Below are 262,194 nucleotides of genomic sequence, written 5' to 3' on the forward strand. Positions count from 1 at the left end.
GGGCAATAAAACGAAAGAACTATCTAACAATGTTTCTAAGAGAGGCTTATACTGATTTTTGTCAGTTGCATCCTAAACATTTTTTAATTTTCCATATTTAGTGCTTTATGACTAAAAAATTTATTGCTACTGTAAAACTTAGAATCAAAACAAATGTCATGAAATTTTTATTCTGTAACTGGAAGGCTAAAATTAAGTTTATGACAATACATGGTGATGGTAGAAGTATTTGTGTATATAAAGTAAAAGAAATTTTGGATCTAATTGTTGGAAGGGTGCTTCTGAGACTAACAAAAATTTCTCATTGCTTGTTATAGGTTTCTAACCATCATTTATTGTAGTTTGGTAACGATGAGAAAAAGATGACAATAGCTCACAATAAAAAATATATAATGGCAAATGTGCAAGAAGAATGTTTTGAAATAACTCTTGAAAATTGACCTAATTTTCTATAATACGTAAGAGTTAAAAGAATCCGAGGTGATACTTTCCAAACAAACATATCTAGCATTAAAACCAGGGAAATTCAAGTTGACTTTACAATGGCATATTCTTTTGAATATCAAAACGAATTTCAATCAGCATTATGCTATCCAGTAACAGTTCCGTTATTCACAGCAGCTGTTTCCTTAGACGATACTCTCCTAAAGAGTTTAAAATAGAGTCCTTTACAATATTTTCCTAAGGCAAAGACAAAGGTGAAACTATGTCTAAACTTTTATTTTAAGACTGTTTAAAAACGATTCTACTTCAGAAGATGAGCTAACAGAAACCTTCTATAGTAATAAGTCAAGTTAAGAATTTAAAAATAAATATATGGTTGAATTATTTCATATTTTGTCAATCAAAATACAAAAAAAGAAATTAATTTGGAAATATTTTACGATATCACATGCAGAAGTTCCTTCTATGGGATAGGTGTGTAGTACAAAATCTTGAAAGCGAAGCAAAAAGCAAAGTTATTTATATAATTGTGTTGTTATACAAAAAAATTTATTTGCTATCCAGTGTTGTTTGCAAAGCTAACCAATTAACTCATGCCTAATACAACAGTATTATATATTAGCCAAAAGGAAATAAGGATATTAATTGAAAAGATCAATACCTGGCAACGGTAATACAAAGCATAAAATCTATGCATAAGTATCGTTAGATACTTGAATAAGATGCATAAGATGCACATTGTGGCACACAAATAGCCAGTAAGTCAATTTCTGTTCCTTCCTGATCAGAAGTGCGCCTATAACTGAAATTAACATATGCTCTATCTCGGGAACATTATTGACGCAAATGCACATGCTTGTAAACTTAAAATGCAATATTTGCGTAAAATAATTGGAAAATATGCATATTTTTGTTTCCAAACAGAAATGATTTTGAAGGAATAGATGTGCCTAAGATTTGCTATGTTTTACTCTCTAAACCAGTATAAAGAAGGGCTACAACCATCTTTCCAGACCATTAACTATTTTATTTGCTAAAATAAATTGTTTTTCTTCTGCTAAATTAAAATAAATAAATGTTTTAGTGCAACATTTATGACTTCTTAGTTGAAATATTCACAGAGGGTAACACACGTAACGTTCAGTTAACACACGTAACGCACCAATTTCACCAAAATAAAGAAGTTTTTACTATTGCAAGAAATTTTTAAAAATCACGAAACACAGCTTCGATATTGTATCTCTCTATAAAAGAAAATATCTTAATTTTTTGCCTTTATACTTCACAGAATTAAATGAATATATTCAAAGTTTCAAATATCTAGCATTATAAAGGGTAACACACGTAACAAAATTTCAGAAAATTTTTTTTTCAACATCAAATTAATTTGCGCTTTCAATCTTCGTTTTGAAAACTTACAACACATATAGATTTAACAACAAATTAAGAAAAACATAAAAAATATCTAACAAGTTTATTATAATAAGTGTTAAAGTTGAAATATGTCGTGTAAAAGTAACACACGTAACGAAAGAATCGCCCTATATATATTAATTAAATGATCATTGAAAAATCAAATATATACCACATTCAATAATGAAATATCTAAAAACATTTTTTTCAAATATTACTTATTTAAGTGTTCACCAGAAGTTTATTTAGTCCACTCCAATAATAATTTTCATTATTTTTTGGCGTAGGTTTTCTCTCTATGTCATAAAAATACAATTGCCTCATTTAAAATCAGACCAATAAACTTAATTAAATGGATTGACACATTTTTTAATTGTTTTTTGTTCATTTTTATCGTAAGAAAATTCAGACAGTTACCAGTTTTCCCTTATTGACTTCCAATTTTTTTGCAAGTCGCCAAAAAAATGTAGACCACCGTGAAATTTTTTTTAAATTTTCTTATTTTATTTACTTTTTTTAAAGATATAAAAATTAAATAAAAAAATAAAAAAATTAAATCGAATATTAATTATATTAAATGATAATTATTAGAAATAATATATACATAATTAAAAAAAAATAGAATGTAACATAAAATGTAGGAATATTTAAAAGATTATCTGGCTTATAATTAGGAAACATGATGTTATCGTTTTCTAGAGATCCATTCTTATAATATTTTTTAAAATACTATAAATTTAACTAATTGCTTCAGCAGTGTTAGCTTTGTAATTACAAATCTTCAATAAATATTTTAATTAAACCATTGTACTTAAAACTAGCTCCTGTTCATCAAGCCATTTTGGAAATACTATAAATAAAATGAAAGAATATACTCCTGTTTAAAGGAACTAATAATTTTCAGGTGTAACATATCCAGCATTTTTACTTTATAAAATTATATTACCGCAACGACGAAATAAAAATTGTCAAATTATCATTTATTTATATTTTGCCCGATATTACATTTTAAATTAGTATTATATTCTGTATTTTTCAAAAACTATTTAGTATATGTATATTTATGTTAATTTTTATTTCAATAATGCCATAAGCATTTTCAAAGATTACTGTTTTTAATTTGAAATGTTTCAAATATATTGATCATATAACATTTTAATTGCTAAATGAGTTTGAAAACAGTATCTGTTTTTATTTATTCCGTTTAAAAGCTTGTATTACTTTAAAATTTGTTCATATTAATGTTTAATGAAAAAAAAATTAGTAGTAAAATTGCATTCATATGCAATTGATAACGATCTCAATAGGGAAGGGTGTTTTGTTACATGGTATCATTTGATATCATAGAGGAAGGAGTTGGCTCAAATTTGTATCAAAAGATATAATGGCATAGATATATGTATAGACTTTTCCAAAATAATTTATCCTGAAAAGTTTACCATTAGAAAATGCTATTTAAATAATGAAAAAGGAACAAAAATAAAAATAAAGTTTTTTTAGTTTAGTTCTTGGTTATCTAAACTTTGTCAAGTAAACACATACATTTAAATTTCTTTGATGGTGATGACACACAATATTTTTGGAAAATTACAACTTATAAAACAATGTAACTTCATCTTAGATTTTTAAGTAATTAATTATTCATAAATTATCTAGAAAGCTTATTGCATGCTCTCTGTAAAAAAGAATTTCTTGAAATTGAAAAAAATGTGTTAAAACAGTTAAAAAACAAATAATTGTTGAAATTGGAAGCCCCATTTATTCAAAATTGAAACAGCATATACTCATTTTAGAGCAAAATGCATAGTTTTAAAAGTGATGGGGAGGACAAAATGTATAAGAAAAATGTTCGTTAGCCGCAGACAGGTTACGAACCAAGAACCACAAGACTTGTAGCAGGAAGCTCAAACAACCGTAGCTGTATGCTAAGCACAGCAGGGAGAATTACGAAGCTTTTTATAGTAGCAACCGCAATGACACATCATGCTTTACATTCCATTAGCTTAAAAGTTTTCAAGATATAGCAAAATAAGTAAAAAGTGAAATTAAAATTACTGATCTGTTGACTAAGTTATTGGGATCATATTTTCCAAATTACAACACTTTGTGCCATTGAAATTAGCTTGGTATGATGTTTAAATTTGGCAGCCAATATATAAAGCCTTAGAACTCCCTGGAATATGAGTGTGCTACTAATTTGGCTAGAGAATCTTGCTACGAACCTGGAGGTTCTTGGTTCGAATCCTACCCGCAGTTACATCACTGTTGAGTCTATGCATTTAACTCAAAAATAAGTTAATGTTGTTTCAATTTTGAATTCGTGGGCTTTTCAAGTTTGAATATTATTTATTTCGGAGCTAATTTGACACATTTTTGCTCAATTTTGAGAAACCTTTTTTTTTTTTTACAAAGTATTTGTTAATTTTTCGGATTTGGAAGTTTAAATTATAGTTTTCGGATGACAAACTTACCCTATTGCACACTTTACTTGAAATGATTACGAAAATTGATTAAGGAAAATGATTAAAAAATAAAATAGATCGAAGAGTTTTGAGCGAGCAAAAGTTGATTATTCTTTGAATAAATCTCAGTTACGTCGGTTGTTAAATTTCTTTTTTTCTTTTCTTCGTAAACTAATTTTTATATTTCATTTTTCTGAAACATGTAAATTAATTTTAAAGAGGAAAACTTTCCTGAATAACAAACGATTCTACTAATTCATCAGTTTCTAAAAATATGTCCTAAGAAATTAGATTATTATGCAGGTTTATTGATTTTTTTCGAAAGTAAGTTTGAAAGTTTCTTGAATTATTTAAATTGTTATCAACGCACAAAATGGTTTAATACACTGTTTCTTTAATCAATTTTCACCACTAAAAAGAAATTGTTTTTAAACTTGTTATATGAATGATTTATTTTGTATTAACTAATGGTGCAGACTTAGAAATAATTTTTTAACCTTCAGTTTATTTTCAATCTTTGCAGTTGAGGATAGAATATATTTGAAAATCCTGATTTAAATTTTAATAATTTGTCAACTGTAACAGTTGTTAACAGTTAAAGTAACATTTGTTATACTGTTAATTTATTCTTTATTTGTTTTTTTTATCACTAACCTATTTAAAAATATATTGTTTAGAATTTTTTTTCCAGGAAATGTCATATTCGTGTCCTTTATGCCTTAAAAATTCACATTTCCTATAAAAAAGTTTTCCTTAGTTTTTAAAAAAAATATTAAAGTCTTCCAAATATACATTTTAAAAGAGCTGAATTTATTATATCTTGACTAACAACTCAATTCGGTTATGCAAAATATATCTTTTCTCCCTTGTTTCTAAATTTATAACAGAATAAAGGGAATAACCTCAAGATAGGGATAAATGGGCTGCCCATATAAATCTATATGGGCTTCCGATGTAAAAATATCCATATGGATTAAAATGGGCAACCCACATAATTCAATATGGGCTACGAATCTGTAAGATCAATTGATGGACAACACAGGTAGATCTGCATGGAGAGCCCATTTAGATCTATGTGAATTTTCCATATGTTTAGAAGGAAGCATATATTGCTTTTAAATCAGGATTTAAATTTTGTTTTGTATCAATATGCTTTGAATTTGTTTATTTAGTAAAAAAACAATAAACATTTTAAGTTGGAGCACAAAATTCCATCATTTTGATGATATGGGTTGTATGTGGGTAAGTGATTGGGATATGGGGCCCATCAGAATACCACAATGAACTATGCTTGGGATATTTAAAGTGAGATTTCAATGCATTTACAAAATATGTTGAATATAAATTGCGCATATATTTGTTGCTAAATATTAAAACTATAGGCATCGACTTTTAGCTTATTTCTGTTTCCATACATACAAAAAAATTTCCGCCTGTCTTTTATAGACTCTTAAATCATCCGACTGAGAGCGATGTAATTTGGCATACTTTTTAGGAAACAGCTTGGGGATGGTCACTGCCGACTATAGAACATTCCGATACCAACTTCGAACGGTATAAGCGAAACTTAGGTCAGTACTAAGATTTGGGAAGTCTAAACTAATTTTTTAAGTCCCATTTAAACTTGTTGAGATAATTTAAAAAATAAAATTTTCATCTTTAAAGAGCTTGTTTATTGCAGTTTCCGATTTTTACACAAAAATCGAAATCAAATCGAAAAAACTCAAATTTGATTTTTACGCAAGAATTGAGTAGAATCGTTCGATTTTTACTCAGTTTTCGAGCATACACAAAATACATTAAGTCTTAAATATATTGTTTTACTTTAGCTTGAAATTTGAGTACTTAGATTTTTATTTAAAGGGATTAATAAACAGCTTAGTTTATTTTGAAAATCTAAATTTTGCTAAAAATGAAAATTTTTTTGGTGCTATTTTTGAAGAGGATGAACTGCGTGTTTGCATGACCATATAACTCCAAGAAACGGGAGTAAGAAAGTACTTAAAAAGTATTTTCCCTCAGCATCTTCAAATTTGCGCAATTATAATTAAAGGGTGTTATGTATAAATTTATATGACCTTTTAAGGGGGAAAATTAATCGACCCAAGAAAAAATAGTTGAGCAAATAAAACTTTTTATCTTTGTAAAAGGGGAGAGAAAGAGAGGGACTGAATTTATTTCATGGAAAAATATATATAAAAAAAGAAAGTCTGAATTTTCCTTATTTTTATTCAAACAATTGGCTTGATTACTGAAATGTATTACTTAAGTATGAATATTCATAGCTTATTTTATTCCTTCACTTCTCCTTCAAATAAAATAAATATATATGTATGAATGGTAACATAGTAATAAGTTACTCTTAAAAAACCTTTAACTAGACTAATTTAAAACATTTACAAAGTTAAATGTAAAACATTTATTCTTTTATTTGATAGTTATTATATTGAAAGGAAAGAATTTTATTTCTTTCATAGCTTCTACTGCTGCAACTCTTCTATTATTTTTTTCATTATTATTTCCGCTCTACAATGTTTCGATTCATTTTCTGAATTTAAAACTTCGATAAATTTATGTTTTACATTAGATAAAGTTTTGCAAGTATGTAAGTAATATTGAAGTATAAATGTCAGTTAAAAAAATAAAGTATACATATACGCAAAATAAGCAAAGAAAATTTGTTTTAATTTTTTTCATTTAAGTAATTAAATACAAATTATGTTAACATTCCGATGATGTGCTAGCTAAATACCCGTTCTTCGCATAATAAATAAATAGTGAATAAAGAAACGATAGTAACAATAAGTCAGAACTGAGAAACAGTACAAAATCCTGCCCAGAACTGAACGGCACATACCAACACAATTAAGTCTGTTTTTCGAAGACTTAATTGTGATATGAAATGACGTGATAACTGATAACTGCTGATAACTGTTGTGAGTTTGCAACTGTTACACATGACTGTTTGGTCAAGTTTAGTCTATCTAAAGCCAGCGCTGTCTACGCTTATTTTAAAAATGACGCAAAACGTCAATATGGTTTAAAGCCATAAATTTGCGAAAATGAAAAGCTTTTGGGATTTAATTTTTTAATACTTAAAAACTTACTCCAATGCTTCATTACTTAGGATCATAAAAAGGGCGCTGGGCCCATATCCAAGAGGTCGTGGGTTCGATCCTCGCCGGCCGAAGACTCCCCGTGTAGTATATGGTGACTGATGCACGTTAAATCTGTCGAGTCTCAAAGTCCTCCATGTTCCCACAACAAATCAATACCTCTGGGGGTACTGATCCAGGAGTTTCCTTGTCTTCTGGATTGGTTCAAAATTACAAGGCTACGGAGTTGAACGTAAGTAGTCGTAAACCCATGAAATTGGGTCGGCTGTTCAACGACGGTTATAAAATAAAATAAAAAACTTAAGAATAAGGCAGCAATTATAACATCTGCTCCTGCACCCCAGAGCCCAAGGTCAAGAAAACTGAGATGGGCACAGTAGGCCTTAGCCCTCTATGAGCTGTAGCGCCACTGAGTTTAGTTTAGTAGTAGTAGAACATTAGTAATCGTATAACCAAAATTGGGTCAGTTTTTCAACGACAATAATAAAATATATAAAATTAACACATTTTATCAGTATTAATTAAGCATTAGTGTCAATAATAATATGGAGATTTTTACGGTTCCCCAAAATGATTAAGCATCTTTTCTTAATATAGTGCAGCAATTTGAAAATGTGGCACATCATTATACGCTGTAAAAAATTCCGGATCAAATTCAGGTGAAAAGTACTGGCACCTTGAGTATTTCATCCGTAAAATCAATTTTGTAAAATTCACCTTTGTCGTAAAATGTTATACCATAATTTTTACAGTAATATTTATTTAATAAGAATGATTCAGTTATTTTGAACTAAATATTACAGTAAAAATTACGGTAAATCAGATTTTTTGCTACTTAAAATTTTTCGATAAAAATTGATTTTGTGGCACCCTGAGTGCCAGTACTTTTTTCTGTAATTAGATTCGGAATTGTTCACTATATATCTTCAAGCCTTTCATAAAAAACAGTGTGCTTATTATTTTCTAATTTGTTGTAATATTATTTAAACTGTATGTCATCATTAAAATTATACAATTTGAAAGTAAGTTTATTCTTTTTAAATATCTCAGTTAAAATATAACTCAGTTTTACAATATTTGTTGTTAATTTTTGATAAATGCGCATTTTTATTAATTCGAATGATGAATAATTCAAATTTCCTTACCATTATCTTTCAATTTGAATTATTTAGATAAAATTAGATTTTTTTTTATCCTTCGTATTTAGTAAACAATTTAAAATTTTAAATGAAAACTTTTTATGCAGTAGTTTCCTATACTAATCCTTGATTTTCAAAAGTAAGAACTATGTCTTTGTAGTTCAAAAAGAATTATCGGAAAGTCATAAGTTGATTATTTTGATTTGCCCACTTCCAATCCTATCTAGTTTAGATGGAAACTTCTGATATAAATAGACTCTTTTACATTTGAAGCCTTTAGGAGTATAATAGCCTCACTTCGCTTAATTCAAAGTCACACTTCATTAAGTAATCGAAAATGAATTTCAAAACCACTCCTTTGTATTTCAGAAAAAGGGAAAAAAATTCGGTCGAGTTATCGCCATTGCCACCCAGAAGCACCGATGGCTGAAATAAAAGGCATTTTGTGTTAGAAGATCATTCTGATCATTAAAGAACAATGATCTTTCCGTTGGCAACATTTAAATTACGTTCCCGCGGAATCATTTTGATCTGCCATTCTCATTATATCATATCGAAACTTTCAATCGATGAAAATATCGTAAAAAAAAGCCAGGAGGATTTGCGTGGCGAAAATTAAATTCTTTCTTTTTCATTTCAAATGTGGAAAGAAAAGTGTAAGTTCATCACTTTTGATGATGCAGTTTCAATGAAATAATGAAAAAATAATCAACTCATAGCCATTTTTATTTTGTAATATTTCGTGAAAAGGAGGCTGAAGAAATTAATTGTTGAAATAAATATAGTTAATTCTAAAAAGTTATCGACCCTGAATAACTCTAGCATTTAATGTAAACTCTATGCGTATTTTATATTTAAACTTAATGTATTATAAATTTTTGTAAATTGTAAACTTTTTACATTATCAAGTTTAATGACTTTCACAGAGAGTAAACAAGTTAAAACTGCAGCTTTTAAGTATTAGACGTAACATTTGAGTTTTTTAAGTGTCTAAGAAGTTGTCACAGTTAAAGGATCTAATAAATTAATAAATTTTGATGTCTTTCAACAAAACAGTCTTAAATATATAAATAATTAACACGTATTTATTATCAACCTTATAACAAATGAAGGGTATATTACATTTAATATATATATATATATATATATATAATATGCATAAAAGTTGATGGGTGAAATTGAAGATAATTTAGCATACTCAAATGCCTTTTCTTTACTTCTTCAAAACGTATTCAGATTAGACTAAAAGTCATAATTTGAAACTAGACCGAAAAGTCATAATTTGAAACTAGAGCTTCCTATAAAGTAAAATTATCAGTTGTTTTTATCTATCAAAATTTTATTAACTTCAATTATTATATTTTTCAATTCAAAAACTGTGATTTTCACATGATCATAAACAACACATTAACGTGTTTCATTTTCGTTCTGAAAGCATACTATACCTACGAGAAAACAGATATATGCTAACCTTTTTCTAATCTTTTTTTCCCTACAAAAACTGTTTAAAAAAAAATCGATTTTCTAAGCATGAGTTCTATGTTCATCTTTCGGTAAGTGTTTGGAGTAGAAAAAAGAATTTTTCTACATTTTTCCCGAAATACATAAACGCTTTAGCCTCAACTTTTATATTTTTATTATTTCTTTTTTTCCCTTCATACGATAAGTTTGTTTTTGTTACGTTGAAAATGTAGGAAAATTATTTCCGTAATGTACCTGTTGAAGGTGAGAATTTCATATATCCTTGTTTGTTTTCATCTTACGTTCTCGCTGACGAATATGTTTATGCAAAGCTATAGGGACAAAATTTTTGTTATCTTTTTATTTTTTTCAGCGTTGTCATTTCTAGTGTCAGAGTGTTGCTTTAAAAGTTAAAAACATTATTTTTTCGAATGTATTTTCCCCCTGTTTTGAACTGCTGCATTAGCAGTTACAATATTAGTTGTTAGCAAAAAATAATATTTAATAAGTGTTTAATATTTTCGTAGATGACGTGTAAGTGGGAGGAATGTTTTTCATTATTTAAGTAAAACACAAATATTTCATTTCTAATATGAAATAAAATTCTTTAAATATTTCATTTAATTAGGTCACCAAATACAAATCAATAAAATATTTTCATAAACGATTTATCTTCATTGTCATTAAGTATTATACGCAGAAAAAAAATTTGATAAAACTACCTTGCTGTACTGTTAAGACATTTCTGTTTAACAAAAACCATAATTCTGGTTTAAAAAAGAACCCAAAATATACGGGATTTAAACCATTTGTTTGGTAAGTTTTCGTTCATATGATGAAAGTTTTTCGGAAATTCAGGTTTTTAAATTATTATTTCCACACATTTAGAAACTGAAAAGTAAATTTAATCGAATACTATATGGTTTTTATCTCATGCTCTAAGGTATCATGAAAAGTTACCAAATTTTACCCCATGCGCCAAATTTTATCACATATTATAAAACTATATTTTGTTGCTTACAATACAAAAATTACTACCCTAAGTGCTTCAGTAAAAATTACAGAACACTTTTACAGAACACTTATTCCTATAGAGCCAGATTATAGCCAAAGAGCCAGACTATAGCCATAGAGCCAGATATATTTCCATAAAGTACACTAGAAAAGATGAATGAAATTACAGTTTTACAGTATTCCATATGAAATTACGGTATAAAGTCGGTATAAAGCATAGGCTATTTTTGGGATTCATCATCCGTAAAATCCATGTGACCGTAAAATCCATTTTTACAGTAAAATGTTATGCCGTAATTTTAACAGTAATATTTACTTAATTAGGGAGGTTCAGTGATTTTACGGTAATTATTATTGTAAAAATTACAGTACATCAGATTTTTCGTTCCGTATTATGTTCCGGTAAAAATGGATTTTACTGTAAATATTACAAGCACTCTGAGTGCCGATACTTTTTACAGTAATTTGATCCGAAATTTTTTACGGTGCAGTTTTGATCATAATTTTTTTATCAGTGAATATAAATGAGATAATTGGCAGACAATACTTTTAATTGAATCGAAGTCTGGAAGTGTTTTTTTTTTATTATTATTTCGATATTTATTGCAATCATTTGCGTAAAACATAAATAAATTTCTTTATAACATGAAATGAAAGTTTTTTTTAATTAACTTTAACTAAAGCACAATATATGAATCTCTAAAATATTTTCATAAATGATTTATTTTCCTTAACTTTGGAATATAGATTTGAAAATCTATAAAAACTGATTATTTTTATCCGAAAAAATATTGTTTATTCTAAATCTATTCTTCAAGAAAAACATAAATATTTCGTTTTAGATATGCAACTGTGTAACCTTTGACAAGAATTGTGCAATTTGTAATTCATACCAATTGTGCAAGATTCTATATTAATTCTGCATCAAGAAATTCTTCTCAACTTTCAATACAAAGTTTGTAGCATGAAATTTATGTCAACTGTGTAATCTTCTATATGAAATTTATGTCAAATGAAAATTTATGCCAATTTTACAAAGAAAATTGATGCTACCCATTTGCGTGCACTGGACTATGGGTATCCTTGGGAGAAATATTGTTAGATAGAAGAAATATTAAAGAGTTAAAAACTTTAATTTCACGCTATTTTTACTCAATTTTCTATGGTATTCTCCTTGTTTTAACTATATCAGTCCTGTAATTTGCCATTGATGATAGCAAAAAATTTCTGTTTCTTACATAGTATTCTGCCTTAATATTTATTTTTAGAATCCTTGTATTAACTGAAGTAAAATTAAATAGCACACATTAGGTGTCACAAACTAATAACTAAGCGAGAAATAAAAATAAATAGAAGTGTTATCAAACCCTGACGAAAAACTAGTGAGGAAAAACTTTAATTTCACTTTGACTGCCTCGAGGTATTTCGCTTTCATGCTTATGACAGCTCACACGGTTGATACAGCAATTCCTTATTCCCAACTTGAAAAAGAAATGAGGACTTTCTTTGTCGCTCTGTAAGAGAAATGTATAAATAGATATTATAGTTTTTCTAGTCAGTGACTATTTCGAATTATTAATACGTTTATACGTATACGTTAAATTATCAATAGATTTATATTAACACGTCTATTTTAAATTATTAATACGTTATTTATACGTTTGTAAGTGTGTACATTTATAAGCGTATTATCAAGCGTAGTACCTCTGATGTTTTTTGTTTTTCTTTATTGTAAAATAAGTTACTCTGTATTTTTGTGATTATAGTATTGCTGAAATTATTTATTCATAACATTTGTAGTTTACATTTTTTCAGTAATAAGGTTCGAAACTACTGTGAGAAGAAAAAAAGGAATATTTTCTGTTTCTGAAAAAACGGAAAGGAAAAAAACGTAAAAACATAATGGAAATTTTAAATAGACATGAAAATTTTTAAACTTTCCTTTAGTAGCCAGTGTCAGTAGACTTTTAGAACTTAGCCACTTTTTCCTAAAACCTAATGAGTCGGTGACCGATATCGATACAATCTCTTCATTTATATCCACTTTTTGCGAAATTATTTTTTCTACTTGCATTAAATTATATTTAAAAAAAACTCATATTAGAAATAATGTACAGTGCTTCAAAAAACAAAAACAGAAAACAAATGGACTACCCTGAATAACTTTTGATCTAATAATGGGATCTTCGCGTTCTAGGACTCTATGAGGTGACCTCAAATATGCTAATTAATAAGTGTAGAGGATACTTTAAGTTACGAAATCAGACACAAAAACGTATTTCCTCTGAGTAAAAATATCACAAAATATAGGGGGTAGCTGCAATCTGGGAAATATAGTCTCAATAGTTTGGTCAGGAGAGCTGTCCAAAGTTTGGACCCCTTAATGTTAATTTTATTTTTTCCGTAATTCGTTATATCTTGAGAACTTTTTAAGCTCATTAAAAATTTTTTGCACACAATTACTAAATTCGTATATTCAAAGATAATTCCATTCAAAAAATAACTTTTAGTAAATATTTTTTGTTTTTTATAATTTCTTATTATTTTATTGAATAATGGTGGAAAAGATTTTGAATTACAAGGTACATAATTTTCTTCATTAATTTAAAATATGTAATTTTCAGGGCAAAATTTCAGCAAAACCGGTTGAAAAGTTCCTGAGAGATATATTTTATGTAATTTTCAGGGCAAAATTTCAGCAAAACCGGTTGAAAAGTTCCTGAGAGATATATTTTATGTAATTTTCAGGGCAAAATTTCAGCAAAACCGGTTGAAAAGTTCCTGAGAGATATATTTTATGTAATTTTCAGGGCAAAATTTCAGCAAAACCGGTTGAAAAGTTCCTGAGAGATATATTTTATGTAATTTTCAGGGCAAAATTTCAGCAAAACCGGTTGAAAAGTTCCTGAGAGATATATTTTATGCAATTTTCAGGGCAAAATTTCAGCAAAACCGGTTGAAAAGTTCCTGAGAGATATATTTTATGTAATTTTCAGGGCAAAATTTCAGCAAAACCGGTTGAAAAGTTCCTGAGAGATATATTTTATGTAATTTTCAGGGCAAAATTTCAGCAAAACCGGTTGAAAAGTTCCTGAGAGATATATTTTATGTAATTTTCAGGGCAAAATTTCAGCAAAACCGGTTGAAAAGTTCCTGAGAGATATATTTTATGTAATTTTCAGGGCAAAATTTCAGCAAAACCGGTTGAAAAGTTCCTGAGAGATATATTTTATGCAATTTTCAGGGCAAAATTTCAGCAAAACCGGTTGAAAAGTTCCTGAGAGATATATTTTATGTAATTTTCAGGGCAAAATTTCAGCAAAACCGGTTGAAAAGTTCCTGAGAACTTGAATTTCGAAAGAGTCAGATATTTAAAATTCGATTTCTCAGGACCTATCACAAAGATTTCCCTCAAATTTTACATTTTGCCATGTAAAATTATGTTCTTTAAAATGAAGCAAAAAATTGCATACCTTACAATTCAAATTTTTTTTTTTACTATTATTAAAAAATAAGAAAAAATAATAAATATCTACAAAAAGTTATTTTCTGCTTGGTATTGTCTTTGGATAAACAAATTTTATAATTGTATGCAAAATTTTTTCAATTAGCTTAAAAAGTTCTCGAGATAATGCGAAATACGCAAAAGTAAAATTAACATTAAAGGGTTCAAAACTTAGGAGCGCTGTCCTCACCAAATTATTTTGACCATATTTCCTAGATTACGGCTATCTCCTATAGGGTCAGAAATCCCAATCCGTCGAAAATAAAAGTATGTTTATTCAGAGAAAATACCTTTTTGTGTCTGATTTTGTAACTTGAAATATCGCCTGCACTTATTAATTAGCATGAGATCACTTTGAGATCACCCGTACGTTTAATATTTTATGCACAGTGCATCTATAAATAGTTACTTCAACAATAAAAATGATATAAATATATGATGAAATTTAGACTGACTTTAAAGAACCTTATTTAAAAACATTTGAGGAGACAAATTGCATTTAATGTATAAATTACAACTTTGAAACAGGTGAATTATTAAAGAAGAACTCACCTTCCACATGAACATTTCCGTCACAAATCGATAGATTCAAAAGGATAAAAATTTTAAATGGAGGCATTTTAATGAAAATTCTGTCGAATCTTTCTGTATGGATGTACTTTTTTATTAAACGATTAAAAGAAAACATTAGGAAAAAACTGTTCATGTAATTTAAGTCATGCTCGCTCTAAATAATTATTTCAAATCATGTCTTATTCTTTTTAATATTAAATGGTGTCAAGTATGTGTTTTGTCTAAGAACATAATTCTTCAATATCTAAAAAATAAAATGAAATTATATTTTGTATGGAGCATAATTTGTTTTTTATTTAACCAAATAATGTTTTAATTAAAATTTTTAATTTCAGCTCATGATATAACTTACAGAAGTTATGTATGTTGAAAAAGTCATGTTACTAATAGACATACAGTATCAACAAAGTAGTTTGTTACGTCGTTTTTAAAATTTAGAAAACATGTACGCTTCAGGAAAAATACATAATAGACTGATTTAAAAAAAAAATTAGGAATCCCCATTTTTAAATTATATAAGAGAAATTTACGAAAATGATTTAAGAACCAGATTTATTGATATATTTTTTTACATAATCTAAAGGCTGCATTTCTTAAACTACTAAAAATGATCATGAAAAGGATTTAAGAACTAATTATTTGATTGCAATATAAAAAGTAAGAAAATTAGTTAATAAGTGATGCAATCAATTATAGTTTATAAGTGACGTAAATATAAACAGTAAAATGGTTTAAATATTGTGTGTTTTTCATTTGATAAGAACATTTAAAAACAGAGTTAAATATTTTCGTCTGCCCATTTCCGCAAACCAAAAAGTCTTTTATTTTCCATTCCTTCCAAAAAGTGTGGCAACAGTTGTGTTTTTGGTAATTGGATGCGACATCTGACTAAAGTGTGTCCCAGACAGGCCTGACTGATGCATTCCGCGGTTCAACTGGAAATTTTTATGTTCTTGAATGGTCCCACCATTTTTCTCGCTTGTTTTCTCCAGAGAAATGCAAGCACTGCTCCGGAGTAAGAATACAAAATCACATTTATTCTGACCATAGCTATTGTATTTATTTATTGAGGGCAAAATTAAGTAAGTTGAGTTCAAGAACGCTTTGGATTGCAAAGGATGAATGAGTTAATTTGTAATTGTTCTCAAAAGCTAATTTATAATACTAGTGGGCCCCCTGCTCGCTAACGCTCGCCAACCTCCGAAAATTGCTAGGCAATCTTATATGGTTTGCTTCGCAAACCAAGCTCGCTTCGCTCGCTACTAACTTAGGTACATTGCAAATGCACAAAATTCTAAGAATTCAAAGCAATCATTCAAATCCATATAAAAACGTTTTTTTTTTTTAAAAAAAGATTACATCTTTTTAGTAAATACTAAGTCATTAAAATAAATTTGAATTCAAATAAATGACATGTAATTTGTTAAACCTATTAGAAATGTGCTATAGTATTAAATCTTAAAGCGTAACAGCACGACTGAGACTCATTTTTCAATGAATAACTAATAACAATAATAAAACAAATAAATTCGTGATATAAATCAAAAATCGTCAAATAAATTCGTAATATATAAATTCGTGAAAAAAAGCGCTTTCGACAAAATACTAAAATAGAGATCTATCAACAAAGACTACTCACTTCTGCCTAGCTTAATAGTATGAGATTGCCGCAGCTAATAAGATGAATTTCGGAAGAGATCACATTCGGTGAAAATGCTGTCTCTGGTTATTTCAGTTTCCGTTTTGAAAAGCGCTATATGTTGAGCCACCTCATCTAGATTTGGCATGTGACATTTTTAGCTGCAATCATTGGTCGATTTTCTAGCGTTGCCATTCGGGGAGTAGTAATGAGGCTATTTTTGTCGCCATGTAAAAGAAATATGTATATAGATTTCTCATGAGATCACTATAACGTTTAAGAATAAAAAATTTATATGTATTTCTAATAAAAAGCATAATTTACATTACAGCATAGAACTTCAATCTATACTAGGGGTCAAAAGCTCGCTATCGCACTCCGACCCCTGAAACAGTTCTTGCGATTCATTTTCAATTGCTTCCTGACCAACTTTCTTTTTCTTCACTCGCCACATGCTAAAATATAATAGTCTATTTTTTTAATTTCAGTAGTTAGCTGGTACCCAGACGAAAACTTTTTACAAAGAGAAGAAAAGTATGGTCAAAACTACCAGAATATGATAAAATTGAGCATGTTATATCGGCTCTATGGGAACGCCAAAGAGCTCTGTAATTTTTACCGAAATGCCTTGGTAATGATTTTGGTAAAATTAAGAATTAAAAATGGTTTTGTAACATGATATAAAATTTGGTAAATGTGGTAAATTTTAGTAATTTTATCATGATACAATAGAGCATGGCATGAAAATCATTTTATCGTGTAAATTTACTTTTCAGTTTTGCATTTTTTACCATATATTTGATAATAAAAATTATAATTTTGAAAGTCAAAAATTCTGGTAATACATTTCCTAATGAGTGGCTTAAGTACTATGGATTTTGGTTTTAGTAAACAAAATTATTATTTCTTTCATCAGAAATGTTATCACCATATAGTATAGTAATTTTACCAGAATTATTTTCTCGAGTAACATTTCGTCACTTCGTGGGCAATCTTATGTTACTGAAAGGCACTATAGGTGAAATGAATAGAGAAGTTACAAATAGTACAGTTAAAATAATAGAAAATATTTCTTTTTTATATTAAAAACATAAACTTATTGAGTAAAAAGAACGTTATCTTATATACTAACTCTTAATATTTGTCTGTTGTAACAGGCGAATTAAGTGCTAACAACAGCATGATATATTATTTGTGATTAAAGTTAGCTTTCATGGTTCTTTTAAAAAAAGATAACAATTAAGAATATACTGTAATTTGTTTACTGTTTTATAACACCATGTATAAACTCAAAAATTTCATTTGGTTTTGAAAGAATTTTTCATAAGATCCAGTTGAGTTCGAAACGTCATTCAGCTAAATTAATCAATAGCGTTTGATATTGAGTTCAAAAATGTTTTTGTCTGAGATAAACGCGTTTTCCTACTTTAACCATTTCTTTTTCCTTCTACTATTTATTATTTTGATTATGTCCCTCAAAAGGGGTATTTCTAGTGCAGTTGAGCACGAATTACTTTTTTTGCCTGATTGAATGCAGTGTGATATTTTATATTTGAATTTATGTTGCTCAGAAAGTGTTTTTTTCCCCATAATTTTTTCAACACTTTATTCGTTTGACGTTTTAAATTTTATTTTTTGAACTATTTATTAGCTTTTTTTTCTGCAAATGAATATTCACGTAGCATATTTTATAATTTAATTCAAGCGACACACAGTACAATGATTATGCGTCTATGTTTAACCTAATTGTTAAAATTCCCATTGATCGATATTCCATTTATTACTAATACTTTCTTCTTTATGTATTTATATCTATTTATTAGATATATGATTGTTATATCAACCATAAGATCGTGATCATGTCGACAGTCAAATGGAAGAAAAAGTCTGGTAAAATTACTGCACTGTATTTCTGGTAATAAAAAAAACAATGATTAATAAAATCAAATCAAACTGCACTTAAATCATTCATTTGGTAATTTTCATCTTTCTTATGGTAACCGCTTACAGGAAATTTCAAAATCATAGCTCTCATTACCACACGTTTAGAAACAAATACAAAACTGAGAAATAAACTTAACCGAATAAATAGTTTTTAGGTCATGCTCTAAGGTATCATGATAAAAGTACCAAATTATACCACACTTACCTACTTTTTACCACATGTTACAAAACTATTATTTTATTCTTAATTTTACGAAAAACATCGCTAAAGTGTTTCAGTAATAATTACCGAGCTTTTTAGTGTTTTCGTGGAACCACAAAGACGGTAAATTTTACCATATTCTGGTAGTTTCGGTAACACTTTTTTTCTCAATGCATACGTATCTAGCATGATAACATCACAATTATTATTGATAACAATAATTATTGAATACCTTATTACTGTGAGTATTGCGACATTTCATTTGACCAATGTAATATATATATATATATATATATATATATATATATATATATATATATATATATATATATATATATATATATATATATATATATATATATATATATATATATATATATATATATATATATATATATATATATATAGTTTTTTAAAAAATATCTTGATATGCCGAGAAATATTAATATTTCTCACCCAGTGAAATATTAATAATTCTATTAAATTTCATCTATCACTCACAATATGTATTAAATTTCCGATATTATCCGGCTCTAATTAATAATTAGAATTCTTTAGTTATCCGAAAGATAACCCGCTGATAATTTTCTTTTCTTCATTTTGCTTATAGTGTGCCTATTACACTCTTAGACCAGTACTCTATAGTTTTCCTTATTCCGCATAAATATTTTGATAAAACTTCAAACAGGAATGTCAAAGTAGCCAATCCAGTTAAAGTAGTCATGTCTCGCTATTAAAAACATTACTTATTTCTTGCATTTTTTAATCTCATTTATCTCTTAAATTGTTATTATTCAACTATTTCTTAAATTGTTATCATTTATCTGTATAATTATTATCATCATATTTAATCTCATTCTTATAAACTCTTGATTTTATACTTCAATTCTGAGTGGTCGGGGCTCAGGCTTCTGCCGCTTTAGCATCAGCCTGGCCGATTAAGTGATAATTATTAAAGATTTAAATGGGAACATAAATTGTTTTTATTTCTATGAAAAATTATCAATATGCCTTCAATTCTGGTTCTTATGTGCATACAATATGCTTTTATTCCGAAAGACGGGGAATACAAATAAATACAAGAAAGAAAGAAACCACTGACCTCAAAAGATCTCTTCCACCCCAATATCTTACTATCTTGGAGTCCATTTCATTTAGAGAGGTTTGCGTTACATTTAGAGAGATTTTCTTATTTGTAATTTTTTTTCATTGATAAATATTTAATATTTTTTTCAAAGAAAAATCACTTGGGATGTTTTTTAATAACCTAATAATGTTATGCATATTATGAAAAGGACTGAACATTATAAATGTTTTTTTTTTAATAAAAATACAAATGCTATTTACGTTACATAGAAAAGACAAGGAATAAAGCATTATCTTTTTATTTTGAAATTTTTGTTTCTTTTAAGCAATAACGGGATTATGCTTTTAAATTTATTTTTAAAAACAATCTTCAAATTAACAGGAAACATTGAAAATACATATGAAAGGGTACATAGAAGGTGCCCTAAGAAGCTCTTGTGACTGATGTTGAAATTTTTGTGACTGATGTTAGAAATACAAACCATATCAAAATTTTAATTTTTTTCATTATTATTTAAAAATACTTAAAAACTACAATATTCGATTTTATATCTAAAATAGTTATTAAGAAACTAAGAAATTTATTAGCGGAGATATGCTGTTAATGTTTTTTGTTGTTGTTATATTGTCCTTCGTATGAAGGACAAATTTTACTCGTAATTTATTCGTTGCCCAAATTTTATTTGTAAATCAGAGGTTATTCGTAATATGGGGGCCAAATTAAAAATTGAAAAAACCATATTGACCTAATAGTTTTTGTTGCTATATTGACCTAATAGACTAAATATATACGCTGTAAAACATTTCCTTTCTTTTTACAGACTTTCTCTGCATATTTGATAAATTTGGATGTAGCTAGAATTTGTCAAATTTCTTCTTCATAAACTTGAAAATCTATAGATTTTATTTCTTACTATTTTATAAAAAATGTATGATAAGTTTGAAATAAAAAGGATCATGGTTTTGTTTGGGATAATTACTTTAAAATTTGATAGTTTTTGTAAACAAAAATTTCTCCATTCCATTGATTGACATTATTTTATTTTAACTAGTTATATTAGTACCGAATCTTCCAATTCAACTTCCTACAAACTATGGCAACATCTGTTTAGTACTGAATGTTAATGCAATTTAGATTAAGACGACGAAGATTTGTGATGAGGATTTAGATGGGTATCAGATAAGATTTGCCAAAAAGGGATAGAAGAGAAGGATAATGATTTAGTTAAGTTCGTTTTAGTTGTATGGTGATTATTTCCCCAATCTAGAAAAAGTATTAAGCACCAAGGTTATTAAAAAAATTTTACACTTTGTATTTTATTAAAAATGAATAATAAGGTATAAATAAGTTTGAGTTTTAAGCCTTTTCTTTTGAAATTCTGGTCCTTTGACATCATATTTCAGTCAGATTGCTAGCATTTTTTACCGTAAAATACGTATTCACTAAAACATAATGTGGAACAAAAAAATCTGATATGCCGTAATTTTTACAGTAATAGTTAGCATGAAATCATTGAATCATTCTAATTAAAAAATTTTACTGCAAAAATTAAGGTTTAATATTTTATGATAACAATGGAATTTAGGGTAAAAAGAATTTTAGGGTGAAAAGAATTTTACGGTAAAAGGGATTTTACGCTAAAAAGGATTTAACGGTAAAATTGATTTTACGGATAATGCACCCAAAGTAATTTAAACCAGAATTCTTTACAATGTGATTTTAATGACTGAAAAATCAAAATTGAAGATATTTTCAATACAAGCAGATCGATGCGTTTGTATAAATTTAGAGAAAATCATTATTTTTTTTTATACCAATTATTTAGAAAATTGAAATAAAATGTCTGATAATAACTTGTATTTTGCTGTAGCTATATTTTAAATATCAGTTTAAATATGGTATTTTCTAAACACGTATGTCGAAGAATTAAAGCACTTAAATCTATTTCCAACTCTTACAACGTTTCCGAATGACTAATTTTTGAAATGATGATTTCGCAAATGCTATTGATAATTTAATGACAGCAAACATTTGTATATTTAGGATATATAGCAAATAATTATAACGCAAACTATTTGCAGAGGAAATAAAACATTTTAGGTTATAATATTTTAATATCATTTATAAAAATATGAACGAGAGTAATATGATTTTGGTAAAAGTGATCCAAAAGAAAAAAAAATCTTTATTAAAATTTCGAGGAAAGCTGTTTTCTAGACAAAAAGCTTTAGTAAAATCTTTCAAGATTCTTCTAGGAAAGTAATCTGGATAATAACTTTGAAGTTTTCATCCTCAAAGATTTTCAAATTTCATTCATTATCGATTATATTGTATAACATCAGCGACAAAGGTCAAAGCTATTGACGAAACAATTTCTTGAAAATGTCGATGCTAGAGTATAAAAGTTAAATGGATTTTACCAATAAAAATGAATTTTTAGCTCCACTTGTGTTTTAAATATTGATGCATGTAAGGAAACAGCCGGGTTGAAAGTTTTGTGACCGATTTTTTTCTTAATATACATAAATGATAAAGTTTTCTGAAATTTAGTTTAGCGAGTTCTGTTTACAACTTAACTAACAATGTTGTAAAATGTTAAGTACCTGGTTTAAATGTGTATAAATATACAATTGCAGTTATTGAACTTTAAAAATATAGCAATGAAAATTTTTTTTGTTAGCTACAAAATTTTATATCGTGTTATAATTTCAAAGTTGTTTCTTAAAAGTTGTTTTGAAAAAGGAAATTAAAATTCACAGTTCAAGACAAAGTAAAGCTATTCAAAAGTAAAGCAAAGTAAAATTCAAACTATTTTAACTACAATTTTTAAAAAAATTGGATCACGAACGTGAATTATTTTTAATTTGTATTTTTTCTTCACGTTGAAATTTTGTGCCATTTTTAAAATTATCATTGGAAGAGCTGGATAAAAATTGCCTGGCAGTCATAAATAACTGTTATAAACTCAAAATAGTTATAAAGGTAGCATATTGTTTACAAAAACGATCTATTTCAAGCGATGAGAGAGCCTTCGAAATAGAGCCATAATGAGTAAGGGAGAGTGGAGTTAATTGTAACAGGGTACGATTGTAACAGATCAAAAATTTCGTGTGTCGGGTTCTAGATTTAGTTCCTAGGTGGCGCACAAGGTGTATTTAATAAATCTACATGTACACCCCTTCTGGTAACCATTTTTATATACTTTTGAAAGAGTTACACCACAAAAGATATTTTCAAGCTACGTAAATATTTTTTTTTTTTTTGGTATTAGAATATTATATTGTAACAAAGTAATTTTGTTTAAGCAAATAAAAATTATTAACCGACTATGTAAGTGAACACCTTATTTAACATTTAAAAAAAAATAGTTTTCTTAATAAACTAGCATTGTTTTTAACAAATGAAGCTGAAATGGTGTCTTGGGGACGATTGTAACAATAAGTAAAGGGACGATTGTAACAGCTGAAAATAAATAATCTTATGTTTACGAACCATTACTTAACTCTTTAAGAACAACCAATAGTTTCCTATCTCATTTATATTATGTTGCATGTGCATTATTTTATTTGTCACTTTTCACAGCATAAATTAACATTTTTAACCCCTTAAAGTGAAAAGTTAAACCCTTTGGGTCTCTGCTCATTATTAGTTCTACTCCTAAAATATCACTACTATTTTGATCAATAAAAAAATATATCACAACTATGATAATATGTATAATTAACTATGTTTTAGTTGAATTTATGAACTGTTACAATTGACCCCGTAAGTGGGGACAATTGTAACAAGTGCACGACTGTCAAAAATTGTTAATAACTAATATAATAACATTCAAAATAATGTATTAATTTTTTTTCTAGTAGAGGATAGTCTACTTTACTCGTCTGTCAATTATACCTAATAATATATTGGAGTTTTTGTTAGTTAAAAATAGTTAGGTAAAAAATGTTACAATTGACCCCACTCTCCCCTAATTATGAACTCGAAAAGGGAGATGCTTGTTTTCTTTTTGAATGTTTGCTAGAGGGATCCCGCATTTTTTTTTAACAGTTTAGGAAATTCTGGGTTTTCTTCAAATTGACACACTTGTTATCATCATAGAGTATGCTAAATAAAGATGGATTAAATTCAACCTGTAACTGCGATGTGAGAATAAATGTAACCTATCATTAGATTACCGTTAACGCATTAGCAGAAATCTAACTTATATTAACATATTAATAGTAATCTTATATTATCAGTAATCTTATTATATTGACAGTAATCTTTATTCTAAACTACCGCAGACATCTAGTTGAAAATTAAATATCTCTAAACACATTACAAATAGTCTGGTACTACCGTCTGGTGCATAGCTTGAGAAATAAATATGTTTCTGGGCATGAGAAACAGATTGTTTTAATCTTTTAGAAAGCTCCAGCCCGGAAATATCACGGGCACCGGAAATTGAGGGCGAAACATACATCCGTTATTTTGACGGGAGCGAGACAGAAAAGGGTTAAATTTGTTGCGAAATGCCTACAAAATCTTTTGAATTCACTTTCTAATCAAATCCAGGAGTAGTTACATATTCACAAATGCGGTATCTCAGGATTTCTTTAAGCGTGATTAATTTTTTCTTCCTTTGGTCTAATTGATTTACGAAGACACCATACAAGCTTTCTATTTCGTCCATATGTGCCTCAATAAAAACAACCATTGAATATGATTTCAAAATAGTATGAAGAGGTAAAATAATACAGATCTGGAAAACGATTTCTTTAAAACCATTTATAGTTTGTCCCAGCGAATTCCATGGAAACAAGATATATCGATATCCATTCATTTTACTTTGCATTAAAGTTCCATTCAGCCCACCATCCCTTATTAACAAATCAGATTCCGACATTTAAACAAAGACTATTGTGAAGGATACTCAAAGATGGAGGATTAACATGCATCTATACTCTCTCCAACCATGATTGCGGTCTTCTTCATTGTGGCTCCCTTTTGTACCTGCTGCTTCCGACCTTTGTTCTACGGGGACATTTTAGAATAAAGCCCTTGACCATCGTGAATGAAAGGATTAGGTAGTAATATTTATTTCCGAAACGGCTTTCATTTATGTAAACATTAAGATCAAATCTCGACATAGAACACATTTTGAATCAGCGTGGAGAAGATTTCAGTGAAAGAAGCATATTATTTGTTATATAGCAATATATTTTGATACTATCCGATAGAAATTGATGAAGAAAAATCATTTGCACAAAAATGTTTTGCTGTTATCAGCTTAAATTATTAATTATGTAAGTGGGTTGTTCAGTCTTATAGTATTCTGTTATAAAAATATATTCTTTTAAGATTATAAATTGGTTGAAAATAATGTATTGCTAAAAGTTCGACTAACTGTAACTATGTTTTAAAAGTACTGAAAATTATTAAGTTAAAATTTGGAGCATTAGTAATGACTGCTAACTACATGAAACTTTATAAATCATGATGACTTTTTCAAGAAAAGAGTAAAACAAAGTTAATTAAAAATGCAATATATGTGATAAATTTTCTTAGGTATGTGGCTATAAGGTTGCTATAAAATAAAAATTAAATTGATCTTCTAATAGTGTGTTTATTTCCATGTCACATTTTAATACAGAATTAACTATTTAGTTGTTTAGGAAACATGTAGATTGTTTCAAATTTTGTCATAATCTTCTAACATGTTAGCTTTCGTTTCTCAACTTCAATATGGATGAACTACACATTAAGTCTTAAGCCAGAGAAAATAATTCAGTTTCAATAGTAAGGTGATTTAAAATTTTCAAAGCATTTATTTGTCGTCATTATAATACTCATAACTTATCGAGAGAAATGTATAAAAAGTTTGGTTCAATTTTTAGAAAAATAAAGTTTGAATAAGGGAATCGAAGACGGAAAACCCATTTATTTTTTAAAAAAAGCATATGATTAGAATATTTTGATTATTGAAAACTTTCATTGGGAACTTTTTAATCTTTTCCTTTCGAATTGAAAGTATTTTCGTTGTATATAGGAGAAAAATGAGAAAATTGAAAAAATAGAATTTTTGTTTCGTCTAGTATTAATTGATTATTGAAATATACTTATTTCTCACTAATAAAATTCTTGTTCATTTATAACTTTGTTATTAAATACACAATATGATGTTATAATATCTACTCATTTAGCATAAAATAATAACTGTTTTTCAAATCCATTTGAAATTAAAAGTGGAAAGGAAATAAATTGTTAAAATATAGATGATAACTATGTTAACAGGTAAAATTAAATACGCAAATGAAATTCACATTTTTAAAATTTATCAAAATTTAGTAACAACGCTAAAAATGTATTTGACATAAGTTCAACTAATAATTTGCATTTTAAAATGTTTATCGAAAATAATATTCTACATGACTGGTTTATCATATCTAAATTTTCAAAAGAAATCAATATAACAGTATCTAATCAATACCATATAAACTAATGCTTCAAGGTAATTCTTATAAGAATTGCGAGCATCAACTTAAGATTCATAGAAAATTGAAATATTTTTAATAGTTATGAATTATAGTAAATGAAAGGAAAAATTTAAATAGTTAAACTTCAAATTATAATTCATTCTTATATATTCCTTAAGCTAAATATTTTTAGTTTTTTCTGAGATTTTAAAATTAAACCAAAAATCTCCATTTTTGCTTTCTTTAATTAATTATATTTGATTATTAATTTTAAACTAGAATTATTTCATTTGCGTAAACATATTGATGCACTAGTTCGAAAAGTTTGAAAAATTTATATAAATATGACACATGAAAGTTAAAATAAATTGTAGATTCCAGTAAGTTGCAAATTTTTTATACCCCTTTATGACCTTCTACTTTATATTAAAAAAATAGAAATACATCAGATTCAATTAACTTTCCATCCTTAACATTATTATTGAATTCATTTTTTAAAGCATATTTATCACATAGAAAAGGTAGTTGTTGAATTTTAAAAAATATATTTAGAAATTTAACGAAAAAAACCATAAAATTCTTAAAATTTCAACTATTTAATGGAAAAGGCTAAAAATATTTTGTTTTGAAAACAAAATTTAGAGACACCCAAATTTTAAACTTTAGTTATTTTGACCGAAACTACGAAAATAACAGTTTTTTTGTTGTTGAAGAATCTTCCTATCATTTGAATGCTGATGGGCATAAAAAATTATTATAATTTTATGGAATCTCTTAGAGGCGTTCGAAACTGGATTGAAAGTTTTAGAGAAGTTTTGAAAGTTTTGAATTTTTCTTGTTAATTTTAGAGTATTGGCAGTGGTTTAAAAAATATTTTCCCCCGTTCTCTTTTTCAATAATACGTACTTTCTAATCAACGTATTTTTATTATCTGGGAAATTTGTTCTTAAATTTCTTGAAGAGAGAAATGAAAATACAATGATAATTTTTAAAACTTGTTAGTCAAATTAAAAGCGAGGTAAGCTTTTAAATTTAATAGAATATTAAGGGATTTCTTTGAAACTCTTTTGCCAAAAACAAAATAAATAAAATAAAGAAGAAATAATTTAAACGTTTTAAATTTGAAACAAATTTAAAGTTTTGCTTCCATTTGTCTGAAAATAAATGGAGTAGGCTTTATTTGGAGCAAATATTTTAAGAATTTTAGAAAATATTAAGCATCTAAAAAAAATCCAAATTTAGCGATACTTTTTTCTTCTGGACGAAAATTTTCGGTAAATCTTATCATAATATCGTAGTTTTACCCATACTTTCTTTCTAAGTGTGTTATAACATAATGTTTTCTAGCAAATGGTGTTTATTAATAACTGCATTTTAAAACAAAATTATGGAAAAATAAGAAAAATGATGCAAGAAAAACTATGATTTTCTTATCCATGACTTGATAACTTTTCTGTATACAATTTTATTCCAAATAAATTCCGATTTGGTTAAGATAAATTGGAAAAATCTTTTTCTGTAGAGTATAAAACTTCTACCGAGATTAGTATGAAATATTTTATTTGAATAAAACATATCTTGCTTGTTATCCTTTATAGATTAAATTGAGAAAAAAACATTTCTTGGAATAGTTCACGTACGCGATTTCTTATGCATATGCTTAGATTTAAAAAACTACCCATTTCACTTTTCAAAGCATATACATATTTATTGCTTTATTGCACTGAAATTATTCCTCAAATAAATTTTAGTTTTACATCCTTATCGTCGAATTGAACTGAATTAAATGAATTATAAAAAAAATATATTTTGAATCATCAATATTAGTACTTTATTGAATTCAAAGAAAAATCAAGAAAATATACTCAGCGTAAGTGAAACTTCTATTCACTGCAGGTAGTTGAAAGAAATTTAACCTAAAAATAACGCAATGGGAAAAACATATGCAAAAAACTTATTTACATAGATTAAGAAAATGTATAGGAAAGTTTCGGCAAATATATATTCGATTGAATGCTTCAAAAATATTATGTTTGGTGATAAAAATAGATTGTAAACTTCTATTACAACAGATGATTTTCTAACGTATGTCAACATGCGAATAAGGTAAGATGGTAAAAAACTAGAACACAAACTTGCAATGCATGCTTCTGATCAAATATTTACTGCAATATTCTACGCTTTCAATATTATTATATTCTGAAATCGAAAACATATTGGAGTGAAGCGTATCTTTGCAATCATTTTTACTGTAAAAGTATGTTCAAATGAGCTTTTTTTAAACTTTTGCTCAATTTACAATGTACAAATCGTATATGAAAGTTATTTGTGAATTAAATGTAATAGATAAAATTCGGAAATAATGTAATATTTTTTAGTAATCAATTTTGAAAATTTCAAAATTCTGAAATCGTTTTACAAAGGTTGGAAGTATGTCGTTTTACCTCCTTAATAATTTTTGAAACAAATTTTCTTTTTCCAATTTCAAGTAAGCTTACAACTAATTTTGTAAAAATTGATAACTAAATTTAACACTTTATGTTGATACAAAATGTAAATGTTAAGTTAGTTTAGACTTAAGAATTAACAGAAAAAGTTGTTCAACGAATTTCAGGGTTTAAGAAACAAAATATTTTTGTGATGTTTTCTTTTGAATTATAAATGAATTGGAGAAAATTGTGGAATTGACTTTATTTCTCACATGTTCCATTAGCTTGAACTGGATTTGAACTGGATTAAATCAATACATACTATTGGATTAAATCAATACAATCAATACATATATCAATTCTCTTATGTATATGAAAACTCTATTTCCACGTTTTCTGAAGCAAGTATGTTTAAAAAAAATCACATATATTTAAGAAAAAATCAAAGCATTTAAAAAAAAACATATACATGAAATAAAAATTTAACTTAATAAAAAATGGAAAATTTTTAAAGCTATTTTATAAAATTTTGTGTAGAATACTTTTTAGAATATTTTGTGTTTCGCTCTTGTAGTTGAAATATAGTCAATATTCTCTAAAACTATTTTAATTTTGTTCTTATCCCTTATTTAACTTTCATTTAAAATTAGTAATTTCCCAAATTGTAATTTTTTCCAAAATTGTTTGCGTTATTAAAAAAAAGATGCGAGTATGGAGATTAGTGACTCGCGTAAGCAACGCTCATAACCCCCTTTTTTTACTGAACTGAAGAATGAAAACTGAAGAACGGGTTCTGAATACGGGTCTAAGCATTTCATGAAACTAAACCAAAAAAAATAAACAGACGATTGCAAAGAACTTAACTGAACTAAAGATAATTAAAGATAACTATAAATTAAACAATTAAACTAGCTTTTTGCCGTATTGATGTGTTGAAACCATTTGGGCAAGTGTTGCCATTTCGCTGCACATTGAAAATAAATAAATAAATAAATAAATAAATAAATAAATAAATAAATAAATAAATAAATAAATAAATAAATAAATAAATAAATAAATAAAAACGCAAAAGTTTGCGAAGAAATAACTCATTTTTCAGAGCACAAAAAATAAATAAATAATAGCGATACTGCGAGTTTAACGCATGCAGCGTTTCTTTGGCCATGAGTATCGTTTCGCTGATTCGCAGATTGGGCCATGAGTATCGTTTTCTTTTAATATTTTTAATTGAATTTATAGAATTGGTTGTAATTTATAATCATTAGGTTATTTCTTTCTTTCAATTCTTGTAAATTTTCTACGTGTTAAAGAACCAAAAGCTACATTTTTCTAATTATTCGTAAATAACGTAAACATTTCATCTTCTTTTTATTTTCTAATTCTTAAATTTATTTTTATGTCAAATAAAATCTATGTATGCATGTTAAAATTCAACTACGAATAAATATTGCCTTCATTTTTTATAAATGCTTTACAATAAATTAACATAGATTATTTTTCTGTTCATAATAGAATGCTTCGTACAACAGAAGTAATTAAAAACGCGAGAAAAAAAAGTATAATAGAGACACTGAACTATAAATTGTATAGTTTTCTGCGTTTTGAAATTAACAGCACCAACTAAGCGTTTTGCTTTAAAGTTGATAGTGAGATATGCTATAACGAGGGCAAAAAGAATGTGTTTTTTTTCCCAATGCCCACCTGGGGAATGACCTTTCGTCATTCATGCATCTGAAGGACAGATTTGCTGGCCACTCTTTCACTGGCACCATATTAGGTGGGCCAACGTTGCTCCCACAGAAAGGACAGAGAATGAAAGAACATCCATACCTTGTCCGGGATTCGAACCTAGAACCTTCCTGATGCAAGGCCAGTTCCCTGACACTGTCCAGTCGGCGAAAAAAGAATGTTTGAAGAATTCATTTCATGTGATTTCTAATTTTAGAAAATCTGCCCAGCTTTCAAAGGCAAACGTTAAACTTGTTTAAACTAAACTATATGAGTTTGATAATTATTGATAACACTGGGGAAATTTTTCTTCGCTTTCTGTTGCTTGAGATTTTTTTTATAACGGATCTCGGATATTTTCAAGTCACCTATTTCGAATCTGTAATCTTTCATTTCCCCTTAAACTAAATTTTTTTAAAAATTACATTTTAAGTCTTTTTTTGTTGTTGTAATGTACAAGTTTAAGAACGTTATATATAACATGGGGTAGCATAAATTTTGCTACAAACTTTAAGGGATGTTAGGGCTCATGATCAGGATTAAAATTGCAGTTCCCGGAAATATTGCCACACGTTGTTAAGAGTTCTTCTCTATTATGAACTGTTTCTTTATGTGCATCTGAACAGCGCTGATAGCTGCTTACGGCGATATTTCCAGCCATGAGTTCCTATATAATTTCCATCCTGATCCCTGAAGTTTTGTGTAGAATTTTATGAAATCACCTGCTATATATAACGCTTTAAGTTGACATTTTTTGGCAAAAAATGGACAAAAAATGTCTTAAAAAATCTATAACTTTAGGAACAAAATTAATTTCAGATTTGAAATCCCCACACACGAATTAAGCAAGATCAAATATTTGTATAAGTTTAACAAAAAGTTTGTTTCACACTGCAATTAAATAAACGAGCAAAATCAATGTACTACAATTCTATTTTATTTCAGTGAATTCTGAAATACCTTGAATTTCTTTTCCTATTTTTTCATACATTTGTGTTAGTCTGGAAAAAGAAAAGTTTTACTTATAATATAAAATGCTATTTAACAGTGTGAACATAACCATTTTGTAAAATCATAACTATGAAAATCGTTTTTTTCTCATACATCCTAATGGAGAATTTTTGAAATTTTTTTTTGATGTGTCTGTTTATTTAGTTAATCTTATGCGTGTATTTTATAATGTGCAATTTTTAAGATTTTATGCTTTTATTATTTAAAATAAATTGATGCTGGTTCGACTATTGAAGTCAATCGTTACTATGAATTAGATAGTCTAGAGTAAAAGAGAGCTGACAAGCGAGAGACATTTTTGATTGGTTGAAAGCAAAACTTCGAACCCGGAGGCTATTTTTGGTGTAGAGTGGGAATTGTTTTCTTGAAAAAAATTAATATTCTGACAAGACATAATTGCATACCATCTTTATTATTTATCTTTTTTCAGTGAGAAATTTCACATTTCTTACTGAAAAAATGTGATGTAAACGTGAAAATTGTTGGGAAAAAAGAATGACTTATTCATTATTTATAATTTATTTTTATTGTTACACTCTCTCATACAATTATTATAATATTTTGCTTGTCGTATAAACGAACAATATGGTAAAATAATTTTTGAATATCTTATGACTAATATTTTACTACCATAAACAATATTTTTGAATAAATAATCTTTTTTTTTATCAAAGCTCACGAAATTGATAGTTTGGAGATATTATTGGGACGTTTTAACGCCATATAGTTTTTACCGAGAAACGTTGTCTTTTATTATTGTGCTAGGATTGTTTTTAATTTAAATAAGTATTAGTAATTTTGGTTTTAGTTTAGGGTAATAAATATGCATTTTAAAAGGAACGCAGAACTATTTTTCTAAAATGCAAACAATGTGTATATATTTTATTAAATGGCTGCATACACTACACTTTTTACTAGTAATGATTGTTAAAACCAAAAACAATTACTACTTATTTTTTATGTTCTTTTTTTCTTACAAAATATCAAGTGTTAGACTAAATACTTTTTATTTTTATTTTAAGTAAGTATTCTGTATACTTTTTTCGAAAATTGAAGAAACTAGAAGAAAAGGGAGACCAGCTACAAGATGGTTGGACAGTGTTGAGAAGAACCTAAAATTGTTTGGAATAAACAGGTGGAAAAATCTAGCTCAAAGCCTTGAGGCAGCTAATTGAGAAAGCCTGCACTAGGCTGTAGTGCTGACGACGAAGAAGAAGATTCTGTATACTTTTTATGATGTTGTTCAATGCTGATTATAGTGATTCCTTTTTGATAATAGTTACTGTTACTTACACTATGAATCAATTTAATGTTATTAACAAAGATTTCTGTAATATGTATATATTGCATAAGTTTAATTTTTTTTCCTGTCAAGAAAGTTTAACTTCAACATTAAAAATAAATTTTCTATATAAATTTCCCATTTTATTTCTAATTGATTAAAGGGGATTAAATTTTGTTCTTAACTTTGATTTACTGGAACATAATTTTTTTTTACAGCTGGTGATTTGCATTTTAAGTTATTTAAATGGTGCTGTTTTCCTATGAGCCTCCGTCTCCGAAGTTTAGAAAAGCATGATGCATTGTTGGAATTAATACTTATGTTACACAATCCAAGAAAGTACTTTAAATTTTTATTACTCTCAGTTTTTACTTCATAACAAGTTCAATTGTTAATTAATACTTTATTCCTAAAATGCTTTGAAAACATCTTAAGAAAAAATAGTGAATAGTGTTTATAAAGTTAAAGCTGTCAACTATTAATGATCAGTTGAATAAAAGAATTGAGGAAAAATGAATTCGGTTATTAAAATGGACAAATTATGAGCGGATATATTAAAGAATCCTTGAGATATATATTTTTATATAGTCAAATTAGTTTATAAATAAATAGTAAAATTAATAAATTTATTAATTGTGGAATGGTAACCGGTTACCTTAAGTTGGTTACATTGTAACTGTTTTTATTATGACATAAGTTATTGCTACGTATTGTGAATATAATTTCTATGTCTTAATTTGTTTAAAACTGAGTTCACTTGCGATGTTAAAATTTTTTAGTTAAAAAATCACTGGCTACCGTCAGTGAGCGGGTGGGTGACTACTTGGATCAGCCTGCGTAGGGACCGAGGGTGCGCGGTATTGGTCCTCGCGAAACTGTTCCACCGTAAAGTGCTCGACTTCGCGTGTAGGTCGTCGGGCTACCGAAGCGGGGGTGCCATCCCCTCTGCAGAGGATCAAAATTGTGATGGCATGTCTTCATATCATCCTCAGGGATGTTTCCCAGACCGTCGCCAATAGCCCATTGTGCAGCTCTAGTGCGACGTAAATGAACAACAGCAACAACAACAACAAGTGCATAACAAATTGCTTATTAAGTAATAAAAAGGTTATAAATAATAACATTTTATTTATTTTATGAAAATATCAAGGAAAATGCATGCCTGAAAAATATTTTTATATCTGAAAAATTTTGTTGAAAATTTGTGTAGTTCCCTAAAGTCTAAAATAAAAAACAAAAGCACTCGAATGAAATTTTTTTTAAAAAAAATATGGAAAATAAGGAAGTGAAAAAAGAATTATTATTTAATTTATTTTTATTGATAAAATTAGGAAAATTTTAATGAATTTGATCATGACTTAAACTTCTGAATCGTTTTTGATATTAATATTATGTAAGAAAAAAAACAATGAAGTAATTTATTCTTTTTCTATTATATTTCAGATAAATACAACAAAGAAAACACGAAAATTGAATTTTCATCTTTTCTTTTTACTTGCTATTTTTCTTTCTCATTTCCGATTCTTATGAAGTTTGTTTAAAAGTTCATTTCCTTCTTAGAGAAATTCTCGTCTGCGTTTTCGATCGTTAGGATTCATCTCACAGGGATGATGTAAGATAATGCATTATAAATTAAATTCTTTCAATACGTTGGAATGCATAAATTTGTACAAGCGACAGTAGCTCACACAAATGGAATACTGAATGAACACTGAACACTGAATGAAGCGCGGGAACTACAAAAAATTTATTTTCAATTTAGCCAAAAATTAGATTAATTAGATTATAATATTTTTCCATTAAAAGCTGTGCTTTATGCAAGATTTCTACATTTTTTTTTACACTTAAGTTTTTAGTCTCACAAATCACACACTTAAGTCTCACAAATTAATCTAATTAAAGTTTGTGCTATTAAACTAAAAATTAAGTTCGATTCGATACTTATTTAAGCTCAAGTATTTTTTCTTATTACAATCTATAAAAATGTATTATAATTTTCAATCGAATAAAATGTGTTAGAATTCAATTAAAGGAATTATTTTATAATTATATCTTGTAATAAAAATATTTGTCGCCAAAATATTTAAAACAAAGAAAATTTTCTCAATGCATACATCTCTAGAATAAAACAAATGACATTTATGAATAAAATAGAATGCTTGCTTAGTCTCACGAGATCTTTATAATATGTCTTAGATTAAAATAATACTTATAATTCTGTCTTAGAATAAAATAATACTTAAAAGATAAGAACAACAAGAATTTAGAGCATTATTCAATAATATTAATCTATTTATAGAATTTGAATATATTTGGTATTTGAACCATTCGCTTGATAATTTTTCCGCTCATATGGAAACAATTTACCGGATATTCTGGTTTTTATAATTATAGCTCTTATTACCATCTTTTAGTAAAAAATACAAAACTAAAAAGTAAACTTAACCGAATAAATGGTTTTATGTCCTGCCAGGATAAAATTACCGACTTTTTCAACATTTACGAAATTTTATCACATGGTAATAAGACAATATTTTATTGCCTAATTAATATTATTAATTTTTCCAAATAGAATTAAGATTTTTAATATTTTACAAAAATTATAAATCTTGTTAATTTTACCAAACTTTTTATCAATTTTGCTGCTGTAAAAATTACAGAGTTTTTAATGTTTCCATTGAGCTAAAAACATGGTAAATTTTACAATATTTCGATAGTTTTGACCATGCTTTTTTTAAACGTAGTTTTCACCTTTTAGCGTTTTTCCTTTCTTTGGAATTGGGTGACATCAAAAAAATTTGACACTTATTTACAAAATTAGCATACCAAAAAAAAAATTATTATTTCTTACAATTTAATTCAATGATGATTTGAAAAAAAGTTTGAATTATAAGGTATGAAAAAATTATACATTCTTTAAAACAGTAGAACTTTAAAAGTCAAAATTTAAAATAACTAAATTTGCCAAATAGATCAAGATTAAAAAAAGAACTTTCAGTTTTTAACATAATTACCCTACTTAACCAATTTCAATTTAATATTGTCATTAGTCCATTGAATTTGCGTAGTTTAAGATAATATAAAACTTTAATAATTCTCAAGTTTAAATATCCTTGATAATTGATTAATGAAATTGCGAAACATAATAAATGACTATCGACATAATTTTGTATCATATTATTTTTAATTAAGGGTGGTTTGCAAAATGCAAAAACTTTCTGGTTCACGCATTTGCCTCCATGTATATGGAAGAAAGCATTCAAAGCAATAATAACTTAAAGGATATCAAACTGTCAGCAACTCTTCATGATAAATTATTGCACTATATTTTCCCAGTATGGTTCCTATGGGGGCATATATACGTTCCCAATATTTTGAAGCTTTAAAATCAGAATCCTTAAATTGTACCTTTTTTGAGTTAAAGTACATTTTTGTGTCTGGTTCCATAACTTAAATTATCAAACACAATAAGTAATAATCAGATTTAAATTGTGGATCTGAACCTTTAAAATTGCTTTTCAATAATGGACATTCCGTTTTTTTTTATCAAAAAAATGTACAGGCCGGTATTTGGTACATAAAGGGAGAAAACGAAAAAGTTAAACACTTAAATTGTAAAAATTGCGGTGTAAAATCTTACTGAATATAAAGCTGAAAAACCAAAAAAATTTCGGAAGGCACACTTTATTTCAGGTTAACACTAGATACAGCTTTTATACGAAATTTAAAGGGTGAAATTTAATCTAAACAGTTAAAATAGAATAGGCTTACATCAAACTCTTAATCATTCAGACCATTTGAGAATTATTTTTCCTTCTGGTAACACGAAGAGTTTGTATGCAATCCAGAATGAACTGGCGGGAGTTTGCTGTTTCCTACGCTGCTTTGCAATAACATAAACAAAAGTTCGCTTTAAGATATGTATGTATGTTTTCAGTTGCATAATACGTATAATTATGTTTTAATTTTTAAATCTTTGTGAAATGTATTATTTTTTATTTTAATTTTATAACTAGCTTTGAACAGTCGACCAAATTCGGAGTTTATGAATATCAATGCTCAATTCCGTAGCTTTGTAATTTTGTACCCAAACGAGAAAACAATAGAAATTCTGAATCCAGCGTTGAGACAAACTAGCATTCGTATAGGACATTTTAATGGCTCGCATTTGCAGGGAGAGGAAAACCTCCCACGGTTAACCTAACGGCAAGGGGATTCTAACCCACTGAGGTTATTTCAGGCCAGCACTGTGGTAGGTACAAGACGGGAGTAGGATTCGTATCAACCGGCCACCGATGGGATTCATACCTGGGTCATCTTATTGAGAGGCGAAAGCTCTATCTCCTGAGCTACCGCATCTCTGTGAAATAAATTAAATGATTTTATAATGTATAATTTCTATCCGATTCTGTTCTGTTAAGGCTAGTTCAAATTCGTCTTAATATTTCCTCTGTGCTAGGCGTCTATTTGATTTACTAGCTAAATATATTTAAAAAATTTGTGTATATATGTATTCTAAATCAATGATTGTTACTTTATATTGTTCCGCAAAAATAATTTTACTGGCTCTTATAAGTGTAATTAACAATTTTATTGTTTCTGAATAACAAAAATAGGATTGGCTACTTAAGACCAAGAAGCGTGAAAGAAAATCCTTGATTCTTGGTTTAGTGAAACACCTAGATCCAAAAGTTATGTATGATGTATTACACTGTAACTACACTATGTACTGTACAACACTATGTACTGTACAACACTATGTAATTACACTACACTACTTTAGTGCAGTGTAGTTGTCACCAGTTTTGGTATTGAGGTATATTAAAATTTTTCACCGTGATATACTTAATTGCAACATTTTTAAATCAAGAAAGAAAAGGCATAAAATTTTTGAACGTTATTTTTTTTCCCAATTGACTAATCTTTTTTCCTTTCTTCCAATGCTCACCTGCGTTAACATCCGTCAATTCAGGGCGATTTTGTTGGCCTCTCTTTCAGGGGCACCATATTAGGTGGGCCAACGTCACTCCCGCAGTGAGGACAGGTAGCACAGAGAAGGAAAGAACACCCATGCCTTGCCCGGGATTCGAACTCAGAGCCATTCTGATGCAAGGACAGTTCCCTGCCCCCTACACAGGCCGGTCGGCCCAATGGACTCATCTTTGTCCATGAAAACTGTTTTTTTTCTCTTATCTTTCATTTGTCTTCCCTCTTTTTATTTCTGTTTAGGTATTAATTGTTTCATTTTAATTTCAACTACTATATTTTTAAAAAGTCTTATTATATTTTATATTTGAACTCTTTTATGCAATAGTTCAGGGTTCTCAGTAATAATAATAATAATAATAATAATAATAATAAGTGCAAGAATTGCACATTTTTTCAGAAAAGTTGCCCGATTACTATTAATAGTATAGAAATTCTACTTCTGTTTTTTTTTAGATAAAAATTACGCTTACCCTTTCAAAAGTTAGTAAGCCCTTGAATATTACGCAATTCGCAAACTATTTATTCAAATAAATTTTGTTACTCAAGTTTTTCAAGTTATTTCTCTAGAATTGTTTTTAAACTTGTAATCCAAAAAGTATGTTATATTTCATGAAAAAGTTGAAAATAGATAATTAGAAACTAGCTATAATAAAAAAGTGCTTTCAGTTATTAAATGAAAAAACAGCAGTACTATGAGTAAAATTAACACTGCCCTTTCTTTAAAAAAAGAAATACTTTGTATAGAGTTTTCTATATTCAAACACTATGAAGCAACTACTTTAAGCGTTAATAATTTAAGAGGTCTGGAAGCCTAAGATTTTTTATAAATGATTTGATGAAAGTTCGAAAATATTTGAGCATTGGGCAAATTAAATTTTTTTTATATGCTGAATTCAATGCGAATAAAAGCAAGAGAATCTCATCATTTGCATGTTTCCTGTAAACTAATTTGCAATATTTTTTTAAAGAAAGGCGTCAGAACAACCAAAAAATAATTTTCCATTTCTTTAAATAAAATCTTTGTTTAAGAGATGTTCGAAAGTTATCTCGGTTTTTTGCACATATTTTCTGAACATGAAAAAAAAAGAGATTTATTTAATTTAAAGTAGCTACTTACAAAGGTTTCTTCTAGGTTATGTCATAATATGCATTAAAATGATAAAACTTACTACACTGCCTCTTTTTAAAAACATTCCGAAAATAAAATTTGAACAAGATGGAGCATTTATTACTAAATTCTAAATGTTTGTAGGGCCTATTATAATCATATATCCGGTTCGGCAACTTAATTCCAAATTCATAATCTTTAAACTGAATTAGTTTCAACAGACTACGTATTTTACAACGCTTAGTATTCATTCATTAGGTTTCGAGCATAAAGGAACCAAGCGTATCTAAATCAGTCATTGGAAATTTTGTGCTCGTACAGAAAGTTCAAGCATAAAGTTTCGAGCATTTCCTTTAATTTTCGTTCATTTAATTTCATTACTATCATCAGACACCCGACTTTGAATACTTCATGGGTTGGTTCCGAGCAATGAAACTTTATTTGCTTAAAATGGTTAAATTTCAAAACGCTTATCTGAACGAAAGTTTATTCAACTGTTGAAAAAAAAATTCTGGTACCACACGTGTAGTTTTCAGGTGAGTATGAAGATAATTTTTTATATTCTCTGATGCACTTTCAAAAAAATTAGTTCAGCATCGAAGCATAATTCCGGTACTCTAAGTCAAAATATTGCAAAATTTCGCTGCAACCTCCTTAATAAGATTTAACTGAACCATATTTTCGTTTAATTTAAATCATAATTTCGTATAATCAAGCTAAAGATAGTATATTTCGGTGCTTTAAATCAAAATACTACAAAAATTCGCCGAAACCTTAATGGGATGTTGAGCTAAACCATGTTTTTGTTTAATTTAAACCTTAGTATTGCATAATTAAGTTTAAGATAATATATTTTGTTACCTTAAATCAAAATATTTCGTTATTTTAAATCAAAATATTTGCCATTATGTTAATAACGTGCTGAACTGAACCATGTTTTCGTTTAATTTGAACTTAAAATAGTACAATAACATGGTTCATCTTTGTATCTTATTGAGAGGGCAGAAAATATGAAAATTATTAAAGATTAACGCACTAACTAAGTAAACGATGTACACGAGAAATAATTATATTCTAGCAATTTCGATGCGCGATACGGCGTTGTATTTCATTAACTTCACGGTAATAAGTATTCCAACTTGGAGAAATTTAGCTCGACTTTAACAACGACTTCAAACAAGATGTCTATAAATGATCAACTGGAGCTGAGGCCATAGGTCACGTGTTTGTGTATCAGTGATCGTCTTCTTCTCTAGTTGCAAGTTCCCAATAACTTTTTTGATTTGCAAAACAATTAACAAGTGCACGCTTATTAAAAAAAACCCATAAAGTTTAAGCAAACTCATGATAAAAATGTGCTACAATTTATATATAAGTTATTAATTAATTTTTAATTAAAGAGAAAATTTATCACTTAAGAAAGCTGCCCTTTCCAAATACCTTTAATCAAAAATGTTACACATTTACATTAGTGCTTTTTTTCCAAGGCTTTACTTGAGTGAATATTAATATTGAAAAATAAATCGATAAAACTGTTTTAAGGAGTCAATATGTGATGCTGATGCCCTTTAATTTACATGAAAGAAAACGTTTAAAGCATATTGGATTATTAGACTTTCTAGTTTATCCATGAAAAGACAATTAGGAAAAGAGTGGTTTAAGGAACAGCATTTAAATCAGCTAACCTCGTTAGCATTTTATTCCTTTATAAAAGTTTTGTCTAAAAGCCATGAAAATGCAAACTATATGTTAAATATAAATATGTACCTAAAATAATATATAAATCATATGTTATAAAGAAAATTTTTTTTTTATTTCTTTTACATTATTTAAATTTTTGTAAATGTATTGTAATTGTATTGTTTGTAAAGTACAAGTTTATCAATCTTCATCACATAGAATTTAATTTCTATATTTAATTACTAATTTTACCAAAATCATTATCAAAGCGCTCCTGAAAAAATTACGGAACTTTTTTGGTGTTCCCATGGAGACAGAAGTAAGTAGACCATAATTTTTTTCTCAATATAGTTACGTATATCAAACATAAAAAAAAAAAATAATGAAATTTCTGACATTTTGTGACGTTCTCTTTGCACTATTATATCGACGTAGTTTTAAAAACATAAAAGGGAACTCAGCTTTAAAAAAATAAAACGTCAGCTAATATTAGTAATAAACCTTTTTTTTTTTTGATAATTACGAAGTTGAGCTGATTTTAAAAGTCGTAGTAGTTTACACTTAATGCAATATATATATATATATATATATATATATATATATATATATATATATATATATATATATATATATATATATATATATATATATATATATATATATATATATATATATATATATATATATATATATATATATATATATATATATATATATATATATATATATATATATATATATATATATATATATATATATATATATATATATATATATATATATATATATATCGAAGAGCCATTACATTATGACCACCCTGCTAATAACATGTAGGACCACCTTTAACCCTCAAAACTGCTAGCACACGCCGTGGCATTGATTCCACATGGTGCTGATAGGTAGTCTGAAGTATCTGGTACCAAGTGCTCACCAACTGGTCGTGCAATTCCCTCACATTGCTAGGGGGTAGCGTGGCAGCACGAATTTGGTTTTCCAAGTAGGACCACAAATGCTCTATTGGATTAAGGTCAGGTGAATTTGGAGGCCAAGACATGACTTGAAAGTCACTGGAATGTTCATATGAATGGGTGAACCTGGTTTGCAACTTTGTTCAAGTAGCTTACAGACGTCAGGGATTGTTTTATGAGGATTATGGGTCCTAATGTGCCCCATGAAAGCACTGTTCCTGAGCGAGAAACTATATATATATATATATATATATATATATATATATATATATATATATATATATATATATATATATATATATAGCCCAACTAATATACAGGTGTCAAATGAATGACATAGTTCCTAACCATTTTCTTCATGCAAATGTTTGTATGAAGATCTAAATGATTATTATTTTTTTCTATTTCGAGCTAAACTAAACAGAAAAAATCAAACAACAAACAAACAAATTAACGAACGAACATAGGTACAAGCAAGCAAACAAACGAACGAGCGAACGAAAAAACAAACAAACAAACAGGCTTTAAATGGTTAAATGAATGATATAATCTGTAGTCATTTTCTTTTTCCATGTGGTTGCATAAAGACGAATGCATATTAAATTCCTTTAAAGAATTAAATAAATAAACCATCTAATAATATTCAAGCCAAAAGAGTGTTAAAATGATGAGGAAAAAAAGATATATTTTAAATATTCTATGTTTACTTAAACCTGTTATGAACGATACAATTTCGTTTCAAGTGTGACTTTATTGCATGTTTAAAATAATTTACATATAATATTTCAAGGAACATTTGTTTAATTTTTTTTTCTTGAAACATTTATTCGAGCGAAGCAGTCAAAGAGTAATTACTTAAAATATAAAAATGACAATATGTAGTTAGCTTTAGTATTGGGCTTCAGAAAATTTTTAATATCTTTCAAAAATAAGTTGTTTCTTACAGTTTTTATTTACATTATAATATATTCAAGAGTTTTAAGATGTTCCAAAATTAATAGTTAATTACTGTGAAATATTCAAATTTGTTTGATAGTTTTTTTAATTTTTTTAGAATGAAATTTTTTGTTCAATATTTATTATTGTTTCCATGGTTTCGAACTAAGTTGTCTATTTGTCTTTCAACGATCGAACAAATAATCCATTTTACTTCTACAATGTAACTGTAAATAAAAGTTTTTTTTTATTTATCTACATTTTGTAAAAATATTTTTTTAACTTATTTATTTAATTGTAATCTATCTGTTTTACATTACACAAAGGCGAAAAGAACTGGATTGGATCATACATAGAATTTAATGATCAGGAATCGGTTGCGCTAGGTGAAATTTAAATGATATTCTGTATCGTAATAACAAAGATTTTAAAAAACGGACGTTTACATTTCATACATTTTCCTTCAATTTTGACGAAACCGTTTCCTCGGGAGTGTTCCAAATGAACATTTCGACTAACTGAGTAACTTATCGATTTCCCTTGTTTTTGGATTTGAGTTTCATTTAAAACTATGGATTACCATATAGATCAAATTTTTTCAACTTATAGATCAACAAAATATATTAGGAAATAAGTTATAAAAATGTATGACAGAATGACGAAGCAAACGTCGTCAGAAATCGCACGCAAGACACCAGTTTGTAAAGCAAGAGCACTAAGACGTGTTATTCCGTTAAATGTTAGCGATGTACAAAACTTTCGTGATTTTGATCCTGTTAATATATTCAATCATAAAAATCATAAATACTTAAATATCTTCGATCATAAATGCCTAATTAATCTACCTTGGGCTCAAAAATAGGTTATTTTTAGTTCAAAATATTCTCTTTTTAAAATAAAAAAAAAATGCTAATTTAAAATTTTAGTTTTTTTTCTTTCTCAAAAGTGAAATATTTATTTTCTGAATTTTGATTATTAAAAATACATAATTCTTCATAGATTATTAGTATTTTTTTGATACTTAAGTTAAACTGAAAAAATGTTCGCTCTGAAATGGCTTTAATTATTTATTGTACCTTCAAAAATATTCAAAATTACGATTATAGAATGTGCAAAAATTTCAGTTATTATACAAAACAAGCTCTGTTTTTGTGAAAATAAAGTAATTTAAACTTATAGAATTCTGTACCAAGCTTTTAATATAAAATTTTAAGAATACTGTAGAGTTTTCGGACTGACTGAGCTTCACTGTAGGTCTTAAAAATGTAGAAAACTTTTTTTCTACAGCTTAGGTAGATTTTAAAAAAAATCTAAATTAAATCTTTTGTAATAACATAAAACCTATATAAATTTTATGCCATTACAAAAGGTCTGACGCCATTACAAAAGCCTGTGTAAAAAGGTTCACAAAATGTTTAAGGCTATTGCAAAAACCTGCTTATCTTTTGTAATGGAATTAAATCCATAAAAGTCTTATACCATTTCTAAAGCTATGCACGCTAATTTTTTTGAAAGCACGACAACATTTTTTTAAAGGTTTTGTACGGCCGTATTTTATTTCGATAATTCGATAAAAAAATATCGTTATGGGGAATAAAAAGAAATATCCTGAATGTCTTTTTATTGACGTTAATGTAGACTACCTTTTCCACACAATTGATTACTAAAATTAATGTTATTGTAAAGAGTACATTTTATAGTGATATTTAACTAACAATTTCTACGATAATCGTGGGAAAGAGCATTATCTCCCAAAATGCACCTGGATTACATATGAGTTCGAAGGCAGTACTTTAAGTATTATAGAAAACTACGTGATTTCGTTATAAAATAACTGTCAAAAATGAAATACCGTTAAAAGATTACTGAATAATTAAAAAGGAGAACCTTACAGCTCAGTGTGAGCCGTATTATAAACTTAGTCTGAAACAGAGAAATAAGAGAAAAAAAGATCTTTAAAGTGCTTTCCATGGTTATGTACAGAAATAAACCTCATTAATAATTAATAATAAGTTAAACAATTGGATATTCCGTCAACACATTTATTTTATAAATATTAAGATTTTGAATTCAGTTTTTAGTCATTTAATATCAGGGTATTTAATAAATTGAATTTAGAAGTTTAAATAAATGGTATCGTATTTAAAAATATGAAATTTAGGTTTAAAAATAAAGTATATTATATTAAGGAATGGGGTATTGGAAGTTTTTAAAGGAAAACTAGGGAAAATGTAATGTTTTGAAACATTGTTAATTTGGATACTTTTGAATATCATTGTTGCCTCGAGGACGGCATCAATTGTGGTGGAAAATATCCTAAAGTATATGTAAGGATATTGTATAATATTCTTTGAATAAGAAAAGAATCATTGCAGTATTTGAAGAATACCGTCAGAAACACTCGACATAATCCTGGTTAGAAGTTTTATATTCAAATATTTGAAGTTTTAAACTGAAAAGTAAATTGTGTTACTCTTAGCCTTAGGGCTGTTTATTATGTTGAGATTTTCTAAGGTTACGAAATTTCTGCTTTTTAAAATAATAAAATAACAACTTACAAGAATCACATACGTTCCTAAAATAATATACATGTTGAAGAGGGACAAAAAAGTATTATAATTTATCATACTTAGGAGAGTTTACGCACATTTAAAAAGTATCTGTAAAATTTATACATACCCTTGCCAAATTTAACTCCTGCACTGAATTTGTCTCTTCACGATAACAGCTGAAATGTCTTCATTCTATTATAAAACAAAAATATAAGTAACTCATAGAATAAAAATAATATGTTACTTCACAATGGCCCAAAGAATTAAGTTAAAGGATGAGGCCGCGATATAATATAGTTTTCTTTCGTTTAGCAACGAATAAAGGTGACAAGGTTTGGATGACTTTTAAAACTCAAGTTTGTGTTAAATAGACAAAGCACGAGGATCGGGTGTCTTCCTAAATCGACAATTTAATGCTGATTGTTTGATTAAATAGAACAAACAAAACACATATTTTAATTGAAAGTTTGAAATCAATTAAAATAAAAAACAAGCGAAGATAAGAATTTGCTTATTGTCACTGGAATCAGATTTGGCATAATTGCGCTGATCTTAAAAATAAATAAATAAATACATAAACAGATGATATTGTGTAACCAATGAAATACAATTAAGGAGTGTCAGACACTAAGTTTGACTCAGATATAACAGAGAGAAAAAGAATGAGGAAATGAACAAAATAGGAAAAAAGGTCATCTATGTATTTTGTAAATAAGTATACATTTTTGAAATTATGTTACAAAAATGCTTTGCTAAATATGAGTTAATATGATTTTAAAGTTAAATACTTAAATTTTTCTGCGTTGAAAAAGGTATAAATTGTGAATTTCCTTACTCACTTATTAAGTTACACGAACTTGATTTATATACAAAACTAAGAAAATCATCTTTTCTAAAATATTGACTCTGAATGCGTGTTACAAATATCAATGAATTATGGCTAGTAAAATTGTCAGCACGTTTTTACTCGTCATGATTAAAAATTTCAAAATGTTACATTTGCGTGCATCAAAATCGTTTTATCATTTAGCTTTTCGTAGAATTATCATTTTAGCTCCTCACGGAAGCAAGAGAAGATAGCATTTCTCCTCCACCACCCTACGACTACCCATCCTGAGTTTACTCTTTTTCTTTATAAAATTTTTTATCACTGGTTGACTCCTTCAGATGAATTTTCAATTTATCTGAAATTGATATTTTTCCGACCCTCGGTATTTATAACAAAACAAATTTACAAATCAGATTAATTATTTAGTTGCAAGTGTAAAAGAAAATTGAATTAAGGTAATATTTTTTAAAAAATAATTTAATTTGTTAATCTATATATATTCAGCTTATTCCTGAAGGAGGTCCTCTCTATTATTAGCAGATTAGTAGTACAATAAGATGTGCTTACAACTTCCTCTTGATGATACGAATGCATTTATTTACACTAAGGCTCCTCTAATTTAGGTGCTCTAATTTACACTAAATAGAGCTGCTATGACGTCATAGGAGGACAGCAAGACTACAGATCCCCCCTTTTTTTAGGATACTGGGTGAATATAAATGAATGTCAGTCTGTCTGTATGTGTGTGTGTGTGGGTGTCCTTCATAGACTAACCTAACCATCTACCAGAAATCGATGAAACTTGACATACAGATAAATCTAAGCACGAGGGAGATCGCTGTCGACATTAGAATGCAACATTTTACGACGAACCGTTCGAGCGGAATAGGCAAAAAATGAAATGGAATATTCTTATTGGTTAAACGTTAGATATTGTTTTAAATTTAACTACAGACTATTATATTTTTCACATATTTCAAAGATTACATCAGTACTGATTTCTAGCCTGTAGCTCTTTTTGACCAAGAAATAGTTTATTGCACGTATTTAAATATTTAATTATTTTATATTCGTTATGTCGGATAAATACAATGAACAACATTACGAGGTAGCATGTGCGATCTTCGTCACCAAAGTTATACTTTTAAAGTTGTCTAATATCACACGTATTTTTTTTAATTTATAATATTTCTTTTAAACGTGTTGTTAATTTGAAATCAACAACTGAATAGAAAAAATATCTACATTCAAAGCAAAACTAATGGGAAAGTGGGACTAATTCATTTAGGAGAAACATAAAAATTCACCATATTGACGCCATTGATGCTTAAGTTAGGTAATATATGTATTATTATGTAATATATATATATTAGGCATATTGAAATAAAAGAAATGAACTACAGTGTCGCTGCTATATACTGTAACACTCTTAAAAATAAGAATTAATTTTAATTGTTTCGTAAAACAATTCTCTCACTATTCCTGTGAGTGGCACTTTCTATGAGTGCAAACGATTTTCGTTTAAAGCAAAATATTTAGAATCAGCTTAAAGAAAAAATCGAAACGTTTGATGGTTAAACAGCTTTTCGATTGAAGATTTTTTGCAGGTAGAATCTTAAAGCAGTTGAAATCTCTTGGGTTTAATAGAACATTAATATATAGAACTATAAATCGATTATTGGATGCAAGTAGCTGCAAAGATCGACCCAGGTCTGGTCGTCCACCCTTAGTTCGTACAAAAGAGCACTTTAAAAGAATTCGTGAAAAGATACGCAGAAATCTAGAACATTCGGCTAATAAAATGTGGATGAAGAAAAGAGCGCGAGTGGGAAAGTTATATTAAATGTAGATTTGGGTTTGCACGCTTATCACAAAACGAAAAGTTCAAGGCTTGACAATTGAACAAAAATTAAGAAAAGATACAAAGATGTTAGAAATTCCTGAACCGGCATGGTAGCAAAAGTTTTGACACTATAATCTTTTCTGGTGAGAAAATATTTTACACAGAACAATGCCATAATGTTAAAAATAATGTTGTATATTCAGTAACCCTCGATGATATACCTAAAAATGTTCAAACTGTAAGACTCTATCAGAACAAGAAGTCTATAATGGTTTGGGCTGCAGTGTGAAACAACGGAAAATTTCCTCTGAAATTCATCGATAAAGAGGTAAAATTCAATGCTGATTATTACAAAAAGGAAGTATTGGCTACACATATATTGCCACATGCTGATAGGTTGTATCCCGAAAAGTATTGGATATTTCAGCAAGGTTCTGCACCATCGCACCGAGCCAAATCAATTCAGGTTTGACTCAATTGCCCGAAGCTTATTAAGCAAGAAGATTGGGCCCCCTTTTCCACTGGATCTAAATCCCTTAGACTATTGTGTTAGGGGATTCCAGAGTCTAAAGTTAATGTTAAACAGCACAGAAGTTTAGACTCTCTCAGAGCTTTTTATACCGTGAATGTTTCGAATTACTTCTTAAAATTATTTATGCCATCATCGGACAATGGCGTAAGAGATTATCTTTAGTAATTGATAAAGAAGGTGGTTGATTCGAATAAAAGTTTTTAAGGTAAATATCCATTTATAGTGTTCATCATATTTGTGTATTTATTATTTTCTATATATTATCTGTAGAATAAAATGATTCGATATTTGTAACAGTATTTTGTAGCGATTCTGTATGTACTGGAAAGCAAAAGTAATGGAGTGGAGATATTTATTTGTCTGGAAGAACAGTAAAAAATCGCCATACTATCATTGACGATAGTGTTGCTTAATAATTTGTTAACAGATATAAAAAAACGTTTGTACTAAAAAGCAGAAACAAGGGAGAAAAGATGCTGATTTTATTTTGGAGAGCAGTAAGAATTCGCCATATTATTATTGACATTAATGCTTTATTAATATTGATATCAATGAGCTATAAAGCGAAGTTAAAGGGAGAAAGATTAATAGGAAATTCGTCTAGAAAACCGTAGAAAATCGCCATTCGTAGATGACGCTTGTTTATTTCGTACTACTGACTGTCATATATACTACTACTAGTAGTATGGTAATTGAAACAGTTTTGATAAGAATTTTACAATGGGTTTTCCGTAGTTTCAGAAATATTTTTTCAGTGGCAGCCAAGATAGTGTATTAATATTTTAATGAATTGGAATTAAAAGAACTTTGTTCCACTACTACTTATAAATAATTTAACAGTAAATTAAAGGCCAGATAGAGAAATGGTTTGGTTACGTTTCAAAATCCTTATCAAATTCTAATAAAAATTCTATTTAAAAAAAATAGCGTTAGTCAGCTGTCACTGACAAATGTATTTTTCACAAAATTCAAATGTATAAGGGTTATGTAATAGTACCATATACACTAATATAGGCATAAAATATTATATTGATATATTTGGTGATTATTAAAGCAGAGCCAATACTGAGCCGTTTTAATACCGAAAATTAAGTGGAAATAAGTGTTTTACGGCTAAGGGAGTAGGCTTAAGGGATATATACGCAAAAAATTACTCGATAGGGGTAAATTTTGACTATTATGAGTAAGCCGCGAGCAATAGCATCATGGCCCATTGATGCTAAATACATTTTATCTTAATTCTAATGGAATGAACTACACAAAACGAATTTTACTTACTTCAATAACGATAAGTTACCAAAAATGAGCAACATATAATGTTGAATAAAAAAAAATTTTTTTTTTAGCTACATTAATTGAAAAACTTAGTAGAAGGACCAGGAAAGTAAAATTTTCAGAACGAAAAAAAAGTTGTAACTGAACAATTTTATTACCAATTTAATAGAAGGAAAAAAAAATAGCTAAAAAAAAATTTTTTTTTAGCTACATTAATTGAAAAACTTAGTAGAAGGACCAGGTAAGTAAAATTTTCAGAACGAAAAAAAAGTTGTAACTGAGCAATTTTATTACCAATTTAATAGAAGGAGGGACCAATAATTCTTTGCTTTATTTTATTTATCACTGCTTTATTTAATTTGAAACAAAAATCATGCAAATATGCTAAAAACCGATGTGGATTAGTTATGCTAAGATTAAAGTAAAGTAAAAAAAAAGTTCTGTTACATTAAACATACCCATATTGATGCATCCACTTTATGTTATTTTCTCTGATTCATTAATTTCCTTAAAACTATGACTTAGCCGGTTCTTCCATCAAACTCCTTAGTAGTGTCTGTTAATACTTTTCAGCTTTGAGCATGATTTCGTAGTGTTTCTCATTACTGATTTATTGATTCTTTACTTATTTTTTACTCATCCCGTGTGAACGGGTATTCAGCTAGTTATTAATAAAAATATTAGTATTTTAAAATGATTTTTTCTTTCTGTTTTAAACGGTAAATAAGAAACACTTCTAACTTCCTCGTACTGAATACAATTACTTTTGCGTACAATTTTGTCTTTAATATTAAATTACGCCAAAGGAATAAAAAAAAATTGCAAATATTTTTTTTCTTGCACTAAACAAAATTATATTCTTTGATACTTCTAATTTTTTATTCTTAAAATCATACAGAAGGAAGTAAAAAAAGTATTTTACGCATTAATTGAATATTTTGCACCATTTCATAATTTTTATCATGAAGAGTGAAGAGATAATTGTATTTTAGCAAATTTAATTCCTAGAAATTTAATGTTTTATTCTAGACAACAATGTATCAGATATATTTTTTAAACTAACTATTGAGATTCCATTTTAAGAGATGCTTTGTTTTCATATGTCGTGTTGAAATGAGATCTGAAAGTTCATTTTCATAGCATTATTACAATTTTTCGCTTCAAAAAGTGGGCAGAACTTCTGCTATGCTCAAAAAAGTTCCATGGGTATGCTTGTGACTGGGATGGAATTCTTTAAAATTTACTTTCGCTAAATTTTATACATACAATTTAGAAATATTAAGTAATATAATTTTATTAAACACGCGAGAGTTTAAAAGTGAATCTCATTATTGCAACATTATATTGAAAAACAAAATGCTTATCTAAAAATCAATTACTCTTTTATTATTAGTTCACAAAGTATTTGAAATGTGTTTTTCGTTACCAAATATTATTATTGTTTAATTTTAGAAACGAATACGTTCCACGTATTTGGGATATGATTGTGATAAACCACACACTTTTCAAAGGTTTTACGTTAAATTATTACTAAGTTCTTTACGATTCAGAAATTTCTACTAGATATAAGCATAGCACGCATCTTATTGCCTGCTTAGAAATTGTATTTCTAACCTCCTACTTGAAACTACTTGAAAATTAGGCTTATCGTAATATTGCCCCAAGACTTTTATTTATAAAATTACTATCATTCAGATATGGCATCCAGTCATCCAGGTATGGTTCGAACAAATTATTAACAATTATATGAGAAATAAGACCATTGACCCCTATGACGTCATTTTTAAGCATTGATTTTAAGTATTTCATAGTCTGCTAACTTAAGCCTGACATATGCTTAATTTTTAACAAGTATAAAATATAGTTAATTATTGGCAGAAGTACTTAAAAATAGAACGAAAGAAAAATGAGGAAGTTTAGCTTTAAGTTGAGTGGGTGTATATGAAAAGAGGGTTTTGATATGATTAAGAAGATAATGTTTGATAAAACACTATAAAAAAATCTAATTCATTTAAAATTGAAAAACAAGCCAAGCTAAGCTCATTAATTATTATTTGACATTTAATTGTCCTCTGAGGTGAAAGAAATTGTAATGTATCGAGATAATAAAGAAAGTATGAAATATATTGTTTATTTTAGAATGACATTAACGCAAATTAGAGACGCCTTTTCTATAAATAACTTCTGTTTAGAAAAGATTAAAATTGACTATATGACCTTTTTTCACCATGTATTTCCCATTCATTCATTTAACTTTTTTTTAAAACCAACTGTTAGTGATGGAAAGTAATCTAAAGTTTCACTTCCAGATCCTCATTTGATGAAGATATCCCGAAAGCGAAAGCAGGGGCGCAAGCGCCACCGCCTTTGCACCAACCAGGGCGTTTCGTGTGGGTCGACAAGAGGAGGGGACAAGGCGCGCTGGAAATTTAGCGCATGTTTGGAGGATTCGTCGCTTTTTCGTTGCATTTCTGAATCCATATAAAGAAACTCCAGCCACAATTTAAGTCACTTAACAAGAAAAACTCTATCAAAAATCTGTGAAACATTTCTACAGTTCGAAGTTCCAAGCTTGTAACATTTGTTTTAGGTAAGTTCCCTTTTTTATTTAAAATTTCTTGATGGTCTAATTACCAGCTACATTGCTGTTTTAGGTAAAATTAAATAAAAATAAATTTTTTTTTTAAAGTTCGACACCTTTTGTTAAACGTTCACTTAAAGTAGTGTTTCCCAAACTTATGAATTTTGTGTACCCTTTCGAAATTTTTCGTAACGCTGTGTACCACTAATAAAAAAATTAAATGTATTTTTTACTGTAAAAAAATTGCACAAAAGTTAAAAATCACAACTGACTGTTGACACCACTAATTATTAAATGTTAACTCTGCAAAAAATAGCCAATAGAAAAATACATAATCGTAAATTTTCATGGCTAGCTTTGTTTTTAAATAAAATGTTTTAAAATTTTCCTATGTTGAAAGATATTTCGCATAAGAACGCGTACCCCCGCTAAACTGTTCCCGTACCCATGGGGGTGCGCGTACCACAATTTGAGAAACACTTACTTAAAGTAATTGCATGAAATCGAATGAAATAAGCAAAAATTAGTTTTTTAGATTATGTTAGAAAGAGTAGTTTGAAAGATATGTATTCAATATTGTGTGTTGTTTAATAATTTTTTGCTGAAATGGAGAATATGCAATAAAAATTTAAAAAGAAAAAAAAAGATGGAAATTTTATAGTTATATTTCGATTACTGTTAATTATTCGTAAAGCCGTAATCTTATAAATACGTATATCTCATAAACCGTAAAAATTACTGTTTATAACATATTATGTTTCGTAATATGTTCCATTGAAAATGGACTTTATAGTAAAATATACCGGCATCTTGAATGTCGGTATACTTTTTACCGTAATTTGATCAGGAAAGTTTTACAGTTTGGTAGTAAAATAAAGCATTCAAAAAGCAACCTACACTAGTTGTTCATGTAATCACCAATTTTTATATAAATATATTTTATAAACTTTTTCAACAAACTTTCGCATAACAGATTACAGAATAAGAGTTAGGTTTTAAAATAAAACTATTATGATTTGACGAAGCATTTTCAAGGTCAATCATAGTGAAAAAAATTTGCTTATTTGTCATATAAAACTGGAGTAAGAATCCTTAATGTATCGGGAATTTTTTTTATCCATTTTTTTACAAAGATTCTAGAAATATATTTACAAAAAAGTAAATGCATTACGAATTATTTTATATCGTGCTGTAAAGTGAAAACCTATCATAGGAATATAATTGCGAATTCATAAAAACAAAGGAAGTAGTTGTTATTATACGCTAATGTGAAACAGTGATTCAAAAAGGAAAAAAATTCAATCGTCAAGTTTTCTTAGTCATTTTATTTTTTTAAAAAAACTCATCAAAAACATATACTAAATAATTGAAATTAAAAAAATTTCAACGTAATTTAATTCGGAATTTTTTACAGTGTAATTTCTTTTGTACGAAGGGATTTTTATTGCAGTTATCGTTTTTGATAAATTAAACATTAACTTTTGGGCCATTTTTATAGTACAATAGCCTTTCATCAGCTAAGAAATTCAAAAACATATGTTTTACACATAACCGAAACTATATAAATGATATTCAAAATTGTTACATTTTTAAGCAAGTCGGATAAAAATTGAAAAGAATACGGACATTATCTATTTTTCGGGTATTTGGTTTTACAAAACTGTTTCATTAACGAGTTTAAATTTTGTTTAAAAGATATAGGATAATGCGAAAAATAAAAATCTATGTTTTCAATTATCATGCTGTTTTAAAATTCACCCAGAAAAACATACTTATTTTGGGGTATATATATTTTATTATATTATTGATCAAAATTTTTAAATTGTTTAGCCCACTTTGAATAAAAACACTGACATTTGCACTGAAGCCTTTGTAATTTTTTGTATCTGACAGTTTTAAAATTAAAATATGGATACTTTCATTACAACTAAATAACATTGTTAAGTATTCTTCTTCTTTTAACGAGGTATTCTTTATTTTTTGTACACTTTGAAGTAGTTCCAGATTTTGATGAATTTGAAGAACAAAGACAAAAAAGATTTTGTAATGTTGCTCAAATTTATTTGCAGGTAATTAACATAATTTTTGTAAATGTCGATATTTTGATAATTTTGTTTTCTGGAATTTAAGCTGAAATATCGCGTGAGTAAATTTTTCATCATTTTAAATTTATATAATATTTTCACGTGTTCTTACTTCTCTCGAGTATTCTGAAAAAATTAGAGCGAACTAATTTACTTAACATTCGGAAAATTGGAAATTTATGATATGAATAAACTAATATTGTAAAAACTAAGGTTAAATATTTCGTTAATTTGATGTTAAAAAATCCCAAAAAATTGTTTTAAGGAGTATTTCATTTCAAATTAACTCCAAATTAAGCGTTCACATATACTTGACGCATAACACCATTAATGGAAAATGATCGCATCGAGCTCATTCGCATTCACACCATTCGTGTATTATTTTTGCTTCCGAAAACACCAATCTTGGCGTAATTTCGATAATATAAGTAGGTTTTTACAATCAATAATGTGAATTAGCTGCTGTTTTGTAATATTTAATTTTTATAAGCTCGCGTTCGATTAAGCCTAATTCGAATTAATCCTAATATTCTTTCCGTTCTTACTGTAACTAATTTTATTTTAATATAGTGTGTAGATACATCCGAAACTTACTATTCTTACATTTAATTGCATCGTAAAATTAACTTAACTGACTCTTATGTGAATCATGTCTTACTTGTATAGATTTTAGCGTTTACTTTATCCCAAAATTAATGTAAAAGATCATGTTTTTGCTCTACAACACTATAGTGGAGTAAACAAGTTGCCCGCTATAGTTGATCCTTCTATAGATCATTCAGCTCTTGATAAACTCACTAGAGCCAAACGCGTTTTCCTCTAATCTTTACAGAAAACATGTTACTATATATTTTTTCTCTCCCGTTTGTTATAAAACTGTTAATATCTTCTTCCGGTTTGGTTTTATTTTGATGTTTAGGCAACAAAACTAAATGTAAGTTTCTTAAAGATTCTATTAGTTTTGATAATCGCTGGGCAAAGCGAACTTGACCAGACGAGCTTTAAAGTTTAAACTTTAGGAATAAGATAGATATGTCCGTTATCAAGAATACGAAGAATCGTCAATTGTGACGCATTGTTGGAATCTTGGGACATAAATTCAATTTCGAGAATGCGAAAGTTATTTCCACCCCAGTCCCAATACCTCATTTTGATGCCTCGGATTCTTGGTGTCAGCCACTGTGGTTTTTCATCTTTTTTTCTCTCACGGCAACTGTGGTTTCTCTGGACTTGTTTCTCACCTTCATTTTTCATTTCTTGCGCTGGCAACTTTGCGTTTTATATTCCAAATCATTTTTAATTCTTCTCATTGACGTCTAGAAAGTCTTGAAAATGAGCACCTGATTTTGAGAGCTGGAAACATGTTGACTGTTCTTTCCTTTTTGTATGTTTTTGAAGCTAATGAAATTTTAATCAAGCAATACTTTTCATCAGTATCTATACTAAAACTGGAACTGTAATGATGCAGTTTTAATGGGTACCAAATATACTAGTTTTACCTACATTAACATCTTACTAAAATCTGATTAAAGTTGCTAAAATTACCATAATACCAAAAGCGCCTACTACCAAAATTAATTAAGCATCATTATCGTCAATAATAGTACATTCCTCTTTAACGAATTAGTAACATTTCCTCCTTAACTTTGTATTTCAGTACAAAGTTTGAAGTTTTATTTAAATTAGTACTTTTTAACAAAAGTAATGAAGAATCATTGGTTTCAATAATATTATGGCGACTTTTTACTTTTTTTCAAAACAAATTTGTACCATTTCACAATTAATTTTGCTATTTAATGCATAATTCATTTTATTTATTCAGATATAGTAATTCATATTATTTATTCCCAGTTATAGCAGTTATAGTAAAATTAATTAAGCGTATTTGGTATCAAAAATAGCATGTGGAGTCTTTGCTTTTCTCATTAACGAAGTAGTGAAATTTCTCCATTAGTTATGCGTTTTAGTACTGAGTTTATTTTTTTTCATTTCAGTTACTACCTATTACCAAACTTAATTAAGCATCATGGGAATCAATAATAGTACGGCGATTTACAAAGCTTCTCCTAAATGAATTTGTGTCATTTATCTATTGCTTTTTCTCTTTAGTAGGTGCCTTATTTTTTATTCATTTTTTTATTCCAATTAATACCTTCTAAGCAGTGGCGGCTCAGGGGATAGAGCGTTTGCCTTCCAGTGAGGTGAGCTGGGTTCGAATACCAGCGATGGCTGGTCGATACCAATTTCGCATCCGGTTTGCACCGACTATAGTGCTGATGTAAAATATGCTCAGTGGTAGACGGATCATGGCCTAGAGTCCCCTTGCCGTCAGGCTAACCATGGGAGGTTTTCATGATTTTCACCTTATTGTAAAGCAAATGAGGGTTAGTTCCATCAAACAGTTTTTCACGAAGGCAAATTCTCCCAATACTTGATCTAGGAGTTCTCTTGTCTTCTGGATTGGGTTTTAAATTACTAGGTTACGGAGTTGAGCACTAGTAGTCGTAAACCCGAAAAATTGGATCGGCTGTTCAACGATGGTTATGAAATGAAATAAAATTAATGCTTTCTACCAAATTTAATCAAACATCATTGGCCTTAAATAACATAGCAGTTTTTTTTATCTTTCTCTTATTACCTTAGTCCTCTTTTTCTCTACTAATTTTGCTTTTCAGTGTCTAACTAATTTTTTTTAAATTTTAAATACCAGTGATTTTAAATTCTTTAATTTCTTAGAAATGTGTGCGAAAAGCATAATTATATTAAAAAAATAAACATCTGAATTATAAGTTAAGGTATGTTTCGAAAATGTATACGTAATTGAACTAGGTAAAAATTAAATAAAGGATTCTTTTTCAAAAACCCAATTGAATTCACCCATTACTTCGTAATTTTATCAACTATTTTTATTCCATTAAAATGTAAATTTGTATCCATCTCCACTCCACACAAAAATATATTTTTTAAAACTTGTATCCATTTTCTTTTATTTATTTATGTAATTTAAAATGACTTCTTTAAACCATGATATTTTACTTTGCATTGCACGAAAAGGTTTCTTAGTTCTCTGTTAAAAAAGTTTAAAAGTATTATATTATTGATGATAACTGTTTCTCCCTTTTTAAATCTGATTTAATTTTTGAACAGAGCCGTGGTGGCTCAAGAGATGAGATAAACCGGATTCGAATCCCAGGGATGGCTGGTCGATACGAATTCCGCACCCAGCTCGCACCGACTACAGTGCTGACGTAAAAATATCCTCAGTGGTGAACGGAGCATGGGTAAGAGTCTCTGAGCTAAGGGATGGGCTAAGAGATTGGGTTCAAAACTACAAGGCTTAGGCGATGGACATTGGTAGTTGCAAACTCAAAATTGGGTCAGCTGTTCAACGACATATATAAAATAAAATTGCTTGAAAAAATACAGAGAGACTCACAATGACTGCAAATACTTATTTTTGGAATCATCGTCAAGAATTCATACAAGTTTGCATGTTAAGAATCCCTTAATTAGGAAAATATAATAAGCTAACGAATATCACTACTGAGGACGGCAAACTGAAAGCATCAAAACCTGTTTGATAATATAAACAGAAGTTTAAGGGTGATTATTGGAAACTACTTTAAGACAACCTAAGTTTAACCTAACACAAATTAAACTCATTTTAGTAACTTAAATCCTAACTTCCTCAGTTGTGATTCCTTTGAGTTCAGTAATTCTTTTCAAGCTTTACCTAGTTTAAAAATTGATTTTCAAGGCATAATATGCAAATTTTATGACTTCAATTATAGACGATGATTTCTAAAGTACTATCTATATAAATTATAAAGTTATGTTTCAAAGTTAAGAACAATAAAATATTCAATAAGCTTTTGATTTTTTTAAAATTCTAATTTTTTAGCAGCTACTTTAAAGATTTAATTGTAATTAAAACCATATGTTGAGCATTAATTTATAATTTTAAGCGTATAAATTTAATCAAATAAAATTTTTTTTTAATTTTTGGTTGCTTTAAAGCTTTTTGAAAAACTTATTTATTTTTCAAATCTTACTTTGGGTATTAATATATAGTTTGGAAATATAATTTCGGTATTGAATTATAACAAATATTTTTTACAATTTGAACTAATATTATAAAATTGTTTTAGAAATCTATATTAAGAAACATAGACTTCTTAAAGGCGTAAATTAAATTAATTTATAATACGCCGTTGTTTATTTGCTTATTTATGAAGCATGAATTCAAAATCACAGGAGATTCTTCACTTCTATCGAGTGGAAAATACACAGGATATGTTAAAATCACTATGAAATTATTTGTTTTAAATGAATGATTCATTTTTTGGGAACAGTTATTAAAAGAAAAATTTAACGATAAATGAAAATCATTTTAAAGACTTTAATTAGTAAAGAGTCTTTTTTGGATAAGAGTAAATTAAACATAAACGAATATCTTAATTAAATTATATGAACTCTAATAAAAGTAATTAGGCGATTTATATTTTCTCATCGGTATTTTTAAAGTATTATTTAACAATATTTATTAATTTTTAGTAAATATTAAAGATAATATTAATGTTTTATTTTCAAAATAAAGTAATAATTAATTTATTGATAAATTTTTAAAGTATTTTTCATTCAAATAACACTCATTTTTAAATTTAGAATAAAAGTGAAAGTACAAGTCAAATAAATGTCTTAGAATCAAGAAGAAGTATTTCTAACTAGCTAATACTTTTATAGTTTTATTCAAACATTCGAAAAATAATTCTAATCTACATGAAGATTTAAACAAGGTCAACATATTTTAGACACATTTTCATGATAAATATTTTTCCATTAGATACACTCTTCTTCTTAGACCTATATTTAATCGTTTTTTTCTTAAATTTGTCATCAGTTATTTTTGCGATGTCAAGTGCTTTTTTTGCTGCTCTAGAAGTTGTTTTTTAAAGTGTTATAAAATTGACTTTTTTCATTTTATTAAATTTAATTTTAAAAATGCGTCCTCATTTGCCTCATAAGATATTTTTATTGTTCATATGAGAATTTAATTCAAATTGTACATATTTTGGGTAAAAAAGGTTTTTTGGATAAAGATATTATCATAAACTATTTTATAAACTTTTTAACTATTTTATATAATAATAGAATATAATTTTGTTATTAAATTTTTGGACTGTTTTTTTTAAAATTTACATATTTTTAAACTGATGAATTTTGACGTGCTAAGAAATTTAAAAATTCTGAAGTGAAATTTTTATATGACGTAATTTAAGGCAGTGCGGAAGTGACGTAGTCTAGTTTACTACCGGCTGTTCATGATTGGATCCTAATTCTGACCTATAATTTGTCTTGTCTTTGTCATTCAAAAGAAATACTTATGAAACTATTTAATAACTGTTCTAATAATATACTCTAACTTTAATCATATTCAAAAATACGTTTTAATATTAATATAATTTTGCTTATGTACCTTAAAAGGAAGTTCGGAAACAAATTTTTATTAATATCAACTTTATTAAAAAAAATAAGGCTTTTGTTTTGGGTTTCCCCCGCTGTTAAGGCAAATATGGCTGCTGCTTTAATTTTTCTTTTTATAACTGCCGCTGAACAGCTCACCCAAATTTGAGTTTACGACTACCAATGTTCAACTCCGTAGCCTCGTAATTCTGAACCTAATCCAAAAGACAAGGGAACTGCAGAGTCCAAAAGACAAGGGATCAGTACTGCAGAGGTATTTTTTATAATTTTATATTTTGTAACCGTCGTTGAACATTCCACTCAAATTTGGGGTTACGACTACTAATGTTCAACTCTGTAGCCTTGTAATTTTGAGCCAATCCAGAAAACAGTGAAACTCCTGAATCAGTTCCCTAAGAGGTATGATTTTTTATGAGAACATAGAGGACTTTGGGACTCGACAGATTTAACGGGCATCAGTCACCATTTACTGCACGGGGAGTTTTCGCCCGTCGGGGATTGAACCCACGAACTCTCGGACATGGGTCTAGTACCCTACCAACCACGCTATCTCAGCCTACTGCAGAGGTGTTGATTTGCTTTGGAACTTGGAGGTTTTGTAACCCCGGCAGATTTAACGAGCATCAGTCACCATTTAATTCACAGGGAGTATTCGGCCTGCTGGTTTTGATTTAATAATTTGAATATTGATTTAAATTTGACTAGAACTCAGGCAACGTGAAACATTAAATAAAAGTAGACTATTCTGAAAATTTACATGCCCATTTATAAATTTGTTAGTTTGCAGATGCATCAAGAATTAAATAAAGTTAGGTAAATAATGAATTAAAGAATCTCAACTTTGAAGGATATTGCCTTAAGCTTCATTTAAGGCTATTGGATCGGCATGTCTAAGTGGAAGCAATTTACGCTTAAATTAGATGTTGGTGTAGTTATTTTTAGTAAGTGTTGTTAGTTAATTTATACCTTTTTTACTAGATATTCTTTAAATTTTCATAATTATGAATGCTCACTCACTTGATATTTCAAACTTTAATTTATTTGTTACCAACTCGAAAAAGAAATTTAATCATTTTTTAATAATATACATACATATTAGTGTTTCATATAATATGCATAGCAGTTTTGGAAGAAAACTTGGGTTTTTTGGTGTAAACCAAGGGAAAATATTTGGTTTAAACCGTTTGGGAATTATAGAACAATGAAAAGGACTTAATGTGTCAAACAGACTTCATAGGCATATGAAACAGTGAAGAAAATAAACAAGGAATAAAATATATTTTTTTGAAAATTATTTTAGCATAATAAAGATTTAAGCATTACAACATGCCTATAAATAATTCAGCATTAAATGAAATAACATACATTGATAATATTTTAAATGAATTTCGAATATCTAGTTTGTTGCCAAAGTGCTTTTTTATACAAACATTATATATATTGAAAATATTGAAATTTGAAATAAGAATATATTGCATATATACACATTAAAAATGTGCTTGTAAAACAGAAAAAATTCTTAAAATAAGCTGAAAAATTAAAGATAAATTTCAGAATAGTATCTCATTCTAATTTTTCTTTGGATTAGAAGCATACGATATTATAACTAAATGAGGAAAATTTCGTCTCATTTTAACATGTTCTATAATTCATTATATACCTGATTTTAAAAGCTATCAGAACACGGAATCTTAGCGGTGGGTCTTATTTTAAACATTTATTAGAGAGATGACGACTTAAGTAAGTTTAAATTTCACCACATCAATTAGTGTTACATTTATATTTTTGCAGAAACGCAATTATAGGTAAATATTTAAAAATTACACATCAATGTTTATTCAAAGTAATAAACACCCAAGTTTTTAAATTGAAATTGTAGACATTTTATGGGAAAATTTGTTATTTTTTCATTAGGTTATACTTAAAAGAAATGTATTTATGTAAATAATAGAAAATTAAACTATGACAGTTTTTTTCTCATTCAAAACTGGTTGTGGGTTTATTTTAAAAAACCGCTTGGCTTAAGCCACATTAGTTTAAATCAGCCTTCCCCGTAATATATATTTATTCTGAATGTAAAAATGCTTCATTTGAGTTATTTCTTTTGAAAACTGTAGTTTTTTTTTATATAATTACCGAAAGCTGATTGTGTGAGTGACTCATATAATTACAGAAAATGCTTCAGAAAGGATATAAGAGTAAAGAAAAATATAAAAATTTAAAAGCTAAAAAAAAAAAATAAAGTCTGAAATGGAAAGAACTAGCAGGGGGAGATAAAATGTTTTACTTTATTACAAGAGGTTGTAATTTTTTTCTTAAATATAATTGCATTATTTTTTTAATTTCATTAGGAAGAATTTTCCCAATGATACTTAAATTAAAAACATAAAATCTAAATAGAAATTTATTAATTTTTTAAAATTTCCAGTGAGAAGTGTTGGTTATATTACATCGTATGAAAGTTCTGTGTAAAAAATGCTATTTAATTTTAAAAGGGTATCTTTGGGAAATTTAAGTTATGCTGTGGTAATATTTAAGGACGGAGAAAACCGAGAAAAAGAGCCTGTTGCAAAATTTTTTTGGGCTTTCTGCAACATACCTCCCTAATGCAAATATCTTTCTGCTAGATGCTTAAAAATAACAGGTATACATGTTACAAATTTAAAATAACAGAAGCGTTAACTTCAACAAAAAATTAAATAAATAAACCTAATCAAATAAAGTAATTGTTTTAATTGGATACGTAATTTATTTTTTATTCTAATATTATCGGTGATATTCTCGCAATTTGTAGAAAGATGAACACTCTAATTATTTCCTTTTTCGCATTTTGTTATTCATCATTGCATTAAAAAAATATGTAAATGATATTGGTTATAAAAACTAGCGTAAAAAAAAGATGGACGGTGAACTCATGCGAATCGAACTCTTCAAAAAGGGGTTACTAAATGAGTGTTTTTATTTCGAGATTCAGTTGTAATAAATGATATCGTATTAAAAATATCAGATTTCAAAAGCTATGTGGAAATCAGTAGTAATTACTGCTTGAAAAAATAGTATGAAAATTTCTACAGAAAAGAAAACCAAATTTTTTACTTCATTTTTCTTTATTTGTCATTATTCTCAAATGAAAATAAGAAAAATCACAAGCATTTTTTCCCACTCCGATGTGCAAAAAGGGCATCTTTTGAATACAATTCTGAAGAAAGGATAAAATCTTTCAAAAAATTTTTCAGAAAAGAAAAGCATTACTTCCCAAAAGAAAATTCTTTCCGCAAGAACTCGGTAACGTTCTGCTACAATGTAGCCGTGTCCTCACAATTCTGCCACAGGGAAAAAGAGTATGCTCAAAACTAACTATCCGAATATAATAAAAGTTACCATGTTTCTGGCTCTATGAGAAAAACAAAAAGCACGGTAATTTTTACCAATGTCTTTGATGATGATTTTGGCAGAATTACCAATACAATATGATTTTATAATGTGAAAAAATTTAGCAATTGTGATAAAATTTAGTAATTTCATCTTGATACCTTAGAGCTGGGCATAAAACATTTATTTGGTTAAATGTACTTTTCGTTTTTTTTCTTACTAAATGTGCGGTAATACGAACTTTAAGAAAACAGACTTTTCAGTAAAGCATTACCATTTGAACGAGAAATTACTAAATAAATTGTTTAAAAACTGTATAATTTAGTGTTATTGCAAGAATTGTTCTTTTTTTTACAAGTTAACCCTACATTGCTGTACTTTTATTAGAATATTTTTCTCAGTGTAGAAGTGTACTAATACTAAAAATGTTGCAATCGTAAATTGTAGGTTAATAATCGATTTGAAACAAGTATGTCTCACTCTCTATTAGATTTATAGATGTGAAAATTTATTTTTTATAAAAACTTTGCTTAACCCTTTGCTCATGCTGCTTAGCATAAGGACATCATTGTGCTCCACTTATCGGACCATCCGTATACAAAGGGTTAAAGGAAAAAACTACTGAGAACTGATAGAAAACCAAGAATATTTGTTATTTCAGAACTTCAAAATGTGAAGGTAGTGAACCATCCGTATACAAAGGGTTAAAGAAAAAAACTACAGAGAACTGATAGAAAACCAAGAATATTTGTTATTTCAGAACTTCAAAATGTGAAGGTAGTGAACTGTTTTGAAAGAACACTGTTGTGAAAGACAATCTACAAAAATAAAAAAAGAAAATCGATAAATTAACCATTTTTCAACCTTTTCACACTTTTATAATTAACGATTTATCAAGGTAGTTTTGAAACCCTTTTCTAACATTTAGTTTTTATTACAACAAAAACAGCACGATTTAGTCATTTTTAGATTAATAGAGAATTATAACATTATTTTCCTTAAAATAAATACAATGGATGAATAATTGTGTTTTCGGGATCATTTTTCTAAACATTTCATGGAATAATTTTTTGATCAATGCAAGCAAACAAATTCTGCTTATTTATACCATTTCAGAAGATTCATCAATAAGTGTCTGTAAAAGTTAAAACGATAATAATCTGTAATAATCGATTGGAAAATTCGTAAGTGTTAATCAGTTTAGATTTTAGAACTGTTATCTCATTCAATGTGAATCATTCATAGCTTTGAGATGTATTCTATATAAAACAAATATTGGAAATAACAACCAAGTCATTTTATAAAAATATTTTCGGATCTCGCAACCGCTGGAAACAAAAACAGCATATTTTCGACAGACACAGAAGGAGAATAACATTTTTTTTCAAAAGTAGAGTACACTTTGATACCCTCGGTTGGTTACTTTTAACAGACGTGCCAGATAGAAAGAAATGTCACTTCCTTTAGAATATTGTAGTACTCTTCAAAGAAAAAAAATGCTTCGAAAAAAAACTTTTTGTCGAAACAAATGTATATAGGTTTGTTAGTTTAAAAATCTAGTTGATAATAATTTGAAGTGAGCTGATATTTGAAATAAAATATCAGGTAGAACGAAATAAACATGATATATTTTTTTTTTTGAAACTATCACAACCACACAGGAAAAAAATTCTGGAAAACTACTGTGATGTACACTAATGACATTTCTGGTATAAAAAAACAATTCTGATAATAAAACCAAAATATACTGTATTTAAATAATTCATTTGGTAATTATTTCGTTCATATGGTAACGGTTTAACGGAAATTCTGGTGTTCAAATTTGCAGTTCTTATTACTTCACATTTAGTAGCTGAAAAGTAAATTTAATCGAATAAATGGTTTTTATGGTATGCTCTAAGGTATGAGAAAGTTAACAATTTTTACAACATTAACTAAATTTTAACACAAATATAAAAAGATAATTTGATGTTAATTTTTACAAAATCGTTACTAAAGCACTCATTGAAAAATTACCGAGCTTTCCAATGAAGTATAGAACCAGAAATACGGTTACCAGAAATTCATAGAACCAGAAAAACGGTAACGGTTAATGATTTTTGCAACATTTACTAAATTTTAACACAAATATAAAAAGATAATTTGATGTTAATTTTTACAAAATCGTTACTAAAGACCTCATTGAAAAATTACCGAGCTTTTCAATAAAGTATGGAACTAGAAATACGGTTACCAGAAATTCATAGAACCAGAAAAACGGTAACTGTTAATGATTTTTACAACATTTACTAAATTTTAACACAAATATAAAAAGATAATTTGATGTTAATTTTTACAAAATCGTTACTAAAGCACTCATTGCAAAATTACCGAGCCTTCCAATGAAGTATAGAGCCAGAAATACTGTTACTAGAAATTCATAGAACCAGAAAAACGGTAAATATTACCATATTCTGGTAGCCTTGACAAAAAAACAACAATCAGTTAGTTTTCCTCTCAGTGCAAAAATACTTTAAATTTATAGCTTGAAAAATATCAAATTTTAAATTTATTATTACTCAAAGTCAGAAATCTTACCAAGAAAATTCATAACGTATTCACTTATTGCAATTTTACAGATTTTATGAGATTTTTTTCAATCTCAAATTTTTTGTGAACTAAAACATCGAACCAAATCATTAAAATCCAAAATATCTCAACACATCTTCCACTTTTTAAAAAAAATATTTTTACTCTATTTTTGACATGTTTATACTATTTTCTCAAAATCTTTTATACACTATTTTATTTCTATTATGTCTATTCGTTTCAACCGAACATAAAACCATTTTAACTTTCGTCTTTCATACATCGTTAAAACACAGAAACTAAATTCTTCAAAAAACCTTTTTTTTTTTTACGTTCCATTTTTTTTAATCATTAGCCTGAAAGTGACTGATGATAGAAACTGTGCAATTGTTTCGAGTGTTTCTTTTTAGCTCCAACGAACTAATTGAGCAAAACTGTTATTCGATTATTTGCGTTGTTAAATAAAAATGGTTAACTCCTTCAAAAATTTCGCGCATCTCCCCAGTTATTTCAGATTGAAGTTTCCTCTGAAAAATAGCTGGTTGTTCTTCTTTCAAAAAATACTTACTGCGCAATGAAATCGGATAAAATATGCAAATTCTATTACTTGGATGCATTCGACATTTTTAATAATGGCTGGCTTTTTCATTTCCTGAGGCAAAACGCAACAAAGGTTTAATTTTTTTGCAAAATAAATTAAAGTAAATGAATACATTATCCATTTTAACTAGAAAAATTATACTCAGGCTGTAGTTATTTTATTCAAATTTTTGGAAGATGAGATTCGCATATGAAAAATATATTCGTGGAACGTGAATTCATGAATATTACTTTCAAAATGAGTTGTAATGATATCAAATTTCATTTAAATACTCTTATTTTCACAGGAAAATGCTTAGTATATAATTTTATTAAAAGTTGTATTTTTTATATTGTTAAACTTAAAATGGAAGCAGGTTTTATAAGCTTTTTTTTTATCTAATTTATTTTCTAATGGATCCAATCGAACGAAAAAAAAAAGATTTTAAATTTAAAGCAGTATATGACATAACTCTTTTTAACAAATAACACTGGGGATCTATTTTCTTTTTGCATTTATACAAATACTTGCTCTTGCCTAATTCGGGTATGGGGATTTCGAATCTAAAATTAGTTTTGCACTTTAAACTGCAGATTTTTTTTCAAAATAAAATTTTTAATCTAATTTTTGACGAAATGTGCAAGTTTAAAAACGTGTTATATAACAGGGAGTTATATAAATGTTGCGACAAACTTCAAGACGAGTTAGTGCTTATTATCAGAAATAAAATTGCATATGAATACATGTCTGGAAATGACGTCGAACATGGCTAGAAGCGCTTACCTACTATGACCTGATCACGTGAAGAAACAGATCATTATAGAGAAGTGCCTCTAGCGGCGTGGGACAACTTATCTGGGTATGGGTGCCTATGAGTTCTAATCCTGATGATATGTCCTAACTCCAATAGTTTGCCCCAACAGTTACGTGACTTCCTGTTTTATTTTTAAGCTTGTGCATTACCGCAAATAATAGACTGAAAATATCTCTTAGAAAATAAAATTATAGCTTGGAGAGAGAAATCAATTGTAGATTTTGAATCAACAATGTAAAAATAACCAAGATCCGTTAAAAAATAAATCTCATGCAAAAGAAAACAGAAAAAAAATTGTTCAAAATTCATCTTCTGAAATAACGAGTTACAAGTTAAGAAACAGCTGTAGTCACTAATTTTTTCGTAGTTTGTTGAGTAATGCGCTGTTCTTGAAAAAGAAATAGTGTAGTGTGTAGTGCGGTACAAGAATACATTAGTTTGTAGTGATTCTTTGAATATATTTTTAACGTTATTTTAATAAAGAAACAAAGCAACTAAAGAAGCAACTAATTTTTTTGAATCTGATTGGTCTAAATTCTACGCAAGCGAGTTCATATCCTCGATGTACTTTACTTAGTACATTTCTGTTTTTTTTTTTTAACATTTAAAAAAAGTTACTCGAACGTAGTATTGTTTGAGCTTAAAATATATGTTAAAATTTGAGTTTATTCTTTGATATTCAGGATTTTTAGTTGATGTAAAAATCCAACAAAATTGGAAATTTCTTTAAAATGTTTTTTTTTTAATATTAAAGCTATTCATTTGTTTAAAACTCTAGATTAGGGGAGAGTGGGGTCAATTGTAACATTTTCTACTTAACTATTTTTAACTAACAAAAAATCCAATATATTATTAGTATTAATTGACAGACGAGTAAAGTAGACTATCCTCTACTAGAAAAAAAATAAATACATTATTTTGAATGTTATTATATTAGTTATTAACAATTTTTGACAGTCGTGCACTTGTTACAATTGTCCCCACTTGCGGGGTCAATTGTAACAGTTCATAAATTCAACTGAAACATAGTTAATTATACATATTATCATAGTTGTGATATATTTTTTTATTGATCAAAATAGTAGTGATATTTTAGGAGTAAAAATAATAATGAGCAGAAACCTAAAGGATTAAACTTTTAGTTTTAAGGGGTTAAAATTTTTAATTTATGCTGTGAAAGGTGACAAATAAAATAATACACATGCAACATAATATAAATGATATAGGAAACTATTGTTGTTCTTAAAGAGTTAAGTAATGGTTTATAAACATAAGATTATTTATTTTCAGCTGTTACAATCGTCCCTTTACTTATTGTTACAATCGTCCTCAAGACGCCATTTCAGCTTCATTTGTTAAAAACAATGCTGGTTAATTAACAAAACTAATCTTTTTTTGAAATGTTAATTAAGGTGACCACTTACATATTCGGTTAATAATTTTTATTTGCTTAAACAAAATTTCTTTGTTACAATGTAATAATCTAATACCAAAAAAAGTACTTACGTAGCGTGAAAATATCTTTTGTGTTGTAACTCTTTCAAAAGTACATAAAAATGGTTGGCAGCAGGGGTGTACATGTAGATTTATTAAATACACCTTGTGCGCCACCTAGGAACCAAATCTAGAACCCGACACTCAAAATTTTTGCTCTGTTACAATTGACCCCACTCTCCCCTACTCTTTTTTCCTGAGTCAAAATTTTGCTTTGAGCTTCAGGCCTACCAATGGTGTCTGTTTTATATTCCTTCGAGAAAGACATTAAAAAAACACCTTTAAATAACTAAAACTTAAAAATAAATCTAAGCTATTTCTTATATATCAACAGTAATTACTATTCTACTATATTAATAATTTAGTTTACCAACGACAACCTTATAATTTTAATTAACATCCTTAAATCTTTGAAACAATATAATTTTCATAGCTGAGTAATATGATTATTCTATAAAATAGCAATTTTCTCGGAAGAACTGTGCACAAAGAAAAAATAAAGCTCTAATATAATTACATTTTTTAAATTTAATATTCAAGGTTAATTAAAATATTCTTCATAGTGTTAAATTTTACCATGAAATACTAATCTAATTACTAATTTTGTCCATATTAATGTTTGAAACGATGTAAGTGACAGTACCTTTTGAATCAAATTAGCTGCAAAACCATGCCGCCATATTATTTGGAATGCTGTCAATAATATTATTAAAACAAATTCTAACTACGATAAATTAAATTATTAGTAAACTATCTTATCGGAATAAGAATGCAATATTAATACAGTCAGACCTCGATGTCTCGAACCTGAAGGGAGAGGTGAAAAAATTCGAGATATCGAAAATTCGAATTATCGAAATTTATTCTAAAAACACTTAAAAAGATTCAATTGTTTGCTTTAGAGGTGTGTAAGAAAGTTTGTCTATAACGCTTTCTAAGTGGACTATAGCTTTAAATGTCTCCTCTGACATATTCGGCTGTCTCTCAATAAATCTCCTTACACTGTCTACTGCAGAAAGTGCTTGTTTGAGAATTGATTATGATTATGAGAATTGATTACGAGAATTAATTTTCTATTCTTAAATATTTTTTTGGAATATTTTTTTATTTTCAGAAAAAAATTTACACTATTTTCGAAAAAAAAAACTAAAGTTTTCGAGAGATTAGATGTGCGATTGTTCGCATTTTCCAGTCGCGCCATCTATGGCCAAGAATTAGACTTCTGCCACACCATACATCTCACATACAATAGGGCGGACTCATTCATACATCCATTCATTCATCCACAGATCGTAGTTTTGACCTGAATCAGAGAACGATCGATCTCCAATCCAGTAACCCAAGAGGTTTTGATTTGTTATGGGAACATGGAGGACTTTTGCGACTCGACAGATTTAACGTGCATCAGTCACTTTACTACTTTCTTCGATTTTTTACTTTCTTCGGCCGGTGGGATTCGAACCCACGAACTCTCGGACATGGGCCCAGCGCCCTACCAACCAGACTATCCCGGCCCTCTAACAATGTAACTGTATAAATTTTTAAATTTACTCACAAAATTTAATTGGTTAGCTGTTTTAAATATATAAATTTTGGAATTATGTTTGATTTTATTTTGACCAAAAGGAAATTAAATGTAAATGAAATGAACTGTGGAAAGAAGAAATAGAATTTGGGTATTGTCAAAAGAAAAAAAAAATTCTGGTTAAAACTCTTAAAAGTACTCACGCAGTTATGAATTGGATCATCTTTACAAACTTCGCCAAACATAAGAATTTTGCTAATTCAAAAGAAAGTGATAAACATTTGTGGTGCTTGCTTTCTAAATATAGATAGCAGTTTTAGGAAACTATTAAATAAAAGAGGTGAGAGCTTGCTTTAGAAAACGTTCTTATTGTTTCCATTTTAAGAAAACATTTATCACCAAGAAACTGTATAACTCAAGCTGAAACATTAAAAAAACATTTGTGTTGTAAACTTGAGAAATAGGACACATCTTAAGATAAATGCAAACAATTTAGAGTTAATGGACAAGCAATTAAAACTAGAAGTTATGTATGAGTTCCAATTATATACTAATAGCCTAATAAAAAGTTAATCTTACTTTTTCGTAGATTTGTTTTATTTTATTACTTCAGCCAAAAAAATAATTAAAAAGTTAATTAAACGGATTGATTAAAACTGAAATAGTGCTTGCTTTTAAAAAATATTTATATGTTTTTTATTTATATATAACTTTTCAGGAAAATTATCTGTATTTATTTGTATATTCTTATGATATTATTTTATTGAGAAACATTTTATTATAAACATATTTAAATATTTTAATTTATGATTAATTCTTAATAATATTATAAATATTAAAATGAAAGTAATTTTTTATAGTACAGTAAATAATTTTATGCCTAATTTATTATATTCTAAGAATACAGCACTTATAGGGAGCGTTATGTATTATAAAAAAAATGGTTTCTCTATAAATAAGTGCATATATCTTTATCAAGTTATAACAATAGAATGTTTTTAGAAAGAAATATTAAATTTACTGGAAAATATTTTGATATATGTCAAAATATTAATCAAAGGAAACAGTTTTCATCTAAGGGTTATTTACACAAACATTAAAAAAGACTAGATTGAATTTTTATTTAAACGATTTCTTGACATGGCACAAAACTTTATTTATATTAATATATGACCTGACGAAAAATTGTGTATTTTATTATCGATTAGATATTTAAAAGATTTAACTGTTAACTTTTAAATCTTTTAACTATTTGATTGATATTGCATTTAGAAAGAAAAGTTTTGAACAGTTGAACAAAATATTTTTTTAAGACTCTGAGTCTAGTTCATTATGGAAAATTTTTAAAATTTCGATTCTTTTAAATCTCTAAAAATTTGCGATAAATTTTATTTCAAAATAAACTTTATGAATGAAAATACCGGGAAAATGTATCCGCTAAAATTTGAAACTGCTCCTCTAAGCATTCTAAGTTTTGAAACTATGTTGTATCTGTAGCTAATCAAACAATGCATATACATTATGATTTTTTTCATAATTTCTTATAAAAAGAGTAGCATGTGTTTGGGAAACAACCATTTGTCGGTTTAAGATATTTTAAACTGCTATTCTTAATAAATTTTATCAGCTATTTCCTAATACTTATTTATGTAATTTTATTTTATTTAAGGTACAGAGTCTTTTCTAAGTTAGTAAATTATATCCTTGGAATAAGGTTTGGGATGTTTTTTTCTACGATTATGACATCGAATTTTTTGTCATACTTGTTAGACAAACTCTAATTCTGGAACTTTCAACATTTCATTGCTAAAAAAAGAATAATGATATGTTTTAAATCACACAATTAACTAGCTGTATTCAGTAACTTAATTTGACTCGAGAACTGCCTGTTTGGTATACCACACAACTTTTTGTGAGCAGAAAAAATATAATTAAAATTAAAAAACTCACTGGAATTTTCGCTGTTATTAAACAAAGTTATATATTTTTCGAAAAAAAAATACATACATTTTTTGATACCATTGAAAATAAGTTTCAATTCCAGTCTATACTATCGAACAAAAGTATTAATTCCAAAAGATAATATTTAAAAGAAGAATCAATACCAAGGATTGATAGCGTATGACTGTATTCTTTACTCTTCACACAAACAAATGTTTTCTGATACAGATCCATACATTTTTTAATGAATTTCTTGAAAGTTAAATTAATATTTCGTAATTTTAAACAATAGGTTAAATCTGTTCCCATAAATTTCTATACGTAAAATATTATGTAAACCAAAAAGCTTTTTATTATATTTCAAAAGAGAAATTAGAAAACTATTAAATGATCCCAAAATTGAATTAACGTCTCTGAAATATTAATTTTTTTACAGTATGTTAAAGCTTTTATTTTATAAATTAACATTTGAGCAGACACGCATATATGAGAAATATTAGAAATGAATATCGTTTGTGTTTTTAATCTTCATTGCAATGAGAAAATCAGTTCTGATGAAAATGGAATAAACTCCTTTTACTCTCCTTTTTATCATCGTCTACAGTTTCTAGAGTTGAAATTATTGAGATGGCAAAAATTATGTTCGGAGCACTCTAAACACATTTATTCTTATCACAACTTTGTTCTAAAATAACTATGAAATAAATTTCTTTCTTTTCTATATTCCGTCCACGCTTTTGATATCGTTTTACTTTCAGCACTTGAGTATTGCAAAGATTAGCAGCACAGACGAAATATCAGTAACTTTTATCAATTTTAATTTGAAATCATTTCAATAATTATTTGCTCAATATGCATTGTGCAGTGATTTATATTTATACTGTTTGTAAATAGCTTATATTTTAAAATAACAATTTAAATCTGTATCAACTATCAACCTTAAGATAATTACAATATAATTTTAATATACTAGGAATCTTTAACCTTTATTAGCTTCACTCACAATTACTCTGAGATTGCCGCGTAATTGATGTGTAGGGCTTCGCCAATTGATAACAAATGGCCTATAAATTAAGCGCAGATGTTTTGCTCCCAAACATTCACTGCTGTATTCGACAAAACAGCTAACTCATTTGCCAAGTCAGGACTCCGCCAACCACTGAGCCAGACAATTAGAAACAATTCACGAAAAAATACAATATTAAACGGGAATAATTGCATTAACTATTTGTGTAAAATAATTTTAACTAAAAAAGTGGCATCAGCACTCTGTTTCCGAAGCCGCGTGTTTGAGCCAAAACTAAATTTCACAATCGTAAAACGAATAAGATAAAATACAGAAACTAACGAAAGTACTTCTAGGATGGTTTTATTAATTGTTTTATAACCGTCGTTGAACGGCCGATCCAATTATTTTGGATTTTTCACTACCAATGGCCAACTCCGCTGCCTTGTAATTTTGAACCTAATCCAGAAGACAAAGGAACTCCTGGATCATGTATTGGTAGAAATTTGCTTTCGGGAGGACTTTTTGATTAAACTAAACCGCATTTGAGTTACATGGAGAGGAAAACTACGGAAACCTCCTCCAGTTGGCTTGACGGCAAGGGGACTCATGATCTGTCTATCACTGAAGATATTTTGCGTCAGCACTGTGGTCGGTGCAAGCCAGATGCGGGATTCATTTCGACCAGCCATCGCTGGGATTCAAACCCGGTTCACCTCATTGGATGGTGAATGCTTTATCCACTAGGCCATCACGGCTCTTCTAGAATGGTTGACTGTGTAAAGCTAAGTGAAGAGCCGCAAGGTGCTAAAATTCGTCTTAATACTTCCGGGTTATTACTCCAGATTGAATAATAATTTTGCTGTAATAATAATTTTGTATTGCTGTAATAATAATTTTGTAAAAATTTGTTTTATGCTCACCACCTCTTAGAATTTATAAATTACAGACAAATTACGGAATGGTAAAATTAAGCGAAAATTTAAAAACAAATTACAATAATAAAATTTCTTATACTTTTAAGCCTGTTCACACATCACCTCGTAAGCATAAGATAAGCGGAGTGATACACCGGAAGTTTTCCAAATCTCTTCCGGTTTTAAGAAGCTTGTTATTGTTTACATTTAATCAACTATTCACGTGTACATTTGTATGAATATACATTTGGGCTTACAAGGGAAGTACTCATCGAAAATGTTAGGTTTAAATTAAAGATCCTGGTTGAAAACCTTGGATAGGGTACATATTAGCCGCCTAATTTGCTCCTGGAGTAAAGTATGCCCCTTTAAAGTTTCAGTTCATTTACTTTTATGCTAACAAAATCTTGTAGTAGTGTAACGGTTTGGTTGTCCGACTGATTCTCAACTGAAACGGTTGAGTTTTTTCAATGATTTTCCTTTCTAAGAAGATTGTTAACTATTTAATATGTTTTATTCAATTTATAAATTACCATTTTTTATTTCAAATTAACTTTTTTTTTAAAAAAATTACATTTTTAAAGCGAATAAATTACAAGTTATTTGATTTTTTTAATTTTTTAATTGAAATTGAGGGATAATTTTAAAAAATTGTAATTTGAAATATAAATTACAATTTTGCAATTTTTTTAAGATTATGAGCTAAAAATTTTATTTTTTAATCATGTGTGGATTGTTTAATAAAATTTGCAATAAATTGAAATGGGCATTTCTTAGCTTTTTCTAAAGTAATCCATATATTTTAATTAAAAAAGCAATAAAATGAATATCCTTTAATTTTTTCTTCTTTAAAAATTTAATTTCTTTAAAGAATTAATTTAAATTCAAAAATAATAATTTATAAAATGAGTAAAACTTATTAGGTATTTATTAACCCTTTTTAGAAAGGATAATTTAGAGATAAAATTCAGTCGTCCCAGTTGGAATTTGAAATCGGGACTTTTCAGATACAGAACGGAGATCCTAATCGTAACACCACAATTACGCCTAAGTTCGAAGTTTTTGTTAGTTTAAAAGTAAATGAACTGAAACTTTAATGGGGCATATTTTACCCTAGGGGCAGATTAGGTGGCTAATTTGTATCCTATAGCAGGTATTCAAATATGCTCTTCAATTGAAGCTTAACTTTGTTTTAATAGGAATTTTCAAAATGCGTACTTCCTTTGCTAGTAGTCGTTTCTAATTTTGTTAAAATTTTTCCTTGTTAAAATTTTTATATTTTTTAATTTGTAAATTCTTTTAAATTTTTTACTTTGACAGCTTTTAAATTTTTTTTTTTACTTTGCAATATTTTAAGAGAAATTAATTACTTTGAAAATAAGGTATTTCATACTTTGTCTCTGATTCTATGCAGAGTTAGCACCTTTAAAATTATTACATAGTCATTAGGACATAGACTTAAAATGAAAAATATATATTTCATTATACTTCGGAATGCAGCGAGTAACTTTTTTCTAAATACTTTGCTGCTTAATAATCAAATTGCGTTTTTTTAAGAAAATTTTATGCTATATTAATTAATTGGATTTTCTGTTTATTAAGAATATATTAAAAGAACGAAAGCGATTGAATCCACAAATTGTACTCGTTACAAATACAGTTGATTGATTAATGAAGCTAAGAAGTACTTGTGACGTAGAAATGAAAACACTTAAATTAGTTTAATGATACAGTATTCAGCTCTTCCAAATCCAAGATACTAAAATTTTACTTCGTTAAATAACTATTTTTAAATATTAATTGGGTTCTTCCCATCCTCAAATACTTCTATTTTTAAGACAATTTTTTCCCCAAGAGCTTTCTAGACTACTTTTTTAGCTAATAGCTACGAAGTATAAAAGTATTTTCCTTACTATTTCTGTTTTTTTTTTAAGTATAACTTTTTGCATTTTATTTGAAAAAAGAACTTTTCAAAATTAGTTTAAATATGAAGTGAAATAAAACAAATATACCATGTTTGAAATATTTTTGAATGAACCACAAATCTCTATCATTGGAGGTAAATTTAAAATAAAGCACAAGTTTTCAAAAAACTGCAATTCTAGAGGCGAATAGTAGATATGTTTGCTTCTAGTAAAAAACTGTTTCAGGGAGATTTTAGGAACTCTTTTAGGGAGTTTTGCAATTGAATAATTACTTATAAAATAATAAAGACAGTTAAATAAAATTATTTAACTGAAAATTGAGTCACGTGGTCTGAAATTAAGTGTTTTGGGAAAAGCAAAATTACTTCTAAGTTTTCATTACTCTAGTATCACATAAAAAATGCAAAGAAGACAGGGGAAACGTATCAGCAAGAGCATATGTAAACAGAACTTGCTTTAAAAATTTACAATGGAAGGATTTTGTCAATGCTGCGTCTTTTTTTTAAAAATCTGTTTAGTTTTCCTCTTCATTCACGCGCTGGTTTGCCTTGATAATGGATGACTACTTTAAGCAACTGAAATTTGATGACTTTTCCCATCTTAATTTTCAAAGTTAATCCGTTGACAAATAATAGTTAGTACAATATTTTCAACAAGACATTAATAAAGTAAAACCTGCGAAACATTTGTTTCGTTATTTCAATATACTCCTTTTTTGCTTCATTATATTATTTCAGTATATTTTTTTTAAAAATAGGTTTAATTTGGAAGATAAGACACTCAAGGAAAAAAAATACTTGAAAGTTTATAACAAAATTAAATAAGAGAGAGCATATTTATATGTTTTCTGTTTGCATTAATCAGTTTTGTTTATTTTAGTATCTCTTGAGAATTTATAAATATTGCGTTTGCGCTTCACATTTTCCTTCTTTCTTTATATTTGCGTCTTCACATTTAAAGTATTTTTTGTCGAAAATGAAGGAACATTCATACTACACTAATAGAAGACATGAAATTTTTTTTAAACTTAAAACATTGCACTATAATAAAAAGGTTTCTCAAAACTGGGCAAAAATGTATCAAAATAGCTTCGAAATTAAGATAGTCGAATTTGAAAACCCCTTGTATTCACCCCTTGAGTAGAGCGTAAGGCAAAAATAAAGCAACATATAATCATTTCTGAGAAAAATAGTCTCAAAACATAGTCTCAACGATGATACGGGTTGAGAAATGTAGAAGAGGAATGATCGTTGGCTACCGGCAAGATTCGAACCAAGGACCTTTAAGTTCGTAGTAGGATGCTCTAACCACCATCGTTATTACCACATGCATTGCATTCGATAAAAATTTTTAAAAATGTAGTGAAATTAAAACTGCCGATTTCCTAAACAATCTATTGGGACCATATTTTTCAAATTGCTATCCTTTGTTTCATTGAATTTCGAAGTTGATATATCATGATGTATCATTGCGGGGGCCACTATATGAAACTTCCTAATTTTCCCTGATCTGCTTTTAACGACTATGGTGGTTACAGCATCCTACAACGAGACCAGAAATTTTTTAATCGAGTTCTGCTGGCAGCTAACACATAAATCTCTCTCCACATCACTTTTGAGACTATGCATTTTGCTCAAAAATGAGTACATGCTGCTTCAAATTGGAATACAAGGAGTTTTCAAATTCGACTATTATTTGCTTCGGAATTAGTTTGACGCATTTTCCTCAAATCTGAGAAATTCTTTTTTACAGTATGAAATAAAAATTATATTTAACACCTCTTATCTTCTTTTCTTTGTAGAAAAGTGTGACTCTCAACTTAGATTCAAAATCTAATTTATTTATCTCGCAGTATAATAAGTCTCCATTCAGAAATGGTTGAGTTATAATTCAGATCACGTACTTGCGGTAGTCTTTTTTAAATATCCTTTTTTTTTTTAAAATTCAAGATTTAAACCCTCACATTTTTTTTCACAAAAAATTCTTAACTTTTTTATATTTCCTATAAAAAGTTAAAAAACATTATATGAATTATACTTTAGCTGAATATAATTTTAAAATAGTAAAGTCGAATGTATGACGAATAAGGTATCATCCATTTGCAAAGCAGAAACAAGATTAATAATTTTTTTAAACCTTAGATGTATATAAAAAAAATTCCATTGTGACATTTAGGAATTTTGGTTTAGCTTCTTTAGTCAAAAAATGGCAAATTTATTTGGCCTTCATTTGAATCGAATTAATGTTTTAAAATTAATGAAAAATGCTTTAAATGAAAAGAAATTTATGGAAATTCATTTTTCTGTGAAGATGTGTGCGAGTTTTAGGCATAACATCTTATTTTAATATCAAATATTTTTATTTCAAATCAAATTTAAAAATATTTTTACCTATATTATGATTATATATAATAACCTTTATAAAAAATTTAGTTTAATTCAAAGTAAAATAAAAAAATGTTAGGTTATTAAATGTAAAATTATTGATGCTAATTTCCTAAGAAAATAGAGTTGGAATTTATGCACAAGTTTATTTTCCAGCTATTTAGTGCATCGATATAAGCACTTTAAAATAATTTTCATTTCCTTTTTATTTTTAAGAAATCTCATTAAAATTCTGAAGCATTATTTATCACAATTAATACTCATTATTATTACAGCAATTGATATTCTGTATAAATATTATTGTTTTTAATAGCATTATTAATATGTTAAAAATATAATCTTTCTGCATAAAAATATTAAGAAAAATAGTTCATTTACAAACTATATTTAGCAAAATTGTTATAACCAAAGTTAATAAAAAAGTTATTATAAAGTATTAAAAATAATAGTTTATAAAAAAGTTTGAAAAATAAAAATAGATAATAGTAAACTATTTAAAATATGCTTATACAGGAATCTCTCTCATTGGCAATAACTATACCTATTTTATTATAGTATTTGAATAATTTTAAAAAATCTGCATTTTCACAAAGTTAGTAATTTTTGGATAAAAAATAATTCTTTATTACCTTTCAGCAATTAAAAACGAAATACCATGCATGAAGTACTATGCCAAATGAGTTGGTTATATTAATTAAAAAAATGCTAAACAAAAAATATTTTTACTTCCTTTCACTTTGTGATGGTAAACATTGTTTAAAACCTTTAAAATTCAGACAAAAGTGTATGTCAAAACATTTTAATCACACTTGACAAGAGTTTTCTAAACATATAACGACTTAAAATTTTACTTTCGGGTTTCAACTTCCATAAAACTAAGCTTCCCTTTACAAATCTGAACTGATTCATGCCTTTAATAACTACTAATGACTTTCAAAGGGCGACTTAATACCAGTTGAAACGCTTGATGTGTGATTGTATCGTTGTTTATTGTATTTCCTAATTTAGCCGTTGCAATTAAATGTTAAGCAAACAATCCTTAAGCGGCTTAGGGTGGGCGAAAGCTGTTAATTAAAATGATAAGTGACTGTAGCCACCTATTATTCACGGGAATATAAACTTTCTGTTTCGAGCAAACGATAGAGGGGGTGAAGACTGATCAATACGAATCTGTTTGAAAAGAACATGTATGCTAGTAAAAATAGAAAATATTTTAGATATTTTCCATTGGAGTTGATGCATTGTTGTAGAAAATAAATTTTAATCTAGCTTTAGACAATATCCTATTATTTATCGCGAGTTAAATTTTAGGTTTTAAAATGTGATGGGGAATTGAAAGTATGAAAAGTAAATGTCTTACGACAAAAAAAGCGTTTGTCCTTTGTAGAAAATAGGTTTCACTAATATCTTAGAAATATAAAATAATACAACAATTAAAAGATACTTAATAAAAAAATTCTATAATTAAAATTTAATTTACTTATTTTAATTTTTTATATACACTTTTAATTAGTTTAGTCGAACGCAAAACACGCATTTTAAAACCCACACCACACAAATCTTAAAATAAATCATCATTTAGAAATTATAAACAGTTTTTATGTAAATAAAATATATTTAGAAAGAAGAGTTAGATTTTTCGAATTATATAAAAGCAAATTCTCGAATGCTGTAATTCAAAAATTACTAAAGGAACATAAAAATAAAATGCGTTGAAAAATTATGAATATTTTATTTAGAATTTGCGTAACTTGAAATTGTGTATTGGTAAGTGTAAATTGGTTGTTTATAGATTGATAATTGGTTGCTTAATAGACGTAATTTGGTTGTTAGACGTATGGTTTATACAAACAATCATTTTAAACTTCGAAAAGGTTCGCAATAGTTTATAAGAAACGGAAAAATATGTAAAGATGCCATGATTAGTGCTTGCAGCCTCAAAATTACTTCTAAATAATTAAATATCTCTGAGTTTTCTCCTATATACCGAAAACGTAGTCAACGTAATGATAAATACTTAAATGCATTTTAATTTAATAATAAATGTTTAACTATTTGCTACTTCAATCTACATTTCCTTTTGAACTATTTAATGCACATTTATTTTAAAATTACTTATTTTGTTTTGATTAAAATGCAAAAATGCGATGGAAAAAGAAAGGAAAAAAAGAAGATAGAACGAAAATATTCCTGTTGGTTATGGTAACAGTTTATCAAAATTATAGTTGTTGCTTCCCACACATTTAGTTCTTGGTACCACATAAGATTGAAAAGTAAAATTTTGCAGAAAAAAATTATTATCACTCCATATTTCTTTCTCTTTTGAAGAATCAAACTAACCAGATTATTCTTCAGAACGTATCACTCATTTTACAATTTCTTTGGTAGTTTTTGGATGTTGATGGTAATGTCTTGCACCGAATTGAATAGTAATAGAACTTATAATCTCTTACCATGCTTTCTGGCATGGTTTCCTTTAAATGGCAGCATAGTGTTGATACGAGTTAGATGATGGCTCATAATTTCTTTTCCTAATATATTTCTTAAATACAATATAGGGGCCTAAATGAGACTTTCAAATGCTTGATTGAATTGTGTTAAGCATACTCAACTCATGTAGCATTCATCCATATTATTTTTTATTGACTTTTCATTCTAAATTCTGTGGCTCCCTGAAGTGGAAAACGTTATTTATTTTAAATCCATTTTAACAGCACACCTAAAATGTCCCCTCTCCAAACAAAAAAATGGTTTTATGTGACTGTACCCAGAAGCGATCCGGAAATGCGCACGAGTCTTCCGTCACAACACTCTAAGAAACAAAACTCCCACTTTTGACAATTCAGTAGCTATATTTCGTTAATTTTGAGAATTATTTCATCACGAAATCACTTGATTTGTGACCTCATCTTACAGCATTGAAGGAGATTTTTAACTAGGATGACTAAACTATGATGAAGACTAGCAGATGTCAGTTCGTAGAGATAATTATTTCATCACTTTGACGAAATGTTCGCTCGAAGCATATCGCGTCCCGGCAAAAAAAAGTGACACTAGTCAAAAAGCAGCAATTTTGAGGTCATGTCAATGAAAAATATGTATGAAGTGCCCCATCAGGCTCAAAAAGTGTCACATTTCTAACTCGCAATTTATCCAGCTGAGGGCAGTTTTGTGTCTAATTCAGAAGTTTTATAGTATTCTTTAAGTTGATTTTTCCCAAATGCTACATTTTAGAGTTATGACACTATTCTTGTCAGAGTGCGATATACCAGGAAACAATTTCGTCAAAATTGGAAAAGTTTTTGTAAAATTTGAATATATATATATTTTACAGTGAAAAGTTGGGTTCCAAGCAATATTTTTTTGGTAATTCTGCAATTATAATCATTTTCGAAGATCTAGATAGAAAACATGGTAAATTTAAGAACATTCTGGTAGTTTCGACCTTAATTTTCTCCTCAGTGGGGAATAAACTGTTTTTGCCAACGTAATATGTCCAGAACAAATAAAACGCTTTAAATTGGATATTTTAATTTTGTAAGCTATAATTTTGTATTGGATATTTTAATTTTGCTTTTAATTAAAACTTATTACTTGTGTATTACAGCGTTTTTATCATGTATGTGAGAGTATCTTGGGTAAAGCTCTTAAAACTTTATTGGGCCTCTGTGCGTGTTGTCAATTTAAGTTTAAATTGTTTTCGGAACACAATAAGAAGAATTTTATTACCATTTAATTACTTTATAGAATGTGTTATTTATCAAAGTTCTGGTCACATTTTTGGCTAGCTAGCGTGCTCAAATCTATTTTGAGTTCAGTGCCTGATGACAATACAAAGTTTCAATCATTTTCTGGCAACTATTCGAACTTAACTTAGTAAGAAACTTGTAAAAGCTATTAAGATTCTTAAAAGATATCACTTGTAAGTGCTATTAAATCTGAAATTCTTTTATCAATCAAAATTCTGACGTGTTTTCAACCACCTAGCGCGATGGACTAGAGCTCTGTGTTGCTGATAATAAGAAAACTGTAATAAGAAAATTTACCAAAAGAGGTCTCCTTTTTGGCATGAATACACTAACAGAGCTGAAAAAGAAGTAAAAAATCTCGTTTGTCTGACGCTTTTTGGTTTTAGTAGAGAGAAAAAAAAATCTCTTTCTTTGTCAATTCGAAAAATTTAGCTTCTAAACTCTTTTACTTCGTATCAAAACACTTTTAAATTAATTTTTTTAAACAACTTAATTCCTAATTCTTATAGATACATTGTTTTAAATTGTTTTTATCTTTAAATTTTAAAATATACTTTTGTTCTGTAAAATAAAGCTTAGCAAAAAGTAGTAAATATTAATTTGACACCCAAAGCTATTTATTTCAGAAATAATAAACGCATTGTAGCTCTATATACTATATTAATGGTATGAATTTCGAAAATATTGTCAATACATATCTAAAAGTTTATCAACTCCAAGTTGAAAGCTTATCAATATCACAACCCTAATTTTTCTTTTAAATTTTAGATTTACACTATTCGATTCGCTTTTGACAGGTAGACATATTTGATTAACATCAAAATATTCAAAAACATTAAACTTGTGAAACAGTCTGAACTTTTGAGCTAGTTATAATCTCGATCATTCGATGAAAGAGCTCTCTAGCATTAATTAAGTAGTGTGAAACCGTTATTCTATTTGGCTAAATTAATTTAGTTTTCCTATCATGTTGAGGAAACAAATTGATTTCCTTTACACCCAGCAGGTTTTAGAATTGAGAATTTCTAAATTTCAAAGATTCAATATTACGTTATTAACAATTCAGAATATTTCACATCAGTTATATTCAAGTTTGCAGACACTTTTCGTTAAAAATTCACGTCGAACTATTGTTCATATATAAGATATTGTACTATTTTATAAATCCTTTTGAGATTTGTTTCGAATTTTTCATATGGTGTCTAATATTACAAGTTAAAATTATTTAGACTGAATTGTTCGGGAAGATTGGATAAAAAAGTTAGATTAAAATAGTCTCTCTATTAATGCAACACGTTAGAGAAATTTGAAATTAGTTTGTAATTAATTTGTAATTGAGAAGTTTGTAGTTAGAAAATTTCGAGTTTTTCATATGGTGTCTAATATTCTAAGTTAAAATTATTTAGACTGAATTGTTCGGGAAGATTGGATAAAAAAGTTAGATTAAAATAGTCTCTCTATTAATGCAACACGTTAGAGAAATTTGAAATTAGTTTGTAATTAATTTGTAATTGAGAAGTTTGTAGTTAGAAAATTTCGAGTTTTTCATATGGTGTCTAATATTCTAAGTTAAAATTATTTAGACTGAATTGTTCGGGAAGATTGGATAAAAAAGTTAGATTAAAATAGTCTCTCTATTAATGCAACACGTTAGAGAAATTTGAAATTAGTTTGTAATTAATTTGTAATTGAGAAGTTTGTAGTTAGAAAATTTCGAGTTTTTCATATGGTGTCTAATATTCTAAGTTAAAATTATTTAGACTGAATTGTTCGGGAAGATTGGATAAAAAAGTTAGATTAAAATAGTCTCTCTATTAATGCAACACGTTAGAGAAATTTGAAATTAGTTTGTAATTAATTTGTAATTGAGAAGTTTGTAGTTAGAAAATTTCGAGTTTTTCATATGGTGTCTAATATTCTAAGTTAAAATTATTTAGACTGAATTGTTCGGGAAGATTGGATAAAAAAGTTAGATTAAAATAGTCTCTCTATTAATGCAACACGTTAGAGAAATTTGAAATTAGTTTGTAATTAATTTGTAATTGAGAAGTTTGTAGTTAGAAAATTTCGAGTTTTTCATATGGTGTCTAATATTCTAAGTTAAAATTATTTAGACTGAATTGTTCGGGAAGATTGGATAAAAAAGTTAGATTAAAATAGTCTCTCTATTAATGCAACACGTTAGAGAAATTTGAAATTAGTTTGTAATTAATTTGTAATTGAGAAGTTTGTAGTTAGAAAATTTCGAGTTTTTCATATGGTGTCTAATATTCTAAGTTAAAATTATTTAGACTGAATTGTTCGGGAAGATTGGATAAAAAAGTTAGATTAAAATAGTCTCTCTATTAATGCAACACGTTAGAGAAATTTGAAATTAGTTTGTAATTAATTTGTAATTGAGAAGTTTGTAGTTAGAAAATTTCGAGTTTTTCATATGGTGTCTAATATTCTAAGTTAAAATTATTTAGACTGAATTGTTCGGGAAGATTGGATAAAAAAGTTAGATTAAAATAGTCTCTCTATTAATGCAACACGTTAGAGAAATTTGAAATTAGTTTGTAATTAATTTGTAATTGAGAAGTTTGTAGTTAGAAAATTTCGAGTTTTTCATATGGTGTCTAATATTCTAAGTTAAAATTATTTAGACTGAATTGTTCGGGAAGATTGGATAAAAAAGTTAGATTAAAATAGTCTCTCTATTAATGCAACACGTTAGAGAAATTTGAAATTAGTTTGTAATTAATTTGTAATTGAGAAGTTTGTAGTTAGAAAATTTCGAGTTTTTCATATGGTGTCTAATATTCTAAGTTAAAATTATTTAGACTGAATTGTTCGGGAAGATTGGATAAAAAAGTTAGATTAAAATAGTCTCTCTATTAATGCAACACGTTAGAGAAATTTGAAATTAGTTTGTAATTAATTTGTAATTGAGAAGTTTGTAGTTAGAAAATTTCGAGTTTTTCATATGGTGTCTAATATTCTAAGTTAAAATTATTTAGACTGAATTGTTCGGGAAGATTGGATAAAAAAGTTAGATTAAAATAGTCTCTCTATTAATGCAACACGTTAGAGAAATTTGAAATTAGTTTGTAATTAATTTGTAATTGAGAAGTTTGTAGTTAGAAAATTTCGAGTTTTTCATATGGTGTCTAATATTCTAAGTTAAAATTATTTAGACTGAATTGTTCGGGAAGATTGGATAAAAAAGTTAGATTAAAATAGTCTCTCTATTAATGCAACACGTTAGAGAAATTTGAAATTAGTTTGTAATTAATTTGTAATTGAGAAGTTTGTAGTTAGAAAATTTCGAGTTTTTCATATGGTGTCTAATATTCTAAGTTAAAATTATTTAGACTGAATTGTTCGGGAAGATTGGATAAAAAAGTTAGATTAAAATAGTCTCTCTATTAATGCAACACGTTAGAGAAATTTGAAATTAGTTTGTAATTAATTTGTAATTGAGAAGTTTGTAGTTAGAAAATTTCGAGTTTTTCATATGGTGTCTAATATTCTAAGTTAAAATTATTTAGACTGAATTGTTCGGGAAGATTGGATAAAAAAGTTAGATTAAAATAGTCTCTCTATTAATGCAACACGTTAGAGAAATTTGAAATTAGTTTGTAATTAATTTGTAATTGAGAAGTTTGTAGTTAGAAAATTTCGAGTTTTTCATATGGTGTCTAATATTCTAAGTTAAAATTATTTAGACTGAATTGTTCGGGAAGATTGGATAAAAAAGTTAGATTAAAATAGTCTCTCTATTAATGCAACACGTTAGAGAAATTTGAAATTAGTTTGTAATTAATTTGTAATTGAGAAGTTTGTAGTTAGAAAATTTCGAGTTTTTCATATGGTGTCTAATATTCTAAGTTAAAATTATTTAGACTGAATTGTTCGGGAAGATTGGATAAAAAAGTTAGATTAAAATAGTCTCTCTATTAATGCAACACGTTAGAGAAATTTGAAATTAGTTTGTAATTAATTTGTAATTGAGAAGTTTGTAGTTAGAAAATTTCGAGTTTTTCATATGGTGTCTAATATTCTAAGTTAAAATTATTTAGACTGAATTGTTCGGGAAGATTGGATAAAAAAGTTAGATTAAAATAGTCTCTCTATTAATGCAACACGTTAGAGAAATTTGAAATTAGTTTGTAATTAATTTGTAATTGAGAAGTTTGTAGTTAGAAAATTTCGAGTTTTTCATATGGTGTCTAATATTCTAAGTTAAAATTATTTAGACTGAATTGTTCGGGAAGATTGGATAAAAAAGTTAGATTAAAATAGTCTCTCTATTAATGCAACACGTTAGAGAAATTTGAAATTAGTTTGTAATTAATTTGTAATTGAGAAGTTTGTAGTTAGAAAATTTCGAGTTTTTCATATGGTGTCTAATATTCTAAGTTAAAATTATTTAGACTAAATTGTTCGGGAAGATTGGATAAAAAAGTTAGATTAAAATAGTCTCTCTATTAATGCAACACGTTAGAGAAATTTGAAATTAGTTTGTAATTAATTTGTAATTGAGAAGTTTGTAGTTAGAAAATTTCGAGTTTTTCATATGGTGTCTAATATTCTAAGTTAAAATTATTTAGACTGAATTGTTCGGGAAGATTGGATAAAAAAGTTAGATTAAAATAGTCTCTCTATTAATGCAACACGTTAGAGAAATTTGAAATTAGTTTGTAATTGAGAAGTTTGTAGTTAGAAAATTTCGAGTTTTTCATATGGTGTCTAATATTACAAGTTAAAGTTATTTATACTGAATTGTTCAGGAAGATTGGGTAAAAAAAGTTAGATTAAAACTGTTTCTTTATTAATGCAACTCGTTAGAGAAAGTTGAAATTAATTTGTAATTGAGAAGTTTGTATTTAGAAAATTAGCGTTTTTCAGCCGGTGAGCAGCTATATTCTGTTAGGTTAACGATAATATTATATTTAAAATTGAAATTTCTTCAAACCTTCAAACTTCATAAGAGAATAAAAGTTTTGATTATATAAATTTCAATAAGAAATCATAAAATAAAATAAAATCTTTATTTTAGATCCCGTTTTTCAAGTGGTTCAAAAAGAAGAGAATAATTGTATTTTTGATTTATTCATACCTAAAATTAAAAAATGTGTATTACATCAATTACAAAAAATATTGAGATATTTTTCATGATAAAAAAAAGTATATAACATGGTCCCGCAACAAACCGATCAGCATTAATTGCAGTTTTGCTTGGTATTAGCAAAATTGCAATTTTACAAGCTAGCGTAAATTGCATGGATATAGAGATATCATTGGCAACTCCATGTATGAGCTCCACGTTTTTCGTTTCAGATTCAACAAATATATAAAAAAAATCATAGGATAATGAAATACAAAACATTAACATTAAGGTTATCAATAACAAAATTAAAATGTATATAGTGTTTTTTTAATTGTTTAAAAACGGCAACTGAGGACAATAATTTTGATGATTTTAGTAGCATGACGACACTATTTGAATCAAAATAGTCTAGTTAGTTTAATTAAGTTTAAGTTAGTTCAATTAGTTAAGTTAGTTTAATCGAGTTTTTAATAGTATGTTTTTAATAACAGTTTATTTTTATTTATTTATTTGTCTATTTGTTACGTTATCATAAGTCTTGTCAGCTTTTTTTCGATTAAAATAACATGATGGTACTGAAAAGATGGAAAAACACATACTCATTGCCTTTAAATATGTTTAGGATTTCATATATTTTGCGATCCTAAATTTATAATACAGAGATTGATATATCTGTAAACAAATTCGAATTATTTTAAATATATTTTCGCAAGTTTTATTTTTTTTTAAATATTACTTTTTTTACCTATAGCCATGACTAAAGTTTTGTAAGAGTTTTTTTATATGCTTACTTACTGAATTGTTGTTGTTGCTCTATGCCATTAAGGTATAGTCGGTGACTTCCTCTTGTTTTTCAGTGGCACCATCTATGGCCAAAAATTTTATTTCTGCCACATGCATACACCACAACCCGTTTACAGGGCAGACCCATTAATACATCCACGGATCGCAATTTTAACCTGAAAAAAAGATCGATCAGTTTCGAACTCAGTACCCCAGAGGTATTGATTTGTTAAGAGATCTCGGAGAACTTTGTGACCCGATAGATTTAGCATGTATCAGTCACCATTTACTACACGGGGAGTATTCGGCCGGCGGGTATCGAACTCACGACCCCTTAGACATGGGCCCAACACCTTACCAACCAGGTCATTCCGGCCCACAAGCTTGCTTATTACTGCCGAGAAATATGTCAAGTCTCCACTCTGCTGCTATGTTTTTACTACCAATCTATTTTTTTTTTTTTTTTTTTTTTTTTTAAAAAGCAGCAAATTAGCAACACCCTCGCTCACACGTCTTTAGCACCACGCTTCTGTAAAAGGCTCTGCTATTAGTTACATTCTATTGGAAATATTTAGCACTGAAATAGACAAAAGAATAACAACAGCAAGTTACCTAGACAAGTTTATAGGTTTTTTTTAATTATTTTTAATTGGATTTTATTATTTTATTTTATTATTTTATTATTTTTCAAATTTGCTGTAATCATTCAGTTATTTTCTTAATTTTTATTCTAGAAAATTTCTAAATGCTTTAATTTCGCATAATTTTTCTTGCTCTTAAATTTATTTCAATGTTAAATGAAATACATATCTACATGGATGGCAAGCGCCGTATTAACATAATAGAGGAATAAATTAGGAGAAAAGCGCTATTAATGTAGACTTTTATTTTTTCGAAAATATTAGAATTTATCATATGACAGAATGAAATAAACAAGGCTAAATAAAAGTATGACAGAAATACTTTTATCGTTTAATGAAGATAATATCTCAGATAAAAGAGATTTATAATTGATTATATAATTTTATACATCTGTACAAATGCATAAAAAAACTGAAACAGTACCATCAATTCATGCATTCCTATCTACATTTCATAATTTTTATTTGAATGAAGTGTGAATGAACACAAATTTAACTTACTACTAGTTAATTGAGAAAAAACACAAAATTATGAACACAAAACTCGCAATTTCCAACATGGAAATATTTCATTCTTTCATGTTATAAATATAATCATTGCTCATGATATAATTGTATAGAAGTAAGTAAAATATGACAGAGAAACTAGTTCACGAAACTTTAAATATAAACTATTTAAAAGCACAGTATCAACTTACCGTCTTTTATTATTGTTGCTAGAGGTTGCAGCGGCCATTTAGGCGATATGAAACTTTAGGAAAAACGTCTCGAAGAGGTCAGAAATCATAGCTTTTAAGTATTATCGTTCATACGCATTACCTGAATTTAGTCTGACGTAATACCTCAACTCTAGAGATCCAGAGGAAGCTACTAACTTAACAAAACTCAAACTAATTGGTTTACGTTGCATAGTATATAAAGTTTTAAAATTTTTTGATTTAAAATTATAGAAACGTGCAATAATTGCATTGTTAATCAAAGAATTAGAAATATTTCGGAGTTTAACTTAATTGATATTGTAATATTGTGAAAGCGCGTTGTTTTTATTTCATGTTTGAGGCATTTTTTTGTATAAAAAAGCTAGATATATTATTTGTTTTGTGTGTATGATGTTCTGCGCCATATATTAAGATTAGATATTAAGCATCATGATCAAACTTGGTAAGCAAACTGGATTTTAATGTCTTAGGAAAGGAACTTAAAATCATTAATAGGGGATAAAAAAAATCTCTCTCTCGCTTAAAAAAAAAAAAAAAAAAAAAAAAAAAAACCCGGTTTTTGAGACAGTTTATATTTAATTAAGAGAATCGATAAAATTAACATTGTCTTAATTTGAAAATGTTAGTTAGGTTAGTATAGGTAATTTTTTTTCATTTGTTCTTAATATTTCCATTATTTTTGCAGCACAAATTATATAAATAGAATCTTCAAAAAGTTATCAATTTTCCTTATTAGTAAGACAATCAATGGAACATTTAATATTTGTTCAAAAAGAAATTAATTTTATATTTTTCTGGAACTTAGCTATTTTTGGCAATAGAAATCTGGGATCTTGTATCAGCAATTTTTATGAAAGCAATAGAGTTCATCATTAATTTAGTTGTTTAATTTAAATACAAATTCATATATGAAAATTTTCTAGATTATTATTAACATGTTTTTAGAAAAAATGAGAAAGATAAAAAGTTTTCATTTGGAGAAATCGTAATAACGTTTTGATCATAAAAAGTTTTCAGAACAGACAAAATATCATTTTGATTCTTTTAATTATTGTTTTCTTTTTTTCTTTGCTACCGTCAACAGTTATTATTTTCGTGTTCTTGATGGCACAACACACAGCTAGTGTGATTAAGAGTTGCACTGTGGTTCTGTTTTGAATGGAGAGCATTGTGTATGTTATAATTAAAATTCTTATTATCTTTCCAAACATTAGATTTTTCATTTATTTTATTTTCACTTTAAAAATAAGAAAAACTTAAACATTCTGTACTTCTCCGATTTTCGATCTAATGAAGAAAATTCATTTCAAATTATCGTCTGAAACTCTTTTGCGAACGTAATCAAAGGCAATGTCGTTTGGAATACGATTCATTATTAATAGACACAACTTGTGGATTCGAATGAAAGAGATTTAGCATCCGCTGAATTTAGTGAACGAATTTGAGTATTACATATTTCATAAAGTTCTCTTAAAGCAGTTATATCACTATGATTTCTAACTGGTTTTAATCTAAGTAACTTCTGCTTGTAGACATTATTAATAAGCAAATCTTTGAGACCCAATCTCTCTGTAAGTAATTCTAACCCTTCATCGTCGTTTTGCGATGATAAAGAAAATACTTCATTAATTTTTAAAGCGGAGATTTCAAGTAGGATGATCAAGTAGTTAAATTGGTAAATTTTTGATAAGTTCGTGTTTTGCTCAACAAATGTGTGAAATGACTCGTAAAGTTTACAATGGTTACTATAGTATAGTTGTTCATTAACATTATATTCTAACTCGGAGCTTTGTACTTTAATTACACTTACTTGTAACAGAGTTAAAATCCATTGCAATATTTACACTACTTTTTGATTTAAGAAATTGTAAGCCTTGATAATACCATTTCCTAATTTTATCTTCGTATTAATGAGTTATTTCAACTTCTACTTAGGTCATAAAAATTTCAGCTTATGAACTTTAAGGACCGTTTGCTTTTACTTTTAAGAATTTCTTCAAAGCTTTAAATATTATCATCAACGATAGATAATTTGATAATAAATGTTAATCCCATGATATCCGTTATAACGCATTTTCGTTCCTTTTTTTTAAGCTTTGATAAATATTCTGATTTTTACATTACTTTTAGGAAAGTTAGACATAATTCCGATCACATTTTACCATCGTGCACTCACTGATTATAAAAATATGAACCTAGATTTTTTTTTTCTAAATTTGTGAAAACAAAAAAACAAATATATTCCTTCATACTTTCGATTCGTCGAATTAAAATTCCAGAATCTCTTCTGGCACCAAAACTGTCGGGTTATCCTTACCTTTTTTAAATTTGCACTTAAAAATCATCATACTTCTATCACCGTAACAAAAACATATAAAAAATAGAACGCTAGTGTGTGTGTGTTTTAGTTGTTTACTTTGTGTTTTAGTGTGTGTGTGTTTTAGTTGCTAATTTTAAATTCATCCTGATAATCTTTCTGTGCTACGTGTATGCTTGATTTAAGAGATAGTTTTATATTAAAAAATTAACAGCATATATGCATTTTAAATTAATGATAGTTACTTTATATTATACTGTAAAAACAACTTTACAGACTCTTTTGTATCTTGCTGTTATTATACATTTTTGTGTAACTGAATACAGAAATGGCGCCTGCTACTTAACCTTAAATAGCGTAAAAAATATCAATGTAGGGAAATATTACATCAAAAATTTTGGCATGGTGTTTCACTGCATCAATTAGGTGTAAATAAGTTGTCCTCATTTCCGGCTTTGAGATACACTGAAATTTTTTACAGTGCAGAATTTAAAGTCAAAAAGGAAAATAAATTATCAATAAAAGTAATTTGTGTCCTCCTTTAATTTTGTAAGGCACTATATTTAAACACCGAAATATTTCTTATGTTTTAACTGTAAAATGAATTAAAAAAATTTCACTAAAAAAATTTCGCTTTAGAAATAAAATGAATTCTGAATAGTTTTCATCCTAAATTGGAATGCATAAATAAATTGCTATACTCTGAAATAAGTTTTAATATAAATGCAGTTGAATAAAAGGCAGTGAGAAAAGCAATAGTAGAAAAGTAGACTTTTTCAATGAAAAATGAATGCGAATTAAAATGGCTGTATCTAATTATCTGCATGAGGGACTATCTCATATTGAAAAGATATCTCAAAATATAACAGAAACTGGTAGGAAATTCAATGAATGATGGAGTGTGTCAATATGTTGTGTCATAGAATTCTTCTCGGAGAAATAGAATTTCCGAAACGAATTTTCTTTGCTCTTTTTAAATGTGCTTTAGAATTGTTTTTGAAGCGTCAGATAATTGGATGGCTTTCATTCCAGTTTTTCCATAAATTTAAAACTGTTCCGAATTTCAGTGCGATATTAATTATGAAAAAATAAATGCATATCCAAGCAACATTTTTTGAAAGTATTTAAAGACAATATTTGATTGTACTTTGTAAGAAGCTTGACACATTAATTAAAGAGTTAGGAAAATTGGAAAATCAGTGTCATTCATTCATATTTACTTTGACCGCCATTCGTATTTTTAATCTTAGTTATTGCACTCGGTTTTCACACTGCAGAGAAAGTTATATAAGAAGCTAATAGCATATAGTTTATTTAAGGTAACTACATTTTAATAGTTACAATATTTTCTTGCATTTTGCATTTATTTAAAAAATTCGGGAAATTTTTGGAGGTGATTAATAAAATTTAGTATAGTAACATTCAACATTTTTATTAAATTATACACACTGTGTGAAATTTCTCGGAAAAAAGGTTAAATAGCAATTTATTTTATTTCTTATCTTACCATATTTAAGCAAAACAGTCAAATAACCGTAAATGAGATGATAATCAATCTATTAAATGTGAGAAAAACTGTTTATTAACTTTCACCTAATGCGGTTAAACAACCAGAATTTTATAGCACCAACTATGCCCACGTATTGAAGTCACTTAGTTCTTAACAACTGCGTACACGTCATAGCTGAGAGGGCTAACCTATCACTCTCATGACAGACAGAACGGGGGTTCGGGTCCCAGAATTGACACCACAATATTTCCTCCATTCTCTTCAACGCATGAAGAGTTTCTTGTGCCCTACACTTCCCAATTTGTGACCTGCACTCTCTAATGCCCACTATTTTACGAAAATCATAGTTCCAATGTCTAGCTATATTTCCTTTTTACGGTTCTGAAACCATGAAAATTGTAAATGGTTAAAAAACCATGCAGTGATTTTCATGATTCATGATTTTAAAACCATACTAGTTGTAAATGGTTTTAAAACTGTAAGGGTAAAACGTGTTCTCTACCGTTAATCGGATGGACAGACTGCTGCCGATTATTTTACCATAATTTTTGAATGAAAATTCTAACAGTGCAGTAAAAAATATTCTAGATTATCATACATAGAGGGCCATGGTAGCTTTCTTTGCTTTCTCTGTAATACTAAGGTTGGTTAAAAATCATTTTAAAATATTTAAAACATAAATTAAGAGTATGAGAGGTAAAATACGAGTTTTATAAAGAGAAGTTTTGCAGACGTCGCTTATAATAAACGATTTAATGATGGGAAGTTGCAATTTATAATAATGAACAAACAGTTCTAATATATTTTGTTTATAAACTTGCTTGCACTTTGCGTGATCCTTTTAACACAAATTAGTAAATTTATATCATAAATTGAATAAACTGAAAGTAAGCAAACGGGTTTCATGAATACCGAGAAAAATTGTAGAAAAAATTGAGTTGTACGCTTTGACATTTTAGTATTTTCTACATATAAAATAGCTTTAGGTCGATTTAGTATTTGACCCATTAGTATTTGCTCTTCTCACACGTGACTTGTGCCGACTAGTACTCGATTGCTTTGTTCTCCTCTTCTGTAACGGTGCTTGCCGCCACATTGATAAAATTTTCATTCTAAAATAATTATAAAATAAGCAGCAGCAGTCTGTCCATCCAATTGACGGTAAAGTTTATGGCAAATATTTTTTTTTTACCTTTACGGTGTTGAAACTGTTCACAACTAGTATGGATAAAAAAACCATGGATACAAAACTATCCGGGTTTTTAGCCATTTACAAACTAGCACGATGTTAAGAAATTTAACTAGATATTGGAGCTAGGCTTTTCGTTAGGTAATGGACATTATAGACGGCAGGACACTGTAAACTTTATGTGTTGAAAGGAACGGCGAAAACACTGTGGTGTCAACGCTGGGTCACGAACCCTAGTTCAGTCTGTCCTGTGACTGAAAGATTTGCTCTCGCGGCTAAAAGATTGACACAGCTGCAGGGAAATGAGTGGCTTGATTAGGTGGGCTTAAATGGTGCGTTAAAGCTCTGGTTTAACCGTAGTAGATGAAATCAGTTAATAAATGGTTTATCTCACAGTTAACAGTTTGAATACCATATCAATTATGCATATTTGACTGTTTTGTTTGAATATAATAAAATAATAATGAAAAAAAATTTTTTAACCATTTCTTCCGAGAAATTTCTAACAGTGCATGAAGACGAGTCATCTTTGTCAGTGTATGAGCTTTATGAGAATGGATCGCCTAAGTCAATTCATTCATTCTTAGTATTTGCCTCAAATTAATTTTTTAGTCGCAAATTAATGGCTGATTTATATATAGAATAACATGATATTTCGTATCATTTAAATTTTTAAAAGCTCGAAGTAAACCCGATTTAAAAATTTCAATAACCTTAACAAAAGATAAATAAATAAATAAATGAAAAAAAAATGCTGCAAAGCATATATTTTTGTCGGCAGTTTATATTTTGTGAAGGAATTTTTACTCATAACATATTAAAATTCAATTAATTTTCGCCTGAATATTGAACAATTTTAATAGACTTTACTTTTAAAAAAAATTACACTACAAATCTGTTAAATAGACTATTTTAGTTAAATTTTTACTTTAATTCTAACTATATAAAAAAAATTCTTATTAAGCAGAAATTTACAAGTACAATTTCCATAATAATTAATTCTTATAGTATCTCATGACATGATAAATATTTTCATTAATATCTCTATGATGATACCAAATATTTATTGTCTTTTTTTAAAACGATTAACAGCTTATTAATATTATGTTCCTATTTCTTTTGTCCATAAAACATATTAATAAATCCGCTTGTTTTGAAATAGTTGGGTATGTAAAGCATTTTCTAATAATGAACAGTAACATGAAAAATGTTAAAATTTATTGAAATCTGTGTGATTTTCTAATTTAAAAGACATTTAAATTGCTGTTGTATTCAGAATTAGCAGCACTTTGTACAAGAAAAAAATTTATATATATTTTCATACCTACATTTACAAAGAAAAAAAAAAGTCTAGTATGCTCTTGTTTTAAAAGCTATTTTATTTTTTGATAATTATTTCGCAGTTTAGGATTTGAATTAAAACATAACAGGGGATTATAAAAACTCTTCAGTACAATATGTTTTGATATAGCATAATATTTTAAATTTAAAATACTAAATCTTTGGAATTATAATATAACCATTTTAATGCAAGTAATTTGCATTTTTACGGTTAACGCATTTTTCATTTAATTTTCGAAAACTTGAATAAAAATCTTCTCAAAAGCGATAAAGTTCTTATATTAATGATTATATTATGATAAGCAAAATAACCAATACTAAAGATTTATTTAAAGTAAAATATTTGCCTATTTGGTATATATTTTTATTATTATTTACTAGGGACTTAGATTTCAGTATAATGCAAGATAAAAAAAAATTCTGCGTTATATATTTTAGAAAAACTACAATTAGTCCGAAAAATTTTCTTATATTGATTGTCATAATCTACACTTTCACAACTTCTTGCATTTGCATATTTCTTTAAAGAAAAGAACTTGTTGATTAACGTTAACTAAATAAAAATTACACAATTTTACTAACCATTCAGTACGTAAGATTTGAAGTAGTTGCACACACGTACCTGAAGTGCGTTTGACTCAGTGTCAGAAAAGTGCTCATGCGTCAGCGCAAAATTACGTGAGCAATATAAAGAAATTTTGCAAGATAGCGAAAGAATTTTGGAAGATATCGATTGTAGCGAGCAGGGAGTATGACAAATCAGTACATAGAGTTAAATTTACAAATGAAACTATCATAAAAGCCAGATATATGCTTGCAACAAAATACAGTAATGAGAATATACTGCTGGAAATTTCTTGGAACAAATGGTTAAATAACAATTTATTTAATTTTAATTTTCAAAATAGTCGAATAATCATAAATAAGATGGTAATTAAACTGTTAACTGTGATAAAAACCGTTTATTAACTGCTTTCACCAAATACGGCTGAACAACCAGAATTTTATCGCACCAACTAAACTCCTCTAATGAAGCCACTTAGTTCTTTGCAACCGCGTACATGTTGTAGCCGAGAAGGCCAATCTGTTGGTCAGTTTCATGATCAACAGAACTGGGGTTCGAGCCCTAGTGATGACAGTACAATATTTCCCCAATTTCCTTCAACACATAAAGAGTTTCCAGAGTTCTGCACTCCCCAATAGGGCTCCGCACTCTTCAATGCCCATTACCTTACGAAAAGCCTAGCTCTCATGTCCAGTTAAAAACATTTTTACTATTTTGAAACTATGCTAGTTGTAAATGTTTAAAAAACCATACAGTTTTGTATTCATGGTTTTAAAACCATACTATTTGTATACGGTTTCAAAACCGAAAATATAAAAAATGCTATTTTCCTTAAACTTTACGGTGAATTGGATGGGAAGACTACTGCCATTTGTTTTAAGATAACATTTTAACAGAGAAAATTTTAGTGTGTACATCAAATTTGAAATTTATAAATTAGGAGCGAAACTTCAGTAATACACGTTTATCTCGTTATGTTTATGCATCATTAGATTTCAAAAATGGTTTTTAAATCTTGGTAAATATTGAGGTTAATGGAACTCATAAAAATATTCTTTAAAAGTATAATTTTGAACATTAATTTAGTTGAAATGTTAGGAACAAATAAAAACGAAATCATTATTTTTGTCATTATACCAAAATTAATTTCATTTACTGCATTTTTAATTCGAAGTGCAGAATTTGTTTTTATTAAAATTAATATAGTTTCGTGAATAAACAACTAAATATGTAGTAATTTTAATTTTAAATTAAAGCTTAGAGGAAAGGCTATTTTAATCTTTCATTAATTACGAATTAAAAGGGATTTAAAAGTTATTTTTACCTGATGTCAAACAGTCGTAACCATGGTTACAGAAGTCATATGAAATAATTAACAAATAATTGTTTAAAATTAAACATCTTGCTAAGTTAATATTTTCATACTTTTGGCCAAATGCAGTTGTTATTCAGTATTAGAATAATCTTTAGCTACATTACGCGAATAATTGTGATTTATTGTGGATTATAAATTATCCCTAGATTCAAAGGCGCACTTTCTACTGCAATGATGTTTGTTTCAGCTTCAAACTCTTAAAAATTCAAAATTGATATTCTGTTTTTAGCTAGATATTATATTCTAATGATGACCATCTTATGTATCTTGCTATTCTAGTTCCGATCATGACAATTTAGTTAAGCTATTCATTTCCAATTTAGTTCCAAAAATAATTTTTCTTCAAATAGATTTTGCTTCTGTTTCGTTTTCGACATATTTTTTCTTCTTCTTTTGTCACGCGTTTGCCTCTTTATTTCAGGCCTCACTCCGCACTATTAAATTAAATAATTTGGTCATAGTTGCCTTATTTGGAAATCTACAGATTATTTAGTTTATACACTGTAAACTGTTTTGGTGTATATTGTCTCCATTTTTGGTGTTAAGGTAAACTACAAAATTTTTACAGTGCATGTAGTAAACTTTTTTATTGTTATTTTCACGGTTATAGTTTCATTTAATTATTTATTCATTTTTTTGTACTGATAGCACATTTTCAGCCGCATTAGAATCGATTCAATGGCTTCATCGCGAAAAAAAATTTTTTTTCAAAAAAAAGTATCATATTCGCCCTAATTCCTTCAAATAATCGATATTTTATGAATTTTATATAATTTCTTACACCATAATTATAGTTCTGTATTTAAAAATATATTTAGTCTACCTCAGCACAAAAATACACCAAATTTTTTTACTGTGTATAATAATTTCGTTTTATTTTTTATATACATGTTTATCTATATATTCATGTAAATATTTATTGCTATATTTGTTTCAATAATTTTTTATATATTTAAGAATTTATCTTGTTTTAATATATTTTATTTCGGTTTGGCTACATTTGAAATCAGAAATGATTTCGGTTTTTATTCCACTCAAAATGTTTCTTTTTTTTTTGTTGCTCTGTCGTGCATCATGTCATTCTGTTTCTTGAAACATATAGGCCGTAGTGATTTAAAAATGATGATTTCATAATTGAAACGCAAGAAAAAATGTTTCCCAAAATAAGTTTTTCGAAAACAAAAACCAGTGCTGTAGTTTTTATTTTTACTTTTCTCATCTGTAACAACGGAAAATAACATTTAGTTTTCAAAATCAAAACTTTTCTGAATGCAAACGTGCTTAAACTAGCATTGTTCATTTCTTCAATTCTTTAAAGAAAAAATGTTCGTTCTTTTCAATTATTTTTATGAAGTGTCACATGTCTGATGCCAATAAATTGTTGAAAATATAAAGACCAACAATTTTATCTTGAAAGCTTTCATCAAAAATATTTGATTTGATTTTTTTTTATTGATTATTTCTTTCAAGAACTAATGTTACATTTTATTTTTCTAGATAATGTTCGGAGTTGTGCCGTTTTCGAAAATTCTAGCCATTGCGGTACTGACCATCCTTTGTTCAGCCCTACTGTGTGAAGGAAGGGCCCAACAGTTTTATCCTAATGGACGTTATGGGAGGAGAAGTGTTTTACCACCCCTTGCAGGTACTTCAGAATTAATTTTCAAAGTTTCTAATTTGAAGTCTTATGCCAAATCCTTGAAGTAAATTTTTTTGTTAGATAAAAAAAGTTAAATATATAAATTAAATCTGATAATCTTTTTATTTAAAAATAGCTTATTTTTTAAAAAAAATATTTCTTCTGTATTATTCTTTGTTTAACAACAACTTTCTACAGTGTACTCTAAATATACAATTTTTTCAATGAAATATGAAATATTTAGTAGGGGAGAGTGGGGTCAATTGTAACATTTTTTACTTAAATATTTTTAAATAACAAAAAATCCAATATATTATTAGTATTAATTGACAGACGAGTAATGTAGACTATCCTTTACTAGAAAAGAAAAAAAATACCTTATTTTAAATGTTATTATATTAGTTATTAACAATTTTTGACAGTCGTGCACTTGTTACAATTGTCCCCACTTACGGGGTCAATTGTAACAGTTCATAAATTCACTTGAAACATAGTTAATTATACATATTATCATAGTTGTGATATATTTTTTTATTGATCAAAATAGCAGTGATATTTTAGGAGTAAAAATAATAATGAGCAGAGACCTACAGGGTTAAACTTTTAACTTCAAGGGGTTAAAAATTTTAATTTATGCTGTGAAAGGTGACAAATAAAATAATGCACATGCAACATAATATAAATGATGTAGGAAACTATAGGTGGTTCTTAAAAAGTTAAGTAATGGTTTGTAAACATACGATTATTTATTTTCAGCTGTTACAATCGTCCCCAAGACGGCATTTCAGCTTCATTTGTTAAAAACAATGCTAGTTTATTAAGAAAACTAATTTTTTTTAAATGTTAATTAAGGTGTTCACTTACATATTCGGTTAATAATTTTTAGTTGTTTAAACAAAATTGCTTCGTTACAATATAATATTCTAATACCAAAAAAGTACTTACGTAGCATGAAAATATCTTCTGTAATGTAACTCTTTCAAAAGTACATAAAAATGGTTGCCAGCATGGGTGTACATGTAGATTTACTAAATACACCTTGTGCGCCACCTAGGAACCAAATCTAGAACCCGACACTCGAAATTTTTGCTCTGTTACAATCGTACCCTGTTACAATTGACCCCACTCTTCCCTAGTATTCCACTTAATAAAAGCAGTTTTAAATTTTATCAAATTTTAAAAATTCCATTTGAAATACTGAGTAAATTCAGCTTAGCTAATTAAACTTTGGAAAATCTGTTATTCCAAGATAAGAAATAGAACCAAGATAAGAAATAGTGCCAAGATAACACAAGATAAGAAATTTTTGTATTCATGTGAATGTATGTATAAATTAAACGCGTTTTAATTAGCATGGAATATTTTACAGCCTTAAAACAACTAGAGTATTAGTTTTTGTTCGAAACGTGTTTTGAATACATTTTATTTACCTCAAATTTAATTCTGAAAATGCGACAATTACAAATTTATTTACTCAAAGCATAGAATTACTTTTTTCTTAAGAACCATATATTTTTCTTCAAATTGTGTCTAACGTGATCAAAATGTAAAACTTGGTTGAAATATATTTTTTATTGACGTATGAATGCAGACTTTTCCTACATTTTAAACTCGAAGAAAAAGAGAGAGAAATAAATTACCATACAATTCAATTCATAATTCTGAGCTCGTACTAATGCATACTAAGTAAAGTTAAATTGATTAAGAACAAAAAACTAAACAAGATCAATAACTAAAAATAATTCAATTAATAGTTGTGACAACATATTTTCAAAAACAATATCTCCTATTTTTATTTAAGACTGATTACTACTAGATAACTGTGATTGTTATTGAGGAAGTCACAATTTTACATATTGAAATTGGAAATATGTAGATTGATTTATCTGAAATCTGACGGAATATTCTAAATACACCTTGAATTCTGATCTAATTAAATGGAAAATATTTAATTAGTTTCTAGCAAAGGGAATAATCAAATTCAGACATCAGTGATATACATATTTAGCATTTCCCATTTGTCGAAAAACCTTTTTATCTTTAGTTGCAGAAGTTCTATTATACGTCATTCTATTATTAATATTACTAGCTCTATTGTATTATCCTATCTGGAATAAGCTTTAAAAAAATCAGTTATTTTTCCTTAAAATGAATTACAATTTTCAAAAAAAAAATATATACAATGAGTAATGCTAAAAATAGTCATTATTTAGTAAAATATGCTGTTTTGAATGCTTCTAGAATTAATTAATCAATTAATATATCTGTTTCATATAAAAATTTATATTATGTGAATGATTTAGTTAAAATTTTAAATAAAGTATTTGCATTTCTGCAGTTAATTAAATTTTGTAATAGAGACTCGCGTTTATGAACTCTTTTATTTAAATCAAGCACACTCTTAGAAATAAAACTCTTGCTTTTGACGATTCAGCAATCTCTTAGCTATATTTCGTTAATTATAAAAATTATTTTGTCACGAAATCACGTGGTGTGTGACAAAAGGAGAACTCTCAAATATATGACAAAAATAAATCCTAACTCGAAACTAGTGCATTGTGCGAGATTGTTAACTAGAATAAAACTAGAAGACAAGGCGGTCAGAAATAAAGAAACAATATAAGCTGACCTGGTTGTATAGTGGCCGAGGAGCTTTACCTCGTACCAGGAATGACCCAGGTTCGAATTCCGCCTCAGTTATAGGGGAAATTTATCTTATTGTTCTATCTATCTTTCTTGTGTTATTAAGGTGACATTGACTCAGTATGTTGCCCATGATAAAGTGGTTGTTAAAAAAAATAGCCATCACAAAAGTTTGGCATATATTTTTTTTTTTTTTTTTTGGAAGAAAAAATAGAATGACGAAATTCGTTTTCTTAAAGAAGTGACGAGTCACTTTGACGAAATATTCACTCGGAGCATCTATCAGGAAACAGTTTCGTCACAAATGAAGAAAGTTTCGTGAAATTTGAGTATCCATTTTTTAATTTGTAGTAGCTGTGACAATAGCTATTTATAAGCAATTTTGTATATCTTTAAAAAGAAAAAATTTAAGCAAGTTACAATGTTTCAAAATTTAACTCTTAATTAGTCTACAAGCAAATGTAATTAATAATATTTTCAAACCATATTAATTTTCATCAGTATAAAACATTGTCATATGACATTAATCCGTGAAACAATTTAAAGAAGATAAAAATATCTTCTTCAGTTTTTAGCTGCTAAGAGAAACTTTTGAAGAGAAAGTTCTTCAGAATAGAGATTATTTAAACTGATTTGATCACAAGCTCTTAAAAATTTGTTTATCCATTTTTAATGGATGCTTTTAAATTAAAAATTTATTATTTAGTTACTTAGTGATTATACTACTTAGTTTAAGCATTATTTATGCAATAGTTTCTCGCGATAAAATCTTCATAAGTTATGCTTCTTAATAAAACATAGCCTATTTACGTACAAATTTGGATAAATGAAAAATATATAAGTTGATTATAAAAGTAACTGATCTTAAGTTTGAAATGCAATTTTATAATGAAAGTAGAAGTAGTCAGTTTAGATTAAAGAGTTTAGCAGTTTTAACTTCTAAGACTAATATTCATAAAAAGCATAATACACATTAATATAGAAAGATATAATAAAACTTTTTTATTGACTAATCTTTATTGTGAACACTATTAATAATGAATGCATAACAATTACATATGAATATGCCAACACCTATGAATACGGGTTCGGACCTTAAAGAAAGTTTTAGCGATTACAACTATATGAGTTTTCCATATTATATTGTGCAATGGGTGAGTATATTATTTTATCTTTTTACAATTGTCGTTGAGCAGCCGACGCAGTTTTGAGTTTATTACTACCAATGTTCGATCCCATAGCCTTATAATTTTGAACCCAATCCAGAAGACAATAGAACTCTTGGATCAAAAATTTGGAAAAATTTGCTTTCGTAGAGGAACTTTTTGATGGAACTAACCCACATTTGCGTTACATCGAGTAGAAAACCAAGAAAATCACTCACGGTTAGCCTGACTGCAAGGGAACTTTAACCCATGATCCGTGTACCACTGACGATATTTTTTCGTCAGCATTGTGGTCGGTGCCATCCGGATACGGTATTCGTATCGACCATCGATTGATGGGATTCGAACCCGGTTTACCTCATTGGGAAACAAGCGCACTATCCCTTGAGTCGTCGTGGCACATTTTATATTGTTGTATAAATTAACATATTATGTTATTGTTTGGATTGGCATATTGTATTTATTAGCTTATTATATTTGTGTTTAGATTAGCATTTTGCATTACTGAATGAATTCGCAAATTGTATAGATACATTGTATAGATTAGAATTTTACATAATTGTATGAATTGACATTTTATATTATTGCATGGTTTACAATATTATAAAACTCAATGAATTAGAATATTACATTGTTGTACGGATTACCATTTTATATTTTGATACCGGTGTTAAGACAATAATTAATGCTGATAATGTAATACAAATTCCATTATAAAACTTTCACGTTTTAAAGTATAGAACTAAACAAACAAACCGAAAAATAATTTAATGACTTAAAATACTCTTATACGATTTCTTACAAAATTAAATGAATTAATGTTTAAAAAAAGCATACTATTTAAAACAAAGATTTAAAAGTTTAAAATTTAAATCTGAAAGTGTAATGCACAGGATACGCTTTATGTTTAAAAAATATAAAGTTTAAGCTTATGAAAACCATATGTGAAACCGGTAGATTCAGAAAGTATAATTTTTAATAAATTTTTTAATTTAAATAATTACTTTCCAAAATAACACGATGATCAAAATTAATCGTTAATACCGTCAGCTATGCACTGAGAAATAATTGTGTCATAAACTTTCAACTCAAGAATTTCCAATTTTTGCTTCATCACTGCATAAATATAGCAAAAGTTTTTGATCTATTTATTAAAAGGGATAATATAATTAATAAAGCCATGTATTTCGAAAAGTTTGCTTAGCAGTAAATGGCTATTTCTGAAAATTCATTTTTACACAGTATTGGAGGCATATTTAGTCTTGTTAATTATATCACGTGAAAATATGAATTATTTATCGAAGTGCTTCCTGTTTAATCCCTTGTTTTGCCGATAGGTAATTGGTTCATTTTATTGGATTTGTGAAAGAGAAAGATTAATCTTCTTGGTTCCGATCAACCTAGATGAATTTTTTTATTTCGTTTATCGCCACACGGTTATTCTCTGAGTTATTCTTGGAACTTTCATGTGATCATTAGTGATATTATTTTATTTTTATATGTATAAAAAAGTAAGATTTAAAACCTATTTAGAAAAAACTGTTATTAAGAGTCCTTATTTCTATCTGTTATGGCGTAAGATTTAAATCTTAATGATCATTAAAATGCGTTTTCAAATTTAATGGATAAATCTCATTTTATAGGTTTATGTAAATATGTCCCCATAAAAATAGGAACACAGTTTAAAAAAGATTTGTGTATGCATTTACTAATTAATTATTTAAAAAAATAATAAAGTAGTTAAACATTTGTGCAAGTTCAAGTTTTGCATTGCTGACAAAATAAACTTTATACATATATATTTTTTTCAAAATACTGAAAAGTACTAATACTAAGATTAGTTTTATACGTCTATATAAATGTGCCACTATAGAAATAAGTGCACAGATTTACAATTTATATGTGAATTCCTACCATTTAATTACTTAAAAAGCAATAAAGTAGTTAAATCTTCGTAAAGGTCTAAATTCTGTAATTTCAATGAAATCAATATTACGATTTTATTTAAGTGCTTAAAATGCTAGAAAAGTCATCAGTTTTAACATTATAATATTAAAACTAAATAAAGACACAAAAGACATGTAAAGTTATTAGATAAGATTAATTTTATCTGTCTACATTATTTTAAAAATAAGTACACATATTTACAGCTTGAATGTAAGTTTCTACTAAATTATTACTTTAAAAACAATGAGTAGTTTAGTATTTTTAAGGGTTCAAATTTTTAAATTTAAATTAGATCAATTTGACTTTTTATTGTAGTGCTTTTAATACAGGCGAAGCACTAAACATTATAATATCGAAACTAAGCTTCAAGCTCATTAATTAAATTTGTAAATATATGCTACATTGTGACAGAATAATTAAAATAATTGACTTTATAATATGAGTTTTGCCCACTTTTATAAATAAATATAAAAAATTTAAATTCTCTTTTTGTCTTTTGAAACACAAATAAAAAAGATTATTCACTAAGAAATACAATAATTCTAATTATTCTCTAACTGGCATAAAAAAAAGATTTCTAAAATAAACACTCACTGATTTTAATTTTTGATCTAAAGGAATATTAACATTGACATTGAAGCAATGAAATAAAAGACAATGCAGGTATTAAAGAGCTTAATGATTATCTAATTTTGATAGTCATAGGGGTTGATGATGAAAGATAATGTTACTATAATAGCAAATCATGCTCAGTTCTAAAAAAATGTTCTTTCGTCACAGCTTGATTAAAAACGGAAGTATCAACAAAGATTTGATATTTTTCTGCTTCAAATAATTCCTATTAAATAATATGTATTTAAATGCAATTGATTCGTTTGAAGGATTTTTATAGGAGGTTGCGAATTTCGATAAATTTGGAAAAAAAAACAATTAAAATTCTGAAATTTATCTCTTTTTAAAAAAAAAATACATTTGCTTGAAACAAAAACAATGGTAGACGAACACTGAGATACATTATTAACGCCGGTTAGACCCCATGCGGAAAATATGGTGGTAGAACATCGAAGAAATGATGATTAAGTGCTGAAATTAACTAAATATTAATATTTTAAAAAAATTTAAAAATAAGTAAAACAATTTAAAGCTTCATGTTAATATTTGACACAGGGAATTTATTTGTTTTAAGGGCATAGACTTCCAAAAATAAGTTATCAAATGCCTCATTAAAGTGCTGCATATTAAAGAGTTTTACTTTTGTACTGAGCGGCCACACCTCAATATCTTCTTTTACCATCCGTTTCTTCTAATTCATGCGCTGAGAAAGGAAAGTATGGTAAAAACTATCAGAATATGGTACAATTCATTGTATTTCCAGCTCTATGGGCGCCACCAAAAAACTTGTTATTTTTTACCAATGCGCTTTGTTAATGATTTTGGTAAAATTAGTAGTAAAATATAGTTTTATAATATGTGATTAAATATAATAAGTGTGGTAAATCATGATACCTTAAAGCGTGGTAAAAAAAACCATTTATTCGGTACTTTGGTTCAGTTGACCATAACTTTGAATTTAACTAAGAACCGTAATTTAGAAAACCCGAATTTCCAGCATACCGTTACCATATGAATGGAAAAATTAACAAATGAATGGTTTAAAAACCGTATATTTAGGTTTTTAGTACCAGAATTGCATTGTTGCTGTTTTTTTTTTTACCAGAAATGTTATACCAGACAGCGCGGTAATTTTAAAGGATTTTTTTTTATGTGTGCCTTGATTCTTTTTGGGATAGACTCTATAAAATAATGATAGGATTTTTTGCGGCTAGCTCATAGCAGTTTTTAATTGTATGAGACTATTGGAATAGCTGGTTGCGGATATAGATGCATGGCTCTTTCAACTTCATCCTACAGGTTTTCAATGGTATTAACATAACTGGTAAACACTCAGTGGAGAATGAAGAATGTGTAGGGACAAGCATGTCGGTCTAAATCTGTCATGAAATGGCTCTCAAGGCTCAGTGCTGGTCGCTGTTTGATTGAAAATGCAAATGGGAGAAGACATACAGAATAGAAATGATAAGCGGGCATTTAATGGTGCGATTAAAGCGATACATGGGAGACACTTGAGCACCCACCTTACAGTCATGATTTATCTCCAAGTGATTTACATGATTTTGGTTCCCTAAAAAAGTTTTAGAAAAGTTAACGGCCCTTGTCTTGGAAGGAAGTGCAGTAGGTAATTCCAGACTTCCTCAAACAGCAGAAAAAGAATTTTAGGGAAATAAAAGAAAGTGAAATCCAAGATGGGGAAATAGTGGTCTAAGGTAAAGGCGTTATCATATTAAGCTATTTTAAAAGCTTAGCGTGGAACCAATACTGATCTTGACTTTAAAATAAATCACAGGTAAAAAAAAAAACACTTTATATTACTTTTTCTGATGAGACTTGAGCAAAGATCATTTTTGTATTCCGTAGCTAGTCAAATTTGAAACTAAATTTTCGTTTAAGTTCTTCCCATTGTTTTTCTATGCTGTTTTAGATTTTCCCACTTCATACGTATTTTTCCTTTCAGATTCCACGCAAGATTTCAGAGTGGCGCTGTCCGGAGATGATTCCATGATTTGCAAGTTCACAGGTTACGCTGATTACTACAAATGTTTGAGGTAATAAAAGTCAATTGTATTAATTTTTAGCCCAAGATGTTATTGTTAATCTGGATCAAGGACTAATCAATCATGCATATAACCATTCTCTTTAGTCACAGAATTCAAGAGCTAAAACACAAATAATATGTTTGATAAAAGTAACATGTTTTGCTTGATAAAAGTAACTTGAAAAACTTTCTCCAATGCTGCATTACATGAGCTCATTTTGATAGTTTTCATCTAGGCGGGAAAATGTCGCCAAATTGGCGATCTTTAAAAAAGTTTAATAATTTTTAAAACATTTAAGTTATTTGTCTGTTCTAAAGCCGAGATAATTCTTCACAGTAAGATTATTTATATATATAGTTAAAAATCATCGCATTGCTTCAAATGTAAGACGCTTAAACTATGGCTTTTTTATTTTCCTTGGTGACAGAGTTTTGAAAGACAGCGTTAACTGATTTTAAAATGTTTAATTTTCATCCGCCTCCGTTCTGTTAAGCCTAGTTCGAACTCGTCTCAAGATTCTCTCTGTGCTACTCGAATGCTTGATTTAAAAATTAATTTTTGTTGTTGATAATTTGCATACATATGAATCTTAAATTAATGATTATTACTTTATAGTGTATTATAAAAATAACTTTGATGACTCTTATGTCTATCTCACCTTACTGTAATTATAAATTTTAATATTGCTGAATATCAAAAGTGGTGGTGGCTACTATACACCAAGTAGTGTAAAAGCTACTTTACATGTAGTATAAAAGGACACTGGTGTAGTGAAACACTAAATCCAAGAGTTATGGATAGCATTTTATCACACCATTTTTGTGTAAAGTAGTTAGCACCATTTTTGGCGTGGAGATACACTAAAACTTTTCACAGTACACTAACATAAAAATTGTGAAACTAAAAATAAAAATTGTGGTTAGAAATAAAATACAAACACAATTTTTGGAGAGATATCGTTGTAAATACTAAGCATTTTTTGATTATTTGTATAATCTGTGAACAAATCTGGAATTCTCAACTGATTCGCACAAAATTTTATGCAGAGCCAAGGAACAGAGCGTTCGCTTTCCAATGAGATAAACCGGGTTCGAAAGCCAGCGATGGATGGTCGATACAAATTTAGTCACATAATTAGTATTTTAAAAGGTATATGAAACCCCCTTTATGTGTTCTCACTTTTGGAACGCTTTTCTTTAAACATGAATAATTTATAGATAACGGAGATTAAAAAAATTAAATCGAAGTCATGTATAAAGTACCAGAGAGAAATAATTAAGAGAAAGATTGTATTGAAGAATTGAGAGAGAAATTGTGTAGCATTGCTAAAAAGATGATCTGCAGTGTCGTATTACGTTGTTTGCCGCAAATGATTGTAAAATCGAAAGAACTCATTTACGGAAATTACCTGATGTTCATAAAAATCACTTAATAATGTACAGTGCCAGGTAACGATACTATTATAGTCTTTTAATCGCTTTAATTTTTTAAATCACGGTTTAAGTATTTGAAGAAATAAAAGAGTGCATTTTGAAAATTTCACAATTTGCAAAAGGTTTTGCAACCACTACTAACAAACAAATTATCATTAAATTTTTATTTAATATTAATCAGAAATAAAACATTTCTGGTGAATTAACACCATGTTTTATTTGTTTGTGTTCATTACTACTCAAATTTTAATTATGTGTAAGAAATTTGGCCGACGTTTCTAAAGAGCAAATCGCCATCAAGGTTGAATAAATACCACATTAGTGCTAGAATTTCACGGTTTTTCCTCATGGACTTAATAATGGCAATAAAGAGCCGCGATGGCTCAGGGGATAGAGCGTTCGCCTTCCAATGAGGCGAACCGGGTTCGAATCGCAGTCGATACGAATTCCGCATCCGGCTTGCACCGACCACAGTGCTGACGTGAAATATCCTCAGTGGTAGACGGATCATGAGTTAGAGTTCCTTTGCCACCAGGCTAACTACGGGATGTTTTCCTCTCCATATAACGTAAATGCTGATTAGTTCGATTAAAAAGTCCTTCACGAAGGCGAATTTCTCTCTAAACTTAATCCAGGAGTTCCCTTGTGGCTTGCGGAATTTTCCGAATTCATTTGTTATTTGTAATAACCCGGAAGTATTAAGACGAATTTTAACACCTTTCGCCATCTGCGCTTTGCTTTACACAGTCAACCATCATAAAAGAGCCGTGATGTCTCAGTGGATAAAGCGTTCGCCATCCAATGAGGTGAACCGGGTTCGAATCCCAGCAATGGCTGATCGAAATGAATTCCGCATCTGGCTTGCACCGACCACAGTGTTGACGTAAAGTATCCTCAGTGATTACAGGGACAGATCATGAGTCCCCTTGCCGTCAGGCTAACCATGGAAGGTTCTCGTGGTCTTCTTCTCCATGTAACGCAAATGCGGGTTAGCTCCATCAAAACATCCTCCGCGAAGGCAAATTTCTCCCAATACTCGATCCAGAAGTTCTCTTGTCTTCCGGATTGGGTTCAAAATTACAAGGCTACGGAGTTGAACGTTAGTAGTCGTAAACCCATAAAATTGGGTCGGCTGTTCAACGACGGTTATAAAATAAGAGTAATGATAATCAAAACCGTATCTATGCTCAAATCTTTAGATGTTTATTTAAAAGGGCTCACGAAAATCGAGAGAAAAGCTACTTTTATAACGACAGGCAAAAAATATAAAAATAGTAAAACAAACAAAACAAAACAAACAAAAATAACAAAATAGTAATTATTAATTCTCTGGAGGTATAAAATGTAGTTCATTGAGAAAATGAACCATTTTATTCGCTTAACGTATCGATGCAAAAGAAAAAAAAGCCCAAATAAATATCATCAAGGTAGAAAAAATACCATCTCGTAAATTAAAACAAAACCTTTGTATCTTATCACTATCTTACCACGTTATTCTTCAAGTTATTAAAATTGGCAGCAGCTACTAAAAGGCAAATAACGGTAAAATTTATATTCAAGAATAAATTAGAAGTAAAGAGCTGTTAGTAAATTAAAGCAAGGTTCTTAGTTTTTTTTAACGCTTTTACCTCGATCATAAGCTTTTGAGAGTTAACTCTGATATTTAAGGAACATTGGCAAAGCATTTATTAATTTCCGAAAAATGTACTTCATAATTTAAAATAAATTAAGTTTTGAATTAATTTAATCTGATATCATAAACTATATTTTCAAAATAAATTTTAATATTGTTACAAAATCAGTTCGTATAAAAAAATTGGTCTTTTGATGTTTTACAATGGCTATAAACATGCAACTATGTCTTAATTTTCGCGAAAGCAATTATGTAAGGTTCTATTCCTACTAAATTTATTTATACCTAAATGAAGAAACTGTCCTACGCATAAACATTGAAGCTAACTAATTTATTAAAACTCTTTAAAGAGGCACTTAATAAATTTGTTGATGAAACTGTTAACAGTATGTTGATTCATTAAAAAATAATTAAAACCAACGCTATGATCATGAATAATATTTTAAGCATTTACTTTTTGAACGTGTTTTTTTTTCTTGAATTTAGACTTGAAAAGACTTAATTAATTAAAATGGCATTCTGAAAAATATTTATCAAGTTTTTTATTGTTAATGTTACTTTTTCCGCTATAAATAAAAACTTCCGCAAATTATTTTTACACACAAAGGATTTTAATTTTTATCCTCTGAAAAATCCTAAAGATTTTATAATGAAAAATAGATTTAAAACTATGCTAATTAATTTAATTTTTATAAAACAGTTTAAGAAATTTTAACTTAGAATGCATTGCTTTATTTTTCCATATAATTATTAAAATATATTTAAAAGCAAATACGAGGAATAAATTCGAGAAATTTTCAGAAATAATTTAAATGAAAGGATAAATTTTTTTAACTATAACTTCATTACAGTTTATTGTTAAAACTAAAATGCGGTGTTTTTGCTTATATTATAAATATTATTAATATTCTGATATAAACCTGTGCTTTGATACAATTAATTGTTCAAGTAATAGTAAGAGGAAAAATTAAAGCTATATTGACAAGTCAAAATCTAACTTCCATTATTACCAAGTGATGCATTTCGCCAAATATAACTTAATTGCTCTTTTGAGATAAAACTTCATTTAGCCTGCATAATTTTCCTAGATGTTCCATAATAATTTTCATTTTTTTGATTTCTACAACAACATTACATATTCCTTATTAATAATGCATTATATGGCACAGCTGCTTGTTCGATGCCGCTCGGCAACCCTCGGAACTGCTTTCGGACTTTTCTTCGTATTGCTTCGTTTGCTCATTAAATAATTCACTTCAATCGAGTTTTGCATACTTTTTTGGAGACTAAAGTTTAGAATAAATAGTTCATGCAATCCCCCCCACAAAATTCAAAATATATATTTAGTTTTTACGTACAAATGATTTTCATTACGTTATGCTATACGATGCTTTCTGCATGCTTTTGATTATAGTCTAACAAATTTTAACTTAAAGAAAATAAAATTTAACTTTCAACAAAACATAATTTAATTTAACTTAAAACAAAATGCAACTTTAAATATGGAATAATAAAAGAGCGTTTAACTGTTTTGCTCTATACTTATACCAACGTATAAAAAGAAATTCCATCAAAATTTTAACCGCGTTCGTTTAAGTGTTTAATTATAATATTGAACAACTTCGCTTTATGTTTTTGCCAACCCTTGAAAAGTGAATTCTTCGATTGTATAACCATGTACGCACGTACGTTTCATGCAATATTGATTATTAATAATATAACTTAGTATAGCTTGATTTTCAAGACGCAGTAATGTGAAGGAAAAAATTCATTTATATTTTAATTACAGATTTGAGAAGGTAAAATACATATACTGTTTTTTAATTCATTATACAACTTCTCATGCTCTACAAAATATAACATGATGCTTACAGATGTAAGTGGGAAAAATACATGTAATGTTGTACTTATGTAATGTTGTAAAGAAAGAGATTAAAATTTAAAATTGAGTAAAATATTTAGGTTTTAACAAACAGCGCTTTTAACGAACAAGGACGAAACAGGTAGCCAAGAAATACCTGAGTGTCTCAGTTCCCTTTTTACGCCTTCTCTTTGACTTGAATATAAATTACAATAAAATATAATGTGTTCTATTGTGACAACATCCTGACCACAAGAACAAAAATTACAATTCACTAAATTAAACCTAAGCAAGCAGCTGTTAAAATTTCCATCTCCTCTTAGAATCTGAGTTAATTTAAAGTAAGTGAAAAATTTCCTACACTTTAACAGTTGAAAAATAGTTGGGAAAAAACTTATAGTCCACACAGCATTTGGTGAAGCTAATAATTCAGTGTTCTACTCCAAAATAATTTTTTCCCAAGCTGCATGTTTCCAGTGTGATAACGGGACAGACATTGAAAGATCAGGCAAGTCGCGTCTTTGACCAACTGGTCAAATCATAGCGTTTGTGGCTCTATCATTACCGAGATCAACGCTATGGCCCCAAATATAAGAAAAATGGACGACACTATTGAGGGCGTACACAAGGGACTGAATTTCCACAAGCACATATACTTGATAATGTAAAAACTTCATATTCTTCAAAAACATTATAAAGATATTTTTAATTGTTTTTTTTCTTCAGGCAAATGAAGTTTTTACATTATCTTACTTGGTTTGTTACGATCATTCGTTCTATATATTTCCAGCTCTTTTAAATGATTGTCTTAGTATATTTTTATTTTAACATCATATTCATTTAATGCTTTTTCAATAATATATTGCATTTATTTAATGTATCTTTGCTTTTGAACATCATATATTTTTAATACATCATTATTAGAATGTTGTATTTATGTAATGCTTAAAATTTAAAAAAAAATATTAATATCATATTTAGTTACTACAACATCATATTTATTTAATGATGCATTACTGAAATGTTATATTTTCTCGATTTTTTTTTTTAACTAAATAATATATTTATTCAAGTTTTCTTATTAAAATATTTTTTTCCTTGCTTATTTACACAATAGCATGTTTATTTTATGATTTTGTACTTAAATATTATATTTTTTAATAATTTCTTTATTTAAATATCATGTTTGATATTGTTGTAAAAAATCATACTTTTTAAATGTTTCTTCAAATAAAATTCACTTTATGGGCTTTTCACATAAAATATAATTTATGAGAAATTTATCATATGATTTCCTTTCTGCAATTTCTATCTTTGCATATTTCATCAGCATTTTTTTTCAATCTATAATAATTACTGTTAAGCTGGAAGTTAATGCAAAAATCACAATAATTAATAACTTTAATTTATTAAAAGGAAAATATTTTTTTAATTTTACAGTTTTTTCTTGAAAATTAAGGCGAAAATTGGCAAAAACTAAATATTTGATTGCTTTTTTCTCATTCAGAACTAAACATTTTCTTTCGTCTTGAATGTATTTTAGCCCTATAAAGAGTCAAAATAACTGAAATTAAGAAGAATATTTTATTGCATACTTAAAATACTTTAATGCACAGAAAAACTCAAGTTAAATTTTCATATATTTATTCCCTTATTTTTCAAGAACAGAAAATTACTTTGCTAATATTAAAGAAGTTCGCTATGAATAAAGCACTCTGAATTTTAAATAACAATGTAACTTGAACTGCTTTTTTACGATTTTTTTTCTCCATTTTTAACACAGTAACGCCCTGGTATTGAGATAATACATAACTTACATTTATTAATGAATTGAATCCTTGAGTAAACTATAATTGCGTCATTTGACTGATATTCATTAGTCTAATTTTTAATCCTCAACTGAGCTATACAGCTATATTACTAACTTCCGATAAAATTCGCTGAAAGAGAATAATTTACATAGTTTAAGTAAATTATGCATATTTGTAACTTCTTTTGTTGGATATCTTACATAATAAGCAAAGAGTTTTTAAAAATTCACTGAGAAATAACCCTCAATTATATTAATAAATTAAACTGCATGGCTTAATATTCCCTTGAATATCATATTTTTCCCTTTCTCACTAACACAATTACTTTAAAACAGCTTTTCTTCCCTATTTGGGTGCCTTTAGAAACCTGGGTAACACAAAATTTCACAAAAATACACTTCGATCGAAGTTGCATTAAAGTTTCAGGCATGTAAAGCAAATTCCCAAAGGCTGAAGAACTGTTTAGAGAAAATTTAGTGCTATCTAATTAATTACACTTCTATTAATTAGGAACGGGTATTTTTTACCCCTATGAAGGTAATACTTGTGAAGACTCTCCATCCTGATTGGGTACACAATGTAATAAGCCTATGTAAATTGTTTGAGAAAGAGTAATAAATTCTTCGCGTTTAAGAAGGGAAAATCACGAAGTGGATAAATTGGCTACAGCGGAATTTCAAAATCATGTTTTTACAACGATGCGTTAAGGAAATGAAATGGTTCAGTTATTTAATATATAATTATATTTTATACTCCAAGGGAATTATTAATTACTATTTTATTCTTTAAATGATTTCAATATTTTTTTGTCTGTCGTTATTAAAAGTAGCGTTTCTCTCGATTTACGTGAGACTTTTAAACAAACGTGTAAAGATTTAACACATCGGCATGGTTTTAATTGCTATTATTGAGTCCACGAGGGGAAACTGTAAAACTGAGTGAATGAGTTTTGAATACGTTTTTATCCTATTTCGTTTTTTATATCATAATGCTCTTCAAATTCTTTTAACGTACATTATTTGGATGACATAGTTCAAATTTTTTTAAATCTTTCTATATCCCAAATATGAATTCCCAAAGCGCATCATTTGCCAAAAAGCTTTATTTTATAAGGTGACAAATCCTACAGAGAGAGAGGTCCTCAATAAATTTTATAATGAAAATAATTTGTTTTAATCATTTTCAGAAAATATTTTCTTTAATTTGGTTTACGCATACATAATTCTTCTACATACTTGCAGTCAAATAACAGTTTACAATTTATATACATTATAAAATAAAGAATATGCGTGTATACTTCTGTATAACGAATTGCGGGTATATCGCATATCTAAAAAATATGACATTCAACCTGAAACTAAAGGAATACAATTGTAAACAAATGTCAAAGTCCAATTTTTGGATTTTTTTTAACTATATTTTAAATTCTGAGAAATTTAAAAAATGGAATTTTCTCATTGGCTTAGCGTAAGCCCATGTATTTTTAATAGATTATAGACGATTCAGTTATGTCAAATATCTAAAAGATAACATCAGTAATTTTTGCTAGCTTGTAGCTCTAATCAAAAAAGTTATCTATTGCCCGTTCTATAACACTTAATTATGTTTTGTTCGTTCTGACAGGTTATCTGAAGGATCAACGTGATGGTAGCAGCATAGGCGGACTACTTCGCCAAATTAGTATTCTTAAGATTATTTAAGACCATCTGTGTATTTTGTTTATACTTATGCTTTTGACGCCCGGAGGCTGAGTGGTAGCGCTTCGCGCTGTCATGCCACAGGTCCCTGGTTCGATCCTCGGGCCGGGCAAGGCTGACTCAGCCATTCATCCCTTCAGTGGGTCGACAAATGAATACCAAACATGCTTGGGAACTAAACACTGGGGGTTCCGAGTTCGGCTGACCACCTGACCGGAACATCTGCTCCTGCACCCCAGAGCCCAAGGTCAAGAAAACTGAGATGGGCACAGTAGGCCTTGTCCCGCAAGGGCTGTCGCGCCGCTGAGTGAGAGAGTATGCTTTTGAGCGTATTGCTATTACTTAATACGTATTATAAAATGTATTAAATAATTTAAAATCAATGGAAATAAAAAAGTTATTTTTTTAGAAAAGTAGAATTAACCTTTTACCTGCCGATGTTCCCAAATGGGAACATTTTTTTGTGAATTTTTTTACTAACCTAATTATTTGTTTACATTTGTCATATTTTCTGAAATGACACAGAACAGTATTAATTTATTTTAGATGCTCTTAATTTTTGGAAAATCATTAAATTTTTTTATAGATTTAAGGCCAAATTTACAGAATTTCTGAACTTATAATTTTCTTAAGTTTTTCAGTCTCTAATTTTAAAAAAAAGTAATAGAAATTTTTTTTATTGGTCTTATTTAGTAGCCAGGGGACATATTGTTCGTTTTAACGTACCAAAATATGTCCAATTATTATTTCTAGGGAGTTATTTCCGTAAAAATTAAAATGTTCCCATTTGGGAACATCAGCGTTTGGAGTATAGTATTTGAGGGGGTTTTTCGTAACTCACAAACTTTGAGTGCGATTCTATTCTTTCTTTCACAATTATTTCGTGAAAGCAAACAACACCTGTCCACAAGCCCCCCCCCCTGTTTTTTGTTGTGAACAGGGGCTTGGTTCTTTCATTCACGTGTTCAATGTACATCTGTTATCAGCTTGTCTTTCACACCCTTATTCTGTGTAATTCGTTCGCTCTATTGTTAGTCAATCACAGTTTCTCAGTTGGATATCTGCTTGTCTTCTACCCTATTCAATTTTTAAGATTTGCATATGTGTTTCACATTTCTTAGAAATGTATCACTTGACTCAGGGGGAGGTAAAGACACGGGACTTTCGATGAGCGGTCTCATTTCATCATTTCATTTCACGACTCGACGAAGTTGCGATCTGTTTCTTTTACCGAATTTCATACGTATCAACGATTGTGTTTTTAGAGTATTATTAGACTCTGAATGAAATAGTTTTCATCTGTTTAGTGTTTTACAATTATTATTGGGTATAAGCTACCATCTAGAGATGCCTCGCAAGTTTTTAACGTTGGAAGCTGCGTTAGACTATTTTCATAGCCTATCCGATAGCGAACTCGATGACGTACAGGAGCCTGATCTTTGTATTTTGCCACCTGATGAAGACCCGAATCTGAGCGATGATGAGCATATAAACGACGAAGCCTTAAATGAAGTTCATCCACAAGATGTCTGCGGCCAGATTGACCTGATGCTTGACAAAAGCAATGAAGATAGAAATTCAAATTGTTCAGATGATGAGCTTCATGATTCAGGAGATCAAAAGAAAAGCACACCCTCTTGCTTGGCTCCAAAAGCAAAGAAACGAAAACAAGAACCCTATCCCAGATGGAAAAAAAAGGCAACGTTTGAAGAAAATCTTCACGGAAAAAACCTCGAAAAATTAACTGAAAAATTTCCCGAGCTTCAGACAATGGATCCTCTGCAGTTATTTTTCAAAATACTTCCTCTGGATTATATGCAACATCTAGCTGATATGACAATGTTGTATGCCCTACAAAAAGGAGAGACTATAACTGTTACCAGTAAGGATATTCAGCAGTTCCTTGGCTTGCTTATTTTAAGTGGATATCACACAGTACCTTCAGAAGACTTGTATTGGAGTACTTCTGAGGACACGTCTAATCAAATATTCTCGAAAATAATGAGCAGGTCACGCTTTCGTCAACTAAAAAAATATTTTCATCTAGTGGATAACAACAAAGATGTGAAATCAGGTGATAAGCTCGCAAAGATTGCTCCCATATATGATGAATTATGTAAAAATTTAATTCAGTTCGGCGTTTTTCATGATAAACTCAGTATTGATGAATCAATGGTACCGTATTACGGCCATCATTCTTGTAAGATGTTCATACGAGGAAAGCCAATCAGATTTGGTTACAAAATTTGGATGATATGCTCATCCCATATAAGATGGAAATTTATTCTGGAAAACAAAATGGTGCTAAGGCAGATACTCCACTTGGATCTAGAGTCGTAATGGACATGCTGTCTGTTGTGGAACATCCTGAGCAGCACGAGGTTTTTTTTGATAATTTTTTCACATCATACAACTTGATGAATCAACTGACTTCTCTGAAGATAAGAGCTGTTGGAACTGTTCGAGAAAATAGGACTGGAGAGTGTCCTCTTCGATCCGCCAAGGATATGAAAAAAACAGAGAGAGGGACATATGACTACCGTTCCAATGGAAATATTTTTGTTTGTCGCTGGAATGATAGCTCTGTGGTAACGGTTGCTTCAAATTATGCTACACACGAGCCAATCTCTAAAGCAAAGAGATATTCTAGAACAGAAAAGAAAAGAGTTGACATTCCTCAGCCGGCTCTGATTCAAAGATACAATGAAGGGATGGGCGGCGTGGATCTGTTAGACAGATTATTAGGAAGTTATCGTCCACAGCTTAGGAGCAAAAAATGGTGGTGGAACTTATTTTCCAATGCTTTGAATATGGGAGTAGTAGCGAGCTGGTTGATACACTGTGAGATCAATAAAGGCACTAAAAGTGAGTTGTCGCACCTCCAATTCCGCCGCAACGTCACAATGGCCTTATTATATTCTCAGATGAAGGAGTCAAGTAAACCTGGTCCTCGACCACATCTTCCTCTCATAAGTAGAAAAACGGATAAGCATTATCTAGTCTCCTTCACTCAGGGACGTTGCGCGGTTTGCAAAAAGAACGTGCGAAAACAGTGCGTTGCCTGCGAAAAGCGGCTCCATTCTTCTTGCTTCCCCCAATACCATGGACAATAAGAAAAAAATGTCACCCAGAAGAAAAAAGTAAAATGGTATGTAAAAGAAACAAAAAGTATTAAAATTTTTTCATGTTTTTTCAATAAATAACCTTTTGAGAAAAATCACCCCGTTTACTTCATTCCAAACGCCGATGTTCCCAAATGGGAACATCGTGAAAACCCTACTTAAAAAATTTTTTTCGCCAAACTATGTTACGATTAGCTATACTAGAGGTAAAATGAGTCATTTAAGCAAAAAATTAAAATTAAAAATGAAAATTTTGAATTACGGCAGTTAAAAGGTTAATGGAGAAATGGAACTAATTCGTTGAGGATAAATATAAAAAATATACTATTATGGACACCAATGATAATTAATTTTGGTAATAGTTACTGATTGAAATAAAATAATAAGCTACGTTCTGAAAAGCAAAATTAATTGGGAATTGTTATTAATTTGGTTGGGAGCGTAAAAAATTAGGAAAACTGATACTGATGTCAATGATGCTTAATTGAGTCACTGTGGCTCAGGGAATAGAGCGTTCGTCCCCCAATGAGGAGAACCGGGTTACAATCCCAGCGTTGGCCGGTTGATACGAATTCCACACCCAGCTCTTACCGACCACAGTGCTAACGTAAAATATCCTCAATGGTAGACGGATCGTGGATAAGAGTCCCCTTGTCGTCATTACGGGAGGTTTTCATAGTTTTCCTCTCCATGTAACGCAAATGTGGGTTAGTTCCATCAAGAAGTCCGCCACGAAGGCAAAATTTCTCCCAATGTTTGGTCCTGAAGATCCCTTGTCATCTGGTTTGGGTTCAAAATTACAAGACTACGGAGTTGAACATTGATAGCCGTGAAATGAAAATTGGGTTCAACGATGATAATAAAATAAAATACAAAATTTTACTTAATTAATGTTGGTAATAGGTACTAATTGAAATAAAAATAAACTACAACTGAGAAATAAAATTAATGATGAAAATGTACTTTTATGTTATGTGGAATCTCAAAAAAACTGTTATTGGCACCAATGATGCCTAATTTTGCACTACAGCCCTCATGGTTATTTTTGTAGTTTTAATATGTACGAAATACGTTCTCACATAAGTACAGTAATTTTGATGCCGATTACAGCTACACCATTACTGCAAATTTTCATGACAGATTTTTACAGATCTTCTAAAACATAAGTAAATGAAAAAGTAGTTTGATTGTGGTAAATTTTAAATATCACGATTTACTGTGAAGAACAGCATTATGACAGATGATACTGAATACAGTTTATCTTTGATGGGATGAAAGACTAAACATTTATTTTGCTTAATTTAATAGCGTAAGGCCATCGAGAGAAAAAATAATTTATAACTTTAATAATAATAATAATTATATATATATATATATATATATATATATATATATATATATATATATATATTAGCTAATTAGTCTTACAGTTTTGAGCACGATTTTGTAGTGTTATTGAGTACTGGTTTATTTATGCTTATTTTTTCATCCCATACGAGGAACGGGTAATCAGCTAGTAATAAAATATATAACACGTATTTCATATTTCATTATTTTAATGACGATTCTCGTGAGAGCTCCTCATTATTAAGGTGAAAACAATGATATAGAAAAACTTTTTTTTATGTAAAAAAAGTATCTTGCTCTTTATGTATTTAAGAAATAAATTTCATAAGAAAAATTTTTTTGCTGCTATATTACGTAAAAGGGAAAAAAATTAATAGCAGCTATTACACTGCATAAGATAATCAAATAAACTGACACAAAATTTTTTTTAAAATGAATAATCATGAACAGTAAAAGCTGTGACGAAAGAAAAACTTAATAATCCCATAAAATGTGAAGCTCTATTGAATTTTCTCGAAAAAATGGAGAAAAAAGTTTTTATTGATGTTAAGGCTTTATGTAAACCAATTATGATACGATATTATATCTCCGATGAATTAATATAACGAAAAGCCTTTATCTTTATAACACAAAAAAGAAAGGAAGAAAAACAAACAAGATATCAGCAAATTTAACGATATTTAATATCTTTATCACTATATGCATAAATTATTGTCCGTAGCTCCTTAAATCGGCGAAGAGTTATTCTTTATCTAAGGTTATTTAATTTAAGAATACTTCAGGGACATAAAGCAAACTTTCTCAATTCTGTATCCAATTGTTAACGAGCAGACAAAAATTATTAAAAAATAAACGATTTTACGAAGAGAGTATTATGATGAAGGGAGAAAACAAGCCATTTTTCAGATCTGAGACATATTTTCTTGTTTCGATTCGTTAAAATGAGAATAACATAATTAAAATTTAGACGTAATATGCTCTACAGGGAAATTTAAAGCATACAGGTTTTCCACTTGCGATTCTCATGCTGAGTGCAGTCTAATTAAAAATTAGATTTAATACTCTATAATAGCTTTGTAGAAGAGATAATATTAAGAATACGCGTGAGTGTATTTTTTTTATGATTTTATTTTTAAAAAAAATACTTATTTATTTTAATATTTTGGTGTTATTAAAAATTGCAAAATTTTGCAGCAATTTAAATTATCTATTAATGCCTCTTAATCTTATTATCTACTATCTTATCCTACTTATCTTAATTATCTATTAATGCCATCTTATGTTAAGCTGAACTTTAACAGAAATTAAAATCTAACAAATGAACAGTATTTTACAATTTAATTTAAATATTTATACTATCTAGAACAATGTGCTTTTACAATTAAAATGTGATTTTTTAAAACAATCGACATTACCTAACAGAAAATGTATTCAATTTTTAAATTCAAATTAAAAGGTACAAAATAATTACCTTGAAAATTTTTTAACAGATTTCTTTTTAATAGGTATGTAGGTTATTCATGTTAGTTTTTTTTCTTCTGTTTATTCAGTTCTTAAAGTTTAATATTTTATTTGAATAATATAAACATATGTTTCGATTTATACGTTGAATGCCTGTTAACTACTTGCAATTATTCAAGCCTCAAAATAGCCTCAAAGTCAACGCATGACACATTTTTTTGGCGCATTCATACATATACTAGATTTTGTCTAATTCGGAAGTGGCGTTTTTAAACCTGAAATCGATTTTGCTCCTAAAGCTATAGATTTTTTATTTAAGGAGTATTAGCTTATTTGATTTATTTTTTGAAGAAATGCACAAGCTTAAATACGTTACATTTAATAGGAGGCCGCCTAATAAATGCGACAAACTTTTAAGGGAGTTAGAGAACATCATCAAGATTCAAACTGCATAGGAACCCATGTCCGGAAATGCCTTCGCATAGGGGCGCTTCCCCTGTTATGATCTATTCAGAAGTACAGGAAGCAACAGCTCATAGTTGGGTAGCGCCTGTAACAGCGTACGACGTCATTTCCGAGCATAGGTTCCTGTGCGATTTTAATCCCAATGATGAGCCCTAACTCGCCTAGAAGTTCGTCGCAATATTTAGGTAATCCCCTATTATACATAACGTTTATAAACTTGCGCATTTCGATCAACAAAAAAAAAAAAAATGCTTCAAATGTCTTTTTTCTAAAAACAAAAAACTGTAGCTTGGGCAGAGAAACCGATCACAGATTTGAAATTAGCGACCCGAAAATATCTCAGATATATCTAATTGAAACGAAAAAAAAAATTGCTCCCTAGTATAATTCTTATAAGCTCAAACAATGCAGTTTTGGTTCGGCCCTTCAAGGATGATAAATGTTGTTCCGAAATTTCGTATAACTTCATTATATTACTTAAAAAAAATTGGTGATTAACAGCATCTTGATAACAATTTTTTTTTAAAAAAATTATGATTTTTAAAAGAAAATCTAGTCAAAAAGATTTAACGAAATTCATCCCAACATCAATTTAAAATTCGTCAGCTTAAAAAATCACTCTGAGAATGGGAATAGTCCGTTAACGGTCGAGTCACGTCTGTTTTTTGCATCGGCTCAAAATTCTAAAGTACCTATTAGATTGCTTGAATAAACTACAAACACCGTTTCTCGATTGAAATTGTCAGAAATAAGTTGAAGACTGTCTTCAACGATTAAATCAACCATGTTTTGTTTGATGCAATGTCCCGGAACACGTGCTACCGAGAATAAAAGCTGGCAGAGAATATGAAAGAAACTTCTACGACTATCAAATACCCTTTATATTGTGCAAAAATAATCCATTTTTATTTTTTCTTTGCTACAAAAAAAGGAAAAGAAAAGGAACATTAGTGTAGTGTATGAAATGAAAGAGAGTAAAAAATGTAGTTTAGCAAACTATACACGGAGAAAAAAAATTAAATTGCCATACTGTATGGTAATAACATTTGTAGTAAAAACAAAACAATTCTGGCTCATAAAGATTAAATATATGGTATTTAAGCCTTCATTAAGAAAATTTTCCGTTAGGGTAACGATTTACCGGAAATTCTGGTTTTCAAAACTATAGCTCTTATTACCATTCATTTAGTAAAAAAAGCAAAGCTGAAAAGTAAATTTAACCGAATAAATGGTTTTCATGCCTTTCTCTAGGGTATCATGACAAATTTACCAAATTTTATCATTCATTATAAAAACCATATTTCATTGTTAATTTTACCAAATTCATTACCAAAGCATTTTAGCAAAAATGACCGAGCTTTTTGGTATTGCCATAAAGCCCGAAACACGGTAAATTTTACTATATTCTGTTGGGTTTGACCATACTTTTTTCACAGTGAAGAAAAGTAGCCATTATTTTTAAAGAAATTTAATAATTTTTCAAAATATAATTGAATGAATATGTAATTGAAAAAAAAATTCATTTTGGTTATTATACTCATTTCTCAAAATACATGTAACTATGTGATTTCATGGTGTTATGAATCGAATCGTTTTATCTAAGTTATACACTTCTTATTCTAGCCTGAACATGATGTTAAACTCTAATGATTTCCGAAGAGTAAATCTAATAACATATTAATAGAATCTATGATTCCCAAAAACTAACTAGCAAATAACCTTTAACAATCCTGAAGGATAAATTTCGAACCTATTTATAACCAGCATGATTCCTGAAGAATAAACTAAGTTAACTTGCTGTGTGCCTTTACGATTCTAAAATCTCTTCACATTTTTTTAATTCATTATTCCAGATTCTTAATTGCAAAATAATAACTTGCTAAAAGCTTTCATGATTGCTTATGAAGAAATTCTTAATTTTTAGGCTCCATCACGCAAATTATTTTAACCCCTTAACGATCGGTTAATTTTCAAGAAAATGGTCATAAAAGTGCCTATTTTTTGGCTTTTGGTTTTGTATTACATATTTGATTGGTGCTGACGTATCTAGTTTAAAATAAACTATCTACAATTACCTTAAAAATATCTTGGTACTGCCATCTGATGTGTAAAATGAGAAACGAAATGTTTTCCTCGCAAAAGAAATGATTTAGTTTTATTCTTATTGGCGCGTTACTACTGAACACTTCAGCCCGAAAATATCACGGGAGCCAAAAATAGAGGGCGAAACCTCACGCCATCATTTTCAATGGATTCATTATATCCTTTAGACGCATGTCACATGTAGTAGTTACATGATCAAATATTCAACCAAATAAATTTAATTTTTAAAAGCAATTTATGAACTCTTAAATAATTTCAGTTCAAAAATAGTGAGGTTTATTTACAATTCATTGATGGGAATTTGTAACGAATTTGAGACATGTATGCTTAGTTATAGTATTTGAAATTATAATTTTTTAAATGCAGTTTTATTGCAAAATGTTTTTTTATGTATGTAGATTATGCGTTGTTTTTTTTAAATAAATATGAGAGAACTTCATGATTTTCCCATCATGTAACATAATTGCAAGACTTCTTCAGAATCCTCCATAAATGCCTGTTTGTTCTGATTTTAAACTCAAAACCTTTCTTTGCGATTGTTTTCAAGATTTTAAGTCCGCAAAAAATTTAACTTTTAAAGTATTTCTCTTAAAATAATAGCCCGTAATCCAAGGCCACTTAGAATACTTTGTCAGATACTTACATTTATAGGATATAATTCTTAAATGCAGAAATCGAACGTTAATATTTAAAAAGATTTACAAACATCCAGCAAGCATTGTAAGTAAATTTAAATATAAATTTTCAAACAAATAGCATTGGGTTGTTCATAAATTTATATTAAAATTTTAATATATTTGATTTGGTACTAGTAATAAATGTTATTTTTAGATAGTTAAATATTATTACTGAACAGAATTTATATTTTCTTAACCTTTTTTTCTTTACATTCATTTTTATATTAAGCTGCTAAATGTTTTCTAACCTAATTACAAACTTTTAAAACTTTAATTTATTTGAAAGGGTTTTTCCATCTGATCAACAAGATTTTAAGAAATGAAAAATATAGTATTTTGTTTAATAAATCATCGAATTCTGTGCAAACAATTTATTTAAAAAAAACTGGGGAAGAGGAATATTTTTTAGTAAAATATCACTTTTAAATTTAATATGACAGCCTATTTTTACTTGTATAATTTTATATCGTCCCCAAATATAACTTTGTTTATATTTTAAGCCAGGTGCGAAAGATCACATATTCATTGACGTTTTTCTTGGAAGAAATAAAGTGTTTGTTTATTTTGAATTAAAATAAAACGTGTTGGATTATATCGCGTAAATAAGTTTCTACATTCGATTTGCGCCGTGCTATTGGGTTGAGAGAAATGCCGGTGTTACAAAGTCGAATAAGCATAAAACTGAGAGATAAATTTCTTTCTACGTTTTGTAGCATAAAAAGTTTTAAGATTAAATGAATTTTTAAAGTATTTGCGTGTTGTTAAAAAGATATAGGATTAAATTAATCTTAAAAACAACTTTGTACCTTGCTGGAGCATGGATTAAACGACAGTACAATTTGCAAAAACTCATTTTTAATTCAATTAAGTATAGTTTCAAAAATATTTCTTAACATTGATTTACTAGTATTTTTCAGTGGTGCCAGTTATGAATTCCAAAATTTCTCATAGATGAATCATAGATCAAAAAATATCGAAAAAGAAATACCCAGAAATGGTCACTACCCAGATATCGTAATTTCAGTAAAAAGTTTCGAGTTAAAATGAGCAGTGAAAGAGGAACAAAGGATAAAACCAAATTTCATAGGTTAATTAAACATATTTTATGGGGAAAATACCATTTAAGCTCAAAAGTTGATTGAAGTTTGCTGAACTAAAATGGGAACGTATAGGCAATAATGATGCTGAACGCTCTGCACGACCAAATGAGATAACTGTACCAGAAAACTTTAAAAATAAATCTTTAAAATTGTATTGAGTAACCATAAATTGATGCTTCTAACACCTAGAAAATACCAAGTAGCAGTGTAAAATATTTTGTACAAACTTGTGGGTATTGTTTGAAGATCTCTATAATTCATTCTTTACGAAAAGGAGACTATGTTGATGTATAAAATAAAATATTGAGAACAAAAAAGTTATTTATTAGAAGTTTTTACCGGACTTTTTGACCGATCTTTCGATGTTTGTCGATGATCTGAACTAGTTGTAGGGTGTAAATCAAATCACGAGAGATTCACAAGATTTTCCTCTCAGGTAGCTAGATTATTGTTAGCTTGTTTCACACAAAACGCAATTCACAAACTGACTTAAGACTTCCTCTGTAATTTTTAAAGTTTAAATTAAAGTCATATTTATGAACAAAAATTCTCAAACCCGCATATGTATGTGCAGTGCTTAAAACCGATTAAAGGAAAGCACATAACGTTTCAATAAGACATAAAACAATAACACATCAAATCAAACTGGTATAAACACACTATTAATAATGGTATTCAATTTTGAAGAAAAAAATCAGAAATAGAACTAATTTGCAAAAAAATTGTAAAAAAATTCTAAGATAAATTTTAAGTTCATAAGAATTGCCTTCTCTCATTTTATGCAGTAAGTAATCTTGAGATTATTAATACTTGAAGCACGTGACTTTCTCAAAGGTGTAAATGATACTGAATTACAGATTCTCTTTAAAGTTTCTAATCATAGAAACACTAATTATTATGCCAAAAATAGCATAAAACTTCTTACAAACTAGGCCTCTTGCTAAAATTTCTAATATCAAATCCTTTTTTAAATTGCAAGGCCCCGGGGACACTCCTTCCTAATTGTGTTTCGCTCTTACATTACAGTTTTAAATCGCATTTAAATCCATAAATTAAAGTGTTAAAAAGCAGATAACTTGTACTTTTTCCAGGAAGCGATTTTATCATAACGATCTCATTAGAGCTTAAAATCATTTGCATTTTGTGTGTTCTTCAACCTTGTGCAATGAAGAAACAATGAATCTGGCGAAGATGAAAGCATGGCGCTATGAACCAGTCAAACACTAATCATAATGGCCATCATTATTTCTTTACACAGATCGAGCCATTAAGATAAACTAAAGCAATTTGCGTTTTCACTATTATGGAGTCCCAAAAGCTAAATATATTCAATGGCGTGTAAATACCATATTCTTCCCAATTCACACTGTTTCCATGTTTCAGTTGTTTTTAATCCTAGTTTCTTTTTAATTGGCTATTCTGCAAAGCATTTATTCATTCGCTTGCATAAAAGCCTTTGATTTTTATGCCATGAATGGAATATTACATTAGTGTTATTACGTAACGATATTCTTTTTTATCTATGGAGACTTATTGTGATATATTGTTATTATAAAGATTTATTAATAAAAATTTAGCACTTGAAATAAAGATTTTTAAGATTTAAATGGTTTCTGTTCCTGTCTCGATTTGGGTTGTACATAAAAAGGGGTTTGGCATTGACTTATCCCTTTCTTTAATTATCCTTTTCTCCAACATTCTGGGAAACGTCCCAATTAAAAGGGATCTTATAACTTCTTTTGCTCTTTTTTCCGTATGCTAGGCTAAATCTCCCTTTTAATCCTTTGAATTTGTAAAATATTTACTGATAATTGGGTTTTGGCTTCCGATGGGTTGTACCAGTTGGTTCCTATCTCGAAAGAAAGTGGTGAGAAAGGGAAAGCTATTGGGAAAGCAAAATCAAAATCAAAGCTAAATGGCAAGCAAAATAAAAATAAAGGATCACAGTGAATAACTTTTGGTCTAACAATCGGATCTTCACTAGGACTCATTCTTAATGGTTCGATGGGGGATCTTAAATATGCTAATTAATTAGAGCAGACGATATTTTCAGTTACAAAAACGTTCTTTATCCAACTGAACATAATTTTTTTTCGATGGATTTGGATTCCTGACTCTCAAAATATATGAGGAAATCGTAATCAGGGAGATATAGCCCCAGTAGTTTTATCAGGAGAGCGGTCAAAAGTTGGGACCACTTAATCGTGTATTTCCACATTTTGTGTATTTCGCCATATCTCGAGAATTTTTTAAGCGGATTTAAAAAATTTTGCACAGAATTATAAATTCGTTAATCCAAAGGTAATTTCACTGAAAAATGATGTGTAATAATTATTTATTATTTCACTTAATAATTGTTGAAAAAATTTAGAATTGCAAGGTATAAAAAATTATATATGATTTTAAAGAATGCAATTTTATAAGACAAAACAAAAAAAAATGATCAAAACCGGTCGAATATAAGAAATTGAATTTTAAAGAAGTTGTATCTATATTTTTCACGTATGTCTTCTAAATTTTTGAAATTCAGCTCTCTAAATTTTAATATTTATAACTGACAGCGTTGTGCTTTTTTAAAAGTATGTTGATAGTTCAGAATTTCATTCACTCTTCTATATATTCTCTTTAAGCAAAATTGATATGATCGCGGTCGCTTCGCAATTGTATTTTATTCATAATGGAAACAGTAAACAGTAAGCTTTTATTTCCATCATAAGTTTTCACATAAGTTCACAAGTTTCCATCACAAGTTCATCATCAGCCCACAGTTTTAAAACTGTAAGCTCTCATTTTCATCATAAATTTCTCGATGAATTAAATTTACTTTATTTTTTAATTGATCATTTACAATATTTACTAGTTTCAAAGTCAAATCTTAGAGCTAAGGAAAAGTCTGATTTTACAGAACCCACACATAAAATAAGCAATCATGTTTAAATTAATATGCCTCCTGATTACAAAAACTCACAAATCATTGAATGTTTCAAAGTTTTCTATTTTTAATTCATAGCAGTGTTGTACAGTGACTTTCATTTTGATCAATTTAGATAAAACCTATAAAAAACTCGAACAAACAAAAATTCATTTACAACGCAGAAGTAATAACTGAAGGGAAACACGGTTATAATATGGGCAAGAATAAGTTCGAAAGATGACGGACGAATTGAAAAATCATATAAAAAATTGAAGGTGATAGCTATGTTATGGTTTGCTGCGCTCTTCTAAGGAAACTTTCGTATTAATCTCACAAATTTTCGAAATTAGCTACAAATCTTGTCAACAGATGTACCTGCAGACTGCAAGTGAAAAACTGTGAAACAATGTTTACGGCTGAATGCTTTCAGCATTTCAGCTTAAATATATGATTTCCAACAGTAAAATGTCGAAGGTACAAATTATAGTTATTTTGGAATGATTTTTTTTAATTGGCAGTGCCATCTGTTGACAAATTTTGTAACTAATTTTAAAAATTGGTAGGGATAAATACCATTTTGTTTAAAACCTTTTTACAGATTTATTTAATTAAGTTCAAATTAATTTTAAAAAAAACTTTAATTTTTTCAAATTAAGGATTAGTTTCTATTTCAAATTAAAGATTAGTTTTTAGTTAGTATAAAATTAGAAATATATATCGTATAAACTATAAGATAAACATTATAACCCCTTATAAGACAATAAGGTTTACCATACCTTATAAACTCTAAGATAAACAATGTTATAAGAACAAAAGTACAAAATATAGCCTGTTGCTTGGAGAACATAATTGCGCTTTTGTTCAGGTTCATATCTTTACAATGAAAAAAAAACAAATTTATAATTTTAATTTACTTTTTACAAAGCTTTACTTAAAGCGTTCTTAAATTTATTTTCCCCTTTTTTTTAATACTTAAGCAACATCAAACTGAACTGTTTTAACACATTAAGAAAAACAGATAAATTCCATTGAAAAAAAAAATCAAAATAATAATAATAATAAATTAGTTTTTTTCCTTTCTTCTCAGAATATAATAAAATAAATATAAATTTTTCAATCAATTTGAAACTAAATACTATGTTAAATCCTACTTAAAATTGTTTACGAGAGAATTTTCTACCTGTAATATCATGCATAAATAAAAGAGTCTTTTTAAGAAGAAAACTCCTTTTGCACTCAAAGTATTTTAAATTTTTAGATGGAATTCGAAATTAATCTAAAAATACATAGCACAATTCGAACGTAAACTGAAAATCATTTTCCACCTGAAAGATCTTGAACTGAACTCATGCTTTAAATGAACTTCAAAAATCTATTTTCTTTTTCAAATAAGAAAATGAGGAAATGAGTAAAAAAGAGCGGGATTCTCACATGCGAACATCAAAATCTGGTCAAGGATGAACGAGTCTTTAAAAGTAGCTATTAGTCTAAATTATTCATCAAAATGTCATTCTATTTTTGCTTCAAATATCTTTTTATAAGAGCTCAAGAGTAATATCTTCATAGGGTCGGTATTATGAACACATTGTTGCATTATCGCATTCGATCCAAGTAGTTTTAATAACTTTTTCTTATTCCGGTCTCAGAAGACAAAGTAACTTTAGAATCATCTACTGAGTCAAGAATTCATGAAAGAGTTTTCGAATAAAATCTAACCAAAGTTTCCGTTTCATGATTGAAAAAACAACTTGAACCTCTCCTAGTTAGCCCGACAGCAATAGGACAAGAGGAGGCCATAACCGAGGGAAAAACTTTTCGTCGCAAATTCTATTTTACCTCTATAACTCATTTAAAATTTAAAGTATTAAAAAAGTGAATTCAGACAAATCTAGTGTAAGCCATGAATGTTCAAAAGCTGAAAAAAACTTTTCGAAATAATTCAAAATATCAAAATGCACACAAATTATTGGAAGAGAATTGCCTCATTGCGTAATCCTAAGTTATCATCTCATAATTTATTTTCATGTCGATATTTTGAAAATTTCTTTTCAGTATGTGAAACTTTATGGCTTCATCAATCCGAAGTGGGGTGAAGCACTCATCCCATAGCATTTTAGTAAGAGAAATCATCAATCATGAAAGTGGGGTTAAACGCTCATTTTCCCCCTACTGTTATAGATCGTATTATTAAATACTCTATCTGAAATAGTTATTTTAAACAAAAGAGTAAAGCCCTATTTAATTGAAAATCGTAAATGTACGAACGCTTTTGGGAGCTTCTTTATGTGCTGAAAAGTAAAATTAATGGAAAAATGGTAATAATTCGTTCAGGAGAAACATAAAAAATCGCCACACTTTTATTGACGCAAATTGTGCTTAAGAGGTCACCATACCTTAACAGAAACTTTTCGTCCTAAATTCTCTTTTACCTCCATAACTAGTTTAAAATTTAAATAATAGAAAAAGTGAGTTCAAATAATCCTAGAGTAAGCTATGAAGTTTCAAATATTGAAAATAAATTTCAAAAATATCCAAATGAGTATAAATGAGAAGATAGTCTAGGAATGAGCAATGGAGAAGTTCTCTTCCAATAATTTGTTTGGATTTTGATATTTTGAAAAAACATTTTTTTATCAGCAATGGAAACTTCAAGTAATGAAGATGATAGAGAATTTGAGACGAAAGGTTTTTCCGGTGGTATGGTTTCCTCTTAGCTGATTTTGCAATAGGCGCTTTTGATGTTATGGTAATTGCTGTAATTTTAATCAATACGAATTATTATTAACAATTTCAGTCAAGTAGAATTAATATATTTGGTAGCTATTGAAACAGTGCAGTTTTAATATAATGAGGAAAGAGGTGTTTTATTAGCCCCCCAAAAAGATAAGTACCAGAGAATATCGCTTAATTGTGGCAAATTTTAACCATCATGAGTTGACCTCGATCAATAATATCATTCCAAAAGATACTGAATACAGTAAATCGTTATTTTGATAGGGTGAATTTATAAAAATGTGTTTTGCTTATTTCAAAAACATAAAGGGACCACCAAGAACAAAAAATAATATTAATAGAAAGAAAAAATAAATAAATAAAATAAAAAAATAAAAATTATTTTCAGCTTTAGTAATTGTGTCTTTACGTATGCATGATATCGTAGTGTGGTTTAATTCTGATTTATTAATAGTATGGTCACCCTGTATTCACCCCGTATGGTGAACGGTATTCAGCCAGTATAATATAAGCTATTTCAGCTAGTATGAAAATTACTTCTCATGCATTACTTCGTTTTTATTTTATTTTATTTTATTTTATTTTATTTTATTTTATTTTATTTTATTTTATTTTATTTTATTTTATTTTATTTTATTTTATTTTATTTTATTTTATTTTATTTTATTTCATTTTAATTTAGTTTTCGCAGCACATTCTGTATTTCTAAGTTTAAATATTTTTTTTTCAAGTACAGTTGATAATATTTCAAATTCATGCAATCATTTATCTTGCTACGGTTAATATGTATAAAAAGTTTGCTTCCATTAAATTATAATATTTATCTATTTTATAAACATTCCTTATTAATATTTAAGAAGAAGAAAACAATTACAAAGAATGAAGGTTAGTGAGCAGAGCGAATAAGGACTTTTAAACTAATAACACAGTAAACACACAATATAAGCAAATAGTACAGTAAACAAAAAGTACTCTCATTTTTAGCACTTATTTTAAAAATATGCATAAATTATTTTGCTGAATATGCACACAAAAGACAAGCAACTTTCTTTGAAAACATCCTAAAAGAAGGCAGTTTTTTCAGATTCATATTTACCCTAGTATAAAAAATAAAAGATTTTCTAGTTTGAGAAACAACGTATTGTAAAGATAGTATTTAAAAGAGATTGCATTGAAAATTCATGTTTGCATTTGATTTATTATTGAACGGAAATGCTGGATTCATGTTTAAGTTAAACGCTGACGTTAAGTAAAGAATGATTAAATTAATATATCATGTGAAAATTATAGGTTAACGTGAATGCCGAGCTAAATTAAAAGCCGAAATCATGTTTTAATAAATAACTAAAATAAAAATAAAGGAAATTACATTATTTTTAAATTAAAAGTTAAAGTAAAAGTAGGGTGGGTTATGTTTAAATTAATAGATTAAATAAAACTAGAATAAATGATGTTTAAATGAAAAGTTGAAGTAAAAGTAGGGTGGATTATATTTAAATTAATAGATAAAATAAAATTAGAATAAATGATGTTTAAATTAAAAGCTGAAGTTAAAGCAGAATAAATTATGTTTACACGAATAAGTAAAGTAAATGATTTTGATATTTAAATAAAAAGCTGCAGAAAAAATTAAAATTATGTCTAAAGTAAAACAGAAATCTTGTTTAAATTAACAGCTAAAGAAAAACCTAGTTCATGGGTAATATTAAATAATGATAATAATACATCAAATTATTTATCAAAGGCAGGCCTGTTTTCTAGTTTGAACTATTTTTAAAAACATTTCCAACTCTTAAAATTGGTCCACATATTAAGGCGTTTAAACTAGTTTTTAATTTCAAACTCCATTTCAATTTTCACAGCTCAGTGTAACGTGACTGAGAACAGATATTTTAACAAAACAGAGCATACTATATCAAAAATTGCCTCAAGCTGTAGTTGAAATTCTGTTCGATCTAAACAAGATCCGCGATTTTCTGTTTTTCTGACTTTTAAGATAGAAAATAGTTTATTTCATTTTAAAAAATTGATTCCCACATCATGGAGTTGTATATTAAGTTTCGAAAGAAAATTATTGAGGAACTCGAACTCATATGGACTTTCTATTATTTGTGAGTCTGTAACAAGGGATGATTGATATCAGTATTTTAATTTAAAAAATTTAAAATATTACATTTTTAATATATATATATTTAATATATATATTATTTCAATATTATCTGCATGGATTACAATTGTAGGTTTCCATGCCAGGAATGTTGGGATTTGGCAGAGATTTATCTGGCCATGAAAATATGAAAAAGCCACGCATTTTTGCGGCTCCTGATATTTAAAAAGAGATTCTGAAAAGGAATTGGTTGCAAGAATATCCTCAACTTAATCAAACGTCATTCAAATGGGAAAAATTAGGGATTTTGGTATGTTCCAAGGATGACGCCATTCTGACGATAGGGAATTTTAGAGATTTTATTAATGCGTATTTTTCTAAAAATGATTACCCAATAACTTCAGAAAAATCTTTTAAGTGGCATCTTGACTTACTTTGGCTCTTTGTGAAAGAGTGATTTCTACGTCTTAAAATTAATAAGAGAAATCTATTTTAAGCTTATGATTTAATATAGAAAGACTCGTATGAGGCATTCTATATTGCATATATACATATGGGCAGATCTCAAAAAACCTTTAACTTTTGATTATAAAAAAATTATAAAAAATAATAGGCACACTATTTTTACACCTCCAGAATTGTTTGAAAATGTATAAAATATCAGAAAATAATCGTTAACATCGAAAATTTTGATGCCCTTATAAGTATGAACAAAAAATTAAAATTTTTGAACTAATTTTTCTAGGTTTATATACATTTCATTAAAAATCATAAAAACGACAAAAGCATCATTTATTTAATAAACATATAAAATTATTGCACCTATTTTCCTTTTATTGAGCAATTTTTTCTTCTTTATAATTTCATCCATATTTGCCCTTTATTTTTCATCAAAAATTATTAGTATCATAAATGAATTGAAAAATTTTAATGTAAAGTTAAATCGTTATAAAATGAATAAAAAGGTTTACTTTAATTATTTTCAGTCAAAAAATATCTTCAATTAGTAAAAGATAGAGAAAAAACTAAGTTCTAATATATTAAATTCAATTAATTAATCCTGAGGTTACTGTTTGACAAGGTTACGGTTTGGACAACCTAGAGAATAGATCGAAAACTTTACTCTCAGATGCAACGCAATGCGATGCACACAACACAGAAAATAAATTAGGCAATGACAAACGTGTGATCAAAATTTTGAGTGATTTTAACATTTACTTTTTAGATCTGCGTCTGATTACGGTTTTGACATCGTAACTGTAATCTAACCGAATGACAGTTTGTGGTTATAAACCTAGAAAAATTAGTTCAAAAATTTTAATTTTTTGTTCATACTTATAAGGGCATCAAAATTTTCGATGTTCACGATTATTTTCTGATATTTATACATTTTCAAACAATTCTAAGAGTGAAAATAGCGTGCCTATTATTTTCTATTATTATCAAGAGGTTTTAGAGATCTGCCCATACACACATATATATATAATTTTTTTAAGTAATTGTTATGAAGTAAAGGTAAAAATTTCTTGAGGAACTGAGAAATAGGTATTTGGTAAAAAAAGAAGACTATAACAAATAAGGATGATTCTCGTTAATTGTAACAGAAAGAAACTGTTGCTAATAAAAAGGTTAAACATTTGATCTTTGTGTATACCTATCTTGTATGCTTAGAGAAAAGATTTCAGCTTCTGTAGATCAAACATGGCTAAATTGAATCGACATTTCCTCATATCTTTATTTGCTGAGATAATATTATTTCTTTATTTTTGAGAAATTAAATTATATAATTTCCAAATATTTTAGACCTTTATTTTTTAAGTTATTTGATGTATTTTGATAACCTTTTTGACGTCGAATCAAAGAAAAAAAATACTAATTTCATAAATATTGTTTTCAAACTTAAATTTAATGAATGGGTTTTTAACAAAACTTTGTTTTATTTTCGAAGAATAACCTTTTTCTCTAAATCTCATTCTGAATCAACAATTCTTTTTCAAAAATAATTCGAAACAAAAAAGGTTTTTAAAATTTTATCGTTCATTTTATCGTTATTCAGTCTTCCAATAGAGTATAAAATTTCCTAATAAAGTACTTTGTATTTCGTTAAAAAATGCTTAGATAAAAATATGAAAAAATTTGCTTCAGAAAATGAGCAATTATTTCAGAAGATTAAATTTTCTTTTCTAGAATCCTAAAAAATTCTTAGTCATAAAATGCTTTTTTAGTATTTTATAAACATTAATTAAGTTTTTAGTTATGTGCTTTTTCTGATCAAAACACGTAATTAAAACTTAGAAATAAAACTTACTAAAAAATTCAAATTTTTTTCGAAAAGAAATTAAATAAAAAAAAGGGGGGGGGGGAAATAAGAAATCATATTTCTGGGTAGAATTTACATATTATTTATCTATCTATTTATTTGTTTATTGACATGAAAAATTCAAAGCAAAAACAAAATTATCGGTCAAACGCTATTTCTCATTAAATGCAAGCAAAATGAATAGTATCAGAAATACTAATCATCATCTAAAATTCTAATTTTAATATGTTCATCTCAATGAAAGTCATGTACAAACTTCCGTTTGGTGACATACATATACAGTGTGTCCCAACTAAATAAAGTCACCTTGATTTTTTGACACCACTGGATATTTAATTAGGAGACTCGATGTTAATATTTATTGTAAACAAATATAGAGTTTTAAAATTTCTCCTTTTTTTACAGATGCTTTTAAAGTGAACTATGTTCGGCAAAATGCTGTTTTCTCCATTTGAGAAAAAGACTGAATCCATCGGCTAAAATGTAAAATTTAAACAATATAGTTGAAATTTTAATGATTTTTTTAATTTACAAATTTTAAATTTGCGTACGAGAAACGAATATTAACTGACTTACGTTTTAAAAAATTTGCCTCTTACGAGTAAACGAAGGCATTCTCTTATTGGAAAATTGGATTTCAGTCGACAATACTCGCTTCAAATGCCAATAATATAGATTTTAGCATTCTTTGGTTATCTATAACCTTCATGCTAAATGGGGGAAAAGCCACAATAAGTTTATCGTCATAGCCGAAGCCTTTCTTAAAGTATTTATGAGTCTCCACATTGTTGCCCATTTGGCGGAGATTTTCTTGTTTTTCATCAAAATACAAAATAATTAATACAAAAAAATTATCAGTAGCTTCTTTTGAAAGCTATCTATAAGCAAAGGAGAGTAGAAAATAAAAGAATTAAGGTAATTCAGACAGTTTTGAGCACTATTTTCAATGACATGAAAAAGGAAGAGGATTTCCTTTACAGCAAGTTGGAGGTTAATAATTAGGTGAGAAGGCATAAAATATGGCATAACTTAGCATCTCCCTGAGACTGTATTGAGACTGCTATAAAAGAAAGTCTAGAAATCCATTTATTGCCATTAGCAGAGAAAATTGGTGGCCCAAAGTTGGATTTTCCACCAGGACAATGCCTCTCTTTCAAGTTACAAAATCTTCACAGTATTGGTTTTTGGATAATAGGTATACATGCCATGAAGGGCCTGCCCTATCATCTGATCTATATTCCCAAGAAAACGGGAGGGCTGACATCAGTAGGACTGAATATACCAAAAAGAAATTCAGGATCTTAGTTTCAGTTTGTTCCAGAATCTTCCATCATTAAAACCTTGGATAACATTTATGGTGTGGGGGGGGGAGGAGTTATCGATAATGCCAACCTTCACCTATCAAAAGGTACCTCGTGATTGAATCAAGTTAGCAAGTCTTATATACTAGTGAATTGATGTTTAATATTCGTAGTGGTAGTTACGCCACAATGGTAATGTCTTCCAGAGTTTAGTAAATAGTTCGCAACATCATATATTAATGAATTTCCGAAGATTGTGTGTGGGGGGGAAAAAAAACCCAGACATTTCCGATTTTTTTTTCATTAAAAACTTGCAATAAAATTAAACAATAAAATGATTCATCACTATTTTAAGTTTCTTAACTAATTCTGAAGATTTGCTGTATTAGAGACAACTCAGTAAAACCCCATCTCCTAAAAAAAAAGAACATATTTCACTTTAATCCTTAAAGCAACAACGACAGCGAAAAACATATTTTACCCTTAAAAACTAACGATTGTCGTCGATGATCTTCGCAGTTTAATTAATTAAATAATTATTTAATAAAGGCACGGTAAAGTTTGAAGGAAGGAGCCATTTTAAATTGAAACTGTGTTGGCATACATTATTTTCAATTACGTAATTTTTATTTTCGTATTCATGACTTCTCTTTAGTGTTAAGTTCACGACTAATATCCAACTCTCTTTTTCCATTCAGTATTTAAAAGGTATCTCCAATAAATTTTACAGCAATGGACATTAAAAGTGTTTTTAATCTGAATGACGTAAAATACATAGGACTTTCCCGGATAAAATGTCATCTCGGATTTCAAGACCCTTTTGTTAAGTCTCGAGCACTTAGTTTTTGCTTCCAATGCTAATCTACACCGTTTAGGATGTCCTCTGAGACTAATACAACCAGACGTTTTAAAAAAACTATAAACCAAATATTCCACTATTACTTCAGATTTTCCCCTCCGATTTAAAGCGGATTTATTTAAATAATATAAATAAATAAAAATTTCATTAATTATTTTCTATAATTCCATTAAAAAATATGGTATGGAAAGTTTAGAATTATATAAATAGATTGTGTTTAATTTAGGCATCAAATATAACCTAATGAAAAAATATTTCTTAAATTTACCAAGCGTATGCTTTCAGTGCAATTTTGTTTTTATGCACATTGGGAGAATAATGTAGAAGAAAGATTTTATTTTTATTTATAAAAAAATGAAAGCAATTGAAATGGTAGCGTTCTTTAAAAACTACCATTTAAATTTTCGTGTATCCATGTTACTGTAAAAAGACAGAAATTGGCGATAGTCGACTTTCACCGGTGAATGTCAACAATCAAATACCCGAAAATGTCCCGAATGTTGGCAAATGTCCGAAATATATGCTAAATCTGATTTAATATTAATTTAATCATTACTCTTGCCTGGTACTTCCTTCAGTGATGTTTTTTTAAGGTTAGGGGCCACTACCCGGTATCCGAACGCTAATGTTTTTCCTAATCTGTCCTAATTGGATATTAAAATATAGAATAAATATTAGAATATCAACAAATAAATGAATATCAAATCGAATATAACAATTATTTCGGACATTTTCCAAACGGACAAAGTGATTGTTAACATTCACTGGAGAAATTCGCCATTTTCCGGATTTCGGTCATTTCATTGATGTTATGACTTTTACTCGATAAATACTCCTTCGATTTCAGTTAATATGTCCATTAATTGTTTCTGTACAGAAATTTTTAGCACGCATAGCAAATGTCTAAAATTAGTAAAATATAGAGTTAGTTTATAAACTTTAACATAATAACACAATACGCTTGTACTTTAATAATTAATATTTCATGTCAATAATTGTTTCAATAGTTAACATTTCTTCCTAATCGAATAGAATGTCGTCTAAATTCGAATAAAGTAGAGCAGAATTGATCCGTCTTAGAATTATAATAATTAATAAAATAATAATAATTAATATAATTTACTACAAATAAGTAATCGAAAATATACATTTAAACATAATGTATTAGTGGAGCTGATTTTTGTAGAATATGAAAAAGAATCAAGAAAAAGTTTAAGTGAAATAATAATAATGAAAAAAAATGGCTTTTATCACATATTCGAGATAGTAAATTATGATTTTTTTTAATTGTTAAATATCTGAGTAATATTTTTGTCGTAAAAATGGTTTAACTTATTAAAGAAGACTATAAGAAAAAGCTTCAAAACAACCTAAAATATTTACTTAACATAAAATGTAATTTATGAGTTTTCGTATGAAGGGTAACCCAGGTACCTAGAGTAATTACTCAGGTTCTAAAAAACAGGCAACGTTTCTGAAAAAAATTATTCAAAAATAAAACTATAATAATTTTAATGTAAAGAAAGTATTAAATAAAGTGGACTTAACAAAAGAAAATAAAACTAACACTTTTATATTACATAAGCGAATTTTGTTCACAAAATGATTTAAAAAAACATTTAGTTTAGTTATAAAAAACACTTCATTCAATTAAATTATTTTCAAAAGTTAGTGAAGATTTCAAAAAATAATTTCTTACAAGGTTTTATTTGAGTTTTGAATTTAACATAATTGACTGAGATAATCATAAGCCCCGCATTATATTTTATAATAGTTATTTGAAATAATTAATAGCATTTTTTATTTATTGATATAATCTGAAATAATTTATGGAACTTTTTATTATTAATATTATTTAAAGTAATTATTAAAATTAGGTAATAAAATTTTATTTTATATAGTTATTTAAAAAATGCAACAGTTAAATATTTGATAGCAAAACATGAATAATAGTTCACACAAAAAAAGTGTGCAAATAATCTTCAAATACCTGAAATAATTTAAGAGATATGTTTAAAAATTACTATAAGTTAATTTTTAAATTTTATTTAAATTTTTATTAATTTAAAAAAAAAATTCTTTTATTTAGAATTATACTAATTAACCTTGAATTTAAATTAATTTTATAAAAATAAATTAACTAATCAGACCAGAATCCATCAAACATTCAGATATACACACTTTCTTTGCTAATTAATTGATTTACGAACCTTGAAATTGCAACAAAAAAGTTGAATAAAACTTGTTATCATACCTAGAGGAAACTTATTTAAGTAAAATTTATAAAGAAATTCAGAGAAAAATTATTTAATATTATTTATTAATATTTTAACGGAATGCTGAAATAAGTATTTTTCCCCTACTAATTTTTTTTAAAAATTATTTTAAAAAATGATAAAAGATTAATTTTTATTAATTTTTAAATATTTATTAATTTTTTAAAAAAAAAGCTGCTTTGCCAAAATTTACGAATCTTATAAATAACGTACCAATGAAAGCTGGCTTATAGTTTAATGGATACAAAAATTGTATGAATTTATTTTCCCATTGTTTTTAATCTTAGTAAATTTAAACACATTTTTAGAATTATTCATAATGATAAAAGCATAAATGTTTATACTTGTCGAAAACATTTCAGTCATAAATGCAAGACACCTGATATTTCCCCTATGAAAACTCCTAACGCAATCCAGTAATGTATTTTCAGTTTAATACTCATTAAATTTTGCTTGTCTGCTATATCCAAACAAAACATATTGCTCTACAAAGAAAACGTAAAAAATCTAACTTAACACGCAATAGTAGATGGACGAATCTAAGAAACTATACCTTTATAATTTTATGAAATTTTTCTCGTGATATTCAGAACTACAAATTTTTATCTCTTTGACGCAGATGGGCGTCTCTTTTTTTACATAGTTTTTTTCTGACACTCTAACTAACAGAAAAATATACTTTCGCACTTTTTTTAATTATGAAAAACAGCCAAATAGTTACTAACACAAATCTGTCTGATTATCAGAATTATATTAGTACTAAAATATAAAATTCAAAATAAATAAATAAATAAATAAATAACATGGTTCCCAGCAGATCACCGAAGTCAAGCATCACTGACTGCGGTCAGTGTGCGGGTGGGTGACCACTTCGATCAGTCTGCGTAGGGACCGAGGGTGTGCGGTATTGGTCCTCGTTAAACTATGCTCGACTTCGCGAGCAGGTCGTCGGGCTACTTAAGCGGGGGTGCCATCCCCTCCGCAGAGGATCAAAATTGTGATGGCATGTCTTCGGCTCATCCTCCGGGATGTTTCCCTGACCGTCGCCAATAGAACATTGTGCAGCTCTAGTGCGACGTAAATTAACAACAACAACAACAAAAAAAAAAAATAGTTAGAATTTTTTTTCATTCCAATTCAAATATTTATCAATAATTGATTTTGTAAATTAAGAAAATTTTAATTTATTAATTTTTAATTAATTTATTAACTTTTAATTAATTTCTTTGTAAATAATTGTTTTTCTTTGATCAAAATAACTGCAGATAAGTAAAAATTCGAAAATTATTGCTTGTAAGTGAGCCATGTTTGGAAGATTGTACCTTTAACGCAAAAAAAAGACACCGGTGTTTCATGCCGCATTTCATAACCATAAATTATTAAAATTCTAAATATAATATTTTTCACTTTTTTGCAAAATAATGAAAAAAAAAGTATGAAAAATATATTAAATAAATATTTCGCTTTTAAAAAGGTTAGATGATATGAATGAAAATAAAATAAAAGTAACAGTAAGTTGCTCTAATTCACACTTTATTCAAAGGAAAAATGTTATTAAAATTAATTCTGAAATCACAGGGCATGACTTACAGGGATGCCATGAAACGTAATTTTGTAGACGTAGTTTTTAATTGAATATAGAACAAGGTTTTTTTTCTACATTTTATTGGACTACTAAGATATCATCTCATTATCCTATACTACATATCAATATTTTTTTCTTTGACATTGTAACATTGACATTCTATGAACTGTCAACAATCATAAAAATAGTGAATATTGATAACCTCCTATCAGAGAGATAAAGTAAGTTTAATAACATAAAAAACCTTTCGCTGTTATTTATTTATCTGCAGTTTGTACTTAACATTAGTAAATTTATTCCATTGCATAATCTGACTGTAATTATATAAAGAGGTTAAACTAAATAAATATATCATTCCATTTTAAATCGAACTACTTTTAGGGAAGAAACAAGATACCCTTTCTAGAATTGCCCTTTTATTATCAATTAGGTAAGGTGTCTAGGTTATCAATTTAATTTAGAACAGTTGAGTAAAAGCATATAAATAATTATGCTTTTTTGTTATTCAAAAAAGAGAAACAGAAAGAAACAACTGGAACATAACATTCATATGAAAATAAAAATGATGAAATTACAGATATCTTACAAGTAATTTCTCCCAAATAATCTTCAGGTCTGATACCACTTTTTAATTGAATAAATTAAAAATTGTTAATTACTCGGTTGTATAATTCAAAAATCGTCGTTGTTGTCGTTCATTCAGAATAGGAGAAAGGGTACACAGAATGAGCATTTTTTAGATTTTTCCTCGTTAATTTAAAATAATGCAATTAGAATTCCAGGAAATTAGTTATTCTAGGAAATGAGGATCTTCAAATTGCATCATTAAGCGCTAACATTTACTTTTGCCATTTAAATGTAACAGTAAGACTGTATTACAATCACGCACTGATAAAATATTTGGAGTGCGTTGAACTATAACATCATTTAAATTTGCGGCAAACTTAATTGAACTATATTAAGGTTAAATAAAATTTGAATATGGCTATAGCCCAAGGCTATATATATGGCTATAGCCCCAATTGTACCATATTCTCATACTTCATAAATCTGATTAGACAACATCTCAACTTCGTCTATGCTTCTTAAATTTGATTACACATATCTAAGAACATATTTTTCAATTTAATACTTTTTTGCGCAGCAAACTTATATTGTATTATGGTTTAAGATAGCGATATTGACTCAATTTCCACTTTAAATCGATTCAACTTTGCACTGATTATTCTGAAAGTAAAATATTTGAGTTTTTCTCTTCAAAATAAAGACAAAAATATGATCAAGCAGTGTTTTTTGTTAGTTAGCTGGATTTGGATTTGAAACATGCTCATAACAGAGGACGAAATCATCATTTTAAAGAAATGAAAGTCGCGGGTGGTAACCAGTATTGATGTTTTTTTATAACCAGCTATTTTTTTTCTTTTTGTAATAACCGAGATAGTTTACCTCACTAAATTTAAATGCCGATCAAAACATATTTCATAAATTACATTTTTTCCAAGCATTCAATTCGAGCTATTTTATTGCATCGCACGGTTCCAAACATGACCGACAGTTTTAAAAATCATTCAGATGGAAAAAGAGAGAAAAGTACGATTTTCTTTATTTTAGTGTGCCGTAAAAATCCATTTTGGTGATGGAAGTGATAAAAATTGAGAAGAACTGCACAGAATTTTTAAAATAACCGCCATTTGGAACTCAACGCGTGCAATCTGATGACAAAACTAACAGACATCCATGCAAGTAATTTCAGTCGCTAGACTGGTCTGACGAGCATTGTTTTAAAGTTCTTTTTAAATAAATAGCGCTATCTGTTGAGAAACTTTGTAACTCATTTTCAAACACTGAAAAAAATAAACTAGCTGATTTCCTAAGTTCAATGCAGTAAACCATTTTTTCTGGTCTTTCCATTTTGGGGACAGAGTTTAGTTAAATATTGAAAAGATTGTTTCGAATTTATTCGCTGAAAAAATTCAGTTAGTTCTTGTGCGAAAAATATGGGTCCTAATAAAAAATGCAAAACATTGTTTAAAAAGGGGGATGATTATAAATAGCAAGGACCAAAAGAAAGAATTAATAAATTATATATTCCGTAGTTTTCAATTACATTTTGAGTTGTGGTAGCTAAGGGGATAGAGCGTTGGCTTTCCAATGAGGTAAACCGGGTTCGAATCCCAGCGATGGCTGATAGATACGAATTCCACACCCGGCTCGCATCGAACAAAGCGCTGACGTAAAATATCCTCAGTGGCAGACGGATCATGAGTTAGAGTTCCTTTGCCACCAGGTTAACTGCGGGAGGTTTTCCACTCCATATAACGCAAATGCTGATTAGTTCGATTAAAAAGTCCTTCACGAAGGCGAATTTCTCATTAAACTTAATCCAGGAGTTCCCTTGTTTTCTGGATTGGATTCAAAATTGCAAGGCTACGGAGTTGAACCTTAGTAGTCATAAACCAAAATTAGGTCCGCTGTTTAACTACGGTTATAAAATAAAATGAGACTATTAATAAACGTTAATTATATTAATACATATTAATTAATTATTAAACATCTTATTAAGCATTATTAATCTATTAATTGCATTTAGTAATTTCACTATCTATTAATTTTTCTAGTACTTTTACAAAATATTGCAATTTTTCAATAACAATTTTGTATGAAATCTAATCTCAAAGCTACGACAAAAGTTGTCTTCGACAAATGTATTTGCAATACAATGGCTTAAATAAAGGTTAATCTTGAAATTAATTTATGCTTTTATTTTATTTTACTAAGTAACTAATATTTGATTTTTTTATTCTTTTAGCAGGAAAGACAGTTCATCTTCGGAGCAGATTCTTAACTGACAGGATAAGCCGAACAGTTAACATTTAGTTTAGAAACTCTTGACCCTAACTCCATTTCTGTATCTACTGGAGGAAATTTAAAAAAAAAAATGATTAATAAAAGGTTACCAATGTATATGTGAAATGTATTTTATTTTATATAATAATATAAATATAAGTATTTCGTTATGCACGCTTTAATAAATACTGTTTGGAACTTCAATAAAAACTGTTTAAAATGTCTAATTTCTCGTTACTTTTTTACTCTAATGATTCAAAGAATGAATATTAAGTTTTTGTTAGTAAAACTATGCTGTTGTGAAAATTAATGATATTTTTTTACGATATGAATCATGCACCGAGTTACTATAAGATTTTACACTGATTAAAATTAATTTTCTATTATTTTTATACAAAGCGGTGTTCGAAAAGTTCGGAGAATGGTGGTCACACACAAAAAAAAGAACACTTAACGTTTCATTGGAAAAGAAAAGGAACTTAGTCAACAATTTTTTGTCACTTCTTTCCTTTCAAAAAAATTTTCAATAATATTTTTAAATAACATTTTCCGCATCAACATTATTTTTATTGTCCATTTTCTTCCCCAAGTGATTGAAATGGGTCATTCTTAAAAATTCAAGATTCAAAATTAAGTTTATGTATATATACTCAAATATTATATAAACAGCATGCATCGATAGTAAAATGGCAATCAGTTCTTATTAACGTCACCTATAAAGCCTCCGATAGCTTAATGGGAAGTTAAAGTTCGTACCTTGTAAGGAATACAAAAGTACTTTTGAATAACCATTTTATTTTTACTCTTATAAATTCAATTCTTATTTCTTCTGAGTGTGTATTACTTCTAAAGTGTGCGTATTCACACGTTTAGTAAGGAGGATTTACACGAGTATGTAAAATAAACCATTCCATCCAATGACAACAGTTACCAAAATACTTTATCCTTATAAATGTATAGGCCACACGCCTTAGAATTATTTGTTGCAAGCAAGCAAATACAATGCAATTAAAAAAAGAAAAAATATGCATAAACTAAAATATTAGAAAATTTTAAAATATAGAATGACTCTTTTTAATAGAAAACCATGTGATTTGAATTCCAAGTGCGAGAATGATAGAAGATCGGTTGTTGTTCTGATTTTGGAAGTATCTTTCTTGTTCTTCAAGACGAATTAAGTTTAATTAAGGGTACGTTTAGTTTATCCAATATAGGAAATACCACATTGACACGAAGTTTGATAAATATCCCAGATATTAATATCAGCAATAGCGTCTTTAAGATTGGAGTAATTTAGTTTATTTACAGGGGGGGGGGGGGGAAACGACTTAAAGGTCACATTTATTCAAAATCGTAACAATTAGAGAATCTATTTTTAGATTTAAGTTTTAACTCTTGTTATGTTAAGATTATTCCCGTAAAAATATTCGCTGAATTTTTACTAATTACTTAGAACAATAAATTTAAAAACCAATCAAACAAGAAAACATAAATTAAAGTGGCGAGAAAAACAAAATCTTTCAAACCAAAAATTTGCACATTAATACAAAATCATTACCTACATATTATATCGCTGGTTAAAAATTAAAACACTTCTGCAAATCACAACTTTTCAGGAGAGCTTATTATGTTTTCAGAAGTGTTTTAATTTTGAACCTATATGGTTGCGGTATATATTATGATATACTCCAATAATAACACCTACAAATCAAATCTTTGAGTTTAAATAATCCCCCAAATTTTTAAGAAATTCAAACAAAACTGCTTACAATTGAATACTACAAAATTAATAACTTACCTTTAATTCAAAAAAAAATTCTAAATGTAGAAATCAAAATCTTAAGTAATAATTGCATTGAAAAAAAATTATTCAAAAATTACAGTAAATTAATTTTTATGAAGTTTCAATAAGAGCTTTTTCTTCACCAGTAATAGCTGCGTCAACAGAAAAGACTTCGGGACACAATTGTCCTAAAAATGTAACAATTTAGAATAGAAAAGGGCGGCCAGTTGGCCGAGCGGTTAGCACGCCTGACTGCGAAGTCAATGGCCGCGGATTCGAATCCCGTTCTGGGCATGGATGTTTCTCTCTTGCGTTGTCCTCTGTTGTTTGTGATGTGTAAATGTGGCCCACCCTATAAACGGGTTTGTGGCAGTGTGCAATGCTACTCGCCTCCGTGACTTTGGTTCACAGGTGCCCACTGGGTAACGCGAAATGAGTAATACCTTTGGCATCTTCTAAGGTGAAACGAATTAAGTTCAGTGCCTGCCATTCGAAAAAAAAAAGAATAGAAAAGGATTCTATTAAATAACTGACTTAAAAACAAAAAAAAAATCTATAGGAAAATGTTCTAAGTTTTTAGCAAGCATGTTCATCGGGTTCTCCCCGAGGTACGTGAACCCATTGTTATTCACTGTACTTGTGTACAAATGTGTATTTTCGCACTTATTTACAAAGTTTAGTCATTGTGTGCCTAGTTATAACTTGTTATCCAATTACTCTCCACGATTTGGTACCAAATTTGTAAGAACTATTTATAAATTTAGAAAATTTTCCTCTCTTAAATGGCACTAAACATTTTAACATTCTAAAGCATATAGTTTGTCTACGATAAGAACTTTCCCCGCCACAAAACCTGAGGCCGTCTGCTGCTATGGAAACAAGAATAGCACATTTCAGGGAGGGTAGCTTCGTCTAGGGCTAACACAATCGACAAAAGAAAGATTCTTTTTCTCTCGCCGATCGGAGCCAAAAGCTGTCCTAAACAGTGACCCCATACCTCTACTTGGAATAGTTATATCTCGTTACCATAGCCACCGCCACGGGTCCAGACGAATGGCTAGGGGAGTTCTTACTTTAGACGAACTATTTCTTCTGTGTGGTAAATAAAAGCTATAATTGGAAAAATATTTATGTAAAGATAAATAAAACAGTATGAGTCAAAGTTCTAAATGATTTTATTTTTTTTCGTACAATTTAAGCATTTAATATTTCTTGTAACCTAATTAGCAACTGTCTATGATGTTTTCCAATATAAATTTCAGAAACAGTGATATTAGTCAAAACAGAAACACACAATAAATAAAATTTTGAAACTTCAGATAAATTAACATTAACAACAGCAATCATATAACCTAGATCAGCGGTTCCCAATTTTTATCGACTATGGAACATTAAATGATCCGACATTCTTTCAACGGAACCCTGACTTTATAACTAATGTATATTAAGATAATTGAATCTATAAAAGACTGCTTTATTTAGAACATGGCATTTTTTCATCATTTTATCACTAATAATCTTAAATTAGGTTTCATATCCAACAGTTGAATTCACAGTGCTGGAGCTGAGTCTAGTCTATTTATGAATATGTTTTTGGTGTATAAACATTAGCAGAAAATAAATTAAATAAACCAAATTATGGCTATTGTTTGAATGAAAACTAAAAGGAATTGCTCGAAGAGTTGAAAATTTTAAGTAGGAAAACATATTTCCTTGTTAACAAACTAGTTCATTCATTTTGGTTTGAAAAACACCATGAGAAGTACTAATGCAATATTTTATGAATGTGTGCTTTCACAGTTTATTCATTACATTGTTATTTGAAAAAAAAATTCCCCCCCCCCCAAAAATGTGCTGTTAATAGCATTTTACTTTAAATAATATTGTAAAGCAGGGTGCGTAGTCAAATTATTCAACAAAAAATAAGCACCTCTTAAGCACTTTTCAAGCACTCAAAAAATATTTTTAAGCACTTTAAAGAAATATCATAATTAGGTAGGGTTGGAAAGTTTTGATAATTGACGGTTTTATCTTGTTTTAACAGTCATGTCAGAAAAAAAAATTTGGCATTTTTTTTGATAATTGTCAAAAATCATGAAATTTTGCATCATGTAAAACAAATGGCGTTTTCACACACTACGGACTGACAATACACCGAAATAGATTGGGGTTGAATTAATTGTGAAAACGTTGAATAGAACAATTTGAACTGTGTCTTTTTGCATAATTCGAAGGGAAAATCAACATAGTAAAGAAAAATCTAATTTTGAAAAAGGGTAAATTAAGCACTTTTTAAAAGCACCTTTAAGGGCTTTTAAAAAACGAAAATAAGCATTTTTTAAAAACGTTACGTAAAGGCAACTTAAATATTAAGAAATAATGGATTATTGAGTGGATCTAATACGATTACAAACTTAAAAAATTTTTTAAAAAAGTTTTAACTCTTGGAACCAGTTTACCTCTTCTATGGAACCCTAGTGCTTCACAGAGCACCATTTGGGAACCACTGCACAATATTATACCATACTTAAATCATTTTTAAATTTATGATTGTGACTAGCAAATTTAGACACCTATTTTTTTTCTTCTTTTAAAGTAAAATACATTAATAACAGTATTTGTATCAATTCAAACTAAAATAAATAAATAAAATAGTTAACTTTTTTTAACATATCCAGGAGAACAGAACAAAAGAAATGTTTTTAATGAAGGGGGGGAGGGGGGGAGCAAGAAGAGAGAAAGTTGATGTTCAAAGAAACATTCTCTTTGACTTAACCAGATCAAAATAGGCTTTAATCTCCTCAGTTTACTTAACATAATAAGGTAAGAGTTCAAACTGCAACCTTATTTTTTAAATTTTATTTTAGAACCTTATTTCAATTTACTTTTTTTAGATCCTGAAATAAATAGTGCTTGCACCCACAACTAACTGATTAATAGCTAAGCACAACCAAAATAAGAATAAAAAACCAATGACTGATTTGAATAAAGACTTTTAATAATCATTGGGATTGTTAGATAATATTGTTTTTCTGGAAATAAACATATTATAAACAGTTTTTTAAAACTTCTACAAAATTCACTGTAATATTTCATCTGTTGAAAAATCCTCAATCAGTTTTTTGATAGTTTCCTTCCTTGAGTTTGCAAGAAATTTTCACTCTTTATAAAAATTGTTTACATTAAATAAGTATAGCCTGCAATCTACTCTCCATGGAACAAAAAGCTCTTTATGAATGGAAGGTTAAAAATCCTTTAATTGAAGTGACTTGTAGGTTACGAAAGGTAAATAATTGAATTTAAAAAAAATCTCAAATTATATATCATGTGATTGGATAAGGCAAAAATCATTCAAAAAGTTTTAAATTTAAAAATACGGCTAAAAAATAATTATTAATATTCCTTCACAAATCAGGATTCTTTTTAAATTCATTGGATATAAAGAAAACATTCTAAAGTACCTGGGTTGAAAAGATTTTGACAGTTAAAAACCATGGTTAAAACTGACAAGAAAAAAACACCAGATAAAATATTTTAGTAACCATATAAACATCTTAAATTTATATTATTTATGAAACTAATATTTTAATTACATATTCTGTTCAATGAAATTTGAAATTTAAGGCTACAAAATTACATACAGTGTCTTGTGATTTTTTTCTCCATATACTTAACTGTAAGTTTTTAACAAATAGCCAAGCCCCTTAATAGGTCATTAACTTAAAACAATTTTTGATTCAATTTAAATTAAGAAACTTTTAAAAATATAAAAACCACCATACACATAGTTTAGGTTAAAGTAATTGTTACAGAACTGAATAAATTTCTTATGTTGTTGAAATTCATAGTCATTAGAAATGCTTTTCAGATCAAGAAATAAGTTATAATAGTTTCTTACAATTAAAAAGAAAAACTTTGAATTAAGTTTCAAATTTATACTTTGATTAAATAGTGTTACACTTTGAGGATAGAAATAAACTTATTGTAAAGCTTTTTTACAACAATGTTGAAAAAAAAAAACTTAAAAAACATTGAAAAACTAATAAAATATTTTTTTTTTTTTTTAAATATGTGAAAAAAAAAAAACTAAAAAGTTTATAAAGAGTTATAGTTAGATCTTAAATTAAGAAGAAAAAAAATGGAAACAACCACAATTTAAATAAATAATTCCTTGAAGAATATATAACAAATGTAGAATTAAAACAACTATATTGATGAAATGTGTGTACTCAAAATATGACAAAAGTTCACTTGAATAAATATCAGATAGGATAAAAATACAAAATTCCATGTTGCTTTATAGTTCAATTTTGTTTTAATTTGTTTTAATTAAATTTTAAAATTTAAGAAGTAGTATTTATATTTGTCTTTATGTACTATTCCACTTTGGTATTTATATTTTTTATTATGTCTTTGTCCAATTATTTAGCAATTTTAAAATATTCTAGCACAGCAGTGATGAAATGCCATAGTTTTTAATACTTTGAAGATATTTTTTAGAGTACTTTTACCCATACAATACAACATGATTAAAAATACTAATGTTAAAAAGTGTTTACTGAGTGATTTATTCTTTTATGAAATAGCAACATTGGAAGTCAATCGAGAATAACATGTACATACTCTAAAATTGTGATTTTTTTTTATTTTGATAATTCAAAGCAAAGTTTCATGTCAAACAATCATTATAGTGTAGAAGAAGTATCATTGTCAAAAAATTTTAATCCAGGGTGAACTAATAATAACTAAAGTGTCTAATATGCCTCTTAGTATTTTTTAAAAAAAAACAATGGCACTAAAAATAAATATAATTTAGGAACTATAAAAATTAAATATCTCAAAAAATATACACAGAATTTAAATTTGATACTTTATAAGAATGGAAATGCAACAATATATCCACTAATGTAACACTAAGTGCAAAGGAAATTAGATTAGTTAATAAAAGTACAGTATTTTGAAAATCTAAAAATAGTAAAAAAAGGGATAAATAATACAAATGTAGATTGCAGAATTTTGTACTACAAACAGATAGCTAAAACAGCATTATTAGTATGTTAAATTATTTTAGTCTTTCACGAATAGGTAATTTATCATGAATAGGTTTTAATATTCACAACAATCAATATTGTAATCAAGTTACAGTAAAATGACTATGAATAGAATTCAAATTTTTTGATAAAGATTTTGAAAAAATGTTTTGATAAAATAATCAAAATATCACTTCAATCTTAAGTAGAATAATCATCTTCAGAAAATAAAGTTTATAAACTATGTTGGCAATTTTAACTAATCATAGGGTAAGAAAAAAAAAAAAAAATACATTTTAGATTATTACCTTGAAAACAATTTGACTGGAATAATAAATATATTGAAATAAAAAAAATAATTGTGCTGAACAAATATTAAAACAAAGTTAATTGTATATAAAATATTTTGAATTTATAATATTTAAACAGCATTTACTGCACATTGAAATGTAATAAATGCAAGCCTAAAAAATATTCAACCCATTTTCTTGAATGTTTATCATCAAAAACAATTTGACAGGAGAGAAAAAAAATTCTTACAAAAGTAATACCTACAGAATATTCAATATTGAATAAATTAATAGTTATTAACAATTAATAAACAAACACATCTTTTCAATTGATAACATTAAATAAAAATAGCAATAAATTATATTTTATTTTGACTGTAAGCATATTGTCTACACAATTAGCACTAAAGGAATGATTTAAGCTAATAAATTTTGTTGCCAATTATTCTGATATATATATAATTTTGTGAGGCTACAGATGTACTGGCAAAAATTTTATTAAAAATGCAGAAAAAAAGATTTTTAAATTAAATTGCCCATAAATAATTCATTAAACACAAACCAAAGTAGAAATTAAAAATAAGCAGCATTAATAAAGGTGAAAAATCTAAATATAACAAATTTTAAAAACCAAATTCAAATTAATATAACCCTTTCTTACAATCATTAAGTATTTAAACTATGTAGGAACCAAATATCAACAAAAGTAAAACAATTATAGAATGAAGTTGAATGCTGTTTTTACTCTCTTGTACTTACGTTCAATCACTAAGCCAACATAACAAACGTAAACTTGTAACATACTCTTACAACAAGATTATATACTAACAATATAACACAAAAAATCAATTATAAATGACCTAGAGTTGATAAGCTCTATCAGATACACTTATTTACATTACCAAAATTGGCTATCACAAAATTCTGCAATACTCTAAAGATGAAATATTAAAGCAAATTGATCTAATATAATAAATTCAAATTGGAAAATTCTCTAATTTATCTATTACACAAATGTAGATTTTTTTTCTTCTTTTAAAAAACAGTAAAAGGAACACAGAGGGAACTTTAACTGACATTCTCTCACTCATAGAAAATCAAAATACTTTAAATTTCCTAAAAATAATTCAGCTGCACTAACTTCAAAATAAAAGAAAGAACTATAAATAATTAAAGCAACAAATAATATTTATCACAATTTTTATATACAATTAAGTATCCCTAGGACCCTTTTCATACATTTTGAAAAAATTTTACCAAGCATCCATAATTAATTGATAATAATAATTAATAGCTCTTAATAGTTAATAGCATTTTACAACGAATTTAAAAAAGTTAGTACTGGAGTTTGAAGACATGATACTGTTTTGGTTCACTGTAAGCAGTTTTAAAACTATAATATTTATTATTCTCTCCAATTTATATCTTAATATTAGAACATAAATCTTGATAAATTAACACAATTGAATTACTATTGTATTAGTGAGGTTATATTAATGTTTCCTTATATAATAGTTATTTTAATTTATACAATTTTAAAAGAATAAATATAACATAAGAATGCTAAGTCAATTAACAAACATAAATAAATTAGCTTAAACTTTTTACATTTGTTAATCATTAACTAATTACAAGTATTTATCTAATGGCACAACTATTTTCCATATAATTCAAAAGTATCTTGCAATTATTTCAACATACTTCTTTTAGTTGAAATCTTAAAACAAAACCTGAACATAATTTCTGATTTTATAAATTTTTACACCTAGTAAAAGCCACCTATATAAATGATGAAATAAAATAATGATTGACTTTAATTGGCAAACTAAAAGAGATCAAAAATTCACTTAACTAAATCATAAATGAAAACAAGCAGTAAATGAAAACATGGTTACAACAAATGTCAAGTTAAAACAATTGAGGACAAGACAATTAAATCATCTATACAAATAAATAAAATTAAATAATTAAAATAAATTTATTAAAAGTCCATTGTTAACTTTAATAAATGAATAATTGCATAACACTAAAAATTAACTACCAACGTATTTGGTCTTTGTATTGATCATACACACTCCATCGTTTTAATGTTTCATAACCTAGAACAACAAAAAAGGAAGAAAAAAAAGTTTGGATAATTCTAGCAGAAAGTCCTTTTGTTAGAAATGAGATACCTTCTTGGTGCCAAATTACGTTAACAGCACAAGAATAAGAGTTCATTCTATTAACCTGGAAAGAAAAAAAATTTAAATGTATAAAAATATAAACTTTCTATGAAACATGAACTACAGAATCGGCAATAAAAATAAAATAAAACAAATATAAAATTAAAATCATTTTCTGATACAAAGGCCTTTCACACAACTAAGCATTCAACGGTTTTGCGGAAGCAGTAAATCAGCATTTTCCCATTACTATATTCAGTTTTAGGAACCGAATTTGGTAAATAGAAAGAAAGGTGACTTATCGAAGAAAGAAGATGAGTGTGATGTGGTAAAGTTAAAATGCAGTATGTGCTTAACAAATATATTTACTTAAGAAGCATGTATCCATTAGTAAATAATTCATAAAAATTCACAAATTTGAACTAGTGGAATTATTCAAGTCTCATTAATTGTACGATATACAGTAATGAGACTAGTCATGTTAAATTTTTCTTTTAAACAAAGAAAATAAATACAGCTTCAACAAATATAGTTTCAACATAGAACTAGCAGAAAATTAGACAGGGGGGAGGGAACTCATATAAATGCAGTTAAGTAAAATTAATTTTCATATTTTCACTTATAGATGGCAGCACCATGATGATGAGCAAACCTTAAAAAAATTTTTATTGTTGCCATTATATCACTTTGTCTAAAATAGCATTTCATTTACAAGGGTCTTTTAGATCTTTTTGTTACATAAACAGAAAAAAAAAAGAATAATTTCAAGCATTTATATACATTTCTAAAAACTTGTGAAATTTATATTGGACAAAGAAGATATTTTTCAGCATTCCTAATGTAATACATATTAATATGCTCTAATTAATACCAACAGACACTTTTAAAAAATGAAAACTGTTAAAAAATTTTCCAATACATACACATAAAATTTACATTCATAATAATAATAATAAGACTCATGCTGTGAAAAGATTCAGAATAAAGGTGTAGATGATAAACATGTCCAGTTTTTATGTAGATAGCTTATTAAATTTTCTAAATATTTAGAATTTCGAAGGTAGTCCTCATTATTTACTTTCTTTTACAAAGCCTAAAAATTATCCAATAAAAACTATTTAATAACAACATTAAAGATAAATATAAAGATTTATAATTAATAGCTTTCAACTACTGACAATCTCTAAAATTTTCAAAATTGAAAAAAAAAAAAAAAAAAAAACAATATGATTTTAATTAATGCTTATAGTTGAAATATTAAGAGAATTTATGAACAGTGAAATATAGTAATATTAAAAAATAATCTTTAAAATCTTTTATAACCTTTAAGTTTAAATATTTGTTTATTTTTTAAATTTTAATTTTAAAGGGAAAAACTACAAATATTCTATTTTAACACAAGTTTTTGTAAAAAAAAAAATTTATATAAATATGTCACTTACTGAATAAAATACAATGAAATCACATAGTTAACAATAAATTTAAAAATCAAGAATGAACATGCATAAACTGAATAATAAACAGTATTGTAAATAATAATAACAAATAAATATAAATTGCACTTTTAATTAAAATTTATGTCATCAGTTGAGTTTAATATGTGTTTATAGATACAAAAATGATAAAGAAGATATCTAATCCTTGTTTATTTAGGTAACTAGTCTATTTTATTGATTTGTTAAATAGAACAAATCAATGGTCAGATATTTACCAATGTCCTAAAATGAGTTCATTTATTTCAATTTACAACTTTACATTTGGTATTCAAATACTTACTGATGAACTAGTTAGGACAACATTTATTAAATTATTAAATTTTCTAAACAAGTCATGAATAAAATATATATTACTCATCATGAAATATTTCATATCTTAAATTTATAATGAAAGAATTTTCAGTTATGAGTGAGAAGCTACAGTAATCTGTTACAAGAAAAGTTGTTTTCCAAGAAAGAGGTAGAAAAGGTAATTTTTTATAACTTTTTCTACTATAACATCTTTGAAAATAGTTAAAAATTAATTTCTCATTTCACTAATTTCTCATTAATTATAAACAAAAATAAAATGAAATTGTTTATAAATCAAAAAATTAAGCATAAATGAGTTAAAGCATGAATGTTTCCAATTTTATTCATAAAAAATAGAAAACAGCAACTGTTGTACATAACCCAGTTGTTTATGCTATGTCCTTGTGCATATGTGTCGATTATTAATGAAAAACTATTTTTAACAGTGTTCTCCATCAGATTTAAAAATAAGATTTCCTGGATTTTTTTAAAAAATATCAACAAAATTCTGGACAATGTTTTAATAGAAATATATATGTACATATATTTTAATAATAAATTTAAAAAAACTTTCATTTCGATATAAAATATTTTAAATGGGATGTTTTGGAAGAATCAAATCTTCATGAGAAAAAATTAAAGCTGAAGATTTTATAAAACACTATAGTCAAATTATAGATAAAAGCAATACTTTGTCTACGTACCAGACTTACTAGTTACTAAATGCAATTAATAGATTAATAATGTTTAATAATTAATGACAATAAACTAGTAATATATATTAATAACGGTTATTAATAGTCACATTATTCATCAGATATTGTACCTATATCTTACTGGTGATCAAGAATCAAATTTTTTAACTTGTTTACTGTTTTTTCTAAAAAAAAAATTTTTACCAGCCTAGGGAATTAATTATTTAAATTTAAATACTGATATGTTACATAAAAATTTTAAACAAGATATTAAATACAGAATATTTTGTACAAATTAAAATTTAATAAATCTACAAAATAGTAAACATATTGCAGTGAAATTTTTAAAAGAAGTAACAGATGTCAGATTTATTTACATTGAGCCTCTTTATCTAATTATTGTTACGTGAATTTTAAGATAGGTTATTTTCCAGGTTTTAGCTAAAAAATTTTATTTTCCAGGTTTTAGCTAAAAAATACAATCTGTGAAAACTTTGATTGAAACCTTGATCCTGAACCCCTCTTGCTAATTCCCTGAAAATGTTTTTAAGAATATATAAAATATTTTCCAATTTAACATATAAACAAGTCACATGATATAATTTATTCATGTGCATCTCCACTTGAAACTGATAAAGCATTTATAACCTGCCAATTTTAACTTCGACTGACATTTTTTCCTAATTAAAATTACTCACATTTGTAACAATAACCGTGAATTTATAATACATATCGCATTGTTATAAATATTACGTTTCTAAGAAGCTATTCTTTACGTAATACAGAAAATAATCATAGAGAAAAAAATGCTAAAATTAGAGAAAATTCTCGAACCTGTATACGAGCTCTTATTACGTCTAATGGATTAGTGATCACAGCTACAGTAACTCCACTCATTTGACCTCCTACACAATGAATAAACATATGTGATGTCCACAGAGGCAGTGTTGAAGCTAAAATATCTGCAACAGTTAAAATTTATTAAAATTAACAAATACTATTCAAAACAACATAAAACAGCCATTTTCATTTAACAACGATTTTAAACAATATTCCTAAATAAACAAAAAAAGGAAATAAAGAACTAAAAAATGTTCACCTTGTTTTGCTTTATTCTTCACCGCACTAAGTATACCCTATCCTCTTTTAAGTATTTTAAAATGTATGACATTGCTAATAATTTAAATAATTAATAATTTATTATGTCAACAAATAATGTGTACTGTTAAAACAATGTAAAGATAAATTTGCACATTAGTCAAATATTTTGATTCTCAACAACGAAATTCAAAACTTATTCTTAAAAAAAATAATAATAATTATTCGACAAGTTTGATTTTAGAAAATTTTTTTTTTTTAAAAAATTGAAGTTTATGTATGATCAAATTGAATCATGAACTGTTATTGTTATGTGTTGTGATTGACACGGTAACCAGAAAATAAAACCTTTTATTGCTTATAATTCTAACTAATATTTTAGTAGACATTAGATAAAAACAGTGTTCCACGTGTGCTGAAAAAGAGATAAATGTCATAAAATGAATCATATTCTTTAGGTTTACATAGTACTTGCTTCGATTTTACTTTATTATAGAGTAAATAGAAAATAAACAAGTTTAGATCTCTACATACACATAAAAACATTAAACTTTTTATTCATTTTAAGTGATAGCCATTAGATTAAAATGACATTGTCTGTGTGATGAAAAATAATAATAATAAATATACTTAACAAAATATAATTTTAATTTAATATTATTAAGTTTTAGACAAAATAAACTCCTAAAGTTCCTTGAGATACAATAGATATACAATGTGCAATTTGCCAAGTAAACTTAAAATTCTGTATTTCCAACATCATAAAAAAATATACAATTTATTAAATCTTATATAATACTTTGTTAAATAAAAATTTAAATTATGATTAAATATTTAAATTATGATAATACTTTAAGGTCAGGTCAAAAACTTTTATGTTAGAAGGGTATTTTACAATTGGGGCAAACATTACTACTGTGGATCGATTCAAAAAGAAAATTAATAGCACAATAAAGGGGAAGGTTTTCATATCAATACCCAAACCAAAATAATTGCTAAGTCTTACGCAACTTCAAGGCAGCAACCTGCAAGAAATAAATAAAAAATAAAAAACTCAGGTCAGAACGTAACCTACTCGTCACCACAGGCAAACCTTGACATATTTATTCCCTAAATTTCTGCAAGTTTAAAATCTCGTTGACCCTTAATGATTTTAGTTGGCGTGCACATGGTACCAATATAGAATTATACTCCATCTCCCAAAAATAAAAATCCAAAGAATATTTTATATACCTGAATAAACAGGATAGAACATCCACCACAGAGCACTACTTGGAACATAAGTACACAGAGAAGCACAATAACCTCTGTAGAATCCTTTTAAACCATCCTTCTCATAAATCTTATTAATAATCTGTGCAGCAAGTCCCGTTCGAGTAGCACTCGTATCAATATTCAGAGGATTAACAGAATTTGCACCGGTCATTCCTTTATCCTTCAACAAGCCAAGAACCATCATATGTTGAGACACAATATCAAAAGGAGTTATTATGGTCTGCCCAACCAGTGACCCACAACCTCCGCCAATCAGGCCCTTTAGCTTAGTGTCCCTAATATCAGCATACAAAGTCAGCATGTGTCTCACTTTTTCATAGGTAATTATATAACCAATACCTGATGCCATTTGTATGGAATTGATCCAAAATCCCCTGTAAAGACTACAAAAGCCTTCGTACTTAAGCATTTTGAAAAAGGCATCAAAAGTACCGGTGTAAAATGCATTTTGTTTCTGGATTTGTAAACGTGTTTTTATGACAGTGAAGGGGTAGAGAAGACCCCTCAGTGCGAATGAGTTTACCATGGAGAGTGAAAAGAAACGACTTTTATCCATCATTTCCCACTCGATGGTAAGTACTCTTGGTGGTTCCATGCTAGGTACCTGACACGTCATAATATGTAACTGAGTAATAATGATAATAGAAGTTCTTTAGCAGAATAAGAGTGAAAAAATCCCTGTAAATGGAATTGGATCTTCATAGCTACTCTTAAGATCAACTTGACCTGAAATAAATAAATTTAATTAGCACAAATATAACGATTATTATGAGCTAATAAAAATTAGTGGTTGCATGAAATAGAGTAAAATGATTTAGAACAAGAGAAATGATTTTGCAAGTAAATTGCAATAACAATTAACAACATTTTTAATTCTTTAATTATAAACAAGTACTATGTTAATTGTTTAAGTAATAATGCTTATTTGTTTTGGCAAGACTGAAATATTGCTAAAAAAATTCCAACAAAAAAAATTTATAAATTTTAATAAAATTGTGTCTTACAAAAAATAAATCTTTTGGAACACAGAGCAATAATCTGATAATAAGCTTCAAATAAATCCTTAAGGTTCAAATTAAAAAAATATATATATTTCCTTTCCTCGCATTGCAAAATATTATATTTTTAACATACTTAGGTAGATGACACAACAAATAACTATCAAAAATAAATATTTGCTTTTATCCTTAACAGTAAATTAGTCCGTATAAAATAAAACTTCTATTAACTGCATAGAAGATCTTCTGTTAGTATGAACTCTAAAGAACATTTGCATTTAAAAAATTAAATAAAAAGAATATAGTAGCCATTTAAGAAACACAACACCCAAACAATTAGTCATATTGTAACTATTGGAGAAAAACAAACACGTAAGATAAACTAGATATATAATACATTATAACATCAAAACCCTATCAAACGTTTAGAATCCTTTCCTTGAGAAATTATTTTATTTTCTTAAAATAGTACATATTTAAGGTAAAATTACCCTTGAGAATTCAAAAACATTTTATTCAATTATAATATCATTCTTTCAGTCACACTAATATAACAATTCACATAAAAAGTAGAGACGTTGATTTCATTCAAAGAATTTAAATAAAAATACGCATGCCATAAAAAATAACAAAGATTGGGGATACAACAAATAATCAAAAGACAAGAATATTCAACTTTGAACCTCAGATAACTTACATAGTTCAAATACTAATAAAGATCTCAAGGATAAATCTCAGAGCTCATAAGATCTCATCAACTAAATTTTAGAAATAATTAGATCGAGCAAGTGTCAGAGAAATGTGTTTCTCATGCTATTAAATAATTTAAAAATCACTAAAATAGACTAATATTATTCAAGCTAATACTGTTCAAAATTTATTAATTTCTAGTTAATTTAATAAATATTTATGCATAAATATTATCAATTTAAGAACATTTCACAGAACAGTATCGGCGAGGTGCCAATGGTTGCGTCACGGAAAACTTCAATGGCCTGATGACGTATTGATGATGCCATTCTCTTATGTAAAGAGTAATTTTTAAGCTGACTGGGGTGGCCGAGAGACCAATACTTTGCATTCACATTGCCACTGACAAAAATCAAGCAATCAAAGGGCTTCTGATTAGATGAAAAAGTTACACAAATTGTGCATGCGAATTCGGAGATGCAAGCAAGAGTTTGATTGGTGAGATTAAGATTCAAGAGAATTTGATTGGATGAGCTCATATTCGCAGCTCTGAATTCTCATTAGTGTCTATTTTGCATGCAGTGTGAATGCAGTAAAATGATTTTTTTCTCCATTTCTTAGTTTTCTTTTCTTCTATTTATAAAATAATTATTTCTTTCTATATTTTTCTAATATTAATCGCGAATTTAGTAAAAAACAAAGCTTCTTTAATCCATTATTTGCGATTGTAAAGCTCAAATTCGCCATCTGGGGAGAAGACCAGTTCCATGTTTTGACCCTCCCCATTCCCTTTCCTTTCTCAGTTGTATGGATGGTGTTTTCTACACTAGGGAACGCTGCAAGCTCGGTACCGCCTAAATTTCCGGGTTACTGTTTCCGTTGCATTTTTAAGCCATTTGGCATCATTGTGTTTTGAGATTCTTGCAAACAATGTATTTGATTACTTATTACTTGTGTTTACAATGCTAACAATACTTGTGTTTACAATGCTAAAAGTGTTAACACTAACGTAAGATGGTGCACAGCTTACAACAAGAACAAACAGTAATAAGCTTATGGAAAGAGGCCATATCAAGACTGCCATAAAAGCTAGTTATTCAAAATCTAGCAACCATGTCACCTTTTTTAACAATATATCTCTAAAAAACTAAAACAAATTTTTACTTCAAACTCACCAGAATTACATATTAACATAAATATTTTATGAAATATGGCAGATTTGAGCTCAAAAATTATCTAATTTATTTCTTTTATTGAAAACAAAATTATTCGCTTGAAAACATCGCCTATCAGAATAACATGTAGTAAGCAGCTGCAAACTTTTTAACCGGAACTAGAGTAGGTGCTGATCTCGATATTGTTATTGTTTACATTTCTATTGAAAACACCATCCATAGGAATGTTCTACGGTATTTTCTCCTGTCTTAATATTTTTCGTCTTCACTTGTTATTCACTTATTTTTTTAAATTTCTGCAATGTTTAGAACTTTATTCAATGTAGTTTTCAGTTCCATGGATGATGTTTTCTACACTAGGAAACGCTGCAACCTCCATACCGCCGGGTTACTGTTTCCGATGTATTTTAAAGCCATTTAGCTCGCAACGTGATCATTGTGTTTTGAGATTCTTGCAATGGTATTTGATTACTTATTACTTGTATTTACAATGCTAACAATACTTATGTTTACAATGATAAAGGTGCTAACACTAACGTATAGTGCAGCTTTGAGGAAAACTCCTCCAGAATGAAAGTCTGGGGCAGTCTGCTGCTATGGTAACAAGCTAGAGCACATTTCTAATGGGGGTGAAATGGAGGAAAGATAGTGCCGATTGGTTTACTCACGACGACCTACGCTAAGATTAAGATAAAACTATTCACCCCACACCCCTATTCAAAGTGACCTTTCCTCGCAACCATAGTACCCACCACGACGCGAGACGGATGTCTGGAGGAGTTCTCCTGAAAGCCGCACTATAAGATGGTGCACGTCCCGCAGTGGACTGATCGTTAAGACACGGTTCCCAACAGATCACCGAAGTCAAGCATCACTGGCTGCAGTCAGTGGGTGACCCACTTGGATCAGTCTGCGTGGGACCGAGGGTGTGCGGTATTGGTCCTCGTTAAACTGTGCTACCGTAAAGTGCTCGACTTCACGTGCAGGTAGTTGGGCTACCGAAGCGAGGGTGCAATCCCCTCTGCAGAGGATCAAAAATGTGATGGCATGTCTTCGGATCATCCTAAGGGATGTTTCCCAGACCATCGCCAATAGCCCATTGTGCAGCTCTAGTGCGACGTAAATGAACTGCAACTACAACAACAACAAATAAGATGGTGCACAGCTTGCAACAAGATCAAACAGTAATAAACAAATGGAAAGTGGCCAAATCAGGACTGCCAAAAAAGTGAGTTATTCAAAATCTATCAACCATGTCAACTTTTTAGCAATATATCTATAAATAACTAAATCAAATTTTCTCTTCAAACCAGAATTACTTAATAACATTAATATCTTATGAAATACGGCAGATTTGAGCTTAGAAATTATCTAATTTACATTTTTTATTGAAAATAAAATTTTCCGTTTGAAAATATCGCCTTGCAGAATGGATGGTGTTTTCTACACTAGGGAGCGCTGCAAGTACGGGACTGCCTAAATTTCCGGGTTACTGTTTCAGTTGTATTTTAAAGCCATTTGGCATCATTGTGTTTTGAGATTCTTGCAAACAATGCATTTGATTACTTATTACTTATGTTTACAATGCTAACAATACTGTTTACAATGCTAAAAGTGTTAACACTAACGTAAGATGATGCACAGCTTGCAACACGAACAAACAGTAATAAACAAATGGAAAGAGGACAAATCAAGACTGCCAAAAAAGCGAGTTATTCAAAATCTAGCAACCATGTCAACTTTTTTAATAATAAATAACAAAATAACTAAAGCAAATTTTCACTCCAAACTCCCCAGAATTACATAATAATATTAATATCTTATGAAATACGGCAGATTTGAGCTCAGAAATTATCTAGTTTATTTCTTTTATTGAAAACAAAATTATCCGTTTGAAAACATCGCCTATCAGAATAACATGTAGTAAGCAGCTGTAAACTTTTTAACCGGAACTAGAGTAGGTCCCGAGCTCGAGATTGTTATTGTTTACATTTCTATTGAAAACACCATCCATAGTGTAGTGTAGTAGTGTAGTTAGCAGTTGCAACCTTTCTAACCGGAAATAGAGCAGGTATTGAGCTCGAGATTGTTATTGTTTACATTTATATTGAAAACACCATCCATCCATATTTTTATGAAAGAATCTTTGTGTAAAAATATAGAGTGTATCATTTAAGAGAATTGATGTTTGGGCAGCTAGGCTTACTCGAAATAGAATGGAAAGAACAGTTGTTAATGTAAATCAACAATCAATCAGGATCAAATTATTCACGCTACGTCACTTGCCTGTATCCCAAAAGTTGTGTTTTAAAGTTTCCTTTTTTAGAGGCCCCTTCAACCCAAATAAAATTAATCGACGTTTTTTTTTTGGGTTCTTCACTTTACTTTATCTTAGAATTTTTAAACCAATTTTTTCACGTCTCTCTTTCTTTTCCATTTGGAGTAGTACGCCATCATTTCTCCAATTTTTTAAAAGTCTTCTTTGGGCCGAGTCTAACCTCGTTTAGATTAATTTTCTCTTTAATGACCTCTTTGTCGAGTGTAGTATTGTTACCCTTGGATTTAACTGGAGCGCATTGCCCTTTTTGGCACCTAGGTGTATGAGTTTGCTTGCCTCTTTTTTGTTTTTAATCATTGCATTCAAACCGCGTTCGGCTTCACGCTGGAGTCCCTTGATGTATGACAGCACCTCATTTTTTCTTATGACGATGTCATTGCAGTCAAAAGCTATGGCAGCCAATTGCGACACTACAATCAAATTCACGACTTTAGCTTGGTTTTGTGTTACTGGTCTTACTTGTTTCTTTGTTAAGAAAGCCCCGGAACTAGCCCAATTTTACTGAGGTTCTCCAAATGAATCATGGAAGTCCTCAGACACTTCAACGATTCATTTGAAGATTCTGGAAGGGTGGATGGTGTGTGAATGTGTCCTCCTTGTAAAACGAACTATGGCCGTATGTGTGTAGCAAAAGTCGCATTCTTGGCCATAGATGGCGCCACTAGAAAAACACAAGAAGAAGCTCACCCCTTTGCCCTAAAATAGGTTTGTTAGCATTGACAAGTGGCTTAAGACAGCAACAAACAAACAACAATGAGTACAGACAATAATTTAGGTTACAAAATCGGACACAAAAAAATGTCCTTTCTCTATATAAGTATAGACTTGGTAAATCGACTTTTAACCCTAATATAGAAAAAGTAACCACAATCTAAAAAAAAAAAAAATGATAAATAATTTATTCAGGAGAGTGGGCAAAAGCTGGGACTCCTTTAAATAATTATCTCATTTTTTTTCAAATATTTGTTTGCACCTCTAGCACTATTTAAGTCTATCAAACACACATAATTCGTAAAACTTATTTATACCATAAAATCTAAAAATATTTTTAAAAAATAATTGGCTAGTGATTAATATTTTTTTGAATTTTTTCATGAAAATGTTTTGTTATTTCATTCAGTTTTAAATCGACAGAACTTTTGCAATCATTTGATATATGCGACGAATAATTTTTCATAAAAAAACAAAAAAATCTTATCATTAATACGTAGATCAATTAATCATTTTCTAGACTTTAATTTTTCATTACATATTTTTTACTTTAAATTTTTAAACCATCAAGCATGTTTTTTTATTGATATAGAAAAGAGGATATTGAAGAAACTTCATTCAAATAAATGATGTAATTTCACAATTTCCTGCGTGCTGAGAAAAATTCTTAATATTAATGTGTAGAAATAAAGACGTAGAACCTTTTTTCTTGTTTAAACTTCTTGAATCATCAAACTTAGTTATTTGCATTGTAATATTCTTTACGGCTTTTAAAATTATTCTCATTAAAAATTGGATATAAGAATTAATTTGAACTTATTAAAATTCTGTTTATTTCTTGATCAATATTTTTCTTAATATGTTATAGTTTTTTTTTTCTAAATAAAGTTGGCTGTGGGACGCATTATGCTTCAATTATGCACCAATTGTTTGTGGAATCACAAATGATTTTCAAAATTCAATGCCTCTTTTGCTAACAGCTGTAAAAAACTCGATTGTCCGATCTTTCTTCATTCGAATACCTTTGTTTACTGAAAGCAATAACAAAGAAGTGCACATTTTCCCCCTCAATTTCAATCGCACGGTGTCTTAATTCTGTAATAAATGAGGCTTTTAAAATGAAAATAAAAAATCTTTTTTGAGGCATGACTGTTGATAATTTTCCATGAGTAGCGAGTAAATTTTCTGTTAGTTGGTGAGGTTCATTGCTATGGTTTTGCTAAAGAAATCTGGGATTCATAATTTTTATTGTCTTAGCATTTTTTTCCTTATTACTAATGTTGTAACGGGAAAAGAAATATTTGCTCAGCCCAATTCTGAAAGAAGAAGATAGATATGATTTTAAAGACAATTTAATATTTGGGTCGTAATTAAAAGGCTATTTGTGAACAAAATCCAGTGATCGCAACAATTGAGGGTTGTACACGATTTATTAGTCGGTATTTCAAGGTTTTTTGCACTTTAGGGTATTAAAAAATAATAAAAAAGAAAGAAAATGAGGGACTTTTCAGTCACTCATTTTTCTTAAGTAAATCTCATCTTGCTTACTTGTTTAAAATCATTAACAGAGAAGAATATTGTAATAATTTTCTCAATTCGAAAGTACTGTAATATAATGCATATACATATATATGTGTTAGAATTTTTAGTGATTTTTGATTCATTATTTTTCAAGTAAACCATGTAAAATTACCTTGTAAAATTTTATGAGTTTATAGTTGAGTTGCGTTATTAATTTTTTATAATTCTTTTTCTCTCCAAATTATCATGTGTGAACATTCATACTTATAATACTTACTGGCGCTTTAAAGGATCAGGTTTTTTAAACCATCTTATTTATTCTCTCTCTCTCTTTATTAATTTATTTTCTTATTATTTTACTTTTTATAATTCATTTTAAACATTATCTATTTTGTATTACTAACTTATAAATTATCAATCGAAGTTTATTGAAAACAAATTTTGGAAACAATCATCATGCTTATGTTACAGAAATAATTCTTTGAGAAAACGATTTTTATCTAATTTGAAATTCGTTTGATCAAACGATTTTTTTGATAATTACTTTTAATGACAAAAGGAATTTTCTGCTTGATTGGTTCAGAATATTCTCTATCTTCATGTATTCTCTCATACTCATATACTCTCTATCTTTTCGTTATTTCCTATTTAGTTAAGAATAATAAAAGCACTCTTTTTTGTTTCCTCCAGTCATGAAATTATTTATTTTAAAATAATGCAAATAGTTACAAATTTTATTCAGCCAAGACTTTTTTGTTCCCTAAATTCGTGAAAAAAATGTGCGTCATGTAAGTTCCTAAATACAGGAGGGGAAAAAAAAAGGAAATTTAAGCAAATTTAAGAATGAACACTACAAGAAACTTTCATGGGAACATCTAATAAAAAAGTATAATACTCTAAACCGGTTTGATGCGGATTTGAAGACAATGTAAGCATTATAAAAAAAAAGCAATCTTTCTTAAAAATAGAAAACGAGATTTATTTTTTAAATGCAAACAAATGAAATATATTTTATTCTATGATATAACGGAGCGCGTCGCGAGTCCGAGAATGACGATTTAGAATATAAATTACCGAACTCGCCAATACTTTCTTGATCTTTTTTTTACAGAATCACTAGGCGTAAACCGCATAGGTTAACAAATCCGTAAAGGAATGGAGCAAGTTTTAGATTCAGTATTGTAGTTTCAGTCCTCTTTGTGAATAGTAGTAAAAAGGATGCAATCCTCGATGCCGCATTGGTTCGGTCTTTTAGTTGATCGGAATATGGAAAATTGAGGTAGATAGTAATTTTTTACATTCAGTAATTCTTCAATTCTATTGATTTCTGAACTTTTGCTAATAGTTTTACAATTCCTTATTTCCCATTAAATTATTCTCCGTTAAAATTGAGTTTTAAATTAATTAATATAACGGTCTCTAGTATGATCGAGGAATACCATTTATTTTAATGAATATTTAAAAATGTTGCTATATTTATTTTTATTCTGTTTAATTAAAAGTTTGAAATAATTACACTAATGGATTAATTGAAATTACAATGAATGATTATATTAATATATTAATTGATAAAGTTCACGGAAATTGTTATTTATTAATATTTTTTATGAAAACTAGTATAATTTTAAGTTATATTTAGTTAATATTTGACCGTTATAAAAAGTCCTATCAGTGAAAACTGCTATTTATTGGATTCAATCGAATAAGCGAGTTGTTACTGTTAGTGATTGACATTTTAATAAAAAGTTAAATAATTAAATCTAATAATTAAATAAAATAATTAAATTAAATAATTAAATAAAAAAATTAAATAAAAGATGAAAATAGAATTGATATTATTAAAACAGTGAATTTTACTAAAATTAAAACAGAAATAGATTTTATATAATTTTTCATAAAACAAATGATTTTTTGAGGAAAGCAATTTGCTCTAATAATAATTCAGATAATTTTAAATCGTTATGAATTAAGAATGCAATATAATTATATTGCATAATTTAATTGATATCAGTGATTTTTTTTTAATAAAGAATTAAAATCGAAAGTGCTCTTAAGTAATTCTACATTAATATAAAACATGCCTAAGGTAATCAAATAGGACAGTTTTTTCAAAACTTTTTGAAAAGTTCTGTGATATTTTTATTATTAATACTTTTATTAGTAGATAAAAAATGGTCACGTAATTGGTGTTTCTCCTGATTAATCAAATTTATCTTTCAACTTATGTTTAAATTAAAATTAGCTTATTTTATTTTGCTCATAACTTTTATTTAATTTAATTTTTCAAGAATTAGTTTCACGCTTAAATAAAATACAAAAATAAATTTAATTAGCATGGTACAAAATTGTACAGAAAACGTAAATAGATTCAATGCATGTAAATGACTTTAATTATTAGTTATACTTTATTAAGTATATTTTTACTAATCTTAGGTTGTATTACTCTACTTCGTGCTACCACATTATTCACTGATTTGTAGTTTCAATTGGAATTAAATAAAAACAGGTTGCATAAAAGATAATTGGAACTTTAAGAGGAATTTTATGAAAATCATATTTATACAATTTAAACTGTCATAACATATTAAGATGCATTAAAAATGCATATTATTATCTTTTTACATTTCACTTGATTCTAATAGCAATCTAATCTAATCGTAATTTAATTCGGAAAATAAAAGGTTTGCTAAAAAATTTGTTTGCCTTCTCAAATGACAAACACCATAGTGATGACAACACGAATTGAAACAAATATTTAAGTTCTTCTAAATTTTCAAAACTATATTTATAATAGTTTATAAAATTTTTCCAAAATTAAATGCATGAATTCCAAACCTCTTAATTCTTATAATAAGAAAGAAAAATGGATAAAAAATAAGTTAGTAGTTTATTATTAATTAATTAAAAGATTTAAACGTTATAAAAAAATCACCCCCTTCAAACATAGAAACAAGAATAATACTATATATTACATAAATTGGAGTCTAAAATTCACTAATTTTTAGTCTACATGAAATTTAGAATATTTTACTGAGTGATTAAATCACTGCTTAACTTTGTAATATTTTTGCTTTTCCCTTGCAAAGCCAAACGAGATTTTTCTTTTCGCGTTTGCGTATTATATTATTTCAATTTAAACAGTGGGATATTTATTTCTGTTCAAAGGAAAAGGTATGTTATTAAGGTCTTTCGCGCATTTTTGAAGTAAAATCTTTAGTTTTTTTTTTAACCGTGCAAAAGTATGGAATGACCAATTTTAATACTTTTTGTTCTACTGCATAAAAAATTGGTTTTTGATAGGAAAAAAATAGTTTTCATCAGATTAATGATAATTTTTCATCAGGCATTAAGGAAATATTGCAGAACTTTGCCATTAAAAACTATCGGATGATCCTAAGAAATTTGCTAATGATATACCTGTCCCAGCACTTTTGCCAGAAGAGGCAATGACAAATTTTTACTATAGTGTCGTGCCATAGCTTATTGTAAACTTTTTCCATTGGCTATAACATATTTTTGCTATACAGCTATAGCAATATTTCTCCATAGCTCTGAGGAGAGCAGGAGAATGAAAACCACTCATGTATTAAGGGAAATATTGTGGTGCCCAGACTGGAAGTCGGACGACGCCTGTTTAGCCGGTGTGAGAGGGACAGCTTAGCCCTCTCGGCTAAAGTATATATACCCAACTTCAAGTAGCTAAGCTTCATAAAGCGTTTACTACAGCTCTATGGTATTTTACCATACAACCAAAGATCAACAAATTTATGTAGACAATTACAAACAATTGCCATTGAATTGCAGGGATCTTTTAGAGTTCTTTGCCAAGAATGATTATGATACGCATGAATGATGGAAAAAAAACAACTAATTCACAAATACGCCCCAGCTTTTCTTAAAAATTACCTGTCAAAAATATCAGTATATTAATTTGCTTCTTCGTGAACAATTTTCCCCATCTTCATAGAAAAGGATGAGTTAAATGAGCATGTTTTTGATGGTTTATATTTTTAAAGGCTCTTGAACTAATCATTTCCTTCTCATGTCTAATATTAAGCATTGAAATAATATAATGAAGAAATGTAATAATATTCTTAAAGGCTCTTGAACTAATCATTTCCTTATCTTGTCTAATACTAAGCGCTGAAATAATATAATGAAAAAATGTAATGATATTTATAAAGGCTCTTGAACTAATCATTTCCTTCTCATGTCTAATGCTAAGTATTGAAATAATATGTGAAAAAATGTACTAATAATTTTACTCCTTTGCGAAAGCTTATAAAAGTAAGTTTAAAAAAAGAATAAGATTGTTTAAAATTAGTTGTTTTTTCTTCATTTTTTAAAAAATAAATAAATAAAACTGGGACATTTTGTTTTTTAAATTGGAAATTTCATGTGGATAATTACCTTTTGGATTTAACCTGAAGTAATGTGTTCACTATTATGAATATTTAAGAAAGCATTTTAGTCTAATAAAGTATAAATATATTGAAAAAAAAGCTTTAATAGTACAAAACTTTATTCTATCATACTGCAGCGCCATTTCAATTTATTCAGTGCATATTTGTAGGGTAACTTATATTATTATTTTAGATAAATGTTTTTGGATATGGATATTGTCTAAGTATTAATATAAATTCTTGAGTGGCGTTGTCTCCTTCATTATAAATAGGAGAATAATCTCTGTAACAAATTATTCCATTATAATTAACACAAAATTTAAAATCTTATTCTTCTGAAAGTATTATATTTGACATTTGAATAGTTGCAATATACACTTGCATTTTATATTTTATTTTAACGTCGTTGATATGCGTAAATACACAACAGGTGTGAGGTTTAATGTAACAAATCGTACTTTTCTAGTCCCTTAATTATTTTTTAAACATTTTCGGTTATTTTTAAGACATCCAATATTTTTGAAATACAGAAAATAAGTTTTAAATGCATATCAAGTTATTTGAAAGTGTAAAACTACTTTTAATTCTTCGCAGCATATATTGTATATAAATAACTTTTGAAATACATATATTCTCAGTTTTAATGATAATAACCACTTCGTCTATTTGTCACGTGTTCGTCTATTTGACGAATTCGGCATTTTTCTTCTTTTTTTTTTTCTTCTTCTTCTTTTTTTTGGATTCGCTTTTTCTTATGTTGGTTATATACATATAGTTTAAGTACTTAATTTCGTCTAAAATTATAAAATGCAAAGTTTGTGCGTGTTTTATAAATCCAAAAAAGTTTGTAAGCGACCTAAAATTTGGAGAAAGGGTGCTAAGATTAAATTTTATTTCTTGATCTAAAAATTCGCTCAAAAGTAGGAAGAGACGTTTGAAGAATGAATTTTCTTCATTGATTTAGCTATAGGAATTTAGTATAAGTACTTAATATAGGTACTATAGTATTGACATTTTTAAGGCCCTCTTCAAGAGTTAAGTTTTGGATAAAATGCTTGATGAGTTGATCTCGAGCAATAGAATTTTAACATAAACGGTGTGAACTTTTATAAACGTGTTTTGTTTAATCTAATAACGTAAAGCCACAAGGAATGCCTGCAAATAATTGTAAATTTTAAAAAAAAAATAGGAGTTACATTAACTTTTTTTTTAATTATTTAGGTACATGCCTTTTAGTTTTTTACATGATTTCATAGTGTTGATTAATACTGATTTAATTTTTAACTTTACTATTTTTTTTATCCCCTTATGAAAATCGGGTATTCAGGGGTAGTTAAAGAAAAAACTGTTTTTAGATTATAATATTATATTTAATTTGCAAAGCATTAAAAATATTCCTTTTACCTAATTTGCACGTTTAATTGTAATTTAAAGTGGGGAAAAATTATAATCTGCTAACGTAACCCAGAAAAATTTGATAAAATTGTTTATACATTTGACAACAGCAATGCCTAAATTGTATTAAAGAACGAAAAATTTAAAAAAAAATAGTATGTTACACTGCCTTAATGATGCTTCAAAGATCAGGTCAGGAGAAACAGAATTTACAGTTTTCAATGCTGTTTTGACAAAAAATGAGAATCTTTGCAAAATATTCAAATATATATATTAATGATACTTTCTTTTAAAAATTATATGTATGTAGAATTTTGATCCTTTTCCTTCATTTAAACAATAATAAAAATACAGATGATTGAAATGTAAGTAATTAATTAAGGAAATAAAAGCTTAACACGTTGAAGATTCATTTTGCAACTTGTACGTTAGTGGATATTTTAATTTTAAAAAAAATTGATGAAATTACTAATTTGTAGTGGAAAAGTGTCTCTAAATTCACCAAAGCTTTTGTAAAGCTATGTTGTTTGTAAAGTTATGTAAATTTATGTTTTTAATAAAGTTATGTAAATTTTACCATGAAAAGTTTTAAAAAATATGTACGTAAGTAAAACCGTGATGAGTTTCATTTTTTCCTAATTGTGACATTTTTATATCAAACTGTTTCTTAATAATGTTTCCAGATAGAAATTATTCAAATTTCTAATATTTTCACTAGATACCAGTAGAATACATTGAAACATTTTTTGCCCACTAAACAAATGAGGTGATTTCATTTGTTCCACACCACTGTTATAAAAATATTCCAACGAAAACTTTTAACTTGAAACTGTTTCCTTCAAATATTTTTTGACTACTTTGCCCAATAATTTATTTCACTAAAATGTGAATCAACATTAAAAGTATCGCAAATTCAAAAAAAAAAGAAGAAGAAGAAAAAGAGATAGAGAGAGAGAGAAAGAGATTTTTTTCCAATTCTTATTCTCTGCGCTATTTGAAGTTTCGGACTTATATCATTAATTTTTATGAGATAGTTCCATAAATAGAGTAGACATTCATGAATCATTTTCAGTTTCATCGGACTCTAACCATATTTCATTGTAATTGTAATTTTAGCATTTTACGTCTATCTTCTTGCAATTGTATCCTAGAACAATTGATTTTTGGTATACGATCAAATACTAAACATTCTACACAGCTCAATTTTTATTTACATTCAGCTTATTAATTGTTTGGGAAAAATACTCACCAGCATATTATCCCGGGGTATTTTCTGATTGAGCAATGTTTTAATATTTGTTGCTGAGGTAACTATTGTAATTAGCTAAGTATTTGTATTGCTGAGTTATTTTCATCGTAAATTATCTGCATTCACCCTCTTAACAGCCGAACGACTGCAGCTATAGCTATTAAATCGATGTCTAGGTATAGTAAAGTAGCTATGCATTGTAAAATAGAAATCTTACAGCTCCACTTGTAACTGTGGAGTAAATGTTTTTATTCAATGAATGATATGAGATAGAAGAAAAAAGGGATTAAAAAGTTGTAAGGAATCACTAATTTAAGATAATAAAAAAAAACATCTAATGGATTCTTATTTTAAAGTTAAAAAAATCCTCTTAAAATACGCATTATTTTTTTAATGAATTCGTACTCCGGGAATCTTAGAAAAAATTTGATTTGCATATTTTGCAATCTGGGAAACTTACGAAAATAGCCTAAATCATTTATGAAAGGTACAGCTCAGTGTAAGTACATATGAATTCGCTACTGGCCTTATATATAACATTCTATATTTTATTCTGTATTTTCTTGAATTTTTATTTCATATTTTTTCGCTTGATATGTTTTATTTTGATCATTTATTTCTTCTTTTCTTTAAAAAAATCTTTACATTTTTTCCTGTTTTCTGCATATTCCTAGCTTATTTTATGGGTCTATATATATATAAAATATTATGCCCGCTTTTATGTATTATATATATATATATATATATATATATATATATATATATATATATATATATATATATATATATATATATATACACTGGTTATCATAAATTAAGGAAAAATCACAAAAATAGCGATAACTCTTTCAAAAGTAAGCCAAACCGTGCAAAATTTGCATATGTTGTCCACTAAGAGTAGCTGAGTAAAATTGCAATATGCAAATTAGTGGCGCTGCACTCGGCTTACGTCATCTGCCTGGAGCATAAAAGTCCAAGTTTGAGAGAAAGCACACAAATTTTACTGTGATTGCGACATTGAAAATCTGAGATAGCCAATTCGTAATAATGACCTCTAGGCATCATTTGCCTGAAGAACTACGATGGAGAGCCATCGGGAGACTAGAGGCAGGGCAGAGTCAATCAGAAGTGGCCAGATGGCTAAATGTGAGTCCATCTGTGGTTCATAGACTTTGGAGGCAATTTCAAACCACAGATTCGGCATCTAGGAGGTTCAGTCAAGGACGGCCAACTGTTACGACCAGTGCCGATGACCGATATTTGACATTAAGTGCACGCAGGAATAGAACCGCTACTCCGACACATCTTAGATCCTCTCTTGCTGCAGCCACCGGAAGGTTGGTGTCAACGTCAACTGTGCGCAGAAGGCTCCACGAAGGTGGTCTGTATGCGAGACGACCAGCCATTTGCGTGCCGCTCACATCACGCCATAGGAGAGACCGTTTGCAGAGGGCCCGACAACATGTCCACTGGACGTCAGATCAATGGAGGCCTGTTCTCTTTACGGATGAGTCCAGGTTTAGTCTAGAAAGTGACAGTAGACGTTATTTGATATGGAGAGAACCTGGGACCCGTTATCATCCATCAAACATCCGTGAAAGAGATGCATACGGAAGAGGCAGTGTCTGTGTTTGGGGAGGCATATCCTTAGGAGGGCGCACATACCTCCATGTCTTTCCAAGGGGAACCGTGAATGCTCAGGTTTATCGAGACAACATCCTTGATGCTTATGTGCGCCCATATGCCGGGGCAATTGGTGATTGCTTCCTGTTACAGGACGATAATGCAAGACCACACAGAGCTCGCATTGTTGATGATTATCTTCAACAGGAAACAATTACTCGCATGGAGTGGCCAGCTCGATCCCCGGACTTGAATCCTATCGAGCACGTTTGGGATGCTCTAGGGAGGCGTGTATCTGCCATTAATCCGCCCCCTCAGACCCTTGCCACGCTTGCAACTGCTTTACAAGAGCAATGGCTCTCACTTCCTATTGAACTGATAGACCGCATAATTGAAAGCATCACACATCGCTGTTTGTGCTGTATTGCTTCTAGAGGCAATCATATTCCATATTAAAGGTACTTTTTCTATTGCAAACCGATACTTCCAATTTGTTTATTTTATACATGTGCTAATTTCTATACTACTATTAATGTCTGATAATTTCTTTTTATGTTGTTTAATACCTTACTATGTGTTGTATATTGTGGGTAAGTTTCATAAAATTCCATGTGTAATTTCTTGAGTTATCGCGATTTTTGTGAATTTTCCTTAATTTATGATAACCAGTGTATATATATATATATATATATATATATATATATATATATATATATATATATATATATATATATATATATATATATATATATATATATATATATATATATATATATATATATATATATATATATATATATATATATATATATATATATATATATATATATATATATATATATATATATATATATATATATATATATATATATATATATATATATATATATATATATATATATATATATATATATATATATATATATATATATATATATATATATATATATATATATGAAAGCGAGCATAATATTTTCCTTCTCCATCCATGCCTCTCAATTGAGGCAGATTCAGTGAGAAGCACGTGGCTAAACATGGATTAAAATGAGTTCACACTGATGTGACCAAAAGTCAAAAATTAGAATAATCACATTTCGCGTGGACCATTGCGTGACGCGCCGAAAGGTAGTCACTAAGGTTTTGGTAAGGTATTCACAAGAGTAAGGTGCCACGTCGACTATAGTATTGTGTCCAGTTGCATCATAGTTTGAGCTGTTAAGATCAGGACAATGGAAGTTGTTCAGTAGAATCTAATTGGGTAAAGTCTGGGGAGTTTGGTGGTCCCAGAATAGTCTTAAATTCCTCTTGGTGTTCGATAAAACCTACATATTCACTTTAAGGTAGATGATATTAGGCGGAAGAGAAGAAAATGATAAATCCACAATATAAGGGTGGTTATGATACAAAGACAGATACGTACTTATGTTGTTATATTGCACCCGAAAAAAATCTAGTTGCCTAATCGATTAAATCTAAGTTCTTTTTGGTTTTGAATTATATTAATGATTTAACAGTTATAGTGATTAATAAAAAATTAGCTACATTACAAAATTAGCTAAAGTTTTTTATAAATAAGATATCAAGTTTATTTTGATGAAAAGATTAAAAAAATACCTCAGTGCAGCTGAAGATACAATTTTTAAACTGAGTGTGTGAAATATTGTGTAATGGTATAATTCAAACGTAATTGAATCCTTAAAATGAAAAATTAAATAAACTCGGAAAATTTATGTACTCATTTCTGCCAAACATGAGTATACAAATTCCATTGTTGGTTTATTCATTATCGGCAATGTATTCTAATAAGAAAAAAATATTAATATTTATAATAATTTGGTTTGATTAAGAACAAAGGCTGAAAAAAACATTGTAAAAAAATAACAAAAGCTATTTCCATATTGCATGAAAAAAGTTTGGGTTTGTTCCATCCTTTGAACTACCGATTCAATTGTCATCATTTGTTTGTAATTGTTCATACTTCAGAATCTAAATATCGAATTATTTTTTTATTGCAGAAAGTTAGTCAACCTTAGAAAACCAAATTGTTAGGTTGGGCCTTAAGCCACTCTTAAAAAAGACGAGAATGGAAATACGCCTAGCCACAACTGTCTCTAATTTGTGTCATTATGCGTACATGGTAACAAAAAATTATAAATGACGGTTTGTGGTTGAATAGCGTCTAAGGAAAAAAAAAATCAATGGTGCATTGTAGCTGGTTCACCTTGAGAATAATAGATGGGCCCATGATGACTAACAATCTCTTATGCATGTTGCCATATCCACTAAAAGGTGTCCCTTAATACCACCTCTTCAACAAAGTTTTTTTGGAGTTCAAAATTATCTACGTCTCTTTGCTTTTTCAGATACTATTTGAGTGTACTTTAAGGCGATAGGTCACTCTAAAGGAGAAAACTAAATATGTTTGGAGACTTTTTCTCTGCAGAGCAATTGAATTGGAAAATTAAGGAGTAAACTGTTAATATTAATTTCTCCAAAACGATTCAAAGCAAAATGACAGTTGGACAGCTTTTGTTTTTTAAAGCCTTTTTATTTAAAGGGTGGGTGGGTATGGAATAGATGCAGAAGTACATAGTAGTTTTTTTCATGATACTTCAATTTTTTTCCCCAGAAATAAAGCGTTAACTTAAAAGAAAAATCAAAATTCTCCACAAGAGTGACTTAAGTAATATTTATTAGAATCCTACTTTAAAAAATATAACTTTCAGAAAAAGCTTTGTAGTTTTCACAGGTATTCAGTCGACTGTTAAAAATTCCAAGCTACTTTGCACCAAAAATTGGTATTCATTTGCTGGCTACATAAAATGGAGCTCAATTTTATCATGTTTTGGCATTTTCACAAGTTCCAAATGTCAGTAGAAGGTAGCACCAAAAGTAGGTGTTTTGAAGAAACAAAACACCTATTTCATTCTTTCTTTTACGAAAGCAGAGGAAGATAGCACCATTATTAGGTATTTTTAAAGTGCTCAAATGCAGGCAAAAGTTGCTATTTACCATAAGAAAACTAAGTAGGTTAACAAAGGTAGTAACAAAAGCGAGTAGGTTATGTTATGACTTACCTCTAACCATTTTTACTATTATTATCATCTAACCGCCAATTAAGGCAATATAAAAGAAATGAAGTTTAATTAATGCAAATCAGTCATTTACCTACCTAAATAAGTTAATACTTTCAGCAGCATGTATTAGTTGTCCCGATACACCGTGGCCGAGTTGTAAAGTAAACATGACGTCGTAAGCAAATATCGTCCAGTTTACAGTCGCTGTCAAAGTTCGGTATCTATTATCAAATTTTGGTGCAGTCATTTGCCCCGTGAAAATATTTCTCGATAATATTTCAAAATTTATGGTGGAACTAAAATAAAATGATGATTCATTTAACTAAACTTTGGAATAATGTGAAACTTTGCACCAAATACTGGTTAAAGATACTGATTTTTTTTACAGTGTAGGGACTGAGCAAGAACTAAACATTCGAGTTCTTAGATTTTTTTTAATTTTCTCGTAAACTTTTGGGTATATCACTTTATGTTATTAAAGCTTCGTTTAGGAAGGAAAAAAAAAACATTTTTAAAGCATGGAAGGCTTTAACCTGAATAAATAATTCATGTAACGGGCAAAGATTTGGATATGAGGATTTTTTTTTTTGGATAATAAAACAGATAAGTGAAATACCAAAAGCCACTTACTTATAATGCATTTAAGTATTTTTAGTCTTGACGTGGTAAAAAATCAGCTTAAGTTATTTGTATTTGTTGTGGCTATGATATTAAAACACCATATCATAAAGAAATAAAATTATTTCGCTCTGACAGAAAGAATATTTTTTTGGATCTCTTCATCTTACTCTGGATGAATTTATTTTTTAGTAAGTTTTTTTTAAATTCCTATACCAGTCTCAAATTAAATTAATAATAAAAATTAGTTTTTTTTGATACGGCAAAATGAAATATTTATTTAAAAATTCATAGAGTAAGTTCGTCTAGAACTTATGTTCAATCACGATTTAAAACAGTACAAAATTCATTTTAAATGCATTCTTCTATTAGTTGTAATTTCGCGTAAGTTTTAACAATATTTCTTTGAAAGTTAATGTACACGAATTTTTTAACATGTTAGAAAACGAATTTTTTAAAATTTTTAACAGAATTTTAAGTTCTTCTTCGTATTATTTGCTTAAATAATAATGATTTAGTATTGAAACTGAAATACAAGAATTTTTTTTACTGTCTAGGAAATTGTATAAAAATATTTTTTTTTATAGCATATCTTTTTTCTTTATTTTCACCCAAATCTTAACAGATGTATGCGAGAAAAGAGATATATTTTTCTGTTTACCGCGAAAAAGAACGTCGCGCCATTTGTCTCTAAACGCTAGCCTGCATTTTTTATACTTTCCAGACAATTTATTGTTAAAATTTCAGTTATGCCTTTCTAAGATTTACTCTCTCGTGATCATATTTTTGACGTTATAAAATAATTTTTTATTGATCAACATTGGCGAGGTGACAACGCAGACGGCAAAGGTGACAAACAGTCATTTTCGCCATTTTTTTTTATATGTGATCGAAATATTGACAAAAAACAGATTTTTTTTTATGAAAATGAAATATATTTTACCTCTATGCCCTTCATATTTCATAGCAAAAAGGAAAAATAAAAGAAAAGGATTTAATCCGTGTTATGTTTTTACTGTTTCATTTATGATTTAATATAAACTTATTATATTAAATATAACTACTTAAGTATTTTGTAATGATTTGCGTACAAGATGGTTATGAATCAAATAATGTTTAAGGCGGCAACATCTGTCGGGTATTGTGATATCAATACAATACGTAATTTAAAGCGAAAAATTTTCTTTCAAAAACATACACAATTTATGGAGGGAATTATTGTTTAATTTCGAAACTTTTGCGAAAATTAAATATTTTTGCTTTAACTACACATTATCAAATTCCAAGAATAAAACAAGTAAATATCTCTAAACTATCTGAAATCTAAGACTAATAAAATTCATTGTAATTTTCTCAGTCATAAAAGAATAAGAGAAGTTTTTCTTTTAAGCAATATATTGTATATTTTTTGAAAAATTGCATCATAACCGAAATCTGAAGAAATCATAACCGAAGAAATGTCTGGAAATTCTATGCTAAAACAACAACGATTCAGTGCGCATGAAATTACAATGTGGAAAAATATATCAAATACAATTTTGCTAACTTTAAATGGAGTTTTTTAAAAACGACTTTTTTCTTTAACACTACATCTTCGAAAATTTTCATTTAAATTGATTAAAAATTTAATAAAATTTTGTTAAAGACTTTTTTATTGCACATGTTACGAAGTTTTTGATTGCATATAATGATATAATGAAAGACGGTAATTTTATAGTCATTTTTCTCGCGTTGCATGTAAAGAGAGAAGGTTAATACACCCCCTTGAAAAGTCGTTTTTGATTTCATATGCCATCATCTCGTTAAAAAGAATTTGAAAAAAACATAAATGCAATGAAGTCTACAAAAATAATTAAATCGATTCTGTAGTTTGTCTCTGGTTAGTTTGTCAGCAGAAAGAAATCCTTAGTCTTCAAAATAATTAATGGTTAGTTTGTCTGCAGAGTCATCCTTAGTTAAATAGAATTTTATTTAATAGGCATAATAAATAAAGATCACAGAAAAAATTAATATATAGAATCTTATAAAAATAAATACATATATTTTTGTTTATTTAGTTATCAGTAAATTCAGTGAGACAACGAGTCATTTAAGCGACAATAGCTGGTTCTTTAAATCCCTTATCTATTTATCATAAAAACACAAAATGAAAAACGCAAGCGGATATTTCTTACGTTGTTGTTTCAAATGCCATTTGCCAATATCAGTAAGCATGCTTGAAATCAAGTGAATTTTAAGACAGAGAGTGCGCTTCTTGTTGTTCAGGGGCGCCATTTATGGCCTAGAATGCAATTTTGCCACACATACGTCACAACCCGTTTGACAGGGAGGACTCATTCACACACCTTTCATTCATCCGCAGATCGTAATTTTGACCTGAACCAGAGAATGATCAATCTGCAATTCAGTATCCCCAGGGGTATTGATTTGTTGTGGGAACTGGGTGGACTTTGTGACCCCGACGTATTTCATAATTTAAACTCTCTTTCCAAATCCATAACATGCTAAGAAAAAATTTTAAGAATATTTATTTATATTCATTAGAGTTTGAGATTTTTAAACTAGTGTGTGGAATATTAATATGCATTTTATACTGGAATTCAATGTAATTAAGATTTTAGTTTATTCATTGTGAAATTCATTTGTAATTATGAAACATGAATTTGATGCCACTCTAAACTGCATCTTGGAACAATTGAGTACTTGCAACTCGAAAAAAGAAGTGATTATTAGCCTAACCATGTAATTTAAATTAGATTTAATTGGATACCTTCAAGTGCTGTCACGTGTGTGTTTGGTTTTCGCATTGATAAATTCCTCGATTTATCTACGATGACGTCACCTACAGGTATCCAATTGTCGATCCTTGCTTCCCTCCAGCTACGCCACTGGATTGGAAGTGTCGGAAGTTGTAGAAGTTTTTAAAAACAATTTTATTGCATATGATTCATATGAAACAAGTGAAAGAACACTTTCCACGTATATTTTGACAATAAGAAAAACGATTCGACCAGTCCCTTCAAATTGCTTAATTGATCAATCGATGAACATCCTCTACTAAAATTTTTACCTGACATCGTGTCCTAGTTTTACAATACCCAATAAATATAGATAACTATTCATTTATTCATCAATGCGAAAGGCGGGAAGACTCAGAGATATAGAACAATAGATATCGTCTGCTGAACGATCATAACCAAAGCGAAGTGAAGACAAATCACAAAGTAATAATCTATTCGGAAACTGTTTTGCGTGAGGACACTTGTTGAAAGAGATTATTTAATAAGAATTTCTTCATGCTAAAAGATGCATTTTCGTGGTTAAAACTGCAAATAAAAAACCCCTGTATCAAAACTATTCACAATTCCAGACAATTCTATATGTTGGAGAAATATTCATATTGCACAAGAGCTATTTGTCTTTTCAAAACGTTATCATGATTTTATAAAACGGATCTATTGAATATTAGATATATTTTTTGTGCTAAGGCGAGACTATTAAGTTCAGTTACCTCTGTGACTTAATATAGTGTACGATAGAATGTGTCGTGAATAATGTACAAAAAGGTTTCTTTTTCACGACTTAAAATAAGAATGAAATTTAATTTTTTTTTTACCGAAATGTTTTTTTCAATATTGTATCTTCTTTTTGACAAATGAATGAACATTTTATTCATGTTGTCACAGAAAACTTTAAGAATAGAACAAATTTTAAATAAATTTTACTTTAAAAATATCGGTGACATATTTTATGTATTTATTAAACAGTGACATATTTTATTTAAGCATTAAAATCCATTTTTAACCTAGTGTGACATACACGACTCGGAAATCATGATAATTACTCTTCTGAATTGAAAAAGGACGGCTTTCCCATCAAGCAAATCTTTTTTTTAAAATCAAGTAGTACTTAACAGTAGAAAATAGTAATTTAGTTTTTAAAAAAAATCACTTTTTTAATAGGAGCTTTTTTGTATAACGGCATCTAATAAAATGTGACTCAATGGTTTTAAACACAATGAGTTACATGCACTTACTACTGAAAAATTTTCCTTTTTAGAAAGTTTTCATTAACTAGGATCTATAAATGTGGAATCTGGCAATAAAGATTTTGACAGCTTTCTGACGAGTTAGAGAACTTAAATTTCCATCGAATCTTTGTTCTTGTTGACAATGTAAGCTTCAATCATTTCCTGCCAGCTGCAAGCAGAATTTATTGACATCAATCAAAGTTTAAACCTTTTTTTTTTTTAGTGTTCAGAATGCTTTATTTTAAACAAAGTCCTACTCTTGAATACAATGACTTTTTAATAAACAAAATTTATATCGCCATTTTAACGTCAAACAGAATTTATCGTCACTCAAAATTTCGACCACTTTTTAACTTTTGACGGAAGCTCTGTATTTAATGCCAAATGCAAATTACAGTTTCTTTCTAACTCATGCAAGCAAAAGTTATCCACAATTTATAAGCAAGCCAAATTTGATCCTGTATCTGACATAAACAATTTAACGAGAAGAGGATAAATTAAGAAGAAAATAATAAAATAAATTAAAAAGAAGAAAAATTAATTTTTCTGAGTCCGAAAACGAAAAATGTTGGGCGCATCACTTTTGTAACAACCCTTTATCACCACCGAAATTTTTCTTTTAGTGTTTGCTCAGCGTGTTTTGATTTGAATCTAAAAAATTAAAAAATTTTCTCTCTTCTTTTGTCTACTAGTAAAGCGTAGTTTTTAAATATTTTTAGCTTTATTATTAACGTATCCCTTTCAAGATCCAATAATAGTTAGTTATAAAATTTGTAATAAATAATAATTTAAAAGAATCTGAAAACGTTAACCACAGTTATTTATTTTATGAATCATCTTATTATATCAATAACAATACTTTTTCAGTAGACAGGTTTCAGAAGCCATCGCAAAAAATAATTCTTTTGTTATACAATTCGTGAATAATATTTTTTCCTTAACTATCTATTTATTTTCATCTAGGAATTTTAGATTGACTCAAGATTTCCCAGAATGACCATTACCTATCAGAAAAATGTGTCCAATACAAGTTTCATGGGCTTTGCAAAACTGCTTTTCATATGGAAAGGCAGTATTTACAAGCTTGTGTTTAAAGAACTGCTCATGTATGGATCAGCTTATACAATTGTAAGCTTTTTTTACAGAATTCTCATGACAGAATCACAAAAAAGGTAATCACTAAGTATAAATATATATATTTTTTAAAAATCTTAAAAATCTTCAAATTCCATAAAAGATATATATTTTTATTTATACGAAACAATAACATGTTAAATTGAAGTTAAAATTTAGTTTCTCATGAAGGTATTAGAATCATAAAATAAATAAATTTTTTATTTAAATGTAATAGATAATTTTAAAATATAACTGAGCCTACTTCGTGTTTTTTTAATGAGTTTTTTAACAATAAGAACCCGTTACATACTGCAAAATACTTCATAAACAATTAAAAGTACTATTACCTTAGTGCATATTGCGGAAAAGCTAACGTTATCAACACGCTCGTAACGTTTCTGTAGTGTTTTTAAAACATACATATAAATTTATGGTTGTTTAGATATTTGTTGAAATGTGCACATATAATGTTTTTACTGTATATTAATAGTAAGAATTTTAAGAAAACTTTCGGAAACCTTGAACCATTTTAAAACCCAATCAAGCATTGATTTGCTTTTTATTATGTTTGTTCCGTAATACGAAAGATATTTCTTTGAATATCAAAGTTTTGTACAAAAATTATGGTATCCTTATCATTTCGTGTTATTATTCAGGAAAAGAAAGAGTATATTTGCAAAAATCAGTTATTCTACAGATTATCTTGGCAATGAGCTGATTAACTATTCTGATTCGTTAAAGTGCCAAAAATTGTTTTATTTCTCAAGTTACCTAAGTAGTCTGCGAACTACTAAAATAATCTTTCACGTTACCAACAATGCGCTCGGTAACGATGAAAATAAGATCATTGCTTAGACAACAACAAAGTTTTGCTTGAATTAACAAAATATTATTTATTTTTAGCTGTATAAAAAATCAGTCACTCAATTGATCAACACAGTTTATAGAATCAATCATCAATAGCTTCACAAAATATAATACAGGAAATCAAACCGTTTAATTATTCTTGTTATTAAGGTAATTAAAATAATGCACTGAGAAAAAGGTGTTGTCAAAATTTCTAAACGATGATAAAATTTACTGTGTTTCTGACCAGATGGGAGCACCAAAAAACTCTGTCATTTCAACGGAAGTGCAAATTTTGGTAAAATTAACAATAAAATATTATTTTATAATGTGCGATAAAATTCGCGAAATGTGGTAAAAACTTGATAGTTTTATTATGATACCTTGCAGCATGACATGAAAACTATTTATTCTGTTAAATTTACTTTGCAATTTTGTAATTTTTACTAAAATTCGTGACAATAAGAACTATAATTTTGAAAACCAGAATTTTTGATAAACCATATAAACGAAAAAAAGTTTCCAAATGATAAATTTTCATAAAATACAGTACATTTTGGATTTATTAACCAGAATTATTAATTTTGATTTACCAGCAATGTCATTACAATATAGTACAGTAATTTAAAAAAAATTTCTCCGAGTATCTTTTAATTATTTTTTGACATCTAAAGAATCAGGTCAAAGCAATCAAGCAATCAAAATATAAGTTGACAGAAAGAGAGAAACACATTTTTTGAACTTTAACGATACAGATACAGTTAAACACATATTTCCTAGAAAAATTGCAGAAAATTCTTGATTCCACCCTTAAGCAGATCACCCTAGTTAATTTGCAAATTAGTTTAGAAATTTGCATATTAACGGCTCTCGAGTTTTATCGGTACCATATGTCCCGTCATCAATAAGCAGTTAGTTTGAATAATTGTTTTAAATCGTCTGCTGATATAATAACTGCAACTCTAGCTGGTTGCTAGGCAACCAAACGACTTTTTCTTGTTATTAATGTTTTGTTTATCGTTCGTCTCTGTATGTCTGTGGAAATAAAAGAACGTAAAAGCTAACACCATATTCAATGCTCGCCTTATTTAAGGCCATATTCTTTTAAAAATATTTTTTAGAAACTCCAAGAGATAATTTTTCAGTAAACTTTAAAGCCCTTTAGAAAGTTTCGAAAGAACGTAAGATTCCGATAAAAAAAGTTTCTACCTATGACATGACTTAGTACGCGCTGCCAGAAACTAAGATGTGCACTTTTAAACCATCATACAACCGAATAAATATCGGTGATTCGTGAACTGATTTTTGCAAGGTAAAATTATTTTACCGTTCACTTAACCTTTTTCGTAGAACAATCTGGATTGTCTTGCACGTATCGACGAATTTGAGATTTAATAGCTGTCAAGTTTTACATTCCTTAACCCCTTCACTTGACTTCGCAATAATAAATAGTAAGACCTCATAAATGCAGCGTAAATCAATGTTTTGTAAGGTCTTTTCGATGTTGAAAATTCTAAAGAGAATTGTTTGCCAATCGTAAAGCTGTTTTCGCGAAAATTTATTGAAAATAATATATTGAGTAGAAATCAGCTTCTTTTAAAATGAATACAAGTATTTGAAAGTATGTATTTCAGAGTAACTTCTTTAAGAAGTAGAATCACATAAAATAGTTAATAAAAATGGTAATTGTGCAAAGAATGAAGTATTACGTCGTTGTCTAAATAACTTTTAATATTACTATGCGTTTGATTTAATTTGTATTCTTGTACATGTTTTACAGGTGTTGACTGATTTATGATTTTAGCTTTTTTTTAAAAATAGTTATTTGAAGAACAGAGTTATATAACTAATTTTACTAAGTCATACAAGTAATTTATCTAAAAACTTATTTTTCCTGACTTGACTTCTACCTATTTTTCATGCAAATGGTTGAATATTATAACAGTGTTCTGTAACAAATAACCTATTTTAGATTCTTCCAGTCCTTTGAAATAAATTTATGTCTTCTTTAAAAATTCAAATTACATTAAAAAAAAAAAAGAATAGTCGTTTCACTTTTAGAATCATCTAATAGTTCTTTGCAGGCAGTTTGAAAAGGTAGCGTTGTACTGTGATCAAACTTCAGGTCTCCTGCCCATGTCCTTTGTCCTGGGTTTCTACGTCACATTTGTTGTCTCAAGATGGTGGAATCAGTTTCTTAACCTCCCGTGGCCAGACAGGTAAGAGACAATGATCGTTAACCTTTTTCATATATCTACTTTTTTTGTTTTAAAAGGATTAATTTCATGTTCCTTGAGAAATAATAAGTATAAGTGAGTGGAACAAAAGCTATTTCCTAAAAGCAAATAAGAAGAAACTAACTAGTAATGATTCTAGTAAAACATATAAAGATGCCTTAGTTTTTATTCCAAGCTTTTATAAATAGGATTACATTTACTTGATTAAAAACTTCATCTGCTTTAAAAATTGGAAGAAAAAAAGCAGTCGATATGTTTCAAGGGCTTCAAAACAGGCACCATTTTCAAGACTTTCCAGACGTGAATGAGATATTTGAAATATAAAACGTAAAGTTGCCAACGAAAAATGGTAAAATAAAAATGCGAAACAAACAAGAAAAATCACAGTGGCCGAGAGAGGCAAATCAGAGTAAAATGCATTACCAAAAATCATCAATTGCTACACATTGTTGTGATCTTGAGCATAAATTTAATTTCGACAATGTCAAAATTATTTCCACCCTAGTCACATCTGCTTACCCTCATATCCCGCAATCTTGCCATACTAATATGGACGACAATGATACTGAATTAATGTTTTTAAATTTAAATAAAAAAAAACAACCTATCAACTAAAAAGCAATGCTAATGAAAAAAAGATTTCTTTTGGAAATATTATTCAGCATATTATTCATACCAAAGCTTAATTATTATAAGTAATACGTATTAATTGAAATAAAAAAAATAATAGAAAATTTGCCATACGCAGGTGACAATTAATTTCGGTAATATGTACTATTGGTATTATGGTAACTGGTGCAGTTTTAATGAGAATTCGACAACTGGTTTGCCGTAGTTTTAGAACATATTTTTTCCTGTGGTCGCAAAGATAATGTATTAATATTTCAATGAATTAGAATTAGAAGAACTTTTTCAACAACTACTTATAATTATTTTAAACAGTAAATTTGAGGTCGATAGAGTAATGATCATGCTCCTAAGGGCGCTTTTTCATTACACGACACGATAACGACAAAACGGATCCGATTGTCGGCGAACGACAGAGGGTCAAGTAAAATACATGGTCAGCAACGGAGCGCTTTTTCACTCACCGATACGATAACGATTATGTCGTATCCGACAAGGCGATATCGTTTGTCGGAATCGAATGTCGGTTAGGCAAGCAAATTTCTCTTCAAATCGTGGCGATTTTATTAGTTGCTGTGTATCTTTCCTGTTTTATCTCCTCTTTTGATATCATTATTTTATTCTTTTAATCAATTTTAATCTTTTATTAGATCATGTCAAATGTAAAATTTTAAAATAAAAGTTTTATATAATTTATTCTCATGTCTGGTTATAAATTTTTAATTTTATGAAGTTGCATTTTTTACATTATAGTGAGGTTGAAAGACTTAAACAATCATAAAAGTTTCATTGAAAATTTTTATAAATTCATTATATGCTTTAATGAAGAAATGGTATTTTGTATAATAGTAATGGTTTGATAAGAAGGTAAATAAAGACCATTATGTATTTCAAACAGAACTCGATCTAACTACTGGTTTCTGCTTGATTGAATAATAAAAAGTCTGCTCCCTGATTCAAGTGAAACATTTTTTGAAACATGGTAGAGCGGCTTCATAAGATAAATTTGATAAAACTCATTTAAACAATCATCTAAAAAGATTATTCTAAATTAAACTAATATTTTAATTCGATTTAAAAAAAACGTTAATACTTTAAAACATTTAAAGAATTTAAGTAATGTTAAGTGATTACAGACGTAAGTTGACGAGCAGACGCCAACTCAAAAGCCATATAAAAATTATTCCTCATTAACATCATTCTTGTTCTTGGTTTCTCTCATTCGGACGTAATTAAAAATTTTATTTGGGACTTTTTGTAGCTTATGGAAAAGCACATAAAAATCTTCTTCAACATATCTTGCCTCATTTATTTCGTTCGTACTTACGTTGTTGCAAAAGTTGCGCCAATAAAGGCTGTAGATTAGCGGCACTTAAAAACCGCCAAATCCGTAGCTGCGGTGGCGTTAATACGTAAGTACCATTTCGTGCACCCAAAAACGTTTCTGCACTGCTAGCTTTTTTCTTCTAAAATAAAGTAAGAAGTTTGAGACGACGATTATCATCCGGCATATTTAAAGTTTGCAGAAAAAAATCACAGCAGAACACAAGCAACTGCTCACTTGTTGGGTCTTTGTGCCAACTAAATTAAATGAATGCCAATTTCCGATACAACAAATAATTTTATCAAAAAAATAACATATTTTATTTCTTAAACATTTTAGAACACAACAACATTTATTATATATCTAACTCCGTTGCCAAAACGAATTCAAAACTAAAACTTATAATTTTTCAAAACACGTTCAAATAAATTATTTAAATTTTATGTCTCTACACACTCAAACTCAATACATTAAATGAACAAGAATTTCTACTTCTCGGACTAACGATATCGGACAAGTGAAAAAACAATTGCTTGAACGATCCGACAAAGACATAGTCGTTCACACATTTGTCGTCCGATTTTGTCGGTATCGTGTCGTGTAATGAAAAAGCGCCCTAAGTCCTTATAAAGGTGTCAATTATTTTTAAAACTTCAGATTAAGTTTGCTGCCACTAATAAATGTATTTCACACAAACCTCAAATGTTGAAGAGTTACGCAGTAAGTGCCAAATATACTAATGTAGGTATAATGTCTTATATTGATGTATTTTGTAATTATTAAAACTGCACCAAAATTAAGCAATTTTAATACCGATACTGTGGAAATAAGGGTCTTACGTCCCTTTGAAAAGGATATGTAGCTGATAAAAATACTTGATAGTGGTAAGTTTTGAACATCATGAGTTGGCCGCGAGAAATATCATCATGTTAAGTGATGCTAAATACAGTTAATCTCCATTATGCTGAGATGAACAACAAAAAACGCGTTTTTCATAATATAATAACGCAAAGTCACCGGAAAGGGTAAGAAATAATAATAAGTAATAAAAAAAGAAATTATTTTAGCCTCATTAATTGAAGAGATTTGTGGAAAAACCAGATGAGTTAAATTTTTCAGAGCTATGAAAAATCAGGCTATGAAAAAAAGTAGTCAGGCTATGAAAAAAAGTAGTCTCCGAATTACATTATTACCGATTTTTTAGGAGGCGGGACCAATAATTATTTGCTTTATTTTATTTACCACTGCCTAATTTGGAAATAAAATATATGCAAGCAAATTTCACACGAACCTCAAATGTTGAAGGGTTATGCAATAAATGCCAATTATTATAGGGTTATGCAATAAATGCCAATGTATTTTGTAATTATTAAAACTTCGCCAATATCAAGCAGTTTTAATACCGATACTGTGGAAATAAGTGTCTTACCACCCTTTGAAAGGATATAGAGCTGATAAAAATACTTGATAGTAGTTAATTTTTGACTGTCATGAGTTGGCTGCAAGCAATATCATCACGTTAAGTGATGCTAAATACAGTTAATCTCTATTCTAATGAGATGAACAAGAAAAAACGTGTTTTTAATTATATTATAACATGAAGCCACCGGAAAGGGTAAGACATAATAATAAATAAATAAATGAAATTATTTTAGCTTTATTAATTGAAGAGATTTGTGGAAAAACCAGTCAAGTTAAATTTTTCAGAGAGATAATCAGATCAAGAAAAAAAGTAGTCTCTGAATTACTTTATTATCGATTTTTTAGGAGGCGGGACTAATAATTATTTGCCTTATTTTATTTACCACTGCCTAATTTGGAAATAAAACATATGCAAGCATACTAAAAACTAATGTGTATAATGTATGTTAAGATTCAAAAGCAATTTTGTTACATTAAACATAGCCATACTGATGAAAACACTTTGCTATTTTCACTGATTCATAAATGCCCATAAAAATGTCACTTACCTGGTTCTTCCACTAAGCACTTCAATTGTGTCGGAATATGCCTTTCAGTTTCGTGCATGATTTCGTACCATGACCTGGAGCTCCGTGCTCATTAATTGAGTTTTTGTTAATCACCTCGTACAAGAACATGTATCCAGCAGGTATATGACAAATAAGAAAAGAATGGAATTGCTTTGTATTTTTTTAAAGAAAAATAAACAAGTTTTTGAGGAATTTTCGTTGTATTTCAATTTTCGTGCTGCGAGGGAACTCTAAACGCAGAAGATGGTACAAAGTCACACCATTGCCGTAATAGAAGTGTTAAAAATGTTTTTTTTTAATTCTTTTAAATAACAAAAATGTTTAACTGCTTTTAATGCAGGGTGGCTCACACAGTTTTAATGTATGTTTCTGGCAACGATGACCGAGGTAGAATGATAAGGAGAACTCTTGTTAGATACGTAAATTTGGCGACTATCATACTCTTTCAGACAATAAGTGGATCTGCCAAGAAACGATTTCCCACTATCTCACACATTGTTGAAGCAGGTAAGTGAACATCATTTTATTAAGAACTTTTGATTCTATTATAAATTTTCATGTATAAGTTGCTACAATCTTTTTCACATATAAATTAGCATACTCTTCATAGTTAAATATATAGGTAGTGTACTCTGTATAGTTAAATGACTTAAAAATTTCTCACATCATACGAAATTAATACTATTATCTATTTTACCACGTTTATATCAATTTGCCTTCGTGTATGTCTGTTCGGGTGGAATTTTGTAATCGATTTTAAACTAACTTCCCGACTAGCTACAGACTTCAAATTTGGCACATAGTTCAGAATTGGATGACAATGCATGGAAATGAAGAGAAAAAAGACATACAAAGTAAAATAAAATTAAAGAAAAATTAATATTTTCGCGATTGTCTTTTGTTGTCGATTCGATTATTTCAAATTAGTGCCACACGTCAGTTGATAAATTTTGTGTACAGTGAGTGAAAAAATTGAGATTTTGGAAGTGAGTGAAAAAAATAATAATAAAAATAATATTTTTAAAAACCACGTTTTTGTAGTGGAGAACAGTACGCATACACATTTTCCTACTCATACACATGCACATCCACATCCACATATACATCCACATGCACATGCATATACGCAAGCATATTCCGCATACGCATTCAGATACAATTACAGATATACATACACATATTCCACTGAGCACACATACTGTTACTGTTATGTATTTCATGCGCCCCCCGCTTTTCGTTTCTCAAATTTTTGTTTTTAAATTATTATTCTCTACTACAAACGTGGTTTTTAAAAATATTATTTTGATTCTGATTTTTTTTTTGTTAATATCATTAATGAGTGACTCTTATAATATGCGCAATTAACATTAATATTCTAAAAAGATATGTTGCATAAACTATCTGCAGTGTTATACTGACGTTGCATGAGCCATATAATGTCGAAATACTGTTTTTTTTAATGCTAAACAGAAGATAAACTTATTGGTTAAATATATTTCAATGGTTCAGTTTCCTGACTTGGAATATATGAAATTCGCACCAAGATAATCAGACGATACCGTTTAAAAACGGATAAAAAAGTTTAATCGCTTTTAGTTTAAAGAGAAGAGAGGAGATATACCATCATACTCTTTCTGTTATAAGCAAACGATTTTGAGCTGAGTTATAATGTTTCGAAAACAAGCTTTTTTTTAAATACAAAATATTTTCAAACACTACACCGAAAGTAATTTTTACTATAATTTTTCCATTAAAATGAAAATTCATATTCAATGTACATTTAGAAATTGAGAATACGATTGGTACATTTTAAGCAGAACGATTAATTCAGATTCAGTAAGAATGTTGCCTAATTTTCTAAAAATCTTGAATTTTATTGTTTTTAAGCATTTCAACTTTTCATTTAAGGTAGTTTTTTCTGACAGAATTATTTCAACTATTATTAATAAGTTATTATAAATTAACGACTAATGACGCCACGTAAAAGCAATGAACTAGATTGTTGAAAAAGTCGATCTTCAAGCGATTGTTTATTTTCAAAAAGTTGAAAGAATTTGGAGCGAGCTTCAAAGGCTCCGTGTTGCCGAACTGATCCAATGAAATATTTATCACAAAAATTAGAAAATTTAATGTTTATTATGCTATTTAAGTTTTAATGTTATAACACATGTTTCACGAATTTAAAGAGGAATATTCTTTAATTTATCGGAAAAAAGGAACATTGCATTAGTTTTAGTTTTACGAAACACTTTTATTCTCGGCTTTTTCAAAAATATTTAAATTTCATTATTGTGTTGCAAAAGTTTAAAAAATATATGCAGCAGAAAATAATTCAAAAGTTTTACAGTTTGCATCTGACATACGACGCGATCTCCAAGAATTTGACTTTACTTTTCTTCTCAAACTTTGGAATGAATTTTACCTTTCTTGTTGGTCTATCTATCCATTTAAACAATTGTCAGAGTTACGATGAATTTTATTAATTAAGTTTTTGATGAAAATTTTAACTAATTTCACTAAAAATTCTTGTAATCTTACATCGAATTTTTACAAATGGAAAGCTAATGCAATTTAAAAAGTCGTTAACTATAAGAGTTTAGTGGTTTCAGCAATTGTTAGGAGTTTTGATGTTTTGTTTATTAATCAAATCTTTCAGTTTAACTCCTTAACGATCGGTTAATTTTAAAGAAAACAGTCATAAAGGTGCCTATTTTTTTAAACGCGTATGTTATACACGTATTTGATTATAGTGCAGACATCTAGTTAAAAATAAACTATCTACAATTACCTTAAACATATCCTGGTACTGCCATCTGGTGTGTAAAATTAGAAATAAAATGCTTTCCGGGCAAAAAAAATGAATTAGTTTTATTCTTACTGGCACGTTACTACTGAACACTGCACCCCGAAAATATCAACGGAGCGAGAAATAGAGGGTGAAATCTGTTCCCGTCATTTTCACGGGAGCGAGAAGGAAGGGGTTAATAAAATGTTATTGGAGATGCGCTATTATTTCCTGTAACCGTGTTCGTGCTTTTGCATCTGTTATAATCTATGCATTACTGTTCTTTGAAATCAGGACTGATGTCACATGAAGAAAAACAACTTTACGACAAAATCGAACTCAACTTTAATAAACATTGGGTGCCATTGACATGGTTCATCAATTTAATTCGTGCAGCAGTAAAAGAAGGACGAGTAACAGCTGGGGAGCCCGTCAAACAGCTTTTAGATGTAAGTGATTTTATTCCATTTTTAGGCATTTAAAATTTAACTTTTTATCCATATTTCATTTTAACTCATGCTTTTTTATTTATTTAAAATGGAAACGGCTTTTACTACTTTATTAAAAATAATGTATTAATTTAGTAGATCGAAAAAGTATAACTATTATCGCTTCTTATTTTGTCCAAAAAAGAATTTTTCGTAATTACTAATTGAAGAATAATTATATAAATTAAGTGAATATTAATAACGAATACATTTGTTTAATTACAATGGAATAAAAATAGTTGAAATAAATATTGAAAAATATTCTGTGGGGATTTCTGCTCTAGAATTTAGAATCAGTCCCATATATGTCTAGATAGGGAAAAAATTGTTAAGAAATGTTAATGAAAAAAATTCCATAGAAATTTTTCCCTTGGAATTAAAAATACTCAAAAAGAACTATAAATCTTGCGAATAATGAAAAATAGAAACAAATTTGTTTAAAAAAATTAAGAAATAAAGCTACGGGTATTGTCTTAAAATTTAGAAAATATTTGGAGCTCTAATATGTCCACTTGATGATGAAATGAAATAGAAAAACAAAGGAAAACTTAGTAAAATAAAGAACAATTTTCAGGCAATTTTTAGATTAGAATTTATAAAATGTTCAGACGACGTACTTATCCCGTGACAGATGAAAGATATCCACAAAATTCAATATTTTTGTTTAACAAATAACAATGCACTGTTATTCAATAGTATTTTGATTTCAAAACTCAAAGACAAAATTAATATTTGCTTTAAATAAAGTTTTCAACCAAACACTGTTTGCATGAATATATGAAGAAACATTCAATTTAGAAATTAAAATGTTATGATTAATTAATTGATTTAAAATGATAATTCCGATATTTTTGTTTTGCAGGAAGTGAATAATTTGCGTAATAAAACTGGTCATTTATGGGGGCATGATTGGGTAACAGTTCCACTAGTTTACACACAAGTAAGTAATCAATTTCTCTTGCTTTAAGAATGACTTTAAATGTCAGTAAATATTTGTATAATCAATACTTTATTTACTGCTTTCATGAACGCCATTTGAATTCAACTTTTAATTACGACAGTAAGAACTGTAGTGTTTTTAATAGATGTTTCAAAGATGACTGATGGTTTGGAAAAATCAAATAGCATGGAAAAACGGAAGAACGTATTAAAATGTGTGATTTGTATGGCATTTTGCTAGGGAAACCAAGACAGTTTTTTTAAGAAAAAAAAATTCGAAAGTATTTACGAAATTCGTCAATAATTGACTTTCTGACTAAGAGATCCATATTCTAAATTTATTTTGTTACCGTCGTTGAACAGTCAGCCCAATCTTTCGTGTTAACGACTACCAACTTCATAGCCTTGTAATTTTAAAACCCAATCCAGAACACGAGGGTTCTTCCTGGATCAAGTTTTGGGAAAAATTTGCCATCGTTAAGAACTTTTTAATGAAACTAACCCCTCATTTGCGTTGCATTGAAGGAAAACCACAAAAATTTCCTACGGTTAACCTTACGGCAAGGGGACTCTAATCCATGATCCGTCTACTACTGAGGATATTTTACACCAGCACAGTGGTCGGTGCGAGCCAGGTGCGGAATTCGTATCGACCAGCCATCACTGGGATTCGATCTTGGTTTACATCATTGGAGGCGAATGCTCTATCCACTGAGCCACCGTGTTTCTATATACAAATAGAATTTTAAAAAAAGCACTTGAAGCAACACTTATAAAATTAATGCACTATTTAAAGTAAATGCAAAGATTTTCGCAAATTCAAAATTCAACAATTTTTTATTAACAAATACCTAATTTAAAAATATGAACTGCTTACTGTGGAGAAATAATTTAAACATATTTTATACTGAAACTGTTTATGCCATTGAATAAAAATTACTAATTTGAATAAAAATTATTTAAATTACATCTTTTTAAATGTATCAAAACTTCTGATACAGCAAGAAAAGACCCGACCATAATTTTGTAATAATAATTTACATATTTCAATTTTTTTTAAAAAGTAAATTGAATTATGTAATGAAATTTTACGGTAACATACATCGATTTCTTCAAATCCTTTTCTTAGGTCGTAACACTCCTGACTCATTTGTTTTTTGTAACTTGCCTGGTGGGCCGTCAATTCCTGGATCCCGAGCAAGGATATCCTGGACATCAAGTGGATCTTTATTTTCCAATCTATACATTTCTGCAGTTTTTCTTCTTCTTGGGATGGCTGAAAGTATGAATTTTCGTTTCCTTTACTTCTTTAAATTTAAACATTTTACTATCAGAAATATACAGAACTGTTGAGATTGTTGTTTATTTTGGTTGTTATTACGTATGGCTAAAAAATCCTCTCAATTCTCTATGACATAAAAATACTATGTTCTTTTTGTGCTTTGAAGTTTATAAATAAGCAAACTGAAAGAATCAAACATAAATAAATTTATTTTGTGAAAAATTTCAGAAATATTGATTTCAATTATTTTAATGCCATGTCTGAATAGTGGTGTGGTTCCATTCTTGTTTGCTTTAAAATACGGAGCCTTAAAATCAAATAAATCCATTATTTCTCTTATTTCATCGTATTTGTGATGTTCTACTTTTTGCATCAGAAATAATCTGGTGCAATGCTAGTTATTAAATAAGAAAAAAAATAAATTGTACGAACACATAGCTGCCAATTCTCCCAGATTTTCCAGGGGGATTTCATTTTGATATTGAAAGCTATAGCAAAGAGGATGGTTTTCTATTTCACTCTAGGAATTATAAATTTAATTTAGAATGCATTAAGCCAAGACTACATACATATGAATAAATTAAACATATGTATAAATCCGTAAAAATTATATTCCATGGTGTGTTTAAGAACTGACAAAATGTGTTTGCCTACAACTGAGTTTTCCATTCTTATTTCACCACCTTTTGAAAAATCAGGAAATGAGGTGAATTCCATTTTATTGAGTTAGTGGAGTTGAATTCATATTCCACAAAATCCTTCTTTTGTTATCTTACTATATTAAACTGCAAAAGCAACTGTCGCTCAACCAAAGAATCTACATAAGAGAAGAAGGCTATCTTCCATAGGCATAATGTAAACCAGTCTCCCAAGGTTTGGTCTGGGCCCTGTGTATAAAGGAAAAAAAACAATATTTAGAGGCACAACAATTTAAGTTCTTGAAATGGGTTTCCAACCTCCTCTCCTTCCAACCACTGCTGGGGTTGGGGAAAAGAAAAAAAGTTTTATCTTTATTTATCATTGGTCTGTTCTACACTTTTACACTATTGATAAACAGTGCTGTTTTGTTAATTTAGATATTCCTTTGAGAAACCATTTACATCATCCATGTTGATTAAAAATCTGTTTAAATCGCACCCAACGATACAATTAGAGTTGCCCAACAACCGGATCACAGGTGACGTACCTCCTGACAGTAATTTTGCTTCTTATGCGCATGCGCTGGTACATATATGATGCTCTGTTAAATCTGAGTATGCTCTCCCTGTAAATTGTTTTTCCTGTATCACATACCAAACCGAGTAGTTCCCCGTGTTAGTTACGTATTTTAAGAGTTGGACTTCACTTATAGCACGGCAGATTGGTGAGATATATGAAAGAACCACACCTTTAATGATAGAACCATAAAACTTCTTACACATTTAGTAACATACATAAAAGGCTTTAATTTTTATTGGGAGGCTATTTCATGTTTAACCCATAGCAATAATAGCGGACTTTCAAAAAGGCAATCTCAGAAAATTTTTGATGTCCTGTTTCTAAATGTTTTTTTTTAACGATTTTGAATGATGTGTTTGATAACTAACTAAATTTGATATTTTGTGTTTGTAGTTCTCTGTTTTAATCAATCTATGTCACCTGCTCAATTCGCTCACCTACCACAACTATTACTTCTCAATCATTTTTGTTTCTCGATGATTGTTATATTGTTACATTAAATACATTTAATTGATATATTGCTTCATTAAAAGTGTTATAAAAGTTCAATTCATTAAAAGTTCAATAATGCATGCCATATTCCATGATTATATTTACTTGAATCCAATTTCATGAATTAAATAATGAAATGAATTATAAATTTAATCAATTGCAAATTAATTTCATTTAGTTCGTAATTAGTCTAGCAATGTTCATGGAAAAGGGTGTATTTTAGAGCAAAGAAATATACCTACTTAGGTATTTTTTTTTGACCAAAATATTTATAATGTTATTATAAATGATACCTAAAAACTTCTCTACACTCCTTTGTACGGTTCCTCCTTTTTTAAGTGAAATGAGAGAAAGATTTGTAAGCAAACAAGTTTCCAGACAAGCAAACAAGTAACTTTTTCCGATGAATTTTTTGCTTCGCTGAATTGAATAAAACTAATCCTGAAACGATCAGACAAATAGTTCAAATGTTATAAAATTTTTATAAACAAAAAAATTAATAAATTTGTACTTGTACCAATTTACGCATCTAATATTGATATCTAAGCAAGTGACACAGTGTTTCCAGTGTGTTTTTTACGTTGAATTTAATGAAAATATACGCGAGCCAATGGAATATATAGTTTAAAAGTTGCGATGCGTTTATGTATAAAATGTACTTTTATTGAAATGCCACATGCGCACTTTTTGCTTTACTTTGTAAGAACACGTGTGGCATTTTTTTTAATGAAATTCTTATACTAAATTGAATGAAGTAAAATTTAAGCTGATGGGATTAATAGTTAAGTGATAAGGGGTATCTTAATAATAAGTGCAATTGAAAAATGATATTCTTTATGCAAACAAAGAGCACCATTTCAAACCTTAAGGCATCAGTCCTTTCGATTCGTATTGGTGTCATTCGATTAAACAAGACAAAAAAAAAAGAACATAAGAAGCAATATTTAACTTCTCCATGTAAAATGTAAAATTCTTAAACAAGTACAAAATTATATTTTTTAACACAGGACTTACTTAACTATTTATCTTATCGATTCATGTTTCGTATAGTTCAATTTAGCAAGAAAAGTCATTGTCGAAAAATTTACCTTATAAGTTCAGATGATAGTCCATGGATAGTAATCTAAAGTGTTTACATTAGTGCATGACAAAAGAAGTATTTTTTACGCATAAAATCTCAAGACAAACAAAAAAAAAATAAAACTGTTTAATAACGGAATTATATCTTCCCTAGGTAGCAGAACAATTAATCAATCCATTTGGTGAAGATGATGATGATTTTGAAACAAACTGGTTTATCGACCGTAATATACAGGTAAAAAAATCAAATTATTGAAAATGTTTAATATATATTTAATATTATTTTTTAATATTTCTTACTACTTCCTTAATTTATTTAATTTGAAATATCCAATTTTAAAATTTTTTTTAAAAAATCAGTTTTAATTTATAGATAATTTTGAATGCACCCGTTTAAAAGTTCTCTGTTGATTTCACCTTTTTCAATAAGTATTATATGATACAAAAAATTTTTTTCATTAGATTTTTTTTGAATATCAAATTAAAAGATGAATTATCCATTGATAGAGCAAGACCAGAAATGGATCTTATAATTTTACATTTTCAATTAAAACTCTTATTAATTAATAAATTATTATATTAAACAGTTTTAATGCATTCCATGAAGTTTATAAAACATTATGTTGAAAGTCTTATAAACTTAAATCGAAAATGATTTCAAAATTCTAAAACTTTAAATTACAATAATAAAAGCAATACCTTTGATATCTTCCAATTTTAAACACTAGTTATCATAAATTAAAGAAAAATTAGAAAAATAGCCATAACTTTCTCAAAAATAAGCCAATTCCGAAAAAAGTTTGAATCTATTATCAACTAAGAATTGCTACATAAAACTACAATATATAAATTAGTAGCGCTGCTGTAGAATGACATCATTTGAAATGAGCGTGAAATTGTATGTTTGATCACAAGCCTAAGAATTTTGGTGTGTTTCTGAAATTCGAAATTTGAGATATTCAATTTGTAGCAATAATCTTTATGCATCATTTCGTCCAAAGAACTACGATAGAGATCTAATTGAGAGAATGTCTATCATGCCCCGACTCATGTTATTTTAAAACTTTTTGGAGTACAATTATTTACAAGTTTATGTATCTAAGAAAATTGAAACAAATTCCAATTTATTGCAGGTAAGCTACGCTATTGTTGATGATTCATACAGTTACTTAGCGAAACTGGAGAAAGATCCTCACTGGGGCTTGAGTGCAATAGAACTTCCTTACACAGCAGCTTCTCTTAGTCACAAGATTCCTAATTACAAAGGATCAGCAATGGATATAGTGTGAGTATTTGCGCTCTTTTAACTACTAAGAAAATTTCTTTGGTAAAAAAAAAAAAAATTCAGTTTTAAGAAAGTATAAACTCAAAGAATTAAAAAAGACCTTACTACTTACAATTATGATGAATTTTTAATTATTTCAACTGAGTGGTGAGATAGCGAATCAGAATTAAATATATTTAAATGCTTAATTGTTTACTATAATTATGAGTATAAGTTATTTTGCTTATTTAGAGTTTTGACGTTTATATTTTATTTAAATGGTGTTGATATTTCTTTTTTTTTCTTTTTTAAAAAAAGAATATAAAGGCATTAAATACTTAAATTCGGATTATGCACTTCTTACAGCATATTAATTTTTTCTACGCTGCTATTTGTTCTTAAGCACTCAGTGGTGTATTTCAACATATACACTATATACCCTAAACCTGGCTTAATATACCTCGTATGATATACATGATATAGCAAACCAGATGATATTGATATACTTTTGATATACAAGGCACCATATAACAGGTTCGATATGCAACAGAAAAATTGCAAGAATCTGTTGGCTCCAGGCCCTAAGCACTTTTTTCAAGTAGGCTCTAAACTACACATTACAGCCCTTTTGATGTTCTATGTTACTTTAAAGCAAATGATAAGCATAATTATAAGTTTCAATCGAAATATTAATATATTGACAATAATGACATATTGGAAATAAGCAAAAAAAGTCATTATTTAAATAAAGGTTGGGTTTTTTAAGCAAAAATTTCCATTTTCAAAAATAGAAGCAACAAAACACAGCGGCCCGGATAGCCTGGTCGGTAGGTCGCTGGGCCCATGTCCGAGAGTTCGTGGGTTCGAACCCCGCCGGACGAAGACTCCCCGTGTAGTTGGTGACTGATGCACGTTAAAATTCTGTCGAGTCTCTAAGTCCTCCATGTTCCCACAACAAATCAAAACCTCTGGGTGTACTGCATTGGAGATCGATCGTTCTCTGATTCAGGTCAAAATTACGATCTGTGGATGAATGAATGGATGTATGAATGGGTTTACTTTATAAACAGTGACGTATGATGTGGCAGAAGTCGAATTCTTGGCCATACATCGCACCACTAAAAAACAAGAATCGCACACTCTGCCTCAAATTCGCTTGGTTTCACCAAGCAGGCTTGCCCGTGTGGCAAGTGGCATTAGAACCAACCAACCACAAAACACAGCTGGGTACATATTAATTATTGTCAGAACCTGCTGATATACTGAATGTCGAACAATGACCAGCTATTTGAAAAAAATTTTGAAAAAAAAATCCGAGAGAGACAGTTATATATGTTTGCTCTGTCCTGCTTAGGGATGCAGAACTTCTCCACGCCAGGTTTTAAAATTAGCTATTAGATCTGTCAACAGATGATGCTCTTGACTGAGATAGAATATAAAACAATGCTTTTAAATTAATATCCTCTTGAAGCAAAACTGTAGACAACTGAGCACAAAATTGACAGTTACTCTTTCTTATGTTTTATTTGGAATGGTTTGATATAAGCAATAAATATTGTTTTGTATTTTTTCACTCTATAGCGCCGCTTTTTGACAACTTTTGTAACTAATTTTGAAATTTGATATGAATAATGATACGGCTTCTCAAAGCACATTTCCATCTCCTAACGATTCTTTTTAATGGATTTTTCAAATTTCATGTCATTTTTGTAACTTGATTCCCTTTGTTCTGATTAATTTTCGTTCTTACAGTTCAATTTATTCTTTGTTGCTAAAGACATTGTATGCATTTTTAAGTTAGTAAAATGCTCCGCTCTGCACTTTTTCTTTATTGAAATGTATTATATTTGTGTAGGGTGTCTCCAAAAGAGCAAATTGTTGTCCATTACGACACAGAGAATCAAAACCAGCAGATTGCAAATCCTTATTATAGGTTTCAGTATTTCTTATCTAGATATTGTTGTGGCTGTTGTCAGCCCGGAGCTCCACCGATGAACAAGTTAGTATTGTATACATCATGTTAATATTACTAGATATTTGACCACCTGGGCACGTTTTTATAGAATGTTTTTCCTATTGCGCCCACATTATTCTCACGGTACTAATTCATTTGAATGCGCAGTGTAAATTATTGATTTTTCTCTTTTAATTCTGGTGTTTGGGTAGCACTAAAGAAAGAACATACTTTTCCCTCAGTGCTCATCCATATGAAAGTATAGGTAAAAATGCATAATGTAAGAGACGATAAATAGAGCTTTGAATTTGAAGAAACAGTTAGTACGACAAAATAGCTGTGGCCCATGAGATTAGAGGATAAATTTTACTCACTAAGCATAGAAAAAGCTCTTATAATTTCTGGATATTTATTGTTTAATTGTAATGTTCTTAGTCAATAAGAGGATTATTTAAAGAGAATTGCATGTAACCAATTCCTGAACTGCTAAAATTTATCATTATATCATTTCAACTTGTAATATCCTAAATAAAGAAATTTAGTTAGCTTTTATAAATTAACCAATATACCATTAAATAGTAGAAACACACATAACTGATATTTGGTTCACCAAACATATAATATTGTTAAAGCACGGAATTTTCATTTGAATTGTCACTTTGTTGAACCAGTTATTAAATTACGAAAAATGTTTCTGTGATGTTGTCAGTACGCTGTAAATATAAAAAAAAATAACTAATATGATGTCAGCGCTGTGACGTAGAAATATATAACCGCGCTTTATAATTTTTTGGGTATCGCATTATGTCACCCGTTTTACATTTTACATTATGTCACCCGTTGACATCACCTTCATTTGCAATAGCATTGAACGTTAACATAGCCAGCGATAATGTTCTATTGCAAAAGAAGATCAGTATTTATAATTTGAATGTTATAGTTTTCTTTGTCGTACGAAATTTATTCCAATCAGAGAAATATAAGCTGCCTCCTCCTTTTAATAACGGATGTCCGTATCAGGGAGGGTACGAGTTGTGGTTTATTCACACTGAAGCTTTAACCTCACTTTCTTAGTCTTTATCTGAAAATATATTGGTTGGTGAACTCATTGTCTGGCAATATATTGTGTGGGAAGGGGACCGTTTATTTTGTCTCTATTGACATAAAGGTCGTTTGGATAGGTGCATTCTCTTTTAGATAGTTCGTAGAAAAGGTTAGCGATCGAAACTTTCAAATACATGTAGGTGTTAGCTAAATGCATGATTAGGCAGGGCACTAATAAATACGCATTTAGTTATTTGTTTGTTTTCCAATTAACTTAATTAAATTAATTGGGTGTCTCCAAAAGAGCAAATTGTTGTCCATTACGACACAGAGAATCAAAACCAGCAGATTGCAAATCCTTATTATAGGTTTCAGTATTTCTTATCTAGATATTGTTGTGGCTGTTGTCAGCCCGGAGCTCCACCGATGAACAAGTTAGTATTGTATACATCATGTTAATATTACTAGATATTTGACCACCTGGGCACGTTTTTATAGAATGTTTTTCCTATTGCGCCCACATTATTCTCACGGTACTAATTCATTTGAATGCGCAGTGTAAATTATTGATTTTTCTCTTTTAATTCTGGTGTTTGGGTAGCACTAAAGAAAGAACATACTTTTCCCTCAGTGCTCATCCATATGAAAGTATAGGTAAAAATGCATAATGTAAGAGACGATAAATAGAGCTTTGAATTTGAAGAAACAGTTAGTACGACAAAATAGCTGTGGCCCATGAGATTAGAGGATAAATTTTACTCACTAAGCATAGAAAAAGCTCTTATAATTTCTGGATATTTATTGTTTAATTGTAATGTTCTTAGTCAATAAGAGGATTATTTAAAGCAGCGTTTTCCAAACTGGGAGGCGCGCCTCCCTAGGGAGGCGCGGACTAGTCTAAAGGGAGCCGCGAAAATTAGTCACGGTGAACAATTTTCCAAATTACTGCTAAAGTTTTCTATGTAAAACCTGAGAGAATAAATGAAAAAATACCATCGTGCTTTATCGCGCATAGTTCAACTAAATATTTCGTAACTTAGCATCCATATACCTAGACGTCCTAGACCCCGGTAAATCTTTTGAACCAAGGCCGTCGTTAATTTGGCGACACTAATTTGGCGACCGACACAACTTAACAAAAGCCAGATGAGCGCGCACTGACGCCACTGGATGCCACACATCCATAAAAGATCGACGCACATTTAGCTCACTAACTTGTTTCGTGTCACAACTAATATTTAATTGGTTCAGCAGTGCTAGGTTGTGTTTCTATTGTTATTGACGTGATTGCCCACTGATCATAATAGTAAGTAATTTAATAGTTTTATTGAAGTGAAACTACTAATGCGACTTCCAACAAGGTTGCGTTAAACGTTTAACGCTACCGTTGTCATGGAAACTAGATTTCTCTTTACGTTCGTTGAGCGCACGAGGTGAGAGAAAAACATAGTAGGTAATATTGGCGTTAAAGAAAACAAAGCGATATTTTTTTAAAATTCGCCAAGAATACCTTACTGAAATTTAGAGCATTTAGAAATAAGCTGACCTTATTATAATTTTTTTTAATAATATATTTTATTATTAATATTTTTTAACTAAGCGAAAAAATTTTAAAATGAAACAAAGTATTGTATTTAAAAAGTTAATAAGTATATATTTTTATTAAATGCAATTAAAAAATAGTTTGATGCACATAGATACTCTGCTTTAGATACTTATTTTTCTATGTTTTTTTTTTATTTTTGCCGGTTTTTATTTTATAAGTGAAACTTCTAATGCGACTTTCAACAAGGTTACGTTAAACGTTTAACGCTACCGTGGAGGGGGTATCATACCTGTCAACTCTTCCGGATTTTCCGGAAGAGTTGACAGGTATGATACCTTGATATTACATGACAGGTATGATACAGTTGATATTATTTTCATATTTAAAGTGGTAGTAATTATATACTATTTTTTCTTTTATAATCTTAATTTTTAAATGATATTGATCACCACTATTCTTACAAAAATGAAGCACATATATTAATATGCGTTACTATCATGGTTGTCAACGTAAGTTTTCTCAAATACAACGTATTTGTTTGCTTAAAATTGAAGTATTAATTCCATTTTAATACCACTGGGAAAAATGATAATGGAAGGGATTAAAAGTTGGCAGGTATGGGGTATGAAAGCACTGTTGTGTTAAACGTTCGACGCTCGTGGGGAGGGGGAATAGAAAGAGACAGAGCGAGAGTGAATGCGTGGCACTTGAACGCATGCACGTAGAAAATGATAATTAAAAGATGCGATCAATTGTAAATTGTAAGCAATGCTAATAAAGTTTGTCTTAAAGAAACAATATGATTTCACTAAAAATCTATTTCAACCCTTTCCTATTTTCATTTCCACATTACGACGTTTCACTTCTTCCGCAAGGAGCGACTCCACGCACTATTTTTTTTAAATATTTAATAGTTTTATTTTTTTAGAATAATATAATATTATTCCTAATATTTCCAGACAAATGGATAAGTTTTTGATAGGATATAAGCGAAAATCCACTAATAATGAAGATTCTGATGTTGGCATAAGTAGTGGGAATACAAGCCACAAGGAACAGGAAGGAAGAACTCCCAAGACAAGGAAATACGACTTATCCTATTTATCGTTTGGATTTACTAATATTATTAACGATAATGTGGAAAAACCAATGTGTTTGCTGTGTTCAAAAGTTTTGGCTGCTGATAGTATGAGACCAGGCAAATTGAAACGGCACCTTGAAACTATTCATTCTGAATATGTTGGTAAGCCCAAAGAATTTTTTCAAAGAAAATTGGATGAGTTATCTAAAAACAAGCAAAATTTCAAAAAAATTGTTCATATTCCATCAAATGCATTACTAGCATCATACCTAGTGTCGTACAGAATCGCGCAATGTAAAAAACCCCACACAATAGCAGAAACCTTAGTTTTGCCAGCAGCTATTGATATGGTCAAAACAATGTTTGGCCAATCTTATGCGAATCAGCTGCGACAAATACCGCTTGCGGATAATACAATTGGAAGAAGAATTGATGATATATCTGAAGATCTTTGTGACCAATTAGTTTCTCGATTGCGTACTTCCAAATTCGCCATACAAGTAGATGAAGCTACTGATGTAGCTAAAGACGCACATTTAATTGCATATGTTCGATATGTTGACGATACTAATATAATTGAAGATATCTTATTTTGCAAACCAATTCCTGACAGAGCCACATCCAATGAAATTTTCAAAATAATAGACAGATTTTTTAATGAGAACGATATATTGTGGAATAATTGCATTGGACTCTGTACTGACGGTGCACAATCAATGGCGGGACACAAAACTGGTCTTCAAACGCTAGTTAAAATGAAAACACCTGAGGTTCTCTGGACGCACTGCATGCTCCACAGAGCAGCTCTCGTATCAAAAACTATAAGCGAGGAACTTAACAATGTTTTTGTAAAAGTAACGAAAGTTATAAATTACATAAAAAACAGTTCATTAAAAGCAAGGTTGTTCGCAAAACTGTGTGAAGATATGCGAGCTAATTACACGTCACTTCTGTACTATTGTGAAGTGCGCTGGCTATCTCGTGCAAAAGTGATTCAAAGGGTACTTGAACTCAAAGAAGAAATTGCTATGTTTCTCGAGGAAAATCATAATGAAGACGGCCATATGTTTAGGGATGATAATTTTATCGTTAAACTTACATATTTGGTTGACATTTTTGAAAAATTGAGTGTTCTTAATAAATCAATGCAAGGACCGCAAATGCATTTGCTTATACAAAAAGACAAAGTGAAAGCATTTATTAAAAAAGTGGAGCTATGGAAATCAAATTTGCAAAAAAATAAGATTGACATGTTTCCACGTTTAAATTTATGCCCCCGAGATAACATAGAAGCAAACAAAAATCTCTTTGAGGAACACTTGAATGGTTTGTTGCTTCAATTTTCGAATTATTTTGGGGATCTTGATTTTAAAAAGTTTGCGTGGATACAGAATCCATTTATCGACGAAGAAGATGATGAATTTGGATTGACAAGTATTGAAAAAGAAAAATTGATTGAATTATCTTGTGATACTACATTAAAACATAAATTTCAGACTGTATCTCTGGTTGAATTCTGGTTAAATCTTCAAACAGAATATAACACTTTGTCAAACAAAGCTATGAAAGTACTGCTGCCATTCGCAACATCATATTTATGCGAAACGGGATTTTCTGCCTTGGCTGCAATGAAATCCAAATATCGAGCTCGTTTAGTTGTAGAAAAAGAGCTACGAGTAGCAATATCGTCAAAAACACCAAGATTTGATAAACTTTGTGCTAATAGACAAGCACATCCATCTCATTAAAAACAATATTAAAATATCGTTTTAAATTAGTTTGAATGAATAAATTTTATAAGACTAAAAATGTTTGTGTTTTTATTTTATGAAATCTTCAGGGGGGGGGGCGCCAAATGATTAAATATTTTTAAGGGAGGCGTAGTAACATCAAGTTTGAAAACCACTGATTTAAAGAGAATTGCATGTAACCAATTCCTGAACTGCTAAAATTTATCATTATATCATTTCAACTTGTAATATCCTAAATAAAGAAATTTAGTTAGCTTTTATAAATTAACCAATATACCATTAAATAGTAGAAACACACATAACTGATATTTGGTTCACCAAACATATAATATTGTTAAAGCACGGAATTTTCATTTGAATTGTCACTTTGTTGAACCAGTTATTAAATTACGAAAAATGTTTCTGTGATGTTGTCAGTACGCTGTAAATATAAAAAAAAATAACTAATATGATGTCAGCGCTGTGACGTAGAAATATATAACCGCGCTTTATAATTTTTTGGGTATCGCAGGGATGCTACGCCTGCGCCATTTGCGACAAACTGAGACAAAACGGCATAACTGCGCCATTTTGCGACATTCAGCTCAGTTTCTGCCAAAGCTGCGCCATTCTGAGACAAAACGTCCAAAATTTGGCAAACCTGAATTCAGTTTCAAATATTAATCCGCATTGCCGTGAGTCATTGGAGATCATTTTGCCGTTCACGTCTCCACGGGATGAAAGACTTCCACGAAAAAGCGGAAATCCGCTTTTTTTCTCCCAGTTTTTAAAATTTTCGACCATGTTCCAAAAACTAAAATTTTTAGGGAGTCCAATTACAGAAACCCAAGCCGCCGGAACGATAGTCGGATTCCCGCGACTTCCGCTATAGAGTGGAAAGGAGTCTAAACGTTTCGTTTCGACCACCGATATTTTATTTTTTTTTTCGTTTGGCTGATTTTCGGAATTTTAAATATTAGGAACTGCGCTGGAATATGCTAAAATCGCGATTTTTAATCAGACGATTTTAATATCAATCATCGATTTTCGTATTTAACTGATTTAAAACTTATGTGTTGCGATTTTTTTTTACGCTGTTTAGAAATCGTACTAGCAATTCCTATTCACTCAATTTAAAAGTTCAATATCGCGATCTGTATTCTCGCGAGTTTAAAATCCAACGTCTCGATTCGTATTCACGCATTTTTAAATCGAATATTGCGATTCGTTATCACGCAGTTGTAATATCAGATCTCGTTTTTCGTATTTGTACGCTATTTAAAAATTACTCATTGCGATTCGTATTCACGTGATCTAAAAATTATTCATCGTGATTCTTATTTACGCGATTTAAAAATTCAATATCGCTATTTGTAATTTCGCGTTTTTAAAATCCAACAGCGCTATTCTTATTCACGTGATTTTAAAATTCAAAATCGTGATTCATATTCACGCGATTTTAAAATCCAACCGCACGATTCATATTCACGCGATTTTAAAATCCAATATCGTGATTTGTATTTTCGTATTTTTAAAATCCAACAGCGTGATTCATATTCACATGATTTTATAATCCAAAATTGCGATTCATATTCACTTGATTTTAAAATCAAAAATCGCGATTCATGTTCACTCGATTTTAAAATCCAATATCGTGATTCATATTCACGCGATTTTGAAATCCAATATCGCGATTCATATTCACGCGATTTTAAAATCCAAAATCGCGATTCATATTCACGCTATTTTAAAATCCAATATCGTGATTCATATTCACACGATTTTGTAATCCAATATCGCGATTCATATTCACGCGATTTTAAAACCCAAAATCGCAATTCATATTCACGCAATTTTAAAATCCAGTATCACGATTCTAGAAAGAAGTAGAATTAAGTTTTTTCTTGAATTAGTTACTGTAAAGATGTGATACATTTTTCTACAGTTGTTGCATTTAAACAATTACTAAGTGCATTCATAATCACATTTTATGATTGTATATTTAGCTATATAAATTAAAAGAACATAGTCAACTAACTGCTCTTGTGAATGCAAGAAAGTACAATCTACTAGTCAATGCCAATTAACTAAAAAGTTTACTTTTATACTTAATAAAGGATGCAAGTCATTTTAGAAAGAAAATTATATTTATATGTGTCTTTTTAAATTGTTTATAATAGTTTTTATATATTTCTGTTTTGATATAAAAATGTATATATGCTAATTTTTGGCTATTAAGTGCTCCCTAAAATTTTCTTGAAAAATTCCTACCTAAAATATTTCAAAATTTCACTGCACCTCCTGAATTCTATCAAAGAGTGTTTTTTTTTGTGTTATTTGCATTTTCTTAAACTTTCATTATTTAATTACTGAATTTCTCTTTTAATTATTGAAATCTGTAGACCTTCCATTGTAACTGAATAGTTATATATTTTGAGATGAAATTTGAGCTCAAAATAAAATGGGTATTTTCCCTTTTGAATTTCTGAAATTAAATAGATATTTCTTTTTAGAAAGTTAACACCATTATATTCTAAAAAATAAGAAAGTTAAAATTTACTTTGTAAAATTCTGGAACAGATACTATTCATTGGCATAAATGATAAATGCAATATATATGAAAGCAACAGAGTCCATAAAACAATGGACTCTTATAATCAATCATATGCAGGTTTTTTAAAATCCTAGCAATAGTGAATGTATGTATAATTGTAGTACTCCTAGTATGCTACTAATGGTTTTATGGATCCTGAAAATTATCTTTATATTGTTATCAAACTGATCAATAATCATTTTAGCTGAGATAAACTGAGTGAAAAAAATAATTTTAGCTGAGACAAACTGAGCCAAAAAGAGATTTTAACTGAGACGAAATGCAATTTCTTGTGAGACAATTTGATATTTTGCGAGTAGCATCCCTGGTATCGCATTATGTCACCCGTTTTACATTTTACATTATGTCACCCGTTGACATCACCTTCATTTGCAATAGCATTGAACGTTAACATAGCCAGCGATAATGTTCTATTGCAAAAGAAGATCAGTATTTATAATTTGAATGTTATAGTTTTCTTTGTCGTACGAAATTTATTCCAATCAGTGAAATATAAGCTGCCTCCTCCTTTTAATAACGGATGTCCGTATCAGGGAGGGTACGAGTTGTGGTTTATTCACACTGAAGCTTTAACCTCACTTTCTTAGTCTTTATCTGAAAATATATTGGTTGGTGAACTCATTGTCTGGCAATATATTGTGTGGGAAGGGGACCGTTTATTTTGTCTCTATTGACATAAAGGTCGTTTGGATAGGTGCATTCTCTTTTAGATAGTTCGTAGAAAAGGTTAGCGATCGAAACTTTCAAATACATGTAGGTGTTAGCTAAATGCATGATTAGGCAGGGCACTAATAAATACGCATTTAGTTATTTGTTTGTTTTCCAACTTTTGTTCTTTTAAACGTGTAAAGGATAGGGTGTCTCGGGAAAGAATTTTATTGCACAATCATGCTTTTTTTATTTATTATCTTATTGCCAAGTTCTTAATGTAAATTTAAAGTGCATATTTTATCTGCTCAAATATATAATCAGTATTTCTGTTACATACAGTTGCTTAAAAATTATTTGAATGTTGGGCTAACGTGAAATAAGAATCGCGTAAAGATCATAATAAATTACACGTACCTATTTGAAATGATTGCTAAAGGATTGTTGTAATAAACAAACATGTTCTTATTTGGGTTGAACTTAAATAAACATTTTGTTTGAACTCAATTTATTTGAACAATAAAGGAGTTTTTTTTATTTTATTTATTTATTTTACTGAACTCTTGTCACCTTTATATACAAAGCTGTTAATGCGATGTCGTACATGGATATGGAATTTTATTTATTTAACTGGAAAAATACTAAAAATTTTATAAATAATACGCACTTTTTTTTAATTAATTGCCACATGATTATGGTCATAAAGAAGAGTTTTCTTATTGGGGTTGAATTGACTAATTAAAAATTTTGCTAGACCTTTCAATTTATTTTAACAACTCACGACACCTTTTAATGTAAAAATCTCTTGTATAGACGAATACTTTTGTGAGACTCGACGTCTAAAGTAAATAGTATATTTTATTCAATCAATTATTTGTAATAATAAATCATATTCAATCAGTTAATTGTCAATGTTTATTGAATCCCTAATTTTTTTAATCAATATTTAATTATTTATTTTCAATCGATATCCATTTATTTATTTACAATCGATATCCACTCTCAGTCATACTTATAGAATCATATTCCTACTCATTCAAACAAACACGTTAAAATTTTTATTCGTTTACAACACCATTCATGTTCATGCAATCAATTTTATATAATCATTTTTATATTTACATGTTGATATTATCAAGTGCATATGAACAATCATCTAATCAAAAATACACGCATGTTCATAAAATCAAAAATATATGAATATTAATACACTCAGTAGGATACGGATGTTCATAAAATCAGAAACTGTTATCACTTGTTAATGTATTCATATTTGTATAATGTCATTCGTATTAACTGAGTTTCTTCATTACTAAGGTTAAAATTCTTTCTAAGTAAATGAGTTTCGTCAGTAAAACTAAATTCTTTCTTTGCAGGCCATTAGGAGAAAGTTATGGTCGCTCAGAATGCGTATACTCTGAACAATACGATAATACAAATCATAGAAAATCTTCGACCTATTCAATTTTTGGTGATGGTTATTTCAATTTACTGAACAGGTAAAATTAATTTTCAATACATTTCATAATTCCTTCTGTATATAATTTTATACATAACTTTATATATAGTTTTATACATGTATTTATATATTACATTAGTATTCTTTTATTAAAAGGCAAACACAACCATGTCAAAGTTAATAGAGAATATTGTTTTTTATCTTTATTTCATGTTATAAGTACTAAAATATTTATGTATTTGTATGAAGTTAAGAGGTTAGTTATCAATATTGTTTGTTCATGCATTAAGCAACAGGTTATAAAGACAAAATCTCAGTTCAATATTGCTTATCTAATTATATGGTTATCTATCAAAGGAAATTCCAACAAAAAATGAAAAATGAAGAAAAATTTTATAAAAATACATTTAGTAAAATAATTTTTCTCGTGCAATAAATGTATTAAAAAAAATTCAAGCCTACACCAGAGAGAATAAAATTAGAGAAATGTATGAGATTTGATTTAGAACTTGCTGATTTACATTTTAAAAAAAAAATTAGCTTTCTTCTTTAGTTTTATTTCCTTTCCTACTTTCCTTAGCGAGTAAAAATAATTCTTGTTCCAATATTTATAGACATATATTGGAAATTTTGACTTATTGTAATTCACCATACATCTTTATAGTTCATCATAAACCACAAACCACTGGTAATTTTATTTTTTATCAATATGTTTTCAGTATTGAAGTTTTTCGACAGAAAATTTTACACTTGCTTAGGATCTGCTAATTTTGATTGTCTTCGTTAAATAATTTATAGTTAATTTTTTTCTTCCTTGTGTGTATTCTTTTCTGACTGCTTCTTTTATATATCCTATACAATTTTTTAGTCATTTATACGGACCTAGAAATTTTAACAAAGCCAGAATGTTGTTTAAAAAGTATTAAGAAAAATGAGCTCGCAAAATTGATCAGATAAATCTTTCAGTGAAATTACTTCTTATTTTCACAACACTAAATTTTTTTTTCAAATTTACTTCAAAATTTCCATCTTAGTGAGTTAAACATTTATTTAAGACAAAATTCATTGTTGCAATAACATTAGAAAATTACATGAAGCAAGTTGCAGCCATTTGAGCAGCAAGTTGCTTTTTGAAATTGCTTGCTGGAGAAATTTCTTGAAACATTCAGCAAGCAAATGGTTTGATAAACGAATATCGGGAATGCCTATCATATTAGTTAAATGTAAGATATAAGAAGTATATTGAACAGTAATTAGAAGCAAATCTAGGCAGACTAAAGACTTTGCACTCATATGACAGATATGCAACTTTCTAACGGGTGGTTTAGAGATAGCTTCTCCCACTAAAGTTAAAGAAATCTTGAAAATGACTGGCATTCCTATTTATTACTTGAACAAATCAACGCCTTTTATTTCAGCTTGGAAATTGGAGTTAAAACTAGAGATTCACTTGGATTTATTTCTCAATGCTTTATCTAGATTGTGTGACAAAACAAACTCTTGTTTTGTTTTGTTTTTGTCCAGAATGCTGTGTTCAATGTTTTGTAATTAAAACGTTAGAATAATTTTTCTCCATACCTTCATAGTTCAAAAATCTTTCAAGATAATAATTACTAGGATTCATTCATAAATTTAAGTGAATTGCAGAGGTGTTTTTATAGCGGAGTGTATTCATTTTGAAACTTTTCTCACAGATCTGGCAAAAGGGACAGCATCGGTCAGCAGTGTAATCTTGGAGGGAATGATGTAGTTATAACCAATCTTCCAGGTAATGGTTTCAAGAATGCCAGAAGACTAAGCACGGCCAGTGATCCAGGCAATTTAGCCTCTCATGCAGAAACAACCTCACTGACAGTACCCAACAACAACTATACTCGGCGACATAGGCCATCTACGGTAGCAGCTCATGTCTTAGCCAGGTAATTTAGAAAGTTGCATCCGAAAATGACATATTTAAATGTAAGAATCAATTTGAATCTTTAATCTGGAGCCGTAGTGTCTCAGGAGATAGAACGTTCGCCTTCCAATGAGGTAAACCGGATTCGAATCCCAGCGTACAAATACGAATTGGTCAATACGAATTTCGTACCCGGTTCACGCTGGTCACAGTGCTTAAGTAAAATTTCCTTAGTGGTAGACGGATCACGGGTTACAATCCCCAATCTCCGTGTCGTCAGACTGACTGTGGGAGGTTTTCGTGGTTTTTCTCTCCGTGTAACGCAAACGTTGGTTAGTTCCATCAAAAAAAGTCCTCCACGAAAGCAAATTTCTCCCAATACTTGATCCATGAGTTTCTTTGTTTTCCGGATTGAGTTCAAAATTACAAGGCTACGCAGTTGAACATGGTTGTAAACCCGAAATGGGGTCAGCTGTTCAACGACGGTTATAAAATCTTTAATCTGTGAAGAGTCTAGGTCCCTATTTTTAAAAAAATGAATATTAGAATAAGCAACTCGGAAGCACTCCTGAAATTCAAGTGAATTTTCACGAAGGGGAGATAAGACATAAGAGAGAATTAGTTGAAAATAGTAACGTTAGTAGCAATAGATTGACATATAAAATTATATTAGCATAATAAAAGCTACTTATGATGCTTTTTGGAAGCGCTAGTTATAAGTAGTTACTTTCCAACTGGCAGACCACCAAGGTCACTCCATTTTCTGACTCAAAGGTCACCTGAAAGCATTTTGTTTTGTGGCTCAATTGCATTGTATACATTGGCGGCTCTATTGCATGCGTAAGCACCAAGGTATGCATTGCACGACATGTTCATAAATTAATGCTTGATATACTTGGATACTTGAGGGAGTATTATAGAGTTACCAGTTTCACATCTTGTGACATCATATCTTGAAGAAGCCTCACAACTGTTAAAAGATCTTTCCATTGTAGTTTTTTTCTTTGTTTGCTTATGACATCATTACTATTAAAAGAAATTTCATATCTATTTTTTTTAATTTATGTGCTTATCTAAATGTCACTGCTTGTCGAAAAGTTTTACGTTATGATTAGCAATGTGCTCTTTAACTCACAAATTGTGAATTAGTTATTTTTTTTTTATTAAAACAATTTCAAAAACTGACTTTACTTCCTTAAAAAATACTTTTTTGAAAAATTGGAAATTCAATTTTTTACATTTTTTTTCTTTTCTTTTTTTAATAATTTTCATAATAATTTGCTTTTATAATAATTTTCTATAAAAAAAATTTGCCCCAAAACTGTTAACAACTTTCTGTAATATTTATGCCAGGAATTTGCATTTTATTGAGAGAATAATCATTAACAACGGTTAACTTTAAAAAACCTTAAAACAACGATAGTAACAAACATTTAAAATTATCATTGATACTGCCTCTCTGACACGTTTACAAGCTTCAAATTAAAATGAAAATTTGATAAAATAATAAAATGCTTCAAATTTAAAGTATCATTACGAAATAGAGAAATGTTTAGAGTTTAAATGGCAATTTGACGAAATAGATAAATGCTTCGAATTAAAATGGCAATTTGATGAAATAGATAAATGCTTCGAATTTAAATGGCAATTTGACGAAATAGATAAATGCTTCGAATTTAAATGGCAATTTGACGAAATAGATAAATGCTTCGAATTTAACTGGCAATTTGACGAAATAGATAAATGCTTTGAGTTTAAATGGCATTTTGACGAAATATATAAATATTTCGAATTTAAATGGCGATTTGACGAAATAGATAAATGCTTTAGATTTAAATGGCAATTTGACGAAATAGATAAATGCTTCGAATTTAAATGGCAATTTGACGAAATAGATAAATGCTTCGAATTTAACTGGCAATTTGACGAAATAGATAAATGCTTTGAGTTTAAATGGCATTTTGACGAAATATATAAATGCTTCGAATTTAACTGGCAATTTGACGAAATAGATAAATGCTTTGAGTTTAAATGGCAATTTGACGAAATAGATAAATGCTTCGAATTTAACTGGCAATTTGACGAAATAGATAAATGCTTTGAGTTTAAATGGCATTTTGACGAAATATATAAATATTTCGAATTTAAATGGCGATTTGACGAAATAGATAAATGCTTTAGATTTAAATGGCAATTTGACGAAATAGATAAATGCTTCGAATTTAAATGGCAATTTGACGAAATAGATAAATGCTTCGAATTTAACTGGCAATTTGACGAAATAGATAAATGCTTTGAGTTTAAATGGCATTTTGACGAAATATATAAATGCTTCGAATTTAACTGGCAATTTGACGAAATAGATAAATGCTTTGAGTTTAAATGGCATTTTGACGAAATATATAAAAATTTCGAATTTAAATGGCAATTTGATGAAATAGATAAATGCTTCGAATTTAAATGGCAATTTGACGAAATAGATAAATGCTTCGAATTTAAATGGCAATTTGACGAAATAGATAAATGCTTCGAATTTAACTGGCAATTTGACGAAATAGATAAATGCTTTGAGTTTAAATGGCATTTTGACGAAATATATAAATATTTCGAATTTAAATGGTGATTTGACGAAATAGATAAATGCTTCGAATTTAAATGGCAATTTGACGAAATAGATAAATGCTTCGAATTTAAATGGCAATTTGACGAAATAGATAAATGCTTCGAATTTAACTGGCAATTTGACGGAATAGATAAATGCTTTGAGTTTAAATGGCATTTTGACGAAATATATAAATATTTCGAATTTAAATGGCGATTTGACGAAATAGATAAATGCTTTAGATTTAAATGGCAATTTGACGAAATTGATAAATGCTTCGAATTTAAATGGCAATTTGACGAAATAGATAAATGCTTCGAATTTAACTGGCAATTTGACGAAATAGATAAATGCTTTGAGTTTAAATGGCATTTTGACGAAATATATAAATATTTCGAATTTAAATGGCGATTTGACGAAATAGATAAATGCTTTAGATTTAAATGGCAATTTGACGAAATAGATAAATGCTTCGAATTTAAATGGCAATTTGACGAAATAGATAAATGCTTTGAATTTAAATGGCAATTTGACGAAATAGATAAATTTTTCGAATTTAAATGGCAATTTGACGAAGTAGATAACTGTTTTGAATTTGAATGGCATTTTGACGAAATATATAAATATTTCGAATTTAAATGGCAATTTGACGGAATAGGTAATAGCTAATTATTTCACCTGAATAACAATTCTTTTATTGCAACTTAACTTTTAAAAACTTAAGTACAATAAAACAACTGTTATTTAGATTAAATTATTAGCTATTTAGTATCAAAAAATTTATAGCATGATATTTGAATTGGACTTTTTCTCTGTTGGAGAATGAAAAATTCCAACTTTATAGTACTAAATGTTTAAAAATAATTGGTGGTTTTTATTGTTGCAAAGATGAAATACTAATCGAAAAATTCATTTAGTGTAAGTGAAATGGACAAAGAAGATAGCGATCCAGAGGATCCACCACCATCACCCCCTGAATCAGTGAAGATAACGATGGCCTTCTTGGATGAAGATTTCAAAGATATTCTCTCAGAGAAATATCATTAACAGAGAGCTTGTAGAATTTTTTTGCTGTCATTTTAAATATTTTCATTCCCATTATGACTGCATTTTATACTGGTAATATAACGGCTTGTAAAAGTTGTTTGTTATTTGCATGTTTCAAAATGTCGATCAGGTGATGTTTATTTATTGTTCAGTTGTCAAATGGAATTCATTAAATAAATTTACACATATGTTTGAAAATTCTTTTGTTGTTGAGCATTGCTTTTACTAAAGCAATATGAAACAAAAAATATTTTTATCATAAGGGAATTCGCAATGGAATTTCTATGCGAGTTCTGCGTATTGAGATCAACAAACATTTTAAATAACGAAATCAGACACAAAAACGTACATTTTCTGAATAAGCATAAATTGTCATAATATGAAATAATATAATCAATACTTTAAAAAATTCATTAAACGAATTCACTGCTTGAAAATTTGCACCACGGAGCATTAGTAAGTTTTAACTTAGACGAAAATTGATCAAATAAATAGTGATGGAATAAACGCTAGAAAAATCATTCTAAATGTATTTCTATCAAACAGTGAAGTGTTAAAATATACGTGGTGATAGGACCACGTAAAATTTGTAGTAGTTAATTAATTCTTTTCCTATTATAACAGAATTAAAAACTGGGTTAATTGGGTACTTACAACTCGAGAAGAAGTGAAGTGATTATGTCTAACCATATGATTTAAATCAAATTTAATTGGATACCGTGTTAGCGACGTCACACGTGTGTGTCGAACCTGATTGGCTTCTGAATCGACAAATGCTAAGATTTACCTACGCTGACGTCATTTGTAAGTATCCAATTAAAGTGATTTATAATAAACTTGGATAGATCAAGCTGTGGTGATTGATTTACGCTTCTTTTATTAGGGAAGTGAGATTTATTTATTTATTCACATACATATGAGAGTTTGCTTGTCAAACGTAAAGAACAGCTTAAAACTACTCTTGAATTTGAAGAACAGATAACAGAAGTTAGAGAAAGAGAGTGCGAAGATACATACATGGTATGGCAGACTTCGATTCGGTTGTACGTTTCAGAGCGTTCGAGATGTATTGTCCATCGGCTAAACGTTCTTGAAACATAAAGCTATCAAGTACCGTTTTTTTCCTATCTCTCTCAATTTCATTATCCGTTCTACAACTTGACAAGAATTTACAAGTCATTCTTTGTATTGAGTACATGATGTATATATATGTAAATATATATGTAAAGATATATATATATGTAAAGAATAATTGTATATATATGTAAAGAAAAATTTCACATATACACAAACTTGTATGCTCATTAGTTTGGTTTATCTGATCAAGTTAAAGAACGAAGAGTAAAAATTAGAAAAACACATTGCAAATGAGCATGAATACTTACGGTGGCATTCGAACCCATTACTTTCACTTTACAGAATGTGTGACCACTCCACCAAAGCAGCTAGAAAGCAAATAAATAAAAAAATTAGCATTACATTTCCAAGAATTTATATATTTGTTTATTGCTACGCATACATAAGCAAGTTTGCGTGCAAATACATATGCATACCAAGTTTGCAAAGCAGGGCTTATAAACTCTTGTCAAGTTGCAAATGTGATTGCACAAGTTAAAGGACATTACAAAGATGCATCCAGGGTTACGGCTGGATAAGAACACACTCCATCTAAAACTTGCGTCTTAAGACAGCCTGACAACTTAGACAGTTAAGTTATTAATTTAGCTCAACCTTGTTCAGCCTTGGTTACCGATTTAGTTTAACTTTGGTTACGAATTAAGTTCAACCTTGTATATTTATAATTATACATTTTTTTAGAGTTTTAAATTTGAAATAGTTTTTACAGCTAAATTTTAACAATTAAAGTAAGCATTTGTTCAAGTGAAAAATTTTCTTTTACGCAATGATGCATTGGACAGATAAAAATTGCTTTAAGTGTATATCTTACAAACAATTTTTTCAAATTTAAGCTTAATATAGAAGGAGGAGACAATAAAATATAGTGTTTAAGGAAAGAACAAATATTAAAGAATATTTTTCTAACGATTGCTTGGTAGTAGTAAGAATTAAATTTACAATATATATATATATATATATACATATACAGTGCATGAAGAAGCAGAACGAGCCACCCTGAATAACTTTTGATCTAATAATCGGATTTTTTCGTTCTAGGACTCAACCTTAATGGTTCAAGGGGGTGTCTTCAAATATGCCAATTAACTAGAGCAAATCATATTCTAAATTACGAAATAAGATATAAAAATGTAATTTCTCTGTGTAAACATACCTCTTTTTCGACGTATTTGGATTTTTGATCCCCAAAATATAGAGAGTAGCCGCAATCTGGGAAATATGGTCCCCAGAGTTTGGTAGAAGAGTTACCAAAAGATTGACACATGTTTGCACACAATTATAAAATTCGTCTATCTAAGGAAAATTCAATGCAAAAAGCAAAAAATAACTTTTAGGAAATATTTATTATTTTTTAATATTTTTCAAATAATAGTAGATAGTAGAGAAAGTAAGTTTTGCTGTCTGATTTTGTAACTTAAAATATCGTCTGTACTGGTTAATTAGCATATTTGAAGTCACCTTCTTGAACCATTAAGGCTAAGTCCCTGAAGGTCTTATCATTAGATCAAAAGTTATTCAGGGTGTTCCTTCATTTTATGTGTACTGTGAATATTGTCTCTTGCAATGATGCATTCAAACAAGGCTAATACAACCATTAGGTTTGAAATTTATAAATACCTCAATTAAAAAAAAAATCATTGAAAAGTGATCTCATATGTAATAAAAAAAATTGTGTGTGATAATACAAAAGATACTAAAAAAATTTATCAAAGGATTTCAAATTCGAATTAACTTTCTGAAATAAATGCTTTCTACTCGTATATCGATCTATAAGCCTTTGTTTCTGAATAGTAAATATTTCAAAAAATGGCAGTTAAATGTAAGAGTTCATTTTGGAGAGAAACTAGAGCTCAATGTGCAATGCGTTGGCAGGGCTAAAGAGAATACAAGGGCTAGTTCACTCCGCTCTTAGAGCTGAAGCTACGATTTCCCTCCTCGTGACGTCACTGTGTCCACAGATCTCGGAGATCGCAAGCAAAGATATGATAACTTTGCATCTTTCTCTTTGTAAAAATAAGTTAGACTTTTTCTGGTTATTAGCCTTCAAACTTTACGTAATTAACACATTATTTCCGTTCATAAACACAGTTCAAAAAAAACTTTCTTGGTTATTATATTAAAAAAATACCATTTTAAACTTATAAAAATGTTTTGCTAGTTGGTGAAAATGACACGATAAATACTTTATTTTAAAAAGTTCAGTTTTAACTTTAACTGTTAAGAAAAATGAGGCATATATCGACACTTTTTTTATCTACATATTCTTTTATAAAGATAAGTTAAGTTAAATTTAGAATCCCTGATTTTAAAATATGTCGTTAATAGCAATTTGTTCATACTTAATCATTAGGAAACATCGACCTTAAACGCTAATTACTGAAACAAAATAATAATTTAGGTTCATAATGACATTAGAAATTTTACAATTGTTTATAGACATTTAAATTTACGATGATATAATTTAGAGATATTTAAATTGAAGAGAATATAATTTTTAAAAAAAATCATAAATATTTAGAATAACTACATTAAAAAATATGTTATGAAATTAGGAGAATGAATTTTAACTATATACTATATATTTTATTTATACTTTTTACTTACATTTGAATTTTCTTTGACTTTATCTATTTTTTAATTCTTTTCACCTGTCTTTCTTTATGAAGTAACGAGACGGTTTCTATTTAGATAATGAATTTTTATAAAAGTTCTTTACGACGAATAAACGTATTGCTGTTTTATATTAACTGTGTCATTTCGGAATCCATTCTTTACATAGTTGTTCATTTACTTTAAGGAACACGCGAAAAATTATACTTTTTCCTTTTGTTTTTATATCAGAATTTTTGCAAGTTGCAATCGCGCAAACTGGCATTTCGATAATAGTTTTATATTCTTGTAAATTCACTGCAAAAACTGAGGAAAGTCATTATAGAAAATAACAAATGTCTTAGAATATCTCGCAAAAAGAAATGATCCAATATTAGTTAGAGCTAGTAAGGCCAAACGCTCCGTTCTTGAAGTAAAAGTGCGAGCTTTGCGCCAAAGTGACGTCACTAGAGTGACGTCGGAGGATCGGCGGTGCGAGAGATACTTCAAAGGAGTGAACCAGCCCTTCTATTCCCTTTAGCCCTGCCCAAAAACACTTTTTTAATGGCCTTTATAGTGAACAGAAACAAGAACGTTTTCTTACTTTATTCTAAACTAGCCGCCTAAGGCGGCCAGCTGTCCGCCACGCTGAAGGTTTTCACAAATAAAGTTTTTTAAAACATGGCAGGAAATCTGAAGATTAGTGGACAATTAAAGTGTTCCTGTCCAGCAATTTTGTCTTCATATCCAGTTCTGCTGCAGATGTGTTATAGCTCTTGAGGATGTTTGAAATTATATAGCTGCAACGCTTAAGGAAAAAAAGAACTAAAATGCTAAATACATGAAAAGAACACGAAAACGAATAAACCTTTTATGGTATCAATTTCTATTTCTATATAATTTTTTATGGTATCAAATTCTATTTCTATATCTGTTACGTCAAGCACTCAGGTATTATAATTTGATCTAGTTGTGCTTGTATGATTTTGATCTAGTTGCGCTTTCTACGTCATTTTGTTAACATCGTTTGGTTTGTTATTTCTAAGTTAACTTTCAAAAAATTGGCTGGCATCAACATTTTTATTCTTTAAGTTGTTTATTTTTTCTTTTAGAATTCGTTCCTTTTTAGCGAAATGTTTTTCAACTTAATCGAATTCTTTGCCGACTGTTCTCTGTATATATAAAGAAAATAAAGCAAATATTTTTAAAGTGTTGTGAAAAGAATTTTTAGTTGTACAAAGTACTACAATATCGCTATAAAAATTATCGTCTTCGCTTAAGAAAAAAAAATAGAGCGTGGAAAGAAGAAGAAAAACTTATTATAACAATTTTGAACAGCGACAAATATATCAAAGCGAAGCGTTCTATTTACGTATCGAATATGTTGCCACATTTTTAATACAAAAGTTAAACTTTTCTCCACTTTAATAAATGTAAACTAATGCGAACTTAACAATTAAATTATTAATTACTTCGTATATTATTGGTTTAAGTTGTCGAAAATTAATATTTCAATTGTGAGGTTCGCATTAGCATACATTTATAAGAGTGGGGAAAAGTATATGCATTTTTTAATAGTTTTTTGAATATGGCTCTTTGAAGACGAAAAAGCAGACGAAAAGCATAGACTTGCAAAATGACTGATAACTAAATAACTAATCAAAATTTTTGAAAAAGAAAAAAAATACTTCTTCATTATGTCAAAACACAATTATGGGCCGAGTTTCGTGCCCGGGCGGGGCTTCTGGGGCGATATATTGTGATTACAGACACACACACACACACACACACACACAGCCGCTTTTATTATTATGTATATAGATGTATATAGATACACAAAGAATGAGCCGTAGTTTCTCAGGAGATAGAGCACTCGCCTCCCAATGCGGTGACCGGGTCTCAGAAACGGCTAAAATTCGAATTCCGCAACCAGCTCGCACCGACCACAGTGCTGACGTAAAATATCCTCAGCTGTAGATGGTTCATGGGTTAGAGTTCTCTTGCCGCCAGACTGACCATGGAAGATTTTAGCGGCTTTCCTCTCCATGTCACGCAAATGCGCCTACATGACTTACAAATTTGGGTGAGCTACATGACTTACAAATTTGTCAGAAAGTCCACAACTAAGGCAAATTTCTCTCAATACTTGATTCAAGAGTTCCCTTGGCTACGGAGTTGATCTAAACTCAAAATTGGGTCGGCTGTTTAACGACGGTAATAAAATAGAATAAAATAATACACGAAGAACTCTTTCTTTGTGGTTGCCGAAAATGTCGTTTAAAATATTTTTAAATCAGACTGACCCTCGACTTCCTACTTTTGTGTTGCGTCACTTTAAAAACAATTGGCGCTATTCTAAAAATGAATGGAATTTTATTATCTGTTTGGAAAACAAATTATCAAAAGACTTGAATTAAATCTTACTATATATAAAAATCTAATGATAGTGTCTCAGTTTTTCACTTTTTTATTGGCTGGAAAATCACGTGGTAGGATCCAGTTTTCCCACATTCATTTTCATATTTGTTCGGTTGTCATCAGCATAGAATTGATATCAGTCATGAAATTATTGCTTTCCTATCAATATTTTGATTTCCCTAATTTAAAGAGTTAAAATTGTCTGTACTGTTATTACGTTTTTGATTTTGTTTTGTTTCTAAAATAAAACTTTAGGAGGATTGTTTTTTCAAAATTATTTTTATTAGAATAATGTAATTCTACATTTACATTTTAAGATAAAGTTCTTTTAATCAGCGTCTGATCTTATTAACAGTTTTACGGTTATTATTTTTTGTTGCTAATGACATTAGTATCTTCTATATTATATAAAACGCTAATACGTGTGTGTGTGTGTGTGTGTGTGTGTGTGTGTGTGTGTGTGTGTGTGTGTGTGTGTGTGTGTGTGTGTGTGTGTGTGTGTGTGTGTGTGTGTGTGTGTGTGTGTGTGTGTGTGTGTGTGTGTGTGTGTGTGTGTGTGTGTGTGTGTGTGTGTGTGTGTGTGTGTGTGTGTGTGTGTGTGTGTGTGTGTGTGTGTGTGTGTGTGTGTGTGTGTGTGTGTGTGTGTGTGTGTGTGTGTGTGTGTGTGTGTGTGTGTGTGTGTGTGTGTGTGTGTGTGTGTGTGTGTGTGTGTGTGTGTGTGTGTGTGTGTGTGTGTGTGTGTGTGTGTGTGTGTGTGTGTGTGTGTGTGTGTGTGTGTGTGTGTGTGTGTGTGTGTGTGTGTGTGTGTGTGTGTGTGTGTGTGTGTGTGTGTGTGTGTGTGTGTGTGTGTGTGTGTGTGTGTGTGTGTGTGTGTGTGTGTGTGTGTGTGTGTGTGTGTGTGTGTGTGTGTGTGTGTGTGTGTGTGTGTGTGTGTGTGTGTGTGTGTGTGTGTGTGTGTGTGTGTGTGTGTGTGTGTGTGTGTGTGTGTGTGTGTGTGTGTGTGTGTGTGTGTGTGTGTGTGTGTGTGTGTGTGTGTGTGTGTGTGTGTGTGTGTGTGTGTGTGTGTGTGTGTGTGTGTGTGTGTGTGTGTGTGTGTGTGTGTGTGTGTGTGTGTGTGTGTGTGTGTGTGTGTGTGTGTGTGTGTGTGTGTGTGTGTGTGTGTGTGTGTGTGTGTGTGTGTGTGTGTGTGTGTGTGTGTGTGTGTGTGTGTGTGTGTGTGTGTGTGTGTGTCAATAAAACCGATTATATTTCTTTTCTCGCGCTGGCAACAGTTTTCATTTTTAATTGATTGGATTCGGCGCGCAAGAGCACGTAGTGAGCAACCAGATAACAATAACCAGAGTGAGCATTATCAGGTTGTTCAATTTAGATTCATGCACTAAAAACATGACAATATTTAATTTAAACTCAATTAGGAATTAATTAATTAATTGAAGTGAGAATGCTTTGAAAGGCCGTTGTTGAATTGATATTTTTCTACTGGGTACCTACTTTCTACTTTTCTACCTAAACTTCTAAAAAACGTTTAAGTGTTTGTATTGAATGCATTGAATTTTTTTATATTTTACCTACTTTCTACTTTTCTACCTAAACTTCTAAAAAACGTTTAAGTGTTTGTATTGAATGCATTGAATTTTTTTATATTTGGCGTTTATTTATGCATTGAATTTTCACGCTTTAAAATGCAGAATATTAGTGAAGCAATATTTGATAATTTATTTTGCTAATATGTTTCTTATTTAGCTAATGTTTTGATTTTTTCACCATGTACAATCTAAATAGCTAATATACTCTTTTAAAAGCCAATAAGAACATTGGTAGAATTCTTCGACATAAGCACAATACTGTGTCTTTGATGATAAAATACTATGTCTTTGATGATAATATATTATGTCTTTGTGCTAGAACATTGTGTTCATTGGCGAGCGAGCGCAGCGAGCCATGGTTCACGGCGTGAACCACATAGGATTGCGTAGCAAGGGGTTGCGTAGCAAGGCGTCTCGGGGGTTGGCGAGCGTTAGCGAGCAGGGGGCGGAGCCTCCTAGTAAATGAATAAAATTATTAAGTAGAAGTACAAGGTGGGGAATTTTGAGGTCCAAATATCTTTATCAACTATATTTTTAATTTTCGTTTTCTGTTCAAACATTAGATTTGATTTGTTCAAACATTTCATTACAGAATTATTGTTTGATATCACTGCATATTTCGAAAATAATCTTGTCGCTATATTAGAGAGAACGAAAGTAGCACTTGATAATTTTTAGAATTTCAAAATATCTCAACAATTTCTCAAATATGCAATGCAATAAAAATATGGGGTTTGACGAAATAAAATAATGGTCGCAATAAAATGTTGGATAGGTATTTTACTGTGTATTATCCTGCTTTCAGTTTTTTTTTTCTTCCTTTAATGTATAAACTAATTTGGCTAAAGCTAAAAATTTTCCATAATGAAAATAATGTGAAAACAGAAATATTTATCAAATCTCAAAACAAGCAAATGTATAAATCCAAAATACCTTTAAAAACTGCTGATTGCAGAATTGTATTAGTACAATTTAACCCAGTGATTCTCAACCACTGTGCCGCGGCACTTTTGTGTGCCGCCAAATTCTTAAAAATGTGCCGCCAAATATTAGAAATGATGCAATAAAAATTATAATGATTTTTTTTTATTATGAGTAAAGTTTAAAATAAAGAAAAGTGTATATATATATATATATATATATACTTTTTATAATTTTCCCACGCTTTAACAGCGTGATAGCATCTTCGTCGGCGATTGTATTGTCTCTAACAATCTTAAAATAAGATGGAAGTGTTTAACACACAATTTTAAAAAATGTTGTAAGAGCTGATCATTTAAGTAAGCTATGCAATTAGTAAGAAAACTAACAAAGGATAACTAAAAAAACAAATATATAAAAAACAAATTAACAAAGGATAATTAACAAAAATTAAGCTAACAATTAATAATTAGCAAAAAACTGGTTAACAAGGAATGAAAAAAAAACAGTTAATAATTATAGAAAACAAGCTAACAATTTATAACTAGCAAAAAAATAATAACTGTTACTAACTAATAAAAAATTGGTCGAAAAGAAATTGTTAATCCCTTAATAAATGTGATTTTGTAGTGCATATTATTTTATTCCACATTCAAAATTATTATCACAAACTATTTAACACAGTGTAAAATAGGTAATTAAACAACTTTTAATCTAATTTTTTCATTGTGTGCCGTCAAATTTCGAAATCGTTAAAAGTGTGCCGCAACGAAAAAAAGGTTGAGAATCACTGATTTAACCAGTAAAAATCTATATCCAACTATATTTACGCTTCAAAAGATACTACTGAATGATAAAAATATCCAACATCAATTTATTTAAGAAAATTAAATGAAGTTTATTAAAAGTTAATTTATATTTTTTCCCTTCGTCTCCGACCCTTTCATTTTAGAACTCGATGCGAGAAAAAAAAAGGCCTCTTTTTCTCTACAAAAGAACTTTTAATTCAGTTATATAGTGCTGCCATCTTTTAATCAAATAACCAAATCCTTATGACTGGAAAGCTTCGCAGAACACAAAACTACTGTGCTGCCCTCTTCTCGTCAATTTTAAAATTTTCAAAGTACTACGTGCTTTCTAAAAATTTATCAATAATGTCTAATTGTGCTTATGATTTTTTTGTTTTGTTCTTTTAAACATTTTTAAAAAAACGAAGAGCAGAAAATCTTTCTCTCATTGCTAATATTTAATCTTCTTTTTAGCTGTCATTAATAAAGAGCACTGAAATAACGAGTATAAGCAGGAGTTCAGTAATCCAAAAAAAAAAAAAAAAAAAAACGTAGGGTAAACAGTGAAAAAATTACAAAAAATGCGTAATCAAATGGCTTATATAGACTAGTAAAAATGTTTTTTACAAAAAAATCTTTCAATAATTAAAATATTCTGGCATTTAGGAACCTAAGCTAATTCTGACAGAAAGAAAGATCCTGATATCTACACTTAAATATCATTTATACCACGAAAAAGTACGTAAATTCACACCCGATATTTTGAAAGTTTTAAAATGACCTCTCGGTATGTTTAGATAAAGTATACTAATGAAATATGAGTTCTTCTTATCAGATTGAATTGGCAAAATCATTTCTTATTTAATGCCAAGTTCCACCTTACTAATTTATCATTGATTGTGGTCGATTATAAATCGATTGTGGCCATTATAAATCGATTGTGGCCAACTAATTTCAATATTTTTGCCCAAATGATCTGACCTGTTTGACTGACTACTCATATAAACTATTATAAAATGCTCGTAATGTTTTTAGTTACATAATAAAGATATTTGTTTTCTCATAAGATTTACATAAATTTGAGATTTACTTGAAATGATTTTTTCAATATCTAACTATGTGAATAGCATATAAAGAACCTGATGTCATTAAATTTATCAAAATTCAAAGGATTAAATGGGCAGGCCACATTATAAGAATGGAGGATAGCAGGACAACCAAAAAAGTTTTCTGTGCCAGGCCAACAGGTACAAGAAAAAGAGGATGACCAAACCTGAGATTTTTAGACTGCCTTGAAAAGGACCTACAAATTTTAAAGATAATTAACTGGAGAACCTTGGCTAAGGGAAGAATGTCTTGGCATGGGCTTGTTGAGAAGGCCAAGGCCCATCCTGGGCTGTCGTGCCAATGAGAAGAAGAAGAACTATGTGAATAATATCTTACTGTAACTATAAATATAATGAATAATCAACATGGTTTGAGCATAAAATAGTGTAAAGAAACATTCTAGGTGTTTTACCACTCCAGGAGTCCCTGGTTTTGGTGAAGAGGAATTTCACTTTGATGTAAAGTAGTTACCACCATGCTTGGTATTCAGATACATAAAATTTTTGTTACAGTCTAGCAATGATTAAATTATAATGTGACTAGTTATCTGTGTGTGATTAGTTAACAACATAAATAAAAAAAGCGGATTTTTAAAAATGGTTGCAAAGCAATCGCATAAATGTTGCAACATTAATATTACAAGAATCATGTTCAGTGTTTGTAGTATTATTTAAAAGACACTCTGTGAAAGATTGCGCAGTCAGCAATAAGATAATACAAGATAATTAATTACAAAAAAGTTAATTAAATACTTACAACATATTGTTAAGCAGTATCATAAATAGTCTACAGCAATATCATAATAACCATGTAAGGTAAAATACTTCATCAGTAAAGCCAATTAATAAGTGCCCAATTAGTACGAAACTTAGTACAGAGTGCTGGAAAAAAATACTTATAAGCCCAACGGAACTACAATTGAATGTCGGCACTAACTAAATTATAGTACAGTTGAATATCATATGAACTAAAATTTGGCCAAACATATGAAAAATTTAATTATTCAAGAAATTATACGAAGTGAAATTAATAGTATTATAACAAAGTATTATAACAAAATTATTCCGTAACGTAATTTAGAGTTCAGTAGCTATTCTGTAAATGATTAGCAAACAATTTATTATGTGAAAAAAGACAGAAAGGAAATTAAGAAAGTATCTAAAGCAAGTAAAAAAAAAAATTTGTGTCAGTGGTAGTCGGATCATGGGTTACAATCCTCTTGTGATCTGGCTAACCGTGGGAGGTTTTCGTAGTTTTCCTTACCATGCAACGCAAATACTAATTAGTTTCATCAAAAAATTCCTCCACTAAGGTTATCTTGTCCCAAGATCCAAACGTTTCCTTGTCTTCTGAGTTAGGTTCAGACTTAGAAGGCTATAGAGACGAGCATTGATAGTTGTTAACTCGGATTCAACGCCGGTTATAAATAAAATTAAATACGGTTAATTATTACGATTATTACACGACAATCCCATGTAATAAAAGTTATTTCTTCATTGAATTCACATATTCTGAATATATAAAGTTTTTCTTTTTAAATTTTAGATCGAAGAATAAAACGCATTATAGAGGCTAAGCAACTGTACTACTGTTTTTGTAGTATCCATATCCGCTAATTTTCATTATAAACTAATCAGTAAAATTCGAAATCTTGAATTTATAAATAGTAATTGGTGCTATTTATTTAATTTTTTCCTAATTTTATTTAAACACAAACTTCAATAGGATATATTCAACTAAAGGAACACCTTTAAATACAATGCATGCATGTAAGAATACAGAAGAAAAAAAATAATACGAAAAAAAAATTTTTTTTCTTTAAAAGGGAATGATAACTGAAAGATAAATATGATAAATTACATTTTATAACAGAAACACCGATTCCAGTGCCAAGTTTCTTTTGAATGATTTTGGTTTTTTACGATACTTTCATGGCCTGAAATAGTTCATTTTGAAAGAGATGCGTTTTTAGATTTTGACATTGAAAAAAAATGTCAGCTATTTTCGTGTGATTTATAGTAGTCATGTAAGGTCATCTTCAATGAAACTATGAGACAGCATTTAAGTTTTTTTCCCCCATCAGTATTAAAATGCAATATTTTTATTTTTTTGCAAGAATTAGTTTTTAATAAAGAATACATTCTTATAAAGTGTTACAAAATAATTTTCTGATACAAGTAGGGGTTCTCCTGCTCACTTTGTTTCAGAAACATACATGTTTCATTAAAAAATTTTAAAAAAATCAAGTGAAAGTTCCTGACATTTTTTATTGTTCGAAAGCAGATTTGGTTCGACGAATTTAGTTTCAGATTGTATTGGGATAAAATTTAAAACCAAACATTATTGAATACTTACTGTTCCAAATTTATTCACAACTTATTTTTTTTTTAATTCCAATATAATTCTCAGTAACTATAAAAAATCAAACAGTTTTGATCAAAAAATTATTTTAGCTGTACTTTAATTCTAAATTTTGCTTTAGAATTTAAATATGTATTTTGTATTCATTATTTTAATTACAAAAACGGATTGAACCCACTTTTATAAGATTTATTATGAAGCAAATATAACTTATGTTTCTCTCAATAATTACAAAAAAGTAACAAAATGTCTTTATCATAAAACTTTTCTTAAAATTATATCATATGCTATATCTCTATAACATTGGACTAATATTCTCTGATTCTCAAAAAAAATCTATTCAATTTTGAACCATAATTTTAGTAAATCTGCTATTTGTTTTTGTAATTACTTATGTAGTCATTAGGTTTTTTATAATAGAAAATGTAACCAATGAGAAAATAACTATTTACAGTTTAACAACTGTAAAACAGCAACTATAAAACTTCATCGTTACATGTTGCATAACAAGGTGATACTCATTACAAAAAAGTATTCAATTTATAATGTGTGAGCATAGCTTTTAATTTTATTCCTTGAATTTTGAATAATAATCAAAATTGAAAAAATAACGAAAAATTATATTAAGAAGGAATGATAAACAAATGTTTCCGTTAAATACCGTTTTAACTTCAATTAATTTTGAACAAATGACAGGGAAATATACCTGGATCTTCTATATTTATTAATAATCATGCCATGTAATTTTTCTGTGCAAGCCACAGAACGGCAAGATGACTACTACCTTTTTTCGATAGATAAGGACATAAACAAATTTTCCCAGCACTTATTTAATTACATGTGTTTTTCAAAAATTATACTAGAAGCAAAGAATGAATTAAATTGGCATAGAAAAAGTAAGTTTTGTTTTAAATCAATATTTATTTAAGAAAGCGTATACTTGTTTAAATTTCAGACATTTCTCCTGTAGATATTTTTTTAACAAATTTGCTTTTGCCATTTAATCTATAAATTTGCTTCCGCTTTTTCAATAAATTTGTTTTTGCCAGGCAATACTGTGCTTTAATAATTTAAACTCTTATACAGATTTTTATAAACACAAAAATTTATACAAATAAAAATAGTAAGGAAATTAAATTTAGCAAATAACATTTATTCAAACTTTAGTGGAGAATTCTCAATTTGAAAGTCTGAAGTATATTGACTACTACATTCAATTAGTCGAAATAACTTATAATGTGTTTTAAAATCTGTTAAGTTATAATATTCTTTAAATTCACTAATGGTCAATATACTATTCATGTGACAGCGTCTACATTCATTGAAATTTTCTGTTAAGATTACATTCTTCGCGTTAACCGAAGAACAGAATCGATGAAGCTATTAATTGACATTTAAGTAAAATGGGTGGATTTCTAAGGTTCAGTTTGATGCTAATCACCCTTGAAACCAGTCATCTTCTACACCGGTGTTTCCCAAAGTGCGGTGCGCATATCCCCAGGGGTACGGGAACAGTTTAGTGGGGGTACGTGCTCTTATGAGAAATATCTTGCCACAAACGAAAATTTCAAAATTTTTTGTTTAAAAACAAAGCTAGCCATGAAAATTTACCGTTGCGCATTTTTCTATTGGCTATTTTTTGCAGAGCAAGCAGTTAATAATCAGTGGTGTCAACAGCCAGTTGTGATTTTTAACTTTTGTGCAATTTTTTAAAGAAAAAAATGCATTTATTTTTTTATTAGGGGTACACAGCGTTACGAAAAATTTAGAAAGGGTACACAAAAGTCATAAGTTTGGGAAACACTATTCTACACTAATAACACTCAAGTCTCACTTTCTAACTTCCCTTAGGAAAATTTGATATAGAGAGACCTATGGTAATCTATGGCAACCTATGGTTACCATAGAAATTCGTATGGCAAGATACCATACACCTATGGTAACCATAGAGATCTGTATAGCATTTATATGGCATGACACCATAGGCCTATGGCAGCCATAGAAATTTGTATGGCAGTATCCCATAGGCCTATGGACACCATAGAGATCTGCATGGTATTTATATGACACGACACGATAGGCTTATGGCAACCATAGAAAATTGTATGGCAGGATACCATTGGTCTATGGTAACCATAAAGATTTGTAAAGCATTTATATGGCAAGACATGATAAACTTATGTAAACCATAAATACCATAGAACCATAGATCTTCATTCACTGAGCTTTGGAGGTTCAGGAGATAGAGCGTTCACCTTACAACGAGGTGGACCGGTTTCGAATCCCAGCGATGGCAGGTCGATACGAATTCCGCACCTGGCTCGCAAGGACCACAGTGTTGACGTAAAATATCTTCAGTGGTAGATGGGTCATGGATTAGTAGATGGGTCATGGTTAGGACTGGGCTATAAATCGATATATCGCGACATATCGATTTAACGCCTATATCGGCAAACCGATACAGCGACTTTCATTCCAAGCGATGCATCAGAAATCTGATTTAAGCCGTCGAGTGAAGACGATATAACGATATAGCGATACACGCAAGGACTTTCTCTTACGTTCCGATGCCAACTCGCGCTGTGGAAGACGATATTGTTTCGTTATGTTGAGACGGCCTTGACTGATGAGCGGTAGAATCAGAATCACTTTTGAGACCTTATATCGTTATATCACATGTTCGTTTTCGCAACTTCGCGATTTGAAATCGTTTCTTGTAGATTATTTTCAATGGGATTAACTTCGTGATCGCCGTCGTAACCTTGTTCTGAACGCAATCTATTATTGAAAAGAATTTATAAAGAAAAGTTTCTCCATTAATTAGGTAAGTTTTTTATTTATTTTCTGACAAAACTTTTTTTATATTTTTAAATGTGAAAATTATCGGAAATCTAATTTAAGGCACCCATAAGGAATTAAATTACAAAGTAAATAAATTTGTTAGGTTATTTTTTTACTTTCTTTTAATTTATTAAAAACCTTTCGGATAAAACTTCTAATAATTTAATGGGCTTCTATTACTGATTTTAAATTTATAAATCTTGAGTTGTTTTTATTTTTAGAAATAAAGTTAAAATAAAACTTATTTTTTGGATATAAGTCAATAAACTTTATTTGTTCAAAAGAATTTGTAAAGTTTGCGAATTTTATTCATTTCTTTTTTTTTTTATCAATTACTACTTCGTTTTATTAGAGAGTAAAATCATTATTTTTTTTTTAATTTTCGTTTTATATTATTAGTTAATTAGCTAAATATATTACCGAATATCACAATTCTTTTGTTTTTATTTTTAAGAATTTAATTAAGAAACTTTGCCTTACTTTGTTTTTCGTTCATAATTCGGTCATTATTTAATTTAATTATTTATATGAAATAATAATAAAAATAGTGTTTAAGAAGCATTTTTTTTTCTAAAATTTATTTAGCTCTTTGTTTTAAGCATACAAATAATTTTTTAACGAACTTATTTTTTAAATTTTGTTCCTATGCTGTTAGGTAAATATATTGATAAATTTCACTTTTATTTATTTTTTTATTTTTAAACTAAGAAATCTTTTGTTATTTGCGTGATCATTTTTAGAAAATATAACAAAACTTGTGTTTACTTCTTCATTAAGAATTTGAACATTACGATCGAACTTAATAATTCTGTAATTATTTACGCATAATAGTACAAGCAAATATTGATTTGTTAAAAAAAGTTTCTTTTTTTAAAAAAAAAAAAAATATTTTTAACACTTTGTTTTAAGTGTATAATGAATTTCTTAACAAGCTTTTTTTTTAATTTTTTAAATTTTCTTTCAATAATTTCAGCTAGATATCTTTATAAAATTCCCTTTTTATTTTTAAACTGAGAAATCTTTCAGAGAACGAAAATTTTAAGAAATTATTACAAATCTTATGTTTACTTTTTAGTTTAAAATTCGAACATTTTTAATTTTAAACTTCGGCTTTTAGTCAATCTAACTTTTATTTTAATTAAAATATATTTTGAAATTTTAAAATCAGCTTTTGTTTAATAACAATATTTTTTTTCATTAAGGGTGTTTTAGGGGTTAACTTAAATTAAGACTGCTTATACCTTATAAACGATAAAGAAGTGCAAATATTTCATTCTGTATCTACACACATTTTTTCAATAAATATTTTAAGTAAGATTTGTACATCTTAGTCAATTTATTTAATATCTTTCTTTAGCAAAACATATATATTTTCAAATTTATAAATTGATTTAAATCAATATGCGTATGAAGTTTTGATAGAAATCTGACTTTCTGTGCCTTAAAGTAAATGAAATTCAAAAATACTATATCGCGATACATCGCTATATCGCGATGCAAAACTGACGATATATCACGATATATAATTTCTAATATCGCCCAGTCCTAGTCATGGTAGATGGGTCAGTGGTAGATGGGTCATGGTCTCCTTGCCATCAGGCCTAGCGTGAGAGGTTTTCGAGGTTTTCCTCTCCATGTAGCGCAAAAACGGGTTAGTTTCATCAGAAAGTCCTCCACAGAGGCAAATTACCAAGCAAAGGTCAATACTTGATCTATGAGTTCCCTTGTCTTCTGGATTAAGTTCAAAATTACAAGGCTACGGAGTTGAACATTAATAGTCGTAATCTCAAAAATTGAGTCTGCTGCTCTACGACGGTTATAAAATAAAATAGCTTCATTTACTGAGATTAATTTAGAGACTTCTGCCATTAAATAATTTAATGTTGTGTAAAGTTAAATGAGATCTTTCTCTGAAAAAAAATTTATTTCATACAAAAATATTACTTATCATCCTTCCCACAAGCTCTTCAATAATTTACATACCGTTATGAAAAAATAATTTTGAAGTTAAATAATATTTTCGAAAATATTTTAATAAATAATATTTTAATACGTAATTTCTAATTTTTGATGCGCATGTTACAGTCACGGTATGAAATGCTCCCATCAATATGTAGACAATAACATATACAGTATCAATTTTAAGAAATTTCATACCCAGTCATTGTATAGAATGCCTCGCATTTTTAAGAAAAATTTAGTTATATAAAAATGTAATAAGTTTGTATTGTCATTTTATAGAATGCCTAGACATTCTGTTGAATGACAAATGTCATAAGGTTAAAAAAAGAGAATTATTGTATAACTCGCCTAGTCATTGTTTAGAGTATCTATGAAATTTGCATGAATTGTTCTACAGATTGGATAGGATAAATGTGAAACATTATTTTTTTTATACTTTGCCAATTTGTTATTAGTCATTACAGAGAATACGTAGTCTACATGATGAAATAAATTATTTCATACTTTGCCGGTTTGATATTTATCATTCTAGAAAATATTTAGTTAATAAGTGAAATATAAATAATTTTATACTTTGTTGCTTTGTCATTACTCATTCTAAAAATATTTAAGCTATATGTGAAATATTAATTGCTTCATACTTACCTGTTCTGTCATTCGTCCTTCTAGAGGATATTTAGACTGTATGTGAAATATTAATCATTTCATACTTTGTGAGTGGATTTTATGCATTCCATGCAATGCTAGATTTTATATATTGATCTTACATATTTAGATTTTCTTCATAAACCTGTACATACGAACAATATATTTTTTTTCTATTGTAACAAAATAATGAAATTTTAATAAAATAAATTACCACCTTTAAACTATGCTCGAAATTTTCAATGCATTATTATTCCTTCACAAGCTTGGATTAAAAATATTTTTTTAACTTATAGTTAACCGAAAATATGTTTGTCTTATTGAAAATACACTTGCACTGTCTTATAAAGCTAATATAAAAAAGTAATTGTCTGAATCCATATGCATCATTTTGGTTGAATCAGTTTTGAATGGATTATTAGTAGCCAATTCATCTAGTTTCTTTTTCGAATTTTTGGATTCAAGGATAATTGGCGCTGTTTGGTTGTAAAAACCAGTCATTTAACACTTTCCTATGTTATTACAGAAAGTTCTGCTCTAGTTTTAAAACTATTTTGCTTTAATTTCAAGTTTGGAAGACGCCACAATCTATTTTAGAACAATATTTAATATAAATCATTATTTTGATAACACTATTTTGCTGATTCACTGGTTTGCCGGTTTTGAGTTATTATTTTCCCCTCAATCCAATCGCTGTATCAAAATTTATCCTCAGCAATTGTTGTCATAGGTATAGTTCGTTCACCAGGAATTGGCACTTGGCTCCGAATCACGTGGTATCCGACGATACTATTTCGTTTTCTTTTCGGGGGGGGGGGGAGAAGGATGTGAACAAATCTGAACAAGATTGCTATTTGGCGATCGTATGACAAAAATATTTATTTCGCAATCTTTATGTGCAATTTTTTAATATTAAATATTGCATAAATTTGACATTAAAATTGCATGAATAATTTGCCGCCTCCGGTGACCAGCTTATGAAATAAGTATAATTTCAATAAATAGGTTGGTACTTTATTTACGTCGCACTAGAGCTGCACAGTGGGCTAATTAGTGTCGGTGTGGGAAACATCACTAAGGATGATCCGAAGACATGCCAACGCAATTTTGATCCTCTGTAGAGGGGATTGCTCCCCTAGTTTGGTAACCCAACGACATGCACGTGAAGTCGAGCACTTTACGGTAGAACACTTTAACGAGGACCGATACCGTAAACCCTCGGACCCTTCGCAGACTGATCCAAGTGGTCACCCACCCGCACACTGACCGCAGCCAGTGATGCTTGACTTCGGTGATCTGCTGGGAACCGCGTCTTAACAATCAGTTCGCTGTGGTACTTTCAATAAATAAGTAGAATTTCAAATACTTCGAGATTTACAATCGTACAGTCGAAAATCGAGACAACATATAAGTATAATAAACTCAAATTGTTCCAGTGAGAGTGGCTTTATTTTTTTATTCTTATATGTTCGTATAGTAAAACTCCAGAATGTAATTACTGTAATGAATACCAATCTATTGATCACTTGTTAATAAATTGTTCTCAATTCCTGTCACTCCAGGGCAATCACTTCAATAATCCAACATCAACGCTATGCTAACCTGACTTGCAGAAATATCAAAAAAAAAGATTATTAAACAAACTTTAGAGGATGTATTGAGGGGCGGTTTTAAATGGTCTCGGAACCTGCTCGTTCCATCTTGGGTGTCTCAATTTTATTGATCTTATAGTTTCTAACTTTTATTATGTATTTTATAATCTCTTCTACTTGCTCCAATTTTATTGTAATTCTAATTTTGTACTATGTAATTGACTTTAAAAGTACTGTTTTAATATGTTATACTATGTTGTTTTTTTGTAAATTTTACATGTTTATCTTTTAAATTGTTCTTTTAATTGGGTATAATATGAAAAAAGCACAACTACTTCCACTTACTAGGAATAACATTTACCTTTCAGTTTAATTAATAAACAGAGTTTTAAATATGCTTACTAAATTCGTAAACTTCGGTAAAACAACAATATAAATTATTTCCAAAGGAACTAGACTGATACAATTCCAACCTGGCGAGTAGCGACTTATAACAAGACACTTCGTTTGATGCTTTTACTTGTTGCTAGAAATCAGGTTCGCAGAAAATGCTGTTTACTAGTTAAATTTAGTAGGAATAACACGATCTGTGACGTAGGCTATAGTATACCCAATTGACACTTTTAATATTTTGCTGTCTTAATGTTTTATCACCTTACATGATTTTTGCTGCTCTGCGCCCGCCATGTTCATGGGCTGTTGGCCATGTCTGATATGTATTTTATGTTTGTACTGTTTTTTTTTAAATTTTAATATACCCGTATGCCCTAAATAAGGGGTAAATTTTTCCATATGTTCGTATAGTATCACGGGTATCGCCGTGAATTTCTAATTTTAAATGCTTTGAACAACATATACTAACATTAAAAAAAAATGCTAGTTACCTCAATGGCGTCTTTAATGGATCAATTAGCATTTTTGATATAAACTGTGAACTTATTTGCAACTTAAAATATCGTATGCATTAATTATTTGGCATATTTCAGGCCTCCCCATCTAACCATTAACATTCAGATATATATTCATACATAATTATTATGAATATACATGAATCTAAGATAGAATATACAGGGTTATTCATAATTCCATCCGGGCAGGAACTGGACTATCGCATTGATGTATGCCGTGTGACCAAGGGTTCACACATCGAACACCTGTAATGTATGTAAGTGAAACTTGAATAGTTTCGGAATAATTTCATACGTTTCTTTCTTTTCATATTAGTCTTCTTTTTTTTTAGTAATAATGCTTCGAAACCCCGGAGGGAATTATGAATAACCCTGTATGAAGCTAAAAGAAGAAAAAAAAGAATGGATCAAATGATGAGTATTAGGCATAATCCTAGATTAGGAAAGTTTGTAATTGGTCAGTGATCAGAAAATTAGTTTTTAATAATGGCCACTTTTGAAAACAAGTGGCCTTTTTATCAAAAACACACTTCTAAACTTAAAAAAAAAAAATAATATTGATATTATTAATGAAAAGCGTTTCTTTTTAAACTTTATAATTCTGGAGATATGGTAAACATAACATAGTTCATTTTTTAAAGAAACATTTTCCCGATATCTCTAAATAGGTCCATATTTTATTATTATTATAAGTAGGATATTTTGAAAATTTTAAATACTGTACACAATGTTTTAAACTCATAAAATTTAGAGTTTGAGATTTTGAACCAATGAGGCAACGTAAAGTTTGTGTTTACAATTAAACTTTTTCCGTTATAAAATAAATCTGAAATAATAAATCTCTTGTAATCATAATAATGAAATTCTATTAGATTACATTAAAATATCATTCATAAACTGAAAAAAAGTAGTATGAAATTAACTTGAAATCTAAAAAAAAACTTTTAATAACCAAATTCAGTCTCCTTGAAATTTCGAACCAGCGTAAAATAACTTGAACATTTCGGAATTACAGTTTTCCAGTTTGACAAATAACAAGAAGTTGAAATCACGTATTTTGGTGAACATTTTTTTGAGAAATTTTTTTTTGTTCAGAACGATTAACAAATTTTTAATCACCATTTTTTATATATAGTCTCCCTGACCAGTATGTGGTGAGCATTTATTTTGGCCTAGAACATTAACTTTACGATGTTTGAAACTTTCATGAAATTATTTAACAATTTCGTAACCATATATTAAAAGACATAATACCAGGACCACAAAATAGTAAAACAAAAGTAATTTGATTAATCTATTGATTTCTATGGCGGCAATTTGCTGTTCTATAACATAAAAAAAAAACAATTTAATTTCCTAAATCACGAAAGAAATCGTTTAATATCCAATTTGCCTATTTAAGAAATGGCGTTACCTATTCGAAGAGGATGCGGCATACGATAATTATAATTTGCTAGGTATCAATTAAAGGAAAACAAATTGTTCCTTTTTAAAAAGCGGTCAATAGCGATGAGAGCCACTGGAAAAATTTATTTTCAAACTTATTTACATGTCCATTATTCTGTTTAAAAATGAGATCGTCAGATTAGAACGAGCTCCAGTAATACCCTTCGATTACTGAGTCTATTCCAACCTCCATATTTGGTCACTAGTTTAAGAAGTAAACTTCACTGCAATAAAGGTTTCCTGCCTATGTTAATCTGCAAAAAAAATGGAAAATAAAAATTCAAAAGAAAAAAATTAAAATGTTTGTTGATCGTGGAAGAACTTAAGATTATTGAATAATTTTATAAAGCAAGCATAAATTCTATATTAAACAAGTTAGTATTTTTGTTTCTGGCTCAAATTACGATAAATTATTTTTAAGTAACTCCTACAATAGGTTAATCTGAAAAATCTATCAACCTGTAATGTCACAAAAAAAGAGCATTTACGCATAATATTTATTCTAAATAGTGAAGACTTTTTTCAAGCGAATTCCTTTAAAAACAAATTTTGGGTTCAAACTGCTTAACCGTTTTCCCAGATTTGCTTCAGATATTATTTTTATGCTATATTTTCAAATGATTAACGGAGTTTCATTGGGCGTACTATTGGATTATATTTTTGTCAAACTGCTTCATTTGGAAATTTAATATGAATTTTTTGCTTTAACTCCACATTTAAAAGTGAATATTTTAATATGCAGGACTGTTAAAGAAATGCAATGAAAATACAAAAAAACTTTCTTTTCCCTTTTTTTTCTGAAGGAAAAAAAATCTTTCCACAAATCGTGTCAAAAATTCCGGTAGTCTCGTATCCAGATAAATTTCACTTACCACAAATCATGTCAAAAAATCCGGTAGTCTCGTATCCAGATAAATTACGTTTACCACACATCTTGTTGAAAATTCCGATAATCTCGTATCCAGATAAATGACGCTTTCCACAAATCTTGTCAAAAATTCCGATAATCTCGTATCCAGATAAATGACGCTTTCCACACATCTTTTGCCCAAAATTCCGGTAGTCTCGTATCCAGATAAATCACGCTTTCCACACATCTTTTGCCAAAAATTCCGGTAGTCTCGTATCCAGATAAATCACGCTTTCCACACATATTTTGCCCAAAATTCCGGTAGTCTCGTATCCAGATAAATCACGCTTTCCACACATCTTTTGCCAAAAATTCTGGTCATCGTTATTGCAGACACTTCTCCATATAAAGTGTCATTTCCCCATAAAGCCCGAAATCGTTGCAATTAGACCTGAAAGAAATTTAGAGTTAGTGACGTTACTTTTGAAAACTGAAATTACAAATACTTAACTTATTTTAAGAGGAGAACGAACAGCATTTTGAACTATTAAGAATAAGTTTTTCAATTGCCTAAAACTACGTAATTTGCATGAAAATAAAATCAGAATTTTGAAGGATTGACAGATTGCGCTAATAAAGCTTTAAAAATTTCTTTCAGACCTCAGCCAAACGATACCAGAATTATTGCCAAATATCCGAACTTCAAATTGTTTCTTCTGGATACTTTTAGCCATGTATTGCGATATATTGATGTGAAATGTTACCACACCGTTATTCATTTTTTAGAACTAAATGCTGCAATCATCGTCACTTAAACGAAGCATGGCGTAAAACAAACTCGAGAAACTAAAGTTTAAAATAGAGACGGAAATAAGATTTTTGGAAATTTAGTATCTAAGTAACTAAACTCAGAGGTGCGATAAAATACTTAAAAAATATCAATTATGATTAATAGATAATAATTAATTACAAAAAATAAATTTTAATTTTTAGAATATTTCGGATACTGTATATTTTACTGTACCTTTCTTCATAATCTGGTCATAAAAATAAATACACTAGACAAATAAGATGAATTGCAAAAAACTGTCCAAAAACTATTTCTTTTAATTTTTCATTGCAATTAAAGTTTCCGACAAACGAAGCTAAATCTAAACATGTTTTTTTATACAAACAATTGTTTTGTAAAGGCATAGGAAGAGGAAAAAAATTCGAAAATTTAAGTATTAAAAATTATAATAGAAGTTGTCCAATTTATTGGACATAGGGTTTCAAGAAGTTAAAGTTGTTCAATTCCTGAATTTATTGTAAAGACGAGCCTAGATTCTGTTCTGTGCTTTTAAGAAATATTTAGTCAAAAAAATTTTATTTATGTTAAAAATCATTTAAAATAAGACACTTACAAAAGTCCATAAATGTATTAAAATCCCCCTCTAGGTTGAGATTTGTATACCAAACGCCCAGCTTTAATATTCAGAATTATCTAAAGCATTGAGCTCTGTAACTTGACAGTTATAGAAAGAAAAGTACAAGTTTTAGAAATAATTAAACTTGAATAACTTGAAGATAAAAAACGTGTATACTCCTTGAACTGATAAAAATCAAATTCGAATATATTAAGCCTAAAAACCACTTTATATGTATAATACAGTAAAATTCAACAACGAAATCTGAACTTGCTGCTTTAGAATAAACTAGGTGCTATTATTAAGGATACCTTTGCATAAAGAACGTAAACTTATCTTATACGATTAAATTTCATAATTGGAGAGCCCGAAAATTTCAACTTGAATGCATATTAACATTTTCAATATGATAAAAGCAACTTGTGGGCGAAGAAATAGTTCGTTCGTTGTAGTAGAACTGGGCGTCTGAGGCCATTACGGCCCTTTTCTCATTCATCCTGAAATTAGACAAAGAAACATACATGACAAAAATAAAGTTTGGGGTACAAAATGGAGTAAGGCGAAGAAATAGCGAAGGCATGCAATTATAGATAGGTAAAAAAAATGACGGTGAGATTACTTCTTGCCTATTTTTGTTTAATTAGTGGAATTTTGTATATTTAGAGTCTCCTTGTCTTAATGGTATTGTCCTTCCACCAAACATTGTGAAGGATAGAGGCAATGGGTTCGAATACAGCAGTAACTTGGACATATTGCAAGGAAACATCCTGGTAATATCCACAAAGGAAAGAAATACTAGTTACAATTATTAATGATACCTTTGTACAACGAAAATAAACTTACCTGATGTGATTAAACGTTGTAATTGGAGGACCAACAAACTTCAACTTGAATAAAGAATAACGATCGTAACAAAAAAAGCGACTGGTGGAGCAAAAGTGAATACATGCGCTTTAGGTTATAAAACAAATGTGCATGAGATTACTTCCAGGTGTTGGTTTTTGTTTAAATTAGGGCGATTTTACATGGTTATAGCCTTCTTGTCCTTGTGGTATTGTCCTTCCACCAAATGCTGTGAAGGATAGTGGTCAAATACAGCAGTAACCTAGATGTATCATGTATCTTGGGATTGTAAAAACAGATCTTTAACTTCACAAGAATTATCACTTTGTATCGAGCACACGAGCCTACATATATATGTACGACTAAATAAATGACTGGAGTATTCTTGGCTACAAAGTATTGTCAATCTGCTAAGCATTTTTCAGTGTGAAGGTAGTGGGTTGGATTACTACTGTAACCCTGGATGCATATTTAATTTTTTCAATGCTATGTCCATCTGCAGTGCCTTGTCCTTGCATGGCCAATGAGTGCAATTGCCTTGAATGGCCAATGAGTGCTCCTTTAAATTGAGCACACGGTCATGTACTTATTTATTTATTGTTACACATAAATGTGCGGGCTTATAAGCCCGTATTAATTCGAAAGCAGATGCAAGTAAGGGAAAAACAGTACAAAGATACATCTAGGTTTATGACGGAATTCGAACCCAATACGCCTACTGCCGAAATGGCAAGACAACTCACCCACTTGCGGTTCTATTCCTTAGTACGCAGAACGATAAATATTGGTCATCGGTGATCGCCGTAGTAATTGGCAGCCCTTGGCAGAACCTCCTGGATGCCGAACTTGTGGTTAGAAATTGCTGTGAAAGTCTATGAACCACAGAAGGTCTCACATTTAGCCATTTGGCCTGTTCTATTTGATTTTGCTCTGCCTTTAGATAGACCTCCATCGCAATTCTTCATACAAATAATGCCTGGTGGTCATAGTTACAAATTCGTTACTTGAAATTTCCAATTTTAGAAACACAACGAAATTCTCAATCTTAAGATTGAACTAGAGCCCCTGAATAAGATATGATAGTATATATGATATGATAGTATTAGAATGATAGTATAGGAGCCTTAGATTGAACATACAATTTTATGGTCATTGTAGATGACGTTATTCCATTGCAGCGGCATTAATTTGCGTATTGCAGTTTTACTTAGCAACTCTTATTTGACGACATAATCAAATTTCATTGAGATTGTTTTTTTTTCGCAATATTATATATTTTATAGCTATGCAATATTATATATTTTACAGCTTTTGCAATATTATATATTTTATGCAATATTATATAGTTATAGCTATTTTTGCAATTTTCTACTTAATTTATGATAACTAGTATAATGTTAACCCAGAATGAGACGCAGCAATAAAGTTTTCAATATTTATTATTAAATTTATTTTTATTATTTTTACGTTAAAATATGGAAACAATCAATAGTTTTTTTTTTTTTAATGTGATGCTTGACTTCGGTGACCTGCTGGGAACCGTGTCTTAACGATCAGTCCACTGCGGGACAGCTTTGAAATAGAATGATTTGGTTTGAGCTGCTTCATTAGTTTCGAAATAGAACGATTTGCTTTAATCTGTCTTTGTTAATTTCGAAATCAAATAATTTAGTTTAAGCTGCCTTGTTAGTTTTGAAATAAAATGATTTGGTTTAAGTTACTTTATTAGTTTTGAAACGGAATGATTTGGTCTAAGCTGTTTCGTTAGTTCTGAAATGGAATGATTTAGTTTGAGCTGCTTCATTAGTTTTGAAATAGAATGATTTGGTTTTAAGTTGCTTCATTAGTTTTGAAATAGAAGGTTTTGGTTTAAGCTGCTTCGATAGTTTTGAAATTGGATGATTTGATTTGCCTTTGATGAGATAATGATTGATGAGGCTGTTAATTTATAATAATATCATGATTGGCAATTTATCCGAGGTTTAAATAAATTATTAAAAAAAACTAATCTTAAGATTTGAGTTTGACTTAATTTGTAAATTATAAACTAAGGAGTAAACGAACACAAATGAGTACATAGAAAAAAAACTCATTAATGGGTCAACAAAACTTTGCTCCAACTACACAATCAATTCATTCATTTTTTGGAACAATCGAAAAAAAAAACAGTTTCGACGTTCTCGTGGCCTTGATCTCGAATTTAAGAGCAATAATGGAGAAGAATGATTTAGTAAATATTTATCTCTGAAAGAGGAAGTATACTTCATCGGTCAGAATATTTATTCCCATTCTATTAAAGGAGCGAGCAAAAGTAGAGAATCGGACAGGAAAGGAAAAGTTATAATTTTGTTTTACATAAATAGTTTAGTGGATGTAGATTATCTGTGAATTTGTGAAAAAATTTAGATTTATCAGGAAAATGTCTTATGCTAATTTTATTTATCTAAACGATATGAATTTGTTTTTATCAAGTATAGAATTTTACAAACCTCAGTGGATCTTAGTAACTGTCTTTGAATATTTGAGTTAAGGTGAATTTCACTTGAACTGATAAGTAAACAATCAAAGAGCATTTCGTTTGACCGCAAATTTGAACGCTAAGACGCGAAGTGTTTAAATGAGTGTTAAGGATTTATAGAATTCACCGATATGAAGCTTGCTGATAAAATTGCATAAAAGGCACAATATTTATTCTTTATTCTCAAATTATAAATTTCAAAGTAAATTCATTAAGTTTTTACCTTTAACTTTTATTTATTAAGTTCTTCCTTGATGCAATCAAGAAGCTTTTTTTATGTTGGTTATTTTGAAATCATACCTTTATTTGATTTCAATTAATACAAATGGTTATATTTAATTAATATAGAGATAGAAAAAAAATGTCATTTTTATTGATTTCGTGTCCCGTAGTGGACTGATCGTTTAGACACGATTCCCAGGAGATCGCTGAAGTCAAGCACCACTGGCTGCGGTCAGTGTGCAGGTGGGTGACCACTTGGAATAGTCTGCGTAGTGACAGAGGATGTGCGGTATTGGTCCTCGTTAAACTGTTCTACCGTAAAGTGCTCGACTTCACATGCAGATAGTCGGGCTACCGAAGCAGGGGTGCCATCCCCTCTGCAGAGGATCAAAATTGTGATGGCATGTCTTCGGATCATCCTCAGGGATGTTTCCCAGAACGTCGCCAAAAGCCCATTGTGCAGTTCTAGTGCTACGTAAATGAACTACAACGACAACAATCATTGATTTCGTAAAAAATCTTTTTATAGTTTTATTTAACTACACAACATTAATTTATTTTAGCCAATCACCTAAATTTTACAAATCTCACTAAGAAAAATGTACTAATTGACAATCTTTGTTTGTTTTTGGAGTGAAGGAAAGTTTCAAGTGCATTTGGCTACAAATAGACAAGAAGTAACAGTAGAAAGTCTTTTAGCAATAAACTAAAACGCAATGAGTGCGAACTGTTTTAAATGAGTGTTACAGATTTGTAAATTTCGCTAATGGGAAATTTTCTGGAAAAAAAAATAAAAGCAAGGCATAATTTTTATTTCCTACTTAACGAAATAAACGCAAATTGCGTAGAAAACTTAAAGGAAATTTATTCAAATTCATTTCATTGTCACATTGAACCTTTATATATACTATCTAAGATGATTTTTTACTTATTTCTCAAAAATCGTACAATGAAGAAAACTATGGTCAAAACTACCAGAATATGGTCACATTACCAAGTTTCTGGCTCTTTGGAAACACCAAAAAAAGTAACTCTCAAAGTGCTTTATTAATAATTACTTTTACGGTAAAATTAACAGTAAAATACGGTTTTTATCACCATGCACAAATACGGTTTTATCAAAGTAAATAAAATTATTTCACCAGGGCTGTCCCGACATACTAAAGTAAAAGCGTAGAGGTAGCAGGTTCAAATCCCACCATAACCCTGGATACATCTATTTATTTATATTTATTTATATTTGTTTATTATTGTTTTCACAGGTAGGTACTTTATTTACGTCTCACTAAAGCTACACAATGGGCTATTGGTGACGGTCTGGGAAACAACTTTGAGGATGATCCGAAAATATGCCATCAAAATTTTGATCCCCTGCAGAGGGGGTGGCATCCCTGCTTTGAACAGTTTAACGAAGAGTGATACCGCGCACCCTCAGTCCCTACGCAGGTTGATCAAAGTGGTCACCCACCCGCTTATGGACCACAGCCAGTGATGCTTGACTTCGATGCTCTACTGGGAACTGTGTCTTAACGATCAGTCCACTGCGGGACTATTGTTTTCACTCATACGCAGGCTTGTGTGCTCACTGCAAAGTGTCCCTAATATGCCCCTGTCAAGTCGATATAGAGATAGCACGTAATAGAGAACGACAGCACACATTACGCCTGCGTCCCACATTAGCCTGCGACTCGGTGCGATTCAAACTCAAACCTGCCACTTTCACATTGCAATCGATGCATCTGTGTAATGTTTTTCTCTAATTTGAGCAATCTTTTCTTAAACTTGAAGCCGTACGGCTTATACAGATTGTTTTGTAATGAGCACACAAGTCTTCATAAGTATGTGCATAAAAAAAAATTCTTGAAATTGCAACTGATTTTTTTAAAATTATTTTTACGACAGAGTCGCGTTTTACCACCAAATGCTATTTAAAATGTAGGTAGTGGGTTCGAATCGAAGAGTAACCAGAAATGTGTAACAGTTAATTATTAAATTCAGTTTAGATACATTTACAGGGTGCATAATGCAAATAATTGTTTGTATATATGGTCAAATTGCAAAACAGATAACATAAAAATGATATTAAAAAAAAAACACAAAGATATTGAACCCTCTACCTCTACGCTTCTGAGTGTTAGGCAGAAGGACAACATCCCTCGGCAAAGGAGATCTCAGTAATATATGATTGCTTTAATTGAACTTCGCCGTGCAGTATTGCTATTCCGCTAAGCGTACATGTAGTGGGTTCGTAGCCCGCAATAACTTTCGTGCTTTCTTTCGTAAAATTGCGATATTTATTTTTCAAACTGAAAAGAGTTTTTTACCCGTTCTTTGTATTTACAAAGGAATCCACATATGTTAGTAAATAAATAAGTAAATCCCACTATTTCATAAAAGATGGATAAAACAGTCACTGCAGCATAATGTATCTGAGCTTATTATTTTTAAAACAATTTAACTAAACATTTAAAGTCACCATTTTTGTCCTCTTAACCACTGTTATAATTGAGAAATTATAAGAGAATAAAAAATATTTAAGAGTCGTCTAACTCATATCAATCATTTAAAATAAATTACCATTTTAAATAAACCGTAGATGTCCAAACAGATTATTACCCTTCTATTTTGTAAGAGGCAAAGAAATCAATAGGTTAAAATTTCAAAATACATGATAAAATGATTGATATAGTTCTGAAGATCATTTTGGTAATTTTATCGTGATACTTTAGACTATGGCATAAGAAACCTTTTATTTAGTTGCATTTACTTTTAATATTTTTATTTGTTACTAAATGTATTGTAATCTGTACTATAATTTTAAAAAGCAGAATTTCCGGCAAACCGCAGCAACAGCCAATGACAAAATTACAATATGAATAGTTTAAATGCCGTATATTTGGTTTAATTCTTAGAATTGTGGTTTCTTTCACCAGAAATGTCTTTACCATGCAAGTATGGCGTTTTTTTTTCTCCGTGAACTACTCCATAGTTTTAAATAAAATAGATGGTTAGGTATGATATTAATAGGATTTATGAGATAAAAAATTCTTTGCATTTTATGTGATTTACAATCTTCTCATTTTCATGTACGATAAAATTATTTTTAAACTTCTTTACAATTATTTTTTTTATAAAACAAGTTTGTTGCGTTTATAAATAAAAATACATAGACGTTGATTGTGCGGGATTTACGAAGAATGAAATCTCATAAATTATTTTCAAGAAAGAATCTATAATTTTGCAATAAGTTCGTAATAAGGTTGTACAATACAGGAGTTGTTATAAATATTTCAGATTGTTTAGATCAGTTTACAACAAATGTTTAGATTTGTTTAGCATTGGTTGTTATTTAATGCATAAACAACACACCTAACACATAATACTACGCACAAAACACATAGTACATATAATATAAAATGCATAGCACATTATACACATACATAATCAACACAATACGCAAGTCATCAAAGAAATTAATTTAAAAAGATTTTCTCGTTCTCATCTTCTTCATACATAAGGAAAAAAACTTCTGTTGGTTTTCAAAAGCAGCTTTTAGTATTTACAGCGAAGTAAAGTTTTAAATTACACATTCTTAAAAACAATACGGTATTTTAAACAGTATGAAAGTAATAAATAATAGTAATAAACAGTTCCTAACTTAAGATTTTTATTGAATTAGAATTCAAAGAAGTCAAACTATTTATTTAAATTATTCAGGAAAAACACAAATAACAATAAATAAGTTTTATTGCCAATGCTTTACAAGAAGAAAATAATACGAAACTTAAACATGAAAATATTTTTTATTCAGATCAATAGTATTAGATTAATTCGAAAAGTTTTGTTTTCACCAATTTCTCCACCTTTTTATAATCTTAAAAAAATAAAAAAAAACTTTGATGTAAAACTTAAGAAAAAAAGCTTGAGAAACTTGAGATTTCAACTGTAAACCTATTCCATTTTTGACTATAAAATTTTTGTTTACAATTCGAAGTTTTAGGGTGATGGCTTTCAAGCATCATTTATGAAAAAAGAAAAAAAATACATTTACCATAATTTTTTATGAGGTTGGCTGTCATGCTTTTTATGTCATTTGACATTATTGAGTGGCAAAAACAATGCATTATGGTTGAGTAGTTTAATCATTTTGTTCTTTGTTATCATCGGAAGTGTGAAATAATCATTTTGATTACAGACACACGCACGTACAGTGAGCAAAAAAAAAAGGCAGACAAGCACAATAACTTTTTATCGAATGTTCTGAATTTTTACGTAATAACATTAATGATCTGAAAGCTAATTATTTAGAACAAATGATATTTTAAGTTACGAAATTAAATGAACATTTAGTTTTTCCGTCGGATAATAGATTCTTAAAACTCAAAATATGAGGAAGAAAGTGGTAGGCACAATCTGGATAATGTACACTCATGTCCATAAATTAAGGATAATTCAGAATCACTCGGAAATCAAACTCTAAAATTAAAATTTCACCTGTAGAATTATCACACACATCATGAAGAAGAATATGCAAATTACAGGAAACCACTAGATGACGCTGGTAGAACGTCATGAACAATATTAGATCAGAAAAACTTTAGCTGGTTCTTTTTTTTTGTTTTTTACCACAATAAAGGACACACGACTTGCTCTTCCTCCATCTTTTTTATTTCTATTTCACTTAATACACATGACTCTTCCCAGCGCCATCTCTTGATCTTTTTTTTATTAATTTGGCGCGGGAACATACTCCCGACCTTGAAACCTTAAGGGTTTCAAACTAAATAAATGATAACATATAGAATCAATATATATAGAATACAAAATAAGCAATATATGGAAAACATTTAAATTCAACAATATTCACACAATCAAGTAAACTAGTAAAGTATAACAAAATTTTAATTATCATTGATAGGCAATAGACAAATATCACGAACATTTCTTTTCAACAAATTGCCATTGGCCAACCTTATATTGACAACTCGTACCTTTTCATCCTTACCGAAAATAATTTCCGATATTCTTCCAGTCAACCATTTGGTACTAGGCATACTTTCGTCTTTAATCAAAACTAATGAACCTACTTTAACATTGTTTTTAGGAAACATCCACTTACCCCGTTGTTGCAAATGGGATAGATAATCTCGTTTCCAGAGCTTCCAAATTTGTTGACTGTATTTAGTAATTTTTTTCCATTTAGAAAGTTTATTTTCAGGAATGTCAACAATCTGAGGCTCAACAATGGAAGTTAAGGGGCGGCCTATTAAAAAATGTCAGGGGGACAAAATTTCAAAATTATCAAACTCGGAGGACAACGGAGTAAGTGGTCTTGAATTAAGAACACTTTCTATTTCCACAATTATTGTAACGAACTCTTCAAGAGTTAAATGAGAATTTCCGACTACACGTTCTAAATGATGTTTAAAGGACTTTACACCCGATTCCCAAATTCCTCCGAAATTTGGTGATTTCGGAGGTATAAATTTAAACTCAATTTCTTGACTGGAAAGAAATTTTGCTAAGATCTCATCAGGATACTTAACCATTCTATGTAGTTTTTTAAGTTCTACACTAGCACCAACGAAATTTTTTGCATTGTCACTAAACAATTTAGAGCATTTGCCACGACGACCAAAAAAACGTTTTAAACATGCAATAAATGCTTCAGATGTAAGATCTGTTACGAATTCTAAATGAATGGCTTTAGTGCTCAGGCATATAAATATACACACGTATACTTTATTCAATTGTCCCTTACGTTGGTTTTTAAACTTTACATAGAACGGACCACAGAAATCGGTCCCCACATTCATAAAGGGAAAACTAGGGGTTACTCTTTCTTTTGGCAAATCTGCCATAATTTGATTCTCCAATACAGGTTTACTTTTATAACAAACAAGACATTCGTGTACAATTTTTCTACAAATGTTACGCCCATTCATTATCCAAAATTTTTGTCTTAAAAGATATAACAATGTATTAGAACCTACGTGTAAATAGATTAAATGATAATATCTTACAATAATCGAAGTAAGTGGGTGTTTATCTTGCAATACTATGGGATGTTTTTTATTCATACTTAAGTTAGAATTTTTTAATCTTCCACCCACTTTCAAAATAAAGTTATTATCCAAGAAACAATTTAAGGATCTCACCTTACTATTATTTGGAACACTCTTACCTTCTTTGAGATTTTTTATTTCCTGCATAAAATGTTCCTGTTGAACAATTTGAAGAACTTTTACCTCTGCTTTCCTTAGTTCTTCATGCGTAAGGTGTCCGATAACCCTATTATTACCTTTTACATTATTAATGAATCTAAGAATATAACACATAATACGAATAATAGTTATAAAATTATTACTAAGTTTGAGAATATCATCAATAATGGAATCATGATTAAGACAAGTAAATTTAAATTGAAAATCGTCAATGTCATTATTTTTCTTTAGTTCGTCTGAAATGTCATCGATTGAAACTGACATCAGATCACCATTTGTTGAAAGATCAGTTTTGTCTCTCAAAAACTGAGGGCCATTCCACCACACATCGTTGCCAAGAAGAAATTCAGCAGAAGTACCCCTAGTCACAAAGTCTGCTGGATTGTTCTTGCCAGCACAATGCGACCAAGAATTGGTGTCAGTCAGTTTTTGTATCTCCGTAACTCTATTAGCTACGAAAGATTTCCATTTTTTACAGGTTCCTTTAATCCAGTATAAAGCTATTTTTGAATCGGTGTACAAAAAAACATTGGGTAGTCGTTTTTGATCTACAATTTGTTTTACTTTGTTAGCCAATCGGGCTAACAATAAGGCACCTAGAAGCTCCAATCTCGGTAAAGTCATTTTTCTTAAGGGCGCAACACGGCATTTAGATGTAAGCAATTTTACTTCTATGGTATTTTCTTTTAAAAATCTAATATAAATTGACGCGCCATAAGCTTTTGCACTCGCGTCGCAAAATCCATGCATCTCCAGTATTGCGTTTTCCTCATCAGAGCAAGAGTTCGGCACATATCGAGGAACCTTCGCATTTTTTAAAACAGGAATCTCAGAACACCACTGAACCCACTGCTCTTTGATGTTAAGTGGAAGTTCGTCGTCCCACGATATACCTTTTGACCACAATTCTTGCATTAAACACTTTATTCTTAACGTATATGGAACTAACAACCCCAGTGGATCGTATATTTTCCCTATCATTCTCATGAGCGATCGCTTAGTATTTTCTTGAAAGGGTATATCTGATATGTTAGGCATATCCAAAATGAAGTTATCGTCCTCTATGTTCCACGTCATCCCTAAAACTTTAGTTGGATGTGTTTCTATGTTGTTTGGATCACTTTGAAAACCTTCATTTTTCCACAGTTGCCTCAAAATTTCGCTGTTAGTCTTCCATTTTCGCAATACCATGCTAGCCTTTTCCATGATACTTAGAGATTCTTTAGAAACAGTTAGAGCTTCTTCCAAACTGTCCGCTCCCGAAATGAAATCATCTACGTAAAAGGATCGACGCAAACAGTCTGTAGTAAGTGGATACTTGTCTTGAAATATCTTCAGGTGTTTCCTTATTGTCGCAGAAAGAAGAAACGGGCTGCTTGTTACACCGAAGAGCACTCGGCTGAATCTATAAGTTTGAAGAATTCCATCTTCCTTCCACAGGAATCTTACAGCGTCTCTATCTTTTTCAGAAAGTGATACCTGTAGGAAAGCTTTCTCAATATCGGCGATAAAGGCGATTTTGTTCAACCTGAAGCTTATTAATATATCGAAAATCTTGGAATTAAGATTTTCTCCAACCCACAGACAGTCATTCAGGCTTAAACTTTTGAAATCCTTACTCGAACTCGCATCAAAAACTATGCGCAATTTTGTAGTCTGACTTTCCTCTCTGATAACCGGTTGATGTGGTAAATAATAGACAGCTCTATCGTTAGGTTTAGTTGCTTCAGTAACTTTTTCAATAATGTTCTGATTTTTATATTCAAGCAAAGTGTTCGAATATTCTAAGTGGAGATCTCTTTGAAATCTTTTCATAAGTGAATTTAATCTTTTTTCCGCAACTTTAAAATTATCATTGAGCTCTCTCCAATCTCTTTTCCATGGTAACTCTACCTCATACCGGTTATTTTTATACCGCACAGTTTTTTCAAAGGTTTCTAAGGATTGCTCTAACTCATTAAACCCAGGATCGTCCTTAATCCCTATTGATTCAAGTTCCCAAAATTTTTTAATATCGCTTTCTAAATCATTACAATCGTAAATTAGTCCACAATGAGTTTTTTGCGGATTCTCACATGCAGATCTTGAAACTGTACCTGTGGCTATATAGCCAAAGACAGAATTTTGTAATTTTAAATTCGTATCGGGAATTTCAATTTGTCCGAATTTTAATATTTCATAGAAAATCTCAGCTCCTAATAAAACATCGATCTTTCCAGGTTGGTAGAATTGGGGATCCGCTAAATTTACATTTTCGGGAATGCAGTTAATTGGAAATGCAATACGATTAGTTGGGATAGCATCCGATATGCTAGATACGCATAAAAACTCTAATGAAAAATTGAAACCAAATCCATTAGAAATCACTGCGTTTATTTTAGATTTTACATTTATTCTAGCATTACTTAAACCCGAAACCGTAAAAGAAACCTTTTCCTTTTTTATGCCCAATAAATCTGCCAACTCAGTTCTAATAAAACATGACATACTCCCTTGATCTAATAAAGCTCGAACCTTTATTAATTCTCCACAACAATTTATTATGAATAAATTAGCGGTCGAAAGAAAAACAATTTTTTCATGATTCATTCTCTGCACAGATGTGGCAGAAAATGTGTTTTGATTATTCGAAGAATTGAAACTATCTGCATTTGGATTTAGTTTCGACGGCGCCAACATTTCCTGTGAGTTCGGAATCGAAAATGAATCACCAGTTGTTTTGACTTCATTATCGTTTTGTTTATAATTTTCAAAATGAAGCATCACGGAATGTTTTTTATGGCATTTTTGACAGCGATAATTAGATGAGCAATTTTTTACTGAATGCCGTTTTAAGCAATTAAAACAAAGATTGTTCTTTCTTACAAATTCGTATCTTTCATGCACGGAAAGAGAAATAAATTCGGGACATTTATGTAATCCGTGCAATTCCTCTCGATTACATTTAATGCATCTTAAATTATTATTTTTCTCGTTTGTTGAAACCATACTCATAATTTTATTTTGCGAATTACGGTTTAATTTCCCTTCTTTCATTTTACTATTTTGAAGCGTTCTAGCTTGACCTTGTAGAAAGGAAAGTAATTGACTTAGTGTACCGAATTCGTCCGAATTCTTTAATTCTTTTTCCCACCAGTAACGAAGCGACTTATCAAATTTTTCAACAATTATGAAAACTATCATTGTTTCTGATAAATTTTCCACTTTATTTTCTAACACATCTAGCGATCTAACGCACTCGTTTGTTATGTCTATTGAATTCAAAATCGAACTAGCTGTTTCAGTGATATTCGGTTGATTCACAAGTTTTTTAATAATAGCATTTAATAGCTCACGTTTATTCGAATATCTTTCTTCTAATAATTTCCACGCGATATCGAAATTTGCGTCCGAAATGGAAATTGAATTTATTACCCTTATTGCTTCATCTTTACAACTACCTTTAAGATATTGCAATTTCATAGCGTTAGAAATGGATTTGTTTTCAATTACACTAGCTTTAAATATATCTTTGAACATTATCCAATTTTCGATTTTACCATTAAAGGTTGGAATCGAAAGTGTTGGTAATTTTATATCATTAATGCTACCGCTTATTACAGGAGTAGTTAAATTCAAAGATTCGCCCTTAATTTCGGACAGTTGACGGTTAATCATTATTTTTAATTCATCGATAGAATCATCAATATTATCTTTTTCTTCCATATAACCATCTAACTCGTCCGAACTACAAGCTTCAAAAATTCCATTAAACACTAATTTTAAATCATTTGAAATTTCATTAGTTTTAGTTTCAAAAAGTTTTAATTGTATACTATCAACACTTTTTAACGTGGACGCAACTTTATCTTTATGCCGCGTTAAAGCGGATTTCAAAACTTTTTTTCTTATTTTTAATGCGTCCATTTTAAAATATGCAATTAAACTTAATAACAACAAATTCACCTAACTAATTATTTCAAATAAAGATTGGAAAGAGCTCACCGGGATTCCCCTTCAGGCTGACAACGGACCATCTGAACAATATTAGATCAGAAAAACTTTAGCTGGTTCTTTTTTTTTGTTTTTTACCACAATAAAGGACACACGACTTGCTCTTCCTCCATCTTTTTTATTTCTATTTCACTTAATACACATGACTCTTCCCAGCGCCATCTCTTGATCTTTTTTTAATTAATTTGGCGCGGGAACACGTCACAATGGCGAGAGTGTAAGAGAGGGGTATATAAGGAATGGTGGCAAAGAAGTAAAATTGTTCACAGGCGCTTTAAAAGCCTTTCAGTGCAATAACCGCATAGTTATGGCACAAATGAAGCATTTGGATGATTTTTTACGTGGCAGAATCATCAGACGACTGGAATGTGGACGTACCCAGCTGGAAGTATCCGAGGAACTTGGAATCTCCCAGAGTGTCATCTCCAGGCTTTGGCAACGATTCCAAGATGATGGTAATGTGAGTAGACGTTACAGCACAGGTCTCCCCCGAGTTACAACGCCGAATGAAGACCGGAATTTAGCAGTTACTGCCAAAAGAAACAGACGGAGCACAGCATCAGATCTGTCTCGTCAGCTCTCTTCAGCTACCAGTACGACAGTTTCAAGGCAGACCGTGTACAGACGCTTAGGGCACATTGGTCTACATCCTCGTAGGCCTGTCAGATGTGTTCCACTTACCGCAACTCACTGTCGCCTGCGATTAGCCTGGAATAGAGAGCATGCATTGTGGACACCGCAACAGTGGTCTTGTGTGATGTTTTCCGACGAGTCCAGGTTTAGTTTGCAATCTGATTCTCGCTGGACTTTCATGTGGAGAGCGCCAGGTACCTGTTACCACCAAGACAACACCATTGAACGACACCGTTACGGTGGTGCAGGATGGCTTGTTTGGGGAGGAATAATTCTTGGTTCCAGAACTGACCTGCATGTTCAGAGTGTAACGATGACAGGCCACATCTATAGGGATGTCATTCTGGAACAACATGTACGTTTGATTCGGGGCGCCATGGGTGCTGAATTTCTGTTTATGGACGACAACGTCCATCCTCACCGTGTAAACATTGTAGACGAATGCCTTCAATCTGAGGATATCACCCGTATGAATTGGCCAGCATACTCACCGGACTTGAATCCAATAGAGCATGTGTGGGATATGCTTGGCCGACGAATTGCAGCCCGTCAACCCCCTTCCACCTGTCTACCGGACTTTCGGAGGGCATTGCTTGATGAGTGGTCTAATAGTCCCCAAGATCAGATTGATAATTTGATACTCAGCATGCCTAGGCGTTGTACGGCCTGTATTGCATCGTCCGGGAGACATACTCCGTATTAACCATCATACTAACCATGTTATATTGTTTTTTGTACATAGGTTCTTTTTTGAAATTTGCTCCAGGGAGTAAAAATCGCAATTTTTATTAATTATGTCAAACATATAGCATCTTTTTTGTTCTTTACCTTTTGTTTAATACATAGACTTTACAAATAAGTCAAATTTGTTTGGCTTCTGTCTCTTTCTGTGCCTGAACTTCATTATCCTTAATTTATGGACATGAGTGTAGTTACACTAGTTTTGGAGTAGTGCAGTCGAAAGTTTGAACCCCTTAATTTTTATTAATTATTTTGATTTTTGTTGTTGTTGTTTTTTTTTTTTTAGTATTTTGCTATATCTTGAAAACAATCGTCGAAACATTTTGCCTAAATTATATAATTTGTTTATTCAAAAATAATTCCCCATAAGCAAATAAATTCAAGTAATTATTATTTTTTTTAATTTTAACAAAAAGAAATTTAATTATAAGGCATACAAATTTTTAATGACAAAATACAGAATTTGATCAAAATCGACCAAATAGTTTTTGAGTTATCCTATCATAAAAAGTTATATACTAATAAGTCAAATCTAATAACCAGTTAAATCTAAATGAACAATTTCGAAAAACAAATTCCTATATATTTTATTATAAAATAAAAGAAAATCTTCTGGTCAGGACTACTTATTTTTAAGAAGCAGCGTCCCAAGTTTTCGTTTTTTCATTTCAAATATTTTTTTTTTTTGCTTTATGTATCGATTTAAATAGGAAATACTCACAGGAGGAGATCTCCTTGCTTTGCTTTAATAATTACATATTTAATTGATTATGTAATTATACATTTAATAATTATACATATACTTAAATAATTATACATTTACTAATAAATAATTATTAATTAATAATTATTTAAATGAAATAATAAATTTATGATAAAAAAATTATAAAAATAGTTTTATTAAATAAAGAAAATGAGAATGTATAATTCATTAAGAATATAAAAAAAAATTTCGTATTATTCCGTATTATTTGTTTATGAATTGAAGATGATTATTTTACAAATTTAATTTTGATATTCCTTATGAAATAATTGCATTTGAAATTATTAAAATAATGCATTTACCGTAATATGTAATGGAACTAAATAAATTAGGAACAAAGTTCACATTTTAATAGATTCAAATCAGCTGACAATTACATTTCATTGGCTGTATATGTGCAATTTATTTATTTGATTTTAACCAACTTATTTAAAACCACTCAAAAATAACACTGAACAACGAAATCATTGACTTGCATAAATTTATTTTTTCCATGTCCTGAAGCCTAAATCATCAAATTAAAAGCATAAATATACTTTAATCTTAAAAGAACATTGACTTCTTGCCTTAACTAATAATAGTTAACTTCCTGAACAGATTTTATCAATAAATTGAATGCTACAGAGAATAATAAAACCATCTTATTTTCTCCCATGCATTTAAAACAAGAATAGGTTTCAATGACAAAGGAAGGTTTTAACTTGATCATTATTTTCCCTTTCTTCGCAAAAAGGAAGAAAATATTGTTTTGGCGATAAGTTCTAATAATAGAATACGAAAATTATTTAATTGGCATTCATTTATCCGTGATTTATAACGGATTTTTTTTCCCACTTCCATTTTATTTTTTCAAACTTTTCCCAATATTATAAAATCATAGCAAATAGCTTCTGAGTTCGACAGAATTTTCAAGAAAATTTTCGGTAAAAAACTAACTTTTCTAATAAACAGGAAATGAAGGGGAGAAAAAAGCAAAGTTTTAATGAAAAAATTAAATTTTGGTTTGTGAAATATAGAATTTTTGGGAAAAGAGTTGCCAAAATCACTTTTTTCCTCTAAAGGGATTTCAATAAGAAAACAAACAGTGTTTCGAGAAGAAATGGAAAATCTTAGAAAGAAGGAAATAAGTAAAATAAAGAAATAAAAATATAAATAAATAAAATAAAGTAATAAAAATATAAATAAGTGAAATAAATAAAATAAAGTAATAGAAATATAAATAAATGAAATAAATAAAATTAAATAAAATTAAATAAATAAAATAAAGAAATAAAAATATAAATAAATTAAATAAATAAAATAAAGTAATAAAAATATAAATAAATGAAATAAATAAAATAAAGTAATAAAAATATAAATAAATTAAATAAATTAAATTAAATAAAATGAAATAAATAAAATAAAGAAATAAAAATATAAATAAATTTAATAAATAAAATAAAGTAATAAAAATATAAATAAATGAAATAAAGTAATAAAAATATAAGTGAATGAAATAAATAAAATTAAATAAAATGAAATAAATAAAATTAAATAAAATGAAATAAAATAAAATAAAGAAGTAAAAGAAGAAGAAAAAAGAGCGTTCGGGGACTATAGATTTTTAGACTAAGCTAAACTATTAAACACACAAAAATTCTACCAAAGGAGCAATCGAAAAAACACTTTTGGCCGTTTTATTGACATAATTTTACAGAGGACAAAAGTGCTTCCATACAACAAGCTTCTCGCGCCAAAGATTTATTATTACACTGTATAAAAGGTATTTACTATACTTGTTTCATGCGTGCCTAAAATTTAATTACGTCAACAATCTCTCAGATTGCTGCATTACGGGATCTTGGGGCACGTGGCCAAAAACCTGACCTGAGATGCTGTTAAGCATTTTTTCATATTGCACTCGTGAAATTTTTCATTAATTTTATATATTTAATATTTGTATCACACCAACAATTTCAATATATTTATTTTAAAACTAGGAGAAATTAATTAAAATTTTCGAGCTAATTAAAACTTTCGATTTATGGAAGGAAAATTATCCATACCGAATTTAATTTTAAATTTAACATATTTTAATTTCTTACATTGTATGTCATTTTTTTCAATCTGTGTATAAGGCCCCAAAAGTTTTCTGCTAAGGGTCCCACATTTTAAAAATCTATTTCGGGCTGCATATGGGTGATTCTCACGAAATCTGACAATTCACTGTCCCTTGCTCCAAGAGCTAATACTATAATACTAAAAGAACTTTTTTTTTTTAAAATTAATAAATTGCATTGCTGTTAGCATTTTAAAATGGCTTTGCACTAGCATTGACTGTTTTGTATAGTTAAAAAATTTAATTGAACTTCAAAATTTCATGTTTCTGGCATGTCCCAAGCAATGTTTCCAATAATAACTAGCTTCAAAACTTCCCATAAATTTTTCAATGTTTAATTTTTTCCTTCTCATCCGGTGTAAGCATTTCTAGAATATACGCAGAGGGTATTATTTACAAAAACTTCGTTTAAAATAATTTTTTCCGTCAATAATTTGCTTGTGCCAAGAAAATCTGTCATTTTCCTGGCTACTTTTATTTAGTGGTTTATAACCAAAATAGATAGAGCCAGCAATCAATATCTTATGTTAATAGATTGATTAGATACCCTCCTATATGAACATGTCTTGTTGCATGAATAAAGAGCCAATTTTCTGGTTCAAAATCTATTCCAAAAATTTTTTCAAGGAGAGTAGGTTTTTGTGTTGTCATTTTCCTGGCTTCTTGAAATCATTAATAACATAAACTACATAGATTTATCTGAGTTATTTTAAGAAATCCTGTAATTTTCTGCAGAATGTAAACGTCTTAGGCCAAAATATTAAATTGAAGTAAAGTTATATGCTATAAAATGGCGAATTTGACAGTATCCTGGCTGTCATTTTCCTGGCTTATGAATTCCAGGACATTGAAGTGTTACCAGAAATTTTTTTTAACTGCTAATACTGTAAGGAGGAAAAGCAAATATTAACCTAATACCAAGTTTATGTATGATTGTAATATGGTTGGATGTAATCGAAGTTATTTATTTATTTAATGATTGATTATTATGCACAATTTTATTCTGTACATATCAGCAACAAAAAAGTTTTTGATTCCTTCTAAAGTGGATAAAAAGAATTAAT

General features: G+C 28.9%; 3 protein-coding genes across 8 annotated transcripts; 2 read left to right on the forward strand and 1 right to left on the reverse strand.

The window, feature by feature from the left end:
• Positions 1-52,069: 52,069 nt before the first annotated feature.
• Positions 52,070-145,503, forward strand: LOC110282812 (RYamide neuropeptides). Of its 2 annotated transcripts, none has more exons than XM_071179491.2 (4): positions 52,070-52,209; positions 99,073-99,220; positions 107,543-107,633; positions 145,239-145,503. In XM_071179491.2, exons 2-4 carry the CDS (start codon positions 99,076-99,078, stop codon positions 145,276-145,278), a joined length of 276 nt encoding a protein of 91 aa, XP_071035592.1. In that variant the 5' UTR covers positions 52,070-52,209; positions 99,073-99,075; the 3' UTR covers positions 145,279-145,503. The 2 variants fall into 2 exon arrangements, with proteins under 2 accessions (XP_071035592.1, XP_071035596.1); XM_071179495.2 differs by having other exon boundaries at positions 145,242-145,503.
• A 2,713-nt stretch (positions 145,504-148,216) lies between these two features.
• LOC107438535 (solute carrier family 25 member 44) lies at positions 148,217-161,397 on the reverse strand. Of its 2 annotated transcripts, none has more exons than XM_016050845.5 (4): positions 161,095-161,397; positions 159,358-160,125; positions 157,861-157,988; positions 148,217-154,608 (listed from the first exon to the last, which is right to left on the reverse strand). In XM_016050845.5, the coding sequence occupies exons 2-4, from the start codon at positions 160,013-160,015 to the stop codon at positions 154,417-154,419; spliced, it is 978 nt and encodes a 325-aa protein (XP_015906331.1). In that variant the 5' UTR covers positions 160,016-160,125; positions 161,095-161,397; the 3' UTR covers positions 148,217-154,416. The 2 variants fall into 2 exon arrangements, with proteins under 2 accessions (XP_015906331.1, XP_071035608.1); XM_071179507.2 differs by lacking the exon at positions 161,095-161,397 and adding an exon at positions 160,889-161,016.
• A 6,542-nt stretch (positions 161,398-167,939) lies between these two features.
• LOC107438534 (bestrophin-3) lies at positions 167,940-218,726 on the forward strand. Of its 4 annotated transcripts, XM_043040461.3 has the most exons (12): positions 167,940-168,111; positions 184,191-184,399; positions 187,274-187,408; positions 191,709-191,875; positions 194,448-194,602; positions 195,504-195,581; positions 196,710-196,862; positions 199,807-199,887; positions 200,786-200,937; positions 212,910-213,032; positions 214,687-214,911; positions 218,409-218,726. In XM_043040461.3, the coding sequence occupies exons 2-12, from the start codon at positions 184,221-184,223 to the stop codon at positions 218,536-218,538; spliced, it is 1,578 nt and encodes a 525-aa protein (XP_042896395.2). In that variant the 5' UTR covers positions 167,940-168,111; positions 184,191-184,220; the 3' UTR covers positions 218,539-218,726. The 4 variants fall into 4 exon arrangements, with proteins under 4 accessions (XP_042896395.2, XP_087015453.1, XP_087015451.1 ...); XM_087159325.1 differs by lacking the exon at positions 167,940-168,111 and having other exon boundaries at positions 184,260-184,399; positions 187,264-187,408; XM_087159326.1 differs by lacking the exons at positions 167,940-168,111; positions 184,191-184,399 and adding an exon at positions 186,389-186,501.
• Positions 218,727-262,194: the final 43,468 nt, after the last annotated feature.

This window comes from Parasteatoda tepidariorum, chromosome 3, assembly GCF_982258835.1.
Source record: "Parasteatoda tepidariorum strain Cologne lab strain chromosome 3, Ptep-v5.0, whole genome shotgun sequence".
Lineage (NCBI taxonomy): Eukaryota > Metazoa > Arthropoda > Arachnida > Araneae > Theridiidae > Parasteatoda > Parasteatoda tepidariorum.

Coding starts and splice junctions, on each gene's coding strand:
- LOC107438534 (XM_043040461.3), top strand. CDS start 184,221: ATGACCATTACCTATCAGAAAAATGTGTCCAATACAAGTTTCATGGGC. Junction 184,400..187,273: donor ATGACAGAATCACAAAAAAG/GTAATCACTAAG, acceptor AGTTCTTTGCAG/GCAGTTTGAAAAGGTAGCGT. Junction 195,582..196,709: donor TTCCACTAGTTTACACACAA/GTAAGTAATCAA, acceptor TCCTTTTCTTAG/GTCGTAACACTCCTGACTCA.
- LOC107438535 (XM_016050845.5), bottom strand. CDS start 160,015: ATGACGTGTCAGGTACCTAGCATGGAACCACCAAGAGTACTTACCATC. Junction 157,989..159,357: donor GTTCTATCCTGTTTATTCAG/GTATATAAAATA, acceptor TAACTGTTGCAG/ATATTTTAGCTTCAACACTG. Junction 154,609..157,860: donor TAATAAGAGCTCGTATACAG/GTTCGAGAATTT, acceptor TTTTCTTTCCAG/GTTAATAGAATGAACTCTTA.
- LOC110282812 (XM_071179491.2), top strand. CDS start 99,076: ATGTTCGGAGTTGTGCCGTTTTCGAAAATTCTAGCCATTGCGGTACTG. Junction 99,221..107,542: donor TGTTTTACCACCCCTTGCAG/GTACTTCAGAAT, acceptor TTTTCCTTTCAG/ATTCCACGCAAGATTTCAGA. Junction 107,634..145,238: donor GATTACTACAAATGTTTGAG/GTAATAAAAGTC, acceptor TTATTCTTTTAG/CAGGAAAGACAGTTCATCTT.